This window comes from Podarcis liolepis, assembly GCF_965112155.1.
Source record: "Podarcis liolepis genome assembly, chromosome: 8".
Taxonomy (NCBI): domain Eukaryota; kingdom Metazoa; phylum Chordata; class Lepidosauria; order Squamata; family Lacertidae; genus Podarcis; species Podarcis liolepis.
The window spans coordinates 86,508,342-86,735,684 of record NC_139560.1 but is presented as its reverse complement, the minus strand read 5'-3'; the positions used below and the strand labels follow the sequence as shown (position 1 = coordinate 86,735,684).

General features: G+C 43.2%; 8 protein-coding genes and 2 long non-coding RNA genes across 41 annotated transcripts; 6 read left to right on the top strand and 4 right to left on the bottom strand.

The window, feature by feature from the left end:
• Window positions 1-6,834: 6,834 nt before the first annotated feature.
• Window positions 6,835-10,813, top strand: GRPEL1 (GrpE like 1, mitochondrial). The gene is made up of 4 exons (XM_083519719.1): window positions 6,835-6,985; window positions 7,927-8,092; window positions 8,962-9,043; window positions 10,094-10,813. The coding sequence occupies exons 1-4, from the start codon at window positions 6,876-6,878 to the stop codon at window positions 10,438-10,440; spliced, it is 705 nt and encodes a 234-aa protein (XP_083375845.1). The 5' UTR covers window positions 6,835-6,875; the 3' UTR covers window positions 10,441-10,813.
• Window positions 10,814-17,016: 6,203 nt separating this feature from the next.
• Window positions 17,017-21,966, bottom strand: TADA2B (transcriptional adaptor 2B). 2 transcript variants are annotated; one of them, XR_014529615.1, is made up of 3 exons: window positions 21,598-21,914; window positions 18,564-20,598; window positions 17,017-18,527 (listed from the first exon to the last, which is right to left on the bottom strand). XR_014529615.1 is itself a non-coding variant. In XM_083519499.1 (2 exons), exons 1-2 carry the CDS (start codon window positions 21,865-21,867, stop codon window positions 19,606-19,608), a joined length of 1,263 nt encoding a protein of 420 aa, XP_083375625.1. In that variant the 5' UTR covers window positions 21,868-21,966; the 3' UTR covers window positions 17,017-19,605. The 2 variants fall into 2 exon arrangements, 1 of the variants encoding a protein (XP_083375625.1); XM_083519499.1 differs by having other exon boundaries at window positions 17,017-20,598; window positions 21,598-21,966.
• Window positions 21,967-22,228: 262 nt separating this feature from the next.
• CFAP184 (cilia and flagella associated protein 184) lies at window positions 22,229-25,370 on the top strand. The gene is made up of 2 exons (XM_083519409.1): window positions 22,229-23,407; window positions 24,738-25,370. The coding sequence occupies exons 1-2, from the start codon at window positions 22,244-22,246 to the stop codon at window positions 25,281-25,283; spliced, it is 1,710 nt and encodes a 569-aa protein (XP_083375535.1). The 5' UTR covers window positions 22,229-22,243; the 3' UTR covers window positions 25,284-25,370.
• Window positions 25,371-29,120: 3,750 nt separating this feature from the next.
• Window positions 29,121-77,005, bottom strand: KIAA0232. Of its 15 annotated transcripts, XM_083519021.1 has the most exons (15): window positions 76,043-76,317; window positions 73,971-74,099; window positions 73,500-73,610; window positions 63,837-63,878; window positions 62,101-62,186; window positions 51,776-51,913; window positions 46,910-46,976; window positions 45,147-45,231; window positions 40,460-43,730; window positions 38,914-39,022; window positions 36,756-36,860; window positions 33,827-33,889; window positions 33,503-33,601; window positions 32,370-32,467; window positions 29,121-31,623 (listed from the first exon to the last, which is right to left on the bottom strand). In XM_083519021.1, the coding sequence occupies exons 6-15, from the start codon at window positions 51,821-51,823 to the stop codon at window positions 31,447-31,449; spliced, it is 4,122 nt and encodes a 1,373-aa protein (XP_083375147.1). In that variant the 5' UTR covers window positions 51,824-51,913; window positions 62,101-62,186; window positions 63,837-63,878; window positions 73,500-73,610; window positions 73,971-74,099; window positions 76,043-76,317; the 3' UTR covers window positions 29,121-31,446. The 15 variants fall into 15 exon arrangements, with proteins under 15 accessions (XP_083375147.1, XP_083375146.1, XP_083375145.1 ...); XM_083519020.1 differs by lacking the exons at window positions 73,971-74,099; window positions 76,043-76,317 and adding an exon at window positions 76,848-76,998; XM_083519019.1 differs by lacking the exon at window positions 76,043-76,317 and having other exon boundaries at window positions 63,369-63,878; window positions 73,971-74,094.
• Window positions 55,762-59,192, top strand: LOC310714491. Its single transcript, XR_014529835.1, has 2 exons — window positions 55,762-57,143; window positions 57,520-59,192. It is a non-coding gene; the product is annotated as an uncharacterized lncRNA (long non-coding RNA).
• Window positions 77,006-82,560: 5,555 nt separating the features above from the next.
• On the top strand, window positions 82,561-131,683 carry FAM193A (family with sequence similarity 193 member A). 11 transcript variants are annotated; one of them, XM_083519095.1, is made up of 16 exons: window positions 82,561-82,906; window positions 90,836-90,980; window positions 94,867-94,941; window positions 103,390-103,502; window positions 104,054-104,302; window positions 105,160-105,310; window positions 105,467-105,649; window positions 107,813-108,067; window positions 110,443-110,629; window positions 112,085-112,360; window positions 114,968-115,244; window positions 121,287-121,473; window positions 122,948-123,178; window positions 124,779-125,568; window positions 126,829-126,910; window positions 130,915-131,683. In XM_083519095.1, exons 2-16 carry the CDS (start codon window positions 90,915-90,917, stop codon window positions 131,006-131,008), a joined length of 3,216 nt encoding a protein of 1,071 aa, XP_083375221.1. In that variant the 5' UTR covers window positions 82,561-82,906; window positions 90,836-90,914; the 3' UTR covers window positions 131,009-131,683. The 11 variants fall into 11 exon arrangements, with proteins under 11 accessions (XP_083375221.1, XP_083375224.1, XP_083375218.1 ...); XM_083519098.1 differs by having other exon boundaries at window positions 82,771-82,906; window positions 107,816-108,067; XM_083519099.1 differs by having other exon boundaries at window positions 82,844-82,906; window positions 94,851-94,941.
• On the top strand, window positions 110,641-111,536 carry LOC310714487. Its single transcript, XR_014529831.1, has 2 exons — window positions 110,641-111,123; window positions 111,268-111,536. It is a non-coding gene; the product is annotated as an uncharacterized lncRNA (long non-coding RNA).
• ECSCR (endothelial cell surface expressed chemotaxis and apoptosis regulator) lies at window positions 129,089-153,238 on the bottom strand. 4 transcript variants are annotated; one of them, XM_083519777.1, is made up of 9 exons: window positions 152,907-153,238; window positions 152,347-152,831; window positions 141,611-141,779; window positions 140,151-140,198; window positions 138,995-139,120; window positions 137,039-137,137; window positions 135,372-135,408; window positions 133,755-133,837; window positions 129,089-133,080 (listed from the first exon to the last, which is right to left on the bottom strand). In XM_083519777.1, the coding sequence occupies exons 3-9, from the start codon at window positions 141,666-141,668 to the stop codon at window positions 133,049-133,051; spliced, it is 483 nt and encodes a 160-aa protein (XP_083375903.1). In that variant the 5' UTR covers window positions 141,669-141,779; window positions 152,347-152,831; window positions 152,907-153,238; the 3' UTR covers window positions 129,089-133,048. The 4 variants fall into 4 exon arrangements, with proteins under 4 accessions (XP_083375903.1, XP_083375902.1, XP_083375904.1 ...); XM_083519776.1 differs by having other exon boundaries at window positions 152,347-153,238; XM_083519778.1 differs by lacking the exons at window positions 152,347-152,831; window positions 152,907-153,238 and adding an exon at window positions 147,267-147,344.
• A 465-nt stretch (window positions 153,239-153,703) lies between these two features.
• STING1 (stimulator of interferon response cGAMP interactor 1) lies at window positions 153,704-180,437 on the bottom strand. Of its 3 annotated transcripts, none has more exons than XM_083519570.1 (8): window positions 178,880-180,437; window positions 170,918-170,993; window positions 162,097-162,346; window positions 160,021-160,204; window positions 159,433-159,541; window positions 158,020-158,258; window positions 156,579-156,765; window positions 153,704-154,127 (listed from the first exon to the last, which is right to left on the bottom strand). In XM_083519570.1, the coding sequence occupies exons 3-8, from the start codon at window positions 162,339-162,341 to the stop codon at window positions 153,940-153,942; spliced, it is 1,152 nt and encodes a 383-aa protein (XP_083375696.1). In that variant the 5' UTR covers window positions 162,342-162,346; window positions 170,918-170,993; window positions 178,880-180,437; the 3' UTR covers window positions 153,704-153,939. The 3 variants fall into 3 exon arrangements, with proteins under 3 accessions (XP_083375696.1, XP_083375695.1, XP_083375694.1); XM_083519569.1 differs by lacking the exon at window positions 178,880-180,437 and adding an exon at window positions 171,696-173,652 and having other exon boundaries at window positions 170,918-171,362; XM_083519568.1 differs by lacking the exons at window positions 170,918-170,993; window positions 178,880-180,437 and adding an exon at window positions 164,822-166,036.
• A 144-nt stretch (window positions 180,438-180,581) lies between these two features.
• On the top strand, window positions 180,582-204,816 carry UBE2D2 (ubiquitin conjugating enzyme E2 D2). 2 transcript variants are annotated; one of them, XM_083519769.1, is made up of 7 exons: window positions 180,582-181,199; window positions 196,523-196,586; window positions 197,551-197,582; window positions 197,663-197,740; window positions 197,830-197,935; window positions 202,056-202,149; window positions 203,459-204,816. In XM_083519769.1, the coding sequence occupies exons 1-7, from the start codon at window positions 181,176-181,178 to the stop codon at window positions 203,502-203,504; spliced, it is 444 nt and encodes a 147-aa protein (XP_083375895.1). In that variant the 5' UTR covers window positions 180,582-181,175; the 3' UTR covers window positions 203,505-204,816. The 2 variants fall into 2 exon arrangements, with proteins under 2 accessions (XP_083375895.1, XP_083375894.1); XM_083519768.1 differs by lacking the exon at window positions 180,582-181,199 and adding an exon at window positions 181,734-181,760.
• Window positions 204,817-227,343: the final 22,527 nt, after the last annotated feature.

Here is a 227,343-nt window from a genome sequence, read left to right as displayed (position 1 = left end):
TATGGATGGTGATGAGATGATCCTTTGTGGTTGTGGCTGGAGCCTGGTCAAGGAGCACAGAAGAAAGTGGTATGTGAATGCAACTGAGAGTAACAATGCACTGGGCTTCCACACTGGAAGTTGCCATATCTCCCGTACAGGTCCTCTTCTTCAGGGGATTTTAGTCCGGGTGGATTTTTTTAATTTGCCAAAATGCCCGAGTTTTTGGAAACGGAGCCAGAAAGTGTGCATGAGAGTATCACTCCGCACTTTTTCCTTTCTCTATGGATGTGCCCAGCTCTCTGTACAAAGACTTGCTTTGCAAGCTGAGCCAGGATATATGCACGCAAGGATCACTCTCAATCTTTTCCTATCACTGTGGTGCACCTGCAAGGTGAATATTGGGATTGGGCTCATCCACCGGCAAATCCAAAGCTGCTACTTAGAGGAAAGACTGTGAGGAGGTCTCTCTCTCTCTGTCTCCCCTTCTCCTCCTCCCCCCACTGTCCGGGTCTCTCGTATACTCTGCGTGGCTCAATGCCAGGATCCCCAGCCCACCCTCGTGCATTATCCATTGATTGCAATTAAGTGGACTCCATTTTGCAATATTAGAACGAACTAGGATAAGAAAGAGAGAGCTCTCTCAGTTCTTTGTCTAAGGCCAATGGCCATTTGGAGAGCTGGTGTGGAGATGATCCAAATCACCTGGGGTACCTCTAAACACAATTCTAGAATGTAAGTTAAATACACATCTCATGTAATGTCAGGGAAAGCCCCCCCCCCCCATTTTTATGTGTTAGCAGACAGAAGAACCTAGCAAAGAAAGTGCTGGGAGTTGGAGTGGTGGAAAAGAGTGGGGGAAATGGGGTGCTTCAAAAAACCTTTGTTCCTTTCCTTTGATCACTGTACTGCTTGGATCTTCATATTGTATTTCTTTTTGCCATTATACAAACCCCCAAACCAAGGAGATAAGTAAGGCTACAACTTTTAGAAGACATCTGAAGGCAGCCCTGTATAGGGAAGTTTTGAAATGTGTAATGTTTTATTATGTTTTTATATATGTTGGAAGCCACCCCGAATGCCTGGGGCAAGCCAGTCACATGGGTGGGGTATAAATATTAATTATTGAATAGGATGTCTATTTTCATCAGAGAAATGTTGGAACGTATGGTGTATGTGCACTATGGAAAGTGAGGGGGCTCCACCATCAGAAAGTGAGGCTGGGAGCTTGTCCATTCAAGCATGGGCTTCAAGGAAACTCCAGACAGAACCTTAGAGAAGATCTCTGCAGTGATTGTGCCCTGTGAAACAGTTTGTTGTGCACAGTGGGACATAACTTTACAGTTGTGATAGGTCTGTGGGTGTGGATGCTGAAGCAAGTGGCCTGAACCGTTCAACACCCTTTCCCCCCTCTCTCCCCAAGGCCAGAACTCTCAGCTCCTGTGGAGGATGTGTGCAGTAGCCAAAACAGAGCCAGGGACCTACCTGTGGCTGAGGTAGCAGAGGTTTGCACAGAGAATGAAGGTGATGGTTCTGTTCCACTGGAGCATCTGTGGAAGCTGCCTGACCAGCTTGAGGGGATCACTTGCTCACCTTGTGTCTTGGAGGCAGCTGTGTCTGCTCCTTGTGACTGTGGTGGCCCCAACTAGCACTCTTGGGGCTCCCTGAAGGGGATTAGGACTGCCCTCCCTGCTGTGATTGTGTGAGCAACCATGGCGCTTATTATAATTCCCCCCTCTTTTGCACACAAGGATGCCAAGAACCAGTCTATCAGCTGCCTTGCTGGATGCTGTGGCAGATATTTGGCAGGGCCCCCTTCTTCAGGATGCCAGAGTGCCAACAGAAGAACCCATAGAAGACCCACACAACCAATGCCTTTGCCACCAGTCAAATAATTGGTTTACAAACTTAATCCGTTCCGGAAGTCCATTCTTAAACCAAAGCATTCTTAAACCAAGGCGTGCTTTCCCATAGCAGCAGGGGACTCAATTTACAAATGGAACACACTCAACAGGAAGCAGAACATGTTCTGCTTCCAAGGCAAAGTTCACAAACCAAAACACCTACTTCCGCATTGGCAGCGTTCTTAATCCAAGTTGTTCATAAACTAAGCTGTTCTTAAAGCAAGGTACCACTGTACATGCCTGTACATGTTCACCCCTTGGATGTATGGAAAGCCCCTCTGTGGATGTAGTCCCCATGTTGTATAGGCTAATGTTTAAAATGCCCCAGCATGGTTAGCTTTTTTCATCCCTCCCTCAAGTCCATGGGAATATGAGGGTGAGAACCTATTTTGCTCACATACCCATGACATACCTTTCCACCTCACAACAATGTACTGCTGCTCTGTCTTAATAAAGATCCTATCCCTGCTTACAAGTAAGACCATCTGCTGTTGTGTTTTGGGACGGGAGCCAGGACACCCTTTTGGCTTCATAAGCAAGGGCCTCTAGGCTGATCAGAAGAAGAACACAAGGTGATAATGATGCCCACAGGGCTCGTGAGTGAAGTTCCCGTGGGGTTGCAGGCTGTCAAAAGAGTCAGAGAGGAGAATGATGGGTTCTGAGAAGAAAATCAATGGCAGGCGCCGAGTAAAATGCCATGTGTGAGAAATCAATGAGAAGGCTTATGTGAAAAATTATCCTTATTGACAATGAATTCTGGAAGAACTGCCACAAATAAGCTCCAAGATACACTATGTTCTTTTCAGGAGTAACTTCATGTCTATTGAGGCTTAGTGTGTATGTTTGTTTTTAAATTAGTAGGGTTTCAGTATCTTTCAGTTGATTCCTCTGGTCATTTAGATGGATCTTACTTTTTACATGGGAAGAAAGGAAGGAAGGAAGGAAGGACGGAAGGAAGGAAGGAGGGAGGGAGGATCCCACACAATAGACTATTTCCACATGTCTGCTATGTGCATTCTCCACCCCAACCCCCATATTTGTTGGCACATATTATATTTGATCCTCTTAGGGCCATTTCTCACAACAATGTCTGTGTGTGGTGGCCATGAGAAAACAGCAGCTCAAGCTGATTTCCACCCATTTCTACCAATCACTTGTTGAACACACGGCTGAATCCTGCTGCCACATGCCAGATTGGGTTTTTGCACATCACTGCCACTAATCCTCATTTAGAGCGAGTTCAGTGTTAGAAACTAAGATATGAAAGCTAGGAGCTAAATGGCACCTCAAACCTAGGTTATGGGCACCACAACAGAATGTCTAGGTGCATTTTTTATAAGAATAATACAAAGCTGAAAATGAATGAACTGCAGCTCAAATCTTATGTTCATTTTTCACATGGTCTAGCCTTCATCTGAAGAATGCAAAAAATGAAGCCATGCTTCCCCTGCCCGCCCCCCTAATATTCATATGAGGGTCCCTCAAAACACTGCCTTTCTGTAAGGCCAGCTGAGAGGTAGAACCTGCCAGCTTGCCTGACGCTGCAGCAATCTCTTGGAAGTCTTCAGTGGCAGTTTTAATCTGAAATCATAGGTGCAGTCCTGCGCCCAGAGCTCAAAAATGCTTGTGCATTTCTGAAATTCCCAGTCGCAAAATGCACCTAGAACAATGGGAGTTTCGAATGCTGCGTAGGTTGCACTAACATACCAGAAGCTGAATCTAGTCTGTAGAAGGATGAGGGTCAGCAAACTGAGCTTCCATTCTAGAAAGACAACGGCCTTGTCTGGGAAATAGGTCAGTTGCCTGTTCTGACCTCAAGGAGAAAGTCTGCAACTTGGGGGAACTCCTTGATCCATCTTTGTCACTACAGTCCCAATTGACCTCTGGGACAAGGAGTGCCTTCTATCAACTTTGGCTGGTATACCAGCTGCAACCATTACTGACCACAGTGGTCCATGCATTGGTAACCCCCATACCCTCTAACATTTCTCTGATGAAAATAGGGACGTCCTAAGGAAAAGTGGGACGTTCCAGGATCAAATCAGATACTGGGATGGCTTCTGTAGTGTGGTGTGGGAGCTTTTTTTAAAAATCACATCTGGCAACCAATGTTCCCCTTTGGTTTCAGATGGGTAAAGGTAAAGGGACCCCTGACCGTTAGGTCCAGTCGCGGACGACTCTGGGGTTGCGGCGCTCATCTCACTTTATTGGCCGAGGGAGCTGGCGTACAGCTTCCGGGTCACGTGGCCAGCAAGACTAAGCTGCTTCTGGCAAACCAGAGCAGTGCATGGAAACATTGTTTACCTTCCCGCCGGAGCAGTACCTATTTATTTACTTGCACTTGATGTGATTTTGAACTGCTAGGTGGGCAGGAGCTGGGACCGAGCAATGGGAGCTCACCCTGTTGCTGGGATTTGAACTGCCAACCTTCTGATCGGCAAGCCCTAGGCTCTGTGGTTTAGACCACAGCGCCACCTGCGTCTAAAAAGTCTAAAAAGCCCGGGACACAACTTTTCACAGCCCTCTAGTGGCTATGGTGGCTCATTTACCAGAAGTACAGTCATGTATTTAGCATTAACTCTGGAAGTGTATGCTCGATTTTGACGAAACTAAGCCTCCTAAATATACATCAAGATTACCCCTCCCCATCATACAACGAAAGAATCATATGACTTATAGACTTGGAAAGTATCCCCAAAGGTCATCCAGTCCACCCCACCGCAAATATTACCATAAAACCTTCATCCCCCGTTACTTAATCTAACAGCATCAAACATGAAAGAAAAGAAAATGCTCAGAATGTACTTCATGTTTCAGAAAGAGAAACACCCCCCCAATGTATATAGGTCACATGATTCACACTGTCACAAAATAAATATATATATAGATAAATTGTCTCATCTGGGCCTGACTGTTACATATAATTGAGTGCAAGAAGTATCAGCTGCAGTAACAAATGTACTCTGTAAACAATACATGCAAATGGTGTTCCCCTGCCCAAACTGTGTCAATATTATTGTTGTTATTTATTTTATTTATACCCCCGCCCATCTGACTGGGTTGCCCCAGCCACCCTGGTCGACTTCCAGCACATACAGTATAAAAGCATAATAAAATGTCGAACATTAAAAACTTCCTGATACAGGGCTGTTTTCAGATGTCTTCTAAAACTTGTAGAGTTCTTTATCTCCTTAACATCCAGTGGGAGGGTGTTCCACAGGGAGGAATGAAAATACTTCACTAACTGACCAATCATGTTGCAGATATCTCAGTTTTGCCCACACCCCCCCAAGCCTGACTATGCCCATGTTTCTGAGCTATGCTTTTTGAAGCCTATGGTGTGCATAGTGTGTCTCTTTGTGCAGAGAAAACTCAGTTTTCAAGCCATGATAGCACATGGTGCTTCTAGGCAGCAGTTTCTTCTGGACTCTGTGCTGTTCATACATACAAGCCTTATGAGGAATGGTCGAGGGAGTTGGGTGGGTTTCGCCTGGTAAAGAGGAGACTGAGAGGAGATACTGAAGATGGGGCAAGCTTGTTTTCTCCTGCTCTGGAGGGTAGGACCCAAACCAATGGATTCCAGCTAAACATCCGTAAGAACTTTCTGACAGTAAGACTGTTGGAGTCCCTTGAAAGGTGGTGGACTCTCCTTCCTTGGAGGTTTTTAAGCAGAGGTTGGGTGGCCATCTGGCAGGCATGATTTGGTTGTGATTCCTGCCTTGCATCAGGTTGGGCTAGATGACCCTTAGGACCCCCTGCAACTTTACCATTCTAAATTTTGTTCAGTGCCCACATATGACATTGTCTTAATCAGAATGCCACCACATATTATTTACAATTTAATCTGGATTTACCACAGACAATCCAGTAACACACACACACACACACACACACACACACACACACACACACACACACTCACTCACACAGAGAGACAGAGAGAGAGAGAGAGAGCACTTGCTGAAAACAGTAAATCCGTTTTAAAAGCAGGGGGTGGGATGAGATGGTGTTATGATGCGACCGTGGTCATTCTGTGAACGCTGCAAAAACAGTTGCGTGTGTCAGCCACATGGAGTTCACAGGTGCAGCAATAAAACTTCTAGCGGATTTGCAAACCTAGTATGGTTTCCCATTGGAAGGGGGACTGCATGTTGAGATTCCTGCATTGAGCGGGTTAGACTAGACGACCCTCGGGAATCCTTTACAATTCGATGATTCTAGGAAACTGCCGCATGGAAGCACGCCCGTCTAGTCTTCGGTTCAATTTGACGTCTCCATTTAACATTGTGAGAGCGATAACGCCCCACATCTGGGGATAATGGACTGCACTGGCACTCTTTCAAAATGCTGAAAAAAATTAAAACCCGAATAAGACCTGAGTGGGAAAGAGCAGGAACTCTTTCTACGACTTCACTTTATTTTGGCATGCAGGCACCTGGAGGCGTCTAAGCGCCAGTGCGCTAAAAAATATTAACAATATCCTTATTTTTAAGGATATGTTTTTGGATAATATGTCTTGTTATAACTTTGAATAAAAAAATAAAAAATAAAAAAAATATTAACAATAAATTCGTAGATTTCTCAGTTGTTGCCTGATGCTTCTGCGTTGGGAGAGCAAGCACGGGTCTGACTGAACCCAGAAGTTAAATGCCAGTGTGAGTCTAATTATTAGATCTATAGCTGCCTTTTCCTCGGCTCTCGACTGACTCGCAATTACTGTAGCTCGCTTTCCAAAGGCCCCGGATGTCGACATACCTTTTTATTCCCTCCCTCTCACGCACGTGGTTCCGAGGGCGTGGCTGATTGGCTGCATGGTCAGGGAAGAGGAGAACTCCGGTCGACCTGCCTGATGATTGGGCAGAGGCTGTTGCTGAGGTCGTCGCTGATTGGTTACATGGCCCAATCTGCCCGCTCGACCTGCCTGCTGATTGGGCGGAGGCGGTTTCCGTTGGTGCGTTTGGGGTGGGGGCGGGGAGGAGGCCGAGCGGCAACATGGCGGCGGCGGCGGCGGCGGCGAGAGCCGTGCGGTCCGTGTGGCGGCTGGCGGGGTTGTCGGCGTTGCCGGGGCGAGGCGCCTTTCTCGTCCCACAGCACCCGCAGCGGTAAGCCGGCAAAGGCAGCGGGACTTCGCCCTGGGGGAAGGGCCGGGAGGGCTCCGCGTGCCTGAGGCGACGAGGCAGGAGGCGGGAAGCCGGGAGCCCCACAGCCCGACGCTCCCCCCGCACCCCCCCCGTCCCGTCCCGGAATCTGTTTTCATTTATTTTACATATTTCCCGTTCGTCGCATTGAATCCCTCGCTTCCCTCCAGGCGACTTAAGGTAGTTCTCTCCCCGCCCGCCCCCCCGCCCCGCTCCACAACCGCCCTGTGAGGCGGGCTGGGCAGAGAGGAGGAGGCAGCTCCCGGCCCCCAAGGTCACCCCCAGGGAGCTTCACCAGCCCAGGGGCGGAATTTGAACCGTGGTCTCGCTCAGATCCTACCCCATTACGTCACGCAGCCTGTCTTACTCCGGGAGGAGGTAGCTTTCCCGGTTTAGTTTCTCTGCGTGGACGGGGCGAATGGCTGCTATTTACCGCCCCCCCCACCTTTTCTCTCTTTTTTTCTTTAGACAGTTTAATACTTTTCAGATTCACCTTTGGCCGGTGCTTGGGGCAGTATTAAAAAGCTTTCCAATACCCGATCCACCTTAATAGCAAATGACTTGATTCCTCTTGAGTAGGGATTGTCTGCCTTGCACGTGCCAACGGGACGTTTTTGAAACCAACGTGGGCAATAGAGGGTATTGGTTCACTTAAATATGCTGATACTTTAGAGCAGAGCTCACCATCCCCAGGTGAAACATAAAGGAGGGACAGTATAAGTCTCTCATCCTGTATTTTATCTTCTATTTTTATCTTGTGAACTGCCCTGAGATCTTTGGATGAAGGGTGGTATATAAATATAATAAATTTTCAGTGAAGATTTGGGGATAAGAGGTGCTGGTGGCCTCTTGTACTCAGTCTTAAAAAGTTGCTTTGAGTTTTACTGAACCTGATATTGTTTCAGGACTTCTCAGCTGCTTTGCATAGCGACACAGGAGAAAGGCACTGGACCAAACTTGGAAGAAGAGCCAAACCAGACTCAACATGAACAAAAATCTGTTACTGGCTCTGCTGAAAAGATGTTAATAGAGGAAAAGGCCAAACTAGAAGACCAATTAAAAGAAATCACTGTAAGACTCCTTTTGGTTTATATATTTGTACAGCCCTCAAACAGCAGATAGGATATGCATATTACTTTTCAGTAGTTTCCTTTAGCAATTGGGTCTTGAAAGTGCTAGCGTCAGAAAAGTGAGAATGTATATATAACTGAAATGTCTTGAGACTACCTGAGCTCTGTACATGTCATTAATTTCCCCCCACTGGTGAACTAAAGTTGGATTTCATCTTTGTCTAAAAAGGGAATGGTTAGGTTTTTGCCATATATCTAGTTAATAAAAAAGAGGAATAGGACTTTTATCTTGTTTACTTAAATGGGCCCTGGTGCCACAAAAATAGGAGTGTCTCATGGTTTGCTGATGTTGCTCTTAATATTGCCAGATAATTGTAGGATTTAACAGCATAGCAAATGGCTGAAGTACAGTGGTGCCTCGCAAGACGAAAAGAATTCGTTCCGCAAGTCTTTTCGTCTTGCGATGTTTTTCATCTTGCGAAGCACGGTCCGTCGCAACTGCGCCTCTTCAAGCGGCTTTAAAAAAAAGCGCAAGACGTTTTCGTCTTGCGAAGCAAGCCCATAGGGAAATTCATCTAGTGAAGCAACGCAAAACCGAAAAACCCTTTTGTCTAGCGAGTTTTTCGTCTTGCGGGGCACCACTGTAATATCTCTCCCTTTATATTTCTGTCTTGCATTTAACCATTATCCCCTCACTTGTGGGTCACAACATTTATAAAGTTCTATTAAAAAGACAGCTCTTTTGATCCAGGAGCACAGTTAGGATGGTGTGTTTGGTGGACTCATTCATTCTGTGTCTCCATATCCTGGGAGTTTTTTACATAGGCAGTTGGTTTTACATTTCCACTGTTTATTTTCCCCCTTGTCCAGGACAAGTATAAACGTGCCCTGGCAGATGCAGAAAATCTACGACAAAGAACTCAGAAATTGGTAGAAGAAGCAAAGTTATATGGTAGGTATAGGCTATATTTGTTGTTACTAGCACTAGAACACCACATTAAACATAAATAAAAACTTAAGCTTGGAAATTCCAAAATGGAACTTCCACTCAGCTCATATGCTGTGCTGCTTCAAGAGATCTAGATACATACTTTTTCAGCTGGTACTTTGAATCTGTGAACATGATTCTTGTTTGGTTAGTAAGCATGAGAGAAAATATACAAGTGAGAGCAAGAACCCCTGTGGGCCGTTTTTGTGATCAATGTGACATCATCATGACACCAGGTAAAGCATTTCCCTTTGCACATGTGGTCTGAAGTCAAAAACAGTGCAGGCAAAGGCTTGGGTTTGCAGGTGCTGATGATCAGTTGATTGGTGGCACCTGGAAACCCTGCTTCCATTGCCCGGGTGATTTGAAGTCATACTTCACAGCACACAGGTAAACTGCAGTTTCACTTCTCCCACACTACTCCAGAGTCATATATGTCAGGTGTGTGTGACTTGGGAAGCTGGCCTTAGATGCAAAATTAGGACCTCCGCTGAGCCATAATAGGGATGCCAGGCTGGAAATTCACCACTGATCTTGACTATAGGAAAAAGAATTCCACAAGGTGGAGATTTTTGCAGCTTGAATTGCTTACTGCTTTGCCAAATACCCCTTTCAGTTAAATTTTCAAGAGATGACATTGGGTCATTGTACAGAACAGAAAAAATGCACGTTTATCATATACACTGGTACCTTATTAAAACTTAGGCTTGAGGGTGGTTGTGAAAAGAGTTAAGTTACTTATAATTTTCTAGCTATAAGTTTTATGCCCCCAATTCTACAAATGTATCCAAATATATTTTCATTAACATAAGGGTAAATCTGAATTTAATGGAGATTCAGTCGCACGTCATTTTTGGTATTGGTAATACTTGATAATGTATCTTTAACCATATACATGCCTAAGCTTTGAATCCTGGAAGAAAATATAAAATTAATGGTTCCTTTCATTGTCTGATGAAATGTTGATGCATCTTTAAGGATTATCTGAAATTTTATTTGCTTTTCCTGTTTTAGGAATTCAGAGTTTCTGCAAAGATTTGCTGGAAGTTGCTGATGTTCTGGAAAAAGCAACTGAGAGTGTTCCCAGAGAAGAACTCAAGGATGAAAATCCACATCTCAAAAACCTTTACGAAGGTCTTGTCATGACTGAGGTTCAAATACAGAAAGTGTTCACCAAACATGGCTTGATGAAACTGAATCCTCTTGGAGCCAAGTTTGATCCCTATGAGCACGAAGCCTTATTCCACGTTCCCATGGAAGGGAAAGAACCTGGCACTGTGGCTTTAGTATCCAAGGTGGGCTATAAGTTGCATGGCCGTACTTTGAGGCCGGCTTTAGTAGGTGTTGTAAAGGAACCTTAGCAGTCTAATCTTAGAGTGCCACAGAACCAATAGATGCCCAGGTAAAGACTCACTAAACAGTGTGGGAGGCTAAACTAAATGGTGGAAGAAGCTTTAATACCAGTGAAGCAATGTTGAAATGTGTTTTTAAAATGAATACCAATAATGTGGGGAATGCAAAGTGAGTGGTATGAATTGCAAGCATGAGTCATCTGTGTCCCGTGAATAATATTATGGTGATTAATGAAAGGTATTCTGCATTGTAATTAGGCAATTTAGTAACAATAATGCAATGTAGATTGTTCAGAATGAAAATCTGATCTTTTCAGTGTCATGTTCTGTGTACAAATTTGCATTTTTGCTTATTCTTTTATGAATACAGAGTTGGACACCAGCCTAGTACTAACTTAAATAGCTTCTGTTCCCATGGAAAGCATCAAATTGTATGTCACATAACACAAGTATTTGGTATAAGTGTTAGCCTTTTCTAGACTTAGTTTAGTATTGAATCACATTTCACGACCTTGAAATGACAATTGATCTAGAGATGTATTGAGACTATTACAAAGAAAAGAATAGCAAGTTCATTTAGTAACTGCTTGCAGACACACAACCAAATTAAGTGTTTTAAGAGTTCACAGACATCAGCTAGTTTTCATTGAAACCAGAATTTTTTAATACCTGCCATTCCCTGCCTGCTTCATCGAAGTCCTCCGGCACATAGAAGAGTGCATGGGAGGTCTGAGGCAGTTGACCAATGTAAAATATGAGCACTTCATCTTCTGAATTCTCTATGATACATTGGGAACAGCTTGTTAGGGATTTTGTTTTCTGAATCCTGCCAGTTAACCTTAAGAATGCCAAATGATCCCTACTGGATCAAACCCAAGGCCTATGTAGTTCAGCATCCTGTTTCCCAAAGTTGCATACCAGATGCTTATAGGAAGTTTACAAGTGGGATGTGAGGACAGTCTCCTACTCCAGTTGTTCCCCAATGGCTGGTATTTGGAGACCTGGTGCTTCTGAGCCTTGAAGTAGCATATACCCAGAGGTGGAGAACTGGATCCAGCTGGTGGGCCGAGTTTGACAGGTGGGGCTGCCCACTTGTCAGTTACCTGACATCAAATGTCCAGTTTCTGCCCACATGATTTTAAATGACGCTGCAGACAAAACAGTCTGCAAAGTGCTTCTGACCAGCTGATCATCAGCACTTGTTCTGTACCTGACATCAGGCATGTCTGATGTAGAGCAGGTGGCCAAAGTGACCTCATGGGCAAAATGAGGAAAACTGGTGGCCTTAATTAGGTCTGTGGTCTGTGGCTTCCCTACCCCTGCATACAGCTGTTGTGACTGGTATAAGTACATGAATAAGTACATGTGCATGAATTGGTCTAACCATCCTTTGAAATCCATCAAAGTTGGTGCCAGTGTTACAGATACTGCAAATGATACAATGATCACATTTCTTCATGCTAAATTTCTTACAATGTTTTCTGTATTTGCATTGATTTCCACCAGATGCAAAGTCATCAGTTTTGCAATATTTGGGATGATGATTGATCCCAACAAGAATTAATATACAATTATTTTTACATTGATCAACATATAATTAGGAAGGTGCATGCTTTGTCGCTTTGCAAACAAAATGGCAAACTTATTTTTAAAAATGTTTAAATAATCTGACGTAGGCAGGTTACATCCAGGCTTACTTGTCTTCAGGCCTGAGCCTTGTAGCACCACTTGCTCCTAGACTAGAGATAGGGAACATTTGCCCCAACAGGCTTTCTCTCCCCATCCCTGCAGGCCAAGTTCAACAAGCAGATGAAAAGAAGCTTCCTAAAAGTTTTACTCCTGCATTTTTGGGGTCTTGCCTATAAACAAACTGTCCAGAACAACCATTGCTTTTTTTCTGGCGGTACTCAAGTGTATGCAGCACTGGCACCTCCCCCCCCCTTGAAAAAAAGCACTGAGAACAACACGCTCAACTTTTTATTCCTGTTTTGGTTTTGCTTTTTTAAGCTGCAGATTTGGTAAATGGGTAAAACCCATTATCTATTTTTAGTGACAAAACTTTTTTATTAACTTAGGTTGATGACTTGTACCAGTCTCCTGAACTATACAGCATAAAGTTAAAGTTGTTTTGTTAAGGGGGAGGGGAGTAGCTTTCCAGTTAATGAGTTTGATTTGGATAGTGGATAAACTTGCCAAGGAAAAATGTCACTAGTAAGTACTGGATGGTGATTTATGGTGACAGGCCCCCAGTGCTGAAGTATCAAACCAAGGAAACAAGTGAGTTAAGCAATGAAGCAACTAGGGGGTAAGTACCACCACATACTTGTTTAATTCATGTACCTTAAACTAATAGGAGCTAAATCCTAGGGATGGAAAGTCTGTAGATAATCTGGTTTCATCTCTTCCTGTTAACTGGAATTGATTAAGCCCACGAGTTGAGCTACATTTCTTTCTGTGTTGTGCTTTTTTCCAAATAAGGTCTACTTTACCTAATTGGCTGCATCAACAGCTGGGGAAGCTTAGCCAGGGCAATAAATTTGGAACAATCTAATGAGGGAGTGTGCTCCAAAAGTGAGAGGGAGCTCTAGTGATGAAACATCAAGCTAGAGAAACAAAGCAAGTTAAGCAGTAGGGTGAGGTTGACACAGTGAAGAGGTCATGGCAGATTGCTCTGTCACTCTCCTTAGTGACCTAACAAAACCCAAGCTCCCAAGGAAACTACCTCAGTAAACAACAGTAACGGATATTCAGGTGGAGAGCCAGCAGAGTTGGGGGGGATATCCAGTGTGTCACAAGTGTGACAATGCATACTGCTTATCAGGAAAGGTACCATCAGGGCTAAGAGAAATGTAGTATAATTAATGAGCGATGTCAAGGAAACTGTTAGAAGCAAGGCGGCTTCCTTCAGAAAGTGGAAGTCTAATCCAAAAAGGAACAAGAGGGAACACAAACCTTGGCCAAAAAAATGCATGCAGATAAGGGATGCAAAAAAGAATTCAATACAGTGGTACCTCGGGTTAAGTACTTAATTCCTTCTGGAGGTCCGTTCTTAACCTGAAACTGTTCTTAACCTGAAGCACCACTTTAGCTAATGGGGCCTCCTGCTGCCGGAGCACGATTTCTGTTCTCATCCTGAAGCTAAATTCTTAACCCGAGGTACTATTTCTGGGTTAGTGGAGTCTGTAACCTGAAGCGTATGTAATCTGAAGCATATGTAACCCGAGGTACCACTGTAATCATATTGCTAAAAACTTGCAAAACTAACCATAGTTTTTAAAAAATGCATCAGAAGCAAGAAACCAGCTAGGGAGGTGTTTAGACCTTTGGATAACAAGAGAGTAAAAAGTGCTGAAGGAGAAAAAGGAGACTACAGAGAAGCTGAATGAAATATTTGCATCGGTTTTCAGAGAGATGTAGGGCAGACAAACCAAGGAAAACAATGATTACAAGATGCTTACGTTTTAAGCCTTATTAACAAATGAAAAATAAAAACAAATCACCAGGTGATCTAGTTCACAATGTGTACTTCGGACTTTTAAAAGCTTTTGTCAAAGTTCCTCACCAAGGATTCCTTGAGTAAGTTTAGCAGTCATGGAATAGGAAAGGTTATATTATGGATCAGTAATTAGTTAAGAAACAGGAAGCACACTAGGAATCAATGGGTAGTTCTTCCAGTGGAGGAATGTAGAAAGTGGAATCTCCCCGCCCCCAAAGATCAGTGTTGAGACATTTGCTTTTTAACTTGTTCATATGTGATCTGGAGGTTGGGATGAGCAGTGCGGGAGCCAAATTTACTAATGATACTGAATTGTTCAAGAAGGCTAAAACAACAAGAGATTGTGAGGAGCTCTGAAACCAGGTGAAAGACAGTTACGGTATATGGCAAATCCAGTTAAGTGTAAGCAAGTTTAAAGTGATCCACAATGGGGCAAAAATAAAATCCTAATTTTGCATATATGGTTGAGGTCTGAACTGGCAGTGACTAGGAAAGAGATCTTGGGGTTGCAACAGATAGCTCATTGAACTCAATTTGTGGCGGCTGTGAAATGAATTCAGTCTTGGGCATCTTTAGGAAAGGGACTGCCAATATAATAATTTATGAGGTGACCACATTTAGAGTACTGTGTGCAATTCTTACTGCCTCACCTAAAAAAGGACAGTGCAGAGCTAGAAAGGGGCAACCAAAATGATCAACTGCCCATCCTTTGAGGAAATGTTATGACATCTGGGGCTTTTTAGTAAGAAAAGGCAAGTAAGGGTGAGGGCATGACAGAGGTGTGTGAAATTGTGCATCACCCAGAGAAAGTGGATCAGGAGAGGATTTTCTTCTTTCTAGATCCAGGGTCATCTAATGAAGCTGAATCAGTTAAAAGCCAAGTCAAGCTTACCTGACATACACATCAGGGATTCAGGGCAGACAAAAGTACTTCTTCACAACAGCTTAGTTATTTGCAGTTTGCTGCCACAAGATCTAGTGATGGTCACCAACTTGGATGGCTTTAAAACAGGACTAGACAAATCCATGGAAGATGGAGCTGTCAATTGCTACTAGCCTTGATGGCTATGTATGATCATCGCTGGATGCGGTATCCTTCTGTACCGGTTGCTGGGAACCACAAAGTCAGGAAAGAGCATGACCTGCTTGGTCGCTCTGAAAACAGCATGCTGAACTAGATGGGCCTTTGGTCTGACTCAGCAGGGCTCTTGTCTTAATTAGCTGTTGTTGTTTTTTAAAAAAACAAAACTCAGATTTGTGCGTTGACTGGCCTTTTAAATGTCAGATTAGATATTGCCATGCTTTTAATTTGTCCTTTAGTTGACACTCGTGTCGTACTCTACTCCCAGATGCACCTGCAAAAATTCCTCCTCATACAGCCAACTGTGGTTTCCAAAGTTCTGCTGAACTCCAAACATTCAAATACATGCTTGAAACTGTTGTGAAACCCTTTTGAAGATGCTCACTATTGTTATACGCTACTTCTTTATAACTTTTGCACATTATGATGATCACAAAGACTGAATGTGTCTTTGTATATGAATGGGAATGCCCATGTATATGAACGGGCTAGCTGTAGTATGTGATAGATCACCCGCAACTCTAATGGAGCATAGCCTCTACTTTTAAACATGAAAACATACAGCCCCAAATGATGATACAGGAAGGGAGATGTGTATGGACTTCTAGCTTTTCCAGCTGCTTGGAGTTCCTAGCAAGTGCAAAAACAAGTAGACATACCTCCCTCCTCCCCACAAGTCACAACTGCACAGCCGGAACATAGGCTTCTTCTCAACTATGTGGAGCATGAAGATTACCAATTCTCCTGCATTGGTCAGAAGCCTGGGAATTGTGCTCTCTAGAAACTGGCTCAGCACTTACCATGGTGAATGAAATTATGGAGTCTGCCAACATCATGTATGGAAAAGGAAATATATAGTATAGAGTAATAGTACCTGGGTAGTAGTAATATATTGCTTTAAAATGATTTGCCTCTCATGTGCACGGATACTTTATGCCACATCCGATTAGAAAAGAGAGTGGCAAGAAATGAATTGATAATTTTAACATCCTTCCCCTTCAAATTGTGAACTGGGCTAAGAGTGTTAACTTGACACATGCCTGTGAAAAGTATGTCTGATGTCTTCCCTGAACTATTTCTGTCAGAGCACTTTTTCCATGGGTTACATTCCCTTGTGGGTGATATTCAGGGAAGCACATGCTAATAGTAGGTACACCCAGAGCCAAAATGTAGGTATAGTCCGAGGTAGAAATGGTTAGAACAGCCTTTGTATTATAGGCTGCATTCTAAGCCATGAAAAGGTCAGGGAGTTTATCCTGCAAAGTTGTACCATTAGTTAAAGGCTTGTGTCTGCACAATAGGACTCCTTCCTCTCCTCAGCAGATTCGGAGGCCCATGGGGAAAGGAAATCTCATTGGACAGGTGGAAGTCCTTGTGCTAATGGGATACGTTCGCTGGATATAGCATCCACCTCTTCTGGCTTGCAAGAGGCATCCTCCAAGTTCAAAAACACATTCCACCTAGATAAAAGCACAAGGGTGTATAGTAAAATTTTGGTGAGGTGTAGCCTGGGCAGTCTTGAGACCTGAATGTGAAGGCCTGGAGTTGCATTTGGCCCCTGCAGCTGAGGTTTCCACCCACAATAAGCATTTAATGTTTCTTTTAACTGTTAAAAGCTAATAAATCTGTGTTCCTTAAAGGTACCCCTGACTGGGGTTGCACGCTCATCTTGTTCTATAGGCCGAGGGAGCCAGCGTTTGTTCGCAGACATGTGGCCAGCATGACTAAGCCGCTTCTGGCAAACCAGAGCAGCGCACGGAAACACCGTTTACCTTCCCACCAGGGTGGTACCTATTTATCTACTTGCACTTCGACGTGCTTTCAAACTGCCAGGTGGGCAGGAGCTGGGACCGAACAACAGGAGCTCACCCTGTCGCCAACCACCAACCTTCTGATTGGCAAGCCCTAGGTTCTGTGGTTTAGACCACAGCACCACTGTGGTTCCTTACATGCCCATATTTCTCTATTAGATGTCAGTCACCCTTAAATAATTTTAATGAAACATTAGTTATATTAAAGTATTTATTCACTATAGTTTTGCTAAGAGGCTTTGCATGAATGTGAAAATGCCACACTGTAAAGACCTTTGCAGAAGTGTAATAAATATTAACACATTTAAAAATTGTTCAGATTATCAAATAAGTTATCTTTAGCACCAGTTGCTCCTCTTATGCAACATTAAAAGGGCTGCCAATGAAATATAAGGCTTACATCAACCTTGTCTAGCAGATGTATTGATTAACATTCAGGAAACTACAGTTATGGCACTAGAGCTAAATAAATACATTTAGATAGTGGCACTCAACTCATGTTAACAAAGTTTACCAGTTTTTTGAAGGGCAGGAATAACAAAACATGTCTGTCATTACTTAGGGTTAGTTGTGCTTCAGTCCTATTGGACTGACCTCTGGATGGAACAGTGCATTGACCATAAAACACTGCATAGTTTCTGACCAGAGTAGACTTATTGTCAAAAACAAAGTATCATAATTAAAGTCACATATAAAATGAGAGAAAATCTTTGCTTTGTCAATCAGAAGAGAACACAAAATGAAAAAGAACACCATTGTTTCCTCAGGGACCTTTGTGCTATTTCTAGTCCATTAGTGGCCGGAAAGTGGAATGTGCAAGAGCTGCCGAGCTACCCATGTATACAGCTGAAAAAGAGTAGGGGTTAAACACCAGCACATGCAACAGCAGATAAATGGATCTATAGGTGCAGTAGAATGAGATGGCAAGTGGCATGTCCTTTCTGAACACTGGATGTGTAAGGAGCCACGTATCAGTGACAGGTTTGTGCTATGCCTCCCTCTGATGTGTTATTCATTGCACTAGGGGGAGGTGACACATTTAAAATTGAATCCACCAGCTGGTGTGGTTTATAAAGTGGGAGAATTCAGAATTTTGTGTAAGGTGTATATCAACTCTGAATTCACAGGAGTTTGAGGAATAATCTGTAATCCTGAATAGTTAAGATTCTGTAACTGTGTTAGTAAACCCCAGTCATCAAGGAAGCTGGTGGTGAAACCTACTTATGGTAGAGCTGCGCAGGAAGATCAGTGTTTTCAAGGCCCAGAGACGGTTTAGCAGGCCAGAAGCATCCCTTTAGCCCTAGGCATTATCACCACAAGCCAATGAAGCCTTTGATGTGGACAGGAGAGCTTGTAGAAGTGCTTTTAAAAAAAACTTTTTCCATCTATACCATACAGGAAGCTGTTCTTTAGCCACAGCCCCACTTCATAAGTTTGTATAAAGGACAAGGCCCCTGGGCACACAGCCAACTGCCCTAGAATTGGAGAACTGAGAGAGACCATGAAGGTCATCTAAGTTCAACCCCCTGCAGTGCAGGAATCTTTTGCCCAACATGAGGCAAATGAAGAGTTTCATGCTCTCCAGACTGAGCTATCCCAGACTGGATTGTGGTAACAGCAAAGTTATACTTTGTCCCAACAGCTGATAAATGAGCATTTGCATTTGACACGACCCTTTTCAAGCTTACTCTTTTGATAACTATGCTACCTGCTGCATTAAGAGGCAATTTGGCCTAAATCAGGCCTGCCTGCATAATTTGTAATCCAGGCAGCAGCTTAGAAAGCCTCAATATTTTTGCTTCTTGCCCAAGACTGAAAAACCAAGGAACCTGTTAAGATCCCACCCACCTGTCATAGTTTCAAGTGGTGCAAACTTCCCATAAGCACATATTGTGACAGTGGATTCTACTGAGCCAGGTAGTGCCTACCACCATGTAACGGATGTGTGTGTATGAGATTTCTACATGCATCCAGAGAAAACCTTTGTGCATGCAAAGATTCTTCACTCTGTGTCTTTAGTCACAGAAATAGTGTCATGTAGACGCCAGAGCTGCTGGCTAGCCACTACATTCAGAACCACAATGCCAGTTACTTGCCAAAGACAAGTCATGGGTTTATATTCAGCTAGCTGGTGGAGCCAGTCTACTCTTAAAATTGCCATGTGTACACTCAAGCAAGTGAGCAGATACCCTTTAATGCCCTCTTGAATTGCGTTCATTATGCTCTTCTACTGTTGCAGCAAAATATATTGTTTTGGCAATGAACCATAGCTTATGGCTAAGGATCTTCACAAAAAAATCTTAATTTCTCTGTGCTTTTGAAGTTTAGTACCCAGGATTTAGTAAAAAGACACATGCACCCTAATCCTATTCAAGTTTACTCAACAGCAAGTTCCTCTGAATTCAGTCAGATTTACTCCCCAAGTAAGTGTATAGAGAACTGCAGCCTCACTCTGCACTATGTCCGTAAGACGCTGAAGGTCTCCCCCTCTCCACACAAACAGCTTCTACAGTAGAGGTGGATCTCAGTAGCTACTGCCACATTTGCTATACTAGTCAAAGATAAGTGAGTCACATATCCCACAATTATTTTAAAAGCAATTTCTTCCTCTCAAGGAAGCTGTCTGGGTCGCAAAGTACGATCTAGCATTTGCATGATTCAATACAGAAGAATCCAGTTCAGTTTAGGATTTTAAGCTTTTACAAGAAAATCCTAGGTTTTAAGAAAAGGATAAGCAAGTGAAGTGACTATTAGTTCATACTATTTCAAGGGAGAAAGAACAAGATTCAAGAGGCATCCCTGGATATCCAACCACTTTCAGTTAAGAAGTTCAAAATCCTTTTCTTTAGTACTTTATCCAGGTAACTAGGAAGGCGACTTTTTGATGGAATGCCCTGCCTTTTTTGGAGATGATCTTTAATGATAATAGTTTTAACAGTCACGTAACGTGCTGGACTCAGATTAATAGAGCTACAAAGCACTTTCTCTCGGTCAGATAACAGTTCAAAGCCAGGTAAGTTTTCAATTGCTGCAAATTCCCCGTCTTTCCCATCTTCTTTCCCCCTCTTTGAAGTACCAATATTTTTATTTTCCTTCCTTTTCTCTCGTTTGTGTCTAGCTGCTTCATATTCTGCAGATTCTTCCATTTTTGTTATACCATTCCGCCGATATCGTTGTAGTTCCCTAATCTTGGTTCGAAGTACTTTCTCTTTGTGCAAGTTTTCAAAGAAATCATCAAACTCCTTGCAAGACATAAACTGATAGAGAGACCTTAATTTTAACCGCAGCTCTTTTTCTTCTTTTGTGATTTTGCGTTTTGAAGGTTTTTCTTTATCTCTTCTGTCTTTGCCTAAGAAAGCAGGGACCAAGTTGTAGTCACGGGCAATGTTCTTTCGTCTCTGTCTCTCCTTCAGTTTTCTTACATACATGTCCACATGAGCTCTTTTTAATTCTATTTCAACATCATCATCATCATAGTTTACTGAAAGGCCACTGATTAGAGTCTCTGCATCTTGGTCATATTCAATCTCATAATCATCTCGAAGTGGCATATATCCCAGCTGCTGCTGTTCAGCCACTGATATATCTAGAGGTGGCAGAGGCATGGTCAGGCTAGGTGAAAGTGGGCCACCAGTTGGGCAGGTGTGATCAGTCACTCTGTTGGGAATAACATCAGGGATGCAGGCCTTCCCAAGGTTACCATGTATATACATGCTTACATAGTGTTCCATCACTTCCTGAGGCGTTCGTGATGCTCCAACATGAGCAGCCATATCTTCCTAGAATAAAATTAAAAATATGAAGACTTTTAAAATTATAAGATTATCCCATATACAGTATGTAAGGTAAAGGTAAAGGGACCATTAGGTCCAGTCGTGACCAACTCTGGGGTTGCGGCGCTCATCTTGCTTTATTGGCCGAGGGAGCCGGCGTACAGTTTCTGGGTCATGTGGCCAGCATGACTAAGCTGCTTCTAGCGAACCAGAGCAGTGCACGGAAACGCCGTTTACCTTCCCGCTGGAGCGGTACCTATTTATCTACTTGCACTTTGACGTGCTTTCGAACTACTAGGTGGGCAGGAGCTGGGACCAAGCAACGGAAGCTCACCCTGTCGTGGGGATTCGAACCACTGACCTTCTGATCGGCAAGTCCTAGGCTCTGTGGTTTAACCCATAGCGCCACCCACATCCCTATACTGTATGTACTAAATGTCAATTTCTAGATAAGAGCAGTGGCATTCCTTCATAAAACTAGAGAGTAATATTTCACATTATAATACTTTTAATGAATGCTAGGGCTTGTTCATACCAAGGATTTACCCCAAACAGCAATGCTAGTTTGTTATATGCACACACCAAGATCAAGTAGTCCCTAACTGGAGCTGTTATATATATCCATGCCTTTTCCCACAAATTCACATCTTGATACATGCACATTAAACTGAAGCTCTCTAAAAGAACAGTATTAAATGTATCCAATGGTGGCTTTTTTCTTGGGTTTTCAAACTGCCGCCAGGACCCTCTTGAGATGTCTGAAAATTACTCAGCCCACCAGTCACAACAGAGTGACAGGTGAAGTCCTAATCAGCTGATAAGTAATGGCATTTCCTAATGATATTTAACCCCTCTTTTTCAATTCTCGGCCGCAGTTCATCCAGAAAGCATCGCAAAGGGACGCCAATGAGGCCGGGGGGGGGGGCGCCCAGGGAACGCGAGAAGAGCCCCTCCCGCGCCGCGCGGGGAGGGCCGGAGCCCGAGGCGGGAGCCCCTCTCCCTCACCCAGTTGCCGAAGCCGAACTGCTCGATGGCGTCCAGCAGGAGCTGCTCTTCGCGGCTGCTCCAGCCGCCCTCGGCCTCGGCGCCCCAGAGCGTGAAGCGCCCGCCGTCCACCAGCTGGTAGCCGTGCCAGCGCCGGTGAGGCCCGATCTCCGCGCCCGCCGAGAAGCACTCCGGGCACAGCTCGATGTCGGCGCACTCGGTGCAGCGGAAGCGCAGGGAGCTGACTTCGGCCAGGCAATACACGCAGTACTTCTTGCCCAGCTCCGCCATCTTGGTTCCCCCCGCCCTCAGGAAAACAAAAAGGGGGGAGGGAGGCCGGCGCACAGCTGACGTGGAGAGACTGCGCCGGGGAAGAGGCTGGGCAGGCCCCGCCCCCGCCTCGCCACCTCCGCCTATCGGCGCCCGAGGCCAGCGCGGCCAATCGAGCTTCGAGGCTCGGCGTCGCGCTTCCTCTCGCGCCGCCGGTTGAGCGGCTTTCCCCTTCGCCTATCAGCAGCTCCGAGAGGCCCGTGGGCGTGGCCCAGGCTAGCGTGGCCAATCGAGTTTCGAAGCTCTGGTCCGCGTTTCCCCTAGCAACCGCCGTGCCCGCCCACAGAGCGGTTACTGTGGAGACGCGGAGACGCCGCTGCGCGGAGCCGGGGCAGCCATGGAGGAGACGGAGAACATGGAGGCGGCGGGCGGGGAGGCGGCTGCCGAAGCCCCGCTTCCCCCGCCGGAGCCCCCGGAGGCGCCCCCTGAACCCGCGGAGGCGCCCCCGGGGGAGGCCGAGGTCCCGGAGGAAGCGCCCGCCTCGGGCCCCGAGGAGCCTCCGCCGGCGGACAGGGCCGAGGCCGAGCCGGGGGCGGGGGAGGCGGGCGCGGAGGAGGCGGGGGCTGAGCCGGCGGGCGAAGGAGAGCCGCAGGAGCCGGCCTCCGAAGAGGCCCCCGGCCCGGAGGAAGCCAGCGAGGCAGCGGGGGCGGAGCAGCAGGGCGCGGGCTCCGTGGAAGGGGGGCTGGAGGAGGAGGAGGAGGAGAAGGAGGGCGGCGAGGGGGAGGCGGAGGCGGAGGAGGAAGGGGGGGCCCCGCCTGAGGGCGCCCCCGTCCTGGAGATCCAGGAGACCGTGGAGCCGCGCGAGGCGCCCTCCGTGTCGGTGGCGCTGCCCAGCGAGGCCACCTTCGCGGCGGGAGAGCTGCTGGAGCCGCCTCCGCTGCAGACGGGCGTGGACCTGGGGCGCCGCATCAGCCTGAGCCTGCGGGACCTGGAGCTGGGGCGCCACAGCGGGCTCTCGCTGGAGGTGGGCAGCAGCGCCGGCAGCTCGGAGGCCGAGGAGGCGGCGGGGGCGGCCGTGGAGACGGAGGAGCAGCGCGAGCAGCGCCTGGCCGAGGAGCAGCTGCAGCGGCAGGAGCTGGCCGAGCAGTACCGGCAGCTGCTGCTGGAGCGGGCGCGGCTGCAGCACTACAACGCCAAGCTGCAGAGCAAGCTGAGCGAGCTGCTGAACAAGGCCAAGAGCAAGGAGCGCGTCCGGCAGGAGCTGGAGCAGCACATCTCCGACAAGGAGCAGCGCTACAGCCGCTACCTGGCCATGCTGGAGGAGCTGCGCACCCAGCAGGCCGACGAGGCCGCCTGGTTCCAGAAGCAGATCGACGACGCCCGCCTCTCCTGCAGCCAGAAGCTGGCCAAGGTCGAGAGCGCCTGGAAGGCCCACCAGGCGCTCAAGATGGAGGTGGCCGTGTACACCGTGGGGCGCCGGCTGGGGAGCAAGCAAGCCGCGATCGACAGAGTGGGCCAGATCCAGGCCAGGGAGCAGAGCAAGGAAAGGGAGATGACGGAGGTGAGAAGTCTGCCCAGACAGTCCAGCGATGGATTAGACCTGCTTCTCCCCCTCACTCATCAGCGAAAAAACCCACTCATCGACCCTCTCCAGCCGCCTCACTGGCAGGAGACTGGTGCAGCTAGTTAATTCTCCCCTGGAAGTTATGGTCTTCTCAGCTTAGTCAGTTTATTATTTCAGGTGTGACGCACAGTTAATATTTGCCCTCCCCTTCCATGCTTTGCTTCTGCATTCCTGTTCCAGTGGAGGGGAGGGATAAGGCAATAAGGTGTCCTCTCAGCAGCCTCAGGCAGCATAACCAATGGTTTGGGCTGATGGGAGTCATAGTCCATCAACATGTGGACAGCACAACATTGGAGCAACAATACCAAAACCAAGTTGTAAACCCTGATAGTAATAGTACAGTGGTACCTCGGTTTATGAACAGCCCTATTAATGAACTATTTGGTTTACAAACTCCACAAAACCAGAAGTAGTGTTCCAGTTTGCAAACTTTACCTCGGTCTACAAATAGAAGCCGAAGGGTAGCAGGGGACCGGCAGCAGGAGGCCTCATTAGGGAAAGCGCGCCTCAGTTTAAGAATGGATTTGGTTTAAGAATGGACTTCATGAACAGATTAAGTTCGTAAACCGAGGTACCATTGCAGTCAATAATAGGGCCACGGGTAAACAAGGAAAGCCTATGTAGTTATTTCCATCACATGTGCTTAGGCTTATTAGTTATAGATAGAAACTTATGGTGATAAAAAAGTAAGAGGCAACTTCCTGAGCATCTTGTAGTCTGAACTATTTTAAAAGTCAATTTTATTGAGGTTTATTCGTAGGTGTTACAGCTGGTAAAGACTGACATTGATGGGCTTGGATCCAGAGTTCATATAAGCTCCCAACATATATTCCAACCCCAATCACCTCCCATAATACATTTTCTCACCCGATACGGTCAATAGGGGAGTTGTGGCTGCTTCTATTCCATTCCTCGAGTTCTTCAAATCTGCTTTGAGTTAAATTCTTTGGGTTGTACTCTAAGTAGCACTAGGTCTATGGTTTTATCACAGCAAGGGTTTTGTCTCTTTTTGTAGGAAATGTATATTTGTGCATGTTGTAATTTCCATTTTTAACATTTTAACTTTCCACCATGCCTCTCCTACCTGTTCTGGGATTTCCTTAAATTCCCTGGAACAGATTTGGGGAAAATGTGAGCTGTATGTGGAGGAGACAGGGGTGGGGGAAGTCCTGTGGTAGAGGTGATCCTTGCATTTGCACAACTGTTTAGTTGAATACCACCCTTGGGTAGGATATCTGTAGACTCACTTCAGTTTTTATCATGCTAGGTTCGACTGGAAAATATAAAGCTGAAACACAGGATCCAAAAGCTTGATGCAAGTTTAAAAGCCATGGAAGAGTTAGCAGAAGGTCTGCACTTAATAGATTTTGAGCAACTGAAAATAGAGAACCAAACCTACAATGAAAAGATTGAAGAGCGCAATGAGGAGCTTATGAAGCTCCGGAAAAAGATAACCAACACAGTGCAAATTCTTACTCAAGTGAAGGAAAAACTGCAGTTTGTGGAAGCAGAGAATCATGGCCAAAGGTCTCAACTAATGGCAGTTGAGGCTTTAGTGGCCCAAAGGAGAGAGATTCTAACAAAGACTAAACAGGCTAGGGACAAATTGCGAATGGACAATCAGAGGCTTTACCAGAAGTGCGGCTTACTTGGGAATACACTGCTGCTAAGGGACTTTGAAGATAAGGTAACTGCTGCTGAAATGCTGACTGAAAGGCTGGAGGTACTGAAACGCCATCATGCTGCGATCTCCCTTACTTGCAAAGGGGTCAAGAAGAAAATCAGAGGGGTGACATCTTTTCTACCGCTCTAAACTTTATTTTAAATGTCAAAAAGAGCAAAGTAGAGTGTGCACTATAAAATATTACATTAAATAGAAATTAGTTGTTTGTCCTTAGAATCTTTGTTCCAGATATTGTTCCTATTTCCAGAAGATAACAGTACTTTAAAACCAAATCAATTTGTCCAACTGGCTTCCAACTGTCAGTTAAAAGTTTTCACCAACTGATAGTTGTGCTTAGTTTAATGACTTTCAAAAAGTAACAACTTGAAACTATCAGTGCCTTGATGTGAACATACCGTATTTTCAATCAACTCTTTAGATTCTCCACATCCTCTTTCTGGGCCAACTGCTGCCTTCTGCACATATACACCAAGCAGTGTGGTGGGTAACGAACCTTTGCAGTGGGTACAGGACCAAAGGGGGGAAAGGCCCACTGGTGGGATTTTGCAAGGGTTCCTTATCTTTGGACACATGGGTGGGCTTGGGATTTTGATGAAGATTTCCTACACAAATTTACATAGCAATAAATTATTTTGTGTAACATTAAGAGGTCAATATTTATTTGTAAGTTGCTGTAGGAGTCTGTCTTGGCTAAAGAATAGGGTAAAAACATTGATAATGCTAATAGCAGCAAGTCATCCAGTGCCTGCCTTGGTACACAACGGGTCAAGTGCATGGAAGGGACAGCCAGGTGCTTGGTTAAAAAAACTTTTTAAAAAGTCCTTAGAAAAATCTATCTTGGTGTGGGTAGAGAGCTTCATGGATGCTAGGCCTATTGCTCAGGTGTGTAAGGTTTCTGAGGGTTGTGCCTGAAAGATGTTGAGCGATTACACTCAGAATGCAGAGGGTTCTTAGTGACCAAGTAAATCAGTGTTTCCCAATTGGGGGCCACGTGGTCCCATGGTGCCCCCCAGGATATTTCAAGGGGCCCCAAGGTGATAACCACATAAATGGGGGGGGGGACAGAATGAGGCTAGGGGGCTACAGAGGAAAATGAGAAGTGAAAGGGGAATAATCTTTTTAATTTGTTTATGTAAATAATCTTTTTTGTTTTTCCACAATTTCCACAATTTACAAAAAACAACCCCCATCCCCATTCACAAAAACTTTTCAAAACCTTATCTTTGAGGTTCTTTAGACCTCATGACTTCCCTCTTATGGTTCCTCCTTCTGCATTTCCATACACATACTTCATCAATTCTTCTTGTAGTGTTATCCAACTTTTGGCTGATTGCAAGTGTGCTGTATAAGCCTGCCAATGTATCAATTTATTTACATTATTTTACACATATATAATAAGTGTTTCCCATTCTTTTTCTTAACTTTGGCATATTTAAATTACACTGGAAGGAGGCTATCAGTTAAATCAGATTTAAAATCCTGCTCACCTTCCTCAGAGTCTCCTTTTAAGTCTTGGAGGCTGTAATTTCTGCCTCATTTCAGCCACCAAGGCATTCCCAAATATTTCCTGCCTACCACCCATGCCCCATGGCAGCCATTTTGTGAGTGGTGCCCAGAGCACTCTCAAAATTTAAAATGTGTCCACTGGTCCAAAATGTTTGGTGACCTCTGGGTCCACAGGGCGGCAACCATTCTTCCTCCTGGTACTCTTGTTCTTCTTCCTGATCTTCTTTGTTGACCATCTTACAACTTTCAGGTCCTTTAAATGTGATGCAGTGTGCCACTTTTTTGGATCATCAGTTTAAAGGGGTGTAAATGATTTATTTTTCCGCCAGTTTGATGGCCACTAGTTTCAGTTCTTGATGATGCTTCAGGGTTTCAGGTGACAAAACAAGCACTGGTTGACCATTGTCAGTTCATGTATGCTTCACAGGTGCCACATTATATCCCCTTTCAACACGTAACATGCAAAATTGATCACCACGTCTTGAACAGGTGTTTTATCTTGTGACTCGGGAACAACCCTGTGCACATGCTATGTCAAATATTCCCACTACCATTTCAAGGCTTTAATCTAATAATATTTATGCTACAGACTGTCCCAATATCTTTTCTATTTTAGTATTTCAAGTAACTATTTGCTACTTAAGAGGAGTTTGGAGAGTTTGGATTTGATATCCCGCTTTATCACTACCCAAAGGAGTCTCAAAGCGGCTAGCATTCTCCTTTCCCTTCCTCCCCCACAACAAACACTCTGTGAGGTAAGTGGGGCTGAGAGACTTCAGAGAAGTGTGACTGGCCCAAGGTCACCCAGCAGCTGCATGTGGAGGTGCGGGGAAGCAAACCCGGTTCCCCAGATTACGAGTCCACCGCTTCTAACCACTACACCACACTGGCCCTTAAAAGTAGGGATAGGCAATATATGATCCAAAACTGGTTTGAAGTACATATTGTGATATCCTTTTCATAATTTTTGACCTGGCGATATATCGTGATTCATGGTATGTGGGTCGAAATCACCATGTGGGAAAAACCGTAAAACCAGCCAATGCCTCTACATAGCACCATCCTTATTTCAGATATTGTGATATACTTGTGATATAGCTTAGTGATACACTGCAATGTTGAAAACCAGATAGAGGCCACCCCCTACTCAAAAGGTTTCAGAGATTTTTGTCCCATTTGGCTGCTGACTTCTTGGTAGTCTGTTAGAATTCCTTAGTAAATTTGATTACGATTACGTAAATTAGTGTACAGTGGTACCTTGGGTTACAGATGCTTCAGGTTACAGACTCCACTAACCCAGAAATAGTACCTCAGGTTAAGAACTTTGCTTCAGTATGAGAACAGAATTTGTGCAGCAGCGGCACAGCAGCAGCGGGAGGCCACATTAGCTAATCAGGTTAAGAACAGTTTCAGGTTAAGAACAGACCTCAGGAACGAATTACCGTATTTTTCGCTCTATAACACGCACCCGACCATAATACACACGTAGTTTTTAGAGGAGGAAAATCCGTAGGCATGCCACCCGTAGGCATTCCCTCCATAACACGCACAGACATTTCCCTTTACTTTTTTAGGAGGAAAGAAGTAAGTGTTATGGTGCAAAAAATTCGGTAAGTTCTTAACCTGAGATACCACTGTATACTTAAAGGTCTTGTTCCTCTGTTGGCCTGGGCATTTTGGGAAGAGAAGCAGGCACCATTTTTGAGTGCTGTATTCAGCTCTGTGTCTAGGTTATCCTAAGACAGGGGCCAGCAACCTTTTTCAGCCGTGAGCCAGTCCACTGACCCTCAGACCATGCGGTGGGCCAGACAATATTTTGGCGGAGGGAAATGAACTACCGTATTTTTCGCTCTATAAGACGCACCAGACCACAAGACGCACCTAGTTTTTGGAGGAGGAAAACAAGAAGAAAAAATTCTGAATCTCAAAAGCCAGAACAGCAAGAGGGATCGCTGCGCAGTGAAAGGAGCAATCCCTCTTGCTGTTCTGGCTTCAGGGATAGCTGCGCAGCCTGCATTTGCTCCATAAGATGCACACACATTTCCCCTTACTTTTTAGGAGGGAAAAGGTGAGTCTTATAGAGCAAAAAATACGGTAATTCCTATGCCCCACAAATAATGCAGAGATGCATTTTAAATAAAAGCACACATTCTACTCATGTAAAAACACGTGGGCCGGATTTAGAAGGCAATTGGGCCGCATCCAGCCCCTGGGCCTTAGGTTGCCTCCCCTGTCCAAAGGCTTTGCTTCAACATAGGCTGTTAAGAGTTCTCTCTTTGGGAGGGTCATGCCTGCATCCTGTGTCTCACCTTCAAGAAAATTGCTGCAGGCTGACCCTTTAATCCAACACAGGGATATGTCCCACCACAGACAAGCCCAGGAGCTCTCAACCTATGTAGCCTTGCTTCTCATAGCGAGTGGGAATTTCGTACATTAACAACAGACAAACCAACGAAGCTGTCCTTTTATCTTTTTATTTGGTGTTAAGTAACTCCACAAAAAACAAATTCAGTTACTCTGGTGTATGTGAAATCAGAACAATACAACCACTTGAAGCAAAAAAGTAGAAACAAATTCAGCCCAGGAATGAAAAACTGATCCTTCAGTGCTATGGATATGCAATGCGCCTCCGACCACAGCGCATTTCAGCATCTCCACTTTTAAATTATCCTTGCAAAAAAACAAAACACAAACTCACACGTCAACCTCCTCCCTGGAAAGCTTCAGAATTTTCTCCATTCAATTATGGAACAAATAAATATTATTTGTTATTGCCCACACATGAAACATGTACATTTTCAAAGGTGTTAAAATATTAAATCATAATGTAACCAGCAACCCTTTCACTGAGATCTACCTAAATAAGCTGAGTTTTAAAAAGCGTGGGTTCTTCTCGCCCACTGCAATATTTCCATTTGGTCATTTCTTATTGTAATAATGACTTACTAGTTAAGTTAATCATTATGATTTATCAGTTTCACTCTTTTTGCTTTCATGTTGACAGACAATATTCTCAGTGCATGTGCTATACAACTTTTTTAAGGAAGCTCCAGAAGAAAGTAAATATATAAAAACTTATCCCGAATCTCAAATAAGAAAAAAACCCAAACACTCTAAAGATTTGTTGTATGAATGCTAAAATAATGTAGCTTAAAAGCAGTTATTAATAACATTTCCCTGGAAAGTACAAACCAAGCCAATGGAGTAAAAGTTTCAACAGAAAGGAGACATGCAATCTTACAAGGTGTTGATACCCTAGATCTTAAGTCATGTACTATCAATTAAGAAAAGGCAACAAAACTCAAATTTAGTTCAGCTCACTAGCACAGAATAAAAATTTCAAAGCCAGTTCAGCTTAATATTTGAAACAACTATAATTGTTAGGAGTTTCTTGCCTATCAAAGTTAATGGCTTAGCATTTTCAAGTCAATAGTAAACTTTCTGCACTTTCTGATGTCTTAAACATGCTGCTATTGTATAGATCTTTTTTAAAAACTATGAAATGGTACAAACCAATATTGCTCCTCCTGGCTCTTATGATTTGCATAATACGTTAGTAGCACAAGGAGTTGATAGTCTTGCACAGTTACAACTTGACAGATGCATTGACTATGTTAAAATAAACTTTAAGAGCAGGTCACATAAAGCAACAATCACTACTGCAATCACACATGTAAGTCGTCATCACGTTCCCCACTCCCACCCACAACACACAACTTACTCCTAACATTCTCTCAGGACACAAAGATCGCTACAAGATTTACTAAATTAGAACCACAATAGTAGCCAACTGCAGGAGCCACAGGATTTGTTTTGAGTGACACACTAATCCTTCGCCTATAAATTACCGAACACTGAATTCCGAGATTATTTTAGTTATTCAAGCAAAGTCTTTGCAGCTTGTGACAAAGCTCATCATCCATTAAATTTATCCATTGGGTTTAACAGTGCAACCCAGACTACACTTACACCTAAGTACCATTGAAGTAAGTGTGCTTGGGAATCAGGAGATAGTGTCATTTTGTTTTTAATCATCTACTTTACAGTACTGAGCCCTGAAAGAGATGAACAGAGAAGAAACGAGGGGGAAGGAAGAAGAGAAAAAAAAATAGTGTTTCTTTCCCAGGCCTGCAGAAATCCTTGGCTTCTTCAGTTAGCAAGAACAAACAATAGTTTCAACTGTGTTAGTTTATATGCGAGTTAAGAGGAGAGATCCTAGAATAGAAAACACAGTTTCTGAAAGTCTCTAAAGCACAGCCCTAGTTTTCCTACTCCAAAGTTAGAAGATCTTAAAGACTGGACAAGCCACACATGTTGTCCTCTCACATTCAGAAAGGCACTGATAGATTACAGTGTTAAGTATTTATCTCCCAAATCTTAAAAGCCAAAAGATAAAATATCTGAATAGCTGTGGACACTGCAATGCTAGTTAGATAGTAATACTGATAAGGCTACAGTTAAAAATAAAAATAACTGCAGCTAAGATGCAAAAGAGCAGTGATACTACCATGACAAATCACATGCACATCCATTCTTGATTTGACAACACAATCTAATCTAGGTCCAAATGGCCAAGGAACTAACAGTTTGGAGGGAGAGAAAAAAAGCCTTCAATGGGACAATGTTCCCTACTATTGAAAATAAAATATCAAGAAGAGAAAGATAAATACACTTCTGAATCCATTAACCCAAAGGGAAAATCAATTCATTGCTGAGTCACAGACCTTCAGGAAGAGTTTTCCATCTCATGCTATTCTTAAACCATACTTTTTTTACTCTGCAGTTTTTATAGCTGAGTTCGAGAGAAAAGCTCTTCACAAGGATCTGCCCATCCATTTCCACCTTCTGATGCTGTGCCTTCAGAGCTGGGGCTGTCACTGGAGTATAGCTTTTTCCTAATGCCATTTGATTTTGTTTCAGAACTTCTGGGATCTGCACACCTTGCTTCATGTAGAGAAGAAACCTATAGATTTAAGAAATTAAAATGTAGAATACAGCTTTGCAAAAGAGAAAATAAAATTTCCCTTAGTAAATAAACATTCAAACATTGTAGAGTGGAACCTTGGTTCTTGAACGCCTTGGTACTCAAACATTTCGGCTCCCGAAAGCCAAAAACCCAGAAGTGTTCCACTTTTTGAACCTTTTTGGAAGCCAAACATCTGATGCGGTTGTTGGCTATTGTTTCTGGGGTGCCTGCACCAATCAGAAGCTGCGCCTTGGTTTTCGAATATTTCGGAAGTCAAATGGACTTCTGGAACGGATTACATTTGAGAACCAAGGTACCACTGTATATACAGAAAAGCTAAATCTCTGTGTTACTGCGCTATGATTACACATTTTGACTGAGAGCCAAAGAGAGTTACATGCACACAATAGGGACTTTCATTCTCCCCACTTCTCACTGCACCCTCTGGGGCCCATCACATCTATAAGAGGATTCAACATGAGGTGAAAAGCTGTGTCTGAAAAGGAAAGTCAGCAACTGCTCCAGTGCCTGCTATTCACACACGATCCCTCTTCAGGCACTCTGCTCATATGAACACTTCTGCAGGGACTAGCTTGGCAAGCCTTATTTCTCCCTGCCCCTCTCCACAAACTGAGAGGCAAACCTCTGAAATGGGGAATCTCCTCTACTCACTGGGGTTCCACATGTGATTTAGAACTGATTTCCAGTTGCGCTGGCTATTGAGAAATATTTGCCAAGCTTACCATATTAAAATCTAGAAGATGTTCTCCACACTGCGATATTTCTTCCACATCTGCAAATTCTCCAATACTGTTCTCTCTCTTGACATTTGTACAGCATTCTTCCAAAGTTGTATTTCAGATAAGGGGGGGAGAGAGAAACAGAATTCCATTACAAAAGGTTTTTTGTTTTTGTTAAAGTTACATTTCAGTGGTGTAGTGTCATTATTATGTTTTAAACAAAAGTAATCCAGTTTGGTCAATTAAGATGTCAAAAGACAAGCAGAACTGCAACAGAGGCAAGTGAAGGAAACAGAGGTATCTCTCATCAGTTCAACTGGTCAAGTGACTAAACAGAACCACGGTTTTAAAATGTTTTATTTCTTACATCTTATTTTAATAGAGTGGACCCTATAGTTTCATACCGCTCTGGATACATAACTTTTGGGTTACAAACGTGGTGAACCTGGAAGTGTATACTTCCAGGTTTCGCCATGCACAGAAGTGCTCTGCACGCTTCACATGTGCACAGAAGCACTCAATTGTGCCGCGCACATGCGCAGAAGCAGCACCTCTGCCTACGGACTTTTTGGGTTGCGGATGGACCCCCGGAACTAACTTAATTCGTATCCAGAGGGTCCATTGTATCTTACAGTGTAGTATCAGTTCTTCTGGCTTCTTGTGCAGGCCAGTTTTATGATCCTGCTATGCCACTGCTCATGATGTCCACCAATTAATGACACACAGAAGACACAAACATAGGCATGATACAGACATTCAACCCAGGTGGGCTGTTGTGGATAACCCCTTCCATTGTATGTCCTCTAAAGACATCTGAGGTGACTAATAAGGGGCAAGGCTTCCCTAACTGGTTAGCCACCATAAGAAAAGCAATTCAGTCACAGATTTTGTTGAACAATATCAGTTGTGGAGTGAGGCCTGACAGTACCACAGAGCGGGGGCTGCCATATTTTTGTTTCCACAGGAGCCCTCTGCCTTCAACAACATTGTTAACAGCCAGAGGGGTTCACTGGTGCAGACTTCCCCGAGTGCAGTTGCACCTGTTTGCCACACTGCCTCTCATTCAGCTTTCAAAGGCACAAAACCCTGTAGGAACAAAATGGTAGCAACTCTAGAGAAAAAAGCTGCTTTCTCACTGGCGGTTGCTGAAGCTGCAGACATCCCTTGCGGTCTGCATGTCATGTTCTGCGAAGAGCATTCTTGCTTCTGTGTATGCAGGATGGTTGCCGGACTGCCTGAGGAGACAAGAGAAAGATAGGCAAGGTGTTACAAGACGTTAGCTGTGACCCAGGTAATGAGTAAATGAAAAACGGTGCCAACACTTAAGAGTCTTTTTATTCTAGATGCCACTGCCTATGTCCTTTTTCTTCAAACAAGAATGCTCTCACCTCTTAGCTCTGCTGGCGTCAGTCTTTGGAAAGACCCATTGGAGATAACATTGTTCTGGGCAAAGTACTTACTCATCAAATGTAGAGTGTCTCTCTCCTGCGACTGTTCTGCTTCAATGTAACCTGGTTCTGATCCTGCAAGGGAGAACACATTACAAGTTTTGCTAGCATTAAGAAAAGGTGGAGTGGATTGCTTGGCTTTTATTGAAGTTGGTTGCACTTCCCTTTGTGGGGCAGGTGGGTGTGGGGCAGGTGTGCAGCCTGGGAGTCATTCTGGACTCACAGCTGTCCATGGAAGAACAGGTTAATTCTGTGTCCAGGGCAGCTGTCTACCAGCTCCATCCGACATGCCGGCTGAGACACTACTCACCCGCGGACTGTCTCGCCAGAGTGATGCATTCTCTGGTTATCTCCCACTTGGACTACTGCAATGAGTTCTATGTGGGGCTATCTTTGAAGGTGACTCAGAAACTACAGCTAATCCAGAATGTGGCAGCTAGACTGGTGATTGAGAGTAGCCGCTGGGACCATATAACACCAGTCCTAAAGATCCTACACTGGCTTCTAGTACGTTTCCAAGCACTATTCATAGTGTTGTTGGTGGCCTTTAAAGCCCTAAATGACCTCGGCCCAGTATACCTGGAGGAGCATCTCTGCCTCCATCATTCAGCCAGGACACTGAGGTCTTCCTCCGAGGGTCTTCTGCTGGTTTCTTCACTGCGAGAAGTGAGGTTACAGGGAACCAGGCAGAGGGCCTTCTCTGCAATGGCACCATCCCTGTGGAATGCCCTCCCATCAGTTGTCAAGGAGATAAAGAACTACACAGCTTTTAGAAGATACCTGAAGGCAGCCCTGAATAGGGAAGTTTTAAATGTTTGATATTTTATTATGTTTCTATATGTGCTGGAAGCCAGCCAGATGGGTGGAGTATAAATAATAATTATAACTATTAGACTCTTCCTATATTCTAGGGGCAGTGGTTTTTTCTTTTTCATATTTTATTGAGGGGGAAAATATATATGAACAAAGACGTACAGATACCACAAATACACATAGAAACACATATGCTACCTATACAAACTAAAACAAGACACCTTACCCATCCCCGTGACCTCCCTCCACCACGGATCGACTTCCTTCTAAAAATCTTCATCTCTTACAACCCTTTCTGATTTTATTTTCACCTTTACTTTATATACTTACATACTTAATCTATACTTGCTAACCATATATTTATATTCACACATCCACTTTACACATTTAATCTATGTATATTAACATATTCTTTTCAGAGCAGCATTTTTCCATGTATTCTTCAAAGCATTTCCATTCTGATTTTAAATTTTGATTTGTTTGAGATCTTATAATTGCTATAAATTTTGCCAACTCTATGTATTCACTTAGTTTATAAATCCATTCTTCTTTAGAGGATACTGTCTTCGTCTTTCCATTTGCTGGCTAGAACTATTCTGGCGGCTACTGTGGCATATAAAAAAATTATTTTCTTATTCTGTGGGATATCACTCCCTATTATGCCCAATAGATATGCCTCGGGGGTTTTTTCTATGGAGATCCTGAGCATTTTTTAAAAACTCATCATGTATTATGCCCCAGAAGGTTTTAATCTTTTCACATCTCCACCAGACTTTCCACATTTCCAACATAAAATAGATTTTAATTTGTAAATTTTTGCAAGCTTGGCTGGTGTCCTGTACCATTTAAAGAACATTTTAATAAAGTTTTCTTTGATACAGTAGCAGGCTGTGAAATTAATATCCACTTGCCATAGCCTCTCCCACTGTTCTAAATCTATAGTCCTGCCGATGTCTTGGGCACATTTTATCTGAGCCTCCTTTACTTGTTCATCCTTCAGGTCTCACTCCAATAGGAAATCATACATTTTGGATAAAAGTTTAGTGTGTTTTTTAATACTATCAATTGGAATTTTGAATCTTCTTTGCCAAAATCTCTTTTAATATCTGATTGGAAAACACTATTCAGCTGATGGCATTGGAGCCAGTCAGATAAATGTTGCCTTATCTCCCGGTATGGTTTTAACTTTAATTGGCCTTGGTCTTCTGTTATTAACTGCCTATATGAGGCCCAATGTCTCTGCATGTTCAATTTTTTAACAGCATGTGCTTCCAACGGGGATATCCACCATGGAGTTTGTGGTTCCAATAAGAGGTTGATATCTGGTCCAGACTTTAAATTGAGCATTTCTGAGAATGTGACTAGTAAATCCGCTATGCACTTTAGCTTTATTATAACCGAGAAAGGCATGCCATCCAAATCTGTTACAATGGCTCTCAAGGTCTAAAATGTCTGTCCTTTCCAGTGTTACCCAATCTTTTATCCAGATTAGACATTCTGTCTAGGGCAGTGGTTTTCAACCACTGTGCTATAGCACCCTGGGGTACCTTGAATGATGGTCAGGGGTGCCATGGGCAACACTGGCCTCTGCCCCTCCCTCCTCTGGTGTCCTCTCATATCTCTGCCTCCCAAAGGCTTCTACAGCTGTTTGTTGCAGCAGCTCTGCCTACAAACTCCCCAGGTGAATGGTGCCTCTGGGGCTGGCCAGGGGGTGCTTCCCAGGCCCCTGTGGGACAGTGTGAGGAGGCTGAGGGGGATCAACTGCGGCTGCCCAGAGGACTCCCAGGGAGACGGGAGAAGAGGAGGCTGAGGGAACACTCCACAAGGGAGGGTGTTTGAAAACGGGTGAGGGGCTGCCAGCTCTGCAGGCAAGGGGGGGGGGACATAACTGGGCTTCTGAGTCTCACAGGGGTGCCGCAGAAATAATGTAGTTGGTCAAGGGAGCCGTGGACCTAAAAAGGTTTGAAAAACTCTGTTCTAGGGTAGGAGAGGAAAACCTTCTGGCCATGGGTGCACGTACTCTGCACATTTTGGGATGCTTATAAGGAACAGATGGAGGATGCTCAGGAGTCTTAGTTTAAGGAATGGACCACCACACCCCTGGTTACCCACCACCCACCCAGATTACCTATGTAGGGTGGCTTGTCCTTCAGCTTCCAGTTGCTGCAGTGGATTTGGGATTCCTGGTGCATGTGTGTGTCTGGAGTTCGGAAGCAGAGTACCTGTAAAGGGTCTGAGAGCACAAGAGTTATCCATCTACCCTTCCTATCTTCCTTGGTGGTTTGTTGTTTGCACAAAGCACCTTTTTATCAAGTTCATACTTGTATAGTCATGTGTTTGTGGACAGAGAGAGTCCTAGCATGATGTATGAGTGATGTTCCCTTGCCAAAGCTTATATACTCCTGGTGACGTGTTGCAATTGGCTGCCAAACTGGAATCTTATTCTGAGATTTGGGAAAGACAGAGGCGGCAGCCATCTGAAGTGCTCCACTAAGAAAGTGTTTGCATTCTTGTTAACACCAGGGGCAAGATCAAGCCCTATGTGAGCAAAGGATTCCAACTCTGCTCCATTTCTCTTCAGTCATTCCCCCCATCCCTCGGCCTGCTTGTTCGACAGATGTCTTAACAATGGTTTTATGGTCCCCAGTTGTAACCCCTCTGCACCCCAATTAGGGTGAAAACTTTGCTTCAAGAGAAGGTTTTCCCCCAAGCCTAATTGGTCTGCGCGCACGGGGGAGATCTTCCTCAAGACTGCAGCTGGGGAGGGAAAATTAATCACTCTTCAGGAGGATCACTCCTACCTCCCAAATCAGGTTTGGAAAGAGTTAAAATGCTTTCTCTAATCTTAATTGTGAGGGCACTTGTGTGGCTGTGATGTGTGAGTGGTTGTGGTGTACACTAGGCCTGGGCGCTGTATCAATACATGGGCTAGGACCGGTATGAGGGCCAGAGAGCAATGGCTGCTTCACCTGCAATAAACACTGGGTAAAACCGCCATCGATCTCCGGCCCTCATGTCCCAGAGGGACTGGATAGGAAGGCGGCTTCTTTATATTGCTCTGCTGAAGGGTGTGTGGCTGCCACGCCTCAGTGGAGCAGTTTAATGAAGCCCCCGCTGAGGGACACTCAAGCTGGAGGCAGGGGGCTTGATCAGCTGAGAAGCGGGCTTTCTTGCGTGAGCCGGAGTGGGAGCTTCTTTAAACTGCTCCACTGATGGGCATAATTTTCTCTTTTGGCCTGCAAAGCTTACAATGGCCCAGAAAGAACAAAAAAGACCCAAGTGAGGAAATGAATCAAACAGAGGCTAGATATTTCTATCATTTTCTTGGATTAGCAGGAAGCTAGTTTAAATGGTAACATTCCTTTGTAAGATTGTTCATTTATAATTAAAAGCTAAAAGTTGCATTTCAGCTGACTGAAGCACATTTGTTAGTTAAAGCTCAGTATGTCTTGCATGTAGAACCTATGTAGAAGGAAGTAAAGCACGATTACATTCCATAGCACTTACTCCCAGGTAGGTGTGCTGCATAAAATGGTAGCCATGACACAAAAGAATTTGGTCTCTAAGGTGCCATACAACTCTGTGAAATACTGGGGCATTTGTACATATTAAAAATTAAAAATCCAAAATCCAAAATTCCCCATATTTTGATGCTTATACTAGAAATAACATTCACTTTACTATTTTTTAAACATTCGAATATACGGTCTTTGATGTATGAAGGGGAACAAACAGTAAAAAGCAGTGCAGCTATTCAGAAGTCAAGATGTTTTTTTTAAAGCATGTGTTCATCAACCTACAAAAAACCTTAGCTATACAACTTCAGTTTTTAATCAGACAATACAGTGCTAATAAAAAACAGTGTTGATAAAATGTTTATAATACTGTTGTGTTCTGCTGGGGGGACTGGGCTTCACAGCCAGCCATAATTTGCAGACCCTGTCTGAAACATCCCAGAGTTTCCCCTTAGCATGCAGACATCCCTCATGTTTTTCATTAGTCTCATTGTAGCTTCATTTCTGTCGGCACTCGCCACTTCGGCTGTGAGATAGTAGCTAAGATTAAATATAGACGACCATTCTTAATATGCCAGAAACTACTTTGTAAGCTCACAACACTATTGCAGTGATAAGAAGTAGGTGAGTGGCAATTCCCCTCCAAAAGTATGTTTGGCATACGGTACTTAATGGCTACAAGTTGGTACATGCTCAACTGCATTTACCTTCTATTTCTGCTCAGATATAAAGTGTTCAATTCATTTTAAGTAAGTTAAAAGATGCTGCTACCTTCAAACTGTGATGCAGGAAAGAGTGGCGTATAAAGAGCTTTCTCCCACCAGCACTGCTTCGCTTGATTGTAGCTTATTTTCTGAAGATCATTATTCAATACAGGAAACTGTTTTGAGAATAACTGTATTTTAGTTTAAGAGATAAAACACTGCACTAAACTGCACTTCTGCTTACTGATTAATCTGTAGCCAAAATACGTTTAAATGTTGTTTAAAAGTTACAGTTGCAAAGTTTGTGCTTTTTGATAGAGTGACCATATAGCACCAGTTACACTCACGCAGCATTGACTGAGAGGTCAGCCCCACTGAAGCTTATTCCCAGATTCAAAGCCGTCTGTTTCCCAAAAAACAGAAGAGAATAGCAGAAGGTATTTGTGCTCAGCCTTGAGATCAACACCTATGTTTGAATTGGATCCCAGTTCACATTTAATCCCTGTTTGGGGATGACAGGTAGAAAGTCACGTGTGCTGCATTCATTCCGCTGCTCTGAAGTTCTCTGGCTTGGGGCCCTCAAAAATCCTCATACTGATAAGAGCAGCCATTTTTAAAAACCTCAAACAGCTAATAATTCATGCTTTAAATTTAAATTTTAAAATATACCGTACTGCATATACTCGAGGATAAGCCGATCCGAATATACCGTAAGCCGAAGCACCTAATTTTACCACAAAAAAACTGGGAAAACTTATTGACTTGAGTATAAGCAGGTTAACCACACCACAAACCTCCTGGTGGGCCAGAGTGCATGCGCGCATGTGCACACGGCAGAGGGGGCTTCTCTCTCCCCCCAGCCCCTCCCGCCCCCCTGCCTACCTAGGGTGCTGCTGAGAGGCAGAGGCTGGTGGCAGCAGCGGTGGAGGAAGAACAAGAAGCCCCAAAGGGCTCCTTTTTGCTTCTTGTTCCTCCGCCGCCACTAGAGTATAAGCCGAGGGGGGCTTTTTCAGCATAAAAAATGTGCTGAAAATCAGCTTATACTAGAGTATATATGGTACTTTAAAGTCACAAATTCAAGCCAGCCTTTCAGTTGCTAGATTATATAGCATGACTGGAGGATAAATTCTGAAATCCTCTATCTTTTACCCTTCATAAAAAAAATTAATCATAACAGTTGCATCAGGACTATACATTTTAGGCAGGTTGTCAAATTCTTCCAACAAGCAGCATAATACAAGAATAGAACAATCATTTTAGAACACCTTGGAATATTTACACAGGTTCTTAATATAGTGCAACAGCTATACCCTGCCCAACAGGGTTAGACAGCAGGTTGCAAGAAAATGGTATTGTATTTGCTCACTGAGAGAGGTTTGTTCTCTTAGCAGTCTGGATGCCAACCCTGTCTCTCTCATGTTCCTCTACTGCTTTCTTGAGTATCTTTGAGTTTACATGTGTGAACAATGTTGATCACAACCTATTTAACACATTAATGTAATTCATAGCCAACATGCCTTTTGTGATGGCATTAAGGTTCCATTTTTCTGAAATATGTTAGATCTTTGAATTATACAAAAAAAATGTACAGAATACATCTCTCAAGAATTTACCTCTTTCAGCTGTGCTGAAGTAACAAGATTATCTTCATATGAATTATCTCCACAACTGCAAGACTTGTCTTCCTCTTCCTGTGGTTCTACAACATTGCAACTAGTGTTAGGGTTTTCCGCAGCCATCACGTCTTGCAGGTCTTTTATACCACATTCTAAGCAAGAACTCTCGTTTTCCAACAGCAATATTCCAGATGATTCTTCCTGGGAATCCAGAGATGTCTGCGCACTCTTTTCCATTCCACACTTCTTTAATCTAGGAAGGAACTTTCCAGACTCAAGTTCCAATTTGCCATAATAATGCCCTTCTTTTTCTGCATCTTCTTCCAGTGGTTTAAGATCTGCTTGTGGATCATCAAACACTTCAGTCTGTGAAGGGGCAGGGATAATCCCCTCATCTTTCTCTGATTCAAAGTCAGATTCACTTCCACCACATGGAGAAAGTTCAGATGCAGAAATGGGGCGAAAGTGAGTTCTAGGAGAAATTCGTATAGCTCTGTATTGTGTTCTCCCAGCACCACATATTCTAGGACGAAAAACCTCCCTATCAGAATCAGAGCAAAGAATAGATTTGGGTTTAAAGCAAGGGCTGAAGGATGCAATTCCTTCTGGTTCAAATGTACATTCTACATGAAGAACTTGTGAAAATGGATTATTCAAATCAAAGGAAGAGAATGAATATTCAAGACCAGACTCTTCACCTTGAAAATTACCACAAGCTTCTAACAAGTCTTCATGGAAGATAAATGAAAAACCCCTATTTAATCCACGATCACCACACTTCAACTGCTCACTCTGTTCAAATGATACTAAAGGTCGCCATAACTGTCTGTGACCAGGGGCAAAGCTGTTTCCTGGTGTCATGAAAACATCTGTACCAGCTATTGTAACTACATCAGAAGTTGCACACTGTAGTAAGTTTCCTTTTGGATGGTTAGGCGGCACCACTGCCCACTCTCCATCACTGTTAAAGGTTTTGAGCTCCCCATACACACCACCAAGAATAAATGAACTTTCTTTATCTTGGTTAATATCCCATGGTTTGGAGGGTGTAGTATAATCCCCACAATCCACTTCTGATAAATTGTTTGAAGCAAAAGCTCTTTTCTCCAAATTCTCTTTCTGTCCTTCCCACAGATGATATTCTGATCTTTGCACTGCTTTGTTAGGGTCCTGAAGAATTTCTACCTTTGTGTCATTTAAGCAACAGCAATAATGATTTACATCAGTTGAAAACAGCTCCTCTTCTACACCATCTATTTCTATAATTGCTGCAGAATTTCTGTCTGTCATATTTGTCCAGATGTCTTTAATAACCCCTGAGCCATAGTCATCTTCATGTGGACTGCTGTCACTACACACTTGTGTAGATTCATATTCTTTATCTTCGGCTTTTTGTTCTAATTGTATACCACATATAGATTCTAGTTTTGATTTTTTTGTAAAAACTAAGGTAGGCATTTCTCCTAAAGGTCTAGTCTGTTCCGGGCAGGTTTCCTCCTGCAAAAAATCTACAATTTCTTCATCTATGTAACTTGAAGATACTCTGGGAACTACATAATTTATCTCATCCGAGTTAAATTGAGGGGATTCTTCAAATGGAATATTTAAAGTCTCATTGTCTGAACGGGTTTCTTCAGAGTATGACCATGGACTACAAGTTCTTGTTGATAAATTAGAACAGTGTTCGTTTTCATCAAAGGCACTATTTTTGGTCCATATTAACAATCTAGACTGTGTTTTCCCAAACATACCAACATTGCTACTAGAATCTGTATTTTCATTTCCCAAACTGAATTTTTCTAAAGGAAATGGTAAGACAGAATTACTGCATTGCACTTCAAACACTGAAAAAGAATTTAAACCAGACCCTTCATTAGTATCTGAAAACAGCTCTTGATTGCCTGCAAGCATGTGAGAATTAAGCATTGTGCTGTCTAAAGTAGGAGAAAGTCTAATAGGAGAATCTCCTCCAAAGCTTTCCCCGTCTGCATCACCAGAGCTAGAAGACGAACAGCACTCCCAAAATTGAGCTAAATTACTAAGATCTTGTAAGAACCACCCTTCAGCACCAGAGGTGGCTGAATCTGCCCATATTGCACTTTCCCCTTGCAACTCCATTCCATCAAACACTATGCAACATTCTGCCTCAAAATCAGTCCCCTCTTTACTTTTCTGCCGAATCATATTCAAAATCCGACTCTCTCCTTCCATCTTGCCTGAGGCACCAGAATCCAACATGGATTGGTCAATATCCACTTCATAGAAGTGCGTTAGTTCTGACAGATGAACGCCATCTGAGTGTGTATCGTCCTCTGGTTGAGAACACTTTGAGGTCCTAGTGAGGCCAATTTCCTCATTTAGAACTGCAGGCATTTCCACAAAATGGCCATCAATGAAAGTACCTGCTGCGAGGTATGTTTTATTAATATTATTGTTGCTAATGCAGAGACCTTGCACCGATTCAGCTAATTCTTCTACAGCCTCCGAAGTTGCATCACATGCATCTTGCCTATTGCGGTACGTCGTCTCCAGCTTGCTTTTTCTACTCAGGGGAACAAAGTATTCAGTAATTGGCTCAGTATACCATAAGGGCTCTTCCTTATATTCCTTCTCATTTCTGCTATCAAAATATAGCTCTTTTCTCTCGTAGTTCCCAGTTTCTTTCCTTCTAATTTCTTTTAATGGCCGTTTACCTCTTTTACAGAGTTGTTTTATAGATTCATTACTGCTGCTGCCACCATGAATTTTTCTTTCAGACTTCTCACCAAATTTTGCCAAATGCCTGCTTTGTCCATTGCGTCCTTTTTTACTCCGGACCTCCCTTGTTTTATGCCTGACTTTAACACATTTTGTGGTTGCCTTTAGTTCACCTTGATTACCACTAGAATTTGAACCTTCTTCGCTGGAGCCAGAAGACCAGGATCGCGGGCGTATCTTTCCCTCAGATTTATGTCGGACTTGCTTTTTATATAAAACAGATTTATCTTCAACACTGCTACTTCCAAACTTATTCTCTTTTTCATCTTTATCCTTTTTCTGTGTGGTTCTCTCATGGACAGGGGCATGCACTTTGTTACCATTTCTCTCTTTGGAAATTTCACTTTCACTAATACAATCCTTTGGAGATGATGTATCTGTGCTAGTTGCTGGGGCAGTAGAAGAAGATGAGGAGCTGGAGTAAGAACAAATTTTGGATTTATTCCACACTGTCATAATTTCTTGCAGGCAAACAGGTTTCTTGGAAAGAGGTGGGAATGCTTCATAATACCTGAATGGAGAAACGGAAAAATAAAAGTTTTAGATGCAGGACTTACTGTAGATATGGATTTGACACTCAATCCTTCTCTCATAGCTTGCTAGATGAAAGGGGGATGACGACAGACAAGGGTTCCCTTTATATGAAGGGGCAATTGGAATGTCTCAGGCACTCCCATACCTGTATTGCTTGGGGTTTGTGGGCATCACGGGAATGATTACTCATTGTGCCCAGACATCCTGGCTCACTGTACATGCACATGAGTGTCCAAAGTCTCTCTGCAGAAATAGGTGGGCCCTTTCTGCCACCTCTGAAAAGCAGTGCAAAGAGGGAGGCAGAAGGAAAGGTTCCACCCAGTGCTTTTTTCTGGGGGGATGCAGGGGTACGCATACCACTAAACATATTGTGAATCTTAAGCTTGGCCTCATTGAGGGGCAGTATTTCAATATGAGTAGGAATATGAGAGTACCCCTAAACACTTTTTTTGGGCGGGGGGGGGGGAGCACTGGTTCCATACATGTCAGGAGGGGCACAGAAACACAGGTCTCTAGAGTCCCTGGTGCCCAATGTTGTCATCAAGCATGAAGAGGCAAAGAAGCCAAATGTCCAGGAGACCATCTTGTAAATTCATGTTATTTTCCTCAACAGGTTGTTCACTATACCGCATATCATGAAAAATAAAAAAGTGTCACTGAAGACAACATTTCTAACACAACAAAACTAACTTCTCCAGCAAGGTGAAAGGTAAAGGACCCCTGCATGGTTAAGTCCAGTCAAATTTGACTATAGGGTGTGGCACTCATCTCCGCTTCCAGGCCAAGGGAGCCAGCGTTTGTCCAGACAGCTTTTCCGGGTCACGTGGCCAGCATGACTAAACTGCTCCTGGCGCATCGAACACTGTGACAAGTGTCAGAGTGCACAGAAATGCAGTTAACCTTCCCGTTGTAGCAGTACCTATTTATCTACTTGCACTGAACTGCTAGGTTGCCAGGAGCTGGGACAAAGCAACAGGAGCTCATCCCGTCATGTGGATTCGAACTGCTGACCTTATGATTGGCAACCCCAAGAAGTTTGGTGGTTTAGACCACAGCCACCTGTGATTCATCAAATCAATAGCTTTTCCCTGCTTATTTTTCTCATCCTTAGCACCTTGTTTGGTAGGACTGATAAACTGGGGAAGCCTTGCTGAGGATGAAAACCAATATTATCCTTTGTCAAAGGAAAATATAACTTTCTCATGTATATATTTTTTTAAAATCTTATTTTATGATTACAATGCAGAAGTAAACATTTTAATAGAAAACAAAAGACTGAAACCCTTATATTAAGACCTGTATATGTTTAACTGTCTATTTAAAATAGCATTTGGCTTTTACATCAACATACACAGGAAAACACAATACTTCATTTTAAAAGAGGGATACCTACATTTCCACCTGATCCTTTGCTGCAGGAGAGAAATCAACTTCAGGAGGCAAAGAGCCCTCAAGTTTTTTGTGAATCTTCTCCTCTGCTAAGAAATAAAATAAAAACAGTCTTCTGAAAATTTGATATCATACTTTCCCTACCATGCTATATCTTATAATGAGAAACATGCATCATATTAAGTAATTGTATTTACAGTAGTATTATTGCATAGTTTAATGGTTTAAGCACTTTATTTTAAACCTTTCATCAAGTGAATTTTGTCCTCTAAAATTCACCAAATATTATTTGAACACAATCAGGGTAGCCTTATATACATTTGGGATTTAACTAATTTTAATAATTTTCTAAAACATACTCATAAGTTATTGAAGCCATTAAAATATATAAAATTTGTTAATACAGCCTTTATATCATGCAGGGGTGTAATTCAAATCATTTGCTCAAATAACCCACATTAAAAAAAAAATAACCCACATTTCTTTTACAATATAGTATTCTGTTTGGAGACAAGTGGGGAGCAGTTATGAAAGTAATGGATTAATTAATTTCAAGGAGGCCAGGAAAATTCATTTACCTAAGCTTTCCAAAAACACCAGCTACAGATGCAGATAAAAATGTGTTGATGTTGAGCTGTTTGGTAGATGAGAGTAAAACGTTTGGGGTTTGAGACCGGAACTCAGATGAGAACTCAGTGTGTTAAGAGTATGAGATCACCCAGATATTTCTGGTGAACGACATTAATGAGACACAATGTGTTATTTTTTGAAGCCAAGGGATGGATCCAAGTGGGGTGATGGCTTGCTTTTGTCTGCTCCCTCGTATCAATCCCACAATTGTAAATCTGTATGTATTACTGCAGGTAAAAGTCTAGCTTAAAATGCAATCTAAAACAAGGTCAAGTGTAGGCTTTAACCTCTGAATCATCACTCAAGTGACTTAATAGATCCTTTGCTATGAAAAGAGAGAATGATGATGACCACCAACTTAAATCTCATTGATTTCAAAGGGACTAAAGTGGCAATAATTTATTCTGGCTTGCCTTCCCAGGCTAAATACTTAAGTGTGTTACTGTTATGAGTATTGTATTTTCTTAGTTTCAATATAAACTTTTTCAAGTGCATCTTCAGACTTTTATCAACCCATTAACAACTCTAGAAAGCTGGTCATTGACTGGGGTAGCCAAGATAGACACGGATGTTCCAAATTGTAATCCTGCAACACCAAGCTGGTCTCCCACGGATTACATTCCCTTGTTATGGCTTCACAATGTTCCTTATATATAGTGGGACGGATCTTAATTTATTACGAAATGTCGCACATCATGACCCAATATTACATCTACAGTCCTTGAAGAACTTCGGTGCAGTTATCATAAAGAGCCAATAAAGTGGACTGTACTATTTCAGGCTGCGTTGGAGACTCACATGACTGAATGCTCCACCACAATAAAAGTATTCCTGTGCTCAGCAAACCAGATAAAAGGCTTGACTTCAATGTCTAAGACTGGGGTAAAGGGTGAAGCACTCTAAACATGTGAGTTCTCACTAGCAGCCTGAAATGGCAGACCCCTTACAATTTGAGAGACCTGGGTTTTGTTCTAGCCTAACTGAAACCATAGAACTCTGTAAGGTACTGACCTAATGCATCTAAGAATGGTCTAGCCCCACTGCCTTGTGATATTTTATATGAAAGTGTGGTTTATAAATACTTAAATAAAAATAACAAATAACTCTGAAGATATGTAGTCCAAATGTTTTTCTCACCTTGTTCACTCTGGAGATCTTTCAACCTGCAGCAGAGCTCCTCCACTAAAGTCTCAATCCCAGAGCTCTGTGTAATAATAAAAAAGCTTACAATGACCACTTGGCATTTACTTAATACATTTCAAGTACTGAAAGTGCTTCATATATATTGTCTCCCTAAGAGTCTCAGCATGTATCCCCCACTCCAAGGTAATGCTGGCAAAGAGAATAGTGGCTTGTATCTAGGCCAACTAGTTAATGTTTGGTTGCAGTGTGAGTAAGTAAATTTCCCCATCTTTGCTCAAATTTGGAGCCACTGGAGCTGCTTTGAAGGAACTAACTGGAATCTTCAGCCAGGAATCTCAGTGGAATGTGTAGTTTGGCCTTAAAGATAGGTGTCAAACTAAAATGAAATGGAGCGGAGGGCCATGTTACCTATCCAAAAGTTCCCCAAAGAACTCTAATTTTAAAACCAAAAGAGGTCAGTTCAATAGCTACACCAGATCTTATCCCAAGTAATATAACAACAACAACAACAACTTATTTGTACCCCGCCCATCTGGCTGGGTCTCCCCAGCCACTCTGGGCGGCTTCCAATGAAGATTAAAAATACATTAAACTGTCACACATTAAAACTTCCCTAAACAGAGCTGCCTTCAGGTGTCTTCCAAATGTCAGGTAGTTGTTTATCTCTTTGACATCTGATGGGAGGGTGTTCCACAGGGCGGGCGCCACTACCTAGAAGGCCCTCTGCCTGGTTCCCTGTAGCTTTGCTTCTCGCAGTGAGGGAACCACCAGAAGGCCCTTGGCGCTGGACCTCAGTGTCCGGGCAGAATGGTGGTGGTGGCGACACTCCTTCAGGTATACTGGGCCGAGGCTGTTTAGGGCTTTAAAGGTCAGCACCAACACTTTGAATTGTGCTTGGAAACATACTGGGAGCCAATGTCAAAAGGCAATCCCAACAAATCTCTATTTTTTGAAATATTAGTGTTATTCAGAACTATAGATACGGAAGTACAGTGAGGGATAGTGGCCAACCAGCTGCATTTCACTTGATCCTTACACCTTGTCACCTACTGCTTATTTTCATTAATTGTTAGTCTACCAGCTGAAATGTATTTTCAATCATTTATTCAACCCAATGCTCCAGCACATGTCTAGCCTTTGGCCCAACACTCTATGTCCCATGCTCTACTACTATGGTGAGAAACCACTGGCCCATGTGCCTAAATAGGAACACATACCCCAGATGGCCTGCAAGACGGCCACTTTGGCCAAACAACATCCAGCTGTCACTCACCTGACATCAGGCGAAGGGCAAGTAAAGCCACAGCTGCACAAGAACAATCAGGAGCCTTAGAGAATGCTCCTGGTGGTTTCTTTGCACCATGACTTCAAATGATTAAATTTGGCTCTGAATGTAAACTGCACAACTTTTGAGCAGATCATGGAGCTCTGATCACATCACCTCTGTCTTACTGAAACTCAGATTGTAACTATGCCCATCATATACAACCTATTTACCCTCCCCTCCCCTTGGCCTGCTGCAGTCAAATGGCAGCTTGATTTCAAGTTTCCAGCACCCTCGGGAATGATTTCGCTTTGAATGACTGCAAAATCACTCTTCTTCACCTTTCTCAGCACACCTCCTGAAAGGTAATGCTGCAGGAGTTGCATGGCCTGAAAGGTAAGTTAGCAAGGCTTGACTGGTAGGAAGCTGTAGCTCCTGATTACTCAGAGCTCTCAGAAGAAGCTTGTGAGGGAAAAATGGCTCCAGGGCCTAAAAGCAAAAGGCAGGAAACCTCGTAGCAGCTTAGATAATAAAAAAGACGGAGGGGGTGTATTCATAAAATAAGACAGACTTTAGCAACAGATTGAGCAGCTGCTTTGAAAGCAAGATTGATATGTTATCTAATCAAATAGCTGATGTAGCACAAACAGTAAATGAGACCCTCAATACCAGCTTAAGCACCCAAACAAAACTGAAAGCACTTAAGGTAAAATGGCAAATGAATATTTAGATTTAAAATTTGCTTCTCAGCTGGATAGAGAAAAATTTGAAAAAAATTAAACTACATGGGATTCTGGAAAAAGAGGAGGGGGAGATATGACTGATTGGATTTTAAGTTGGTTAGACAGTTTGAATATATAACCCCCCCTCACTCTCCATGACATTGAAAGGGGACACAGAGTGGGTGCACTAAGAGCAAGTAACTCAGAGGCACCAAGAGATATTGTCGTCTGCTTTGAACGCTACCAAACTAAAACTCTGATTTTAAATGCCCTACGCAACTATCCAGAACTTAAATACAACTCATTCAGTGTAGGGGCATTTCCAGATTTATGCCAGGAAACTGGCTCAACAGAGATAATTCAGATGTCACACCACTGAGCTGAAGGCTGCAGGGATTTCCTACTGATGGGGGTTCCCATTTAAGTTGTTGGTGCAAGTCAATGGCAAACACATTGCTGCCTCTGATAAACTGCCTCTACAAAATATTATCCATGAACGTAAAATTGCAATCCCCAAAGTGGCTGCAAGGAGTGGAACTAACCTCCCCTCCTCTTCCTCATAGTTCACGCACAGAGAGAAAAAGAAAATGCAAAGCTCTGCAGTAGACTCTCTTCGTTCACACCATGGCTCTTAGGCCTTTGTAAAGCACAAACGATTAAACCAAGCACTTAGCCATCAGGCTTATTATGACTAACTCCCAGAGGAGGAGAGGGTGTGGAGCAAAAGATCTTCCTCTGCCTCAGCCCCCCTTCTGTTCCTTGGTGTGCTAGCATAATGCTCTCCACAGCTTCCCCTATTCCAGCCACAGATAGCTGGATGCACCTGGAACAGTTTGCTATGTTAAAAGTTGAAGTTTTCTGTTCTTATTTTTCTCTCCTGTTGAGAGTTTATTGTACAGTGCAATCAACCCTCAAGCATACTGTGTTCTTTCTTCCTCCTTCGACATATTGGATAAGCACCATTTGTTCTCAACTATGGTTATAGCGCCACCCACTGTAAAGGTCATTTCATTAAATGCTAAAGGTTTAGGCTCTGCTGTGAGGTGCTCCAGAGTAGAAATGCTCCTGAAAAAGGATATAATTTTATCCAGATATAATTTTGATACAAGAGACACACCAAAAGAAAAACAGCAAAACAACTACATTGCTACAACTACACTGCTATTAAAGGGCAAATGGTTAGGTGACCAAACCTGTGTCCTCAGCAAGGGGTGTGGCCATAATGATTGCAAAAATAAATAAATGCCCATTCACTATTCAGGACTCCATAGCAGACCCAAAAGACAGATACCTCACTAGGGTCTGAGAAAGTTTAGTTCCCTGAAGCCTGGTGAAGCCTTCACTAAACTTTTGCATGCCAATAATTTATGCAACCTCTGGCAGATCTGCCACCCCATTGACAGGGAATTTACATTTCACTCGTACATGTATGGCCCATTTGGACTGTATCTTCATATCCAAAGATATTTGGTAGATCTCTGGTATAAAGTGACAAAAACAGATATAGGAATCATCCCAGTCTCAGATGATGCCCCAAATTCTATCTCTATAGCAGTGGACTCTCTAAGCCCAAGTTCATTTCGCTGACATTTGATTCTCTCCTACTAACCAACAAATTGGCTAAAGAAAGTCTTCATCAAGCGCTAAAGTTTTATTTCCTATAAAATGCCATCCCGGACACTAAAATATCGAGCCTATGGGATGCCATGAAACCCATCATCAGAGGGCAAAGCCAAAGCTAATCTAGAAGAAAAATAAATAAAGGGAACTTGCTTCTTCCAGACCAGACAAGGAAATATGGGACTTGGAAATCTTGGAGTAGCAGAGTTGTCAGACTTTATCATCCCAGGACCCAAGGAGGTCTCGGGGTCCCATGTCTTAGGCTATGCTATGAGGTTTTTCAATTAAAGCAAATTAAAGCAAATGGTGCACATTATTAATGGTTCATTCTCAGGGGCTACAATTAGTATGGGAGAGTGATCTGGGTCTCTGGATAGAGCAACAAGTATGGGAAACGATGTAGTCCAAACCCCCACTTAAAACAATTTCTGTAAGAATACAGAAAGCCACACTGAAAACAGTGTTAAGATGGCATTGGACTCCACTCCACCTGCCTAGAATTGGCAAAGGGTACTCTAATTTATGATGGCGGGGTTGTGGTCACATTGGAACACTGCTCCATATGTGGTGGGATCGCTGCATAGTTCAGAGATTCTGGACCCAAATTTTTGAAACTATCTCCACCATCACTCCTATCCTTGGAGCCTGGTACCAATTCACCCATCATGCACAAATCTCTTGTGTCTGTGGCCTCCCACTGGAAATCTGACTCACCTCCTTTCTGAGAGGAGTGGCCAGCAAAAGTATGGGACATTGGAGAACACCTGACACATAAATGGAGTCATTAATTGTTCACCAAAAATAGACCACTTTTCCTCCTATGTTAACTTGTCCACACAGCCCACTAAACCCCCTGCTCCACAGATAAATAGGTGGAGAGGCTTTATTGATAACTAATTTGACTCACCTTTTTCTTTTTATATGTGATAAATATATACAGCATTGCACTCTCAGTTGTTTCCCAGTTTTCCCCTCACCTCTGTATTTTCATTTCATTTTTCTATTTTCTATTTGTATTTTTACATTCATTATTCTTACTGCATTTTGCATGAAAATGGCAATAACAATAATAATGAAGTTTCTTATTTTTTAAAAAAAGATTAAACTTAAGATTTCATATTCAACTAGGATATTTTGAAGGGAAGCTTTCTATAACTGAAATTTACCAACATTACAAAACTAAAATTTATCCACCCCAATAGCACATTAAGAATGAGAAGTTGCATAGAATTAAACAAGGGTGCTAATTCTTACTTCATCAGAAGCAGAGCGAAGACACTGAACAGCAGCCTGTTTTTTCATTTCTTCTAGTGTTAGATCAGAGCATTTTTTCTTACTCTTTCCCCATTTCTTGTAAGCTCCTTTTTCCCAACCCAGGAAGATGTCATTCTCCTAAAAATAAATTAAAGCGAAGAATAAAAGTTAACAGCAGTATTTGGCTCCATGTTGTTTGCAAGACGCTTAAGACTTTTGTACAAGGATGGCACAAATACCGTGGTGAGGAGCAGAAGCACAATAACTATGTACACGAGCTCCATGATCCCATTACTTGCCCTCCTGACTCTTAGCTTTAATTACAGTAGATCCAACCAACTAAATTTTCCAAATACAGCTTTACAATAAAGATTTAAAAACACAAGAGGATATAATGTATGCATCAGCAACACTTACAACAGCACGTGATAGAGCAGCACAAAAACTTAGGCAACACTTATTCCGCTAAATTGCCTCGGAGTGTAAGCACCTAGGTGTCCTAAAAGCAGGCACGATGAAAGCCTCACTGAGTAAAGTATTCCAGAACTGGATTGCCACCACAGAGAAATCCATTGCCTGGTCACTACTTGACATAGTTGTGAAAACAGAGGAACCCAAAAGAAGGTTCCCTAAAGATGAACTACACAGGTTGACTCAAAAGGAGACAGGTGGTCTATCAGATACCCTGGCTGTAAGCTGTGAAGGGCATTAAAAAGAAACAGGAGCTAGTGCAGAGATCAGTACCATCAGTGCCCCCAATGCCTGGTCCCAGTTGGCACACTCAGTTGGATTTTGCACTAAATGTAATTTTTCAATTGCCTTCAAAAGGCAACCGAACATATACAGTGGTACCTTGGGTTAAGTACTTAATTTGTTCCAGAGGTCCGTACTTAACCTGAAACTGTTCTTAACCTGAAGCACCACTTTAGCTAATGGGGCCTCCCGCTGCTGCCGCGCCACCAGAGCCCGATTTCTGTTCTCATCCTGAAGCAAAGTACTTAACCTGAAGCACTATTTATGGATTAGCCGAGTCTGTAACCTGAAGTGTATGTAACCCAAGGTACCACTGTAATGCATTAAGGTAAAGGTAAAGGGACCCCTGACAATTAAGTCCAGTCGCGAACGACTCTGGGGTTGCAGCGCTCATCTCGCTTTAAAGGCCGAGGGAGCCAGCGTTTGTCTGCTTAAGCAGACAGTTTTTACAGGTCATGTGGCCAGCATGCCAGAGCAGCACAAGGAAACACCGTTTACCTTCCCGCTGGAGCGGTACCTATTTATCTACTTGCACTGTGTGCTTTCGAACTGCTAGGTTGGCAGGAGCTGGGACCGAACAACGGGAGCTCACCCCGTCGTGGGGATTCGAACTGCCGACCTTTCAATTGGCAAGCCCAAGCAGCACAGTGGTTTAACCCACAGCGCCACCCGCGTCCCCATATAATGCATTACAGTAGTCTAATCTCTAGGTCAGCAAAGCAGAGATAACTAAAAGTAGGCTCTGTCCCAGCAGCTGGCACACCATCCAAACTGATAAATGGCACCTCATGCCACAGAGGCTACTTGTGCCTCCAGCAACACAGCTAGATCTAGAGCACCAACGGATAAACCTGCTTCTTTATGGGAAGTACAACTCAAAGTGTTGCCTACCAGTACTGACAAGTCACCCACCAACAGCTCTTGTCTTATCTGAATCAAATTTCAGTATATTGACCGTCACCCAGTCCATTACTGGGCCCAGTTACTGATTCAACATTTCTACCACCTTATATGAATCTAATGTAAATAGATTCACTCTCAAGGGTCCTCTCTAGTACTGGACATCACATGAATGGATACTTAACTGCAAGTGGTTGAAATCTTGCTCCAAAGTTGACTGAACACCTGTAGTCGTGTTTACCACATGGCGGTGAAGGCAGCAAAGTCATAATTCACCATGTCCATCACACCCTTGATAAGTGAGCTGGGAGAGTTGTTCCGTGTAGTCCAAAAACTAGTTAGCCCAAATTCAAGGGGCGGGCTCCTAGAACACATGGTCACTAGCAGCTACTATCTTGCAAGGCACTTTATCCCTGATATATGTAGCTCAGTCAATAGAGCATGAGACTCTTAATCTCAGGGTCATAGGTCCATGCCCCACGTTAACCAAAACATTCCTGCAATGCAGGGGGTTTGATTAAATGACCCTTCCGGTCCCTTCCAACTGTACAATTCTGTGATTCTATACTTCAAGGACAAAATCTCTAAACTTCATAGTGACATGGATGTTATTATTATAGCAAATCCAATCAGCGTTCCAATGCAGTGTCTGGCCCACTGTTATGGGAGCATTTCCAGTTGATGTGGCCTGAAGATGTGGACAGATACTTGAAGAAATAGAGCCAAGCATACGCCCTCTGGATATTTGCCCTTTCTGGCTGGCTACAGCTAACCACAGTGGGGTGGCTGGCTGGGTCTAGGGTGTTGTGAACACATCACTGCGTGAGGGGGGAGGTCCCAGCCGCCCTTAAATAGGCAGCTACCCCTTTAAAAGCCCACAGTGGACACAATACCCTTATTTCTGAGAAACGTGGTGAAGATGGTGGTTATGGAGCAATTCTAGCATTCCTAGATGACAATGATTATCTGGATCCACCTCAAACTGGATAGAGGCCAGGTTTCATGAGTATATTAGCCTTGTTTTTAATAGAGGGCCAAGGGAGTGTGGCCCTGTTACTCTTATGAACTTTGATACCAATGACAATAGTAACCTCCCAGATTCATTGTGTGGGACTGGAACTGGTGGAACTGTATTACAGTTTTTCCATTCCTATTTGTGCAGTCAAATCCAGAAATAAACACTGAAGGAATGCTCTTTGACCCCCTGGCACCAGCGTTAGAAACTGGTATAGAAAAGCTAGGAGTCAAATGGCTTTTGGGACCTGGGCTGTGGGCACCAAAGCAGAATGTCTAGTCATCAGTGGGGGGGGGGGTGTTGACAACCATTTTTTGTTATTATTTTGCTAAGTATGAATTAATACGCAATTCACATAAGTGACACATTGTTAATATCTCATTTTTAGCAGAAATTGTTAATACATTTTTAATTTGGCGTTGACAATAAAAATATTGGTACAGTGGTGCCTTGCAAGACGAAATTAATCCGTTCCGTGAGTCTCTTCGTCTAGCGGTTTTTTCATCTTGCGAAGCAACCATATTAGCGGCTTAGCGGATTAGCGCTATTAGCGGATTAGCGGCTAAAAGGCTATTAGCGGCTTAGAAAAAGGGGGGGGAGCGGAAAAAAATCGGAACACTCGCAAGATGTTTTCATCTTGCAAAGCAAGCCCATAGGGGAAATCGTCTTGCGAAGCAGCTCAAAAACGGAAAACCCTTTCTTCTTGCGGGGCACCACTGTACCATACTTCAGTTTTCAAACATACTACTCTTTATTGTTAAACGCCTTAACGTATTGTCTATCCTTAACATATACTTGGAGCACATACATTTCAGTAGTCCTTGAGTGTCAGCAGACACAAAAATGGCACCCAGACTTTTTGAGCTCGCAAATGGAGAATTTAGGCACAAAATGCGCCTGGCGCCCTGCTAATTTTGAACCCTGCCTGCAACTTGTGCTGTGGGGTTCTACATGGCACAATTTTGTCCCCATGTAACCTCAGGACTAGATTGCTGCAATGTGCTCTATGTTCTTGGGCCTGGTCTAAAAATTCCAGCTATTGCAGAATGCTGATGGAGGAAGGCAGTCAACATGCACTGCTGCCCAAATGCTACTGGGCCAGATTCAAGGCACTTGGTGTTGATATACAAAGCCCTGAACAACTTGGGTTCACAGCACCATAAGCAGCTGAGCGTTTATACCCCAGCTGGATCACTGAGATCATCTATAGATGCACTGCTAGTCGTTCTCATGTTACCGAGGTCTGGCTGTCCTCAGCTAGAATGTGGGCATTTAGTGTTGCCAGTCACATACTGCAGAACACTCTTCCACCCTATTCTATGATGTATGTATATGTGTGTGTGTGTGCACATGCGCGTGCTAACCCAGACTTCCTCAAACTCAGCCCTCCAGATGTTTTTGGCCTATAACTCCCATGACCCCTAGCTAGCAGGACCAGTGGTCAGGGATGATTTGAGAAAAGGTTCTTAAGTCCATGTCAAAGAAATGATCAACATCTTAACTGAACAAGGAAATCCATTTGAAGAAACTGATTTGGTGTCAATTGGGGGCTCAAAAGTAAAGTGTCGAAGCTGTCAAGTGTGTTAGAGAGGCATTTACAATAGGACTGAAAAAGTGTGAAGAATATGTCATGCCGCGTCTTGATCAAGTTCAAAATACAATTCATGAAGTTATTCCAAGGAGCAACCTTCACATTTTTCATAGAACAAAAAGCACCAGTAAAACAAAGTCCAAGATTACTAACTTGCGAAAAGACTCCAACTGGTTCTGCAGAGCATATGCCACATCTGAAGTACGGGATGGTGACATTGATGCTTTCTTTTCCTATGAAAAGCAATTGTACCCACCCTCCATTTCAGATGATGAAAAACTCCGAAAACCAACCAACAAGTCTGAAATTATAGACTGTATTCAATCAAAATGTGATGACACCTTTAATCACAGCAAACCAAATGTAATAGTTAAAATATTTGATGGAGCAGCTGCAATCCACAAACGTAATCTGGGCAATGTCAAAACATTTTCAGAATACTATGAAAGTGTTTTTAAATCATATTTCAATAATCAACTGAAGGATATTTCACGACTAGATATGGTGTTTGATAGATACTCTAGTAACAGTGTGAAGGCAGATACTTGAGAATCAAGAGGAAGTGACATCAGTATTCAAGTCAAAAACTACAATTCCAATGCAATTTAAGCAATTCCTACGTGTTAATGAAAACAAGCAACAGTTGTTCCAGTTGCTAGCCAAGAGAATAGTGTAAAATGAGCGTCCAGGAAAACTTATTGAGCTTTTTGTTCATCTTTGATGCTGTTAAACTGAGTAAGAGGGTGATGAAGATTTTATAGTCATACAGTGGTACCTTGAGTTACATACACTTCAGGTTACATACGCTTCAGGTTACAGACTCCGCTAACCCAGAAATAGTGCTTCAGGTTAAAAACTTTGCTTCAGGATGAGAACAGAAATCGGGCTCCGGTGGCGCGGCAGCAGTGGGAGGCCCCATTAGCTAAAGTGGTGCTTCAGGTTAAGAACAGTTTCAGGTTAAGAACGGACCTCCGGAACGAATTAAGTACTTAGCCCAAGGTACCACTGTATTTGCAGGGCATGGGCTTGATGATCCTTGAGGTCCCTTCCAACTCTACAATTCTACGATGGGGGGGGGGGTAATCCTGATGTCTATTTTGCTTTAGGAGGCTTAAAAGGTAAAGGTAAAGGTACCCCTGCCCGTATGGGCCAGTCGTGTCCGACTCTGGGGTTGTGCGCCCATCTCACTTAAGAGGCCGGGGGCCAGCGCTGTCCGAAGACACTTCCGGGTCACGTGGCCAGCGTGACAAGCTGCATCTGGCGAGCCAGCGCAGCACACGGAAACGCTGTTTACCTTCCCGCTAGTAAGCGGTCCCTATTTATCTACTTGCACCCGGGGGTGCTTTCGAACTGCTAGGTTGGCAGGTGCTGGGACCGAACGATGGGAGCGCACCCCGCCGTGGGGATTTGAACCGCCGACCATGTGATCGGCAAGTCCTAGGCGCTGAGGTTTTACCCACAGCGCCACCCGCGTCCCCTTAGGAGGCTTAGTTTGGTCAAAATTGAATATAAGTTTTGAGAGCTAATGCAAAATACATTACTTCTGGCAAATGAGCCACCTTACGTGCTAGAGGGTCATGAACATTTGTGTCCCGGGCTTCTTAGACTCGTCTACCCATGTACTTACTATCTGAAACCAAAGCAGCACATTGGTTGCCAGATGTAATTTGTTTTTCAGCTTTCCCACCCCAGTAGGTAGAACCCAGTGGATCTCCACAGCATAGAGGCCATGGAGGTTAACAGTACTTCCCTAGCACCACTGCTTAGAATTGACCACCCAGGGAAGAATGGAACCACCATAATACATTGCCCCCAATTCCCAGAACAAACAGGCTTTCAGAAGGATACTATGTTTAACTGTACAGTTGTACCTTGGTTGGCGAACATAATCCGTTCCGGGAGTCCGTTTGACTCCTGAAATGCAGGAACTTCCTGTACTCAATTGGAAGCCATAGAAGCAACGTTGGACATTTGGCTCCCGAAAAATATTCGCAAACCGGAACATTAACTTCTGGGTTTGCGGCGTTCAGCAGCCAAAACATCCGAGTACGTAGGCATTCGATAACCAAGATACGACTGTACCGAAAGTGGCTCAGAGGTACAGGAGAATAAGCATGGTCACACACCCTCCTTGTTTGTTTCTCAGCATTAGTCATCCATCAAGACAAAGCAAGTGGTGTTTGTGCCAAAACTATATCTGATTTCATTTCAATCAGATTTCAGGTCACCAGTCTCAACCAAGAGTATATGGAACTCCATAACAACCTTGCTCAGGAAGGGAATACAGTGGTACCTCGGGTTAAGAACTTAATTCGTTCTGGAGGTCTGTTCTTAACCTGAAACTGTTCTTAACCTGAAGCACCACTTTAGCTAATGGGGCCTCCCGCTGCCGTCGTGCGATTTCTGTTCTCATCCTGAAGCAAAGTTCTTACTCCAAGGTACTATTTCTGAGTTAGTGGAGTCTGTGACCTGAAGCGTCTGTAACCCAAGGTACCACTGTACTAGCAATTGGCTGGTGGTTGTTAACTTCTTGATCCACAAAAGCTTCTTTAGGTGAAGCTTTATAGTTACTTCCTTCAAAGACAGAAGCACTCCTCCACAAAGTGAGGCATTCGTCTCGTCTTTTACCTAGCTGGCCAATCCCTCCCTCCTTGATATAAAACAAGGGGGAAAGATCAAGCATACAATAAACTGGTCGCCCTTGTCCAAAGAATCTTGTCTACACCCCAACAGCTGAAACTCATCTGAAAATACTTTGATTCAAATAAGTGCTGGACACATTTATAATCTGTACTCATCAACAGCAGCATCAAAGTCATGGAAGACATTAACAATTTCTGCCTCAATGCACTTTGTATGCACATCACAGCATACCAAAGGTTGTCATCCCCTCTGACATTATCTTCCACACCAACATTTCAGTCTGCTTAAGTTCCTCCCTCACCACATTCATACACACCACTAGCTGCCATACCCTCTTCTGTCTCATTCTGCTCCTCTACCTACTGTCTAATTTCCCTCCTTCCCTCTGAACAGTTATCTCAACTTCTGGCTGCTCTCCACTGATATGGTACACTGTATGTATACTCCTCAACTTCTCTGCTGTCTTCTATACCATCAACCACTTTCTCCACTGCAACTTCCTTAATTCCTTTTTTTTTTTTAACATATTGTTCTCAGCTGGCTCTCCTCAAGGGATTGCTTGATCGAAGTCTTCCCTGTGGGAGGAAGTTTCTCTTGACAGAGTCTATGAATACCTTCAAATTTTATGGCTTTTCAGGGACTCTTAATCTCAGGGTCATGGGTTCAATTCCCATCTTGGGTAAAAGGTTCATGCATTGCAAGGGTTTGAACTAGATGGTTCTCGTGGTTCTATGAGGTTATCTATATGATGATGGCACACAGCCCTTCCTTTCTACCTATGATCCTTCTTCCATCCCATTCCACATATGACTGCCCATCTGGTTTTTTTTACTAACTGCTATCTTTTTACTTACTTACATCTAACTGCCATCTCAAACTTTGTATACAAGAACACGATCGTCTTACATCCAAAATTGCTGTCTGGATCCACTGGCACCAGCATTCACCCTGTTAAACAGGCATAAGCCTCATCTTTGATCACTAAACATGATGAACAAAAAGCAGAAGATTCTATTTGTGTTAAAGTGCTTCTCTCTACATAATGCAAAGCAAAAATTCATCCTATCCTCTTCACTCTAGTCCAAATAGTTGCAGGCTTCTCTCTGAACCTTCTGGTCACATATTAGCCCTCTATCAAAAACTTCAAAGTGGAAGAGATTTGCCCCTCTTATTGCTCAAAATACATAATACCCCTTCTCCATTTACTACACTGCAATCCCATCCCTTTTCACAACATACACACACATGTATCTACCACATCTTTAGTTTTACAAACTTTCCTGAGTCTTCCATTCTATCCTTGTTCCCACTTACATCCCTACTGGGACCTCTACACTCCAACTCTGCCAGCAAGGGCTCCATTGGTAGCTGCCATATTTTCTCCCCAGATATCCCCATGGAATGATGCTAGATTAGGATACCCAATTATATTCTGGGATGAAAAAATTGTGGCTATCTGCCACTAGAAGCAGCTGTGCCATGGACAAAAATGTTTCTAGAGGAATGGGGGGAAGGGCAATCCCAGTGTTATCAGGGTGGCATTTAGACTATTGCTTGAGAAATTGCTGGTTGCTTTCACATCAGCACTAACATTCTCAGAAGTGTTACTTCATAATCTGTAAAAAGGTAAAGGACTCCTGATGGTTAGGTCCAGTCGCAGATGACTCTGGGGTTGCGGCGCTCATCTTGCTCTATAGGCCAAGGGAGCCGGCATTGGTCTGCAGGCAGCTTCCGGGTCATGTGGCCAGTATGACCAAGCCACTTCTGGCGAACCAGAGCAGTGCACGAAAATGCCATTTACCTTCCCGCCGGAGCAGTACCTATTTATCTACTTGCACTTTGACTTGCTTTCAAACTTTTACGTTGGCAGGAGCTGGGACAGAGCAACGGGAGCTCACCCCATCGCGGGGATTCGAACTGCCAACCTTCTGATCAGCAAGCCCAAGAGGCTCAGTGGTTTAGACCACAGCGCCACCCGTGTCCCCATATTATATTATAGCCATCTTCAAATATATATAGGGCTATCACACAGAGAATGAAGCAAGCTTGTTTTCTCCAATGGATTCAAGTTACAAGAAAGGAGATTCTGACTAAAAACAGGAAAAGCTTTCTGGCTGTAAGAGCTGTTTGACAGTGGAACAGACTCCTATGAGAGGTGGTGGACTCTCTTTCCTTGGAGGTTTTTAAGCAGAGGTTGTATGGTCATCTGAAATGCATGGTCTAGTTGAGATGCCTGGACTGCAGGGGGCTGGACTAGATGACCCTTGGGGTTCCTTCCAACACTACAATTCTATGATTCTACAAGGATTACACGTGGGGTGAATTTTAATAAACAGAAATATATTTGATCAATGGAGAAATTTAATTTGTTTTAAATAAGGAACTTAGAATGGCTTTCCAGTATATTATTGTTTTTCTCGCTGTCTTTTGCAAATTGTGGTAAGAAAACTATAATTAAAAAGAACTGGCCAACAGTCAGGCAAAATGCAAGTTTTAGTCCCGCAACATCTTTCCCACCCTGGAAACCTGTTACTTTTGGTTTTGAAATATACTACAAAAACAGTATAGCATAAACATACAAACAAAAATCAGTAAAATAGCAACAGATGATAAAAACAATTTAATAGTTTTGAGAAAGTTTTAACCAAGTGAAAGAAAGTGGATACCTTAACAAACCATAGGTCTTAAGAGGTTTGCACGCAAGAGTGAGACTGGATGGGGTCTAGTTGTTAGTGTTCAGTCTCTCTCAACTCTACAGGAGTGTTTATGCTATCCAGGTGCAATACAGGGGACCCAGAGGCATGGAGACGAGGCTGGAAAAAGTGTTCCTCAAGCAGCTTTGTCTGTCAACTTTGCCATGTTGGTCCTGAGCAAAGCAACACAAGTCCTAGCTCAGAGGTCACGGCAATGGCCTTAACTTTTGTTTTCCTTTAATGGCTTGCCAGAGCAGCGATGTCACGCTGGCCACGTGACCCGGAAGTGTCTCCGGACAGCGCTGGCTCCTGGCCTCTAGAGTGAGATGAGCGCACAACCCTAGAGTCTGTCAAGACTGGCCCGTACGGGCAGGGGTACCTTTACCTTTAATGTTATTAAGCTCCACTGTAGGAGACCTATATTACTTTTGAGCACCAGGCTCTGCAAATACAAGCTTGCAGAGTTGAGAGACTAGGTGCCAGCTCCTAGACCAATAGTGGAACCTTGTGGTTCATACTCCTGTGTGCAAACCTCTTAAGATTTATGCTTTGTTCAGGTAGAAAACGGACAACCAGCCACATTCTCATCATCTAACTGGAGACCATTTATAAATCACATTTTCAAAATGCATTATAATTCATTCATTCACACACACACACACACACACACACACACACTAACTACTAACGTAGGCGACTATTACTCCCATACTGAATATGCCACACTTGCCTACATTCTGGCTCTGGCCTGTCAAGTGTCCATTTGCTGCCACTGCTGGTATCGCCCACACCACAGATGAAGGAAGAAATTGTGATCTATTTGGTAAAACAGTGCCAACATTTTACTTGAGGCTAGCAACATACAGCACCAGTCTTAAGGAACAAATAAAAGGCATGAGGAAAGAACGGCATACGGATTGTGCCAAAACAACTGCCAGCCAAGCTGTTATCCAGGGCCTCTTTTCTGGCAAATAGACTGGCACAATCCTGGCCAAACAGGTAAAAGTTCTATTTCGGAACAGTATGGCCTGCACCAGCTGACTGCCATGTTAGTAATGTCTGCCTGCTATTCCTGCTGCATTTGCTGGTGCCATTGCAGGAGCATTTAAATGCTGCTGCCCAGGATGTGCCCTCTTCCTTTCCATCATCACCATTGCTCATGTAATGCCCTTGCAAGTTCTCCTTTTTCAAGTTGCAGAACAAGTTTAAGTTTGTACATGCAATTGGGTTATGTAGATAGACACATGGACCTCTCCTATATTCTTCTACTGACTGCCAAGTAATGGGTTCAAGGAATATACGAGTCAATTTTCAAAAAGCGGCAAATTAAAGCTGCAAGTAACAATGAGCCTTCTCTGGACAGCTCTAACCCCACAAATTCAATGAACACCTCATGCCAAACAGCAACTAAGAAAGTTTAAACATGGCTTAATGTCTAAATTTGAAAATAATAAATATGAAAAGAAAAAAGGGGAAGCGAATTGGGACACATAAGCAAATTAAGGAAGGGACTAGGCAACAAGGATTTGAGTAAAAAACAAACAAGCTCCAGCCTTTGTAGACAGCACCTAAAGGCTGATGCCCAAAGCTTCATCTATCAATTAGGACTTAAGCAGATGATCCACCCTTTGCAGATTTTTTTTTTTGGGGGGGGGTGCATTTGTAATGTGCCTATGCAATCAAGGTGGGGAGAGCTTGAGAAGCACCTCTGCTACTACAGAGATAGGGATATGTGGTTCCAGATCAGGGACAGCCTTGGTTTAAAAAAGGGTTGTTCAGAATTGTTAAAATCTGCCCTTTCTTATCCCTCCTCCATCTGTAAGATTTGGGTTGCCAGTCAATCAACCCTCAAGTCTAGTGTAACCACTCTGTACCCAATATTTGCTATTCAAATGGGAATCCGAAATCCGTTAACACATTTAGAATTTCAAACACTTGTCACACAATGAAAACATGCATTCGTTTTTCACTCAAACAATATCCAAAATATGCAAATACCTGTTCCTGCAGGTCGTAGTCATAACTATCATGCAGTAGAAGACTGAGGACATAGCGAGTATAAATCATGGCATCAATGCCACATTTTTCTAGCTCTTGTCCCAGCCAGGTCTGCACGGGGCCCAAAGCATGAAGCAGAGACATTTCAGAAACAGGTACAGAGCCCAGACAGGAGCTTGAGGAGCTTTCAGATGGCAAACCATCCACAACAACTGTATAGATTGGGTGCATGAATCTAGGTGACTGTCATCCTTAGAACGTGATGCATTTTCTGTAGATGATATTCCGTAGGAACCTGGAGGTGGTTATTTTTTTCACTCCAGCAAGGAGGAGAGAAGCTTGACTTCTAGGATAATCATTTATATTTCCTGGCAGTTATCAGTCTAAAGACAAGACCCACTCTTCAGGCATAACCACTGAGTACACTAAATCTTAACAGGAAACACATGTTTATGTGCATTTTTCTACCTTAATTTCACATTGACGCCAGATGTAAATCCCCAGCAGGACCTATAAATAAGAGGAAAAAAGAGGCTGTGATGCACATGAAGAAAAAAATCACAATTTAAGCAAAATACATGAATGTATAAAGGGAACAGAAATGTACACTTATGAAAAAAACAAAGGCTTGTTATAAAAAGGAACTGAACTGAAGTGAACATTATAGGCTTGAAAACTAAAAAGAGAAAGTTTTGGGGAGCACTTTCAGCTGAGAAAGGGGAACCTTGTCTCCCTTTCCCTTGCTCTAGGCAAATCTTCGTTTGAGCTTGATAAAAGCAATTCTTTGCTCAGGGGCAATTAAATATTTTGACATGTGATCCACCTGTAAAACTTACTCAACCTCTGAGCGCTACTTTCCTGCTCTAAAAAAGGAGTGGTAAACTTTGAGTCTTTGAGTGGTAAACTTTGAGCCTGGCGTGCTCTGGTCCATGGGGTCACGAAGAGTTGGACACGACTAAACAACAACAACAAACTTTGAGTGATTTTGTAATTCATTTTTAACCTTCCCTTTTACTGGATTCCAATCCCACAAGAGCCAAGCTTGCCATACATTATTAAATTAGCATATCTATTTTGGTAATTATGGTTTTTCCTGCTATTCAGTTTTGTTAAAATTTTTATTATTAACTTGCTTCTGGAAATACTTGGGCAATCATAAGTGGGCAATAATAAAATATTTACATGGAGAATTCTGCAGTACATTGAATTCAAAGGACTGGTTTGTTCCTTGCAACACCTGTAGTACTTAAGGCAACAGACTACAATATTAAAATAAGAAATATATCACGCATTTCGATGGCTCAGTTGGTTAAAGCATGGTGCTGATCATACCAAGGTCGCAGGTTCTATCGCCATACAGGACAGCTGCCTATTCCTGCACTGCAGGGGGCTGAATAGATACCGTAATCTGCAGGGTCTCTTCCAACTCTACAATTCTTTTTTATATATAATTTTATTTTTTATTTTGACAAGGTAATAATAAATAAATAAATAAATAAATAACAATAAAAATGTGCACCCCACCTCCGAGACCATCCATTGTAACTACCCAACCTCCCAAAATTTCAACACCTCTTGCAATGGTTTGACCCCATTGCATTTTAACAGTACAAATTCTACAAATACCTTCCATAGCTCCTCAAAATCATTTCTCCTGCATATTCCCCATCTTACCTTAATAGTGCATGTTGATTTATCATTAATACCTATATCCCACACCTCTTTATACTATTCTTCCATTTTATCATCACCTTGCCCCTTCCACGTCCTAGCAATAATAAGTTGTGCAGCTGTCAATAAATTTGTACCTTCCACCCCATCGTAAACTGATAATAATGCTACCTTGGGACTTTCGGGCAGCTTTAACCCAGTGATTTCTGTTATGTCCTTAAACACCCTTTGCCAAAAAATTGTACATATTTGCACCCCCACCACCCCCACCACATGTGAACATAAGTCCTGGCATCCACTCTAACATAACACTGAATATTCCTTGTTTATTTGATTTAATCTGACTGGTGTTAAATAACATCTCCAAATTAATTTATAATAATTTTCTTTTATCCTTATAGACAACATTTTCAAAGTGTGTTTCTCCCCAGCTTTGACTATTTATCTGCCCTGCTGTCTCCTTATCCCCATTACAAAATTAATTAATCATACTTTGCCAACACTTTGTCTCTGTCTCTGATATCTTAACTGGCAACATTCCAAATAATTAAAAGGAAAATTTTGTCTAGATATTTTTTATCACTATGCTTCCAAACCATGAAAGCTTAATTTTCTTATATTCCTCAAGCTTTTCTTTAATTTCCCTATTTAATTTGTTAAAATTCTCTTGCTCTAAATTTCTTGTTATATTTATTCCTAGGTACTTTATTACATTTCTTCATTTTATATCTATTTTATTTCCTTCAAAAATTTTCATTTTTCATCATCACAGATGAAGGCTTCTCCTCAGATCTTTCACCTTTTACAGCTCTACAATTCTATGATTCTGTGATCAGCTCCTGCTCCATTATACAGTAAGATGAGAGTAATAGAACAAGTTGATACGATATGGATATAAAAAGAGTCACTTCTAGGAGACACAAATACAGTAGATAGATTTAATCAGGAGATTGTGCTGTTTTTTCAAATTAATATCATTTCAGGAGCTCAATATGAGAAACCTTTAAATGTTTCCATGCAGGGTTATATCTGCTTCAGGTTTTAGAAGCCAGAAAACAAATAAAAAGAGAGGCAACATTATATAAAAAATGCAAGGAATTTGTTAAGGAGAAAGAATGGAAGGCATTAAAAATACTCCAAGGGCAATTAAAGGTGCTTGAGATTGGTGAGAAGTCTCACATTTGGCTTTCTTGAGACAAAGGGTTTTTTTTGGCTTTGGACAACAAAACAGGAAATTGTCGGCTCATGTAGTTAATTAAGCAAACGTGTTAATACTAGCAATAAAATCTTTAGCTGGATTGAAGGTCGAATAACAAACCTTTCGTAGGGTGTAAAGAATTTTATATACCTCAAGTAATCCAGTCAGACAGACATTGAAGTCAAATATTATATAGGAATTTGTCTAATTCAAAATCTTTTAGAAAAGTCACATCATTGCTGAAAAATAAACTATATTTAATTATTTCAATTTTCCCACTCACCCACAGAATAGACTAAAAGTTTATCTGAGGTTCTATGGCACATAATTGCCCCCAGATGCCAGATGAATCTACAAACTTTCCTGCAGTGGGGAAGAAAAATCCCTGAGCCCCAACTCTGGAATGCAGAAGTCTTCTTAAAAGGGCTCCAGCGTGCAGAGTACACACAGGAACTCTCTCCTTCTTTCTTCTAGCCTTTAAACTACTTCTCTCTGAAAAGAACATAGAGTCTTGTGTACAGCTCCCCAACCACAATTTCTTCCTCTGATCCTCTAGAAAAAGAACAGAAAGGGAGAATACAGATGCTGGCAACTGCTTGGGATGCCCTGCTGTGCCCACAAGCAAAGGGTCATGGCAGGGTCCCTGGTCCCCCTGCCCAAGTGATTCTAGCCTAGAGAGAGACACGGAGCCTAGTAGTTGCTCAAGTGCCGTGCTACACTAGCAGTTTTCCCTATCCTCTCTCAACAGGAGTGTGGGGAAAGGACAGCTGCAAAGGACATGGTCTGGTACTAAGGCACCTGCTAGCCAATTGGTCCATTTAGGTTAAGGCTAAAAGGCATGATCTCCATGTCCTTCAGAGGCCAGCAGCTGCCTAAGTGCTCAGCCATGTGCTCTACAGCTGTCCTTGCCCGCTTCCATCTCTCAACAGCAAAGGGAAAAGGACAGCTGCAGGGTGCGTGGGGACTGCTAGCCTAAGGGGACTGGGGCTGAATTGTGCAGCATTTCACAGAGGAATCCGCTTTTCTTGTAATCCCCACAGATTTGCCTTTGACTCCATCTCCTACAAGCCTGTGAAAGTTATATGGCAGTAGATCTAATGGAGGAAGAGCATAAGTAATGCCATCTTTCTTATATGGCTTCACAAGAGTAAGAAAATAACTGTATAAATTTTGTGGTAAATATATATATATATTCTTTTAGTAAAGGGTTTTCTTATAGAAAGAAGCCATAAGCAGAGAAAGTCAGGGCTAGTGGTAAACTGTGTAAAGCAACTTTTAGTATTTTATTTTACATCTATCTGGCACAAGGGTGGGGAATTAGACTTGGTGAGTGGGCCAGATCATTATCTCCAACATAATGATCTCCTGATGTCACAATAACAGAAAGTGATCCATGTTTGCCCAGGCAGAGGATTGCTGGGGTTTGAATAGCTCTCTGTGAGGCATAGCTCCCTGCGATGAAGTGAACAGGTTCATTTATTTATAAAAATAGTTGTAAGCCTCTATATCATAAAAAATATATCAAAGCAATAAAAATGCAATCTGGACACCCCCTTGTTGTTCTTTTTATGTTGAGACCTGGATGCGCTCCAGACCCAAGAGTTAACACATAAATAACTCAAAAGTCATTTTAATCCATCAAAAAGGGAATTAACATGCTGTCTCTAAGGGAAATTAGCATATTGTAAATGCACATTTACAACAATCTTGCCAAGTAGGTTTCAGCCCAGTGCAAAGCGTATTTACTTAAAACATTCTAAAATAAATTTAATAATAATTGCTTCTAAGTTATCATCTCATAAACTAAGCCAGTAATGCAAATAACAATTATTTTTACAAGTAGGATTAAAGTTCTACAGCCCAAACCACATATTTATGAACAAATAAATTCCACTCCAGCAAAAACAGGGCTAACTTACCTACACTGAACTCTTAGAATGAGAAAAGGAGTAATTTAATCTAATTTTATCCACGCTCCGTATCACAGGGTACTCAATAGCCTAACCTAATGTATTGATACACATTTTTTTACACAATATTGGAAAAATAAGCTCTTGCGCTAGGCAACATTGCAATTCTAGTGAAATGTGGTCCTGAAAACCATGCACTCAAAGCTGGCAGCTTTGTCCATAAGTAGAAAGGCATTGTATCAGAGTTTCCTGTTCAATAACTGGTTGCAGGCACCTATGCACAGGTCCCAACTATCCACTCACTTGTTATGTGAAAAATCATTTACCAAAACATAATTATGCCCAAAGCTCACTATACACACCACAGATTCAGATATACAAACAGTTAAGAGTTTGCCCACTTCCTTACTACTTTGTGTTTGTGTTCCAGATACCAGGAACCAAAAAGTCCGACTGTCTGGCAGAAAAATGGCAACTAGGCATTCTGTTCTGGCAAGTGTAACCCTGGTTTAAGAAGCCATTTGGTGCACCTCCAGATCTGTGTTAGAAACTCAGATATATAAGCTAAGTGCCAAATGGCTCCTTAAACCAGGGTTACAGTTGCCAAAATGGAATGTCTAGTTGCCATTTTGGGACAAGATGGCTCTAAGGTCTTATTTTTCAAACTATTGACTGACTGTGATTATCGGTTAAACATCTGGCTAGTTCAGATGACAACCTTGAGCTAGGTTAAGAGCTTTGAGAACTTAAAGTAGAAATCACAGTTAGTCCATCATTTGAAAAGTAAGATTTTAAGGCCATCTTGCCCAAAAATGACAACCAGATATTCCGTCTTGGTGACTGCAGCCTTGGATTAAGGAACCATTTGGCGTCCAGCTTATATATCTGAGTTTCTAACACTGCGTCAGGTGCCATCTTCACTTGATCACAAGTGGCTGATAGCCAGGTGCAAAATGTGCCTGGTGAATTTTGAACGCTCGTCAGAGGCAGCCATTTTCAGGCAGAAACCATGCAAGGAGGGAGTAAGGAAGATTAAGACCGGACAAATCAGTTCTGCTGGTTAGCTACAGCCATTTCAGGAAGAAACCATGGAAGAGGGGGAAGATTGGAGAAATAATGGATCAGAAATGTCCCCATAGCAATCATTGGAAATTGTAGAATCACTTTGCAAACGTTCACCTAACAAATGATTTCCAGGGAACACATTGCATTTGATAAGCAGGACCTGTGTGTATAAAGTTCTATAAAGGTTCCAGACACAAACTGATTATGCTCCACATAGCTCTTAAAGATTTTTCAGAGTGTGTGAATGAGAACTACAATCAGCATTTTCACAGGAGAAAAAAGCTTCCACCTTAGTTTAGTAGTTGTTAGTAGTGGTTTCAATGCAAACTGTGCCTGCTCTCTTGGGTTAACACCCAAAAGGAACATCCCAATTTTTTTCCACTACCAAGCATTGAACAGAAACTTGAAGGAGAGAGCAATTTCAGATCCTTCTCTAAGTGACATTTTGTTTTCCCCATATTTATTTACCTACTTAATTTATAGAGCTGCCCCACAACAGAAGTACTCTAGGAAGCATTTGGGATGTAGTGGTTAGATTGTTGGACTAGGACCTGGGAAATCAGGGTTCAAATCTCCACTCAGTTATGAAGCTCCCTGGGTGACCCTGGGCCAGTCACAGTCTCTTAATCTACCTCACAGGGTCGTTGTAGGTATTAACTGATGAGGGGGGTGAACCATGTATTCCTTGAAGAAAATATGGGACATACATGCAATAAATAAGCTCTACTACTTAAGAAAGCTGGACAGGCCAGCCAGATGGAGATGTCAGTCGCCAACCTGGCATCCAGAGATCTCCGTAGGGTGACAATGGACATGCGTCAGTCACAAAATGCTGTTGTCGACTGGAGGGATTTCTAACACTGCTTGCCAGTACACAAATCAACCTTCTCTGGTTTTCAGTGAGGAAGCGTTCTAGATTTTACCCATTTTAGAGATCTCACACAAGGCCATATTCTCAAGTTATATTCATTGTGCTAATTGCTCAGTGTCAGAGAGATCAATATAAAAGCTTAGCTACAAGTTAAAATCACATCACTAACCAATTACTATTTTCTGTGGTGGAATTAGCTAATCCGATGAGCCACAAGCGCACACACGAGAAAAACAGCAAACTGAGAACCACACAGTCATTGAGCAACCAGCTGAGTAGGAGCTACCTGTGACTAATGCACAGAGGGCTGCTTGACTTAGGAATACAAGGAAAAGACATTGTGTGCAGCCTCCAAGGGATATAGTTAAAGCCAAACACATATTGGGAGGAGGATGGCAGAACACATATATGAGCTAGATAAAATAGGGAATCAGAGTGGCAACATTAGGGCCTTCAGGTTGCTATGTAGTCAAGTTGCTTCTACTTCTAGAATTGGGGAGCATTGCAAGTTCATGACTGAAGCCACATCAGTTATGAAAGAATCTAATGATGCCTTTGAGAGGCCAATGCCACTGCAGTTTCTGGAGAAAACAGGAGAAGCAGTGCATGTCAAGCCAGTCGCACAACCACAAATGTAGCAGCATATGCGTTACCTGGGACACCAGAACTTACAAGACAACTATCAGGGCCTTCATCCACCCCTGCTTCCACTACAGCCTATTTAGTAAATGTATCTGGTAAGATCCTCAAGATCTAATCTCCCTGGTAAACTTGCAGAGGAGTAAATGGGGTGGAGGAGGAAAGACAACCCAAAGGATTGGAGGAAAGCCACTTTTCAAAAGGTTTGGGTTTTTTCATTGCAACTATGTATAAGTTAAAGAAAGAAAGATACTAGTGAAAACTATGGTTGAAAAGTTACCTAAAAAAGCTAAAATCGTTAAAATAACTGTTACCCAGTCAAACACTTGAATTTTTACACTTAATATTAAGATATTTACTGTTAATACCAGGGGAGACTGTTAAAATACTTATGCTATGGAGAAAATTGCTCTCTAACAGGAGTCAGAGAACTATCATTAATCAGTAGGAAAAGCAAAAAGTTCCCTTATTTAGGTCATTTTCATTAAATCTTTCGGAAGCACATGGACCAGATTACTACAATTACAATTTCTATAGCATGATTCTGCACGCAGTGGTGGACACAAAAGGAAAGTTGTTTGCTTGTTTGTTTATAGGAGACTAAGTCTTTGCTTGCCCTCCGTCCCTTTAATAAAAAGGGAGAGATTGGTGGGATGGAGTTTTTTTGGGGGGGAGGGGGCTTCTGTGTCGGGGGGAAATGTAGGGGAGAAGATTTAACTGGTTGCCTTCTGCTGAAATGAGAAGTTGGGTACTGTGTGAGAATGGTATGGCGGGTGTTTGCTGGTAAGCAAATGCATGTCTACTCACAAGCAAGCTCTACTGGATTCAATGAGGCTTACTACCAGGAAAGTAGAAGTTTAGATGAACTCAGTGGGGCTTATGCATGCATAGATTCCGCTTAGACCTCCGAGTGGGGAGGTAGATGCAACTTGCCTTGTAAATCAGCTGAACTATTCTTAAATTAGCTGAAAAAATATTTAAAATATTATATGGAAGTTTATTAATATTTTTATGAAATCTCACACCTCCTTACACTGTAAAGCCCTCAGCTGCCATGGGGGGGGGGTGCAGCAAAGCTTTCCACCACCCCAGGGAAGCGCAGTGCACCCTCTGCCATCTCAGAAAGGCGCGACGGTGGCCCTCAACTACTGTGGGGATGCCCGGTGAGGCCCTCCTCCGTCACGGGGATGCCTGCAAAGTCCTCTGCTTCCACAGGGAGGTGTGGTGAGGCCCTCTGCCACCATGAACAGGCATGGTGAGGCCCTCCTCTGTCACGGGGATGCCCAGCAAAGACCCCCACTTCCATGCGGAGGCGCCCTTCTCCCTGCGGGGAGGTCCGGCAAGGCCCTCCGCTGCCGCAGATATACCGTATTTTTTTGCACCATAACACTCACTTTTTTCCTCCTAGAAAGTAAGGGGAAATGTCTGTGTGTGTTATGGAGGGAATGCCTACGGGTGGCATGCCTACGGATTTTCCTCCTCTAAAAACTATGTACGTGTTATGGTCGGGTGCGTGTTATAGAGAGAAAAATACGGTATATCATGATATATCGAGATTGAAAACCAGATATCGCGCAGCCCTAATGGCATGTAATGCACATCTCTGCTTTCAGGCCAAGGGAGCTGGGGTTTGTTCACAGACAGCTTTTCTGGGTTATGTGGCCAGCATGACTAAACGTCTTCTAAACTTCTGGCACACAGAACATCATGACAAGTGCTTACAAATAAAGACTTTGCTTGAATGATTTTTACAAAATGTAGTTGGCTATTGATATTTACCTATCAAATTTTTAAAAAGAATGTAGTATTTTTCATATATATTCATATATTGGGTTTGTTTTCTTTACACATTTTTGTCCCTTTTTTTTCTTTTCGTCCCTTTTTCTTTGTACCACTTTATTTCTTTATAACTGAAAGCTTTTCAATAAAATATTAATACTAAAAAGCCCTTCATCTTCTAAGGCTGGCAGTCATAGTTCATAATCAGTAAGAAGCAAATGAACTTTAAAAACTATGTGCTAGCTATTTCATCATAGGAGGTGGGTGGAATTAGAAGTCTGCTTATGCCAAATATTCCTGAGCAAAACTTCCGCCTGGATATCAGATATATGCAGGCATATGACTTTGCGAAACATTCTATGTGCTCAGAGATCTTATTTTTAAAAAATTACAGGTTTATTATTTTTTGAAACAGGCTCTGGATCAAAGTCTGATTAAGGGGAAAATCACATTCATATTTTTAAGAACTTAATATCACTTCACTTAATACACATTACTACTCTTCACTTTTCCAGCTTTGAAATATTCTATCACAATGCCCCTTCCAGCTAGCACAAGAGAAAACACTTCTACACTATGTGTGGTATTTGACCAATTTAGGACTATTTATTTCAGTGGGTGTACTCTGAATATGACTTAAGTTGGATACTACAGTAATCTATTCTGGATACTGGACCACAATGCCCTGCAACTAGACTTGAATGCAATTCCATCACAACATGATTGGTGCTGGCTTCACTGTAAGCCTAGAAGTATGAAGGACTCTTTTCTTCATTGCTTGCTTATCTGCTCCATTACCTTTTCTTCCTTCATCTCTGATGTTCAGTGACACTGACATGGCTGAGGGCTTGGGAATGATGTGCTTTATTTCAGTTGTGGCATTCTCTTTCTTCCCTCCTTCGAAAGGGTGTTTCATATATGTAAGTAACAGCTCATATACATGGGCTTTCTGAAGGAAACATACTATAAAGTTCTGTGAAATTGACACAGCTACCCACCTAACTTGCCAGTTCCATCAGAGTGAAGAGACAAAGCAGCAACCAATCACATGGCAGTTGACCACAATCATAAGGAAGCAGCAGGAAGCAGGTAAGGGAGCAACATCAATCCTGTCAATATTGATCAAATATTAACTTCCCTACATGAAGTAGACATTTAAAAGATGAGAAGCACTATTTTCAAACATGGATATAAAGAAAGTGGCAGACAGAAGATTAAAAATGCATCTATTTACATTCACTAAGTTTTACAGTAAGGCTGAAATACAATCCTAAATCCTTCTTACTATATGGACAACAATCATTTAGAAAATGTTATATAACTTCATGTTAAGTCCTATTTCTGTCTTTCACAAATGAATACCAGTAGCGCAAGAAAAAAAATCAAATGTGCTTTTTTAAATGGGCTCATTTAAACCCCAATGGCAGTAGTAGAAATTATCAGCATTCAGCTTGCAAATACAGGCGTACTTCATTTTACTGAGCTCCTTAGGAGGACGTGGGTGCAGCTGCAGGCAGCCTGTCTGCTTCCAGGAGAAGGAAGTCCTCTCTCTGCTGCCACCACCCCTCTTCTGGCCACAGGAGTGGCATTGGCTAGGGCTGGAGCAGAAAAGGAAAAAATGCACTTTATTGTGATATGTATTTGTTTTATTGTGGTGGTCTGCAACTGAACCCACAATATCTCCAAGGTGTGCCTGTACTGCTGTACTGTTCTGCACTGAGTTAGGAACTTCTCTAGGGAAAGGGAAATTTTCTAATCCTTGGAATTTAGTGAAATATAAAAATATAAATTTATAACTTTTTTAGATCCTATATTCCTTTTACAACCACAGGTTTCTTTTCACATGTTTCTAATGGAAGTCTCAAATAGTAAGATACAGAACAAAATATGCATTACTTCCTGTTCAGAGATTTATTACTCTGATGTAGTAGGATATTCTCTTAAGGCTAAGTCCCTTGTGCATACTCATCATAGATCTATTCATCACCTTCTTATCAATCATTTCCATGCGATTTACGGGGGGGACCCAACAAAAATATGCTTATGGGGGGACCCAACAAAAAACAGTAAATTCATTTAAAAGAAGACTAAAACTATGCTGCTGCAGTATCAGAGCTTGAATCCTGGAATATATGGAAACAAATTCCAAGACTGAATCCTAGAACAAGTTACTCTGTCAGAGGTAAGCCTATTATTTTACACTAGCATTTAGGGCTAAGCAAGTTCTAGTTCAGTTTGGGATAGGGATGGTCACCTTCAGCTACTACAATACCCTAATCCAGAGGTTTTCAACCTTTTAGAGTCCATGGCTCCCTTGACACACTTTCTGTAGCTTCCCTGTGGGGAAACACACTCCAAGCCTCAGAAATCCAGTTATGTCAACCCTTGCTTGCAGAGCTGGGAACCCTTCGCCCCTTTTTGAACACCCCCCCCCTCTTGTGGAGTGTTCCCTCAGCTTCCTCTCCTCTCCCCTCTCCTTCAGAGTTCTCTGGGCAGTTGCTGATGCTGCCACCCCCCACCCCAAAGAGAGATGCCTCCAGCCTTAGCGGCCAGATGGAGACTGGCTGAAGGTGAACATGAGGCCACCATCTTACTCACGTTGGGAGGCAGCAGTGGGCACCGCTGGGCCTGCGTGGTGAAAATGCTCCCCTTCAGTGCTGGGCACTCAGCTCCCAGGCAGGCATTGCACACAGCAAGCACAAGAAAGGCCAGCACAGCACCTGCCTGCCTGCCCGGCCTCCCACTTGCTCATCCATTCCTAGCAGCAAGGACTGGCGGGCTGGGTCCCCTCACCCTCTTACCCTCTTCAGGGATACCAAGAAAAACTCTTCCTTTGAAATCTCAGAGCAGAAAGGAAATACCAAGTATTTTTGACTTTTCTTTTCAATCCCATACAGTCTCAGAATCAATTACGTTCTCCTTTAAACTATAAGATTAAAGAGTTTTCAAAAATATTCCCATAAGCCTCTTCACCCTCTGCTGCCCTCTCAACTTCCTCATATGAATGCTGAAGGAGCTCTACCAAAAAAAGCAGCGGCACTTTTTACAGCATACATTTTCATCAACTCAAGTCATATGCTGCTCATTTCACCCATACTTTTATGTTTAAGTATGCCAACAATTTGGGTGTATGACCTGCAATTTAGCATTTGCATCTTTAACTTTTTCAAGCCACTGACGATGCATGTTCACTCAGAACTGAGCCTTGCTCATACTGTAGTTACTCCCCAGTAACTATGCCTAGGAGTGGCAGCCTACAGATAGGTTTGCAAGGGCAGGCGAACTACTAATACAGTTGTGGATTTGTTTAAAGGGCCAGACTAAACACATGCTTGATTTAAGCTATCGGTAAAAAACGCTATCGGCTCAAATCTCGTTTTGAAAACCAATATACCGGTAACCCAAGCCATATACATTAACCAGAGTTTGAAACCAAAATGGCTCTGGCGGCCTTTCAGTCAACTCCTAAAGAAACTCAGCAACGGAAAGGTGGGAAAGTTGGCAAGGACATTAAGCTTCATAAAAGCTTTGGAAATTTTACATTCAAGCCGGTGAGGACCTTGTTTGTGGCCCGAAGCGGAAGTCTAGTTAGAAGAAGGTGAACTCCAACAGGGCAAGTCCGCCAGGCCCTGGGCGAGACCCCCCAGCCGACACCGCCCTCCCGGCCCCGGGGGAAGGCTACCCGGCTACCCTGTTTCTACGCCTGTCCTCCTCTCCAGTGTACTTGGCACGAGAGCACAATAATATCACCGCAGCAAACGTAGACCCGAGCAGCGACGAAGTAACTTGAAAGTACTTTTTCCAGCAGCCCCAAGCCAGGTCTGCAAGATCAGAACAAGCGGGGGGGGGAGCAGTGAAAATGGGCCTCTGGAGCCTCCGCCCCCGTCGCCCAGTTCGACTCCGCAGTGCTAAACCGGGGGGGGGAGGAGGAGGAGCGCCTGAGCAAACTCCACAGAGGCGTCGTGGGAAGCGCGCAGGAAGCCCTCCGCTCCGGCGGAGCAGCCGGCCAACATGGACGAGTCGACCCCCCCCCCCGCCAGCCCACTCCGGCCTCCCAGCCCGGGCGCAGAGAGGGCAGGCCCGGCGGCCCGGCCGTCCACCCTCCCGACGCCGCTCGCCCGGCGGCCCGGCCCTCCCGCCTGCCCTTGGAGCGGCGCCCGCGCCAGAGCGCCTGCGGGAGGCGGCGGGGCCCAGCAGAGGCCTCCGGATCAAGTCGAGAGGCCCGGCCAGGCCGGTTCCCCCCCCCGCGCCGCGCCCCAGGCCTGGTTCCGGGCCCCGGGGAGCGCGCGGGGGGAGCGGGGAGCGGCGCCCCCGCCGAGGCGCCCCCGGCCCAAGGTCGCGCTTACCTGCCAGGGCCTCTGGCGCCCGTGCCGAGTCAGGCGGCGGGACCGAGCCGGAATTTGCCCGGAGAGGCGTTACGTAAACCGGCGCCGGCCCCGCCGAGGGGAGGGACAGGGAGGGCTGGGGCGGAGCGCCCTCTCCTCCCACTGCGCAAGCGGGAGGCGGTCAGGTGACGCGACGTCAGGATCCTTCCGCCGGCGCAGTTCGGCTTCGAGGGATGGGACTAGCCTTCCTCTTTTGCCAGAGAATAACATTCCCAGAATGTGTTTGGGTTGGGATGGGGGTGGGGGGTCACAGCGACACGCTGTTATAGAATATTTGGCTTTAAGACTTAAAACATTTACGATTCACCAATGAAGCGTGCGTCTGTGTCATCTGTGTCACATAAGAAATAAATACATTTTATACTCCTGTACTGTATATTCTACTCTCCTTCAATCCTCTTCCTTTGCAGGTTGGATTATTGATCGAATAATTATTTAAAATGGTTTATGAACTACTTAATAGTTTAAAAAAGATATTCATGTGATGAACAATATTTAAAAAACCAGTATCAGTGAAACAAAAATACCACCTAAGCCACTAAAACAGCAGTATAGAAGCAAATTAAACAAGTTTTTGAGAGATTCAAGTGCATAAAGCAGAATCCAATCACATGAGTTAGGAAAAGCTTGGGAAAAATATAGGTATTTACAAGAAATGTGAAGCAACTGATGGTTCCTGCTATATTTTAGGGCTGAGGGAGGCATTCCATAGAGTAGGGGCAACAGCAGAAAATGCCTATTTTTGGAGTCACCATCTTATGTTATTCTGTAGGGTGTGCTGCCACAAGTGGAATTTATCCTGATTAGCTAAGTGATCTTCCAAGTTTATATAGGAAAACTGGTTCTGAGTTGTTCAGGGCTATATATGGTATATGTTAAGATCTTGAGCATGGCCTGGCAGCTTACTGGTAGCCAGCACAGTTCCCTCAGCACAGGTGTCATATATGTGCAACTCAACAACCTGTCCACAGCATTCTACAACTTTGTCACAGTTAACTTGCTTCTGCTCCCCACCCAACACAAAACCTGCCCACCCTAAAATAAATCATGGCCATCTGGGCGTAGCCAGAATTTATGGGGGGGTGAGGGGCAGGCTTTATTTTGTGGGGGCAGAACAAAGTTATCTATGATGCTATTGGTCAGTTAGTTAAGTATTTTTATTTACTTGATTTGTAAGCCCATGCTATCTGCCTTCAAATCATGTGTGGATGACTCACATCAAGGAGCTGAGTATCCCAGTGTTTCCCAACCACTGTTCCGCGGCACACTAGTGTGCCGCGAGATGTTGCCTGGTGTGCCGCGGGAAAAATTAAAAAATTCGAAAGATTTTTTTTTTAAAAAAAGTCAAATTTTCGATTGGGGCGCCGTCACTAATGACCCCTGGGGTTCCCTCCCTCCCGCTCTGCACCTCCCTCCTCCTCCTCCTCCTCCGGGGAGGCCCTTCCTGGCTCTCGGCCAAGGCTTGGCGGCTGCCACTCACTCACTCACTCACTCGCTCGCCCACCCGTCCCTCCATCCCTGCACCCGGCCTCTCCCCCTCCGTCCCCGGCGTGGGGGCTGCCGAGATCCGTAGTCCCCTCGCCCTTGGGCTCCGCGCCCGCGTGGGGTGCGCGAACTACGTTTCCCAGCGTGGCCTGGCGGGCCGGGCATTTTGTTTGAAGCGCTCTTCTCCCGGCCATGGAATGAGCGCAGCGGCAGCGGCCGGGCGGGCAGGGGCTCTTCCGCGCAGACCCCGCGCAGCCTGCCTGCGCCCCCGCGGAGATCGGGCGGCAGGATGGAGCCCGGGGATCCCCACGGAGGCGGAGCGGCGGAGGCGGAGGCTGCCCCCCAGGTAGGGCTGCGTCGGGGGTGTGTTTATTTTTGCAATGCGGGGACGCATCGGACCGCGGGGAGACCCCTGGGCGGGCGTGCAAGGCAATGCATGCGTGCAAGCGTTGCATGGAGTGCAGTGCAATGCAATGGCAACGCGGCGCCCTGCATGCATGCATGCAACTTCCACCGGCGCTCCAGACTTGGCAGGTGAGGGGGGTCCCCAGTGGGCGGCAGAGAGAGCCGGGAGGGCGAAGGGGAGCCGGGGGGGAGCAGCGCTGCTCCCCGAGCCGAGCCCGGGGGGAAACTTCGGCGTCGTTGCGCCGGGTGTTGGAAGCGGAGGCTGGCGGGGGCCCCTCACCTGCAAAACCTGGTCGCCTCTCATATATTTCGTGCATTGCATTCATCGCCCGCTTTCTCCTCCAAGGACCTCCCAGGGGCGCGCATGGTTCTCCCCGTGTTATCCTCGCAACAACAGCCCTGCGAGGTGGGTCAGGTGAGTGGCCCAAGGGAGCACCCAGGGATTATCCTGGCCAGGTGGGGTGATTTGAACCCTGCTCTCTGCCCGGTCTTCGTCCTCATTTAGCCCCCACATGTGCATGACTGTGCATGACTGAGGTTTTCCCCCCTCGTCTTGGCTATGGTGTGAGTCTGTGCTGTTAATTAATGGGGTTCTGCCTTCGGAGAAGATGAGCCAGCCCTCAAGGAGGTGATTATGTAATTTGCTAGCAATTCATGTCCCTCCCGGCGTGACGCTGCGCGCTGACGTCACGGGGCTGTAATGGTGGTGTGCCTCGAGATTTTTTTCATGAAACAAGTGTGCCTTTGCCCAAAAAAGGTTGGGAAACACTGGAGTATCCTATACTTGGCAACTAAATTTGCATGTGTTAATGTTTAGGTCAGATGTGAATAGGTCAGGATATGCCTGAAGGCCTTACAGGAGAGAAGGCTGGAATCAGGCTTGTCATCAAGGTTCATAATGGTGGGTTTCCTGTCATATTAGCCTTTTTATTATGTCGACCTTTTTATTAACACCTATAACAGAGTAAGAAAATGCATGAGCCAGGTTCCTTGGCAAACCTCATGGTTAGCTAATGGAAGTAGAATCTTGATCCTGTGTTTTGGGTTTGTCAAGGTGGGGTTGGGGTTAGGACTATTTTTACCTTTATTGATTGACTGACTTTTCCCTGGACTTGAAACACTCTGCTTGCTTATTCTTTCCCGCATATTGCAGTAGATGTTCTGCGTCAATCACTACACTAGTAGGGCAGTATTTTCCAACTCTGGTGAGCTGTGTTCCACGTGGTGAGCTGTTCTTTTCTATTCTGTGTTCCATGTATTTGCTTATTTTCCCCTATTTTCTTTTTGTGTCTTCCCACCTTCCAATTGTAAGCCTATGGACAGGTACTGTACTTTTTTTTACTGATCTTCATTGCCACTTGGGAAGCCTTTTTTGCCTAAAAAGTTAGATATTTAAATAGGTAAATAAAATTGAATGATTACTAGAGTGTTGGAATAATTTTGAACTATTTTGATTTATTTTCTAGTTCTAATCTACAACACCTCACCCACACAGTGGCAGAGGAACCCTCTCCGGCACCTGGGGCGGGATGCCGAGGGGTGGGGCGAACCACCCAGCGGCGCACACGCAGCATGCCGTACGGACTGCGCACGCATGGCAGCTCGTACGGTCACTGTGCAAGAGGCAGCCCGTATGGACACTCGCGAGCGGCAGTCCGTACGGATGCCACGTGAGCGGCGCCCATACTAAATGCACGCATGCCCTCAGATGCTCTACAGCTGGGGGGGCAGTGGGTCATCTTGTCACACCGTCCCCCCAGAGTGGTGCCCAGGGCAGCCCACCCCCTCCTTCATACGCCCCTGCACCCACAGCAATAAATGCTTAGGTGGTTTTGGGGGAGGGGATGAGATTTATGGGGAAAGTTCAGCCACTGTCCCATCTGTTGCGTGGGAGCCAACAGGCAGCACGCTTGGCTAACAGCCGAGAGAAACCAGGCACGCAGTGAGCTTCTTTATCAGTTCATTTATTTAGTATTAATGCAGAGTACTCCTTCAAAGCTGAGCTGTTGCCCAGAGACCCCTCCTACTTATGGTGGCTGCCAAGGGGCTCCCTCTACCTGTTTGGTTTTCAGCTCTATGTACTGGATAAAACGCCTGGTTCTGCTAGCTTGCTCCTGTTATAAGAATTTTAAGGTCATATATATATAAAGTAAATGTTCATAAATGTACCAAGCAAGCATATACATAAATGTATAGACCACATGTCTGAGACCCACAGAAAAAGTCCTGAAACCATTTGTCTCTTCCAAATGACCTCAAATATTTCTCTGCAAGGTTGAAGGAAATGGGGAGCCTCCCCTGTTGCCTCTTTGCTCACAAATCCTATCTCAAGGGCACATTTAAGATATGAATAGGGTGAGCCTGTGACCTGTATTCAGGGATTGAGTAGTTATCATAACAAAAGTGTGGCCAGGATGCCCAGGTAATCCAATCAGGTAACCTGGCAGACAGGACAAAAACAAAGCACTCAGATTTCTGTAGTCCGCCCCTTTTCTGATATACGTATGATGTATTGGAGGGTGGTTTGGGCTACACCCCTTCTGTGATGTACGTATGATATATGGAGGGGTAGGCCATTCAAAAGTCTATATAGGGGCTTGCATACCTTTGTCCTGGGTCCCTCCTGCCTCCTGTGTGGCAGTGAGCACCCTGTTGCAGCAGTTAATAAAGATCAGGCTTATAGCTGCTTTGCTTTCGTATATCCTGGTCTGGTCTGTGTTCATTTCCTGACCGGTTTGAGCCTTAAAAGATACACTCTCTCCGAAGGTCCAGTCTTCCTTAAGAAGCTGAACCCCTTGAAGGGACCCCCTCAATATTCTTGTTTCACTCCAACTCCTGGACGCATCTTGGGGTACCCCTCACCTCCTCATCTGACCAGTCCCTGACAGCTGCTTATTCATTTCAAGCATTTTTAAATTAAAGTTTTCCATATTTGCATGGAGCTGCTGCCCCCCTCCCAAAAATTGGGCTCTTTTAAGCATGACAGCCATTTTGTGCTCACAGCAGCCATCGTGTCACCAGCGCCCAAAGACTCTCAGGATCCCCAAAGTGCCCACAGACCCCAAACACATTGGCGGCCACTGTCTGAACTCATGGAGACCAGGCTCAAAAGTCTGTTGTGATCTTGAAAGAATTAATATTCAGAGCAACTTGAGCACAACAAAACGTACTTTTGCAACACCTGGAGGAAGTTTTCTGCCCTTTCCTGCCCACTTTTCGTTTCCTTGGCCTATGTTAACTTGTGCTAAAAAATCATCCAAACCCATTAAGCCAGTGGTGTCCAATCTCTTTTCAGAGAGGGCCAGATTTGATGAAGTGAAGGGCTGACCAAAGCTGACCTTCTTTAAGTATTGAAGTTGTTGAGGTTTTTAGGATTTTACCCCAGGAAATAAGCTGCCACAGGAACCGGATTAAACTGACTGGCGGGCCGAATTAGGCCCCTGAAATGGACTTTGGACATGCCTGCATTAAACCGTGTGTCCTTGCAGTTTGGTGTCCAGTCATGTTGTCCAATATCTTTGGTTCTAGAAGGGTCATTTATTAAAAGTCCATAAAAGAGATTTGGCGGGGAATGGCGGTAAATAGTAGTAGTCATCATCATCATGATAGTCATCACACCTAAAAGTCTCTAGGCGCGGGAGCTCTAGCTGACCGTTAAGAGCAGTTATTACTTTCGGTCACAAATAGCCAACTGGAGGAGGGTCGGTTTGACTTCGTTTTCACACGCGAGGGCCCCTCCTTCCTGCGAAGCCCCTCTCGGGCTCCCTGCCCGAGCCCGCTTCCTGGCGAGCCGCGCGGCGGGGTCGGTTTGGGCCGGTTTTGAATGGAGGGAGCGCCGGGGCGAGGCGGGCGTCGGGAGCAGCCAGCCTCGGCCAGCGCTGCAGCCCGGCAGCCCGCGGACACATGAAAGCGAACGGTTCCCTGTGTCTTGGCTTGGTTAGCAGCGGAGAAACCCTTCCCGGGGCGGCAACCCGGCCGGAGAGCCCCCGGAGGAGGAGGAGGAGGAGGCGGGCAGCAGCCTCCAGCGGATCCGGCAGGAATTGCGCCGCCCTCTCCGCCTCCGTCGCAGTCCCTTGCCTGCCTTTCTGGCCTAGTGGCGCGCGGCCGCGGGAAGGCCAGCCCTGACGGAGGTGAGCTCGGCGGGGCGCGGGGCGCCGGGCGGGGGGAGGCTCCCGCCGCTCGTCACGGGGCGCGGCGCCCGCTTTAGGGCGCGGCCTGCACCATCTTCTTTGTGTCAGCCTCCGTTTCCCCCTCGCAGCTTGGCGGAGCCGAGGCGGCTTGCGAGCGGCCTGGCGTAGCTGTCTTCCTCCCTCCCTCCCTCCTCTTCCTCCCCCCCATAGGCCGCCCTTGACTTTGGGCCTCCGAGGCCTCGCCTTTGTCTCTCCTGCCGGGGTTGAGGGGCAGCGGCGGGGAGGGCGCCGTCGCCTTGTACCCGGCGCGCCCGGTAGCCGCCTTCTCGGGGCGGGAGAGCGGCCTTCGGAGCCGCCTTCCTTCAACCCCGCTGCCCGCTGCTGGGGCTTGAGCGCCGAAGGGGCGCGAAGGAGGCCGCGGCGCTTGCGGGGTCTTCGGACTGGGCTCGGTCCCTTTGCTGGCCCTGAGGAGGGTCCCTCGCTTCCCGAGGCTGGGCGTTTATTTGAAGGGGCCTCTGGGTTCGCCCGGCATCGGCACCGCTAGAAACCAGGTAAAAACTTCCTCGAAACCCAGAGGAAGAGACCCGTGGCTCCCTTTGCCAGCCTAGTGGGGGCACAAACCAAGTAAGACTCGCTTTGGGGTAAAATCTTCAAGCTGGCAGAGGCACCGGCTCCTCTAAAATCAGATTTGAGCCCCCAGCTCAATAAAATAGGGAAGTATGTAAAGCCCGTACTTAGAAAAGAACGCGGGAGCGGCCTATTTTTCCTTTGCTCAAATTATTTTTCATCTCTCATTCTTGGTGGGCAGGTACTTTCCCCCGTACGTTATCAGTAACTGTTACTTAGATAAATTAAACTTACATATGGAAAGTAGGAAAGAAAGTATTCTGTCCTGAGAAGACCGTATCTGTGCAGGCCTGGATTTATTTATTTTTGTTTTTATTTTTGGTGGATGAGGAACGCCTGCCTGTCATTCAGAGCAGAAACTCCCAAAGGGTTGTGAGATAAAGGCTTCTGTGAATATCCCTGCATGACTTGGCTGTGTTCGCCCCCTTTCAGTCAGTGTCCTCTGGACAAGTAGTTTTTTCTGCGTCTATATCCACAGAATGCAATTCAGTCAGTCTTGACATGGACACAGCAAAATTGCATGATTAACAATCTTCTACTTATCTGCATGAGAATTAATTGGGTTATCTGCATTTTTCAGTTTTTTTCTTCTACTAATCAGATGATGGTCAGAGCAGTGATTTCTAGAAACAAGGTGAAAGCTTCTCTTGGAGCACAGAATTCATAGCTAAGGGGAAACCTTTTTACATATTAGAGTGAAACATGTTTCCAATATTAATTCAGATACCTGCTTCAGCCGTCAAAAGTCTAAAAATATTGATCTTGCATTTTGGCAGGTTTCCCCCTTTATGCTAGAGAGGGGTGAGAATGCAGCTTGCAGTGTATAGACCAGTGAGCAAGCTTTGGGAAAGATGGCCTGAGCTCAGTGGCTAAACTGCTGACAATTTGGAAGTGCTATCAGCAGGTAGAAGTGAAATTGCTGGTGGCTGGCAAGCCCAGGGATACTTCATGAGAGACAGTACGTTCTGCTTCCAAAGTTTCCCAGGTCTCTTTTCCTATATGCATATAGGAAAAAGTGTTACTCTGAATGCTATATGCACGTGCATTGAAGAGTGTAACTTTCTTCTGTTCATATTATTACTAAATTGGAAATCAAAGTGTGGGTTACTTATATCACCACTCAAGGCTTTAAAATTATGGAATAGACTAGCATAGCGATGAGGGGCAGTGATAGAAACAGTGGTTTGGAACATGAAATGCTTTGTTGTTTCCAGATCTATTACGTTTTCTTCTAAGGACATCTAGAATGCTGATTACAGATGTACAGTATTCAACAAACAGTAGTATCTTTACATCTGCCATATCATGGCAACAGTTCACATGAATTTTTACAATGAAGTGTTCATATTCCTAGATCCTCTCATGCCCCCCTTTTTATCCATATTTCTAAAAGAGTGCAGGTGCTTCATATGTGGTAGTTGTCCTAATGTGTCCTTGTTTTTGTGAACACGTGTTGCAATGAAATATGTGTATTATCCCTTTCAGTTTCCATATGCCCTAGAAAAATGTTCCAGAAAAAATGCTCACATTTTGTGACATTGCAAGCAGTATAGGGCGTATTTCACCCAAAGTAACTAACTATAAACATATTTTCTATCTGTTTAACATCAACAATAAAAATGGGTTTTTGGATAACTAAAATGCCTCCACAAGAGCCCTGACATCATCTTCAAACGCTTTTTATGCACTTGGATTTGGTCGTGACTGTGTATGTCTTTCTTCACACTTTGATGCTGTACATCCTTGAGTTCTTCTAGCATTCTTGCAGTGTAGCTGCCATTCAACGTCTAAGGATTGATGGATCTTCAACCAGTCTGACCGCTTCTCTCCACAGAAGGCTGAGAATGTTTGCTTTCCCTTTTGTTTTGTGAATTTTCCAGCATTAGATGCCAGTGAACATCTGAATGCTTTTTTAAAAAAGGGTTTTATTAAATATTTTCATTGGTTACAAAATTACGTACATCATCTCAGTCTTCAGATCATAATGTACTTTCTACAGATTAGTCATATTTGATGTGAGACTTTAATGTTGTATGCAGTATAAGGTTGGGGGAAGAGAGGGGGTAGTAAACTTGCATTCTTTTACATAGTATATGTGTGAGGTTTCTGTGTCAGCTTTGTGTGGGTAGGTTATCTTTATTCATTTATTGGTTTTCACTGGCATTGAGAGAGGTTGGGGGGGCCCAGGGCACGGATGGTTGCCTTCAGTTGGCTGCAGTGAGTTTTGTTTGCATGTATGGGGGGCGCACGGAGAGGAATTGTTGGGTAAAGTTAGCCATATTGATTTGTATGCTGTCAGTGAGTTCTTCTTGTTGCCTTGTTGGGCTGTGTGTGTAATAAAGGGGAGCCACACCGGGCTGAAGGTGTCCTCTTTTATTTGTCCCCAGGTAAATTTCAGTTTGTTGGTTAGCTTTTCTAGTAAGGCTGATTTCCATACAGTTTGGTACCAGTGGTTCATGTTCAGATCCTTCTCTAGAAGACATTTTGCTTTCCCCATATTTAGGTACTTCCTTAATTCATATAGCTGCCCCATGGCTGAAGTACTCTAGGAAGCCAGTGTGGTGCAATGTTAAAAACTGGGGTGGAAAAGCTATTTGCCACATGGCTTCTGGAACCTGGATTACAGGTGCAAAAACCGAATGGCTAGTTGCCTTTCCCCCTCCTTCAGTGCAATGACACTTTCTATTTCTTTTTTCATAGAGAATTTATTTGGTTCTTTTTGCAATTTGTGGTACTTGGAGGATTGTAACCAGCCATAGCAAAACAGGTCATATAGAGAGCACAGTGTAACTTAAATTTAGGCATGTATAGGAAGTAATACCCAGTGAATTTCATGGCTGAGTGGGGATTTGAACTCTGCTCTCCCAGGTCCTATTCTTCCAGACACTCTAACCATTACACCACACTGAATCTCGCTGGGGAAAACCTTTTTCTTTCAGTTTGCAAAACCACAGCTTCTGTGATAGGTGGAGCTACCAGTGAGGGACATTGCCTCATTCTGTCCATTCATGCCTATACAGCGTGATTACCATTATTTTCAAGGTTCTAAGGTTTTTATTTCTGTCAAGAAAAGTAGTTCCCTTAAATGGTGCAGGAACACTCATTCAAATCTTTAAAAAATAATAATAAGGTGATGCACCACCATTTCTAAAAATAAATAAATCCTGCATTATGATACCCTTTAAGACAGGCGCGTCCAACTCCCAAGAGTCTGTGATCTGTGAGCTTTTGGGGAGGGGGCAGAGTTGTTGAGCTTTTTTTAGGGAGGGAAAACTCCGATGCTAACAATACAACTGAGAACTAACAATAGATGCAACGGAGGAGGGCGGGGCGGATAATTTTCTCCTACAGTTTTTTAAAACACAGGATTAAAAAGCATCCCTGTGGATCTATCTGTCGATCATGGTCAACCGGTTGGACACTGCTGCTTTAAGAGATGTGGTGACCACAATTGCACACAGTATTCTGAGTTCAGCTGCCATGTCCTCCTTTTTTCCAGTTCTGTTTTCAATCCTTTCCCTAATGATCCCTAAAATATAATTCCTCCATTTTACTGCTGCCACAACCTTGGCCAGCGTCTTAATTGAGCTATCCACTCAAGATCCCTTAGATCTTGGTTCTTGGTCAGTCACCATCAGCTCAGACCACAATAGCATATATGTAGTATTAGGATATTTTGACCCAGCATATTTCACTTTACACTTTAACACTGAATCAGATTTATCATTTTAATGCTCATTCACCCCTTTTGGAGTGCTTCACAGCAACTTTTAGTTAAAAACTACCCTGAACAACTTGGTGTCATCAGCAAAGGGCTAGAAAGATGCTCTGTCTCATGCTGCAGACATGGGTTCAAAAAGCAGACAACACACATCCAGTAAATCTCACTCACTATCACAAATGGGCAGGACCGAAAGTAAGAACTAGACCAGAATGGTTATCTTATGTATTTCAAGATATGAGAATATTTATTCTATTTACACTTCTCCCTCCATACCAAACACACCATTAGATACACAAAATCAAACTTCAGAATGGGCAGGTACACAGGAAGGGGACTGCTTTCCCCACCCATTCCTCATTCTTGTAGCTAAATTGTAGATGACTTTCAGTAGATTTTCTTATTGTAGTATTTTCATATGAATTCATATGAATTTGCATGTTCCAAAAGTGGCAATATTGGCCACTGGAAAGGTGAGATCTTGACCAGTTCAGAGGTACAGTATACAGTCGTATCTTGGTTTTCAAACAGCTTAGTTCTCGAATGTTTTGGCTCCCAAACACCACAAACCTGGAAGTGACTGTTCTATTTTGCGAGCTATTTTTGGAAGCCAAACTTCCAATGCGGCTTCCGATTGAGTGCAGGAAGCTCCTGCAGCCAATCAGAAGCCGCACCTTGGTTGTTGAATGTTTTCGGAAGTCGAATAGGCTTCCGGAACGGATTCTGTTCGAGAGCCAAGGTTCGACTGTAGTATTGTGATAGTCGTCTAGTTATCCTAACACTTTGCACAACTAAGCATTGCACCACCACCTTCCATGCTTTTATCTATGTGAGGTGTGCTACATTAGAGATGCCTGATTCAGTGAAATAGTTGGCTGATTCTGCTGAGCTGCTATTGTAGTGAAGATACCACTGTATAAGTCTAGGCAGATGGAGATCACACACAGGATTGCCCATCTTAGAGGAGAGACAAAACACACTATTTATAGGAAATGTTGTGTCCAAAATGAGAACTTGAAGACAAATTCTCTTACTTGTTTTGTATCATGTAGCATCAACCCAATGTAAATTGGACATGGTGTGTCATGGTTGATTCTATGTCTGACAGACTGGGTTTCAGTTTGAATTCACCTGTCCGTGTGGTTAATCTCCCAAGAGCTGAACTAATGTCAGTATTGAAGATACAATTAGTTGACAGGGTTGATTCTTAATTTTAAGGCACTCAATTTTATTGCCTGTTTAGGAAGGCAGTTAATATAACTGAAAGAGTCTCCTCTTGACATTCTATTAATGTTCCATCAAGATTTGATTTTTTAAAGCATACTTCTATGCAACACATAGAAGGCAAACTGCATCATCACCACTCAGTGTTCGATATTAGCCAGGAGCCAGGTGTGTTTTGTGACTGGGAATTGTCTGATTGTGAGCAATTTGAGAAGTCTTGTCGCCATGTATGCAACTGAGATACAGTGTTAAAATTGCTGGTGCTGTGGGCGCAGGAGGAGAAATGCCTCCCTGCCCGACTCTAGAGTAGGAAAGATTGCTGCTGCCTTCTGCGTGCCGCTTTGCCACCCCACCCCAAACATGTAAGTTCAAATCTAGCACAATACTTTAAATAGCATATATTATATCTATATCTATACATGCCGGTATTTGTAAATACTATTTTTTCAAATGACTTAAGATTTTCACCCTTATTGCAGGAGCTGAGTCCTATTTACGTTTGTGGTGTCCAATTAAGAATTGCTTTTAAAAATGTGATATTAACAATGTGTCACTTATATGAACTGTGTATTATTTCATGTCTTTCGAAAAAATAAATAGAAAGTGCAACTGAAGTGGACAGGGAGGGGAATTGTGACTAGACATTCTGTAAGCTAGGTAACTAATGGCTCCTTAAACCGAGGTTACAGTTGCCAAAATGGAAAGTCTTGTTTTTCAAATGTACTGGTTATGATTGATTATCAGTTAAACATCTGGCTAGGTCAGATGACAACCTTGAGCTACATTAAGAACTTTGAGAACTTAAAGAAGAAAAGTTACTTTATCCAGGGACAGTCTATGTGTATTTTCTTAATGGTGACGCAGATCATTCATAGCATAAGAGTATTCTTCACAACTGTGAGCAGGGCAGTGGGGTGGGGTAAGTGAAGACAAACTACAACAAATAACTATAATGTTCACTGTTCCTGCTCAGGCGGCACAGAAATAGCATTTTGGTTCCTGAAATTCATTCTGATTTCAGATAAAATATATCTGAAAGAATTTTACAGGATGATATTTGTGGGTAAAAACAGTCAAGATCTAATGATCCCCAGATGATGGAGATGTCAGATGCTACCCAGGCATCTTCACTTAGTCGCAAGTGGCTAATACTCAGATGCAAAATGCACCTGGCTAATTTTAAATACAGTCGTACCTTGGTTTTTGAACAGCTTAGTTCTTGAACGTTTTGGCTCCCAAACACCGCAGACCTGGAAGTGACTGTTCTGGTTTGCAAACTATTTTTGGAAGGCAAACGTCCAACGTGACTTCCAATTGAGTGCAGGAAACTCCTGCCACCGGTCGGAAGCCGTGCCTTGGTTTTTGAAACCAACTCTCTTGTTTTCCATAATAATGATGGTGATGATAAAAAATAATATTTATACCCCACCCTTCTGGCTGGGTTTCCCCAGGCACATTTCTGCTCTCTTAGATGCGGCACTCACACAACCATTATTTTGTGTTAATGCCATGCCCCCACTATAGCTGCCATTTTGTGTTATGCCAAATACCTCAGAGCCATCATATTTTGACAGGCACCCATAGTACTTTCTCAAAATTCCAAATGTGCCCACTGGTCCAAAAGGGTTGGCAACCCCTGCTGTGGCCACTTCTATTTCCTTTCTTTAACAGCAAGAGAATATCTGATGTGACAAATTTCATTAATGTTGCCCAAAGGGCACAAAATAAAGGTAGAATTGATGTCAAGAATACATTACGTTTTGGGTCTGAAGGTGAAGGCAGTGCAAAAATACCCTTGAAACAATATATAATACTTCTGATCTAGCTCATTTAATAGATCTATCAGTATCCTAGCTTGTAAAGCAATGCAAGATAGAAAATATGAAATAGGGAAGACAAAACAACTTCTTAGTCTAGTTTAAATCCATCAGTTAATTTCATTGGACCTCTAGAGTAATGTTTGAAAAATAGCATAAAATGGGAATTAATTATATATTTATTGTTATTATTTGTTTAAACCATTTACATTTTAATTTATGCCAGGGCAGGATACATCATTAGATCTCAAAAGTGAGGCTTGCAAAGTTTCCCCATCTTTTTATGACCCACTTCTTGGATTTGGCTAAATTATTTCTCATTTGTCCTTTAATAATTACTCAAGATGTTTAATCTTTCCATGAGAAAAATGCCAATTCTGAGAAAGGACCAATAAACAAGATTTATTATTTGGATTTGTTGGTATGATAAGTTTCTGGAATATAGTAAAAATGCTAGTTGATAGAACAAAATGCTTTAATATTTTTTAGTTTAAGGCTGTTTACATAAGACTATACACTTACTGTTATCTTAATTGTTAGGCTAGGAGTAACACATGATTCCTGTAGCGAAGATACATATAGTAACTTGCTTCAACAGTATCACCAGTTGGAACAGGAGATGGGTCAAGTTGCTGAAACATGGCTTGAATATCAGAAAAGAATAGATGATTATGTTGATGAACAGGTAAGCAACTAATATATATTTATATATATATATATATAATCTTAATCAGAAAGTTCAGGTGTTAAAACAAATTGTATACAGGTATATGTAAAGAGATGCAGATAATTGTTAACACTGTGTATAGGTGTACTATATTAATATGTTTGTATATGTGCACAAATCATTTTATTTTAGTCATTTGCCTTATATATATTTGCTTTTGAAGAAGATGACAGGGAGTAAGGAAAGCCAGCAACTGGCTTCCAAAAAACTGGAGGAATTGGAGATGCAAGTTATCACTTTGTGGCTTGGGGTTGAAACTTTTCTGCTATCAACTGTTCTCATGAAGTGTTAAGTGAAAGTTGTCTTTGTGGCACAGGGAATATTTGTACATGTAGTTTTTGCTGGGTAGCCATGCAGGTATATTATTGCTCCCAGATTAGCAGGACTTTCTACATGTAATAAAACTGCACCTTAAAATTTTTATAGTGGCAGCACACTTACTCTTTGTGTTGCCCGCCATGGTTGCTGCAGACAGCAGCATCTTGTAGAACTGTGATGTATAATACACCCCCCCTGCCTTTTTACATGTGTATGGAAAGTTTGTTTGTGTTACCATGAAGCATTTTCTATGAAAAAGTTGATAATGAGAGTTTTACACATATATGACTCTTGAGATTGTGTTTTAAAGGTGTGTGTGTGTGTGTGTGTGTGTGTGTGTGTTTAGCTTTGTTTATTAACCGCCCTATTCTTTTATGGAAAAGGCCCTTAGGAAGCCCTGTTTAGGCCAGTGCGTATTGAGCATTAATAAAAAAATGCATTGCTTTTCAACATCTTTGAAACTGTTTCCCCTACACGTTCTTTCTGTTGGATTCTTTGTTTATCACATGTGCTGTAATAGGAAATGACAGATCTGAGATGGATTAAAGCATTTTTGTTTTTAATTTGTACACTTATTTTTACCAAATTAATTTAAGTGTTAAATACTGTGTTTTAATAATCGGTACATGATACCTGTATTGAGTCTTCAGTATTGTGTGATAAATAGAACTTTTAAATAAAATACTTTTGAAATTCCAGAAACACTGAATTACTCACAAATTTTTGAATCTGAGAAAGAAGTGTTACAGGTGTGTAAATAAAATAAATACCTGAACTTCACAGTTGACCTAGGTCTCATTTGCAAAAAGAACAAGTTGCAAGATGTTTTTTAGCTATTGAATTAAGTTTAATATACTAGTGGAGTATATTACACCAGAACCAATAAAGAAGAGAGCTAGTATGGTTAGAATGCTAGACTAAGGTGCAAGAGACACAACTTCAAAATCCATGTAATTTCTATTCGGTTAGGCTAAAATCAACAGCAATATGGAATGTTCTCTGAGATTTTATAGTCCAGAATTCTTTCCAAAGAGCTCTTAAAATATTCTAGTAAGATTTGTTTGAGCTAAGAGCATATAGGGCTAAGCTACTCATGATGGGATGGATCTGTCTCAGGCATTTGACTTACCGTAGATTCCGGCATATAAGACAACTTTTTAACCCCGGAAAATGCTCTAAAAAGTTGGGGGTCATCTTATACGCCGGGTATGGGTTCAGTGGGCGGTGAGCTCCGCGCTGGGAGGAAGCTGCCTGGTGATGTGGCCCAGGAATGCTAAGCTGGCTTCACTGGGCGGCTTCCTCCTCGCGCGGAGCCCGCTGCCCACTGCCGCTGCCCAGCGAAGCTGCCGCGTATAAGACTGGGCGTATAAGTCAACCCCCAAATTGGCAGCTGCCAATTGGGGTTGTCTTATACGCCCAGTCGCCTAATACGCCGGAATCTATGGTAGATTCAGACCCATTTTGAACATCCTTCAATATCTTCTAGCTTCACAGTATCCACAGCAATTCATTTATATTGTGTTAAAGTTCAGAAATACAGGTTTTTAAATACTTCATTAAAATGTTTAAAGCATGCATTTTTCATAGTTTCCTCAAACAGATCTTTTATGTATGCATACTGTAAATACCTCAAATTATAGTAGCAATTTGACATTAACATAAAGCTGTTATCTTTTAGTGAATAAGTTCGGATAGTTTCAGAGAAGCTTAAAAAGACTAATAACAAAAGTTTTTATGTGGATTTAAGCTATTTTGAAGGATACAGAGCTCTGCAAAACACTTCTGGTCTAAAGCTTTATGACCTGAATAAGGTTATGATAAGAATACAGAGTCAGGCCATTGGCCTATTTATCTCTTTACTGTCTCTATACCAGCGGTGGGTAGTCTCTAGCCTGCAGGCCTCTTTATTATCAATTTATTTAGTAGATTTATATCTCCCTTTCCAGTCAGAGTCCTCAAAGTGGAACAGTGTTTATAAAGCACAACAGATACACCAAGAATCACATGCTCATAAAACAACTATCAGTCCTACTGAAGCAGAAGTTGGCATCAGGTGTTCCTTCCTATAGGACAGATGGTGTCCATTGGCCTGGGGTTGTTGAGAGGAGAGAGTACTCTGACTGGAGCAGGCCCTGACATTGTCTTTGACCACCTGCCTCCCTATCTTCTTCCCTCCCACTGGGCAGGTGGTTCTTGTGAGGGGCCGGGGGGGGGGCGAATTCAGCCCATCAAGCCTCCCCATGAAGTTGTTTTGCCCAAGTCATGCCTGCCGGTAGCCGTATGAAGTTGGGTAGAGAACAGATAAAGCAGCAACTGTAAAAAGCATGGGCTCCAAATGGAAGAATCAGGAATGCATGACTCTGATTTTTCTTTTGTACTTGTGATTTGAATTTTGTGCTTTTTGATTCAGGTGCCTTATTTTCTCTCTCTTTTCACAATGGCAGAAAAAGGTGCCATGTTATAACTTCAGTTTGCAGCTTCAGATGAAGAATTGGGAGTGATGCACTCCTGGTACATATTTTTAGCCACAGATTTAAGTTACAGTCACCTGACGCTATATGCAGTTGGGTCATTGCCAAGTGGGTGGCCACCTGTCAAAGTGGCCCATATGGGGTTGCCCACTTGTGCTCTACACTGACTGGCACAAGAGTCTGGAGATGCTGCGTATTGAACCTAGGATCTTAAGGTTTAATTTATATATTGCTAACAGGATATCAATTCCAGACAGCTTACAAAACCACAGATTTTAAAATGTCATATAATCAGCATTCATATATCTATTAGCTTCATTGTTCAGATGTGGACTAAGAAGTGGAGGGTTTTTGACATTCCTTTTGCTTAAAAACATGTGTCAGAATGATCTCCGCTTTCCCCAATCCCAACATTCCCCAGTGTGATAGATTGGCAGTTTCCTTGAATACTGCTTTCATTCTGCTGGTGAATTTCCTCAGAATATTCAAGCCCAAGCCTGAAGAGAGAGGGGGTTTTAATGGATTGAGGGATGGGGTAGTTACTGCCACTGACTTCCCTTCAGCCAAGGAAAATAACAATGCGGATGGTTCTGTGGCTCAGGGTTCAGCGAGCAAGAAGCAATAATTTAGTGGGTGTATGTTGGATTTGTTAGGATGTGTACCATGCTGTGCTACTTCTGAGCCCAAGCCATCCACTTTGATCTTATAAAACACTGTTTATATTTTATTATAAGTGTTCTATCTAATTGTGCTAGCCATGTAATTGTTTGTATAGGATATTTGTTGCCAGCTTTTCAATTTTAAGTTTAGCCTTGTGTGAGCCTGAAAGCAGGTTTCTACATTAGAAAAGGTAGGAACCAGCTCAATGCAATGTAATTCAATAGATCACCTGCATTTTTTCTGCATCTACGTACCATAACCTCTGTTGATACAAATCTTATGGCTTTAAGCTGCTATATTATTCAATAATCGGGATATAAGCATGTATGTTCTGAGTTGGGTAAAGTAGAAATCAAGCAGTGTTAATCAGTGAACTTAGCTTAATTTTGTTCCAGGTGACAGTGAGAACAAAAGAACCCTTTCTGAAAGAAGACTGGGAAGCTTTTAGGAAGAGGCATTTCATAGAACAGGTAAAATTATATACTTCCATCTAACACAGCTCAATTCAATGCATGTTTACTCAGAAGTAAATTTCACTGTGTTTGGTGAATCTTGCTTCTAGGATTGCTGTCATAATTGTATATAAAGAATTGGAAGAGCCTTTCTGTGCTTTTCAGCAATATTAATTTTTCTTCAAGTCTGCATATTGTATGTGTAATCTTCAAACAGCCACCACTGAAAGGGTACTTAGAGCATAACTGTCCTCCTTAATTTGTATTTGCATTATTTTAAATAAACTGAAAATGCACAGATTCCCATTAACCTATTACAGTGGTACCTTGGGTTAAGTACTTGATTTGTTCCGGAGGTCCATTCTTAACCTGAAACTGAAACCTGAAGCACCACTTTAGCTAATGGGGCCTTCCACTGCTGCCGTGCCGCTGGAGCATGATTTCTGTTCTCATCCTGAAGCAAAGTTCTTAACCCGAGGTACTATTTCTGGGTTAGCAGAGTCTGTAACCTGAAGCATCTGTAACCCGAGGTACCGCTGTAATACGCTTTATAATGAATTAAATAGGTCAATACTAAGTTCCTTCCATATGTTTGAGGTTCTGTTACTTTGGTTAAGATTTTGTTAACTGCTTACGTGTTTCTACTCAAATATCTGCAAATACATTACAGTGTTCAGCACATAGGGCTGGCAAGCCATTGGAGCCTGAAGACTTACTTTTCTTAAGATTCAGAATTGTCTCAATTTCCAGTACAGTGATACCTTGGGTTAAGAACTTAATTCGTTCCGGAGGTCCATTCTTAACCTGAAACTGTTCTTAACCTGAGACACCACTTTAGCTACTGGGGCCTCCCGCTGTCGCTGTGCCCTGCTGCACGATTTCTGTTCTCATCCTGAAGCAAAGTTCTTAACCTGAGGTACTATTTCTGGGTTAGTGGAGTCTGTAACCTGAAGCGTCTGTAACCCAAGATACCACTGTTCAGTAACAGATTCACTTAAATGAGTTGTATCCTCTGACAAAAACTTCAGAATGGTCATCTGACTTGTAACTTGACAACAGAGAGCCCTCAGGTGGGTTCTCCCAATAAGCAAAATTCCTAATGATACTTCTCACATTTCTATTGAATCTGAATCCATAATTACTAGCCTCAAATTAAATTAATTTTTTGCTTAGGATACTGAAGTAATTCATTTAAAGATAACAGTTTGGCAAGCATTGTTTTCTTAACAAACAAAAATGAGAAATGCACGTTGTGGTCCAGTGAGTCTTTTTCCCCATTTGCTGTTGTAGCCCTTTTTGATCATCCTCTTGTAATGCTACTTTTTGTTTTTCCTCTTGTATTTTCCATCTTATTTCTTCCATAACTGAATCTGTTTCAGTCTCCTCATAGATTGCAGTCCTCAGCATACATTTCCAGAAAAAGGCTTCATTTGAGCAGAGTAGGACTTGCTTCTGAGTAGACTTGCTTAGGACTGGGCATTCATCACCTGTGGAGATGAATATCCTCTCAGAACGGCTTACTACCACCCCAGTCTATAATCTGTATCTCTTGCTCATTAACCACCCCAACTGTCATTTGTGTGTCAAATCACCATCATATTATAGACCTCCTTGGTGCCAGGTAGTGCTATTCTTTATTCAGTCCTTTAACCACATAAGAAAGCAGTGATTGATTGAAGTTATTGTTTTGTAGTGCTTTCAGAAGTCATCTGGTCTGTGATAAGCTGCATCAGAAGTATTGAACTGTAATCCTTACTCTTCAATGTTAAATCTTTTCTCTTGATCCAAAATCTCAATAGGTGGTGAAATAGTTATGGGAGTATGGCATCAATTCATTAAGATGTTATACTGCATTTTTCACAAAACATGGAGAGAAAGTTGCCCAAACATGCAAATCTCCAAAGAGATGAAGAAAAAACATTCCATTTTCACAAAACCACAGGAATCACTTGTCACAAACCTTTCTAAGTGCCTTAACAGTATGGATTTATCATATTTGTTCATCAAATTAATAACAGGGCACAAAGCAACTGATAAGGGAGCTGGTGAATCTGAGTGCACGGCCCTTTGCCCCCTTTTTTTCTTTCAAATGTACTGTAAAGGATTCTCCCAATTAGATCTCCAGGGATTTTCTGTTAAAAATCTTTTTTCTTTGTCTTCTCACATCCTAAAGCAAATGGAAACATCACTTACAAGCAAGTTTCTTAAATCTATCAGCATCTACTGCTCAGCAATTTTCTTTAGCATTCAGGGAGAGAACCCTGGTTGGCATCCTAGCGGCCTTTCCAGAATTCATAATAATGGGGTGTTTTTTGTTTTACTGTCACAAAAGGAATTGCATGCGCTTTGTGCAATCAGACATTTGTCCTCATGTTCTTTGATGCTCTTTGATGAGGTTGAAAGCTCTCCTTTGTAAAACAACAACAACACACCCAAACAAAACCAAGCTGGTGAAACAGGTACAAAAGTAGGCACATTCTGATGTAATGACTTGAGCCCACCATTCTGTTATTGAAATGAAGTTAGTAAATGCTTTAGCCTGCTTACTGCAAGAACATAGACTTCTAGTCAAAACACCAGGGCTCAGCTAAACTGCTTAACTTCCATGATCTTCAGATTGTAAACGAATACATGTGGAGTTCAGTTTTGATTCCTGAATGAAATTCCTGCATTTTCAGAAAGTTGCTGTGGAATTACACCAACCAGCTTGCATAGTTATGAATACAAAGGACAGAAAGCCTCAGTGGACAGTAGTAGGTCAAAGCCTCTTTTTTTGCTTCTTGAAAGAAACGTAAGAATTTTTTGTAAACCATCCAGTACCTCGCTTTGTCTTCAACTGAACACCTTCTTCAGTTGCCTTGCAGAACTCTTCATACCTGACAAGAATTTCATGTGGTACTGAAGAGTGTTCACTCAGTACATTGAGTGTACTCAATGCATCAAGAAAAGCTGCCAGTTCTCTGAAAACCATATCAGGTATGGGGGTCTCTGCTCTGTGAGTAACTTTCTGAAATGCAAGATTTCAAGCTGACAGGATTTGGTGCCAATGTTTGCATCAGCTGAAATACATATTTGGAATAAATTATTTCAGTGCTCCTGCAACCTGTATTCTAGTTTCCATGATTGCATGGATCTTCTATGTTCTTCAAGATAAATCTGCAAAGCTTTAAGGCTATTTGGATATGAAATTCTGTAAGGTGGATGAAAATTACATGTATATCAAAATGCATGGGTGCATTTTGCATCGCAAAGCCACATGACTTTTATAGGTCTGATCACACCCACCTGTAGTGTACCTTTAATTTGTAATTGTTACTGTCTGAGAGGTTTTCTTTACTCACAGTGATTCAGTAAGCCTGGTGTGGCTGGATATTTGAACAAAGAATAAACCACAACATTAAAATGCAATACAATTAAAATTCAACAATAAAAATGGTAAAATGCAGCCTAAAAGCTTTCTAGAAGCAGAAAAATGAAACCAATTAGTTCATTTTAAAAGACGTTTAAAATATTTTTGGCTCATTTTGTCCCTGGCAAGCTGGGAACGTAAGACCTATCTGCCTAGTTGGGATTGAAAGTTTGTTTGGTGCTTGAACCCAGTTTTGTTGCCAATGCTCAGAACAGTTTTCAGTCATGTTCCTGAAGATGAACAAAAGGCTGCTTATGTGAAATGACATATAATTGAGGATACCCACATAAAATATTGTCAGACTTCATATTTTTATGTTAAATTACCTCATCAGTTGGTTTCCACCATATACCTTCTGACAAACAGAATATATTTTAGAGTGAAGGCAACTTTTAAATAATTACATTGGCGTCCATATTTTATGTATTACAACACATTTCTTCACAAAGGGACCAAACTTCCAGCCATTTGTGTTATAATGTATAATGGTATACTTATACCCTAGGGACACTTAATATGAAGTAAGTGCTATTGAACTCAGTGACTGGGTAGTAGATGCCTGCCTTGTTGCTTCACAATAAAAGTATGTTTCATTTACAAAAGCCCATCTGCTGCTGTGGTTGGGAAAATAGGTGTCATAGGTGGACAAAACGTATGGGTTGTTCTGTTCTTGAGGAAGCTAAACCCTGGACTCTAAAAGTGATTCTGAACTCTCAGATTTTAAGCTTCTATCATTATCTTAATCTAGTCCTGTAATTGGTTGTTTTTACCAGACCCTCTTTGGTATCTTTTTATGCTAATTTTTAAAATTCATTTTCAATAACAATCTTCCAATTAATGACAGATTAAATCAAATCAATCCAAATTACAATAATAACAATACCACCATTTATATATTTCAATTATTAATTTTTTTGGGGGGGGGACTTCCCATGTTCCAGATGTCTAGAGATAATCGTCCTTATTCTCAGTCTAATTAGTCATTGTTCCTGTGGTTCACATCTTCTGTAGCAAAGTTTTTGTATTGTTAACACACAGGAGGCATTTTTTTATTCATCTTATTCTCTGTCCAATTATTTTGGTGTTCAGTCCTCTTATCTCTCCTTTGTTCATCAAGTTCTCATTAAAGGCACCGGGCTTTGTTCCAAAAATAGAGTTTATAAATGGCAAGTCAACAAGTTCTCTCTGACGTCTCTTAATGAGCTGGTGTCCGTATATGTCTGTACAGTGGTACCTCGGGTTAAGAACTTAATTCGTTCTGGAGGTCCATTCTTAACCTGAAACTGTTCTTAACCTGAAGCACCACTTTAGCTGATGGGGCCTCCTGCTGCCGCTGTGCCACCACCGCATGATTTCTGTTCTCATCCTGAAGTAAAGTTCTTAACCTGAGGTACTATTTCTGGGTTAGCGGAATCTGTAACCTGAAGTGTCTGTAACCTGAAGGGTCTGTAACCTGAGGTGCCACTGTATATAATGCTGTATTGTAGGGCATGCTTCCCGGCTGTATATTATGTGAGAATTATTTAAATTCCTCCAAGAATAAAAGGACCTCCCCCCCCCCCAGCTCCTCCGGGCCCTAGAAGAGTTGGCCAGGATCCAGCGCTCTCCATCCTTCTGTCCACAATTTCTGTCCACAATCTTGTATAAAAATAATCCATACAAGCAGATGTATTTTAGAATGAAGTACACCCCAAGTTCAAAGGAGCTCTTTTCCATTAGAATTCCCCCCTTTTTTTGTAACTGTGCAATAATGATCGCCATTTTCTTTCCATCTTCAGCCTGAGCCACCATATCTGATCTTATTTTGCCAGCTCTAATTCTAATTAGAGTTCTCCATTGACGGCTGTGCATCATGCATTCAATTAAAATTTTCACCTCTTGTGTTCCGTTCAAGTAATTAAATTCTTTCTGGATGAGCTTCGCCAAATTGTGATGTAATATAACAAGTATGGAAAGAGCGGTTGCTCACCTCCTTAGTCCACGTTTCAAGATGAGAGTCCGTTTAAAGTCCAAAGTTCAGCATTCAACGACTGCATAATTTGACAGTTTTTTCCTTTAATCTCCTCCATCTGGAACATTCTTGTTTTTTGTCCAAATCTTCTTATTTTAGAAAACCGGTGTCTCCTGCATGCGGGAGTGGCTCTGGAGAGTGCCAGCCATACCGTGCTCTTAGACCCAGCGTCCCTGTCGCTCGCACCTTGATGCAAGCCAACAGATCACAGACAATTTGTGGGTCTGTGAGACAGTCCTCCCTCACCTTGGAGAATCTGCCAGGGCTAATTAACCTCATATCAGCCCTGAATTACTGGCACGGCTTGGGTCATTCATGTGGGAGGCAGCCATTTCCCGCAGCAGGAAACCAGAAGTCCGGGTATCTTTAAGTAGAAGGATTCTGGCATCACCTCACATGGGCACTAGAGGGCTACAAAGCTTGTGTTGTATTTAATGTTACATGCGGCTCTAGAAACATTCTGCTTTATCAGGGGCATGGCAGATATTATTGTCGTGATTAGATCATTGTTTACACGAGCAAAAAGGGCTGCTCTTGAGACTGATTAGATTGCCCTCATAGTCCCTTCCAGCTGTACAATCTTATGATTAGATTGGTCCACTTCTAAAAAAAATGTATTGAGCAGATATGACAACTTCATGATGGACAGCAAGCACAGGACTGAATTTCTTAGCACCTGATTTCCAAAACTAGGAAGGTCACAGCTGTTGTGATAATATCCTGAATTGAACTGTTTGCTGTTGATTCCTCTGACCGGCAGCCCTGATGGAGTCGGGGATCAATGCTTGACTTGCAAAACTGTTGGCTCAAACTCTGCATTTCTGATACTGTGTGACCACACTGTATGTTGTCTGGCAGACATGTAGAACAGTGGATTATCAGAGACTATTGATTCCTAAATGCCATTAGCAGAAAAGGGTGACACCCATTTTCGGTACGTACACTAGTGGCCAAAATTGTGGAAACATTTTGGAGAAAGTGTATTTCCGAGGTTTGATGGCTCATAACGCGACCTCTTTTTTTTGGGGGGGGGGAGTAATACCATAAAATTATATATCAATGGAAAGACGATTTAATGAAGAATGTAATGCAACAAAGTCTGTTTAATTATCTGTACTCTATCAAAAGTTATAGCCAAATAACCAGAAAAAGGAGTGTTTAAAGAGCCAATCAGGTGTCATCTTATTTTGGCAATGATGGGTCATAACACTTTTTTTTTTTTTTTAGTAATGCCATAAAATTACATATCAATGGAAAAAAAATTTAATGAAGAATGTAATGAAGAATGTAATGCACGTTTTCCAAAAGATTTCCACAATTTTGGCCACTACTGTATCTCTTCTCTGTCTGCTTCATGTAGTGAAAAAAGCTTGAATTGATATGAATTAAGAATTTCAGAGCTTTGGCCTCTGTACAGTTTAACTAAAAACAACCTATATACAGCTACAATATTGAGTTTTATTTAGTGTTTGTTTAATATGAGAGCAGCCTTTTAAACATGTCCACAATAGTTAGTGGGCCACAACTTTTTTTAATAGCCTCTTTGCCCATACATGTGTGGAATGGAGATATAGATATAGATAGAAATGGGGGATTCTATTGAAGAAGTATCATTTTATATACTCTATAGCAGTGTTTTTCAACCACTGTTCCGCGGCACACTAGTGTGCCGCGAGATGTTGCCTGGTGTGCCGTGAGATGTTGCCTGGAGGGAGGCGGGCGAGTCGGGCGGCGAGAGGCGGGGCGGCGGCGGCGAGGAGAGGCCGCCCAGCGCGGGGCTCTCGCCGTCTGCCTGCCTGGCTGCCTGCGAGCTCGGCGGGCAGCGCCTCCGTCCGCAGCGCCCGCCTCGCGGCTCTCATTCCCTGCCCCTGCCAAAGCTCACCCAGCCAAGCCGCGCTCTCCTTCCTGCCTCGCTTTGCTGCCTCCTCCCCCCCCCCAAAGCTTGGAGGTTCCCCGGCAAGGGGGAGGGAAAAACTTAGACTTTCGTGCGTCCCTCCCGGCGTGACGCTGCGCACTGACGTCACGGGGCTGTAATGGTGGTGTGCCTCGAGATTTTTTTCATCAAACAAGTGTGCCTTTGCCCAAAAAAGGTTGGGAAACACTGCTCTATAGATCTCCTCCTTCAATAGTATCCCTTTTGCTGTAGCCATTCATGGATTAGAGGATTAAGAAAAAGTATGAATGATGGTCTCCTAAAAATATTTTTGTCATGAGTTAACTTCGGAGAAACAATTCTCTTTTCCTCCTACCTTCCCTGACCCAATAAAATACCCCCAAAGAAACAAACAAACAAACCAAAAAGAACTAACATACTTAGACTGACACATACAGCCTAATCCTGTATTTACTCAGGAGAAATTCTGTTGTGCATACTGGGACTTATTCTCAGGTAAATGTGCCTAGGACCTCAACTACATATGCTTGGAAATTAGCTCCTTTGATCTCAGACTTAGTTCCAAGTAAAGTGTCAGTCTCTTTCTTAGTAAGAGATCAGCAGCTGCACCTTCTTTTAAATACAAATAACGGCTTGCCTAACAAATTCAAACATATCAGTTTCAGGACATGCAGAATGTAAACAATCTAGTACAAGTAATCAAGTGGACAATTTTAGAGGCACAATTGACTACAAAATGCAGCTGCAATATAGCGTTGTTTATGAAACATGCCAAATTGAACATATTATTCAGTTATGCATTGGTACTGAATCCTTACTAAGTGCTGAACTGAACATGTGTAATGGATTTTGATTTTTTTAAAAGCAGGCTCATATTTCACCTAACTGCAGACATGAGTCATGATTAGTCCTTGTTACCTGAGGACAATTTCTACAGTACTTGCCCCAGGTGACCAGGAGAGTAGTAATTTGCAAGCCTCAGAAAGAGGCATTAGTACAGTTACTTGATGGAGTGTGTATATTATCAGATTGTGCTTTATCAGGTTATTAATTTCATTTTGAATTTATGGTTTTAAAATGATTTTTTGTCAACAGCAATTGAAATGTTACTGAAAATTGCTCACAGTTTTTATATATCCTTGCTAATTCTAGTTAAATGGCAGTAAAGCAATATCTGGAGAAAATAACTTCACAGACACAATGAGACATCTGTTGTCATCAAGACTGAATATTTCTGACTGTCCTAATTGCAATTTCAGGCACAGGTGAGTAGATAATATTTAATAGCTATAGTAGTAAAATATTATTTCATAATAAAATCTTAACTGAGAGCTTTCCAAGTTGTGTGTCGCGACACATTAGACTGTTGGCTGCAGTGTGTAGGTGTGTTGCGTGAACGCTCCCCACACTCCTTCCGGTGCTGGAAAGGGGTTAGTTTAACCTCTGGTTTGCTAGTAAAACTGAATTAATGTGTTGCAAAATGATTCATGTCTAAAAGGTGTGTCACCAACATGAAAAGTTTGGAAAGCTCTGTCTTAACCCTTTGGTGAACCAGTTCCATCTTCCACAAAGGTCTGCCTTTGCCTCTGCACTGGAACAGCTAGTCACCATATCTGTGCTGCAGCTCTGTCTCTGGCCTTGCTTCATGTCGCCTGTGGGAAACGCTGCTTTTGGACTCTGTCCTGGCTTTTTGGACTCTGTCCAAACTTCTCACAGGAAAAATTTCCCACTGGTTGTTTTATGTGTGAATATTTAATTGAATGAAATTGAACAAAATATTGGTGTTGATAATATTCTATTTTGAATTCATGAACAGATGTACTTGTGATGACTGCAGCCTTTCGCATATTCTGATGTGTGGAATCATGGATTCACCAGCTACAGACGATGTCCATAGTAACCAGCTTCCCCTTCAAATTGATTCTGCTCCCGATTATCTCTCTCAAATGCACTTACGAAGTATATCATCAGGAAGCTCAGGGTCTAGTTCCAGTTCTCCTTTTACTGACCAGCAGATAGACAGACAAAGACTCATCCTTGCAGATAATAGCTCTGGATCACCTTTGTAAGTGTGGCCTTGTTGTTCTTTTGATCATAGTAAAATGTGAAATTTTGAGAACAGAATCTTAACAGTAGTGAAAAGAATTTCTTTGTGTGCAGTGTATTTTCTGGGTCCTTACTGCTTTTCCAGTGGCAGTTCCATGTGCTGGTGTTGAAGAGGGTGAGCAGCACTTGGTACAGGGCATAGAATGCAAGTTAGAAGACAAAGAAGATGAGACCCTGCTGTAAATATAGAAGCACTTGCACATACACTTGAGGTTCTTGTGGACCCCAGCTTTAGAAATACTGTATATTTTTAAACTTGTGATGATAATAATAGCACCTTTATTGTCAATGTACAACCTGTGTACAATGAAATTAACCAAGCCTCCCCCTCCCACAAACACTCAATCTCATCTGTGTGCTTGTCGCACAACACACCAACCCCGAAAGTCAGTTGCACTATATTATTTTCCATTCAGCAGCCTAACAGCCCATGGATAGAAACTGTTTTTTAGTCTGTTGGTAAGACTGATTATACTTCTAGATCTCCTGCCCGAGGGTAAAAGATTAAAGAGGTGCTGGCTGGGGTGTGAATCGTCCCTGAGAATTTTTCTCACTCTCCTAAGGCAACGATCCCTTGTGACGTCATCTAGCGGGCTCAGGGGACAGCCCATGATATCATGTACTGTGTTCACCACCCTTTGTAAAGACTTTCTGTCCGTGGTTGTCAAGCCAACCGACACTGTGATACAATATGAGAGGACACTTTCTATTGTGGACTGGTAGAAGGAGATCATCAGTTGTTGTTTAACGTTGTTCTTTTGCAAGACCTTGCTTTACCTACTTAGCATGCACAAAAAACCCCACTTTTCTTCACAGTAATACTGAAAATGAAGATATTTCAGCAGTATCAGAAAAACCTGATATTTATTGTATTAATCACTACGATAATGCTGAGGCTGTCAGAAACATGAATGGGATCCACAGACTGTTAACTGATGGAGTCAAAAACATGGCATTAAAGGCTGAGGTACTGTAATTTTGAAATACATTTTATACATCTATTATTTACATTTATATACCACTGTTCATCTTGTGGGGTCCCAGGGTGGTGGACACATATAGCAGAATCATAAAGCAATTCAGATGTAATTTAAAATCATATTCACCCTGAACTATTTATCAGTCTCCCCAGCAGAGTAGTAACACTAGTAGCAGTTCATCAGTAGCAGATGCTGAAGAAGCAGATGAAGAGAATGGTGGTAATTTACCAAGGGCTCAAGAAGGGGATTTAATGCTTGGAACTAATGTGCGAAGGAAGGATGAAGCGAAAACAGACAGTTCTTTGTCATCATACTCTATTCAGCAGGTAAAACACATTTAGTTCTTAAGAGTAATGCATATGAACCCTGAAACAATGTTCTTCTGGATTTCTTTTTAGTTAGCAATGATAAATTGTTCAAAAAAGAGAGAAATCACAGCAGTACTAATAAATAATATCACATTACAAAATAGTGAAATGCTGCACATAGCTGTATATTTATAATTCAATTTGATATTTTCACCCATAGTTAGCAATCACTCATTTTCTGGCTCCTCCACCCCTGTTCCCACTCCAGACTTTGAGTGTTTTAAATCATTGTGGTAGTCAGACATATGAAATTTAGCCCGTTCCTTTTTAATAGAACTGCAACTAGGAATCTGGCTAGATAAAATATGATCCTATGGTGTCTGGTTTTTGAGCAGAAAGACCAGCCTGTCCTCTACCCCGCTGTCCCTCCAAATCCCCTTTGTTCCCCAACCACTTCACTATGGACATGGACAACTACATATACTGCACTACAGGGTGTGTTCCAGGGTTTCCACAGCTGGCTGTCAATATCAACATCTGTGCTCCCCCAGTTCCTCCTTTGAACTGTCCTAATGTAGTTGCAGAAGGATTTCTTTTCATATATTATAGCAGACCAATCTCTGGTTTTGATGTAATCATAATCCATGCACCCTTAATATTTGCCTTTCTATTTCTTACACCCTCTTGAAGTTTTTGTACAATCATTATCCATGTAGTGTTAGAGTTATAATAGGGTTGTGCTGATATGACTGTATCACACCAGTACTATTTCATCTGGACTGGCTGTCATTTTGTTTCTTGGCCTGTTTAAAGTGTTGTATTAACATTTAAAACCTAAAAGAGCTTACAACCTGTTACTTGGAAGGTTCACTTCCTCCTGTATATACCTCTTTGGACCTTTGGATCTTCCTCAGAGCACATTCTTGTTGGTTGAGAAAGAAAAAGTAGGTAAAATAAAAAGAGAATTCCTGGATGCCTAGAACCAGGTTTGGCAAGAGAACCACAGCAGAGCATTAAAAACACAAAATGTGTGGCACTGTAAAGTTTGGAAATTTAGGCTGTTAGACCATTAAAACATCCCCATCTAAGTTGCTTCCAAAATTCCCCACCTCCCTTAGCATAGAAAGAGATCGCACATTAGTAAGTTTAAACTTTTATAAGTTTAAAATGCTTTACTTACAAATTTTTCAAAGATCAGATTCATGTGCTTTTTCATACAGCACTTAGAAAAGACAGACAGTAAAACTCAGGTTCCAAAGTGGTAAATGTTTCTAAATTATTTGTATAGAAACACTAAGATAGCTCCTTAAGCCATGTGATCTTGGCTTGGAGCAACTAGTCCAGACCTCCTTCCTGGTAGAGTTCACATGGTAGAATGTGAGAAAGTGGGAGAAAAAAGAGCTTGACCACCCTTCTTCCCAAGGTAAGCAGGAGTGACCTCACTAAGCCTGGCAGAACAGCTTACTCTTATGGTCTTAAGCTCTTCATGCATTCATTAGACTTAAGCATGTTGGTTATGTGAGACTGATTATCCCACACTTTCTTGGACATCCCCACCCAGTAAGGGGAAGCAACTAGACAGAAGTTTAGAAGTAAAGGTTGTCTAGTTGCACCAACATCCTCTACTCCCCCCACCTGATGTTATTGATATCTAGAAGAATTAATGCTGTAAAGCTCAAGAATGGAATTCCAAGCCTATGTTATTTAATACTAGTAACGCCTTAGGTTTCAATCCTAAATTAATGGGAGGGCCATTGAACTCAATGGGAGATACTTCAGGGTAAGCATTGGACCATAGCATTCATGTAATTTTCAGGTAAGGAAGTGGACTGCCAGGCTCTGAAAGTAAGATGTATTTCAAGTGCTAGAAGGTGTAAGCAGGGCTTTTTTTCTAGATAAAGTGGTGACGGAACAGTTTTGGTGCGTTCCGGCTGAAAAAAGCACCCTGGTACAAGTCAGTACATGAATACATTGGACACACAGCTTATAACAGAAACAATTAAGGTGGTTTTAAGCTTGTTATTGTTAAGCTTATTGTATTTTATATATTTGAGAGGTGTCATTATTGTCATTTTCTTAAACAATAGATTGCATCTAAGATAATTGTTTCCAAAAAATAAAAGAAATGTTTCTCTAATTTTGCTGTGTGGTTTACATTGTGTGCCCTCCTTTCATTTATAGCAGATTGATCAAGAACCAGCTTGTTGTGAGTGCCATGTCTGTAAACAGGAAATCTCAGGCCCCTCTTCTTCAGACACTGAAGTGAAATGTCTTCCTGCTGGGCATCAATTTAGGATGCCAGAAAAACCTGCCCATCCTGCTCTTCATCTTTATCCTCATATCCATGGACAAATACCACTTCATACTATTCCTCACTTACCTCCTCCACTAATCCATCCTTCTTTATACACTGCTTCCCCCTTTGCACAAAATAAGGTAAGTCTGTCAAAGTGGCAATCTTCCGGGTTCCAGAATATTTCATGCATCTGTTAAAAATAATTTGCCAGTTCAGAGGTTTTCAACCTTTACTGAGTCCACAGCTCCATTGACCAACTACATTCATTCTGTGGCAGCCCTGTGGGGCTCAGGAGCCCAGTTATGTGATCACTTGCCTGTAGAGCTGGCAGCCTCTCATCTTTTTTCAAACACACTCCCTTGTGGAGTCTTCCTTCAGCCGCCTCCTCCCTCTGGGCAGCCACTGCTGCTGCCTCTGGTCTCTGAGCCTCTGCCACCCCGAAAGAGTGGTGCCTCCTCACACCGCCCCACAGGGACCTGGGAAAAAGATGCTCCCAGACTTGGTGGCCCAACGGAGACTGGCCAAAGTTGAACATGAGGACAGCACCTTAGCATGGGAGGCAACAGTGGACACTACTGGGCCAGCATAGCGGAAAGCTTCCCCTTCAGCACCGAGCACTCAACTCCCACAGACCTTGCACACAGCAAGCACAAGAAAGGTCAGTGCAGTGCCTGCCTGGCCTCCCACTCCTGGCCTGTCCACTCCAAAGAAAGGGCTGTCGGACTGGGTGAGTGGGCTTCCTCTCCCGCCTGCTTGCTTACTCCAAGGCTGCCTCAGCTCCTGGTAACCAGTACCCCCTGGCCAGCCCCAGAGACATGTTTTTCCAGGGAAGCCTGTAGCCAGGACTGCTGCAACAAAGAGCTGTGCAAGACAGAGGCCAGTGTTGCCTGCAGCATCCCCAACCATCTTTCAAGGTACGCCCGGGTGCCGCGACACACTGGTTGAAAACTACTGTGCTAAGTCTTTGAACTGGTGTTATCAAATGTCACTACCAAGGAAACAGTAGCCATTAGATGATAAATTGTCAGTTTTACAAAAATTTGGTACTTGAAGTTTTTTAATCCCAGAGATACATTCAGCTATGAATGAATAACTAAAACATTAAGAAATTAATAAAACATTAGTTTTATATTAAGGTTACCATTACTATTTAAGAGTGCTACAATTATATTTTCCTTACAAAATATTCTTTAAAAAATGCATTCACGCCTGCATATACAATACAATACACACATGTAGCCAACTGAAAATCATATAGAAAGATGGGGAAAGTAGGTGATCCTTTTGTCTGTGAGAACATTGCGATCCTGGGGATATCCCATCATTGATCATTCCTTGCTCTCTCTAGCCCAGGTGCATGTGTGTCACTAACATTTTCATGCCACGTTTCACATTTCCAAAAGCACCATGGATATCAGTCACAAAGCAGCTGCCATATCTAAAAGAGCAGAAAAAGATACATAGCCACAAAAAGCATGGGTGTGCCCCCATTTTTTAAAAAGGCACCTACAGCAGCCATTACTGTTATTTGCCATAGAAATAAGAGCTTTCTATCTCCTCTGTTCAGCATTAGCCTTCCGTTAAGTGTGGGTATGTTCAATGTATGAGAGGCCAAGTCGGTTCAAAGAGGAAGTGAGTAAGAAGAGCAAACAGTCTCTCATGCATTGTGGATTTTTAAGGGCTGGACCTTCTGTGGGCACCATAAGAGGTACAGTGGGCACACTGGGTCCTGCAGGCACCACATTGGTGACCACTGTGCTAGGCTATTTGAATGGAACAGACAGCCTTATCCAATGGTAATTGGTACCATCATTACATGTCTCCTAGGAATCTGCTTAGCAGGTTTTCTTAGCTTGGTCTTCTTTGCAGCTGGTAGGACTCCAGCTCCGCAATCCTGCTGTTAAATTCCTTCAATATCAACCACAGGTGCTAATTTGAATCCCTGGGGCCACCAAACAGAAAGTTATACATGACAGCTGAAGCTCTTGTTCAACACCTCAGAGTACATTCCAACATTGTAGAATCAGTTCAGCACATCCATCACTTTATCTGTATTTGATGAAAAGAAGATACAGAGCTGAGCCTCATCAGTTCCACCTCACTCAGGTGACCTCATTCTGTGTTTTCCTTCCATCTATAGCTACAAGTAAGCTGCAGCTATGGCCCTGTGCTCTACTGACTATATAGTGACTGAACTGAAATGTAACAGCAAATCATAGTAATGAGGAAGACCTTAGGTTATGAAACAAGAAACTGAAGTTAAGCAAGCAAGCAAGCAAATGCTTTCAAACACCTTGTTGTCATGTTAGAGGGAAGGCACATGAGCCCAAGGACTGCATAGTCTCATTCTGGTCATTATAAACCATGGCTTACCATGATGTCTGAATGCAGCTGTTGTATAATGGTATTTTCAGAGCAACATGACTCAGTGCATCATTTTCCCTTGTATGTGCCTAATAATTTTGGGGTGGATGTAAACAAGCAGAAGACTAATTAGAAAGTACTCTTGTTGTAGGCTCTGGTTCAGAATAACGGAAACAATCAGCAAGCACTCAGTACACCATTCCAAGATAATATCTATCCAAATGGTTTTGGAAGTACCACAGACTGGAAGAGTTCTAAGTTTTTAAGCATCTGGGAATCGGAAGTCATGAATGAGAAAAACTGGAATGCCTCCACCTCTTTACAAGAGGAACTTCCTGGTGAGAGTATAATTCTGCTTTACTCTGAAAAGCGGCAGTTTGATTCTGGACGTTCTAGAAAGGCCCTTGACTGAATTAGATTTACTGTCTGATTCCAATTGGGACAAGAGGGAAAGGGGGATCAAATACAGGTACCCATTTGATTTGTGATATTTACAAATGCACTAGTATTGTCAGAAATCTTTGGGCTTCAGCAATCACTCTTTGGGCGTGATTGCTGACGTGTGGGTCCTTGTTGACCCAGAAGTAATGGGCGTGGGGGCAGGACAGGGTGCACTCCATTACCGCTTGCAGGGGTCGGAAACAGAACCCCCATGTGAAATTGTCGCTGCTTGTATAGTAAAACTAGTGGACCTGCAAAATGTTGTATTGTAGCTCCTGTATTCCACCCCTCTTCTGTTCCCGTTCCCCAGTCAGCCATCATTCTATGGCCACTGAGCATGCTCAGTTCTCATTGGGCTGCTGGGGTTTCTTTGTCCTAAAATATTTTTGTAGTTCTGCACACGTTATTTTATTTATTTATTTATTTACGGCTATTAGCCCATAAAATATGTACAAACATAAAAGGACAGAGGCATAAAAACCGATATATTCGGCACCAGAAGGAGAACATCACGATGCAAGGGTGGGTCATTGAGCATCTGCACACGTTAAGGTTTCCCTAAGCCTGTTGATTCCTCTCTTTTGTGCATGGGTTCTGCTGTTTTAACTGCATAAGCAACAGAACTTATAGCCTGAACGTCTTTGTTTTTTTGAGATGGGGAAGAACTCAGGCTGGGCATCAAAATGCAATATATTCCTAATGCGTTTGTTTAACCTGCACTTCTGGCTGAAGGTGTTGAATAAAACAAACCAGCATCAAAGACGGGGGTTCCAGCTATAGTTTGCTTCTTACTTCATGTACATTTTTTAAAAAGTTCTTTAACATATAAATATGTTGCATCATGGGTCTTTAATAAGAATAGCACAGCCCTCCAATAAATGCTCTGCTGTCATATTTTTAAATGTTTTAGTGCTTTATAGATTGTAGTTTAATGGTTCATGGTATAATAAAATTTATTACTGCCTTGGGATGGTTTACACGGTGCTTGTAAATACCAAAAGAGGTTTTGGATAGTGGTTCTGTGTATAAAACTATTAACCTGAAATTGCTTTTGAGATTACAATGAATTATTACATTACTTAAAGTTTTAAACGGAATAATACCAATTCTAAACATATTTCTGATTATATATATCTGTGTTACAGCTGATAGCATAAGAAGTCTTTAGCTTTCGTTCATTCCAGACATACTCTGTGAAGCACCCTGAGACCGCTGGGTTTAGAGCAGTATTTAAAGTGTGTGTGTGTGTGTGTGTGTGTGTGTGTGTGGCCCTATACCCATCTAGGTGACATTAATGCAATGTTAATAATGCTAAACAACTGAACTAGTTTGTCTCTTTCTTCAATTTAAAGGAAGTGCTGCAGCAGCAGCAGCTCTTTCAGAACTGATACCTAATGTACTTCCCATAACATCTAGAAATGAAGGAATGGTAATAACTGAGAGCAAAAAGAGGGAAAATATTTTAAAGAAAAAATGTCTGTATCATTGTCAAGATGCGTCTTTTATGGACACTAAAAAAGTAGTGATGGCAACATCTTCAGCAACCTCTTCAGTTTCATGCACTGCTACCACAGTACAGTCAAGCAACAACCAGTTTAAAGTTTCATCTAAAAGATCATCATCACTAGGTAAATATTAAATACACTTGTTATCCTGCTTATTAGCCAACAGAGTTCCCAAAGCAGCTTACATAAACATTTTTAAGCAGTTACAAGTCATAGAATCATAGAGTTGTCTAGTCCAACCACCTGCAATGCAGGAATCTCAGCTAAAGCATCCAAGACATTTGGCCATCCAATCTCTGCTTTAAAACCTCAAAGGAAAGACAGTCCACCTCCCAAGGGAGACAATTCCCCTGTGACAAGGAGAGTGCTGTTGTGCTAAGGTTCTGCTTACAGAATTCCCATAAGCATCTGCTTGGCCACTGTGTGAAGAAAATGCTGGACTTTGGGCCTTAGAACTGATCCGACTGGTTCTTATTTTCTAACATTTGAATCTCACACAAGAGCTAGCAGAGGAAAAAAGGAAGAGGGCAAACATAGGTAACAAGAAACCTAGAATTGACAGCCAAAGGGGGAAAAATGGACAAGAGCAAACCAAAATAAAAGCAGAGCTAAAACAAAAGAAACAATTTCAGTTGAACCCAGAAGTTGTTGGAAAGATCTGGTGCTTGACTTTGCATCTAGATCTGACTTTAGTGGGCCTCTCTTGGGAGGGTATGCTAAAGGTTGGCCCCACAACTGAAAAGTCCCTGTTTCTAGTAAATGTCTGCCAATATGAGTCTTCTTTTACAACAACAAATGGAAACATAAGACCCAATCACATCTGAAAACAATACTTGTACTGTGCTCTCAAATATCAGTGCATGAAATAGTTAATAACCAAACATACAGATAAACTTTTACAATGTTCTAAACAGAGTACTATTGAAAGTGCTTTTCACCTACACCCAGGGTTGTTGTTTTTTTAAAGTTTTATGTGTAATTAATTTCTGGTTCTTTGGTATATTTTCTGGGTGAATTCCATATTAAGTTGATGATAAGGGAAATGCCTCCTGCTACAACTCCATAACAAACTTTCTACAAAACACATTACTACTCGCATACCATTACACCAACTTATAGTCTTAACTTTTTATAAATAAAAAAGGAACCATTTAAGTGACAAACAAATATGTAATATGAATAGGCCATCTGCACGGCTCGCCAGCTTATCTTCCACCAGCCCAAAGACTGGATGGCCACCACTTCAGGCTATGCTTGCGTTCATATCATCTGCAACAATCACATCCTTAAAATAATAATCACTTTTAAGATATAGTCTGTAACTAAAAACAGATGCTATAAAAGTGCCAGCAGATCAAAAGTTTCATCCAGCTCATTAGGGGTTACAGTTTGTAAAGTAAAAATCCAATAGGCTTCTTGCTAGCAGAGTAAAATGTGAGGACTTTGCACTTTTTAAGTAGAAGTAATTTGTTCAGTCACTAGAAACATTGCATTTTCAGGAAAATTATTTTCCAGAAAATGTGTTAGAAGAGTCTCAATAGTTTAGTTCTGATCTTTGTTCTCCAACCTGTAATCTGAGGATTTCTTTATCTGTCCTATGTTTACAAAAGAGGAATGACACTAAATTGCATAAATTACATTGACTTGCAGTAAAATCTCAATGTAAAACTTTACAATCATTAGGATTTGTAAATGGTTGAAATGTGGGAATGGAGACAAAAGGAATTTTCTCTGGTGTTCACTCATAGAGCCAAGCATACATAAGTCACAGTATTTGATAGACAGCCTGTCAGATAATTCTGCTTACATGTTCCATTACCATGTGAAATGAAGTACAGTGGTGCCTTGCAAGATGAAAAGAATCCGTTCTGTGATTCTCTTCGTCTAGCGGTTTTTTCGTCTTGCGATGCAAGCTCATTGACGGATTAGCGCTATTAGCGCTATTAGCGGCTTATCTGCTGATCGGATCAGCTGATAAGCGGCTTAGCGGCTTATAAAAAGGGGGGGAGAGGGGAAAAACCAGCAGGAACTCGCAAGACATTGTCGTCTTGCAAAGCAAGCCCATAGGAAATTCATTTTGCGAAGCACCTCCAAAACTCTTTCGTCTAGCGAGTTTTCTGTCTTGCGAGGCATTCGTCTTGCGGGGCACCACTGTATGCCTAAGACCAAACTTTTTTCCCAAGTTCCTTTCTACGTATATTTCTTATACAGGTTCCTGTTTGCTCCCAAACTCAGAATAAACTAACCCTTTCAGCATCCTCCATAGCCTTTCCCTCTGCTTCTCTACTCTCAACTGTATGTCAGTCTCCTGTCCCTGCCCAAATCACTCTGCCCTTGCTGCATCATATGTCTTATAAGATAGTTTTGTAATGCCACCCTCTCTCTCTCTTCAAACTTGGAATATAGAATTGTGCCCAGAACACTCATATAAGTGAAGTTCATTTCAGTTATCTCTGTGCTGAGAGATACCATCCAACAGGCATGCAAACAAGTGAATTGATTGCATGAGGCTGTGGCTTTAAGATGCCATTTGGCAATTATTTTAAATTACAAATATTTATTAAATTGCCTCTTTTAAAAAACAACTGATTGCGAAATATTTTATCCATGGTTGCAATTTTAAAAAAAACTAGATTATAAATTCTATTCAGATTTCAGAAATGACTGCCAATGAAATGAAGACATTGTTAACGTTGAGAATATGAGGTAACTTTTCTTTCTTGTATTTAGGTGATGTATTCCACAATATCAGTTCAGAGGATCACAGATGTTCTGCATTGGCTGCACCTCAAAATCCCACAAATTTTGTGCCACTTCCTTTCCTTTCTCCTGTTGTGCTTCCTCCAGCTTCTACTCCCCATCTGCCAAGTCCTAATGCTTCATCTTTCTCCAGAGTTACCACAACTGCACCCAGCTTTGTGGATTCCCATTCAGGTCTTTATCCCATGACAGGTCCACCTCTTTCAACCACAGAGAGCTTAATTAGTGCTCCATCAAGTGTTTGCAGGTGAGATTTTGTTTGTCTTTACATTTTTATTTAAAAATAGAAATTTAAAAACCGCAACATGGCCGAAAGATGTGATTAATACATGGACGCCGAGACCATATAACACTGGTCCTGAAAGACCTACATTGGCTCCCAGTACGTTTCCGAGCACAGTGAGGTTACAGGGAACCAGGCAGAGGGCCTTCTTGGTGGTGGTGCCCGCCCTGTGGAATGCCCTCCTATCAGACATCAAGGAAATACAGTGGTACCTCGGGTTACATACGGTTCAGGTTACAGACACTTCAGGTTACAGACTCCGCTAACCCAGAAATAGTGCTTCAGGTTAAGAACTTTGCCTCAGGATGAGAACAGAAATCGGGCTTCGGCGGCGCGGCGGCAGCGGGAGGCCCCATTAGCTAAAGTGGTGCTTCAGGTTAAGAACAGTTTCAGGTTAAGAACGGACCTCCGGAACGAATTAAGTACTTAACCCGAGGTACCACTGTAAACAACTGTCTGACTTTTAGAAGACATCTGAAAGCAGCCCTGTTTAGGGAGGTTTTTAAAGTTTGATTCCTGCTTGGCAGGGGGTTGGACTCAATGGCCCTTGTGGTCTCTTCCAGCTCTATGATTCTATGATGTTTTATTGTGCTTTTAATTCTGTTGGGAGCCGCCCAGAGTGGCTGAGGAAACCCAGCCAGATGGGCAGCGTATAAATAATAAATTATTGTTATTGTTATTATTATTATTCTCGGTGCCTTTAGAATTTATTTGCTTGTTAATTCATTGGTTTTGTAAAAAAATTTTTTTATTAGTTTTCCAATATTATTCCAATAATAGCCACATTATAACAATACCAATTCATATCCAATTAATACAGTTATTAATACAGATTATTCAAATCCCAAATTATACATTTTAATTAAAGTGCCCCCCACGTGCTAGATTTGATGGCTTCCTGATTTTATTTTATGTGTTCCAAAATCTCGCTAATTTCAGTTACATTCCAGTTAAAATGATAACCCCTTATAAAACAGCTGCAATCTTAATGATTTCTATTCATATTGTTACATTAAATAATTTATAAAACTGCAAGTGAGGAACTTGTAAGTGTTGTCATTGTTCTTTCCTGCATGTGGCAATTACTTTGTCCAGTATGTTTCTTCTTGTCCATATATGATTCTATGTCTTTCTTTCCTCCAACTAATCGTGTATCTGAAGAAGTGTGCAACCGTGTATCTGAAGAAGTGTGCATGCACACGAAAGCTCATACCAAGAACTAACTTAGTTGGTCTTTAAGGTGCTACTGGAAGGAATTTTGTTATTTTGACTATGGCAGACCAACACGGCTACCTATCTGTAACTTTCATCCAACTGTTGCTGTTACCCATCATGATTTGGGTGGAGCTGTTGTTCCATTGTTTTCCAAAAGTCTCTGCATTGCTATTTGTTGCTTTGCACAGAGAACACAAACCGCAGCTTCCTGGAGCCTCTCTGTCCCAGTAAATAAACTGTTCTCGCCATTTTTTTCTCAGCTTGGGAAGAGTGGTATGTGATTTCTTACAGCTGATAATTTATGGCTAATTATCCTTCAAAGTTACATTAAATCCAAGTCCTCTCAGTCTTTTTTCCACTTTCCTTTGTAGCTAGTAGAGGGTGGGTGGGGTTGGCTTTATATTTCCAACATAGTCCTTCCTTTTGTTTCAGGTCACAAACAGTTTCCATTTTTGTTGTTAAATTCCATTTTAATAATCCAGTTTCTTCCAACCTCACTTGTACATTTATATTTTTACTTGCATTCTGAGGAGGGTTGCCAAATCATAAATATATATAATTTTTCTTTTAATAAGCCAACCATGGGCTCCCCTCCTTCCACCATCTCTGGCACCGAATGAAATATTAGCTGCTCAGTTCATACCTTTAATCCATGCAGCTGGGTTGTCCTACAGTTTGTAAATTCATCTCTTCTAGCACACGCCTGTACTTTAATCTCCAATTAACATTCAATTAGCAGGCTAACCTCTGCTTCCAGGAATGGAGTCAGGGGGTTTTGGTGTTGCAGAAAACTTGCAGCTGAGGTTCTTCCTTGGATGAGCAGCCAAAACCTCTACCAGGAAAGAGGAGTCAGGACAAAACGGATAGGTACAACACCTAATTTATTTCAGCTGAAATAGCCAGTCCTCTCTGGTTCACACCACAAGGAGAGATTGACAATTGAGCAAACAGCAAAGCAAATTCTTAAAGGGTCTGCAAAACAAGCTGCAATCATCAAGAGGGTTGACCAAGAGGAAACATTTGTTGCTTGCAAAGGGTACCTTCTTCAAAATTGGCAAAAACAAGTCTTGTGGTTTCTTGCTAGTGAAGCTTGCTAAAGAAACAGTTTCAGCTGTCATCTATTTTTAAATAAAAACTTGCTTAATCTTGTGAAACTAACAGGGTCACTCAGAAGAGTAAAATGGATTTTAGAAATACATTATGACTGTTCTTATGTCAAGCAAGCTTTGTTATATAAAAGCTGAAGGCAAGGTTAATTCTCAGTTAGCATTTATGTCTTCTCTAACATCAACAGATGGAGTGCTCCTGCACCCAGTGCCTTTCCTGCCTTCGCATTGCCTGGGGAAGTGAGTGCCAGACCACAGGGCAAACTGCAGGTGAAAAAAGCCCGTTCCTCCCAAACCCTGAGAGGAATGCAGAGAACAGTTTAACCCCCACCATTCTCTTTCATCTTCATCTGCGACTCCCATGATGTTGAGGAAGGATCTATTCCTGGCGCAGAATGGAAACGGAAGCCATTAATTCATTGTTATTATTGTTAATTATAATTTAATAACAACATCATCCTATGATTCTCAAATCAGTTAAAGCCACAGTGTTAGTACAAGTAACCATATAACATTTGTTCTTTGCCTTAATTAAAAAGCAAGATAAATGTGTCAGAGCTGCTGCTATGGTATGGAATTGCTGATCTATATATTGATTCATTCCTTATGTTCTTTATATTTTTATCCCACAATTTTTCTTAGAAAAGCATCATGGTAGCTAAAAATACAGAACCCTAATCAAATAAACCCATTCCAGCATTGCTAAAACACATGTAAAATTAATAAGACCAGCCAAAATATGTAGTAGTGTTGCACCCAAAAAGTGGTTGAAATCCGTATTATTATCATTTTTCTGTCCATTTGCATTACCTTTTTCTTTATCTTGAGGTATATCCCTAATATCTGGGTATGAATGTCTGAGTCCCTAATGGACTCTGCATTCTTCACGCCGTATCTGCTGTTGGGTACAAAAGACTTGCCTTCCAGCTGTTGGCAAGCTTACTCAGGAAATGTGTGTAAACACATCTGCAGGCTATTTCAGGGAATAAGCTCTTGTGAACATGAATGCTTAGAGGAATTTGCTCAAATAGGGGAATACTGTTCTCAATGCATCCCTGGTCATATTCCAAACTGATGTCAGTCTGGTGGAGTATGGTCCTGCTAACATACAAAAAGAATTCCAAGGATCCAGTGGCATGGGTAACATTTAGAATATTTAGTCTGGGGAAGTGAAGTGCCCTTGTAAGGTACTCAGGGAGAAATAGAAATGAGTCCACAAATAAACTTCTTTAGAAAAATTGAAACTACTTAAACAGCAATTATGAGGCTTTCACAGAAAGTGGGGTGGGTGGGAGAAGGAGGGATAGTGAGGTCAGTTGGTGCCACTGCTGTGCAGTTCAGCTTTGACTTGGACAAAATGGGAATAGTTGCAGTACCGTTCCTGACACTGGACAATTCGGATAGATAAGGGTTCTGCTGGGTTACTGCCCACCTCACTGAGCTGACAGACCTGGTCTCAGAGGTGGTGTGGATGACTCCCAGACGGCTGGTTCTGAGAGACCTCAACATCCATGCTGAGGCGACTAGCTGTGGGGTGGCTCAGGACTTCATGGCTGCCATGACAACAGTGGGACTGGCCCAACACGTGGCAGGCCGCACTCTGGAACTTGTATTCTCAATGGGGCAGGAAGAGGGTGATATGAAAGGGGGCGATATTGACATCAATCCCTTGCCATGGTGAGATCACTTTCTGTTGAGATTTAGCTTTCAGCACCTTTTCTCTGCAGAGGCAGAGGGACCTATTAGGATGCTCTGACCTTGAGGGATGATGGATCCATTGGGTTTCCATATAGTTCGGGTTTTTTTCCAGTTGATATGATTGGTGCCATGGTTGACCCCTGGAACATACAAATGGCTCAGGCCATTGATACGATTATCTCTGAGCACCCTCTCCCACTTGATTCTTTGGTATATTCCAGAGCATAGAACAAGGAAACAAGCTGGGAAGCAGCTTGAACATGTGTGGAGGAAAGATCTGATTGAATGCAATCTAACGCTGGTGAGGGCTAATCACTGAGCTAACCTAGTGGCAGAGAAGGCAGCAAAGAAAGCAGACTTGGTTTCCTCCATTGCATCCTCATTGTGCCATCTGGCGGAGCTTTTCTGGGTAGTGCAGGGCCACTTACAATCTGACCCAAAGGAGGTGGCAGAACTGAGGGCAGCTTGCTATAACTTGTTTACAAAGTATTTGGAGGATAAACCCCCTTGTATCCACTATGACCTTGACTATGCTGTTATAACGAATCTCAAAGGGTGTCCAGGGCACTGTCTGGTCTTGTTGTGCCAGATGAGTTTCAGTTAGTAAGGCTGAAGGATGTGGACAAGTGGTTCATGCTCTGGGCCATTGCCCCTCCTGCCTGATAAAAACTAGCAGGGAGGGGACAGCTGGGTAGGCCAGGGAGGTGAGTAATGCCTCCCTGCAAGAGGAGGTAGTCCCTGCCTGCAGTGGTGAAACCATTCCTCAAGAAACCCTCCCTGGATTCGGAAAATTGACTACTGACCGTTTTGGTCTTCGTTTTGTATTTGTCTGTTGTGATCCGCCCTGTGATCTTTGAATGAAGGGCACTGTACAAATAGGGTTTGAGGAGAAGGAGATTATTTGCTTACCCTTTCACTTGCACGTTGATGGCATGTGAGAGAAAGGGCCATGATTTCAGGATGCAAGACACACAGTTCAGGGAAGGGATTTGGGACTGGTGGAAAGCAGCCGTACAGCTTGGGAACAAAGAGAGAACAGTGTGTCTCTCTGGGGTCAAGCATTTATAGGCATGTTGTAGCAAAAGGTTTTGTGAAATCAGGGGCGCCGACTTGGGTCCCAGGTTATGGGTGCCCAGTGGCACCCGCAGCATAACGTGACATCATGACGCCATGTTATGACGCCAACGCCACAGCTGTGCTTCCAGGGCCTTGAAGGTCACAGTGGAGGCCTTGTGAGATCTCTGACACAACCTCCGGTTTATACTGGAAGTCGTGTTCAGAGACCTGGCAGGGCCTCACGACTTCCGGTTTCTTTTCTTTTTTAATTATTTTTATTTATAATTTTCATTATTACTTTGGCAAAATCACATTCAAATATTCATTTCCACTGTTAATATCTTTCTTTTAATAAAAACATTAAATGACTTCTCTTCTTCCCCTTCCCTGCTTCCTTTTATTTTTCCCACCATTCCTGCATATTCTTATATATCCATCTAGTTCACTTCCTCCCCTTATTCTTCCTTTATTATATATTATACTGTTGAATTTACCTTAATCCTGCTAGCATTTTCACTTGTTTACAGTTATTTTCCAAATTCTCCACACAAAAATTCAACAACTCTTTGTATGCTAGATCTTCTTGCTCTCTTATTTTACTTGTTAGACCTGCTAACTCTGAATATTCTATCATTTCTAATTGCCAATTCTCCTTATCAGGGACTTTATTAGTCGCTTCCAAGGCTTCGCGGGGTTTTATACGTCACTTCAGAGATCGTTACAGGCCTCTGGTAGAAACTGGAAGTTGCATCGGAGCCGTGCGGTGGGGGTGCTCAGCACCCTCAAAAAATTGTGGGTGCCCTGGCACCCAGAGCCCCCTGGAGTTGGCACCAGTGTATAGAATAGAACCCACTTCATCATACGCATGGAGTGTTATACTTGGTTGATTTAAGAAACTTGGTTAAAATATCAGTTTTCTGCTTTATTGTAGTGATCCTGACTGTGAAGGCCATCATTGTGAGAACAGCCGTGTATATAACCATCAACAGTATGATGGTGAGGAGAGCCAAGATGAAGATAGCTGCTCAGAGCATAGCTCTAGTACCTCAACATCCACAAACCAAAAAGAAGGAAAATACTGTGACTGTTGCTACTGTGAATTCTTTGGTCATGGAGGAGTAAGTAATCCACCACAGACTTTATTTTTAGGTGCCTGCCACTTGTATTTCACTCTACTGTTGCTTTGGCTTTGCAAAACATACTGAATTAACTGCTGTTGCCAGACTTAATTAACTACCATATTTTTCCATGTATAAGATGACCCCTATTTTTTGAGCCCAAAATTCAGAAATAAATAATTGCAACATTCCGTGTATAAGATGACCCCCAATTTTAAACTTTAAAAATTTGGGGGAAAATATAGTCTTATACACAGAAAAATACAGTAATTTCCACTTCATATTAGGCATTGTGGAGAGTCAACAGCAGGGGGAGAGACTCACTGCTTCTGAACAGAAGGTCTGAGGCTGAATTCCTGGTTTCTCCAGAGAGGACTAGGACAAGCTCCTATCTCAAGAGCCACTGCCAGTCAGTGTAGACAGTGCTGAGCTAGATGGGCCAGTGGTGTGACTGGGTATAAGACGTCTTCCTGTGCTCCAAAGTCAGATGGATAAATGGATGGGTTTTAGCTGCATCAAGACTTGACGTGGCATGTTGGTCCTTTCCTATTCCTTAGCTTAGCTTGTTCTCCCCCTCTAAAACAAGGTGCGTCCTATGGTCGGGTGCGTCCCATAGAGCGAAAAATACGGTAACTTTGAATTTAAAGTTTTGAAAGTTACAGTAGTACCTTAGTTCTCGAACATTTTGGCTCCCAAACACTGCAACCCCTGAAGTGGCTGCTCTGGTCCTACAGCAAATCAGAAGCTGCGCTTTCATTTCTGATCGTTTTGGAAGTCGAACGGACTTCTGGAATGGATTCCGTTCAACTTCCAAGGTTCAACTGTAGTTGTAAATACATGTTTGAATTATATGTTTTGTTCTAAAAACTAAAAGTATTTCTCTGTGTTGCCTTCCAACTCTTAACCTCAAAATTTCACTCAGTTTGAGCAGTTAGCTGTTTCCCATACTCTTGTGATCCAAATTTTGTAGGCATTCATGGATTTCTGCCATTTTTAGCTCTAACAAATTTTGCAGTTGTTAGCAAATGCATTATTAGGGCAGCATAAATTTCTGTTACATACATTTTGACGTTCCAACAATTGAATCTTAGCATATGTAAATTTACATGGAGCTTAATGTCTGGCCTGAAGTATTTTCTTACAACACTTGTGATCATTATGCTAGAGTCCTCTTCAGGCATGAATGATCACCTTCAGAGGCAACAGGGGTAGAGGAAGCCTGCAGGGTTGGATGTCTCTACGGCCTCTACCTGTGCTGATTAGAGCTCCTAACCTGGGCAGTCAAGCCACGCTGGGCCGCCCTTGAGGGCCTGGAAGGAGTTGTGCAGCTCTGCCCATGCTGCCTCTTAAGCCTGATTATTTGTGTTTTGCAAAGTTCTTCTATATGGACATCTTTTCAACTGCCTTTGTTTCTGAATGCTAAAATTCAAGTGATTTTTCAGTATTTACTATGAGTTTATAAATTTTCTGTTAGCCACCAGCAGCACCAACTAGTAGGAATTATGCTGAAATGAGAGAAAAACTTCGCTTACGTTTAACAAAGAAGAAAGAGGGACAACCCAGGCAACCAGAGCTGATACAAGATAGGGAAAGTGTTGTTGATCATCGAAAAGTAGAGGACTTGCTGCAGTTTATAAACAGCCCTGAGACTAAGCCAGTAAGCAGCTCACGGACAGCCAAAAGAGCAAGGCATAAGCAAAAAAAGGTAAGCCTAGACTTGTATTTGAGGTAGCCATTTATTGAAAGGCATGAAAATGAGCTACTCAAGGTGTTTCAGTAGTGATAATACAGTGGTGCCTCGCAAGACGAAATTAATCCGTTCCGCGAGTCTCTTCGTCTTGCGGTTCTTTCGTCTTGCGAAGCACGGCTATTAGCGGCTTAGCGGCTATTAGCGGCTTAGCGGCTTTAAGAAAAAGGAAACAAACTCGCAAGAACTCGCAAGACGTTTCATCTTGCGAAGCAAGCCCATAGGGAAATTCGTCTTGCGAAGCGACTCAAAAAACGCAAAACCCTTTCGTCTAGCGAGTTTTTCGTCTTGCGAGGCATTCGTCTTGCGGGGCACCACTGTACTATTTTTAAGGTGTTTCACAAAATTATTTTCAGAGATGACTTTTGGGTGTTAAGTTTTTAACTCTTGTTGCATTGTTACTTTTTGTTTTTATTAGTAGATTGTTTAAACTGTTGTTGTTGTTGCTGTTAAAAGCCACTTTGGACTCTTTTTGGAGAGCAAACTGTGTTCAAATGCTTTAATATCTAAGTAAAGGTAAAGGTGCCCCTGACCATAAAGTTCAGTCGTGGACGACTATGGGGTTGCGCGCTCATCTCGCTCTATAGACCAAGGGAGCCGGTGTACAGCTTCCGGGTCATGTGGCCAGCATGACTAAGCCGCTTCTGGCGAACCAGAGCAACGCACGGAAATGCCGTTTACCTTCCCACTGGAGTGGTACCTATTTATCTACTTGCACTTTGACGTGCTTTCGAACTGCTAGGTGGGCAGGAATATCTAAGTAGACTAATTGAAATTAATGAACATAACTAAGTTAGGTCCATTAATATCAACGGTTCTACTCTCAGTAAAATTTAGTTGAATCGCAGCCAGTGTGTGGTATATGAGCTATATCAAAACTATATTTCTGTATCTCCAGGAAGAATTAAATACAGTGGTGCCTCGCAAGACGAAATTAATTCGTTCCACAAGTTTTTTCTTCTTGCGAGTTTTTCGTCTTGCGAAGCACGGTTTCCCATAGGAATGCATTGAAAATCAATCAATGCGTTCCTATGGAGACCGTCTGGGGACAGAGGGGAAGCGCCGCTCTGTCCCCTCTTTTGAAGCAAGGGGCGGAGAGGAGAAGATCGTTTCTCCCCCTTGCCGCCCCTTGCTTCAAAAGAGGTCCGGGGACAGCGGGGAAGACGCGCTGCGCTTCCCGCTGTCCCCAGAGCTTGCGGGGTAAGCTTCGTTTTGCGAAGCAAGCCCATAGGGAAATTCATCTTGCGAAGCAACTCGAAAACGAAAAAACCTTTCGTTTTGCGAGTTTTTCGTCTTGCGAGGCGTTCGTCTTGCGGGGCATCACTGTACAGCGCTGAGCAGATTTCCTGATGGGAAATGTTTGCTCCATGTGCTGCTTTGAGGGCTTTCCCACCTAACCTGAGACAGTTGGGGGAGGGGGAGAAGGTCCTCTTGCACTAGTTGAAGTCCTTGCGTGGGCTTCTTCTGGTTTGATCAGTTAGTTGAATCCAGCCCTACATCAGCTTACGTTTTTGGAATCTTCATGCCATTGTAAGAAAGGTAAATGTTGTCTTCCCAGTTAAAAGAAAAGGCCCACATTGAAACCAAAGCTAGAGAAAAGGAACACCATCAGCTACTAGAACAGCAACAGCAAGAAGATAGAGGGGCACAACAACTACAAGAGTTACAAGACATTAAGAAAAAGAAGAAAGAGAGGACCAGCACAAACTGCCAACAAGTACAGGTGCATACTCAGAATTGTCAAGTAAGGATGAAGCCTTCCCCTGACATCCCAGAAAACATTCAGAATGAATTCCTTGATGAAATAGAAACATCATCTGAATCACTGTCTAAACATGCAGATCATGTTGAACAGGGGCAAGTTTATGAAAAGTGCTTTGACCCATCAAATCCAATAAATGGTAGAGACTCAAAATTGCTTTTCAATACAGAGATGACTGTGAAATCACATGAACCCCTTTCTTTGCTTCTTAACATAATGCACCACCACACAGAAGATAACAACAAAGAGCAGATAACACAAATAAATGATCTGTTTTCTCAACGATTGAAAAAGTCATCCAAAGCAACTGATATACAGACTCCACCTAAAATAAAAAACAAAATAAATTCTAAAATAAAAGTGGCAGAACTTCAGTCACTTGCCGTCTCCAAAAAAGAGGAGAAAAAAGTAAGCACAAATAAAGCAAAGCAAATTAATCCTGTGACAAAGTCACCTTTTGTGAGAGGCTCCTTATTTCCAAATGAACAGCTGCATAATAAGCTTCTACTGCAAGAATCTCCACAGCCAAAAGGCAAGAGCAAGAAAAATAAGAAAAAGAAAAGTGACAAAGGGAACTCCTCAATTGGTAAGCCTCTATTTCATTAGCTAGTTGTGTATTTTAAATAGTTTAATGCTTCCAAAACATCTCTGGTCACATTGAGGACTATCTGAAATAATCCTGAAAGTGAGAAGTCGCCTCCTGTGCTTAGTTGAGAAGTGTTGTAGCTCAGGGGTAGAGTACATGATTTGCATGGGAAAGATCCCTGCTTCAACCCCTGTCATCTCCAGGTGGACCTTAAAGACCAACTAAGTTAGTTCTTGGTATGAGCTTTCGTGTGCATGCACACTTCTTCAGATACCTGAAGAACTAACTTAGTTGGTCTATAAGGTGCTACTGGAAGGAATTTTTTTATTTTGACTATGGCAGACCAACACGGCTACCTACCTGTATCTCCAGGTGGGGCTGAGAAAGGCCTCACTCTCACACCGCAAAGATCCTCAGCAAGTCAGTGCAGACAATACTAAATTAGATGGACCTGATGGTCTGACTCATTACAAGGCAGCGTCGTATGTGTACAACAGTCTCTTTTTTATGAAATTATATCTTGTGCAACACACAAGCACACCCCCAGTGCATAGGCACCAACTTTTAAAAAAGAACAACACAATCTGGCTTCCCTCCTCTCTCATTCATACTCCATTCAGCAACTAAGCTTGAAAAAAGCATATGAGAATTTCTTTTCCTAGCCTTAAATGCTGGTGGATGGGGCTGTGATTTTCATGGAGATTGCAGCTGGGGCAAGGGAAAGGTAATTTCTCTCTCCAGGTGCAATCTTCATGCAGATTCCCACTCACCCCATTCTTGAAAACAGCCTTCCATTGACATAAATAGAAAGCTGTTTTCAAGCTTATTTGTCACCCGGGGGTGGGGTGATTTTTGGTGGGGAAATTGTGGCACATGAGGAAAGAGGACTCAGCTTTCCCCTCCAGTGCTGCAGTTGCACTTGAACATAGTTTTCTGTTGGCCCTAACAGAAGATTCCTCCTGTGGTGGAGAATACCTGGCAAAATGGGAAGACTCTGCACACCAGTTACCTAATAGATTGGTGGCTCCCCACCTCTGCCTTAGGGTGCGTCTTGCTGGCCCTATTTCAGTGGTCACTGGTCACGTTACAGAAGTCCCCAACTTAAACTTAAGAATGTGGCTAAGTTCTAAAGACCAAAGTTCTTAAATATCCTATACCAGATTAAAAGGCTTAATTACTTCAGGTTGCATGTTTCCATTTGTTTCCTTGGGAAAAGAGGTAATTGAAAATAATCTTGTTTTTACAATGTGTTTTTTGCAGATGATGTGTTTTTGCCCAAAGATGTTGACCTAGACAGTGTGGAAATGGATGAAACTGAGCGGGAAGTTGAACATTTTAAAAGGTAAGTAAGTGCCATATGGCTGTCTTGTTGCTATTATGGCCCAAATAAAAACTCCCAACTGGTTTTAGGCATAGCTAAATAGCAGCGGGTGGCGCTGTGGGTAAAACCGCAGTGCCTAGGACTTGCCGATCGCATGGTCGGCAGTTCGAATCCCCGCGGCGGGGTGAGCTCCCGTCTTTCAGCCCCAGCTCCTGCCCACCTAGCAGTTCGAAAGCACCCCTAAAAGTGCAAGTAGATAAATAGGTACCGCTTTCTAGCGGGAAGGTAAACGGCGTTTCCGTGTGCTGCGCTGGTGCAGGCTCGCCAGAGCAGCTTCGTCATGCTGGCCACATGACCCGGAAGTGTCTCCGGACAGCGCTGGCCCCCGGCCTCTTAAGTGAGATGGGCGCACAACCCTAGAGTCGGACACGACTGGCCCGTACGGGCAGGGGTACCTTTACCTTTAAATAGCATCTAGGGTTGCATTCTGTTGAGGTATGCTTGTGCCCAGGCAACACTTTCTACTGGTGGAACAGAGTGTTCAGGGCATTGATACTGAGATCAACTAAGAAGTGTGCTAGACAGGCAACAAATGGAAGTGGTAGATTGAGCTTCTGGGGGCCTGGATCACAAGTTTTGTTTACTTGCCTTAAAATAAGGACAAGCATCCTTACAACAGAAGGTAGGTTAAGAACTTCAGCTAGATCTCTCGGCCGTTTGAAGTAGATCAGCTAAGCTTTGTGATTCTCAAATGTCTAAAATAGCAGCAACTAAGAAGCTCCCTTCACCTTGCAAAAGAAAAAAAAAGAGGTTTGCTGGGAAATAATGCTTTGGTGGGTGGGAACAGGAGTTGATTTTTTCCATAAAATAACTTGTGGCCTTTCTGGGCAGAACTTGCAGGCTGAAGTCTCCATATTAGGCAAGTGAACACATACTGTTTTGTACCAGTTGGTGACTCTTGGGGTTGTAGTACAGTGGTACCTTGGTTCTCAAACTTAATCCATTCCGGAAGTCCATTCCAAAACCAAAGCGTTCCAAAACCAAGGAGCACTTTCCCATAGAAGGTAATGCAAAACAGATTGATCCATTCTAGACTTTTAAAAACAATCCCTAAAACAGAAATTTAACATAAATTTTACTATCTAACAAGACCATTGATCCATAAAATGAAATAAATAATCAATGTTGTGTACTATAAAATAAATAAGACAGTAGTGTAGATGGTAAATATTAAAATTAATTCTTTTCCTTACCTGCACATGATAGTCATTGTTTGGATGGAGGGCTTTTATCCATTTCCGCAGTCACACAATCAATCAATCGTTTTCATAAAACGAAAAACAAGCCAGTCACAGAAATGAAAAAGCCACAAAAACACAAAAAATAGCAAAAACAAAAGCACCAAATATCACCTCAGAACACTGCAATCAGAAACGAAGGCTTTAATTACAATGGGGGGGGGGGCAGATGAGTGGCGCAAGGGCAGACGCGAGAAGAAAAAAGGCTTAATTACTATGCGGGGGACTGAAATTTGCTGTGCAACAGTAAAAATGGAAGTTCAGGAGCACATTTGGCTTCCAGGGCAAAGTTCGAAAACCGGAACACCTACTTCCGGGTTTGCAGCGTTCGGGTTCTGAATTGTTCTGGAACTAAGCTGTTCAAGAACCAAGGTACCACTGTATTTAAAACACAGTAGATCCTGCAAGCCTGAGATCTGCCCTCCTGTGCCTTACAGTTTCAACTGAAGCGTTCTCATCATAAATCTTGGGAAGGCTCAACGTTTTTCTCTGCCCAAACTTGCAAGATGCTGTAAGACTATTTCATATTCTTGCAACAGGGGAAACACTAGCCTCCTCCTTTCAGAGGCTCTAGGTCGGTGGGTGAATGTGGTGTACAAAACATCATTTTGGTAATACCCACCCAGAGACAGCAGGGGGCAGGATCCTTGCATTGTAGGGGGTTGGACTAGATGACCCTTGGGTGCCTTTCAACTCTGCAGTTCTATGATTCCATGTCATACTCCATCCATCAGTGTAGCCATTCCTCTTATTCATGCATCCATGAGGCCCATCTCTTCACCATCCAGCCCCCACTACCTCTCAGCCACCCACACATGGGTACATGAATACATGCATGCAACACACCCTTCTAATATATAAATAGATACTTGCTTCCCTTACAAAAACAGACATTAAATGCTTGACCAGTAATGTGTTTGAAGTCAATTTTATTATTCATTTATTTTATTTTATTTATGAATCACTTTCCATTAAACATCCTCGATCAATTTAACAATAAAAACATATATAGAAATCAAGTTGAAGGCCAAAATAGATTCAGACTGACATCAAAATCCCCACTTTTTTTTAATAAAAAAGCAGTGTCTCTTTTTTAACATCTGAGATGCCACAAGCTGTTATAGTTGTCTCAGACCTTATTTCAATTTAGATTATTCTACTAATTCACTTAGAATTAGGCTAAAAATATTGTTCAACATATTGAAAGTTTTCCCTTCTGACTTTCAACAGATTAAGACTTCTAATTATAACACATATCCACCATTGCTGAGTGCTTTCTTTTTATTTTCATCTGATATTTTGTTAGTAGCATTTAGTAGCATTTTTTTATTTTAAAAAGTGGGTCAGTATCTCTTAGTCTTCCCAGATTTGTTGCCACTGCTGAAACTGTGCACAAGTTTCCAGTGTCGCGCCTTCTTTTCTAAGCAGCTAGAAGGACTCATAAAATAAAAATGCTCCCCTTCTTACTTTCTGTGAAAGGCTTATGGGTTCAGCTCCATTTAGCACATGTGAATACTTTGCTTTTTAACTACAAAGCACACTTTATTCACAAGTAGCCCATAACTTCAGTTCTCTGCACTGTTATACAACACCTCTGCAGAAACAGAGAATGGACAAACTAAAACTCACAAAGCAGAAACCTACCCTAGTAACTACTTTTATATATTACAGCAGATGAGAGGGTGGCTGCCCACTGCTGTATTGTTCAGTCTTTCCATTTCTGTTATACTAAATCTGGCTGAATCAAAAAATACAAATATGTTTATCCCACATGTGTAACACCATTCACCTTCTTGATATATGCTTTTTTCACAACACGTTTATGAGGTAGGTATACTGAAAGCATGATTTGTCCAAGCAGAAAGCAGAATAGGGATTTGAAGTTGTACCCAAATAGTACTGCATCTAAAAGAACATTGTAAGCTTAATCATTGGGACTGAGGCATAGAACTCTGCTCCATATATAAAAATGCATGCATAGTTGCATCAATGTTTAGGTTCCAAAGACTTTAAAATGAGCACTGGGCAGCAGGCACTGTTAGCAGGGTTAATGAAGTCAGCTGTAGAACTGAGATCATATTCCAATATGGGGGGGGGGGGTCATCATTTTCACATTAGTGCCACCCTTGGGGCCTCTTAGCCCAGGCATTGGGAAACCCGTGGCTCTCCATATGTGGCTGGAGTTCAACTCCCACTTGCTTTGCTAGCAGGGGCTGATTGGAGCTGAAGTGCAGCAACGTCTGGAGGGCCACAAGTTCCCCATCCCTGTTCTAGCACAATCAAATGAGATTAAACGTTGGTTCATAACCTCTAGGTCTCAGTCAGCAACACATTTTAATAGCAGCTGTTAGGGGGCCAGAAGCATTGGTTCTGCTTACTGACTTGCCACATTGGCTCATTGCAAAATGCAGACAAAGGTATCTGTAAATCTTACCCCACTGTGAATAGCAATTTTGACTTTAAAAGAAGTCTTTACTATATATATATATAAAATACAACATTAGTTATCATGTCAAATCATTCAGCCTTCTTCCACCCTAGCGTGGGTGTTAATGCACTCTCTTTTAGCTGAAGTTTAAGCAACTCTACTCAAGTATTAACAAGTTACATTTTATATAGCTAGTAATTAGAAATCTAATAATTATCAAAGGAAATTGTACTGTAGACATGATGATATATTCTTCCTTGGTGTGTATTAGATTTCCTTTACACATATTTTCTTTACAGATTCTGCTTGGATTCTGCCAGACAGACAAGGCAAAGACTTTCCATCAATTGGTCCAACTTTAGCTTGAAGAAAGCTACCTTTGCTGTCCACTAAAGGACACAACATGGATATGAATGTTGTGGGATCTAATTACTAACTGTACTCCCTGTGCTGAGAACTGCTGTGGCCTTGAGACAAGTACCTTCATTAGCAGTGCTGTGTGGATCTTCACTGGTCATCTAGCCTTTCCCCTGATTATGCTAGAAGGCTGCAGAATTGCTGCTTTCTAACTACGTATGTTAGTTTCTGTGATTGAAGTCTGTGAATGAGACTTATCTGACTATAGTCTGCAGTTGCTGGAATTGGAACAACAGCATGTTTCCAGTTTCTGGAGATACCTTGGCTTTTCCCATTTTGCTATGACTTGTCCTTTAAACAGAGCAATGAATCCAACTAGTTTTGCTCTTTCCTTATAGACTTCTTTAAAGAAATTGTCATAGAGAAAATTCCTCTTTTGGGACAAGCATTTACTTTTGTTTTTCACAATCTACTGTTGAGAATGTACAAGTTAAGCAATTTGTGTTTTGATTCCCAATTTGTAGCCAGCTTGTGTAAAAAAATACTTGCAAGAGGAAGTTTAGCAAATGAGTACTTGCATATCAAATCAGTAAAACTGTATAACTGTATTAACGCTGAAGCCTATTGGCTGATTTTTTAACATATTGTTAAATAATATTAAGATCATGCCTTTCTTGTTGAAAGATGGAATACATTAGTAATCACAAAAGACTCATGCTGTTTGTTTTGTGTTTCATTGCTGCCGTGGTAGATGGTGGTGGGAAGTTGGTGTGTTATAGATGAGGGAGGGTTCATGTAGTTTTTGTTTTTATGTGTTTGGACAGCTACCCTTGGGGAAAACATTGTGCAAAAATCGCTAACAAATAACAGCTGTGAAAAATGTTAGCTGTTATGATTAGGTTGTTGAACTGCAACTGCAACAGAGGCAGCAATTCAGAAGCAAATAATGTAATTGGTATAATATCTGAATTTCTTTATAATCCTAGAAACAGTGTGAACCCATCTCATACCTGCTGTAGTTGTCACATCTCTGTGTGCTGGTTGAGCACAGCACTCTGCTGGTGGAGCAGTATATTTCTACATCTAATATAAGCCTTCTAGCACAGTGGAGGAAAGGAAGCTAGACAGGATGTGATGCTCACTCAGAGGCTTGGTCCTGCCCACAACTATGGTGTGGTGTTACCTTTGGAAAGAAAGTTAATGAAGATCCCCTCCCTCCAAACCCTTCTCCAGCTGCATTTGAAGACAGGATTCTTTGCAACTGTTAGAAATGCATGACCAGGAGTATAAAAAAACCTAGCCAGGGAACTTTGCTCTCAGACATTAAGACATCACTTGGCCACCAATTCAAGAATACTCAAGAGGGGACTTTGATGATGGGGAGCTCTGCATAAAAAGGCAACTCAACAGCCAAGATAAACACAAATAATAAAGGGCAGATAGGTGATGTTTATCTTTTCAGATTCCCCTTTCAGATTCTCTGCCCAGGATTTCAAACACAAGCAACTGCCAGGAACTTCAAGGTCACTTCTGCAGCTGGGGATGCAAAGACAAGGCTTCCAGCACAGGTAAGCAAATGAGAAGTTGCTTGTGCGTTAAAATGTGGCTGTCTGCACCCTCCTTCCTTCTCCTGAGAAATATATTTTGTGTGCTCCATTGAAATTAAAATATGCCAAATTAACAACGACCACAATGAAATGAACTTAAAGTAAGGCAACAGTGACTGGTTATTCTCTCCCCCCCCCCCCTCAATATGAGTACTTTTCAAAGAAAAAATAGAGGTTTCTTGGCCAGTTGAGAACCACAGCTAGGAAGGACCATACCTCAATAGTACAGTGCATGTTTTGCATTTAGGAGACAACAGTTCCAGGCAAAATATCCAGTATTTGCATTTAAAGGATCAGATACGTTGGAGAGTCACCATAAGTCAAGAGTATACAATATTAGGTTAGATTAATCATTGGTCTGATTTACAAAGCGGCTTCATGTGTTTATATCCCAAAGAGAAAAACAAATACCTTACAGCATTCCCCCACATTGATTAAAAATAAAGTTACACCTTTTAAAAATGTTTCTTCAATTTTCATGTGTAATACATTTTGCAGCACCTGGAAGAACCAACACGGCAAAATTAGAAGGCCTCAGAGCTCTAGGTACAGAATGTAAAATAAACCTTACTCTTTGGGTTCTGTGCCTAGATCAGTGTTTAAACAAAGTAATTACCCCTCTCCCCCCAAAAAAAACCAACTTTATCTAAAGTACAATCCTTCTGCTGTCTGTATGGGACAATTGTCTAAAGGGAATCATGTATAGTCTTGGTCAAGAAGACCATGTATAGTCTTCTTGAATCTGAACTCACAGGGAGTTAAGTCTTTTTCATCACGTCTTTTACATTGTAAATCTCTATACAGTACCGGTATTGTCTTCATTTAATGTGTACAATGCTTAGTAAATTCTAGGTACTGTACAAATGATAAATAGCTTGCTAGAAAAACATAAGCTACAAGGTTCAAGGCACGCACTTGTGTGGCCATATGCGCAGAAGTCTTGGGACAGGTTTAATAGGAATCTAATGCCTTGCTATAATTCTTTAAGTCAGTTATCATCATAAAGTATAATCCCCAAAATAATCTAAGAGTCACAGCAAATAATTGTGTCTTATCCCTGGGGAATAGTCACTTACAATACTTTTTTGCTTTTATAAATAGTGGGGTTCTAATTAGTCACTCCCACTAAGACTTGCTTATCAAATAGAAAACCTTTGGGTTTCCCCAACCCTTACCTTGGCTGTTGCTTATGTTTAAGTCTTTCATGGAGACCAGCATGACATTTTTCTTGCCAACTGCAGCTTCAGCATCAGAGCAGCTGCCCAAAAATAGAGGATGCATCCAATGTTACTTTATCTGGCTACCTCATGAGAAAATGTGTTTTTCCTTGCAGGTGACTAACACTGAAGAGCTAGACGTCTCAGTGGATTAGGAAGCACTGATGTGTAGCTTGTTCTTTACTTTCATTCTGCCAATGCTATGAACAAAAGCCACAGCATGTTTTGCTCAGTAAATGTTCTAAAGACTTTAATCCTTCTGTCCATTTATGGAGTTTCAACTTAAGAAGCTTCATCCAAATCTGAAATCTATTGCTTTGGATTTAGAAATATTTTAATGTAGTGGGACATATTGTAATGTTTATGCAGGATGTGCTTTTATTGGTGTTAGTATCATTTCTTGCCATCTCTCTTTTACTTAACCAAGCAGCCAGGCAGACTCTCATTGCTGTGTGTGATGTTTCTCGGCTGCTAGGAAGGTAGATCATCAAACTTTGATTGTACAAGTCCCTTCTTCCTCAATCCCCACACTCGCTTAATAAGAAATGTGATTTTACAGTATAGTTGTACCTCAGAAGTTGAACGGAATCCATTTGGAAGTCCGTTCGACTTCCAAAACCTTCATAAACCAAGGCCAATCAGAAGTCGTGTCGGACGTTCGGCTTCCAAAGAACATTAGCAAGCCAGAACACTCACTTCCGGGTTTGTGGCGTTCGGGAGCCAAAGCGTTTGACTTCTGAGGTACAACTGTGCTACCATATAATTAAACGTTGCTCCATTACTTTAGTGTCATAATAATCAATAGCTGAGGGCAATAGGGAGCAATGAAGCAAGCATTTTCTCTGTCTTCAAAGCACATGACTATAAAGTCATCTCTAAATGAAATTATAGTGACTATTTGGGAAGCACTGCCATGTTGGGGGATGCCCTGGGCAACTACACTAGTTGTCATCACCCCAGACCAGATCACTGTATCCCTCCGTATCCTATGAATGTACCTAAACATTTGGCTCAGCCATAAACTCCATACAGTCATCCTAGGCAAGCTGCTGTGGGTTACATCAAAGTTAGTAGCATAGGAGTGATACCTGCATACCCTTACGACAGTGTTGTAATTATTGCTGAGGTTAGGCTTTGAAAATCACTGCATAAATAATAAGGCTGCAGTTCTAAATACCTTCACTAAAGAGTCAGTCTGATTGAACCTAGTGACACTTGTGTAAATGTGTGGTGATAGGGTTGTTTAATCTGATGTGTAACTTTACTCTTGCTGTGCCACTCTGAACTGTTCCTGCGTTTTGGATTGTTTCTGATTGTTATTCTTTGCCGTCCCTCTCTGCAGCCACACATTCCTAAGGTTTAAGCAGAGCCCCAGACATGCAGTACTTCGGCTGTAGCTGTTCCACTGTTGACCATGTCCCTTTTCATGTATTAAAACCCAAAGCTGTATTACAGCTCACAGAAAGGTTTTGACCAACCTGATTTAATCAACAAGAATCACAGCCACTCTGAAAGTTAGTAGCTGCAGCTTGACAGCAACTAGTAAGAAGAAAAAACTTAAACTTATTTTTTTACCTGTAAGATACAATCGGATGTTGAGGTTTCTGTTTATCTACAAAGAGAAAAATCCATTAATAATACGCACTAAAAGATGTCTACAAATAATATACTGCCTTTAATTTACTCCTCATTTATCATTAAAATAAAAGCATATCTTGGAAGAGGCAGAAAGAATGTCCAGAGGACCCAGCTAGATGTATTAACATGCTTATTTTTGCAATTAATGTGCATGTTAAAAAAAATGCAAATAGCAGTCGCTGGTGTGTGCATCAATGATAAGGATCACAGCGGGCAGGAAAGGAGGAGTATTTAACCTTTTCCTCCCCTGCAGCAGTCATGATGAAAACTGCTCCTCCAAAGCTGCTATTTGCTCCTGTTGGTGCTAGCTGGAATTGTAAAGTTCCAGAGGACAAGGTTAAGTTAAAATATGACACATGGAATAACGGGTGAGAAGGAATTATATCAGTAAAACAAGTAGGCGGCCAAGCTGAAAGATGAGCATATAGATTAGAAGTGATTAGAAGCTGAACTGGGTTTAAAATTAGAAATGTGAAGAAGTTCTGTCAGAAGAGTAAGAAGAAAGTGGATAGAATACAATTTAATCAAGGAGAAATGTTCACACATTTGGGGTATGGGAAAGAGAGCACATTAAAAAAACAAATATGCTTAGTGGGGGAGGACATAATAAGGTGGGACCAAACATGAACTTGAATCAACTGTGGAGGAAGCTTACACCTTGGCTTTTCACGACATGGATGCAGAGCCAGTGCAGTGTAGCCCTTAGAGTGTTGGACCAGGGCCCGGGAGACCTGGGTTCAAATCCCCATTCAGCCATGAAGCTCATTGGGCTAGTCACAGTCTCTCAGCCTAACCTGCCTCAAAGGGGTGTTGTGAGGCACAATGTAAGTCATCTTGAGCTCCTTGGCAGTAAGGTGGGACATAAATAAAGTATACAAGCTGAAGGAAATTGAGGGAAGGCAGTGAATAAAGAAGAGTGTTCAAGTGGCATCATCAAGAACCTGAGAAGTGAAGAAGGTTAAAAGTGAAGAAAGGAAGGAAAAAACCCAGGAAGCTTGAGACTATAAATTCAACCGGCCTGCAAACCGGAAAGTGGGGAATTATGGAATCATCTTGAGCAAAATGTTTGTAAGAAGAAGGGTTGGACAAGAAGCATTTTACCCAAGAAAGAACACAGAACAAGAGCTAAGCAGAGAATCAAAGTCAAGAAATGTGGATAGTGAACCAAGTCCATTGCAGACAATTGCAAGGTGGATATTAAGTGGATAAAATGGAGACTCAGATACAATACAGTGGTGCCCCGCAAGACGAATGCCTCGCAAGACGGAAAACTCGCTAGACGAAAGGGTTTTCCGTTTTGGAGGTGCTTCGCAAAACGAATTTCCTATGGGCTTGCTTCGCAAGACGACAATGCCTTGCGAGTTCCTGCGGGGTTTTTTCCCTCCCCCCCTTTTGCTAAGCCGCTAAGCCGCTTATCAGCTGATCTGATCAGCAGATAAGCCGCTAAAAGCCGCTAATAGCGCTAATCCGTCAATGGGCTTGCTTCGCAAGACGAAAAAACCACTAGATGAAGAGAATCACAGAACGGATTCTTTTCGTCTTGCGAGGCACCACTGTATAGCCACTTCAGGGCTATTAAAACAATGACACACACTGTTTAATACCTTCCACATTTTTGCAGTGATGACACCTGAATCTTAGGCTGACCACACAGACCAGGATAATTACAATCACCACCAGAATGGCAATGAAGCTGATAACACCTGGATAACGAGGAAAACAAGACCCATAATGGCAGCCATTGGTAGTTTTCCATTCAACATCTGTTAGAATCAGTGACAACAAATAGGGTTGACAGTGCTGGCAATCACTACTTAAAACCCAAACTTGTTAATGTAGTTAAAAATGGGTGGGAGCATAATCAACGACAGTCAAGAACGTCCCAATACAACAATTGGTGTGATTGTCTAGTGTCTAGGAGGGTATAAATTTCTGTAAATCCAGGTGGGAGCAGAGACAAGTGCAGCAAGTCGTAATGTTTCAAAAATGTAGAGTCTGCATATTTTTTAATCTCCTGTATCTGAACATCAAATGGAGTTATTGAATAACCAGAAATTCTCTTAAGCCTATTAACAAATGCCCCAGAAGAAATTTCACTGGCAGCCCTGTAACAGCTGGAATGTACCAGTGCGCTGCAGTGACAAATTCTTTACTACTGCAAAGTGCCAGCATTGTGCATGTTCTTTCAGGAAGAGCTATCAGTACTGGACAGCACAGCAGCATTGTGCAAAGTGGTAACGTGGCAGAGATTTGGATGGCCTTGTGTGTTCATGAGTGATTGCTCTGTCTGCCCTGTCCACCAATTTCCATGCATTCAATGTGACATTTATAAAGGACAGCCTATTCACACATGCTCTCTGCAGTCTGAAAACCCAGTACTTTCCTAGCTGAGTGGGCAGCCTGCAGATGCACATTTGTGTGCAAATAGGCTCCCTTGAAAACGTACACATCAGGGATGGGGCCAGCAGGGTTCACCACATCAGGCTCTCTCTCCATGTTTTAAGTGTATATGTGGAATGGAATATCTGAAAAGACTTGATGTACCTTTGAGACAGTGTACCCAGAGAATAGTTTGTGGAGCACCTAATGTATAAGGTGTCTGCAGCTAAGCAGATCTCAGTCTGGCCATTGCTTCAATGCAACCACACCTCACCCACACTGCTTTTGAGGTCTTTTCAGAACAGGTAGAACAAAAAAGTAGCAGTCAACCATTTGTGCTCAACTCCTCTATTTGTGTTCTGTCCTTCCTCCAGATAATTTATAATTTTATTCTAGGTATGCTTATGTTCTTTACTCCCAGGTAAGTGTTCATAGGAGCTCATGCATTCTTGGGGCACTTTAGGCAATACAGGCACTCTAAGTACATTTGAGAATGAATTTGACAAAATTAAAATTAAATAATACTATGGGCTCTATGCAAAACAGTGTTCCCCCATCCCTCTGGACAGTAGCATTGCATCCTTTATTAGGGCCCGGTGTGCGCGTGCGCACCAGGCAGGACCAGGGGCTAGGTGCTCCACCGCCAAGCAGGTGCGGGGATGCATTGCGCTGCTTGCCCACCCGTGCAGGGGGAGCCCTTGGTGAGGGGGCTGGTGCGCAGTGGCAAGACTGGGCTCTGGGAGCCAGAGACCTCCGGCAGCAGGCAGGGCAGGAGTCCCTGTGGGGGGGCCCTGACTCACACCCCCTGAAAACCATGTGCCCTGAGCTATGACCCCCCCCCCGGCCCTCCCCACACTACACCCCTGCCTCTGGAGACATTTTTGGGACAGTGCAGGGCATGTGTGGGGCAAGAAGGATGTCCTGTTGTGCTACTGCAATTTTGTAGTTGAATGCCGCTTCGTGAATCCTGACTTCTTTTTTGCTATGCTCTACAAACTACTACTGATAAGGTGTTCTTTGGGGGCAAGAGTGTGGAGGTATAATCAGAATACTGATTTCCATAAGATATAAATATTTTTAAAATACCTGGAAAAATATTTAATGCTGGCACCCTTTAAACACATCTGTCATATTACTTTCTGTCAAAAATTGTGACACCTCATCTTAATGTCTTTACTCACCAGTTGCTGCCACTGTTAGTGCTGCTGATTTTTCTTCTGTAGGGGAAGGGATAGTGAGAAAATCTGTATATACGTACAGGAGACCTTTCGTGGGAGAGGTGGCCCCGTTATATATACCTGTGGAAACTAAGAAATAGGAAGGTATAGAGACATTGAGAGGCGGATTAAAATGAAGAGGCAATGGATTGGGGTAAGACCCTGCATCTACTACTACCTTTGTTACTGACTTTTTTTCCTGACTCAAAACAGCATTTCATTCCCAAGGTTGTTGGTTTTTTTAAAAAAAAGATTAGACAATGATAGATTTCTTGAAAATTTATAGATTAACTGCCTTTTTGATTGGATAGCATGTTTTGTGGTTTATACTGTAATGGCCATTGGCTATAAACAATGAAATGGGATGAATGGACTCGAGTGCTGCAGGCGGCTGGCTGGAGAGGGAGGACCCAACTGGCCTCACCACACCATGGCTTCTCCTCCCCAGCTTCCTTGCTGTCCAGCATCAGCATCCTTTGCCTCAGCTGCCAAACAAGCATGGCTGCCCCTAGTATATGGAGGACAAAGGAGACCCAGGGCACAGCCAGTGTGCTCACGCCAACTTCTTTCCTGTCTCAGTACCCTTACATGTGTTCTGCATAAATATTCACAGTAAAATATCCAAGAACCAGTCAGGGTTAGGAAAATACCACTCTCTTCTCTGAGAAAGAAAATGGCGATGCCGAACAAGAACAAGACGAGGCATAAAATCCACTGACCATCCAAGATACCTTTTGGCCACTATGAATTTAGCTGTATGGAACATCTGACCTAGCAAAAATAGGTTTACATTCCCTTTCTCACCTAAATCAAGCAACCATCAGTTTTGTAATATAAGAACATTCATTACCACAGGATGCTGAGAGCTACTTGTTTATAATGCATAATAGTAGCATGTTGAAATGAGAAGTGATGGTCTGGCATTTTCCTACCAAAGGATCTGCCCACTGTAAGTAATCCTGAGTACAGGTGTTAGAGATGAAAGGGAGGATAAAGAGCCATCACGGATATTTTGCCCTTGCCCTCCATCAGGATCACACAAAGGGTTCCCTCATCGCTTTACTGGAACTCATTGAAAAGGTAAAGCCTTTTAATAGCAGGGTAATCGTAGAGGGTCTACCTGCTGAGGATGGCTGGGTGAAGCTTCCATTTTTCTTGGGCACAGACTCTACAGGCAAATCGGAAAATAGGAAAGCAGTTAGGATATATATCTTTTGTGGGGACATGTTGGTTTTGCTACATTATCTGACATCCAAAACAAAGGCTATATGGCCAATTTTACCTCCAAGTGACCCATTTGTTGCTAATGCCTATTTTCCCGCCCACACACACACACACACACACACACGTTAGCTAAATATCTTAAATATCTGAATTCAGTTCAGTAAAATCTGTCCTAATGTCTTGCTCCTCAACAGAAAGCTCAGCATCTCAATTCACATGTACTGATCTCCTTCAAGTCTACATACTGACATTAGATGGCCAAAACAGGCCCTCAAAGTTCCCTCTATACTAATCAGAGCATGTTAATAATAATCCAGGGTTAGGGATTAGGTTCTGGTCCCTGCAGCACCCATGGGGGCGGGGGGGGGGGCACACAGGAGCCGCCTTGCGCAAGTGGAAGCCTTTCTGCAGGGCTTCCGCTGATGGGTCTCATTTGTTGAATCCTGCCCACTGCATCTGCTCTCTGACAGTGTAGGCCCTCCACAAGGACTTTCTGCTTATGCAATGAGGCTTTCCCCTGCCTCCTCTTCTCTGTGCCCCTGCGCTCAGACTGGCTCTGGGGGCTTGGGAGAACCCCCAGAACAGCGCATGTGGGCAGGGGAGCAGGGATCTTTAAATCTGGCAAACCACACTCCTTGCATAGCTGGAACAACTGGAAGAGAATGACATGGAATTCCCTCTGTATTTTAGTCATCAGCACATCCTCGCTTTATCCATCAGTGTATCCTGCGTACACTCAGTATAATTTAACCCCCCCAAAAATGATGAAGAATTATGTTGTTTTCCACATCATATATTCATTCAGCTTTTGTTTTAATTAGCAGTTCCATCAGCTTTTCTTCAACAAAACAGGCACCATTGTCCTTTTGGTGAAACAGCCACACCTTTGTTACAGAAATTGTGTGTTAAAGGCCCTAGTCAATCTGCAATCCTTAAACTCTGAAATATATGTATTGCACAACAGGAATGCAGTTTTTTAGAGCCAGATTTGTTAAAAGATCTGCACCTCTTTCAGCCAAAGGAACTAGATTTGCATGAATACTGAGTGAGAACTGCTTTACTTTGCTCCTTGATGAATTGATAAATCTGTGTTATATTGAATTAGAACATAGATTCATCTTACTCAGCATTGTGTACACTGACTGAAAGCAGCTCCCCAGAGTTTCAGGCAGAGAGAAATCTTTTGCAGCCCTGCAGCCTGAGATTTTAACTGTAGATGCCAAGGACTGAAATTTATCCATTCAAAACACAAACTCACCATTGCCCTCCATTTGAACAGGATTAAGGTGGCTATCATAAGCCCCATTGGAACTTTCCCCTCAGACTTGCATAGAACTGGACAATAAAGTATCTTACCTTGAAGAAGAACAGAGTCACATAACCAGAAAAACATCAAAAAATGTAAAGCTATCATTATGTCTTCCACTCCTCAGAAACTTGCAGCTCTGTCCATTCTGCAGTCTGGGAGAACAAAAAACAACCAGGGGAGAAGTTTGTCTGCATGTGCTGATTGTCCAAAAGCTTCCTGTTAAAGAATAGAAGGAAGCAGACTGAGTCAACAAGGGGATTGACGCTGTGGAATACTTCTCTTGCCCATTATAGTTCCAAAGGAAATGAAACAGAATTTACCGGCCACAAAAGAAATTTCAATATTGTTGTTGTGAGGAGTCTCTACGCTTACGAGAAATTTGTGGGGAATGAAAATGAATGAAAATAAGTACACAGGAATATTTAACCTTACTTCTGGTCTTTGTTTTGAAAGAAGGACTATCGGCCTGTGTGCAGAGTTTAGCAGTCTGGTGCTTTTGAAATATACTCTTTCTGTTCAAAGGGTTTGCTGTCTCTTCCTGTCCAGTCCTCAAAACTCTCCATTTGAGGCAAATGAACTATGAACCCCATAATTTGGAATCTCCTCCAAACCTGTGACAAAGTTTTGCAGTTCTTTTGCAGCAAAACCCCTGCATTTTGCAGCACCCCACCAGTGGAGCAATTACTATATTCAAACCGGGGGTCATTGCTATTACTCTAGAACCCAACATTGTGTGATTCAGGATGGAGAGATAAGACTTTCGAGAAACTTCAAGATTCACTTCTGCCCCAAGTCACAATGGGAGACGACATCTGCTGGGAATTGAAAGAAACAACACCATTTATGGTCGGAAGGAATCTCCATGGGCATAACAGCATTCATGAGCAGGGCAGAACAAATATAGTACAGTCATACCACATGTTACGGACGCTTCAGTTTATGTGTTTTCGGGTTACGGACCGCGGGAAACCCGGAAGTACCAGAACAGGTTACTTCTGGGTTTCACCTCTCGCACATACGCAGAAGCGCCAAATCGCGCCTGTGCAGACGCACCACTTCAGGATGCGAACGCTGCGGGTTGCGGACATCCCTCCACGGATTACGTCCGCAACCCGAGGTTCCACTGTGGTTTGAGTTCCTCACTTGAAGTTTTATAAATTTATATAACAACACGAATGGAAATCATTAATTATGCAGCCACTGATTAAGGGATTGTTATTATAACTGAAATTAATAAGATTATGGAAAGCAGTGATATAAGATCGGAAATGCATCCAATCTACCATGCGGGGAGCCACTTTAATTAAAATGTATTAAATGGAAGTTGATTGGTATTTGAATAATTGTATTAATTGGGAATGAATTGATAGTGTTATAATTTGGCTATTATTGGGGGAATATTGAAAAACTAATAAAAACTTGTTTTTTTAAAAAAAAACAACATTGTGTGATTCACTCTAAAGCAGTGCCAAAGTGTGACAACAGTTTTGCAGCAAAACCCCTTCATTTTGCAGCACCCCACAAATTGAGTGATTCCTCAGTAATGGCAGAAGCATAATGTGTGCTGAGTGAATGAAAACAGAACAGTCTGGGGTATGTGTGAGCTTTATGTGCACAGATTTCATCTTTTAAAGCTTGTAAGATGAAAACACAATTTATAAATTGTAATGTGTTGTAAAATTGAGTCTTTGGGAAGATAGCAATGCAGTAGTTTTGTGCTTTCATTAACAGAGTTCCCTCCCTAATTCTCCCCTCTCCCGTATTACAAATTTGGGGTTGTAAGAATATGCTCCTATTGAATGATGGCTAAGGCTGGTGATCCTTTGTCAAATTGTCTGAGAGATAAATAGCTTAATGGCATCCATTCAGGAGTTACTCAAATTTTAAAGGCTGCAATACTGAAATATTGTAATCTTTACAGAGGTAAGTATTGGGGTGGGAGAGCTGAAAATAATGCCAACATATTTCACATCTGGCAACCAACGTGCCACTTTGGTTTCAGTACGTGGGTAGACAAGGTTATGAAGCCCAGGACACAAATTTTCACGGCCCTAGCAGCTTTGGTGGCTCATTCACTAGTCTTCTGGCCAAACTAAGCCTCCTAAAGCAAAATATACATCAGGATTAACCCCCCCAACCCCCCCATAGAATTGAAGACTTGGGAGGGATACCCAAAGGTCATCCAGTCCACCCCACTGCAAATATGACCATAAAACCTTCATCCTCCAATTTCAATCTAACAGCATCAAACGTGAAAGAAAAGAAAACGCTCAGAGTGTACTTCATGTTTCAGAGAAACTCCCCTGGCACTGTATTCAGGTCTCAAGATTCACACTGTCACTCAAGAAAAAATATATAGATAAATTGTCTCATCTGGGTCTGAGTGTTATATATAATCATGTGCAAGAAGTATCAGCCACAGTAACAAATGTACTGTGTAAACAATACATGGAAAATTGTACTCTAGGCGGTTTCCAGCACATACAGTATAAAAACATAATAAAACATCAAACATCAAAAACTTCCTGGCCAGGGCTGCACCAACACTTTGAATTGGTCTCCGAAACATACTGTGAGCCAATGTAGATCCTTTAGGACAGGTGTCATGTGGTGCTGGTGGCTGCTCTCAAGTCTCCAGTCTAGCTGCCGCATTCTGGATTTAGTTGTAGTTTCGGTGTCCCCTTCAAAGGTAGCCTCACATAGAGTGCATTGCAAAAGTCCAAGCAGGAGATAACCAGGGCATGTACCACTCTGGCGAGACAGAGCGCAGGCAGTGAGGATCTCAGCCGGTGTACCAGATGGAGCTAGTAGATGGCTGCCCTGGACACAGAATTAACCTGTGCTTCCTTGGACAGCTGTGAATCCAAAATGTCTCCCAAGCTGTGCACCTGGTCCTTCAGGCACACAGTTATTCCATTCAGGACCAGGGAGTCCCCCACACCTACCTGGGGATGAAGGTTTCATGGCCATATTTGCAGTGGGGTGCACTAAATGACTTTTGGGGTCCCCTCCAAGTCTTCAATTCTATGATTCTATGGGGGGGGTTAATCCTGATGCATATTTTGCTTTAGGAGGCTAAAATTGGTCAGAATCGAGTGTACACTTCCAGAATTAATGTGAAATACATTACTTCTGGTAAATGAGCCACCATAACCGCTAGAAGGCTGGGCAAATTTGTGTCATGCGCTTTTTAGACTTGTCTACCCATGTGCTATCTGTGATCCCCCCCCCCAGCTCTCCCACCCCACTAAAGAGGAATTCAGTGTAGTTCCTGAATACCTACAGGAAATTTTTTTGTGACTGTGGAACCAGAAATCAAGAAAGCTGCTCATGAAAGGTCACCTGTAGGATTTGAATTATAAAATTAAATGGAGAGGGGAGCCATTACCAAGAATTCGGATTTACCAGACATATTTGAAAGTTGTGACTTGCAAGTTCTCTTTCCCAAAGGGACTAACACGAAGAGCCCTTTGGGGCCTCTTCAACATATGTGTGCTTTAAACTTATCATACAATAAAAAATGGAGTTTTTCTTTTTTACCAAGAATGTGTTTGTACACCAGTCTGCATCTCAGTCAGGCACCAGTTTGGAATGAATCGGATAACACCGGGTTTGTAGCAATTGCTCAGTTGGTGGAGTGCTGCAAAATGTGGGGTTTTCACGGCAAAACGCTACAAAACAGCAGCAAAAGTTTGACATCAGTTTGGAGGGGGTTCCAAATTTTGGGTTTTGTACTGTAGTTAATGCTTAGTATGAACCCCATGTTTGATGTTTGTGGGGCACTGCAAAATGCAGGCATTTCACAGCAAAACACTGCAAAAAAGGCAAAACTTTGGCACAGGATTGGCGTTCTCTGTCTCTTTCTGAAGACTTCACGGACACAATGAGTCAGAAACAGGCTACACAATAAAACGCTTCCTTCTCCGTCCAACATGTGCAATCTATTTTCCAGGGACAATCTGGAATTTACAGAAGCCATACTGGTTTCTGATTTGATCCAGCAATGTCCTGCTCCTCCCAGGACGTCCCTATTTTAATTAGAGAAATGTTGGAGGGTATGGAGTTATCTGACCCCTGAGTCATCTGAAGACAGCCCTGTATAGGGAAGCTTTTTATGTTTAATGTTTTTATATATGGTGGAAGCCGCCCAGAGTGGCTGGGGCAACCCAGGAAGATGGGTGGGGTTTAAATAGTAAAATTATTATTATTATGGAATAGGACGTACCTATTTTCATCAAAGAAAATAGAAGGGTTGAAGGGTATGCAAGTCCAGTGGGCAGTACTGCATGAAGGAATTATTTTTAGCTTCATGATCTTCAGAAAAACAGCTGCTGTTCAAAGTGCTTGTTGCCAGCTAATTTGGCAGTGGTGTGAGTTTAGTATCAGCCCCACTGCATTGCATTGGCCATATCAAGGCGGTCAAAATCCACAAAACCAGTGGAGGGGGGTGCTGGCAGTCACTGGCGCAGGGCGCTTGCCTGGAGGGCACCGGGAGAAGGACGCAACAGCTGCCGGCACCAATCCCGAAAGCAGTGCGGGGCTTGCCAGGGCACCAGTGGGCAGGGGTCGCTCCCGAGGGGCACCCCACACACAGCCCTGTCCCCTGGGTGCGTCCAAATACAGGGCCGGGGAGCAGTAGAACATTATTGAGTTTACAGATGGTAAACTCACAGATGGAAGCTTAATCTTTAGGTTTCTGGATTAAGGTTTTACTCTGATTGAAGGACAAATTCCCAGTCACCGCCAATCGCGAATGCAGCCAAATCTCTTCATCATTAAGCCCGTTAGCCGAAAAGAAGCAGATATTCTTTCAGCTTCAGCTTTCTCATATGTATAAAAATATTCATTATATTTAGCAACCCTCAGTATCACTGCCAATCTCCTTGGAAGCCAAGCTGAAGGTAAGGAATGAGGCAGGGGTGTAGCATGGAAGGGGTCTAAAAGGATGACTGGATAATCATAAAATCATAGAATTGTAGGGTTGGAAGGGACCATCTAGTCGAACCCCCTGCAAGGCAGGAATCTTTTGCTCAATGTGGGGATCTAACCCCCAGCCCTGAAATTAAGACGTTCATGCTCTACTGCGCTACCCCAGGTTCATTTACAAGCTACTTCCTTGGGATATTTACATTCCAGAATAAAATTCTGGTTATTTTAGATTTAAATTAAAGCTGAAATTCAACCTTGACAGTTTCTGTATAGATATGTAATTGGAGTATGATTTGAGACATACCTAAAATTACATGTATGTTCCCTTTTAAAAGCAGGAGAGAGTGAAGAATTCTGTGTTGCAATATACAATCGCCATATTTGCTGGCAGTCAGACCTTCCCTATATATTTCAGGAAAGCTGGAACCACAGAAGGTTGATTGGCATGAGCATGGTCTAGTAAACGGGGGGAATTTACAATATAGACTTTATACTATTTGCTTCATTTGCAAACACGTAAGCAGAATGACTGGAAGCAAACAGGCACTCCTCTAAGCAAACATAACCACTGTGTGTCAGATTCCGAGAGAGGAACGTCTACGGTAGCTTCAAAGCGACATCCCAGCTTAGCTAACTGCAGTCCAGCTCAACTCTCAACACTCTCTTTCTCATCTGTTGCTGATAGCGTTCCTGACTTGCTGGGGATTGAGATAACTACCTCCCAGGTTCCGATTGACCCCTATTCCTCTCTCTGCCTAGCTATCAGTCTCTTACCATCTCTGCCGCTAAGAGGAAGGAGCAGGCTGAGGCAAAAAGGCTTTGTCCTGACCGTCACCTTTACACCTGCACTGGGGATGGGCCGGTTGCACCAGGCTGAGTTGGCACTTCTACAGGACTCCAGGTAAAGGGCATCCCCTTCCAATGCCGGTGAGTATGGGGCTTGATAGACCATGCTGTGATGTGAATGAGGACCAGATGTCCATCAGGCACTCTGCCACTTCCCATTCCACAGAAGGCTATCTGTTGATCTCCCATATGGGCCATGATGTAGAGATCAGCCTATGCTGTTGTTAACAACATGCAGCACAAACAGATGTTGCAGTTACCGTATTTTTTGCACCATAACACTCACTTTTTTCCTCCTAGAAAGTAAGGGGAAATGTCTGTGCGTGTTATGGAGGGAATGCCTACGGGTGGCATGCCTACGGATTTTCCTCCTCTAAAAACTACGTGCGTGTTATGGTCGGGTGCGTGTTATAGAGCGAAAAATACAGTATATCCTTGTTTAACAAAACCTTTCTCACTCGCTGAATGAAATCAGCCCTGCCCACTTGCTGACGGAGCCAGTCTCTTTTACATGTTTGGATGAGCAGACATTCCTGGGTCTGTTCCTTTAATGTGGATTTCGTCTGTCTCAAGTTGCACTCTCTGAATTCCAGATTAACTAGGAGAAGGTCTTATATTGCAGAATCAGACTATTCATAGATTGCCATGGCGTTCCATTCCTTCAGTCAATTTTTTATGTATTGCCAATGTTTGTATGTGCACTGATAAAATGATGCACAAACCAGTTTTGATTTGATGGTCATATTGCTGCACATACACAATATGGATATTGCTTGCAATAGCTTATCAGTATGTATACATGCACAGATAAAATGCTACAAAGAGCCTTCATGCAATCATAAGTAAAAACATGTCAAAGTGGTTTGTTTGCACATTAATGTGGATGTGCACATAAGAAACAGGATGGGAGATGAACAGGATGGATGAACATATGAAATTCATACCTGAAGCAAACAGCATTAAGTGCTGTCTTTGTATAAATTTGGAAATAAGAAACAGAACAATGGAGGATTTCTAATGTATTGGTTCCACTTTGGAAATATGACCAGATTATTCAGAACTGGAAACTCTGTGGGGTGGAGGGAAACAGATGAGGGAGGGAACAAATTTTGGAAGTGTCTCTGTTGATTTTCCTTGTCAAACTGGTGGCTATATTTCATGAAGGGCTAGTTACTTAATGAAGATTCCAACCATATGAATGGGAGCTTTGCGAGGTCTCAGTGATTTGTATGGAAAAAGAAAGGGTTATATGTCAGTGGCAGAGCTGGTTATTTGGAACCTGAGATCAAGGGAGAATTTCATATGGGGAGGATTTTGTAAGCATTTTACTATAAATATGTTAAAACACTGAAAAATCAAATAAACGAGACTACAGAACAGATGGATAAATTTTACAGAAGGGAGACTCACTTACTTTTATAGAAGTTTTCAGTGGAAGGTCTTGGGGCCAAACCTCTCTCCCTACCTCCACTTGCCAAGACAAAAAGGGGTGAAGGGAATAGTTCCTGTGATAAGAGGACTTTCTTGTGGTCAATTGGGGGGCTTGGTTTTGTTGCTCTGGACTGTCATCCCATCCTTGGTTCCTGTATATTAAACTGCTTTATTGCCTTGGGCTTTATTATTGCTGCTATGATGATGATGATGATGTTTGCTGTATGATGAATACAGCTGTCAAGAAGTGATCCCCTTTTGTGAAGAAGTCATGGTTAAGGATTTTCTTGGGTCTGTAGCCCAAATGTAACTTAGAAGCTCACATACTGTTAGTCACAGTGTCCCCTGAATCATACAACTCTTGTTTCCATCAGTTATGAAGACTTTGATTTAAGGCAGAGTTTAACAAGTTATGGCAATCATAACAAAGTTGAAAAAGTAAAGAAGCTCAATCTGCTCCTGAAATGTATTTAACTCTTTCTGATGCAGCCTTTGCCAACTGGCTGGGCTGGCTGGAGTTACAGTCCAGATCACCTGGAGGGTGTCAGGTTGACAAAGGCTGTTCTGAGGCATGAGCAGCTGGATCTTTTACCAAAACATGACAGGGAATAAAGCAGCACAACATGCAGCCCGTCTGTCAGGTACAGTTAACTGAAGCAACCTGCTATAATGCATTTTAAGACTGTTTTTCTTTGTCCCAGGTGAATACACTTCCTTTCTAATGCTCTGCAATGAATTTTTCTGTTGCAAACAATCATCTGAGGCAACACGATGACCAGGATTTTGTTGACTTCATCCAGGGATCTGTCGTAACAAGAAAAGGAGATGGCCTTACCATGATCTCCATCATTGTTGCTGTTTTTGTCCTCTTGGCGATTATAATCATTGTGACTGTACATTATGGTCCAAAACTACGTACTATCCAGATCACTCTGTACCATGAGCCCATGCCACAAGACATGGATAATGGAGTCCAATTAAAAGACTGGAAGAAACTTGGTTCCCACAGAAAAAGCAGCATGCAATCTGCTCTGACATTGGAGAACAGCAATGCTTCTGGTCTGAACGCTCAGTGTGCAAGTGGAGAGCTAAATGTTATAGAGATTACTTACTTGTGAAAAGGCCTCTGGTGTTTCCTGGCAGCCCCCAGGGAGTTTCATCTGACATGGCAAAGCCCTGGTTGGTTTCTGGTGTACAGAGATAGGCAGTTGGCATGTTCCCTCCTGGTCTACTGGTTTAAGCCCATTGGCTCCATTGTTTATTGGGGGATTTAGGTGATGAAACAAGAGGGACAACAGCTAAGGTGCAGAAAAGCTCAGGCTGAGCACTGGGGCCTCTTTGTGGCAGTGATAGCAATGAAGAAAAATTACTTATCTGCTATCATTGTATCCATGCAGTGTCATCCAGTGACTAGAGACCTTTTCCATTTGCACCCCAAGATGGATTTCCAGAGCCATTGGTGGCCTACTGTAACTCATTTGGGAAACATTTCACAGATAATACCACTCAGACCCCTACTAACTTGGATGACAACATTATGGGCAGTGCAGATGAAAGTATGCTGCGGAAAGTGTGGCGCAGGCCCCGGTATATTCATTTTTTGCCCATTATGTTTAATAACATCTACATGATTTGGAATGATTAGCTGAATTCATTATACTTGAGAGAAGCATGATCCTAGCATCTTCGAAGGTGGCAGCTGTGGGACCCCTCTTCAAAAAGTCCTCCTTGGACTTAGGTGATTTTTCTACGTTTCTGTTGAACCCTAGCCCGCCCCCGCCCCCTTCTTGGGCAAGTGCTCAAGCAGCTGGTAGCTGCCCAATTCCAGGAATTCTTGGAAGGAAGGGATTATCTGGGCCCTCTCTATTCCAGATGAAACAGTGGACATTCTGAACAGGTGCTGGGATGGGAGTTTGTAATAGTTTGATAGTAGAAAATAAAGTGAAGCTGAATCTGGACAATACTGTACTACCTTGAGATTCTATTCCCTATGACAGATCTATTAATTAGGCTTAGGCAGTCTTATGTTGATACCTAATTCTCCATAGGATGTGACACTTAAACCAGCCTTCCTCAACCTGTTCCCTTCTGCTTGTGTGTCACCTGCATCCCTTCCTAAGCCACTTTTTGCCATGTTTTGATGCAACTCAAGTCAGCAGTGAGTAACCTACGGCATGTGCACCTGATTAGGCCTCCAAGGTCTCCCCATCTGGCCTGTAAGGTAGATTTGGGGGGGACGACGCTTACCTGTGCATCACCTGACATCATATGATAGCAGGTGTTGGAGTGGTGAAGCCATAGCACCAGACTTCAGTGCACTCCACAAATGCCCCCAATCCTTCCTTTCCAGCCATTGCTTATTTTGGTACATTTTTCTGTTGCCTGAGTGCTGAGAAAGAGGAGTACCAAATTTTAAAAGTGCCAAATTGAAGCTAGAAAAGACAAATCAGGGTCACACACTCTGGATTTTTCCTTTGCAGCTGCAATTTGAATTCAAGCTGTGGCTGCAAAGGAAGAAAGACTCAGATGTGCACATCCACACCTGCAGTCCAAGTAATAGTATTTCATTGCATTATATACCAGGTTGGGGAAGGAGGAGACAGATTATGTCACTAAGGATATTAGAGAGATGCCTGAGATGATGTCAGTTGACAACTGCATATAGACTTTCCTTTGTACAGCCGGCAGGGTCAAAATGAAAATACATGTTCATGTAAAATATGGCTTGTTCCATTTGTAATACCTGCTGCTGTACTTTGGAGTTCCATATATCTATCTGTAATCAACACACAATTTCCACACCCAGTAAACTGATTGCCCTCTTGGTGATTGTTGTCATAGATATAGATGAATATAATGTATTGACTTACAATGTCCATAGTATTTCTTACCAGAGGTATCTGGAGACATTATTTTCACTAGTTTCCAACCGAAAACAGCCTTGCAGTTATTGGTAAATTATTCACAAATATATAGTCTATTTCTTAAGCATTGAGAAGTGAGAGAAGTACAGGGGAGGAGGTGGGGAAAGAGACTTCCCCTCGTTTACACTTTCTTTCCACCCCCCTGTTCCCCTTTTATGTACAGATGTTTTCTCACCTCTGGAATTGCCATCCTTTCTTCACTCACTTGCCATGCAGTGTAGAGAAATATTGCTGTCAAATTGCCAGTGTTTCTATGTTATCCTGTGTTTTTCAGACTGGATTTGTGGTAAAAATTTTGCAAGCTCGCTGTCTGCAGTGGCTTTTAACATACAATTCTCTGAAGCATCTCAAAGTACATCCCTGCTTTTGTTCAAGGTGTTTTCAACCCAAGGCTTACATTATCTTCTTGTAGGAATGGATTTAGACACTAGGAGAGGATATATAGTTTAGTTATTATCCTTCCTTGCTCACGTTAGTGAGATCAGCAGGGCACCATCCTTTGCAGCTTGGAAGCTAAGACTAGGTGGATTTAACCTTCTAGAAATGCTTTAAGACAGACTGGATTTTTCTTGGTATTACTCCATTTCTCCCTCTTAAAAACAACAACCACACACACATTGTTTTGTAAAGAAATAAAAGTAGTATTTACTTACACAGTCTAGGTCTTGAAGCAGCAGTTACAGCAGCAAAATGAAGGCAGGTTTAGAACTACTAAGTTACAAAAGTACAAAAATGTAATTTTCAAAAATGGTGTCTGAGCTGCCTAGACAGGAAGGAAGTATGTAGTATTACAGCTTCCTGCCAAGGCAGACAAAGGAAGTGATCTCACAGAATTTTCTCTAGCAAATGTTACAAGAAAGCTCTAAACATGTCAAGTGGAGGAACAAAAACAGGAATAGAAACTGACATTGGGGCAATCTGAGAAAATATTCAAGGGGTAATTAAGAGGCTATTCATCACTCATTCCTCAACTGGAAACAACAGGAAGCCAGGATAGGCTTTTATTTGTTGCCAGATATATTTGCTGAATTAAACTTACTTTGCAGCAAGCATTATAAAAGCGTCTTGGCCATGAGAAAGGGCACTGCCACATCTTAAAGCCACAAATGAAAGCATTTTCTCAGCCTATCTAGTGGCTCTCGTGTGGATCCAGCCTCTTACACCACACCCACCTGTTTTCTCCTACACAAATACTCAGCCCCCCCTCTCTCACAAACAGAGAGAAGAGAGGAAGCTGTTCTAATGGATACTACCAGCAGAAGAGGAGACTGGCCCTCTCTTCTCTATTCTGGTAGTGTTCGGTTAGAAAGGCTCTCATTGGATTCTACCAATAGAGAGAAGAGAAGACAGCATTGATCACTGGTACTTTCACAAAGAGCATGGTCCATGTAGAGGCAAAGCCACACAGACTCTCATCCTCTGGATTACTATTTTGGTAACCTTAATGATTCAAAACAATAATTGGTTGCTAGGAGAGAAACAAACAAACAAAACCTGGACATATCTTTTTAGTAGCTTTTAGGTATGAAGTCCTCACAGATTTCATGGTACAGTGGTGCCTCGCAAGACGAAAAGAATCCGTTCTGTGATTCTCTTCGTCTAGTGGTTTTTTCGTCTTGCGAAGCCCATTGACGGATTAGCGCTATTAGCGGCTTTTAGCGGCTTATCTGCTGATCGGATCAGCTGATAAGCGGCTTAGCGGCTTAGAAAAAGGGGGGGGAGGGGAAAAAACCAGCAGGAACTCGCAAGACATTGTCGTCTTGTGAAGCAAGCCCATAGGAAATTCGTTTTGAGAAGCACCTCCAAAACGGAAAACTCTTTCGTCTAGCGAGTTTTCCGTCTTGCGAGGCATTCGTCTTGCGGGGCACCACTGTATCTTAGAAAAATAGGCCTTGATATTAAGTCAGGGAGGAAGCTGTTTTCTTCTCTCATCACCTTTGTCCATAATATTTGGAACAACTTTGAAGAGGCAGAAGGGAGAAAGGCATTAAAGGAAGCCACACCTTCATATGAAAGAACAATCCATAAATGTTTGTCTTATTCCAACATATCTCCATGCCCACAAAGTCTCAGAGGTGGCCCTGCCTCAATTTTTACCAACATCTTCATGCTTTCTAAAAGGGTTTTAGGTCTTGTTGGGGTCAGTCTGCATGTATTAAAATTTGGTACTATTAGGTTTCATCTGGAAGCAATCCTGATGATTTCCACAAGAAGGGACATGGAGCCGTGAGATGGGGGCCATTATTTCAGTAGCCAAAACTATGCAAAGACATGGGATGATCCGAGCCACTAATCAGGAGCTCAGTCCCTTTTGATTCGGCATTATGTATGCTGCCTTCATACTTTTCATCCATGGTATACTCCTCCTGGAGCTCCTGTTCCATGTGTCTTAGGATAGCCTTGGACAGGAAGTGCTTGTCATTTTCTTCTGAATCTGGGAAAACAAAACCAGTTGTGACTACACTGGTCTTTTCATAGAAAAATGTGAAGCCCTGCAGCTAACTGCTAGAAGAGCACTCTCAGTTGCATCAAGACAGATAGCTGTGTTATCTTTTCAAGTCTATCTATTACTACCCTGATTTGATTTGATTTTGCCTCAGAAACTTTAGGTAGAGTGTGTGGTAAAGATCTATGTATCAACAGCACATTCCTGGTGGAGCTGCAGCCCTTGAATTGCCAACTACACCAACAATCATTCCCAGGAGCTGCATAGATCTCTAAGGTGGATCTAGCATGATGAAGATCTCACAATATGCTTGCAGGAAGCCGGAGTACAGAACTCGCATGTTAGAAAAGCCTCATTAACTCTGCAGCAGGTGGTCTCAAAATTTTGTCACAGCACACAATACCTAATCCAGAAAACAATGATGTTGACTTCCGTCTGTGTGTTTCAAGTGCAATCTTTTCCACTCCTTTACAAAGTTAAAAACCAAAGTGCTAGAATGGTACATTATATTCATGCTTAATTTTTAACTGCCACTGACCCCTTGTTGGAGGATATCCAACAAGGGGTCTTCCTTTCTAGGAGGTTTTCTATCTTGCCCAAACACTGTATAGGTTATTTCTTATCACATGGTTGAGAAATCCCTTGTGCACTTTCGTTTTGTCATAATATAGGTAAGCCTGCCATCCTTCCACTTAGTTTTTCTTGGAAATCGCTAACAGATTCTCTTCATGCAGCTCTGTGTCACTTCAGGTTACGTTTCCTTTCTTATCCAATTATTTTCTTTAGTTGTCAAGTCTTTTTTTCAGGTTTCTCTAGTCCCCCCCCCCTTCAGTCTCGACCTGGGTCTCTGTTTCCAGGGGTGCTGCTGCTACTCGAGTCACGTCCAGGGCTTTCTGTCACGGAAGGAGTTTGGGCCCCTTGCGCTCGGTTTCTACCCTCTCCGGCCCCCTTCCAAATTGTCAGGGGTTTGGTAGGGAGACCAGGCAGCACTGTGGGGTGCTTTTAGAGGCTCTGGTTTATCTCCAGAGCTTTTGGGGAGGTGTGGAGCCCACGCTTTACTCCTCTCTCCCTCTGCAGTAGCCTGATCTCGCTCAGAGCAAGCGTAACGAGCTGTGATCTCTTTGTGTGGTGAGTTTTTGATATATGTTATCTCATAAAAAAAGATGTCTTGTTCTTATTAAGAGAAATTCAAAAGGCAAAAATGAAATATGCCAGAATATACAGCTGAATATTTAAAAAACCTTTCATCACATACAGTAGGTACATTCAAGGGGGGGGGGAGTAAAGATAAAAGACCCCTGGATGGTTAAGTCCAGTCAAAGGCGACTATGGGGTTGCGGCACTCATCTCACTTTTCAGGCCGAGGGAGCCAGCGTTTGTCTACAGACAGCTTTCCGGATCATGTGGCCAGCATGACTAAATCACTTCTGGTGCGACGGAACACCATGACGGAAGCCAGAGCGCACAGAAACGCAGTTTACCTTCCTGCTGCAGCAGTACCTATTTATCTACTTGCAGTGGTGTGCTTTCAAGCTGCTAGGTTGGTAGGAGCTGGGACAGAGCAATGGGAGCTCATCTCATCACAGGGATTAGAACCGCCGACCTTCTGATCAGCAAGCCCAAGAGGCTCAGTGGTTTAGACCACAATGCCACCCGCTCCCTAGATTCACAGAAAGCAGTATCATTGAGTAGTGATTTCAGCACTGTTTATGACTCACTGAGTAACTGCTCTAAGGGAATGTACATTTATTTGCAAACGTATTCATGTATCTCAGTAAAGCACAAGATTGTATGAAAATGTATCTATGTGGTACACAAAATCTTAATTAAAACCAAAACCAAATAACAAATACCACTCCAATATCAAAGGTAGAAACTATACATTCTCTTTATAGAAAGTGTGCTTTCTCACTCAATAATCATAATTTTGATTACAAAAATGTTTTGCAGAATTCAGCTGAGAAAACAAAGGTGAATCCATTCTGTGTGCAAGCCATCCCTACATATCTTCCTTAGTAGGTGAGGCAAGACAGAGGGAGTTCAACTGGCTACAGGTACCCAGGACAAAGATCTCATGGCCGTAGTTCACTAAAAACATCAATTAGATTAAGATGCTTTCCAATGTGCTAAATCTTTATGTGCATTTGTATTCCTATAGCCTTGCTGCTGCACATTGAGCTCTCTGGATCTAGGCAGAAATCCAGCCTGAGATGAGAAGAGAATAATAAATCTATGACCTTCTAAAACCACAGGTAGAAGACATAAGAACAGAGAGGAAGCTCTTTCTGAGCTCCCAAAGCACACTGAGATCAGGTCTTTTCTGGTGTAGAATGAAAGGCTCTACCTGCCACAGGATCCCTTCCTGGAACTAAGTTTGTAGCCTCCTCCTTGCCCCCACCACTCCAAAACAAATAGCCAGACTGTCATCCCATTTCTTACCATCATATACAATGAGCCGGTAGCAGCCAGAACAGTATTTAGATCTCTGTAAGATTTCTTCCAGTGCTCTGCAGAAAAGCTTGGCTTGTTCCAAACGGTCTTGACAGCTGAAGGCAGCACTTTCATCTTGGGACATGGCAAAGAGGGACCGCAGAGGAGTGGCATACTCCATAACACAAAAATGTTTCTAGAGGAATAGGGAGAAGGGCAATCCCAGTGTTATCAGGGTGGCATTTAGACTATTGCTTGAGGAATTGCTGGTTGCTTTCACATCAGCACTAACATTCTCAGAAGTGTTACTTCATAATCTGTAAAAAGGTAAAGGACCGCTGATGGTTAGGTCCAGTCGCGGACGACTCTGGGGTTGCGGCGCTCATCTTGCTCTATAGGCCAAGGGAGCCGGCGTTTGTCCGCAGACAGCTTCCGGGTCATGTGGCCAGCGTGACTAAGCCACTTCTGGTGAACCAGAGCAATGCACGGAAACGCTGTTTACCTTCCCGCTGGAGCGGTACCTATTGATCTACTTGCACTTTGACGTGCTTTCGAACTGCTAGGTTGGCAGGAGCAGGGATCGAGCAATGGGAGCTCACCCCGTCGCGGGGATTCGAACCATTGACCTTCTGATCAGCAAGCCCTAGGCTCAGTGGTTTAGACCACAGCGCCACCCGTGTCCCTTCATAATCTGTACCAGAACCTAAAAACCTGCATAGGAGGTGAAGATGCCTTGGTCAACCTTCACTGGAAGATAACTATAGGGAATGTGATCATGTCAGTTCTCCTAGACTTCTTTGTAGTTTTTGATACTAGCAACTATGCTTTGCTTCTGAACTGATTAGTTGGCTTGAGAGTGAGGACTCTATTTGGGGAATCCCACTCCTATCTGACTAGATGTCTCCAGAAGGTGGTGCTGGGGGACAGAAGTGATGTCTAGAGAGAATTATTCTGAGGGATTCATGAAAAGTTTCATCTTGTCTCCCATGTTACAGTGGTGCCCCGCAAGACGAATGCCTCGCAAGACGGAAAACTCGCTAGACGAAAGAGTTTTCCGTTTTGGAGGTGCTTTGCAAAACGAATTTCCTATGGGCTTGCTTTGCAAGACGACAATGTCTTGCGAGTTCCTGCTGCTTTTTTTCCCTTTCCCCCCTTTTTTTAAGCCGCTAAGCCGCTTATCAGCTGATCCGATCAGCAGATAAGCCGCTAAAAGCCGCTAATAGCGCTAATCCACTAATCCATCAATGGGCTTGCTTCACAAGACAAAAAAACCGCTAGACGAAGAGAATCACATAACGGATTCTTTTCGTCTTGCGAGGCACCACTGTATTTATAATCTGCATATAACTGATGGCAGAAGTTGTTGAGTTTCAGGCAAATTCCTTTTTAAAATATGATAAATTCAACACCTATTGTCACTCTAAGACTTTTTTTTAATACAGAAGCATACCTCTTTGTTTTCACCCAGTATCCCATAGATACTATTTTTGTAGCTTCTTTTTTTAATGCCAGCAACATCCATGTTAAATTCTGGGAGATTCTTTATGAAGTGAATATGACTGTCAACCGTCTGCAGGTCATCACACACATCGCAGCTCAGGGGAATCAATATGTGCAATTTCCAAGTCTTCTCGCAATTCAGCAAATGGCTGTTGCTTTGGTTGAACTCTCTAATCCGATCTTTGAGGCCTTCAAAACAAAACCTCATTAAGGAAAGACAGCTGGATGGAGACAGTAAGATTACATTAGTACTTTAAGAAGCTCCTCACTTTCTCTATAGCCAGGGACGGGAATTGGCAGAGCATCTGTACACATGGAATGGAATTCTGTACCGTTTGTCAGATTCTCCAATTTTTTGCTACAAAGCCAAAAATGGGAGACTCTGGCAAATGGTACAGAATTCCTACACTGATGTGAATGGGAAAACACAAATATGCAGAAGTTCCCTGTATGAGTTCTATCTGCCTGAGCATATACTCATGACCAGTGCTTTTTTTCTTTAAAAAATGTTTAGGGGTACTCTGATTTCCCTCCTCATATTGAAATACTGCCCCTCAGTGAGGCCAAACCTAAGATTCACAAAATGTTTAGGGGTATGCGTACCCCCAGAAAAAAGCACTGCTCAAGACACTGCACTCTACAGAAAACAGGCATTTTCTGCTGTTGCCTCTGTCCTGTGGATCACTCTACCCTCTGCCCTATGCGAAGCAACAACCATCAGTTGTTTGTCTTGGGAAAGCTTCCCTTCACCCGTAAGATTGCGCCATGTTTCATGTGTTTGGAGTCCTCTGAATTTCTGTTTTTAAATAAATAAATAAAGCATGTGTATTGCACTGATTATCTGCAAAAGGCTTCAGTGCTTTTGGAATGAAGCTTCTGCGCTCTGTACGACTACACGCCCTTTCTTCCGAACCACATATCACTTTTCCAAAATACAATGATGCACACCATTTACCCATATCTGTCTTCATATTCCACTCTTCTTTGTGTACAAGAGGGGAGCCCCAGCTGATGAAGTAACTTGATCCCAGGGACAAAGCACTACTGTAACTGCTGAGTGATTTTATTCTGCTGAACCTTTTGGCATTTTTTTCTATTTTTTGCTCTTCCATCGGATCAGAACAGGATATTGTATGGAGATTTGGAAATATAATAACTGCTACCTTAGACTTAGTAGCTAATGTAGATAACTGCTTTTGTGGCGGGAATCCACCACAATACCAAAATAAATAATAAAAATTCATGATATAACCTACTAGTGTGTACACGTCGAATCTGAATTTCTTTGGTGCAGAATTCTGGACATTATAATTCATTTTACATCACTGGCTAATGGAGACAACCACTCACAATGGATACTCACCAGGCAAAATGAATTTTAAATACCCAACGTAATATGACCAGGCAAGTCCTTGTGCAACATTGCAGTTGTTTCTCTCATACATTTCGGAAATCTCGACAGCTGATGGATGCTGCAGATGGAAAGGAAAAAGCTGTGATCATACGTTACCACGTGCAAAGCCCAGCTCTCATCCCACCTCAATTGACCTCTGTTATAAAGCTCAGGGGAAAGCAGAACCCAGATCTGGGACAACAACTTGCTGCACAAGTATGAGGCATGATAAGATGCAGCAGGCCATACAAATACATGCTAAAAGGCCACTTCCCAACATTCTGCCACTCTAGTCACGTGACTACTCAGTTGTAGAGTGGACTCATATTGAGATGGACCACCTTTAAGGTTCGGAGGCCTTGCAAAGATTGATAGGCTAAGACTTGCACCTAGGACAGGGCCCACATATTATAGGCTTCCTGCGCAGTGTAACTTGATTCATTTATTTAGATACATTTAATACAGCTTTCCCACAAAGCTCAAAGCAGCTTACATGAAACAGCAGGGAATCAACTATTAAATGAATTAAAAGATTGCTTAATGACCCATGACTGCTACCTGAAGGTCAAAGACAAAGTTTAAAAGATGGCAGAAGCACACAATGACCAGGTTCCGACACACTGGAAGGCCAGATTCTTTGAGGAGATGCAGATAGGCTACTCCACACAGCAGGAGAAACAGGAAAGAACGTTTGCGTAGCTCTAGGCAAGCATTCAGAGCCCTTAAGTAGCTCCCATGGTACCTATGGGAAAGAGGTGATATAATGTGACGGAACACCACAAAGTGCCCTCCTTCCTGAGACCACTCTTTTGCACGGATGAGCCAAACATCCTATTACAACCTCCCTTGACCCCAAGTATTTCAGTATTCTGTGTGATTACTCTCCACACAATAAGCATTCACAACTGAAAAGGTCTACAAATCCTTGCAAACGGCAGGCAGGCATGCTACCACATCTGGTGTCAGAGTGTGGGGTACCTAATGTAATGGACCAGAAAACCAGCGCTCATCCATGGAGATGTAGACCCAGAGGACAGCACTGAAGTGAAAACAATGTGGCTTCAGAGGTGAAAGTGATGATCTGTCAGAACTGCGCTGAGTGATAAAAATGGTCTCTTCCTTGGAACTCTGTTGCAACCCAGTTTTATCACTCCAGGTGTTTGGTGCATATATAGAAGGGGGGGGGGGAGAATTCCTGGATGCCAAATTTGGGATAAGTACTTTTTGGTGAGAGAACCCCAGCAGAGATTTAAAGTGTGGGATTATAGGCTATTAGACTTTTTAAAATATGTGCCCTTCCAAGTGAGTTCTAAAATGTCCCCTTAAAAGTTCCTTAAAAGGTTTCCCTCTTTCCCCAGCATAGGAAAAGACCAGACATTTGGTAAGTTAAAAAATGGTTTACTTACAAACTCTTCAAAGGTCAGGTTCATGTGCTTCAAAGAAAACTTGGCTTAGTTGCAAAGTGGTGAAAGTCGTGGGGGTGGGGAGAGATTTCAGTCAGAAGACAGGGGGGGGCGTCGTTCCAGCACCTTTTAAAATTAATTATCCCCCCCCCCTTCTGCTTACCCAGTAAAGGAAGTCCCCAGACTGATTGATCTGCCCAATCACCATTGGAGTCCCTTTCCTGTGATTCTGTGAAGGAAATCCCACCCACTCTTCCTTCCTGCCCAGTGCTCCTTTTGCTCGAGATTCAAAATGCTGGCTGGTGCCTGAGCGCACTGCTGCAGCTTGCAGGGGTCAGCTGCCTGGCACTGTGGGTGCAGGAAGAGAAATGCCTCCTCACACAATCTGGAGTACAGCTGCTGCCTTCCAACACTCCCTCTCTGTCCTGTGTCGCTTCCTCCTCTCCTGCGCCTGCTGCAGTTGGAAAGAGCAAGGGAGGGAGGGAGCAGCCGTAGCGAGCAGCTCAGGCACCTGGGGCAGGCATGGGGCGGGGTGAGCCAGGGCAGGGCGCACTGCTGGAACTGTCCCTCCCAGTGCCCTCCAGTTGGAGGGCCACTGAGCAGGGCGCAGTGTGCTTGGCTGGCCCAGCGTTGTTCACAAAAGCAGCACAGGGCCAGGGCCTGAACCGCCAGGTTCCTGCAGGGCACCTTGCAGCTGGTGGCTGAGAAGGCGGTGGTCAGACGTCAGCCCCATGCTGCCTTCACCTGCAGGTGCCCCATCCACCACATCACTCCCAGGAGAGACGCGAGGCTTGGGTGTGCTGCAGGCGGGGTAGTTGCACCCCTTCCAGCCGCCCTCAGGCAGCCGGAGGCTGGGGAATGCAGCCGCCCAGCGTGCTGGGAGCTGAGCCCTGGGCCATGCTGATTTGGGGCTGAGCTTCTCATGTAGACTGGGAGGTGAACAATAGGCTTAGTTACCTATATCCTCCCAAGGTATGGGAAGTGGACATAGCTAAGCCTGGCAAGACAGCTTACTCTATGGCTTTAACCCCTTCATTAAGCATGTTGGTTATATGAGGCTGGTAATCCCACACCATCGTCTACTAGGTATCCAAGTTCTCATGGGTCTGATGTGGTTCAAACTACCAGAGAGAAAATACTTTGGCGTGAGAAGGCAGGATTCACCTTCGGAGTACCCTCAGTGCAATGAGTAACCATCAGTATGTCCCAAATTTTTCCGCAGCTTTATCACCTGGATGTCACATGACGCAGCTCTTCTGCGAAGTTGCAGGCCCCCTGACACAGTGCTCCAACCTGCAGGGCTGTGAAATGGATGACAATGCAATGGAAGACAAGGTCTAGGCTCTGCTCAGTGAGGCACAGGAAACAGACACACAGGGCAAGGAAGAGGTAGCTCACATGGCGAGCTCGATTTCCCCGAGGTCTGGGGATAAGAGAGGCAGATATGTTGCTAGGTTGTTCCTCCTTATAAGGCATCACACCTGCAACACATACAAAAGCACAAATTGGCCTTCTTATCAAGTGGGTGCTCAGCGGACAGCTCCCATCTCTAGCTCCTCAAAGTGAGAGAACCAAGTAAATAGCCTAGAGCAGTGGTTCTCAACCAGGGTGTTGTGGCACCCTGGGGTGCCTTGAATGATGGTCAGGGGTGCTGTGGGCAACACTGGCCTCTGTCCCTCTTTTCTTCCCTCCCTTCTCTGGTGCCCTCTCGCTTCTCTTCCTCCCAAAGGCTTGCACGACTGTTTGTTGCAGCAGCTGCCCTGGCTACAAGCTCAGCAGCTGAATGGTGCCTCTGGGGCTGGCCAGGGGGTGCTTCCCAGGCCCCTGTGGGGCAGTGTGAGGAGGCACCTTTCTTTGGGGCAAGGGGAGGAGCTCAGAGACCAGGAGGAGCAGCTGCGGCTGCCCAGAGGACTCCCACGGAGAGGGGAGAGGAGGCTGAAGGAACACTTCACAAGGGAGGGACTTTGAAAAAAGGTGAGAGGCTGCCAGCTCTGCAAGCAAGGGATGGCGTAACTGGGGCCCTGAGCCCCGCAGGGGTGCCACAGACAGAATGCAGTTTGTCAAGGGAGCCGTGGACCCAAAAAGGTTGAAAACCTCTGGCCAAGAGATTCTGAGCCAGAAATATGTTCCTCAAATGCTGGAGTAACACTCAGTGGAAGAATCACAAGTCATTCCCCTTCCCTTTCTTAACACTGCAGCAGGGCTAGGAGGGCAATAATGGGCTAGCCAGGGCCCATCTGCTCTTGGGGTTGGTTCTCTTCATCCTGCTGTCTTTCCCCCAGCTCTGCTTCTTAGTTCCTTATCCTTTTGAAACCCTCCTGCTCCTGCTTATTAGGGACAGCTGAAACCGCCACCAGAAGTACTGCATAAAGTGGACTTCACGTGTGAATCTAATGTTGAATTTGAAGGTCCAATAGAATTTACTTGTAAGTGTACGGCATAGGCAAGATTTGGGAGATCATAGGTACCCCCCCCCAAGACATTATGGGAGGCGAGCTTTTGTTTGGGGGACCGGCTTCTGCTGGGTGGTGGTGGTGGCAGAACCTGTTAATTGAGTATTTTCACTGCCACACTTTTAATATTTTGTGGGGGAAGTACCCTTCAGTACCCCCACAAAGAAGCACTGGTTGTGGCTTGTTTCCACTGATGTTTCGGGTGTATCTGTTGTTTCCTCCCTGCCCCACCTGAGCACATTTGACATAGAATTTGGTATCTGTTTTCCTTGATAAGGCTTTCCCCTTATGTAGGGCCTTGCTCTGATGCTGAGTTGGTAGATTGCCTGCTGTGGATTAATGGACATATGGTTGGAGACGGCTTGCTGTAAATGTGCATTTTGCTACATTTTAATTGTTCTGATTATATTTTACTGTTTTGTTGTTGTTGTTTTTTTGGTTTTTTACTGTTTCTGTAGCCTGCCCTGGGATCATGTAATTTAAGGATGCAATATAAGCGCAATAAATATTATGATGACATTCATAAAGAAGTGTGATTGCCTCTAACAGTAAAGTCTCGCCCCAAATAGGACTGTTTTGTTTGTATGATTCATTGACTTGAAAGCAGAGGTCCTGTATGTTCTATTGTTACCCAAGGAATTGTTAATAAAAGCATTATTAAAAATAAAATACAATAAAGTGCCACCAGAAAAGCAAATAGATAGATAGATAGATAGATAGATAGATAGATAGATAAATGTGATAATAAGTTTGTTTGTTTGTTTGTTTAAAAGTATACACTGCTTGATTGTAAAAAAGTCAAAGCAGTTTACAAAAGATAAAACATTGAAACCAGAAATATTCACTGCCCTACTTTAAAACATACAAAAGTTAAAATACTAAAATAGATTAAAATCACCTCAACTTTCTAAGCATCTGGATAGGTTGGTCTAAACAGGAATGTTTTTAGCATCATCATAATAATAATCCATAATAATAACAATACTACAGTAATGACTTGTCTCCTGCACTGCTATTTCATTCACACTGGACCTTTCCTCTCCCTGCAGCCCCCACCCCCACCTCAAAATCTGCTCTAGGGGGTTGGGGGATCCTCCAGAGCAGATTTTGGGAACATAGATGATGAGGAAAAGAGGCAGAAGTCCTGCTGCACAAGCAGAAATCCATCCCTGCAGCATCTGATACAACCGCATAATATTGGTGGCATTGGCCTTTCTCCAAACCCAGCTACTCCTAAATAGAGCCCCTCACAAATAACTCGTCCAGGTTGCCATTTCAGCAGCAAGTTAACTGGCAGCCTCCCTGTAAGCAGATCTGCTTGAAAGGCTGGACTCCATCAGCCCATGCTTCTAGGCTGGAACCTGAAAGCAGCTTTTGGTTTCATTAGTTTCACTCAGGAGAAATGTTCAGCTCATTTTGCAGCCCAGAACCAACACTAGCAAATAATCAGTAGCCATTCTCCCCTGCCCAGAAGAGGTGGGAACTCCATTCAGCCACACTCACCAGTCTGTTGAAGCAGCTTTGTGAAGAGGGTCTCACTTCCTGATGTTTCAGTCTGCTTCTGTTCTGCGGCTGTGGGTGGGTACTGGGCTTTGTTTTTTTACAAAATTGCAGCTTAGGCAATTTGAGGTAGAAAAAGAGCTCTGATTCATCAGCTGAGAAATGTACGAATCAGTAAGACACAAAAATGAGGAAGGGTGGGGTTTGTTGTAATGAATAATTTTATTTGAAGGAAATGGTTTCGATGATAATGAAAGTAAAACTAGCAAATGGAACCTGTCCAATCCCAGAGCCTCATCATAAGAACTCCAGAAATGAGAGGTCTAGCTAACTGCATTGTGCTCCCTCATCACTCCTTAAAAAGACTAGATGTACTAGCTAGGGAACAAAGATTTCCCCATAGGGAGCTGTACAACACAACAAGGCCTGTTCAGTACACCCTACACTGTGCTCATTTATTTAAATAATTTTTATTAAGTTTTCAATAAAAAGGTAAAGGACCCCTGACCGTTAAGTCTAGTTGCAGACGACTGTGGGGTTACGGCACTCATCTTGCTTTACTGACCGAGGGAGCCGATGTTTGTCCGCAGACAGTTTTTCTGGGTCATGTGGCCAGCATGACTAAGCTACTTCTGATGCAACCAGAGCAGTGCATGGAAACGCCGTTTACCTTCCCACTGGAGCAGTACCTATTTATCTACTTGCAATTTTTTGGCGTGCTTTCAAACTGCTAGGTTGGCAGGAGCAGGAACCGAGCACCGGGAGCTCACCCTGTCACAGGGATTCGAACCACCGACCTTTTGATCAAGCAACCCAAGGCTCAGTTGTTTAGACCACAGTGCTACCTGCGTCCCTACAAGTTTTCAATATAACCATTCAAATCAGTTTTCCACTTTTACATTAATCAAAAATTATTTACTCTGTTGAATTTATCTTAGTGCTGGTAGTGTTTTCAGCTCTATACAGTACAGCTATTTCCCATATATTCAATAAATATTTTCTACTCTTCTTTAAATATTGGTTCTTCTTGCTCTCTTATTCTATGTGTTAAATCCGCAAGTTCTGCATATTGTCAACTTCAGTTGTCAATCCTCTTTTGTTGGGAGGATTGCATATTTATGCATGCAGCAATTGCGGCCTGTGTTTTGTTAGCCCCAAAATGGAAATGGAGCGAGGTCCCAACACCCTGTGCTCTTTTAGACCTGCAGGACAGAGTGGGGAAGCGCAGCTGGAAGGCCAGTCCACCATCTTGGAGTGCCTAGAATTGTAAAGCAGGGTTCCCTTGGGAAAATACTTTGTTGTCAATAGAGTCATAAGTTACATTCTACCTCACCATGAGTTCTCCAGTATACTTAGTGCAGAAACCAACCCCAGTCAAGCTTGCAAAAATTTATCACTTGCCCGACAATAAATGTTGGAAATGTAAAGAAACTGAAGGTACATTCTTTCACCTTTGGTGGACATGCCCAAGGATTAAGGCTTTCTGGGAGATGATTTATAATGAAATGAAAAAGGTATTTAAATATACCTTCCTGAAGAAACCAGAGGCCTTTCTCCTGGGCATAGTCGGCCAATTGGTGTTAAAGAAGGATAGAACTTTTTTTATGTACGCCACAACAGCAGCAAGAATACTTATTGCAAAGTATTGGAAGACACAAGATCTACCCACTCTGGAAGAATGGCAGATGAAGGTGATGGACTATATGGAATTGGTGGAAATGACTAGCAGAATCCGAGACCAGGGAGAAGAGTCGGTGGAAGAAGATTGGAAAAAGTTTAAAGACTATCTACAGAAATATTATAAAATTAATGAATGTTAGAATGATGTTGGATAGAAATTAAGTGGTTTTTAGCTGTAATACCATAAGGGAATATGAAAAATGGATTACTAATAGGTAAAAATTTAATGTTACAATATTTTAAGATTAAAGATTAGGATAAATAAAGAGGGGAAGGATTTGCTGAACTAACAAACTGAACTGGAATACAAAAAAGGGAGGCGTGAGGAAGTCCGGGAAACAAGCTAATGAAAAATAAGTAATGGAAAGATTGAGTTGTTTTTAATTGTTTTTTTATTTTTTATTTTTATTTTTTCATTTTGTAATATCTTGAAAATTTTAATAAATATCTTTTAAAAAAAGAAAAAAGAAACCAACTGCTATTGACTAGTTCATAGCTATTTTTAAAATGTTTATTCCATTGATAGGCCAACTTTAAAGTAGTAAAAAAGAAATTCTGAGTCAGGTATATGTTGCCTAGGTTACATGTACACGATGTATGTAAAGCACATTGAAAGCAGAGTATTTCCCCAAAGAATCCTGGGAAGTGGTTTGTTAAAGGTGCTGAAAATTGTAGCTCAGTGAGGGGTAAACTATAGTTCTAGGATTCTTTGAGTGCTTTCAATGTACAGTGTGGACTCACGTCTAGTCCTCTCTCCTTCTCAGCTTCTGGGGAAGTTAACCCGCCCTTCATGGCAAGGGATCCCAGGGTGGGTAACAATAACTCAGTTTGAAAATAATGTCCATCGGTGCAATAATTTAAAAATAACATCTGTCAGCACAGTATTATAAGAACCTATAAAGGCACAATGAGACTAGCTTTTAAAACTACTAAAACCATTATATCCCACATCTTAGAATCAACAGCCAGCCTCATACAAATGCCTGAGCAAATATACAGGTTTTGCTTGGTGCTGGAATGTAGAAAGAAAGTGTCACTTGTACCTCAGAAGGAAGGTATTGTGTGAGAGAAGGCACCTGAGGCCATTGTGTCACGAAAACAAGGATTTTCATTTGCTGGTCTTTGATCCCCTGCCAATCAATTTAATTGAGTGAATGTCAAATCTAGTTTATGGAAAGAGTGAGAGAGAAAAAGATATCTCTGCCCACATCATTCAGAAATGTATAAACCTCTGTTATGCCTCCTGGTTTCTGTTGCACTAGTACAGAAACCTTCAGTCTCAAATCCGTATAAGACAACTACACAATCTAGCATTTTGTAGATTTATATTGTTGCTGGAGGAGGCACAGTATCATATGACTCTGTTTCAAAGCTTACTATTCTCACCATGATTATCGCTAAGTACTGTAGTGGATGTGCTGCAATAAAACAGAAGGAACAAAATAAATAAAAATGGAAAATTACCAGCATGAGGTGTGCAGTACAGTCCTATATATGTCTACTCAGCAGTAAGTGTAACTGAGTTGATTGGGAGTTACTCCCAGAAAAGCAGGTATAGAATTGCAACCCAATTAATGGTTACTCAGAAGCAAGACCCAGTGTGTTCAAACAGGGAAGTGTATTTAGTACTTGGTCCATTAACAGATTTTCTGTATGCAACATTAATATTGTTATTTGATTATTGTTTAAGTCATCATTAATTGCAATATTTTGACATAATACTCTCATCCTAATCTTATTTTATTATATACGCTTAGTTTCCTGTTTATTAGTAGATAGGTAGCCGTGTTGGTCTGCCATAGTCAAAATAAAAAATTCCTTCCTTCTATATAGTGAGAAGGTGGGGAGGGGTGTTACTCAGAAGGATGGTGGGAATGGGAGATAGGCAGATAGCTGGGAGAGTCGTCACTATATAGAAGGATCTGGCAACTTCTATTTCAGTGTATCTGAAGAAGTGTGCATGCACACGAAAGCTCATACCAAGAACTAACTTAGTTGGTCTTTAAGGTGCTACTGGAAGGAATTTTTTATTTTTCCTGTTTATTGTTTGTTTACTATTCAATAAATATATTTATTGCAAAATATATTCTTTCATGAGCCAGCCTGCTGAGTTGAAACCACTACAGTGGTGCCTCGCAAGACGAAAAGAATTCATTCCGCAAGTCTTTTCGTCTTGCGATGTTTTTCATCTTGCGAAGCACGGTCCGTCGCAACTGCGCCTCTTCAAGCGGCTTTTTTAAAAAAGCGCAAGACGTTTTCGGTTTGCGAAGCAAGCCCATAGGGAAATTCGTCTAGCGAATCAACGCAAAAACGGAAAACCCTTTCGTCTTGCGAGGCATTCGTCTTGCGAGGCATTCGTCTTGCGGGGCACCACTGTATAAGGCTCCCAAAAGTGGTGTTTTGGGGGGAGGACCAGAGAGGGACTTTGGCTGGATCGTAAGCTTGTTCAGCTCAGGCATGTAGCCAGGCAGCCTGGCATAGAACACTATTTTAAAGGGTTGTTTTCCCTCTGGCCCACTGCTGATCAGGGTTTGGATCTGGTGTAACTTTACACCAGCTTAATTTACATGGGCTTGGGCTTACTTTATACCAACCTCTTGGACATAGGATTGCTTTGTGTGTGTGGAATTCTTGACTGGTGTGACAATATAATTGAATAAAATATTTGGTACCGCTCAGTCTCATTCTTCTGCAGTAATAAGTCTCACCTTACAGTGTTTTTTCAAAGCTTACAAGAAGAGAACTTGAAGTGTTATAGAAATGTGTTGTTTCTGTCATCGGCATAGTTTTGCAAGTTTACCCTTGCTTTTCTTCTTCCTACGATAAAACCCATGACTAATTTCTGTAGATGCTGAATGGATTGAGCAACTAACAAAACGTAGAAAACCAAAATAGGGCTTTAGAACATAATCTCACTTTTTGCACGGAAGCAACATGCTGACCACATGCTGACGAGGAAAGATTCAGTTCCTTAAACCGGTTTAGATCAAACCTAATCTGTTCATTCATGTCAAGTTGCGTTAGTGCAGGTTCCATTCTTGGGCAATGTCAAGGGTAGCACTCCCAAGATTCTGAGCCCCCACAAACCTCCAAAGTCTTTCTCCTGTCACCAACAGTCATTATCAATATTGTTGCATGCCATCCCAATCTCTGAGCAGTGTGAAATGTCAAAGGTTCCCGGCACTTATCCACGGTTCGTGTTTCCTTTTGGAATGAGGCACAATGGAGACTGTGGGGTCTTTATGATATATGGTTTACTTACAATATATACATCCTGACACTATGATGGAGGCATCCACGACATTAAGACCCCAAGAGGGTCTGCTCCTCCCATAGCCACAGTCATGGGTGTAGCTAGGATTTATTGGGGGGGATTATTTTTGGGAGGGCATAACTGAGTTATCTGTGATGCAATTGGTCAGTTAGTTAAGTATTTTTATTTATTTACTTGATTTAGAGGGGGCAGCTGTCCCGCTGTCCCCTGGCTAAGCCCATGGTCACAGCCTTGGATTCAAACAGAAATCAAGCCCCCCCCCCCGGCTTTTGCTTCTTCTCCAGTTTCTAACTTACACACCCACCCACCCTCAACTCTGGCCTTTTGTCTTTCTAACTACCAGTGGGTTGAGGAAGGGGTCCCACCCCTTTGCCATCCCACACAAATCCCCTTCCTTTGTTCCTCATCTCACCTAGGAGCTAGTTTGGCGATTCCAAGAATTAGAAGGGGGCACAGGCATTCAGACTAACCACATTACCCAAAAACTAACACTACCTTTCTTCTAACTGAGTGGCTCCTAAACACTTCTGCCCATCTCATCTGATTAGCCAATCAAAATAATCATTACCAGTAGGCCCCACTTCTGCCTCCAGCATCTCTCTTCCATAGAAATGGCCTTGTTGGGGCAGTGGATTATTTTGCTCATTCCCCTCCTGTTTTCTCTCTGTAAGAAAGCAATTATAGTGGTGCCTCTGTTTACGAACTTAATTCCTTCCAGAGGTTCGTACTTAACCTGAAACTGTTCTTATCCTGAAACTTGGCGCGCAATTTCCATTCTCATCCTGGGGCAAAATTCGCAAGCAGGAGCATCTACTTCTGGGTTAGCGGAGCTCGTAACCTGAAGTGTTCGTAACCAGAAGCTTTTGTAACCAGAGGTACCACTGTATACAAAAAGGGGTTAAATGCAGTATTCACTATAGAACATAATCCAAAACTGCATTCAAAAAACATGGTAAAGTCTTGGTTTGTTTATTTGCAGGTGTTACGACTTCCCCTTGCTCTGTCACAAGTTCCCCAGACCTATAACTTGTTTCGATTCTTCTTCACAAGCAGTTGTCTCTAACAATTACACACACACACACATTTCTATCTTGTCTTGTTATGAGTTGCATGTATTTAAATGCTTTAAATAAAGTTCAAAATACCTTAAAGTGTTCATTTGTTCTATCTCTTTATCCTGTCCCTTTCCGGCTCACAGCTTCAATAATGGCTTTTGTAATTCTACAAATGAAATCGCATACTGTTTAAACTACCACGAAGCTTTCCAAAAGTATAATCATATATTTCCATTGAATAATTGCACATATAAATCTTTCCAAATTGACAGTGAACTATGCTCCTAGTGGGGAGTTTCCTGCAATCAGGCAAGCTTCTAGAGGAAAACAACCATGGGTGGTCTCTTACATTTAAATACTTTACAAGCTCAGGGCGATTAACCCCTCACATTCTAAACATTGATTCTTTACAGAAACGGTGATAGATCAAATTCAGTGTTGAGACCTGTAGGTTCTAAAGTTTTAAATTGAAAAACAAAACGAGTTTCTATCTGCATAAGGCATTTCTAAATGTTCTCTTTCCTGTAAGGATATTCTAATATAGAGTGGTGCCTTGCAAGACGAAAATAATCCGTTCCGCGAGTCTCTTCATCTAGCGGTTTTTTCGTCTTGCGAAGCAACCCTATTAGCGGCTTAGCGCTATTAGCAGTTTAGCGGTTATTAAAGGCTTAGCGGCTAAAAGGCTATTAGCGGCTTAGTGGCTTAGAAAAAGGGGGGGGGAGCGAAAAAAATCGTAAGACTTGCAAGACGTTTTTGTCTTGCGAAGCAAGCCCATAGGGAAATTCATCTTGCGAAGCGCATCGAAAAACGGAAAACCCTTTCGTCTAGCGGGTTTTTCGTCTTGCGAGGCATTCGTCTTGCGGGGCACCACTGTACCGCATTTATGCAACACCTTGAATTTAAAGTCTGGCTTCCCTCCAAGCCAAGATAAAGTTTAGAACTTTCTGACAGTAGGAGCTCTTCAACTGTGGAATGGACTCCCTCAGCAGATGGTGGCCTCTTCTTCCTTGGAAGTTTTTTAACAGAGGTTGGATGGCCATCTCTCATGGATGCTTTAGTTGAGATTCCCGCATTGCAGGGGGTTGGACTGGATGACACTCATGGTCCCAACTCCACAGTTCTATGATTCTATAAGGAGGTGGGGGAGGGGTGGGATCCCAGCCACCTAATGTAAATCAATCAGCCCACACTAAGTCAATCAGAACTATGCATTCTCCCTGTGGGTGTTCATCTTTCATCTTGCTCCTGTTCCTCACCCTCCATTATTTCCCAGATCTTTTCTTCATCTTCAAGGGTGTGTTCTGTCTCAAACCACCATGATCCTGGGTCCATGCTATCTCCATTTGCCTCCTGCCTAGAAGCCTCCTGGGGTAGAGGTCTCCACCACTCCAGCTCATATGGCCAGTCCCTGACAATGCCCTTCCTATAGAGCAGGGATGAGAGAACCTGTGGTCCTCCAATTGTTTGACTATAACTTCCTTCAGCTTCAGGAAGAATAGCCAATGATTAGGGAAGAGGAGAATTGGAATCAGTGGAACACCAGGTTTATATAGAGCTTATATCAAAAAATGGTGCTCCCCACCAGGTTTTGGTTATTTCCACAATATTACAGTGCTCTCTTTTTATTAAAAAACAAGAACACCAGCTCATCCAGCTTGGCACAGACTTCTAGGATTAACATATAAAAACCTATAAAATAGATTATGTCTCTCCAAAGGTCTCCAATGTGTTCTTTTTCCTTATGGCTCTTTGGCCTGTTTGACTATTACGTCCTCCTACACTTTCACTGCCTACTCCTTTGGTGTGTGCTTTCTTTCAACAGCTGAGGCAGATCTATCCAACTGTTAAAATTTTAAAGATACTGAAGGAGAACACTAAGCCCCCTTTCAACTATTGCTGTCTTTCTCTATGGTGATATATAGCTGAAAATGAAAAAGCAGCGTCTGAGCAGAACAACCTTTTCTTAGTTTATACTGCCATCTCATGGATTTTGAGAAAATGTGTATATAATTCCAAAGTACGTAAATTAAATTAAAATGGCAGCAGCTGGCTGCAGCTGCCACTGTGGGCACAACACTTTGCTTCATAGGGCAGATATCAGCGCCCCAATGTCCACTCCTTCTTCCAGATAGGCAGTCAGGTGCCTTGACCCTGAAAGGCCATGATGGGCAGATGAGAGAAAAACAGTACAACCACCCAGCAAAGTTAAAAACAAAGCAAAACCCCAAACCCTTGGGCCAGCAGTACTGCTGTAGAGCAGTGGGGTGAACTGGCATGGGCCCTTCAGAAAGTACCTTGCCTGCCCCTCCTTAACGTAGCAGTGCCTCTGAAGGTAATGAACTTGAAAGAGGTGAAGAATAAGATGAACAACTGTGCAGGAGCAAAGGTAGGGTGTCAGAAGTATAGCAAGTAGGTGGCTTGCAAGGAGGAACGGCAGCTTTTGTGTAAGGCAATTACAGCTGGGTTTCAGAGCTTATATCACTCATGTTGACCATTGCAGAAAGGCAAGTTTCTCCTTCATGTGGATCATATAGCTCTGGTCACCATGGAATAACTCATCCTCAGTTGGTCGATTCAGGTGCCCCTGGAACAATCTAATCTATAGCTGGCCTTGTCTAAACTGCAGCTGTCTAAGGTGCTTGAAGATCTTTGTATCTATGGCTGTTCTCAATTCCCCAGGGCTACCAAGAGCCAATTTGCAGGTATTACATACCCTTTCTCATTTAGCAGAAGTAGTCTGCAGTGGCCAGAATTCAGGATTCCTTGAGGATTAACACTGGCTTCTGTAGCCTTTGCTTTAGAAGCAACAGGACACATATAGTAAAGATACAGTGGTGCCTCGCAAGACGAAATTAATTCGTTCCGCAAGTTCTTTCTTCTTGCGAGTTTTTCGTCTTGCAAAGCACGGTTTCCCATAGGAATGCATTGAAAATCAATTAATGTGTTCCTAGGGAAACCGCTTGCCAGGCTGGCGGTGCGGAGAAGGGCTTTTCTCCGCACCGCAAGCCTTCAGGACAGGTACGGGAACAGAGGGGAAGGCGCGCAGCGCTTCTCCTCTGTTCCCGGGGCTTGCGTGGGAGGAGGGTTTTTCCTCCCCACCGCCAACATTCAGAACAGCATTCTGAATGTTGGCGGTGGGAAGGAAAACCCTCCTCCCACCCCAAGTCTTCAGGACAGCCATCCGATGCCGGGCTGCGGGAGGAGGCGTTCCCCCCCCCCGCCCGGCATTGGAGCTTCGTTCCGATGTCCGTTGGAGGGAGGAGACGTTCCCCCCCCGCCGGACATCGGAGCTTCGTTCCAATGTCCGTTGGAGGGAGGAGACGTTCCCCCCCCCGGACATCGGAGCTTCGTTCCGATGTCCGGCGGCGGGAGGAGACGTTCCCCCCCCGACATCGGAGCTTCGTTCCGATGTCCGGCGGCGGGAGGAGACGTTCCCCCCCCGCCGGACATCGGAGCTTCGTTCCGATGTCCCGCGGCGGGAGGAGACGTTCCCCCCCCCCGCCGGACATCGGAGCTTCGTTCCGATGTCCGGCGGCGGGAGGAGACGTTCCCCCCCCCGCCGGACATCGGAGCTTCGTTCCGATGTCCCGCGGCGGGAGGAGACGTTCCCCCCCCGCCGGACATCGGAGCTTCGTTCCGATGTCCGGCGGCGGGAGGAGACGTTCCCCCCCCGCCGGACATCGGAGCTTCGTTCCGATGTCCGGCGGCGGGAGGAGGTCCGAGGACAGTGGGGAAGACGCGCTGCGCTTCCCCGCTGTCCCGGAGATTTCCCTATGGGCTGTCGTCTTGTGAAGCAAGCCCATAGGGAAATTCGTTTTGCGAAGCGCCTCCAAAACGGAAAACCCTTTCGTCTAGCGGGTTTTCCGTCTTGCGAGGCGTTCGTCTTGCGGGGTACCACTGTATGTGTAGCCCATCAACACAACCTGTGACACCTGAAGCTCTGACCTGCCAAACTATGCAGTACCTGTTGATCACAGGGACATTTTGCCTTCCCTCCACAAATGTCCACCTTATAACCTGTTTCAGGAGAGTATTATTTATTATTAATTTTTACCATGGAATTAGATCCCTGATGGCTTACAGAGAGACACCCACTCCTTCTAACACTATCACTGTCAGGCATTCAGTGCTGCACAGTGGAGGCTAGGACAGCTGGGTTCAGCCCAGACTGTTTGGAGCAGGTGCCCAACTTACCCATTCAGGCTAGAACCAGAAGAACATTACCTTCACAAACTTGCAAAGGAGGGAATGACTGGAAACCTGTATTAGGGATTCTAGGAATACTCAGCCTTGCAGCCAGTCACTAAAGGAGGATGTCATGATGATGTATTCTTGGATATGAATGTCTCTGACATTTTATGCTGCCATACCACTTTCAGCACCTCTATATTCTTTCCTCATTAAATATTCTATTATTAATTATATTATTATTTATATACAGTGGTACTTCGGTTTATGAACTTAATCCGTTCCAGAAGTCTGTTCTTAAACCAAAAGCATTCTTAAACCGAGCCATGCTTTCCCTAATGAGGCCTCCCACTGCTGGTGCCCTTCCACCATTCAGATTCCATTAATATGAACACCAATGTAGAAAAAAGAGTAATCTGGGACGCAAGCAAAACTGTTATGAGAGGGTTCCTGATACAACAGAATGCAATAAAAAAGAGAAGTCAAAATGAGAAGAAAGATAAAATTTTGGAGAAAATAAAAGTGAGAAGAAATTGAGAGCAAAACCAAAGTCTCAGGAGATTTTGAGAGAAATAAAATTATATCAAGTACAATATATGGAAATGATGAATCAGGAAATAGAATGGAAAATTAAACAAATGAGACAAAAAACATTTGAATCAGCCAACAAATGTGGAAAACTGCTGGCCTGGCAAATGAAAAAAAGACAAAAATTAAATACTATTACAAACTTAGAAGTGGAAGGAAAGAGTATGCACAACCCAATTGAGATTAGAAACTGTTTCCAGAGGTACTTTAAACAATTATATACACAAGGGCCACAGAAAGAATCGGACATAGACCAATTTTTGAAGACAAATGGATTACAAAAAATCTCCCAAGAAAGTAAATTAATGTTGAACTGCAAAATATCTGGACAGGAAGTAGAAGGTGCCATTCAAAACATGCAATTGGGCAAATCTCCAGGACCGGATGGGCTGACTTCTAGATACTATAGATCTTTGAAAGAGTGGTTATTGCAACCTTTGAAGGAAGTCTGCAATGAAATATTGGAAGGGAAAAGGGCACCATAGTCGTGGAAAGAGGCCGAAAACAGAGACTGAAAAGACCCAGCTGAAGAACTACCGCCCTATATTGTTACTTAACGTGGATTACAAAATTTTTGCTGATATTTTGGCCAAGAGATTGAAAAAAGTATTGATGGAAGAGATCCATAAAGACCAAGCGGGCTTTCTCCCGGGAAGACACTTGTCTGATAATTTGAGGAATATAATTGATATTTTGGAAAAATTAGAAGTGAATATAAACACTAAAGCAGTCTTGATATTTGTGGACGCGGAGAAAGCCTTTGACAATATCTCTTGGAGTTTTATGAAGAAGAACCTACATGGGATGGGGGTAGGCCAGGGTTTTGAAAATGGTATAGGTGCAATATATTCTGAACAAAAGGCTAAATTAATTGTAAATAATGTGGTGACGGAAGAATTTAAGATAGAAAAAGGGACACGACAGAGGTGCCCAATCTCCCCACTGCTTTTTATATCGGTCCTGGAGGTTCTGCTAAATATGATTAGAAGGGACTGGTTGGTTAAAGGTATACAGGTCGGAGCTAAACAGTACAAATTGAGAGCATTTGCAGATGACTTAGTATTGACGTTACAGGAGCCAGAATCTAGTACTAAAAGGGTTTTAGAATTAATTCAAGAATTTGGTCAAGTGGCAGGTTTTAAATTGACTAAGTTAAAAACCAAGGTTTTAGAGAAAAATTTAACACAGATTGAAAGAGATAGGTTTCAGAATGAGACAGGATTGACTGTAGTAAAGAAAGTGAAATATCTGGGGATTAATATGACAGCTAAAAATGGGAACTTATTTAAAGATAATTATGAAAAATGTTGGACGGAAGTGAAAAAAGATTTAGAAATCTGGTCAAATTTGAAGCTTTCACTGTTGGGTCGCATTGCTGTGATAAAAATGAATGTTTTGCCGAGAATGTTGTTTTTGTTTCAGACATTGCAAATTGTGGACAAGATGGACTGTTTTAAGAAGTGGCAGAGAGATATTTATAGATTTGTCTGGCAGGGCAAGAAGCCCAGAAGAAAATTTAAGATACTAACTGATGCAAAGGAAAGGGGTGGATTTGCCCTGCCAGACCTTAAACTTTACTATGAATCAGCAGCTTTCTGCTGGTTGAAAGAATGGCTACTTCTTGAAAATACAGACATTTTGGATTTAGAAGGTTTTAACAACGTATTTGGATGGCATGCATATTTATGGTATGATAAGGTTAAAGCACATAATGTATTCAAAAACCATATTGTCAGGAAAGCATTGTTTAATGTCTGGATAAGATATAAGGATTTATTGGAAAATAAAACTCCAAGGTGGCTGTCACCAATGGAAGCAAAAGCTCTGAAAAGGCTCAATATGGAGGCCAAATGGCCGACTTATTGGGAAATTTTGGAACAAGAAGGAGACAAATTGAAATTGCATAACTTTGAAAAATTAAAAAACAAAGTGAGAGACTGGCTTCATTACTATCAGATAATGGAGGTATATAATTTGGATAAGAAAATTGGCTTCCAGGCGGAAAAGTCAAAATTAGAAACAGAACTGTTAGAACCCTAAACTCAGAACTTGTCAAGAATGTATAACTTGCTGTTGAAATGGAATACTCAGGATGAAACGGTGAAATCTGCTATTATTAAATGGGCACAAGATGTTGGACATAATATTATGTTTGCTGACTGGGAGCAGTTATGGACCACAGGTATGAAGTTTACGGCATGTAATGCCCTAAGAGAGAATATTATGAAAATGATATACAGGTGGTACATGACCCTAGTCAAGCTTGCAAAAATCTATCATTTGCCCGACAATAAATGTTGGAAATGTAAAGAAACTGAGGGTACATTCTTTCACCTTTGGTGGACGTGCCCAAGGATTAAGGCTTTCTGGGAAATGATATATAATGAATTGAAAAAGGTATTTAAGTATACCTTCTTGAAGAAACCAGAGGCCTTTCTCCTGGGCATAGTCGGCCAATTGGTGCCAAAGAAGGACAGAACTTTTTTAATGTATGCTACAACAGCAGCAAGAATTCTCATTGCAAAGTATTGGAAGACACAAGATCTACCCACTTTGGAAGAATGGCAGATGAAGGTGATAGACTATATGGAATTGGCAGAAATGACTGGCAGAATCCAGGACCAGGAAGAAGAGTCGGTGGAAGAAGACTGGAAGAAATTTAAAGATTATTTACAGAAATATTGTAAAATTAATGAATGTTAGAATGATGTTGGATAGAAATTAAGTGGTTTCCAGCTGTAATGCTCTAAGAGAATATGAAAAAAGGCTTATAAATGGGTAAAAGCTTAATGGCAAGGATTTGCTGAACTAATAAATCTAAGTGGAATACAAAAAAGGGAGGTATGAGGAGGTCCGGGGAAATAAGCTTAAGGAAAATAAGAAATGGAAAATTAATGTATTTTTAACTGTTTTTATTTTGTATTTTTATTTTTATTTTTCTATTCTTATTGTAATATGTTAAAAAAAAATCTCAATAAATATCTTATAAAAACAACAACAACCAGATTCCATTCTTAGACCGAGGTAAAGTTCTCAAACTGGGACACTATTTCCGGTTTTGCGGAGTTTGTAAACTGAATTGTTCTTAAACCGGACTGTTCTTAAACTGAGGTACCACTGTACAACCCTTTATCAAAAGATCTTAGGGAGGTATACAACATTAAAAAGATTTTATGGAGCATAATAATAAAAACATAAAACAAAGCAAAGTAATAGACAACAAAATAATAAAAAATAATAACAACAGTCCCCCTACCATTAGCCCAAAATGCTCACCAGTCTCGAGTCCCTTGTGTATAGGTCAATGATTACTAAGCCTGGTTGACAGCCAATATGTATCTGCTTTAGATGCCATCTTTGCTTCAAGGATAATCTATGTTATACTATACTAATAAAGTACTCTTAGAGCACCTCTGATTCTGACATTCCAAGATTGAGCATCTATCTCTCAGAGCTTGAGAGAATTATCTACCAGGTCTACCTGTGTTGCTTCTAACTGAGCATACAATGAAAACATAAAATGAGCCATGCAGGATTAGACCAAATGCTTATCTAGCTTAGCGTCCTATTTTCTATAGTGGCCAACAGTGGGGCTATTGTGTTCATACAACATAACTGGTGTTCAACTTCAGAGGCATATCAGCTCTGATAATGAAAGTACCAGTAATGCTGCTTGTGCCAGTGCAATGGCAACTACCTTAACTAGATCCTAGGATTCAGCAACCTATGAATCACATTCATGAGGATTTTTTATTTAGCTTTTTAAAAACTGTCTCGCTCTCAAGAGTCCTTTACTTCCAGGTTCTTTTTTTTTCAGGAACTGCTCTCACTCTAAAGAAAAGGTTCTATGGATTGCAGTGCTATATCACAGAACTGTAGAGCTGGAAGGGACCAGCCTTTCTCAACCTTGGGTCCCCAAATGTTTTTGGCCTACAACTCCCATCATCCCTGACCACTGGTCCTGTGAGCTAGGGATCATGGGAGTTGTAGGCCAAAAACATCTGGGGACCCAAGGCTGAGAAAGGCTGACATATGTCCTGTTAGTGCACAATATCACCATTAAGAATCAGATATAATGAAATGGTTAGAATTCTAATTTTGAATGTTTGTTTCAACTTTAAATACCAGCTCATCTTCTGCACTGAGATACCTGAAGAAGAGCTGGCATGTGCACAGAGATTTCAAGTCTGAGGAGAACTTGACACTCATCTCTATTCATGAGGGGATCAAAAAAGCTGTGAAGCATATTGCAATGCATTAACTGCCTTGAATGTCAACAAATCACCAAATATAAGCCCAGTGTGCACATTGACTGTGCGGAACTGGCTGAACAAAGCGATGCTTAAAAATGGTGTCTGGCATCTTCTTTCTTGGAAAACTCTTGAAGACAGCCCAAATTACACAAGACAATAACTTAAAGTTCAAAAACCACTACTTAAGGGTCCGTTTTCAATGAAGCAAAAGAAAGCGCAGCTTTCCAAGTGCCAATGATACGTGAGCAGGTGGAGAGGCTGAAATACCCTTGCAATAGCGCTTTCCTCCTAATAGCAGCTCATTCAAAAATAGCTCATTCTACAATTGTGTGTAGTTAATCCGGTTCACCGTCCGCTCCACTCCTTTTATTTTTAAACAAAGAGGTTTCCCCTCAGTCAGGCATGTCCAGAGTCTGTTTCGGGGGCCTAATCCGGCCCGCCGGTCAGTTTAATCCGGCCCCTGTGGCAGTTTCCTGAGGTAAAATCCTAAAAAAACCTCAACAACTTGGGTTGGCCCGCCACTTCATCAAATCTGGCCCTCTTTGGAAAAAGTCTGGACACCAGCGCCCTGAGGGATTTCAGGTGGCGGGGGAGGGGGGGGGGCCCACAGGCGCCAGCGACCCAGAGAGGAAGGCCGTTCCAGGCGGCGACACCGGATGCTCTTCCTCCGCCTCCTCCTCCTCCACGTCCTTCCGGCAGCCCACTTCCGGGAACCTCTTCTCGCGATAACAGCGTGAAACCTCGCCCGCTGAGCGCCTCCCAAGGGAGGAATCCTCGCCTGCCGACCTGCTCCCTGTCTCTCCTCCCCGCGCCGCCCAGCTGCCCGATCCGCCGCCTCCTCCCGGCCGGCCTGTCAGGCCGTTTCCCGCCCGCATTACTCCTAGCCCCCCCCCCGAGTCAAAGGGCGCATGCGCCGCTGGGCTCCGCACAGCGGAGGAATCCCGTTGACCTCCGACGCTGCCGGCGTCATAAAAGAGCTCCGTGCGGGTGATGCGGCCGGGGCAGCCGCTTGCCTGAAGGGGCGGGAGTCGGGGCGCGCACGCGCGCGGGGGGCGGGGGAAGGCCGAGGCCGCCGCCGCCGCCTTCGCAGGGGAGCGGGCGAACAGCGCCGCCAGAGGAGCGACGAGGCCGGCAGGGCTGCCAGGAAGGAGGACAGAGCGGCCGGCCTTGAACGCGGCCCCCTCGCGCGCCCCCGCCTGGCCCGCTTCCGCCGAACCGCCCTCCGCGCTCCCTCCGCGGCCGGAAAGTAGTCCCCCTCCTTCCTCCCTCCCTCCCTCCTCCCTCCTCGCGCGCCGCCCTCAACAGGCTCCGCCGCCGCGATGGCGCTGAAGAGAATCCACAAGGTAAGGCGCCAGCGCGGCCGGGAGGCGGCCCGGAAGACTCCGCTCCTCCCCGGGCCCGGCTTCCCTCCCGCCCTCGGCAGGGCCGCGCGAGGCTGGGCCGGGAGCCCCGGGCGGCCGTGAGGGGCTCCGCTGCCTCCGCTCGGCTGGGCCGGCCGGCCTCCCGCGCTCTCGGGGCAGCTTCCCGCCGCCTTCGGGCCGCGGCATCCAGGCCGGCCTCCGGGGAGGGGGCGCTCCGTTCCCAGCGCCGGCCGGGATCGGTGCCTTCGCTCGCCTCTCGAGCGAGCCTTTCTTTGTTCGGAGGCGCCCCGATCCTTCCCTCCTGCCTTTCCCCGAGCCTCTGCCGTCCTTGCGGCCTCCCCGGAGGCGACGCAGCGCCATCCATAGCTTGCCCTGCCTTCCTCCTCCGATGCAGTTTGGATGCTACTCTGGCAAAACAAACACCAGTCTGGTGGCCATCCCTGGGAGAGGCGCCTCGAAGCAGGATCCTGGCCCTTGAGGGGAACAAACGTGCGAGCCCCGCTTAGACTAGGATGTGCTAAAATCAGCCGCATGTGGCTACAGGTGTGTGCGCCCCCTCCTCCCAAGTAGCTCCCTGGGCTGCAGGTGTTCCGTAGAAATCCTGTACCACAGTAGGTAATGGAGGTGGGAACCAAAGCCTCATTTCTTCCCTTTCAAAATCCGTGGAGTGAGTTGCTCCGTTGAGTTTTATGTGGACGGCGAGAAAACGTCTGCCTGCAGTGAGCTGAGCCGGTGGCGGTGTCGCACACTGGCTTTGGCCGTCTTCATTCCCAGGGCCATGCTGCTCACTCCTCCTGCTACACCTATATCATCAGTCACTCCTTCTAGTGCCTATGTCTCAGGGGCTACAGAATTCTTTGCTTCACCTTCAGAAACGTGGCTTAAAGGTTCATTTTGTTTCTGGAAGGAACATTCAAGCTGCAGTTCAGGCTGCATTGAACTGGATTGGATTTACTGCCAAGTAAACATGAGTAGGACTTATGTTACTTTTTGGACCCTTATTGTTCAACTGGTTAACATTAGCCAGTATTCTATTTGGGAGTAAAACCAGTCAAAGACAAAGGTGAGGAAGTCAATATGAAAATCTCCCTCTTGTGCACATAGCTTTTAAAAAGACCTGAAACCTTTGTGGATAAATTTCTTTTCTCCAGGCCTACTGAAGTCATTATTCCTAAAAACATGGACATTATGTAAGGGCTCTTGTGTTTCAGTTGTTATTAGGGCTAAGGCATAGTTCTGACATTTCGTATTATTTGTTTGGTATCAGGAGATGCGAATAATACGGGAAACTTGCTAGTCTTGCCTGACAATATTGATCATGAGGTCAAACATTGCTGGCTGGTGGTACCTAATATCACGTGTATATGCACATGCACATATAAGGGAAGGGTTAGCTTCCAGCTAGTTCCTGCAGCAAGAGTATAGGTGGTGGCTTCATTTGCCTGCACTTAAAATCCTCCCATAGGAGATTCCTGGGGCTTTTTGGTTGCTATGGTTGACAGGTAATAGTCCCAGGTGATTTAGCAGTAGCATAAATTATGCTGTCTTTTATAGTAACATATGTGACTATGGTATAGACTTTGTAACAGTATGCCTTTTGCATCAAACAGTAACTTTAAGATTTATGAAAATGGAATTTGTCTGTTGTGTGTTGTCATGTTTTATATACAGTACAGTATATACTCTAAATGTTTTGAGTTGTTCAGTTACAGAATTCAAAAATGTTAGCAGTATATATGAGTGTTCAGCTTCTTGGTAAGGTGCCGTATGTATGCAGTGTTAGAAACACACAAGATCTATAAGCCAGGCGCCAAGTGGATCCTTAAATCAAGGTTACAGTCGCCAAAATGGAATTTCTAGTTGCCATTTTGGGGCAAGACTGCTTTAAATGATGCACTGACTGATTGATTCTCAGTTAAAGATCTGGCTAGTTCAGATGACAACCTTGAAGTTTGAGAACTTAAAAGAAGAAAAGTCACTTGATCCAGGGACAGTCCACATATATATTCTCCTGTTCCAACTTCTTTTTCTTAATGGAGAGTGCACCTGCTCAGGCTGCAACAGAAAAAGCATTTGGGTTCCAGAAATTCATTTCAATTGTACAGATAAAATATAACTGATAGAATTTGACAGGATGGGGTATTAGTGTGTGAAAACAGTCCAGCTCCAATGATCCCCAGATGGTGGAGATGTCAGGTGCCTGAAAAATTTCTCTCCCTGAAAAATTTCTGCAGGTGCCTATGCTTCTTTTTCTCTTTTATGAACTTTACTAATTCACTGTATTGGTAGAGGTGAAGAATCTCTTGCATATAAAGAGATTACAGTAGACAAGCTGCAATATCGGTCCTTTGGAAGTTTGCTGAATTCAGGTGGGGATGCAGGACATCATTTTTAATGTGCATTTAGGTTTTGTATAGTGCTTGGGGTTGGGTCATCATCGGGTGAATCAGTCTGACATTGGCTGCTGACTGATTCTTGACTGAGAAATTAAAAATGAGGCTGTAAGGATGTATATTAACTGTATTGTGAAAATTGCAAGGGTGGGATCTAAATTTAATAATTAAAATTAATAAAAATTAATATCCTCATGCACCAAAGGCACCTTGCTCACCACCTTTACAGTAACTGTGGACATGCACACTCATTTAGGAATCTGCACCTCTGTTTTGCAACTCTCTTTTGCCATCTCCCATCCCAGTTAAGCCCACATGGTTTGGTTTCTCCTGTTGGCCATGTGCTTCTAACTGCAGTCATCTCTGAACTGGGAGAGAGGTCAGAAGGAGACATGAATCATGCACATAAGTAGTCACTGTAGGGCCATGCCACTTAGTATTTGGCAGCCAACTAAGATTTGCCATTGTGTTTGACATGAAGCAGCAGCCAATAATGACAGAGTGTCTGTTGATACATACATTTCTGAATATGGACAACAACCGTTTTAGGCATGTCCAACTGACACGCAATCATGCATGTGTGCATTGCACCCACTCCAGAAGTGGCTAGAAAAGGGGGTAGGGTGGAGCAGGCTCACAACCTATTATTATTCAGTTTTAGTCACACATTCAAATTGTGACTGCAAAAAACCCACTAGATAAAGCTCAAAACTGGCAGATACATTTTCAGCATAAGAAAGTACACAAGCTTAACTGCTGACTTTCAATGTGTATGTGTGTGTGTTTTGATGTGCATTGTTTTTAAAAACCTGTTACTAAGGCTAAGAAAAGCCTAGATACCCATGAAGTTAACTGGCTGCAGAGCTGGCCTGTTTATGAGGCAGACTGAAGCGGTTGCTTTACACAGCAGAATCCAGGGGGTGCCTCTGCAGGCACTCCCCCCTCTGTCACCACCAGCAGAGAAGCAAAGAGAAGTAGCTGCCGCGGCGTCTGGATTCCAGCAAGATCTCACCAGAACCCTGCAAAATGGCGTGCAGGCCTCCAAAGTTCTTAACATGACCTTCCCGAGGCTTTGCTTGCCAGGATCTTGGTATGGTCATGCAAGGCCACTGTGCTATATCATAGGAACATCACAAGATCTTTCAGGAAACTGCAGCTGTGCAACCCTGGAAGGTGAAGCTTTGATGGGGGCAGCAAGGGGAAGGGCACATGTGCAGGGTAGCACCTTTCTGTTTTGCCTCAGATGGCAAAACGGGCTGGGTCAGCCCCAATTGGATGTTTTTGGGCCAGTTGTGTGTGCTCAGCCTAATCTATGTTGCAGGGCTGTTTTGAAAGTAAAATGGCTGGACAGAATGAACCATGAGTATGTAATGCATTTATTACATATACATGTAATAAAGTAAAAGCCATACATGAAATCCTGAGTTATTCTAGTCTTTCTCTTCACTCATTTTGCAAATCTCTCATATGTTTGCTTTCAAACTCCCTTCAAATATCATGATGGTGCAAAAATGCACGTGCATTCCATCAGATAGATACAGGTTCCAGCAAATTCAGTTGCCAAAGCCTCTGAAGACTGGTGGAGCAGCTTTCCTCCCAGGTTTGAAGGACTTTGAAGTGGGTGTAGGCTGTTGCTGAGATTGTTTGGCAGCTGTGTTGACAAAACCTCTGCAGAGCTTTGACCACATGAGGCTACTGGAAACGACTTCCTTTCTCTTGGATGGTGGAACTGGCAAGTGTTGTCACCATTGCCTGCAACATGGAGTGCCTTTAGACTCTGACACCCAGCAGTACAATCTTCCCAGCAAGGAAAGGGATGGTGGTCACAGCACTATTGTTTGGCTTTGCTAGCAAGAACTTCGAAAACTTTGGCTCTTAGAGATGTAGAAAACGAGTCTGAAAGTCACTGTCCCCTTAAAATACACCCAAGCAGGGCTGCTCCACCCTTTCCCACTCACTGCTTACATGCATTTAAAAGGTTAAATAGGTGATTATACATGCACGTGCCCTATCATCATCATTATATTTATTTATACTGTACCTTTTCCTCGGTCCGGACTCAAGGCAGCTTATAGATAAAATCAGGGACCACTAAAAACATAGCAGTTTACAGGCAGCAACCACTTTGCATGCGTCCAGTTGACACGTTGATCACACACATGCTCGTTAATGCTGACCTGGAAGTGGTCCGGAAATGGGATGGGCTTATGCATATTCCACTGATGCACAGGGGGGTCAGGAACAGAACCAAATGGTTGCCGCCTGTATCTGCCACTTGTCAGATTCATAAATATTTTATATCTGTTTTGGCAGTCAGATTCAAAGCATTGCCTAAGAAGCAGTTTTCAGACATCACCTTCCATATGAACTTTCAAAGCCTCCATGAACTGGGCCAAATTTCTCCTGCCCATCTTTTCCCATATTGAATACGAAAATATAATGTACAAGCAACCCCGATTTACATGTAAGTCTGATGTTTATGCCCTGCTAAGCCCCCTTTTCTGGCCACTTCTGGGTTGCAGCAATGCATGTGTGCCATGATCGCACGTGCATTGAACTAGCGTAAAATGGTTGTTGCCTGTAGCATATTCATAGAATCATAGAATTGTAGAGTTGGAAGGGACCCTGAGAGTCATCTAGTCCAACTGCCTGCAATGCAGGAATCTCAACTAAAGCAGCCATGACAGGTGGCCATTCAACCTCTGCTTAATAACCTCCCAGGAAGTAGAGTCCACAACCTCCCGAGGGTCTTACTGTCAGAAAGTTCTTACTGCTCTTACTGTCAGAAAGTTTTTCCTGATGTTTAGTCGGAATCTCGTTTCTAGAAGCCATTCTCATTTCTAGAAGCCATTGATTTGAGTCCTTACCCTCCAAAGCAGGAGACAACAAGCTTGTTCCCTTTGCCATGTGACAGCCCTTAAGATATTTCAATATGGTTATCGTATCTCCTTTCAATCTCGTCTTTTCCAGGCTAAACATACCCAGCTCCTTCAAGTGCTCCTCCAGACCCTTTATCATCTTGATTGCCCTCCTCTGCACACGTTCCAGCCTGACAACATCCTTCTTAAATTGTGGTGCCCAGAATTGGACACAGGCAGAATAGAGGGGTTCTGGACACGATACTTCTGTTGATGCTGCCTAGAATAACATTAGCTTTTTTGCTGCTGCATCACACTGTTGACTCATGTTAAGCTTGTGGTCTACCCCTAGATCCTTTTCGCATGTACTGCTAGTAAGCCAGGTTTCTGCTATCTTATATTTGTGCATCTGGTTATTCCTGCCTAAGAGCAGAACCTTACATTTGTCCCTGTTGACATTCATTTTGTGAGCTTGGGCCCAGTTCTCCCATCTGTTAAGATAATTTTGAATTCTGATTCTGTCTTCTGCAGCATTAGCCATCCCTACCAGTTTGGTGTCACCTGCAAATTTGATGAGCGTCCTCACAATTGCTTCATCCAAGTCGTTTATGAAGGCATTGAATGACAACAGGATCAGGACAGAATCCCACTACAGTGGTACCTCGGGTTAAGTATTTAATTCATTCCGGAGGTCTGTTCTTAACCTGCAACTGTTCTTAACCTGAAGCACCACTTTAGTGCTAATGGGGCCTCCAGCTGCCGACACACAATTTCTGTTCTCATCCTGAAGCGTATGTAACTTGAAGCGTCTGTAACCCGAGGTACCACTGTATTAGACTAGTGGAGTGTGAAGTTCAGTTGCTGGAGTTGCCAACCAACTTTCCTGCCCAGGAGATAGTTTAAAAAGAAGCTTCAACATAGTTTCTGAATGTTGAAGTTCCCTCTGTGTGTTTATGCCTTGCCTTGCTAACAAATGGTAAACAACCTTGCAAGATAGCTTTCTGGTTGAGTTACCAAGTAAATCGCATATTCTTAGCAATAATTCTTAGGTTAGATAGATGGGAGGTGAGGGCCAAAGCCTAGTTTATTTAATTTCAAAATGGCATGTTGTCAAATTCCATTGCTGCAGGAAAAAGTCTCTTTTTCCTACTGCGATTTGCAAGTGATACCAAATTCAGACAGCATACTATGGGACAAATCTGACAAGGAATTTGTTTGCTTTTGGCATCCTTTCTGGAGTGGGAAGACCATATTACCAAAGTGTAATAATTTTTCTTGGCAATTCAAGAGGACATTGATATGAATTCCTGTTGGTTGACAAAGTTCATCTAAAGCAGGCTTCCTCAAACTTGGCCCTCCAGATGTTTTGAGACTACAAATCCGATCATCCCTGACCACTGGTACTGCTAGCTAGGGGTCATGGGAGTTGTAGGCCAAAAACATCTGGAGGGCCAAGATTGAGGAAGCCTGATCTAGAGTAGTCATGTACTAACCTTAGCTTTAACAATTAATGCTGCTCTAATTTTTATGTAAACTCTTACCTGGAGTATATGGTGATACTTCTGTTTGTGCTTTAAATGATACTAGTTTTGTCATTAATTTGCAATAAATGCTTCTCTGAGAGCCAGTGTGGTCTCCGCTCCTCCACCTGCAGCTGCTGGGTGACCTTGGGCCAGTCACACTTCTCTGAAGTCTCTCAGCCCCACTCACCTCACAGAGTGTTTGTTGTGAGGGAGGAAGGGAAAGGAGATTGTTAGCCACTTCAGGTAGTGATAAAGCGGGATAGCAAATCCAGCCTTCTTCTCAGGAATGAGCAGTACAGAAGATAGTTTGTAAGCTAGCTGTCCATCTGAATTGTTTCCTTGTCATTACTGCTAATTGACAAGCCTTGGAAAAAGTTGTCTCAAACTGTAAGAGAGAAAAGTTTAAATAACAAGGAATACTTCTCATAAGATGCCCAGCCTGTTTGCATAAGTGTAGGTGTCAGAAATCCATTGCCTAAGGCAGTGCCTGTGTCTTCCCACTGCTGAAAAGGACACCCAGCAGCATGCTCTGTATTCAGATTTTCTCATTAGAACCCAGTGGATCAGCTGGTAAAGTAATGAGTGGCAAAGACCACAGACTCAAGCCTTAACTGAAATTAACCAATTGGTTTATTATTAGTCAAAATTGCATTTAAAGAAAAATACTTCCCCTATAAAATAATATTGGAAAAATGCATTGCAGTGTTGATGAAAGCAACTTAACTTGTCTTCCTCCTCCTTTGTTCCCCTGCACCCCTATCAGGTTTGGAAGTAAGAGGAGAGAGAGAAAATTATGTTGCTCTTGAGGAAGTTGTTCTGCATGCACAGTTGGCTAAAACTGTTAGACACAAATACAATCGTATTAGTTAACAGGCTTTTTGCTCCCTGTGAGAGTAATACAAAAGGTTTGCTCATTCAGTGCAATTGTGTATTTAATGGGCTTCTGTCTTGAGGGTTGTCCATTCAGAGTCCTAGTGTGAGTACTTGTACAGCTCTGTGGGTTGATAAAGACTGATCAGATATTGTGCTAATCCATAATCTGGGCTATACAAATGAGTTTAGAGGATGCTCCCTGATCCTCCATTACAACTCCATTCTTGTTTTATTGGTTAGTTTACATGGGTTTATTATTTTACTGGTTTGTTTATTGATAATTTATTTATTGTTCATTGTGATTGGTGTAAAATTAAACTCCTGTACTTTGCAGCCTCCATTGCATCCTTACTGTGCCGTCCGGCAGAGCTTTTCCGGGTAGTGTGGAGCCTTGCAGAACCAATGGTAGCTCGCTGTGACTTTTTTGCTAAGCATTTTGAGGATAAAATCACTTGTATCCATCGGGACCTTGACTCTACTGTTATAGTGGTTAAACATTGAGAGATGTCCAGAGCACTGTCTAATCCTGTTTTGTTAAATGAATTTCAGATGTTTCGGCTTGAGGATTTTGACAAGGTGCATGGATTGGTGTGAGTGACTACCTGCGCTCTGGACCCTTTCCCCTCTTGGCTGATAAAATCCAGCAGGGATGAGACTAGCTGCATGGGCTAGAGAGGTGGCCAGTGCTTCTTTACGAGAGGGGGTGGTTCCTGCTTGTTTGAAGGAGGCAGAGATAAGACTGCTTCATAAGAAGCCATTCCTAGATCCTGAGAACCTCAGTATTTACCAGCCATTTGCCAACCTTTCCTTTCTTGGGCTCGGTTCTTGAGCAGGCGGTCACTGACCAGATCCAGATGCTCTTGGAGGAGTCTGATTTTCTAGATCCATTTCAATTGTGGTTTCAGCCTGGCCTTGGCACAGAAACTACCTTGGTTGCCTTATATGATAATCTGTGTTTTGATATCACTGACCACTGTATCCTCCTGGAAGCTATCTAAGTTGAGGGTGGGGGGGCACTGCTCTGCAGTGGTTCCTGTCCTACTTGGATGGTCCTTTTCAGTTGTTGATGCTTGGGGACTGTTTTTCAGCATCATGAAGCCTTCAATATGGTGTCCCTCAGGGCTCAGTTATATACCCCATGTTGTTTAATATCTGTATGAAGCCTCTGAGTGGACCCATCCAGAATTTTGGCATGCATTGGCAGCAGTACAGTGGTACCTCTGGTTAAGAACTTAATTCATTCCGGAGGTCCGTTCTTAACCTGAAACTGTTCTTAACCTGAGGTACCACTTTAGCTAATGGGGCCTCCTGCTGCCGCCACACCACCGCTGTGCAATTTCTTGTTCTCATCCTGAAGCAAAGTTATTAACCTGAGGTACTACTTCTGGGTTAGTGGAATCTGTAAGTTGAAGCATTTGTAACCTGAAGCGTTTTTAACCCGAGGTACCACTGTATGCTGAAGACACAAAGCTCTGTTTTCACCTTTACATCTGCAGGTGTGGCAGTGGATGTGCTGGACCAGTGTCTTGGCTTGGTAATGAGCTGGATGAGAGCCAATAAACTGAAGCTCAGTCAGTATAAGACAGAGACAGTGATAGTGAGTGGTTCCCTGGATCAGTATTTCCCAACTGGGGGTCATATTCCCCCCCCCCAGATATTCCAAGGGGACCACAGGTGGAAAATGTGTAAATGGGCCACAGCACAAGGCTAGGGGGCTACAGAGGAAGTAAGAAGTGAAGAGAAGAGATAATTTTTAAAAATTTTAAAAATCCTGATTGGCTTGCTAACTGCTTGGCCAATCACAAGTGGGTAAGGGGGTGCTCCTTTTCCCCATGTGTGTTTCCTTGGAGTGTTTCCTTGTTTCTGGCAGGAGAGGGTGATTGCTGAGGCTCCCATTTTGTCCAGTAGAGCCCGCGATCCAAACCCCCAGGTCAGGTGAGTGCGGTGGTGGGGTAGCAGTGGGTAGGGCTGCTGGGCAAGGCACAGGATGCAATCCACCCAGCACCCAGCAGATCAGGCCCTTTGGATGTTGCTGAGGGGTCGTCTGGTGTTGCTGACTTGCATCTAGTAAATAACTGAGTGTCTACTCAGAAGAAAGCTGCACTAGCTTCAGTGGGCCTTACTCCCAGGTAGGCATGGCTATAGTGTTTTGTAGACAGGGCTCCTCCGGATAACAAAATCTTTTTGTACCAGGTCAGTGAGGACCACTTGCTTTTTAAAATTCTCCCATATATACAGAACCCTCTGTGCGCCTTTTGGACTGTATCTGTAGGTTTCCCTCTCTGTGTCAATTAACGTGGGTCAAATAAGTGTTGCTTACTTTTTGTAACACATGGGAGGTGGATCTCCCTCGGGAGGTTCTGGACTCTCCTTCCTTGGAGATTTCTAAGCAAAGGTGGGATGGCCACCTGTCATGGATGCTTTAGCTGAGTTTCCTACATTGCAAGGGAGTTGCACTAGAAAGAACCCTTGGGATCTCTTCCAGCTCCATGATTTCATGTTTTTTTCTGCTTCAACAATATTGCATTATGTTCCTATCATTTTATGTAATTATATAATGTATAAATTATAAAAATTATAAAGAAGCATGTTCTATATACAAACAAAACATTTAAATAGCTACCGTTCTACCAGTAGGATGGGGGGTATGGGTGTAGCCAGGACTTTTGTTGGGGGGGGCAGGCTTTTGTTAGGAGGGGGCAGAACCTCAGGTTTGTATTGATTATTACCGTATTTTTCTGTGTATAAGACAAGCTATTTTGACCCAAAAATGAGGTTCAAAATTGAGGCTTGTCTTATACACGGGTAGTGCTATTGGGGCTGTGCTCCGGCTAGAGCGGCCACGCGCTCTGCCCCAACGGGCTGCTGCAGGTAGCCGCTTCCCTGGAGATGGCACAACTGCTGGAGACCTGTAGCAGCCCGTCGGGGCAGAGCGCGTGGCCGCTCTAGCTGGAGCATAGCCGCAGAGGGGCTGCACCGGCTTCCCACAGCCGGCCGACGGATCCAGGCGAAGGGAGTCAGGCCCGGAGAGAGAGCGCAAAGCAGCCAGCCACCGCCTTCCCAGGCACTCTCCTCCTTAAAGAGACAGTGCCCCGCCTGTCCTGGGCAGGGCAAAGGAGCCTGCTTACAGCCGCTGTACCGTTCAGGCGTGTGCCTTCCTTCCAAACTTTTGCCTCTGCAGGGAGCACTTGCAAATCGCCGAGGGTCTCTGTCAGTGGACGCAGAGAACCAGTCAATGAATCTCTCCCCAACACAACCTTTTGGTTCCCCATGTCGTAGAAACCACCTATCATATCCCCGCCTGATCTCTGCCAGCGTGATTCATGGGTAGGATCAGGCAGCTGCAGCGCGAGCGGATGTGTGATATGTTCTGTCGGGTGAGTGATTTTCAGGATTGCCCCCCACCCCCCAAAAAAATTGATCGGCCAATGCCAAAAATCGCTTACCCGCCAGAATGAAGCGCGGGCCTGAGTTTTTAAGTGGCAAATGGCCGCTTGATTGGGGGGGGGGAGGGAATGCCAAAAATTGCTCACTTGAGCCCAAGATTGTCAGGGGCGGGAGCGGTTGTGTGCTGCGTTCTGGTGGGTGAGTGATTTTCGGCATTCCCCTCCCCCAATAATCCTCCCCAAAAGCTTAATCCCCCTATTTTCTAAATTTTGAGGCTTCCAAAATAGTATTTTTCCTTGTCTATGGAAAAATACGGCCCTTATTGGTGGCATCTGTCCCCCGCCCCCCTTGGCTACACCCATGGGAGACTACAGGAAGGAAAGAAGGTTGGGAGCTCCTAGAGAGCGTTCTCTGACACCGCTGGACTCTTCAGAACCCGAATCTTTTTAAATCTCAAAAAATAAAAGTAAAATCTTTGAGAGAAGAATCCAGGTGGATACTTCCGTTGTTTTCTTTGGCCTTCCTATTTAGACGCTTGAGGTAGGAACACTTCTTTGTGAGATTGTTTGCCTTTCTAATTAAAAGCTAAAGGTCGCATTTAAACTGGCAGAGAAAGAACCGTTAAACAAATGCTCAGTGTGCTTTACAAGTTGAATCTTTACAGGTTTACTCAGAAATACTGTTGAATGCTTGGCTGTGTGCTTCCAGTTAAGTATGCGTAGGAATCGGTATGAGATGGGGCAGTTGATATGGCAGTGTTTCATAATTAGAATACAAAAGAACTCTTCTATCCACCACCCTTTTACCCTCCAACTTATTGTTGAAATAACTTGTTATAGTATTATTAGGTGGAATTTACATGCATTGTTAGTTTGTTAAGTGCTATATCTTCTCAGGTTTTGGATTTTCTCTCTAGGTGACATTTCCTTAGTGGCATACGATTGTGATTGGCTTAGATTGTTTGTTATGGAAATGGTTAAGCAATCCATAATTGTGAGGGTCTTAAATGAAGGAGCTTAATGTCTAAAATCTGGTTTTCGTTATCTCTTCTCTGTTCTTGTAATAAAATTTCTTGGACAGAAGAATTAAACAAACGTACATAAAGCCCAGCTTCAGTATCAGTGTTGATGAATTTGTATGATATTGTTGTGGAACTGGACTTCATAGCTGCTTGCTAGAAGCTTCTGCTTAGTTACCAGGCCCAGCCGTAATTTGTAGACCCTTGACATATATATAGGGTGTAGATCTAGGTTTCTGTTCAATGTAGCTTTTATAATCAGACTGCAAATCTACTACTTCCTTAAATTTTAAATATGCCCACAAAATTCCATAGAAGAGTAATATATTCCCCAGAAATCTTTAATGGTTTAGTTGAAGCAGAGGCGCTGAGTTCCGCACAGCATTGGGGTGGCTCATCACATGTGCATGACATCACACATGCAACACGCTTGTTGGGAGCAGGTTGTGAGGCCCAGGGAGGGCTTCTGCCACCATGGGTAAACCCAACGTGGCCCTCCACTGCCATGGGGAGACGAAAGGGGGCCATCTGCAGCCGCAGGGAAGGATGCTCTCAGACATTATGACATATTGAAATATCATTATGTTTAGCTGGTGATATATTGCGATATTGAAAACCAGATATCACCCAGCCCTACGCACCCAGCCCTACATATAAATGCATCTTCCTGGAGTAAAATATAACAGAATAAACAAGACTTCAAACCAAGTGGTTTCAGCTTGTCTGAACCAGCATTGACTGGCTTTGCTTTGTGTGGACAAGCTGTGGCTTGTTGTACAGGGTTCAGTGGTGAGTTGAGACTCGGCCTTACCTCCGCTCTTGTGTTGATCAGTTTGTATTGTTATGCTCCAGTTTAGTGTTAGAAACTGAGATATGAAGGTTGGGAGCTAGATGGCACCTTAAACCTAGGTTATGGGTGCAACAACGGAATGTCTAGGCATGCTTTTTTAATATCAAGAATACAAAGCTGAAAATGAATGAACCACAGCTAAAATATTACGTTCAATTTTCACATGGTCTAGTCCTTCCCCTGCCCCCCCTAATGTTCTTAAAAGGGTCTCTTCTCCAGTCTTCAGAAAGTAGCTGGAAGTGGGGAGGCAGAAAAAGGTCCTCCTTTCCTTCCACTCTGCAATTTTAATCTGAAATCTTAGGCGCTCAGAAACTGCTTCTGCTAATGAAATTCCCTGTTGCAAAATGAGCCTAGAACAATGGGAGTTTCGAACACTCCTCCAGTTATTTTATTGTCATATTGATGAGAATACACAAGTTAACTATTTTACTAACTTTTTGGTGAATCTGACATGTACAAATATATTTCCACTTACGACTGAAAATGAAAAAAAGGGCATGTAAAATGTGATATATTGCTGTAATATTTTTAGTAAAATTGGTCACTAGCATCAGCATTTCTTGACCCATCTAGTTGGGATATACTTAAGGTAGGGTGAGCACTAGTTCTAACAAGGACTGAACCAAGGCCTGCAACTGGCCAAACTTGCATATCGGCAAATAGTATATTTTTAGGGCGGTTCACAAAAATGAAACGCCATGTGCAACAGTGTTTTCAGGCTTATTTAATGTGTAAGTTTATTTTTTTCAGAATTTTGTTTGATACAGATTTTGTTGTAATAATCATGAAATGAAGTACTAACAAGAATTCTTTCAAAGCATTAATTGTATCTTGCAACAGCAAGTTACCACTCTGCTTTGGAACACTTATTAAAAGGAAAGCCTGACTAGCTTTTCAGATACTGTTTAATTGAATAACTTTTTGAAGAAATGCCTGAAGTAACTGATATTATTCTTTGAAGTCTTGTTTATTCTGCTATACTTTACTCCAAGAAGACTCATTTATCCTAAATAGAACCCAATAAGCCCAACATGTATGCACAAAATATGTTTTTTAATGTGATCCCATTGAGGTACTAGGATGAAATTTTGCTGGAAGCTCTTAGAAATATGAAATAATTAATACAATTTGGGGTGAATTTTTAAATCATTTTTTAATTGCTTAAAAAAATAAATTATGTAGCTTAACTTTTAAATTTAAAATAAGTACATCATGTACCATATCATATTAAAGCCCATGAAGTTCTGAAGAGATTGGTGGGTTTTTTTTAGTTTCGAAATATCTCGATTCTGGGCTGAGGTTTTAAGGTTGTCAATTTTTTGAAATTTCAAACCCTCATAACTCAGAAACAGGATGAGATAAGAAATTTTTTTTAGATTTAAGCTTAGTTCTGATCATTCAACAAGTGTACAAAATTTTAAGAAAATTGGACGACATGAGGTAAAAGATTCATTAAAAATTGGACCAATTTATATGGAATGACCCAAAGGTTTTCCACAATGTATGTTACGAGTATTGATAATATCAGATTAAATTAAATATCTTTTTCATTATCACAAATGTAAAAGATCATTGGAAATATATTTGGAAGGAAAATCACATGAATTGTGTGTGTGACTCTTAATAATCTAAAGAAAAGTAAGTGAAATAGCCATCCATTATGTTGGAAGTGTACATTGCACATTAGTACACTTGAAGTTATGATGTAGTTAGCAAATGAGTCTTGGAGAAAATATGGGATAGGGAATCCAACTAATCTTCTTCTATTTTTCTTGCCTGAAGCTAGAATTCAGCATAAGGTGTTAATTCCATACATCAGTGGCCATGGCACCCTGGGGTGCCTTGAATGATGGCCGGGGTCCTGTGAGCAGCACTGGCCTCTGTCCCTCTTTCTTTCCTTCCCTCCCTTCCTCTGATGTCCTCTCGCGTTTCTGCTGGCTCTGCAGGCAAGGGCTGACCTAACTGGGCCCTGAGCCCCACTGGGGGGCCGCAGAAAGAATGTAGTTGGTCAAGGGAGCCGTGGACCCAAAAAGGTTGAAAACCTCTGCCATACATGATTGTGTGAAACATATATCTAATGCTGGAAACAAGATAAAACTAAATTAGAAGCAAAGGGTCTAGCAAGTTATAGAACTATGCCTCCTGAATGTTAACAACGTTCATTTGAAGCACTGAAAGAAAGTTGCTGTGCTTCACCAAAATCAGGTTGCTTCATATATTAGCATTTTGTTTTATAACAGAACTTAAATATAGGTATTAATGTTGATATTTTCTCAGTTTATCTGTAAGTTTTTAATGAGCATTTAATAATAATAAAAAAGCTATAGTAGAGTGCTGTTTGCTACGACTGTTGTGTGGAAATAAAATTACTGTATTTTGAGTCAATTGTGTGTTTGTTTTTAGGAATTGAATGATCTGGCACGTGATCCTCCAGCGCAGTGTTCAGCAGGGCCTGTTGGAGATGATAGTAAGTACCTATAATTGAGAAAAAGCCTTCAAAAGATCACTATCTCAGGCAGAGAGGAAAACTGACCTGCACATATACAATTGAGGTTATGTTTTTAAAATCTTTAATCAGGCATAGGCAATTTAGAATGAGAATTACATAATCTTAATCTTCTTTTAGGATATACAATTAAACAGTGACTAAATTGGTTAAACAAATTTCACACTGGAGACTACCTGCCCAAACTTCTCCAAAGGCAACATGCCCTTTATTTCAACTTAAAATAAATTGGTGGTGGTCTCACTCTTTTTAAAAGTAGCTTTTGTTTACTTGACCATATGATAGAATCTTTAATGTTTTTCTTGAACAAATTTTTGTTGTTAATTTCTTTATAACTTTTTGTTGAATTATTTATGCATTCAATAAACTAAGCTTTTAAATTTACTTGTAAGGCTGTCTCTCCAGTAAATTACTTAATGGAAAATAAATATGTGCTAAATGAAGCATTTAGTGACTAATTTGAACAAACTTTGATAGGTCTGTTACAAGAAGTAAGTTGTGTGTTGTGGTAAAGAGTCAACTCTTGCACCTTTCTAAGTAGTTATCTGTATTAAAATACTCAATACGAAAAATGCCTTTCTTCCAAATAGATTGGTGTGAAACATGAAGGGGTGAATAGAGCACACCTCTACTTCCCCTGAACACTTAACTTCATTTGAGGCCTTGACTGTTGTTGCAGGAGTCATTCTGTACATGGCATGTTTTGTTGGGTTTCCTGCATGTTGCCCATACCCTGCTTATGTCACGACATTTGACAAAGTTGAGCGTGTAAGCCAGACAGTAAGCTTGAAATACTGACTCCCTAGTTGAGCTAAGAGTGAAATATGGGTGACAGGGATCTACTTTTGCTGCACCATATTCAAGGCATTCTATTTGCACTGATCGCTGCAAGTAAGGTCATATCTCGTTTTCCTTCCTCTTCCAGTGTTCCATTGGCAGGCGACAATAATGGGACCAGTAAGTATCTTTCAAACCTGAAATAGCATTTATAAACTTAACTTTAAACTTTCTTCTAATAGTTTTTCTTTTCTTTTCAGAACGACAGTCCTTATCAGGGTGGGGTGTTCTTCTTGACGATTCACTTCCCAACAGATTATCCCTTTAAACCACCTAAGGTGGGTTTTTTGTTTACATCCTAACAGTGCTGGTGTAGTATCTGTTTTAGTAAATAAAAGCTATATGAAAGAATGTCCTTATCTTACAGGTTGCATTTACAACAAGAATTTACCATCCAAATATCAACAGTAATGGCAGTATTTGTCTTGATATTCTACGGTCACAGTGGTCTCCCGCATTAACTATTTCAAAAGGTAAGCATTGTGGCTCTGAGCCTAAATGAATGGTAAGTGATTTCTAATGTTAATGTAAAAGGTATTGCATATTTCCCAAGGTGATTTATGATGCATCTCTTTAAATGGCACACACCCTTACTGCCCAGTTTCTTGATTATACCTAATTAAGTATTTAAGGCTATGTATGGTGCATTTTACAAAAGCTTCCTCTGCCCAGCTAGGTTACTGAATTTGAGCTGGCTAGTCTGCCAATACTTAACAGTTAGGAGGACCCTGTTTCAAGCATGTACTATGGTTGAGAGGGCGAAGTAGCATCTTGACATGTGTGCAACATTCGCCAGAAGATGCCTGTAACACAGATGAAGGAGATACTTGCTGTTTTCTAAGCATAACAAAGGTCAGTGTGGAGTACTGAAGGGATATATAAAATAAGGGACAAAACAGCGTCTGGAAACTAGCAGTCAAGCAAAAGATATGACAACCAGAGGTGACGGTTTCTGGAAAATTTTGAATCTGAAAATTTTCTGATGCCCCAGGTAGATTGGGATCTGATTCGGCTTGTTTGATTTGTATTTAGTAAGCACAACACACACACACACACACACACACACACACACACACGTACGTGTGAAAATAGGTATTGTGTGGTGGTCATTAGCCTAAATGGTTCTAAAAGAGGTTATTATGTGAATTCATAGTGTAGCATCCTTACTAGCTAGTTACCAAAACTTGTCTCCATTTTGGTTTGTGTGTTTGTTTGTAATTAAGTGGTATATAAATTGTTGAAACGAAATAAACAAATAAACAATCATCTATAAGCAGCATACAGAAACTCAATACGGTTTTTGTGGTTTAGCACTGTTTCACATAAGCTGAGGTAGAACAGATAATTGTTATGTGAGCCTCCTTAGGGAGAGTATTCTACAACTTGAGGGCTATTATTGAAAACATGAAACTAGCTGCATAGTCAGAATATGCTTTTAGGTACATTGAGTAATGCATTGAGTAATGAGAGGGACATTGAGCATTCCCAGGCAGCTTTCCCCTTTTACCATGGCTGCTACATGCATCTGATACCTGGAGCCTTTGCCCCCCCCCACCCCTTTTCTGTTTTTCTTTCTTGATGAGCCTGTGCACACAAACTCCCAATTATCTTGTGGATACACCGCTGCCGTAAATAGCCCACCAAATTGCTGCAGCCAGTCGTCAGCAGGCCTTGCCGCAGCAACCAATCACACACCCAATCACCGCTGCCAATCTCCTGCTGCCTGGTCTTACCGTATATTCCACTGAGTGTGTTTGCAGCCTTTGTAGGCATGTGCTAGGCTTGGAACACTTCAGCTGAGTGGTGAGATACAAGTATGTCTTTAAATCTGCCATTGAAATCAGTTTAAATTAGATGGAGTTAAATTTGACATTCTATTCAGATTTCATCCAAACTAGTTTCCCCCCTCCCCAAAGGCTATCTGCTCTGCTAGCCTCCCCTTAGAACATGGTGCTGATAACACCAAGGTTGTATGTTTGATCCCCAGAAGGGACAGCTGCATATTCCTGCATTGCAGGAGAGTGGACTAGATCAGGCTTCCTCCACCTCAGCCTTCCAGTTGTTTTGAGATTACAATTCCCAGCATCCCTGACCACTGGTCCTGCTAGCTAGGGATCATGGGAGTTGTAGGCCAAAAACATCTGGAGGGCTGAGGTTCAAGAAGCCTGGACTAGATGATCCTATGGGTCCCTCCCAATTCTGATCTGTGATTCTGTTTGATAATCTGGTTCCCACTTCATGTAAGCAGCCCCTGACCTCATTTTGACCCTGTTTTGTCAGTCTCATTTTACATGTAAACTAATTGAATAAGTGACACATGATGTGTTCTGTTCAGCGCCTAACACTTGGTGTTAAGTATCTAGATCTTTGGAAGATGCTAGTTAAAAAGTATTTGGAAGAGGGTGAGGCAACAGCAGGTATGCTGCATAGTGGTGGCAAGGAAGATAGCCCTGTCAGTCAGAATTTTAAGTCCCTTTGTGAATAATTATTTCATTTTAACTAGTGGTACATGTGTGCTGTCACTCCATCCCCAGTAACTGTTCTGTACAGGCAGAGTGTTGTTTTAAGAGGGATCTGCCAAACCACACACACTGGCCACACACAAAGTTTAAAAGGTCAAAGATTGTTTAATTAGCTAAAGGCTTGGAAGAAGAAGAATGTTTTGCTTGGGACCTAAAGATATGCAGTGTGGGTGTCTAGGGAGAGTGTTCCCCAAATGGGGAGCCTCTGCAGAAAAGGCCTGTTCTTGTGTTGCCATCTTCTAGACCTCCTGTGGAGGAGACACATGAAGAAGGGCCTTGGAGGATGATCACAGGGTATGGGTTAGTTCGTATGGGGAGAGGTGCTGTCCTGAGCTGTTTAGGGCTTTATAGGTCAAAGCCAGCACTTTGAATTGGGCCAGGAAACTAATTGTCAGCCCGTGCGGTCAAGCCAGGATCGGTGTAATATGTTCAAAGCATCTTGGCTGCCAAATTCCTGCACAAGCTGAAGTTTCCAAACTTCAGAGGCAGCCCCACAGTGCAGTAATCTAACCTAGAGGTTGCTGAAGCATAGGTGACAGAAGCGTGGCTTTCCCTGTCAAGATAGCTGGGCCACCAGCCAAAGCTGATGGAAGGCACATAGCACCTCCGAGGCCACCTGAGTCTGAAGCAGCAGCCAAGGATCTAGAAGTTCCCCCAAGCTGTGTACCTGCTCCTTCAGATGGCATGTAGCCCCATCAAGAGCAGGCAACCTCCCATCCGTCTGGTCTACAGAACCCCAACCACTAAGAGTGTCTCATTCTGCATTCCACTTCTTGAGGAGTGATTTTTCTACTGCCTCTTTCAAGCAGGCAGGGAGCACCCTGACCTTGCAGGGAGGCATTAATCACACCCCTGGTCCAGCCAGCCTTCCTTCCTCTCCCTTCTAGTTTTTATCAGCTAAGAGGGGCAAGGGTCCAAACTGTGAGCAGTCAGCCTGACTGAGCCAAGCACTTTTTCCACATTCTTGAGCTGAAACTTACCAAGCTAGTGATGTGAGATGGGGAAACTATCCATAGAAGAAGCTTTCCATTTCCCCAAAAATATTGTTCCATAAAAAAAATAATAGAACCAACACCAACCCAACTGAGCAAAGCTGTTTTTAACCCCCCCTTGCCCCTTCTTGTTTTTTTAAACAAACCCTCTGTTCAAATCAAATATTTCTGATTGCTGGGGGGGAGGGACTTCAAATTATGATCAGTTTAGGGCAGCCTTCTCCACCTGGTAGTTTTCAACTGTGCCCCAGGCAGCATAGCTGGAGCTGATGGGAACAGCTGGAAAGGCTTGTTGCAGTTAATACAATTATCCAATATTACAGCAAATTGTTGTGTTTGAAGCCTTCTTGGTTTCATTGCCACATAAGATGCTGAGTGTTATTCCTTGGCTATAGTTTTTCCCATTGCAGTAAGTAGCTTTCAATGTATATGAATTCTGTACAAGTGAGTGCTGTTCCATGATGGACCTTGTTTTATCAGCCATAAATAGTACCAGAAGTGTCAAGTAAGTGTCAGCCTCGTAGAGGAAGTATCAATGTATTTGAAAGAAAATCCCAGGAAATCTGGGATTTTTAGCTTTATACACAAACTATGGAACATCTTAACCAGCAGGGACCATCATGTTTCTAGCTTTTGTTATTCTTTTTGTATTTTTAGTATAAAGGAGTCTTTGTTTTCCTTAAAAATAAAAAAAGTCCTTTAGGATTGCAGGTGAGGTAGGAAGGAACATACATCCCCAGTGCTTTAAATTGGACTCTTGTGCCCATTCTGTTCTCATGCTTCCCAGGTATTTAAACTCTGGCAATGTGGCTGCTGTTTCCCTACATTAGTCAGGAAAGGCATAGTTTCTAATTCTGCGACCAGCCCCAATGTGTAGAGTAGGGAAGATGTGTCAGATGGGAAGGTGATTGAACCCGTGTTTTTAAGCCATGTGGAAGGAGAGCAGTTTCAACCTCAGTGCTAGATTATAAAATTACAGAAAGGTGGGATGGAGGCTAAATGAAGAATAGAATGAACTTGCTTCTTACCTGTATTCAGCTGTACTTAAAAATTCTAATGTAGTGTGTTCTTCCCTCCAGTACTTTTGTCCATCTGTTCTCTGTTGTGTGATCCCAATCCAGATGATCCCTTAGTGCCTGAGATTGCACGGATCTACAAAACAGATAGAGAAAAGTGAGTATGGAAGGTTTTTTTATAGCTGAAAACCTGAGAATGGACAAACAGTTTGAAGACTTTGTCAACTAACTCTTTGACTAACTCTGTGCCATTGGCACTATTCTTTCTTTTTACAGGGTGTCATTTGCTTCTGTCAGCTGCCTTGTATTTTTATTTCCAGCTTTAAAGTATTTGATCTCAGTCAGTAATTAGGGTTATTTTTTTCAATTGGGCTGCTTAATCCAATAAAATTTCAGTTAGTGTCCTCTGCACCTTTATACATGACTGTTTTGCAGTTGCCTCTCTTCGTCCTTACAGCTTCTGCTTTTAGGCTACAGAGGGAGAAACAACTTAAACTTCTGCCACAAGACAACCTGATTCTGGTGGTGGTAGGTGAAAAAGAAAGCCATGAGTGGCTTCATGAGTAGCTGCAGGGATAATAATGGACAGATCTTGCTAATTGTAGTGAAAAATTCTTGAGGTTCAATTGATTCGTTTTCATTATATATTTTTCCAGTCAATTACGACTATGAATAGTTCAGCTTGAGGCAATTCTATTACAACATTGAACTAAAACTTCCTTTAACAGTGTAAAAAGCATTTAGTGAAGCTTGAGCACAATGAAAGTGCACACTCTGAAATGCAGCATCTTTCAACACCCGACATCAAGATAATTGTAAAAGTGACAAGTCAGAACTAAAAACAAGAACCTGGAATTGGTTCTTAACATTTGAGCATCTAAAAGTGCAAACTTGAATAACAGGTGATTGCTGCGTAAAATGTTTCTTAAATTCTTCCAGTTATAGTTGCTGATATTAAACTGAAAATCTACTGATTTGTTCAGATGGCAAGAGCAAGTGGAAACAAACATTCAAAATTTAGAAGATATTGCAAGACTGTTGCCCATGTTGTTGTTTTAATGGTTTTCATTAATGAACTGCAAGGCTTTCTGAAGTTTTTCTTGAATATTTTGTACCGCTTAAGAACTCAAACATTTCAAATGCCTTTTAAACTCTGTGTGGTATGTGTATGTGGCTACTGTTTTTGTTTGTTACTATGTATGGTATGTCTTTTTACATTGTAAACTCTCCTTTGATCCTCAGATAAAGGGCAGTATAGAATTATTATTATGATTATTATTAGTATTGCTAACTGTATTATTAACAGTACTCTGATTGCAATGTTATGGAGACTTTTAAAGTTACTTTGCCTAGTGCTTTAGCTTGATTGGGTGCTAGAAATAAATTATGGTTAATATGATCTTAGCAAAGGGCTTCTGCTTGGTGCAGTTTGCCCTTCAGTAACCATCCTCTTTTTATACATGCAGGTACAACAGAATAGCTCGAGAATGGACTCAGAAGTATGCGATGTAATTAAAGAAATTATTGGATAACCTCTACAAATAAAGATAGGGGAACTCTGAAAGAGAAAGTCCTTTTGATTTCCATTTGACTGCTTTCTATGAGCCCACGCCTCATCTTCCCCTGTGCACATGTTTACCTGATACAGCAGTGCTGCGTGTTGTACATACTTGGAACAATGAAATACTGTATTCCATACCAACATTGACTCCTAGCAAAGAAATGTGTGTGAAAAGCCAGTTCTTCAAAGTCTAGTTGTGAGCATAAAAGCATTCCTAAAATATTTAAATTGGGCATAAACCAAAGGTAGGGGGAGGGGGCAGAGAGTAAAAGGCTTTCAGTGATTGAAAAGGAGAATTTTGTTTAAGTGGAATCCTTTTAAACTCATAACAGTTATGAAAAACGTATGTGAAGAACTTGAAGCTGTTTCTGTATTTTTATTCTGAAGGACCTACTTAGGTAAATGTATGACCAACAAGATCAAACTGTACCCACATCCTGTGTTTAAAGGTCTAAGTTTAACTGGTCAGCATTTAAATGCATTGGAGCTATTAGTGCATCAAGTGACGTTGATTTTGTTTCAGCTCCTCTCCCCCTCCCCCCTTCCCTTCATAATTTTGGTTTGTATGTGTTTTCTCAGTTAACATAGCTAATAGCTCTTATTTTCTTAAGTTTTTAACTGCTTAGGTCTTTCTGGATGTAAGGGTAAAAATTCATTTGACAGACTTGTGTATATTTAAAGACCCAACTGCTCCTTTGGAGCTTGTACGTTCAAGAATGATTAATCTGTGTAATAAACTGATTACTACAGTCATTACATATAACTGTGTGAATAGGCTTAATTTTTTTATGGGCTAAGATTTAAAGTCTATAGTTCTTGTTTTTTAGGAAGTTGCATTTGAGAATAATCAGTCTTTAAGCTTCATCATAGAATAAGCAAGTCAGTGAGACAAACTTCAAGTAGGGTGTGAAAACACCAATGTCCATGATAAACTGGAATCTGGAAATCTGAATGCCTGTATGCCAGAGCTTGACTGTTAAGCCAGATAAGCAACTTGCTGATTGAACGACATTTCAGAAAGTTCTGTTTAGCATGGGACTAAACCTGTGCCTGTGTGCTGTAGCGAAGGGATTCCTTGTGTAATTTTTAAGAATGGGTGTAAAAAGGCAAGGTGGGATTTTTTTACAGAGGCATCAGCACAGACTAACACAACCATAGCTTTTAAAGACTGTTGCACTAAATCACTTGGAAATGTTCACTGTACATGAAATATCTTTGGATGGCATTCATTTGAAAAATAGTAAAAATGTAGTTTAAAGTTTACTTGTTAAACGAGTGTCTCTCTCTCCCCCCACCCCAACCTTAAATGTGAATAAGTATAATCTGCAGTGGAGAGGTGCTGGGCTCTATCTCATTCAGCCACAGTGCTCTTCCTTGTCTATTTTCAAATACCCTTGCACAGTTAAGGAATAAATGTCCACTACTTGTTATATATTTTTCCCATGGGTTCTCTCTTAATGTTCCTTGTTTGTGGATCTGACATTCTGTTAGAGGTTCCTACCTGTTCTTTGGAAAAAAATGTGTGTCGTTAAATTTTCAATTTCCAAGAACAAGTCAGGCAGTCTACAACTTTGTGATAATATTACATTTTTTATATCTTGCCTTTCAGACCCACCAGGGATTCTTTATACTTGTATAGCAAATATTTAAAGTTTACTTTTAAAATGCTTGGAGTTTCATAAAATTATCTCAATCCTCTCAGCAGCCCAGCTAGAGAATCCAGCATTATATCAAATTGCTGTTGAAGAAGGTTGCTTGATGAGGGACACCCAATGAGCTGATGGTTGGACTAAGACTCAAATAAGAGCTCTGGACTTGCAACTACCGTATTTTTTGCACCATAACACTCACTTTTTTCCTCCTAGAAAGTAAGGGGAAATGTCTGTGCGTGTTATGGAGGGAATGCCTACGGGTGGCATGCCTACGGATTTTCCTCCTCTAAAAACTACGTGCGTGTTATGGTCGGGTGCGTGTTATAGAGCGAAAAATACGGTAATTCTCTTCAGTCACAATACAACTAATGGCCTACTGAATCCTTCTGTGTACAGGTTTCTGGTCATAATGAGTAGCTGTAGATTTGGATAGTAGTATAACCTCGTCTGTGAGTAAGACAGAACAGTACCTAAACATTTCTCCACATGACTACTTATGTGCTATATGGGCAGAACTAATTTGTTTATGTTTTTCTGGCCTACTGGAGATTAGGTTGTGTGTTTATTCAGCCTACATTATTCTGGTTGAATTTTTATCCAAGCTGCTCTTCAGCTTCAGTGAGAACAGGAAACAACTTACAAATACTTAGCTTGAAAAGTAGAATGAATGGAAGGCTGAATGTGGTAAAAAGAAAAAGTGCTATGGTTGAGAGGCAAAGACAGTGCAACGACAAAGCCCTTCAGACTGCAGTTCAGAGTGACGGGGAACAAGGGGAGAGAAAGGGAGGGGTGGTGGAAGGCTTGGCTACTCAGGAGAATTGGTCTAAACAGGATTAAATATTTTACATAGAAACAACCAATCTATGTACACGGCACTTTTGAAACAAGGAGTAGCTGGGCCCCTTAAAAATCTAAAACAGATCAAAGGGACCTAACTGCAGAAGAAAGACTGAAATAGTGGGGAAACAATTACAGGCATACCTTGGTTGTCGAATGCCCTGGAACTCGTCCATTTTGGCTCCCGAACGCCACAAACCCGGAAGTGACTGTTCTGGTTTGCAAACTATTTTTGGAAGCCAACGCTCGGCGGGGCTTCCACAGCTTCTGATTGGCTGCAGGAGCTTCCAAGGTACAACTGTATTTGAGTTGCTCACTTAGGTATAGTTGCATAGGGTATATGGACAATGCTAATTAGCAATGCTAATATTTTCCTGTTACCAAGTTTCCGACTTGTGCCAGCCAACAGTGGTGAGTAGGGGCTGCAAATCGTAGAACGCTGGTAAGTGGCCCTGTGACTTGCAAGAGCCTGCTTGCTTTTGCAGCAGTATGCCATTCTTGCCCATAAAGTGCCACTAGCAACATTATTAATGGCACTTTATGCAAGTAAACTTGGATATGGAAAAGGTGGAGGAAGAGGAAATATGAACTAGGCTGTTGGCTCAGCTTGCAGATCTAGCATTTAGGAATGAGGAAAAATGGGTATATGAAGTGGGGGAGAAATACTGCCTTATGTGTGAACCTTTTGAATCTCTTCATCTTACTTATTTCCTGGATGGTAAACATACACTAAACCTTATTTTGATTTTTCCTGTGATCACTCTGGTTTCTAAGATTCCTGCACACACATTTCCAAGCATGTTTTTGCAGTCACAAAAGCTTTAGAGTTGTGCAAAAGACAACCAAATGCCACATGCTAAAGAAACCAAACTGCACATTTTCTGTGTTCCAGAATTTGACACAAATGCAACCTTCTGATCAGGTTTGTGGTGTAAAGTATTTAAAAACTAAGGTAAACTAAAGTTCAGCTCTTCTAGGAAACAGAACATGTTTATATACTACCAGGTATTTGATAGTTGCGCCTTAGTGTAGACTATTTCACACTCCGAAATGTTTTTAAAGGAATAAATTATTTGAACTCCCATGTATTTTTCTGCTCCATTTCACGAACAGTTAAGCAGCTAACCTCATAAAACACTCCTGGCAAAAAAGCAATACTCTGAAAAGTTCTGAAGCCTGAATTTATCCAGTGCACTTGCCAAAGCAGGCATTGTGTTTTGTTGCATTGCAGAGTTGCGATGTGGCAACCCTGCCACCACCAGCCTTTTTTGCTGCTCTTCTTGAGGGAATGGGGTGCCTGCAGGCAGGGCTTCCCTCGCCTTGCTCCCTTCATCAGACTCTGTTGCAATGAGCTTGGCCACCTGGCTGTAGCCAGTGTATCCTCTTCCCCGCCTTTTATCACCCCCTCTCCCTTCTCTAACGCTAATCTGATAGGGATGCAGACAGATTAGGCAGGTATTGTTCTCTGGTTCACCCTTACTAGTCCTGAAATGCAGCTACAGGTCAGCCTAGTTTTGGAATCAGGTCCCAACCAGGGCCAGCCCACCCATGTGGCAAGGTGAGGCGACTGCCTCAGGCCGCCTTCCCTGGCAGGGAGGGTGGGCACCATTTTGTGGTCAGTTCCGGTGCCAAAATGTCTTGGGCTGGCCCTGGTCCCAACTCTTAATTAAGAGGATGCAATGTGTGTTTTAATTGTGACATTAGGACATAGGTCCAGCGTAGCGGCCATTTCTGCTTTCAGAAAGGAGAAACATCATAATTCATACTGCCTCAAGAAAGAACTTGCATTGGCTTTGGTTCAAGATAGCCATAAAACTACACAGTCCCCATCCAATGTGTCTTTGCTATGCTGCACTCTCCTTTTCTGCATATCAAGAGAAGAGGGATGGTTGTCTGTTGGATCATGATGTTAGGGGCTTGGAGTCATACCTTTCAACCCTAGCCCATCACTTGGGGCAGCCAGGCTAAATTCCTGTATTTCCTTTTATATTCCTGAGCAGTTGAAGAGCCACAATTTTACTGAAGTGCCTTCCCCAAGAGACAAATCACCAAGCTTTGTGAACTAGTTGCTTATTGCAAGGGAAGTATTCACAACAGATTCCCCCCCCCATTGTCAAAAGACATTTTAAAATTAATTCTTATTTTTTCTAGTGAGAGTCTAAAACAACTGAGTGCCCTGAAGTTTTAAAATATCTGAAACCTAGCTTTCTCATAAGCAGTGCAAAGTTGTTTTTACTGGCTTGGAAAAGTAGCTACCCAGATCAATGTAATCAGGCTGGTGTATTACTTCTATTACAATATTCAGAGAATAATTGTCTTTTTTCTCTTGTAAGCATACTATGGAGACACGGGTGGCCCTGTGGTCTCAACCACAGAGCCTTGGGCTTGCCAATCAGAAGGTTGGCGGTTCGAATCCCCACGACGGGGTGAGCTCCCGTTGTTCGGTCCCAGCTCCTGCCCACCTAGCAGTTCGAAAGCACCCTTAAGTGCAAGTAGATAAATAGGTACCGCTTTGTAGTGGGAAGGTAAATGGCGTTTCCGTGCGCTGCTCTGGTTCGCCAGAAGCGGCTTAGTCATGCTGGCCACATGACCCGGAAACTGTTCTCCGGCTCCCTCGGCCAGTAAAGTGAGATGAGCGCCGTAACCCCAGAGTCGTTCGCAACTGGACCTAATGGTCAAGGGTCCCTTTACCTTTTAAGCCCACTATGGAAGCCACTTGAGTAATAAAATGCCATTCAGCCATCTGTTACAATAGTCAATCTTTTCCAGCCATAGACGCTACAATTGGATCAATTGGAAAGTTATCAATTGAAAATGTAATAGAAGAAGCAGGAACTTCAGTCTAGAAATTGACAAATGAAAACATCCATGTTGAAACCATAGAATCATAGAGTTGGAAGAGACCACAAGGGTCATCGAGTCCAACCCCCTGCCAAGCAGGAAACACCATCAGAGCACTCCTGACATATGGTTGTCAAGCCTCTGCTTAAAGACCTCCAAAGTAGGAGACTCCACCACACTCCTTGGCAGCAAATTCCACTGTCGAACAGCTCTTACTGTCAGGAAGTTCTTCCTAATGTTTAGGTGGAATCTTCTTTCTTGTAGTTTGGATCCATTGCTCCGTGTCCGCTTCTCTGGAGCAGCAGAAAACAACCTTTCTCCCTCCTGTATGTGACATCCTTTTATATATTTGAACATGGCTATCATATAATTGAGAAGAACATGAGTACTAGCAGAAGGGGGCTGGTCACAAGTGACTTTCCTGCCCAGCAACCCCCCAACTTCTCCTGAGGGTTGGTGGACCCTCCTAGATGGAATGAGTTTTGGCTGGGGGTGGGGTTTGAAGTGAAAGGGCACATTGCCAAACAAACAAAAATGTGGCATCTTTCATGGAAAAAAGCAGAACTTTGTGCCTTCCGTCTGATCATGATGAACTAATATCAACTGAAGGACTGTCTGCTTCCAGAGCTGCCTCCATCTGCAACATTTCACCTGGCTGCATCAGAGGAAGAGGTTGAGACAGCAAGGCCCTCTGCAATCAGCTGGGCTGTGAGCAGCTTCCATTTAGTTCCTTTCCTCCAAGGTGATGACACAGCTTCAGGGGTTCTTAGATGAAGCATTTTTTCTTGGACCTATTTCAGGCCTCATTTTGAGACGGACAACTTTGTTTGATGGTCTACACTGAGAACTGCGTCACTGTTACTCTTCTGGCTCTCTTTGTGGCTTGACTTTGTCACCCTTTTCGATCACCTTTCCAGAGTGGGTTTTGGAGGCACTCTTTTGCAATGGTTCTAGTACTTCTTGGTGGGTTCCTTCCCAAAGGAGGTGATAGAATCTTTTTTTTTTTTACTTACAGTGGTACCTCAGGTTACATACTTAATTAGTTCCAGAGGTCCATTCTTAACCTGAAACTGTTCTTAACCTGAAGTACCACTTTAGCTAATGGGGCCTCCTGCTGCTGCCAGAGCACGATTTCTGGAACGAATTAAGTATGTAACCAGAGGTACCACTGTATATGGTGCCCTTAAGGTTCCATCTTGTGCCCCATGCTTTTTAGTCATGGGGATTTGGAGTCCATTGTTATCAATATGTGGCTGACACATTGCTCTTTCTCCTTTCTGTCTGATTCTAATAAAGTTGCCGGAGTTCTGAATCAGTGCTTGGAGGTGACAATGGGCAAGATGAGGGTTAAAAAATGTGAAGCTTAATCCAGGCAAGACAAAGGGTGCTCCTTGTTAAGAAAGCAGCTAGTCTGGGAATAGCGTTCAGCCTGCTTTGGACAGGGTGACTGGTCTGGTTTTGGCAGTGGCTTCCCTTCCCTGGAATATTTTGCCGGCCCTCTCTGTGTTGACACTTTCCATTGTCTAATCAAAACAGTTTTGAATATGTCTTGGACAAGTTCAAGAAACAAAGCGATATAGATGCAGCTGTTTGTGTGATTATATTCCAATATAAGTTAAATCTTTTAAAAAAATGATAATGGTTGTGATTTTTTAAAAATTACTTTCAAGTCTCACCCCCCCACCCCATTTCTGCCCAGGGCAAGGAGTCTCAGCCCTTCCTCCTGCCTCCCTTCCATTTCAGTTCCCAAGAAAAACTCCAGTTAAGCAGTTTTTCAATGTCTGTTTCTTATTAGGTTGGGCATATTTAACAGTATCAAAAAATGCAGGTGTCATATTTTAAAATATGTATCTTCTGGTTGAGGTCCACACTCATTTAGTTTGAGGGATCTGGCAGTGTGAGATGCTCCTGGGCTATTCAATGGCCCCAAGTCTCTCTTGCTTAAACCACCTTCTCTAAAAGATTAAATCAATGGAAAATATCCTCAACATTTTCCATCTATTTTAATTTGGAACATTGTATCACTTTTTCAAAAGAAGACAAGGACGCTTCCATTTCTCCCGTCCCTCCCTGGCAAATGTGTAGCAAGGGCTTTAGCAACTCCATGGATCTTAGATGTTTCCAGGGCATCAAAGTGCTATTCACAGTATAGAAGCATAGAATAATAGAAGTGCAGAGTTGGAAGGGACCCCAAGGGTCATCTAGTCCACCCCTGCAATACATGCTGCTTCCTAAATCCCCTCGTGTTTTAGGTGAGTATATCTGAAAAATGAGCAGGGCTGAAACTGAATGTTCAACAGGAGTCCTGTGTCCTCGGTTCCTTTCCTTGGCGAAGGAAAACCTATGATGTGGCATCATCATGCCCTGAGTTGTCCTGCCCTTCTCTGCTTCACTGGTTGCCACAGAAAGTCCAAGCCATGCTGTATCATAAAAATGGAAGGGACATGGGTGGCGCTGTGGTCTAAACCACAGAGCCTAGGGCTTGCTGATCAGAAGGTTGGTGGTTCGAATCCCAGCGACGGGGTGAGCTCCTGTTGCTTGGTCCCTGCTCCTGCCCACCTAGCAGTTCAAAAGCACATCAAAGTGCAAGTAGATAAATAGGTACCGCTCCTGCGGGAAGGTAAACGGCGTTTCTGTGCGCTGCTCTGGTTTGCCAGAATCTGCTTAGTCATGCTGGCCACATGACCCGGAAAAACTTTCTGTGGACAAATGCCGGCTCCCTCAGCCAGTAAAGCGAGATGAGCGCCGCAACCCCAGAGTCGTCTGGACCTTATGGTCAGGGGTCCCTTTACCTTTATCATAAAAATACATCACAGCGGTTTACAACAATATAAAAACATAAAACCAGGCAATAAAATAATAAAATATTAAAAACAAGATAAAAGCATCAGACTACTGTTGGAGGTGTACTCCAATAATAATAATAATAATAATAATAATAATAATAATAATAATAATAATAATAATAATAATAAATTTATTATTTATACCCCGCCCATCTGGCTGGGCTTCCCCAAGCCACTCTGGGCGGCTTCCAAAAATATATATATAAATACTGTAATACATCAAACATTAAAAGCTTCCCTAAACAGGGCTGCCTTCAGATGTCTTCTAAAAATCTGGTAGTTGTTGTTCTCTTTGATATCTGGTGGGAGGGTGTTCCACAGGGAGGGCGCCATTACCGAGAAGGCCCTCTGCCTGGTTCCCTGTAATTTGGCTTATCACAGTGAGGGAACCACCCTCCTAATTGCCTACATAGGCCTGGCACAACAGAAAACTTCAGCAGGCATTTAAAAATTGGCACAAAAGGTGCCCGCTGAATCTCTGTTGGCAGGGTGCTTCTCAGGACTGGGCCAACGACAATGAAAGCTCAATTTCTCATTGTTGTCAAAACAATATCATCAATGTCATTGTCAAACCAACTTGGGGAATGACCATAAATGTTCGTGCAGTTGATCTCAGCAGTTGAGTTGGAATATTAGGGTCAGGGTTAGGGTCAAGGTTAGGATTTGGTTTAGTGTTGGGGTTAAGGTCTCGGTTGGGGCTCAGGTTAGGTCTCCCTGCGATGGGGTCCGTTGCTCCCCCGCGACCTGCCGCATGATGTCACACGTGTGTGTGCCGTGCACCCCTAAAGTTGGGCAGAACCCGATGCCTGTGACCTGAAGTATCCTGGACTCAGGTTGTTCAGGGCTTTCTAAATAAATCAATAAACCCTGCAGGGGTGTTTCCAGCGCTCTTGAAGGCTGGCCAGGCTGAAGAATGGCTGCAATAGGAACAAAGTACAGCAATCTTCCGTTGCTGGGGCTCAACATCACAGAAAATACAGAAAAGTTGCTGATTACTGCTGCTGTGTATGATCAATATACTTTATTTTATGTAGATTTTGGCTTGCATAGAAATGCCACAAATGGTATTTTGTGAGTTCTGTAGCCTTTGGCTTCCATGAGCTCGCATTTGCCTTTCATCCCCAATCCTCTTATGCGGTGGCTCAGTGCAACACTGAAGCTCAGGACCCCAGTCATTGGGGTAGTGAAAGGTTGACCTCAGCTGTGCTGCAGTGGTTGCACATCTGGCATTTTGAGGAAGTACCATGAGTGCCAGTCACAAAATGGCTGCCATGGAGCATTGTGACATAACACAAAATGGCTGCCACATCTAAAATAGCAGAATGAGAGGCAAGGCCAAAAAATGTTGCAGGCATGTCCGTCCGTCCGTCCGTCCCCATCCCCATCACCTACCCAAGCAATGGAGGGAAAGGCACCTACATTAGCTACTGCTACACTTGGTCACAGAGAGTAATGCGGTATATCTGCCAGTTTAGGATATGTGTCACTTCTTCAAGGACGTGTGGGCCGCTCCATGTAAGCTCATGCCGCAAAATGTCCTTAAGGCTTCACAAGACTATTGCTTTTGTTACAACACATTAACATGGCTAAATTTTTCGAAGTTGGTAGAAAGACGATGCTAAAGTGATCACAACAGGAAAGGCACAGAAAAACATATGCCTTTAAAATTCTCAACAGAAAAGAAAAATGGATCTTGTAGATATTATTATTACTATTATTATTATTAAAAATAATAACATTTCTATATCCTTCATGCAAGGATCACAGGGCGGTTTGTAATATAGAAGCACAAAAATACATGCCATACTAACAAACAAAAACAGTTACCCCCCACCAGTTTAAAAGCCCTTAGACTGTTCCATTCTTGTTCCTTGCACTGCTTTTTTAAAGGCACATGGCAGCATATTCATTGAAAAATCAATGCAGTACCGTAATATTGGATAACTGCTGTGGCTAAAAGCAGGGCAATGTTTTAGAACAATGTATTATTATTATTTTATTTTGCATTTGTATCCCACCTTTTGCTTCAATGAGTTCAAAGTGGCATACATGGTTCTCCCCTTCCCCATTTAATGCCCCACAACAACCCTGTGAGGTCGGTTAGGCTGGAAGACAGCGAGGGGCCCAGGGTTACCCAATGAGCTTCATTTGAACTCCGGTCTCCTAGGTCCTAGTCTGACACTGTAATCACTATGCTCAGCGTTACTGGGGTGTATAATACTTATATTCATGCTAATAAAATAATCAGTAGTTACTGCACATATAAATATGCCTGTGAAATACACAGGAAAACCGTACACCTAAATGCCATACATCAACATACGCATATATATGGGCTGATATTTGTTATCTAGAGAAGTGGTTCCCAATTAGCTAATTACTGAGGACCCCCTATTTTTCAAAAGCCAAGCCATGGACCCCCTACTTTTGAAAACTTTGATAACTCTATGCACTAGCATAGCTAGGGGGTGGGGTGGGCACCCCGGGCAGTACTTACTCTGGGGGTGGCAAGCTGGAGCCGAAGGGGACATGCAAGTCCAGGCGCCCCAGAACCCGGTGCGCTGCTCCCCAAACCAGTGCGGCCCAGCGCTGGGCTCTTAGTGTGCTGAGCTGCTGCACCCCCGCCAGAGGGCGGCTGAGAAGGATGCAACTGGCACACACTGGCCCTGCAAGTGGCGCTGGGCCTGCACCGCGCCCAAGCCACGGCATCTCCCTCTTAGCTGCCTTCATTTTCAATATCGTGATACATCAGCAGCTAAACACTACAATATTTCGATATATCACAATGTCTGAAGTTGTAGATCAGGCGTGGGGATGAGGGAAGGAGCAGTCATGGAGATTGGATGGGGGGGGGGAGAGGCGAGGAAGGGGAGTCACTTCCACTGCATGGTTTGAGTGGGAGGAGATGGGGATGGGGGGTGCATCAAGTCACGATCAGCGGGGCAGCCAGGGAAGATGCCCTGCTGACTGAGAAAAGCCGCTCTGCCTCAGTGCCAGGGGAAGGTAGTGCCACGGTGCCTTGAAGTGAGGGCGATCAGCTGCCCTGTTCTCCATCCGCGTGAGGGAAGGCAGCTCAGATCATCAGTGTTATCAGGTGCGATCATCATGCGATATTGATGACACCTTGAAATTGGCTGCTGTGCTCTCCCTTGCGTGAGGAGCGATATATTGCTGCATATTGCCAGGTCAAAATTGTTATTGCAGTGTGATTTCAAAACCGGTTTGGGCCAATACATTGAAAAATCACACAGCGCTAGAACAGATCATAAATTTTTGATATTACCATGCAAAAATGACAAAAAATTATTTGGGGAGGAGGCAGGGGATGGGGCCGCGAACCTCCTGGGTGTGTTCTGTAGACCCCAGGTGTCCCCCGGACCCCTAATTGGGAACCACTGATCTAGAGGGAGAACTTTCATTATCACAGCACCAGTGAACTGTTCTGTTAATATTAAGACAATGCAAGACCCTCTTAATAGAAGTGTAACCACAAGGAAATGTATTTGGATCCTTGGTAACAGGTGTGAAAGAAGTGCACACTCATTGCACAAAAGTGCCTGTGTAGAAAAGATTCTTCATGTTAAGTCTTCATTTTTTGCTTTCAGGTATGTTTGTCTTTCATGCCAGGCAGACAGCAATGTACAGACATCTCAGAAAAGTTGCTGGTCCGCCTGTGAGGATCCCCATTTTTGTAAAAAATCTGGCTGAAGATGTTCTCACTTCTCTTGACTATTGATCGGTGTGGACAGCTGCGGCGTCCCTGTGGGCAGGACTGACAACTCCCTTCCTCTGCAGAAGAGCACACAGCAGGATTTGACCCTAGACGGTTGGAGCTGCCTGCTGCCAAGCCTCACCTCTGCAGTTGCATTAACAGGGTCTTGTAAGCCATGGCTAATAATAGCTCAGTTTGCCCTCCAGGACGGGGAGTTCAGCCGAGTGCAGTCAAGCAGCGCTACTATGCAGCATTCATGCTGACATTCAGGAGGAGCATGTGTGCGTGTGGCGAGAGGGAGACATGGGGCAGGCTTGGTGACTGAGCTGGCAAAAACACACCCCATCTTTGGGGTAAGGAAGCTGGCAAATTGGAGCCGGTGTGCTGTAGGAGAGCCAGTGTGGTGCAATGGACCAGGGTTCAAATCCCCACTCCACCACGGAGCTCACCTTGGACCAGTCATGGCCTTTCTTCATTAACCTGCATCACAGAGTTGTGGTGAAGATAAAATATGGGGGGGGGGGGAGAGCCTGGAGCTCCTTGGAGGAAGGGTGGGGTATAAATAAACAGATTGATTGACTGATTGATTGATTGGGGATAAATGGTTAGGTGTGAAGGTGATCTTTTCTAGGTTTTTTGGCTGGCAGATAAGTCTTTTAATCCCTTAGTTTTGGGTTTTTCAAAAACGAGCACTTTTTTTGTAGTAATACATCTTTTATATGTGCAATGTTGCAACTGTATCAGTAATAAATGACATTGATGATATTTTTTATAGCTCAACATGGTGTATTTATAAAATGAATTTATCAAAATACACTTTGCCCAGAGATGCTCCTATTTTGGGCTAAGAAAACACTTTTTACAGTTCATGAGCCCTGCCCCAATGATGGTATCCATGCTCAATCGCTGAGATCTTTCTTGTATCCAGAAAGCATTGTGTGTTCCCTATTGTGGGCCCGATTTTGAGGATCTCCTTCCAGCTGAGGTCAAGACAGCCCCCCCCCCCGTTGAAGTTCCATCTCTTACTGAAGACTTTCTTATTGAAGGAGGCTTTTCAACTGAATTCTGATTTTATAGTTTAAACTCATTTTTGAAGTCTTCTTGTACTGGCTCTCTTGAACACAGCTTAGAGAAGACTGTGATTAAGCGTTATGCAAATTGTTTAAATCAATAAATTAATAGGACAGCCTGGTCTCAAAGAGCCATGCTAATGCAGGTGTGGGGCAGGTAAGGGCAGAGCTTGGCTGAAGGGGACTTTGCACCTACTTCCCAAGCCCCTAAGTACCAGCTGATCAATGGGCATTCGGAGAGCACTGTGCTAGAGCTTCCCAAATGCCAAGCACCAGGCACTTCCAAAGGTTTCTTTGCAGATTCCTTTGGTGGGGAAAAAATGCTCTGAACTTAAAAGGAATTTTCTTTTTCTTCCTAAAAGAAGCAATTTGTATTCAAAGTGCTGGGGGAGGTGCTTTGAATGCAGACTTTTTACTTCTAGTTTCACAAACATTTTACTCTCTCCAGAGACTTCAAAGGGGCTCTTTCTAACTGACCAGCGGCTGATAGTTGGCTAAAGGGAGCCTCTTTGATGTATCTTTGAAGCAGTTGCTCTAGTGATCTCTTTTGAACTTTGACAGGTGTCAATCACCCAGTCCCACCCACCTGCCCAAGTTGGCCCACAGTTGGTGGGGAAGATAGAGATCTGGCCCACCAGGCCAAAGAAGGATCTCACGGCAGGTACAAACAAGGGAAGTGGTGAATAATTCTGGAAGGTGAAGAGAGTAGGCAACGACAATGGAAGGCCAAGGGAGAAAGGGTGTTGCAGCTGAGACGAGAGGTGATCAGAGCATGAGCCAGAGTCTTAGCCAAGGGGATGCAGAGAAATAGGCATATATTCTTTTCGCAGAGTTTGAATGGGGAAAGCAAAGGAGCAGATGGTTTTGATGCCTGGTCAATATAGCAGATGGTGACATAGTCAATAGACAGGGAGAACAGTCAAGGAGATAAGGCTCTGAAAAGAAAAACGAGCTGTTCTTTCTTGGTCGCGCTAAATTTGAGACCTCAACTGGACATCCATGTAAAAATAACAGAAATGCAGTTAGGGTGTGGGGCTGGCAGAAGGACTAAGGCCCTAAGCAGAGGTTCCATGGTGCTGGTGACAGTCTTATGGTGGCCCTGCTGTGCCCCTGCCTAGACAGGGATAACCTCACTTCTGTCCTCTGTCCTCTAGGTTAGATTATTGCAATATGCTATACATGGGGCTGCCTCAAAGAAACTTCCGCTGGTGCAGATTTCAGTGGTCAGGTTGCTCACCGGGGCAAGACAGTTTGAGCATGTACTGATCCTGGCTGGACTGCACTGGCTGCCAATTAGCTTCTGGGCCCAATTCAGAGTGCTGGTTTTGACCTATAAAGCCTCAAAGAACTCAGGGCCGCAATACCTCAAGGACTGCCTCTCCCCATATGAACTGACCCAGACCTTGCATTCATCATGTGAAGCCGCCTTCATGTGCCACCTCCATGAGAGCTCCAGAGGATGTTAACACAAGAATGGATCTTTGATGCAGTGGTTCCCCGTCTGTGGAAGGCTCTCCTCAGGTAACAACGTTCAGATTTCTGGGCATTAAATTACAAGAGGATCTGTCCTGGAGTGTCAACACAAGGGGGCTTGTGAAGAAGGCGCAGCAGAGACTGTACTTTTTGAGAATACTAAGGAAAAACCATCTTCCGCAGAAACTGCTGCTTGCCTTCTATCACTGTGCCATTGAGAGCGTGCTCACTTATGGCTTATGTGTGTGGTACGGAAGCTGTACTACCCAGGACAGGTTGGGGTTGTGCAGAGTTGTTAAGGCAGCAGAGAGCATTGTTGGCTGCCCACTCTCCACCTTAGAGCAGATTTATGCCACAAGGTGCCATAGGAAGGCACTGGACATAGTAAAAGATCCATCGCATCCTGGTCACTGTCTCTTCGAGCTCCTGCCATCGGGACGGAGATACAGGACGATGAAGACAAGAACGAGCCGTCTTAAGAACAGCTTCTTCCCCAGAGCGATCTCGGCCCTGAATGGGAAGCCCGGACTTTGAAAGTCATCTAATCTCCCTTGCTGTATTATACTGTATTGTTTAATTAGTGTTTTTATGGAGCAGTCAAGTAATTTCGTTGTCCCCGAAGGGGGCAATGACAATAAAGATATTCTTATTCTTACTCTTCATCTGGCGCCTTAATTCCATGTCTTTAGATACCAGGTAAAAACGTTTTTCTACAACCAAGCCTTTGGCCGATTGAACACATAGCCTTTTAAATGTGTTTCTGGGAGGGGGGCTATTGGTTTGTTCCTTGTTCTATTATGTATTTTGTGTTCTAATTTTGTGTTTTTATGTTGTGAACTATCTTTGGATGAATAATAAAAAAATGTATATATTTATTAAATTTCTACACTGCCCTTCATCAGGGCGGTTCCCAATAGAAGAACACAAAAATACACACCGTGGTATGTAATGATCATCACCATCATCTCGCTCCGCGTGTTGTTGTGATCCAAACAAAATCACCAGGTGGCGCTGTTGCTGCATGCAAGCCTTGGCCTTCGCAGGCTGCAGCAACAGAGGTTTCGCCTCTGCAAGGCATTGTTAGTTTTGCAAGCACGTGGGGGTGGGGTCTGGCGCAAACCCCAGAAGGGTTTTTATCTCTCACCTTAAATTCTCTAAGACTGAGAGAATCTAAAGCAACGATAGCATTCTGGTGCAGCCACGATGCCTTCGAAAAGAGACTGTCTGGATGCGAAGCAGGGTAATGTGTCAAACAAGGGTGTTGCCCTGAAGAGTCCGAAATTTGCAAAACTGGAAATGGCACTCCTTACTTAGGGTCTCCTTGTGACCGCCTGCTTGTAAGAAGTCCTCTCCTCTGCTGATAGCCTGCAGGTGCTGATGGAAATAATGTCTTCTGAGCCAAAAGTTTTTCCAAGGAAAACTTTGGTTCAATATTTTGGGGATCAAAACTGTCTGATTTTTTTTTTTTAGTGCCACCCCCTGTTTTGTGGCAGTGGCCCTTGCAGTGGTCAGTGGCTGGCTGAGCTCACCCCTCCCCACTTGAATGCCCCTCAAAATAACATTGTTTTTCTGAAGTGGGGAGGGGGAATCATGTTGGTTCCCAGGTAGAACACCACTGAAAAGTTCCCCTTTTCACCACTGTATTCCCACACCACCACCAAAAGCCACCCAGATCACCATCTTGTTTCAACTGATTGTACAAAGTGGGGGTGGGGGCCATTTTGGGTCACATTAACCCCACTTAATGCATTGGCTCCTTCCCTCCACCAGGGTGGGGGGTGTATTTGAATGGTCCATCTGAGCGATTTCTGCACTCTCAAACAGCTTCCTGTTGGCACGGTGAGCATTTCTGACAGAGCCCCAGTCACACTGCGGGACGCAGGCATGACTCAGGCAGCTGACATAATCACTTCTAAATGTCCTCTCCCTCTGAGCAGAGACTGTTCATCCCCTTAGGAGCAATGAAGCGGTTCGTGAAATGGCTGGAAGTCAAGCGAAGAATCCAGCTAAACACAGGGGAGAATGTAGAGGCGGCATCATCAGGGGTCTGTCAAGGAGGTGTCCGGATCCGGCCTCCGAGGAACGTGCCACTGCTGTTGCTGCCACTGTGGTAGCAGCAGCAGTGGGTGCTTCATTCATTGGAGACCAGAATTGCTGCCCCTGTGGATCCTGCCACTTGAGGCAGTTGCCTCACCTTGTCTCATGGGTGGGCCGGCCCCAAAGCCTTATACAATATAGGACTTGGATACCTGAAATATTGGCTACAGCCCAACACCCCTCATGCACCGTAAGGTGTAATGAGTATGGGTTGCTCGTGCGTAAGTTGCCGCCTCTCCTGGCTATGTTGCCTGGTTAAACCTTTCGGTCTGGACAGCCCTTCACTTCATGGCTGCCTCAGTCACTAGCAGAATCCGTCAGTGGCCGTTTCTTAAACCTTTTCCAACATAAAAGTTGTTTGACACCCAGTCTCCTCCTACTCTCCCTGCGCGGAAGTCTTCTGCGCAGGGTGGGCGTGGGTAGCGGAGGACCTGTGCTCTCCCCGCTGGTGTCTGGTGAAGAGTCCTGGAGCCCTCTTGCCAATTCCCCCATCTGCCCCCCTTTATCCCTGGTGTTGCGCTGATTTGCTTCCCCATCTGCGGAGCTGCCTCTCTCCCTGCTGGGCCCTTCTCCAGCATCATTTGAGAGCCTTCCCTCCGCCTCTAGCTCCGATGTCAGTTCCCTGACATCCGGCCATCGTTGGAGGCCCTCCTCTGGACTCCCTCACTTTCTGACAGGGAGAAGTGTCTTTGCTGGGGTGTCCTGCTTCTTGAATCCCTTCCCCTAGCAGGCCTGTCTTGGTATCCACTCTCGTGTCCTTTCAATGCCAGGCAAAATACTTTTTTGGTTTCCTGGGCCTTTTGGAAGTTAGCTGAACACATTCTTATTTTGTTGTGATGTTGATGGTTCTTTGCTTTCTCTGCTGCTCTATAGATTTTTGATTTTAATTAATTAAATTAATTATTTCATGGTTGTTTGCTGACCAGAAAGCTATGCTAGAAAGAAAGAGAAAGAAAGAGAAAGAAAGAGAAAGAAAGAAAATTTAAAAATATATAAAAATAATGCACCATAATGTAGCCTCCATGTTTTAGAGCCACCAGTGACTTCTGAAATGGGTTTTGAGATCTAGTCATCTACAAACGCCAGCAGGAGTTCTTCACTGAAGCTGGTTCTTTCCTTGTTCTAGATGTGGAACTGACATGGTAACAAAACACTTTCTAGGGATATATTTACTTCTCCTTTGGCAGAAACCCTGTTCCCCTTTATAGGACAGCTATTTATAGGAGTAAATGTATCTGGAAGAGGTTCTTGGTGCAGACTCTCCTGTTGCTAGGTCTGGCTTAGAGCAGATGAAGGCCTCCTAGAAGACTCAAAGATCCTCCCCTGTCAAGTCTCCTAACTAGGGGGGGGGCAGAGCAGGGTGTCTCTTCAGTGAGAATATAGTTGTGTGTGATCAAGTGGAGGATTTCTGGCTTATACAGTGATTTAACAATGTCCCAAGCACATGGACAAAGAACTTAGAAAGATGCCCGTGTGACTCCATGGTCGATGGTACAGCCCAGACTGGCAACCTTGTCAAGTCAAGAGTTTACTGACTTGGGCTAAGTAAAGTCCTTCAGATTTATGGGGTTATGAAGATTATGCTTCCCAGTATTCTAGAGGTTGCATATACTTTATGAAAGCTTATAGTATACCATGTGGTTGTATTTTAGACCCTTTAGTATCATTCTTATATTAAGCAGGTATTACAGCTGCTTCTGCTAGACTTTATATATTCTGCACAAGTTACACTTTTATTTGCATTATTTGTTTGTGTCAGCCTGTTCAGTTTTATTATTTAAAGAAGTGATGTGACACAATCCTTACTTATTGACTCTGGTGGTGTTCACATTACAGTGCTTTATAGAAGTTTCCCCCCAGGTTATATAACCTTTTGTTTTTATCCCTCAGAGGGACCCAGGCAGTTTCCGCGCCAAAACTAATCCTGCAAACCAGACTGAAATGGTTCCTGAAAATCAGTTGCATCAAAAGTGACTGAAATTGCATGGAAGCCACACGACTGAGCACCATTCCAAAAAAGCGGTATTTGTTTTAATCCTTGGAGTCCAAAGTGAGCTTCTTTAAGATCAGCCTCACAACCATCTCTTTCCAAGTTGGCTTGAGTTGTTCTCTGCTACAAATAAGCATTGATGGTCTCCTGGACCCAACCAGTCAATCCTCTTTAGCCAGGTGTTAAAAACCAAAAAGGGTTAAGGGTCAAAAGGGCAAGTGGCTAGATGCACTCCACCAAGGTGCACTCCACCTTGTCCACATTCTCATGCTCAACAATTGAAAATAATTCAACAGAGACAGACATCCATAGACTGAACTGTCCTACTGGTAGCATCTCAGCTGAGGCTAATGCAAGTGATTTTACCCTTAAAGTATTTTGCAGACGATCACAGTGGACCACTACTGCTCTTTTGACTCTCCCTGAGGTCTTAGCTGGAGAAGACTCCAAACCATTTGGAAATGCTCTGCTGGACAGTACTCTGAGGATGCAATGATGAAGTATTTTTTTTCCTTGGATGCCACGGCCACCACAGGATTCCCTGAGGATCTCTAGCCCCTTGGATTCTAGTCATCTCCCTAAATGCTTCATTGCCCCCAGGTCTCTGGTCAACCAGAAGGCAAACAGGATCTGTTTAGCAAATGAAGGTTCCTACGGGCAGTAGTGAAAACCACCTGAGTCATCTCCATATCCCACAGAGTCGCAGGGGCTTTGACAGAAGCACCAGCCACATCAACTGGAAAGTTTCAGGGGATTATCAGGAATCCAAAATGATCCACCAGCTTTCTGGGGTGGGTCATCCTAATTGGTCTACCATCTTGTAGAGGGAATTGTCACAGAAAAGCTGAACATCAGCAGAAAGTGACCAGATCATGATAAAGATATAAAATTCCCAATACATTATTCTGGCCAGCCAAGAGCATCAGGGCCTGTGGATGACTTGCCCCAATGAGGTGGTTGTCATGGTGGTAATGGAAGGCCTGTCAAGGCAGCCTCAGCATAGATGCTGAGATCCCCCAAGAACTAAAAGCTTGGGAATCCTCAGTATCATGTACTGTGTCCAGTTTTGGGTGCCACAATTTTAGGATATTAACAAGTTGGAACATCTGCAGAGAAGGGCGACCAAGTCAAGAGTCTGGAAACCAAGCCTTAGGAGGAATGGTTGAGGGAGTTGGGCGTATTTAGCCTGGTAAAGAGGAGACTAAGAGGAGATATCTTCACATATCTCAAAGGCTGTCACATGGAAGATAGAAGCAGCTTGTTTTCTCCTGCTCCTGAGGAGAGAACTCAAACCAATGGATTAAAGTTACAAGAAAAGAGATTCCAACTGAACATCAAGAAGAACTTTCTGATGGTAGGTGGAACAGACTCCCATGAGAGGTGGTGGACTCTCCTTCCTTGGAGGTTTGTAAGCAGAGGTTGGGTGGCCATCTAGTTGAGATTGCTGCATTGCAGGGGGTTGGACTAGATGACCCTCGGGGTCCCTTCCAATTCTACAATTCTAAGATTCTATGCCTAAGGCTGCCTCTGTTAACTTGGGCAGGGAGTCTCTTGGGTGGTGGGAGGTGCGTGGTGCATGAGGAGAATAACCACTCTCTTCCTAGTGTTCAATACTGTGTACAAATACCTAAACCCAGGACTCATCCAATTAGGAAATCTGGAGAGGGGGATTATTTTTATAGACCACAGTGACACACACACACACAGATGAGGGCATCTGAACTCTCAAGTGATGTGTCAAAACGCAGGTGGACAGAGCTCAGATAGATCGCCACCTCTAAGCTTGTCCTTTTTCTGTGTGTGTTTTACATGCACACACACAATGTGTGCCCATATGTGCACATGCATTCATGTGACCAGCTTCCTGCGGGGTCAAATGTACTCATGTATATTGTGACATATTCCCCCTCCTTCCCTCCCCCACCCATGCAAAAAGACGCTTGATGTGGGTCAGCTTGTTTTCTCCCGCTTTGCCCTCCCACCTGCTACCCCCAGGCTGGCGAGGCTGGCTGTGGAATGCCATTCATGCCTTCCTGCTCGACTGGACAGGACAGCTGAGACGCCCACACAGTGTGCGCTTGGTGTGTGTGTGAGTGTGACAGGCAGCCTTTGAGCATATGCCACAGGTGATCTAGAGGGACCCAGGAGAAGGGGGACGCGCTTTCCGCTCTTCCTTCGGCAGCGCTCTCTCCTTTCCAAAAGTAGTGAGGAATGAGTGGGTGGTGAGTGGCACACACACATTGCGCTTGGCTAACAGCTTCCCTCACCCCAGGAGGTGAGGAGAGATCTGGAGAGGAGCCCAGCACATTGCGGCGTCCCTGATGTGACCTATCACTGTGCTGTTGGGCGGATTCCACCACCGCCTGACAGAACGGCGCTTGGCATGTGGGGAGTCTTGGGCAGTTGCTATGGCGCCTTCTCTCTCCCTCCCCCCCCATCCCCAGCACGTCTCCCCCCCCCCTTCCATTCAGCTCTGCTGAAACATTTCAGGCTGCAACATCTGTGCTTCTCCAGTTTTGTCTCTCTCCCGGAACAGGCCCCGCCGTAAGAGCTGCCTAATTGTGCCACAGTTTAGTGAAGAGGAAAATGTCAGAGAATGGCTGGGCTGAGAGCGTGCCTGCGCCCCCAAATTCAAAGCAAGGCCTGCTGGAATAGGAGGAGCCGGTGTGTCTGCTGGCTTCCTCTCCCTCTCCGCACACCCCACATGGCCATAGCACTCTTAAAATATTAACTATGCTCCAATCCTGCAGGGGGCTGAGTGCCTCCTGAAAGGAAGGAAGGCCTTCGAGGGGCTGGGAATCTGCCCTTTGGGGATAGAATCTCAGTGGGGAGTTCAGCATTTTATGTTCGCTAATTATGCTGTGGTTTTCTGCAGGGAGAATCTTGTCCCTCGTAAATCAGCTGCAGTTTCTAGTACTGTGAAGCATGAAGGAAGGGGGAGTTTTATTTTTTGTCTTTATACTGCATTGGCCGGAAGAATGAAATCATCACTTTTCAAGGATGCTGGTGGAACTGGGGACAAAAAGGGGCTCAGGCAATGAAGGTCAGCGCATGTCTGAAGAAGTCTACGGGAGGATATGCATCTTGTTTTATTCTGGGTTGTCTTTAGATGGCTGTTTTTGGCAGTCTCAAAATGTGACGGGCCGACGGACAGGCCCAGCAGCTTTTTCAGCTGGCAAGATAGTCTTCGCTGTCCCTTGTTGAAACTGATTCATTTGTCCCCTTGAATAGCTTGAAATCTGTGAGTCCTTAATAAAGTGTTTCAGGTTAACTTTTAAGCTCTCCTTTTCAGTTCACTTCTCTCAGTCATAGAATCATAGCATTGTACATTTGGAAGGGTCATCCAGTCCGGCCCACTGCAGTGCAGCCGCAGGGCAGAAAAATGGGTTACAAAAATAGCACCCAGGTCCCATAGAATTGTGCAACTTTCTCTCCCGGGAGGCAGAGGGGAAGGTCTGCCCATGGAAGCCTCCTTGTTGCAGTTGCATAAACCTCTGCCTTCCTCTGCCGTCAAGAGTTCTGAAGACAATGGTAGCAGGAGGGGAAAGGGGTGTGTGTAGATCAGGGAGGCTTCAGATCTGCTGGATCCAAAAGCCCTTCTGTTCTCTGACACCCATCCAGAGCAGGGGCCCTGGTGTACTCATTTTCTGTCCTATTGGGAGCAATGGGAGGGACTTATTTTTAAAAAATAAAGTTGAGGCAGGGTTGGGAGTGGACACACACGCTGCCTCCATTTTCTGCCCTGCCAGCAATATATGGGCCTGGCAGGACTCAGGATCTGGAGATTCCTGAACCTCGGGTGCTCTTTCCTCTGCTAGTTTTGGACTGCTCTGCCTAGGATTGATATTGTTATGGGTTTCTGGGGTACCAGAGTTTGTGGGTAAAGGTAAAGGTAAAGGTCCAGTTGTGACCGACTCTGGGGTTGCGGCGCTCATCTCATTTTATTGGCCGAGGGAGCCAGCGTACAGCTTCCAGGTCATGTGGCCAGCATGACTAAGCCGCTTCTGGCGAACCAGAGCAGCGCACGGAAACGCTGTTTACCTTCCCGCCGGAGTGGTACCTATTTATCTACTTGCACTTTGACGTGCTTTCGAACTGCTAGGTTGGCAGGAGCAGGGACCGAGCAACGGGAGCTCACCCCGTCGTGGGGATTCGAACCGCCGACCTTCTGATTGGCAAGTTCTAGGTTCTGTGGTTTAACCCACGGCGCCACCCTGCGTTTGTGGGTGGCAGACCTTTTAACCCCTGGACCCAGCAAATGTAAAACTGTAAGCCTGTCTGGCTTCCTGGAGAGGTGGGCTGCCAGCAGAAAACAAAGACAGGGTGATGACTCATCAAGAAAACCACCAAGGAGGCCTGGGGCCCTACTCTGAGCTCTGAGCACCAGAGTATGGAGGGAGAAGTGTCAGGATTGCAGTTGGTGATGACGTAAGCTGAAGGAAAAAATAGCTGGTGGAAGGGGAGTCACAACACAATGTGGGTTGGAAGTTTGAAAACAATGTGGTCATGTTGGGATTAACAGGACCCTCAGAGTGTAATGCCAGAAGCCCCTCCATCACAGCCTCTGGTTGTAAATAAACCATATATCCTAAAGACACCGCCATCTCTGCTGTGCCTCGTTTTCAAAGGAAACACAAATCTTGGGTCAGCACCTGGAACCCCTGGAATCTCTTGCTGCTGTGGAGATTGGGGGGCTGTGTGAGAGTATTCATGGGAGGCAAGGCGTTGATTGCTTTAGGCTCCGTTAAGATTAGCCATTAAACTTTCATGTCGAGAGGCTGCGTGCTGTTAAATGCCAAGCAGGAGATGACCACGACCTTCATGCCTCTCTGGGTGGGAGGGCAGGGTGACGGTGGAGGCAGATGCTGGGGAGATGTGCTTTGGTCTGGTGCAGCAAGACAGGGCTTATGTTTTTATATAAACATCCAGAATGAAACCCTTTCAGCTTAATGCGCGTGAGGGGTTACAATACCCAGACCTGAGAGGGTGAGAGACGGGGGCAAAGGAAACGGATTTCATCCAGTTCTGTTAACAGCAGCCCGGCAGATCCTCCCTGATTCAAAGTGAACACCAATCCAGGGGAGAGGAGCAAGTGGGGAGGATCCCAGAGCAGGCCGCTGCCTCTGAAGGCAGACAAGGCACCGCAATATATTTTGCATCCTTCCCCCTCACAAAACAAGTTCACTGTCTCCATCAGTGCCCATTCTGCCTGGTTTGTGAAGAATTTGCGATTTGCTTGTTTTCCTCTTCCCTTCCCAATCCATTTCCTTTT

Bases quoted from the DNA above. Each gene is read 5' to 3' on its own strand.
- CFAP184 (XM_083519409.1), top strand. From the start codon at position 22,244: ATGGAGGAGACGGAGAACATGGAGGCGGCGGGCGGGGAGGCGGCTGCC. The intron at 23,408-24,737 runs GTGAGAAGTCTG...TTATCATGCTAG, and splicing joins AGGAAAGGGAGATGACGGAG to GTTCGACTGGAAAATATAAA.
- FAM193A (XM_083519090.1), top strand. The intron at 104,303-105,159 runs GTAAGTGTGGCC...TTTTCTTCACAG, and splicing joins AATAGCTCTGGATCACCTTT to TAATACTGAAAATGAAGATA. The intron at 108,068-110,442 runs GTAAGTCTGTCA...CTCTTGTTGTAG, and splicing joins CCCCCTTTGCACAAAATAAG to GCTCTGGTTCAGAATAACGG.
- UBE2D2 (XM_083519769.1), top strand. From the start codon at position 181,176: ATGGCGCTGAAGAGAATCCACAAG. The intron at 196,587-197,550 runs GTAAGTACCTAT...TTCCTCTTCCAG, and splicing joins AGGGCCTGTTGGAGATGATA to TGTTCCATTGGCAGGCGACA. The intron at 197,583-197,662 runs GTAAGTATCTTT...TTTTCTTTTCAG, and splicing joins AGGCGACAATAATGGGACCA to AACGACAGTCCTTATCAGGG.
- STING1 (XM_083519570.1), bottom strand. From the start codon at position 162,341: ATGCCTTATAAGGAGGAACAACCTAGCAACATATCTGCCTCTCTTATC. The intron at 160,205-162,096 runs GTGATAAAGCTG...TCTTTCCCATAG, and splicing joins CTGCGTCATGTGACATCCAG to GTACCATGGGAGCTACTTAA. The intron at 158,259-159,432 runs GTGAGTATCCAT...TTTGTTTTGAAG, and splicing joins TTTAAAATTCATTTTGCCTG to GCCTCAAAGATCGGATTAGA.
- GRPEL1 (XM_083519719.1), top strand. From the start codon at position 6,876: ATGGCGGCGGCGGCGGCGGCGGCGAGAGCCGTGCGGTCCGTGTGGCGG. The intron at 8,093-8,961 runs GTAAGACTCCTT...CCCCTTGTCCAG, and splicing joins ACCAATTAAAAGAAATCACT to GACAAGTATAAACGTGCCCT. The intron at 9,044-10,093 runs GTAGGTATAGGC...TTCCTGTTTTAG, and splicing joins AGAAGAAGCAAAGTTATATG to GAATTCAGAGTTTCTGCAAA.
- TADA2B (XM_083519499.1), bottom strand. From the start codon at position 21,867: ATGGCGGAGCTGGGCAAGAAGTACTGCGTGTATTGCCTGGCCGAAGTC. The intron at 20,599-21,597 runs GTGAGGGAGAGG...ATTTTATTCTAG, and splicing joins AGTTCGGCTTCGGCAACTGG to GAAGATATGGCTGCTCATGT.
- KIAA0232 (XM_083519025.1), bottom strand. From the start codon at position 63,599: ATGCACCCAATCTATACAGTTGTTGTGGATGGTTTGCCATCTGAAAGC. The intron at 45,232-46,909 runs GTGAGAAAAACA...TTTATTTCTTAG, and splicing joins AGATCTCCAGAGTGAACAAG to CAGAGGAGAAGATTCACAAA. The intron at 33,602-33,826 runs GTAAGTACTTTG...TTGTCTCCTCAG, and splicing joins AGACACTCTACATTTGATGA to GCAGTCCGGCAACCATCCTG.
- ECSCR (XM_083519776.1), bottom strand. From the start codon at position 141,668: ATGATAGCTTTACATTTTTTGATGTTTTTCTGGTTATGTGACTCTGTT. The intron at 139,121-140,150 runs GTAGACCCTCTA...CCTATTTCTTAG, and splicing joins CACCCAGCCATCCTCAGCAG to TTTCCACAGGTATATATAAC. The intron at 135,409-137,038 runs GTATTAAACAGT...TTCTCTTTGTAG, and splicing joins TCACTGCAAAAATGTGGAAG to ATAAACAGAAACCTCAACAT.